The sequence below is a fragment of the Triturus cristatus genome, chromosome 5_2 (genome assembly GCF_964204655.1).
Source record: "Triturus cristatus chromosome 5_2, aTriCri1.1, whole genome shotgun sequence".
In the NCBI taxonomy this organism is placed as follows: domain Eukaryota; kingdom Metazoa; phylum Chordata; class Amphibia; order Caudata; family Salamandridae; genus Triturus; species Triturus cristatus.
This window is the reverse complement of record NC_140588.1, coordinates 759,131,466-759,380,511: the sequence shown is the minus strand read 5'-3', so window position 1 is coordinate 759,380,511 and position 249,046 is coordinate 759,131,466. Positions and strand designations below refer to the sequence as shown.

The following is a 249,046-nucleotide window of genomic DNA, read 5'->3' as shown; positions in this document are numbered from 1 at the left end:
TTTAAGCAAGTGAACTTGGAGTGGAGTTTTTTTGGACCCAAGTGATCTTCTTGGCCTCCGGGCCTTGATGGGGCCCAAAGCTGAATGACGAAGAGATCGCCCAGAGATGAGGATAGGGGAGTAGCCAGAAAGTGGCTTGAAGTCGCTAAAGATGACTTCCGATTGTGGGGGCTCGCGGACTTTTGTTAACTTTTTCGCAGACTTCGCTTGCTGCTCTGGCTCCTCTTACTTACGGGGGCACGCAGGGCTCGTGGGGCTCTTACTGGACCCTTCTTGGCCCCTTCTCAGCCCCCCGGGTTCCTGTTGCGCCGTTTTCCGCCCCAACTCTGCAGCTCCTGCTACCACAGCTGTTTCTCAGCTCCGATTCTCCCGACTCTCCCGCACTCGGGAGAGTCGCAAAACCTAAGTACAGATCAAGTGCCAACACGCGCCGAACCTCCCGCTCACACAGCTCACACAGCTCGGGGAACACCACCAGCACCTAAGCGCCCTTCGATGTGGTTCAGCGTAATGTGATCTTCCAGGCAGATCAGAGCTTCGGACGCACAGGGGGTTCAGAGGGCACGGCAGGGCTCCTCGGCAACGTACCAATGAGCACTGCACGATTTCCACGCCCTCAAACTCTAATACTGGCTAGTGCGGCTTCGTCCCAGGGCAGATCTCCTCTGCCACACCTGCAATGGGAGCAGCCGGATCGGCGTAGCTGGCACTGTCTGTTCCACACCAGAAGTAATCCCCGCGCTCACCAACGGGAACTCCTGCGCAACAGTACAGCGCTGGGCAAATCGGAATGATTTGTGGTTTTGGCCACAGTCCACAGCCTTGTACAGTGATTATACCATGCGAAACCACCTTAGAGACTGTTGCCCCAGTTCATTCGCCTTCATTGTCGCGTAACCCTCCTGCACCTGTGGCGCTACTGTTGAGAGGGAATAAAATGAGCACGCACTTGCCGCAAGGGCAGCCGCCTCACCTGATACAGGGAGCGTCGGACACGCAAAATCTCTGCCGAACCCGGTCGCGGGTCTCTGCCGTCCTCTGCAGCGCAGGCAGTCGGCGGCCGCCTGGGATCTCTGCCCGCAGCCGCTCTGGTCACTAGGGGGGGAGGCTCCGAACACTTAGCGGCGTCCAACTGCCTCGTCTCTGCCTCGTCTCTGCCCTCCGACCTCTATCTCTGCTGCTTCAGACGAGGGGGCCGCTAGCAGCAACTCGGCGCCCAGTGGTGCACAGAGGTGTAAGCTTTTGCAAGATCGGCAGGAGGCAGGGTTACTGCGAGGCAGCAACTCGGTGTCCTCCACCTCCTCCTCCTCGCACACTCCGGCCGGCGGTCAGCACAGAAACACGGGACGGATCTCCGGATTCAGGATATAACTCACGGCCCCCCCCCACGAGGGGCGCAGCGTTCAAGCGACCCCCGTTTGTACAGGTTTCCAACCGCCCATAGGACAGATGGGGTGCCGTCGCACCCCAGGGTCCACCGCACAGACTTCCTGGGGATATTCGGCCTCAGCACCCTTTGTGCTCCTGAAGAGGGTATCCCTGAGTACCTTTCCGGCTCTGGATCACCATGTAACTCCGCCACAGCCCTGGGTGTGGCGACCGTCGCAGCCAGGGGCCCCCACCAAGGCCAGCATTCCTACTTAATCCTGCTAATTCTAGGGCCTCTCCCCTATCCAGCAATAACAGGTCCATGCTTATACTGGACAGATGTACCCCATCGTCCTAAAACACCCTGTGAATTTGGCGTGTTGCACCCATGTCTAATGAAGCCAAACCCCCTCTGCTCAGTGAATTTACACATAGCGCAGATGAACCTCCTGCACGCAGCCTCCATTGCCCTCCCCCGACCGAGCTCCATGCAACGGGATTACTTCGCCACATTGGCCAGACAATTTCATAGTTCTTTTCGATTGATCCCTGGCGAACATAGTAATGGTGTCACAACAGGTTTGAGGGAATAAGTGTATGGTGACTGTTATTAGACACCGCACCCTTGTGTGAAGTGACAACTTACGCAGCCTACTCTGCTTGCTAAACCTTCAACTGGTCACAGATGCCCGGTCCCTGCTATCCACCTGTGACCCTTGATACTCACACCAGTAATGGTGTCAGACTACCAGATTCTGTGTCACATGTTTCGCTGTAGTCCCTTTGGTGGATCCGCTGGGACCCTTCTGTCTCCCTGCAAATGCTGTGTCACGCACTACGGCCCTTTACTGCCCTTGCCCGTCCTTCAAAGACACCTGACAGCCTGATGCTCCCCGCAGCTTTGGTGAAGGGTTTTGGGCCCAGCACACCCAGTCTGTGTTTCTAAAATTTATCTTCCTAGAGGCGCCAGTTAGTGTGAGTGGCTATCCCTGTCCTGGCAAGGCATGTCAATGGCCATTCCCCCCTTTTGGTGACTATCCTGCCATGGGATATGTGACATAAACACGGGTGTCCTCGTGTACCTGCTGTGTAAGAGGGTGAACAACATGAGCGAATACTTACCCCTTCCTGAGCAGTGGGAACAGCAAACAATCCTTCTTAATCATGGTAGCCAAATATGCTCTGACCCCATGTTCCCCTCAGCTTATTGCACCACAATGGGCGTGGGCCAGAATGTAGGCGGTATATGTGTGGCTTATTCAGGCCCAACTAATCTGCAGGGCTACCCAGCTTGCTCAGGCAATGTGCTGAATATTGCCTGGTATTAGCCGCTATGTCATTGCCTCCCTATATTTACTACAAAAGGGGCACTACACCTACAACAAGCCCATCTGTTGGCTTAGTCAATGCTTCTTAGTTGCTAAGATAAATAAGCCAAAATTATAGCTTTCTTGCATAGCCAAACGAGATCTAGCCGCCCCCATCCATGGCTGCCAAGGTTTCAACTGCTATGTGTGACATTTCCATCATTTCAGTGCACTAAGTGTGACATTTCAAAGACTATGAATGATACTTTCTTGCTAGCAATCAAACCATGAAGATGAGGGAGACATACCGATATCAGTAACAAGAAACTCTAAGAAGACCAGGGTTTAAGGCTGCTTTTGTGAGATATTCCCTAGCTTGAAGTGTGCATGTGTGAGACAGTAACATATATATGATACTTTGGGAGTCAAAGTGCCTGGTATGGTATGAGACTGACGTAGCTCATATGGAGCAGAGTATCATAAATATGAACAGTCAGTCTGAACAGCTTGGCGCAGTAAGTACAGGAGATGGGCGCATGCAAACTACAACCCTTGCCCGATGTACACACCTTGCGCTGAGGGGGGAACCAGCTCGTGCCGGCTTCGCCTCATACTGAGCACGCCACTCACTGACCAATGGTGCCATCATCAAGCTGCACCCCAAAGGCCCCCCAAGCAGCAGCTGCTCCTACAGAGAGCACTGCCAAATCTGTTTGAACCAGGTGTCCTGCCTAGCCCTCCATACTTCCGCAACAGCCAGCTAGGTCACATGCGCGCGTGCCGGGGGCCCAAACTGGAAAGCAACGCCTTTTTGAAGCCGGACTGGCGATGTACAATCCTTACGCTGGCGGTGACGCAGACCGCCTTCTAGCCGGCTCCCGCTAAGAGCCCCCACTTTGCCTAGAAGATCCTGGAGCACAGACCTTCCTTACACCACTAAGGTCTTGGAGCGCTGGCCGTTACTGCACAACAAGAACTATATATCTCTGGGAAGAGCACCTGACCTATGCATTCGTAGAGATCCATTTGCAGTAAAACTTTCCCTACTATTACATTTTTGTATTGTCCATTGTTCCTCGCTGAAGTGGTATGAACTGAAGTACTATTGTGTACTCCTCTATTCCGTAACGCTGTATTTGTATTAATATGTAAAGGAGCATCCATTATATTTTTGCCCCAGGACTGGAACAGGAATCATCACCCTAGCTGTTAGTGCATTAGAGAGCACTCTGTCCCGGTTTCAACCACCTATTTCAGCGCAGTTTATGAATTATGAAGCTATGCCTAGGACTGAAACCTAGGGCTCAAATCGGGTGTGTCGCTTTTTACCGCTATTGGCTCAGAGATGGGCTGTGAAATTCAATTTCTTAGGTTACTAGCTGCTGCGGGAATTCAAACGCCTGGCCGTGCAACCAAAACTCTGATATGTGCCAGCCGGCAGGGGACATTTTAATTGTTCTCTGCAACCTTGCTGAACGACGGGAATGGCACCCAGGTGCCCCCATGCCAAGTGATTACCCTAAGCTGCACATCATGCAGCCCCTGTAGTCCGAGCGTACTCTCGGTAACTCGAGCCTGCCAAAAGGCTAACCTACCCCAGGCATGTATTGTTGTGCTTGCCCTCGGGATCACAGACATCTGCGGTATGCACCATGCCAGCCATTGTAATCCTGCCTTCAGGTACATATACATAAGGCAGTACCGGGTAGAGGCGTCACATGCCCAGCCATGCTCCAGGCTATGCTTTGCAGACGCATGTTGTACACCGGTATTTATGTGTCCCGATTTTTCCTACTGCGCTGTGCTACCAGTACGAATTAGAGCCCTTCACAAGGAACACAGAAATACATTTAGACATATGCAGCATTTACTTGCATCGCTCAGAAATGTAAGATTTCAATTTAAATGTTTTCTTGCTCCGTGGTGTTCTTAAACCGTCTGAAAGTTCTATTGAAACTGATACGTAGGGTGATCTGCCTATGTGCATGGCTTTGAAAGTGAGTCAACTAGTTTCGATTTTTTTATTTGTTTTATTTTTTTTGATGGTACTTCGAACTGAAGCCACTGTACCTCCCTGAGAAAAGGGGGGTGGCTAACAGAATAGGGGACTAGGTCAGAAGAGGCTATAGGTCACACTTCTGAGGCTGCACTAAAATGTACTTTGCTTAGGATCAGTTCCAGGCGGGCTAAGTCCATCAGGTCTGCAGAAGGATATAATAAGGCTGTCAGTAAGTGAGGTGTTGTGACCTTCCAAGAGCGCTATCTCTCGAAAAAGAGAGGGTTGCCTTTTACATTAAAATATCCCAGAACCTAGGAAGGCCTTACACTCCCCATGCAATTATAAATATTTATTTAGCACGGGGAGATTAAGTGATTTGCACAGTCAGCAACCCCTCTCCCACCTAGGACAGTGGGCAGAGCAACACCGCATGTATTGGAGCGTTTCACACGAGCACCAGTTACATCACAAGGGGACACACTCATTTTATTGTTAGGCAGGAGGAGATTAAACCTGTTCTCCACATAATAATCTGCCAGCGAAAGCATTCAGTGAGCCGTGGGACAGGCATACGAATCTGTGCAAGCCCGACTCCGCCTTTGGCCCTCTCAAGCCGTGAAAGTGAATGTGCCCACTTTAAAATATTTTCTCTTGATGTTGAAAAACGTCTCTCGGATCGAACCCCTGACCCTTAGCCAGAATGTTACATCTCTTAAACACGTTTGCTATTGCTTACTTTTTAAAGAAAATCTCTCGTGGTGCGTTACAATGTGTGCTACATTACCCCTCACAGGTAGTGTTTTCAGTGAGCCGTGGGACAGACGTGCGAATCTGGGCAAGCACGACTCAGCCCTTTTGTCCCTCTCAGGCCGAGACAGTGAATATGCCTAATTTAAAATATTTTCCTTTGATATTGAAAAGCTCTCTAGGTTTGAACCCTTGATTCCTTGCCTGAATGTTACGTCTCTTAAACATGAATTTTTTGCTCACTTGTTATAGAAAATCTCTCCTGGTGCGTTACAATAAGTGCTATATTACACCTCACGGGCAGTGTTTTTTTTTTAACGTTATAAGGCTGATCAGTTGAGTCAGTGCCCGCGCTGCAAGCGTGTGGTCAGTAGTTCGCACACAGCTCTCTTCAAGGACCGCGTCAGCCTGGTGGGCGGCTCCTCCCTTCGTGAGGGAAATGAGCGCAACCCAAACAACAACTTCGAGGCGGCTGCCACCGAGGAGACCCGGGTGGGCGACGGCCCGGGCCCGAGACCAACACGGTGATCCGGCCGAGGGCCCACTGCACCTAGAGACCCACACCCACGGTAGGTGCCGGAGCCTACCTCTTGTAACCACTGTGAGCTATTCCCTAACGATGGGAAGCTCACGCCCAGTTGACACAGGACTATAGTGACCACACCGTCATCCGCTTCAGTCAACACGCATACACAGACGTCACCCAATGATTACACTGACACTTTATTTGTGGGTGAAGAACTGCTGCAGGTTTATTTCATACAACATAGTATGATAATAAAATTGGGTTATCTTACGGGCGATCCAGGGCAGGCAGCCCCTTGCTGCTCCGCCCGCCTGGTGAGCCAGCACACACGGTGGGTCGATGCCCGGCAGTGTGGCACATAATTATTTACAGATCATCCACTGGGTCACGTGATCTGTCTCCTACTCCCGCCCCTTCCGACAGGGGCGGAGCGTGTTGTGGCACACCCCCGGTTGGTCAGGCCCCCCAACCGCCCGAAGGACTAACGGGGCGCCGTCGCGGTCTTCCCAGAACCCCCTTCGGCTCCTGGACCTTGGCTCGGGCACCCTTACTGTGCCGGACAGGGGTACCCTTACTGTACCGCCTGTCGCAGAGGTACCCTTACTGTACCCGTCTGCATCCAGATCGCCCTGTAACTCCGCCACAGCTCTGGGGAGGCTTCCGTCGCTGCCAGAGCCCCCCTTCCTCCCTTCGCTGTTATAGGTGCCCTGCCCCTGCGAGCCAGCTTTAAGTGGGCTAAATTATGGGTCCTTTTCTGTAATCCATAAATGACGGCATTAATTTGCAACATCACCCGGAAGCCCAGGGCAGACTAACAAAGGATGTCTTTTGGCCCCACTGCCATTCAGCTTAGACGTGAATGGTGCTCCCAACTTTCTGAGCGATGCCACCACAGATCTTCCTAACGAAATTATGGGAAGATCTGGCACCTACATATGGAGCCAGAATCGAACCATAGCTGAAATTCTTCATTCCATCGATTCCCTTCATGACCTCCCACGAAGAAAGTTTAATTTCCCCTTCGTCTACAAAGGTGATGTATAGATAGCGTCATGGTTCCCGGATTGCTGCTGCTGCGAAGATTGCATGATTTCTCGGCAGAGCCAAACAGAGAACGTAACTGCTATATGGACGCCTTTTATCATGACTCCCGATAAAGCCACTATGACTGACTGAGCTGCCGAAGAATACATCTCTCAGCTCGAGGACCCAAATTTGTGAACGTTTCCCAACTCCCTGGCTCCAAGGAAAGGCTGAGCGAGAAGAGCAACACCTAAACCTGTTTCTCAGGCTGGAAAAATATGGCATCGGTAACAAGGCATTGGTGAACTAGGCGCTTATGGACCTGCAATCCTGTTAAGAATTTCCAATTGGCCAAATATGGGGCCTTCCTGGCTTAGAATTGTGTTCCCAACAGCTACAGCACAATAAGCAGGGAGAAGGTAATGTGTGAGTTCACCGCTTTCCCTACGTATATAATTATATATGGGGGCAACAGCCTCTGTCTGTGTGCTCTCACCCGGCACACGGGGAACATATGCTCACTGTCCCTGGCTGCTTCATGTCACTGTCTCTGAATGGTCACTGCTACAAACCTTAGCTGGTGACAGCGCTGTTGGCAAGTGATTCGACAATCGATAAAACTGCTAACTCTGCCATGTTTACATTTTCGGCCATTGACTCCCTATGTTTGCTTCCCTTCACATTGTATTATCCTATTGTTTACTACAAACTGACCCATATCTTAGCAACATCTCCTCGCTTTAGCCTTTCTACTTGCAAATTAAGTTACATTAAATTGGACGATAGAGTCTTATAATCGTCCCGCTGTTCATCCTAATCTTTTCTTGCTCTCCACTGGGACAGCGTATCCAATTTCCTCGCTTGTTGAATAGAAGCTAGCTTTTAGACTTTATTGCTGCTGAAAGGAGCTAATAGGTTTGCCTACCGTCCTGGTTATACCTTTATTGCTGCTGAAAGGAGCTAATAGGTTTGCCTACCGTCCTTGTTATACCGGTGTTGCTGCGCTATAAGTAATTCGCGGCACCAACATAGTGGCTTGAAAAGAAACTTCCTATTTTATCAAATAATATGTTGTGTTAATAATAATAAGTTATGATTTCGTTCACATCTTCATAGCTGGCAGTGTCTCTATCTTGCCAATACCTGGGTCACGTCTGCCTTAAATGATGACAATACATCTGGCTTTTCCGCTAGCCTTGCCCATTAACCTGTCAAATGGCAGTGGAAGGCAGCACATCTCTGGTCATGCTCATTTCAGAAGGTGTTAAGCCCTTTCCAGTACTAGTCAGTTTAAGTGCAAAATTCAATAGGTATGGTCGCTCTGCTCTGTCAATTATTATCATGTAGATGAGGGCCTGCCCTTCTGGGGTGTCAGGTTGAAGTATGCACAGGTAATTGCCACTCATTCTGGGGTGTCTGGTTGAAGTATGCACAGGTAATTGACACTCTCCCACGTGCAGTGCTGTGAAACGTTTGAAGTAGTTCATCAAATTCAGCCAGCCACCCCCCTAGGTGGAGACTTGCACTCCCAAACTTCTGCTAGTGTAAAACCCGGTCACAACTCCAGTTCAGAGGAATTTAGTAATTCACGACACTGGCGACCCCAGGGGCCTAATACTGGACTGGGCTGTGTATATGCGGCCCAATATCACCATGACAATTTAGCTTCGAGTGGATGGGTGTTAACCAAGCCTGGCTGAAGTGCAAAACCTTTGACAATCACTCCTGACAAGATGTGCCAACGCAGGTGGAGTAAAGAGTTATCAAGCCAGCCTTACTTCCTTTCCCAGTTCGACACAGGTCGAAGAAGAATGCCCCTTCCAGAAAGGTCATGGCCCTATCCATGAAGCCTATCCATACAGCATTGTACCGGAAATCTACAGCATTGCTTTGTAAAGCTTTTTCTGGTCCCACAATTGTTTGTGGTTGATATGCTCTCCCTCAGTTTGAACAAAATCTTAGCTAATCGTACGCCTGCCAATTCCCAGGGCTGTCTGGCTTAATGCTTTACGCCTGGAAGTGCCCCACCAAACGTAGCCTTGCACTGAAACTTAACTTGGTTGTCTCAACTTTCCTTTTAGAGCTAGGAACACCCCCCGTGCTCACTAAATGGACCCGCTCCTTAGTTTCCAGCACACATTGCACTTAAATGTCATCTGGCCCTGGTGCCTACCAAACAACAGTGACAGCCTCTGTCACCTACCTGGGTGTCTAGGTTACAGTTAGTTATGTGAAGTTTCCCCCATGTCAGTGCCACTATGAGTGACAGTTGAAGGCGGCCCACATAAGCATGTTGGCGGGGCAGAGTTGCGGGCATAAGCATACCTCTTATAGACTGTCGGCAGCGACCCGTGTTTAACTGTTACTAATATGGCAATGACCGTTCTACGTTAGGACTATCCCGACTCTGGTCCGACCTACCCAAGGACTGATGCACTTGGGGGCGCGAGGCCGTAGGCAATAGGGGTGGGTGTCGAGACAACAACAACAATGACAAACGACCCAAGCCCCCTTTCAGCAAAAGGTTGGAAACGAGCTACACGTGGACACGTGTGGTCAGGATCGTACTGCGCGACCCTCGCTGTAATTAGCACTCTCATATTGCGCGAACTCGACCCGAATGGTATGGCAGCGCTGTGCATGATCAACATATTTACACACATATTCGGGCACGGGAGTGAGATCATGAGCCGCCAGGTCCTCAACCCTCGGGAACCCAGGCATACCAGGTCCAGCAGCTCACATACATAATCGGGCACGGCAATATTCATTGATTTACCCAGCGTCGCAACCCAGCGTGAACTCGATCCGAAGGTAATGGCGCGCCGTTCATGAGCACTGTATATACATGCATCATCGGGCACGTGGATATTAAATTATCTGCCCAGAGTCCCAGCGTGACCCGCCCGAAGGTGTTGGAGTGCAGTACATGAGCCATAGGTATTAACATACCTATTCGGGCACGGTTGATTGGTGATTAGCTCAAACCGTAACGAGCGCGAAATTAATCGAGCGCCGGACACAAGCACCGACCGAATAACCCATTCGGGTGCATGGGGAGTCGTAATGCCCGTAATCCTCTACTGCGCGCGAATGTGGGTACAAGCAATTCTTGTGAATAATACGTGCACTTGTATCATGTGCCTGCCTTATAGCAAGCCAGCACATACATGTTGCATATTGTATAGCGCGAACTCGACGCCAAAGGTATTGCACCGCTTCACATGAGCACTGTATTTACGTTACACATACCGGCACGGGAAGCGTGAGAGATTCGTACCATAGAACACGAACCCCATTCCAGGTCACGCGAGCACCGCACCATATTAACCCTTGAGGTGCGTGGGGGGATTAGTAATACCCGTAATCGCCTGATGTGAACAGTGCATGTACTGGTATCATGTATCTGCCTTATCGGAAGCCAAAAGCAGACGCCCGACCAGGGACATGAAACCCTGGACCCTCAGATTAAAAGTCTGATGCTCTACCGACTGAGCTATCCGGGCCCTTAGGAATTACATGATGCATATTTATATAGTGCGAACTCGACCGGAAGGCATTTGGAGCACCTTACATGAGCACCGTATTTACATTACATCTTCACGCAGGGGGTGCTTCAGAAATTCGTACCATATTACCCGCTCCCCAAACCGGATCACGCGAGCACCGCACCAGATTTTCCATTGAGGTGCGGGGGGTTTATTAATGCCCATAATCGCGTATGTGAACAATGCGCGCACTTGTGTCATTTATCTGCCATATAGGAAGTCAGCAATACATGTTGCAGAATTATATAGCGCGACTCGACCTGAAGGTGTTGGAGCGCTTTACCTGAGCACCCTATTTACATTACACATTCCAGCACGGGGAGCTTACAAGATTCGTACCATACTAAACGATCCCCGTGCCAGGTCCATTGCGCCTGCCGCACGCAGCCCACTGCATGCCCCCCCCTCCCTCAATGGCAGCATCGCCGACGGGAGGGGGGCGATACCCTTTACCAGGGAGCGCCACAGGTGTTGCACCGCCCGCGATCAGCGGGGACCCAGGCAGCTCCCAGCCTTGCAGTGCTGGTGCATTGGGGCTGTGAACCCACGCTAGTCTCCTACCGGCTCCCACGGCACAGGGTATGCGGCTTCAAGCCGGCCGCACCCCCCTCGGAAGGGAGGTGACTTAGTGTCATGGGAACCTAATACGCCTAGCGCAACAATGCCTACATCAGAGAAGAGTTTGAAATTTGTCAGCGTATGACACTTTGGCAGCATACAAGTTTCGAGCCAAGCCTCCACCAGAAACCCCCAACTTGCAAGGAAGTGGCGACAATTTCATGGGCCCATACGATGAATGCAGCGCGCATTCGTGGGCCCCGTTGTTTCCTTCACGCATCGCGCCAATGACTGGGGGAATTGGAGGGCTATTATGCATTCAACGAAGAATCTGTGTGTCGCATAGCATGCCGCCTGTTTTATTTATATAGCGCGAACTCGACCCGAAGTTATTGGAGCGCTTTACCCCGTATTTACATTACGCATTCAGGAACGGTGACGTTAAAACAGATACTTGCTTTATATTCTAATGCTCTGCCGGCTGAGCTACATCAAGCAGAAACTAAGCACCGTATTTACATACACATCCGGGCACGGGGGTTAGAAGATTTGCCCCGAGTCACAGCGCGAATCCCAGCCTAAAAGTCTTAGCCCCGGGTCATTGCTGCGTGGTGCGACCCGAAGGTAATCGGACCGCTGTGCGTGCCCCTGTTTTTAATACAACTCAAGCCGCAGGGAGATCCAATGCTTTACCCCAGGATCCCAGCGCGATCTCGTCCGAAAAGTGCCTGGGCACGGTTAGAGGGAGATTATTGCCTCGCCCAGCGGACCGTTTCCGGGCGCGGGGAAACTAAGTGCTTTGCACAGAAACCCAGTGCGAGCTCACCCGAACGTATTAGGCCGCTGTGCATGAGCCCCGTTTTTACCTATATGCTCAGGCACTGAGAGGAAATCGGGTATCATAGCGCTTTACGCAGCCCAGTTGCGGACGCCATTTCTTTTTGTTCGGCACAGGGAGATTAAGTGGTTTGCCCAGGATCACTGGGTTGTTCAGCGTTATTGCCGAGACTTGAAACCAGGTCCCCACATTCAATGATGACCGCCCGAGCCCTTAGGCCAACCCTCTCACTACATGAATCACCCAGTCACTGCGCGGGCTAGACCCAAAGGTCCTCGGAGCGCTGAGCCTGAGTACCATATTCAAGATACCTTTCAGGGCAAGGAAAGATTAATTGGTTTGCCCAGGATACTATAGCGCGCAACCGACCCAAGGCGCTTCACATGAGCACCGTATTAACATTACACCCGGCACGGGGAGCTCAGTAGCTTATTACCAATGCTTACCTTAAACATCGCGGTATTGGAGCGCTTTAGATGCGCACCGTATTACATTACACCCGGCGCGGGGAGCTCAGTCCCCTATTACCTACTCGAATGTCCCAGATCTTGAGCTCCGTGCTCACCCTCCACATCGAGGTATTGGAGCGCTTTACATACGCACCGCGTGTCCATTACAAAAGGACAAATTAATGCCGACTGAATCACAAAGCCGACAATGCTCCCCGACGTTAGCTTCACAATTAACTCAATTCCAGGGCACTTGGGGCAAATGTCAAGACAGCGGCCTTGTACCGTGGTCGCAGTGCGTCCTCGCGCTGTGGGAGATATGCCGCAACGGAAAGGTGCGTCTATGAAAGAGGCCGAGCCGATAAACTCAAAGGCAACGCAACTGCACTTCTTTCGCTACGTGAACATAAGCAGGCAGCAGTCTGACTCGACCCGTGCCTTTGAAGTGAATATTTTTTTTTTTTTTTTTTTGGGAATAATAACCCTGCCGCTTAGACCGCTATGCCATTCTCCTTTCCCCACTGGTAGTGGTTAGGTTGTTTGTGTCCAAGGTGTAGACACACTCACCGTAACACGTGTTTGAAGAGTTTACGCCGGGAAAACAAAAAAGGGGGGGGGGGCTCAGTACCATAGTACGACAATACCGCCAACTGAGCCCGGACACTAGCGACCGCACCCCCGGCACAGTTAATGAGAATGCGCAATTTGGAGCGCTGGACCCGACACAGTTAATGAGAATGCGCAATTTGGAGCAGATTTGGGAAAATTTGTTCTCGAGTTTGCTCCGGGACCGGGGATCGATCCAGGACCTTTAAGGTCTTTAGGCCAACGCTCTTCCTACTGAGCTATTTCTGCCCCATCGGCCCGGGCGCAAGCCACCGCACTCCCGGCCCAGTTTAAGAGAAAAGCCCACTTGCATGCGCGGGGCAGGTCGATGCTTACACCCGAAACCTAAAATCGGAAGCCGGTGCATATTTAACTAATGCCTACCCGACCCGAAGTAATTCGTGCCACACCGCGTGAGTTCAACAATTCAAATCTGTTCTTCCCGCCTAAGCTGATGCTCGCAACCCGGTCTCACAGGCCGAACGCGAGTGCTCCGCTAAATAGCCACACTCCCAGACGGTGGGAAAAAACCGCGCGCTCTTTGGGCCCAAAAACCCCACCTCCCCAACAACCCCCATCTTGCTTCCCCTCCGCCCGTGGCGAGCCTCGCCACAGGGCCCCGTCAACCTGGTCATGCCCAGGGACAGGGCCGGGGCGGAGTGGGTGCTGCAAGACTTACCAGCACAAGAAGCGTGGAGGCGACGAGGATCGAGAGCCGTAGGGCCGGAGGCGCACGAGGACGACACGGACGACGGACCGATGCGAGATAACGCGTGTCCAGGCTGGAGCGGCACGCAGGGAACAGAGGAGGAACTGGGCGAGAGGGCCTCCTAAGTAGAGGGGGCAAGCCTCGGCCCCCGCCCCCAACGGCCCGCCTCCAGCTCCACACTATTGGGGGGTCATAACCTTAGTGGGCGTAGCCTCAGGGGGGAAGGCTCCGACGGGCGGCCACTAGAGTGCTGCCCTGCTGATGTCCCACTGCTTGGGACGCGGGCAGCGGCATTCCCAGTCCCCAACGGGACAATGCGCAGTACTTGCAGATAGTAAATGGGCCTGTGCCTATGCGGCAGCCCAACTCGATTCCACCATGCCGGGATAAAAACCCATGCCAGCACTCAGACCCCCCCCATTGCAGCAATGCCTCTCTGGTCCAGCGGGTGCCGATGTTTGTGGCGAGATAAGCTAGAAAGCTCCTTGGCATGCAGGAAAGAGCCGCGCGGCGTGAGGCCGTGTAGCATGGGCCCCCCTAGCCAGCCCCAGTTCTAATCTCTACCCCCAGCCCCGACCGCGGGCAAAGGCCCTGCCGGCCCCCAGCTAATAAACAGAAAAGGGGGGGAGTAATCCCTCCGGGACGGCCACAGGGAGCGGGGAGATGATTGCGCCGGATTCGATTCTTGGGACTGAAGCACTCAGTGGTGTCGTATCCACAGTGCTACGCCAGGCACGATAAGACGCTTGTGATGAGCCTAAGGAAGCTGCCCCAACTTTCCCCACACCAAGGCGGCTCTAGAGCATGGCTGGGCCGCCCTGCCCTGTGTACAACCCTACATGGGGAGATCGGGCGGGAGGTGGGGGGTCAGACAGCATCACTCACCGAGTGCAAAATCGTCAGGGGACACATCCAAACGGCGTCAGGGCAAGGGGACAAAGAGGCCGCCAGGTGGGCGGGGGAGGAATTTATACCTCCCCCCGACCCCAACTCCGGCCGGAAGTGACGAGCGGGACCCCAAAGGGGTCTCTGGACACCAGGCTGCCCAGTGTGCCATCCTGTGGCACTAAAGGGGCCGCCCTCTTATGAGGGTCCCCTGCGGTGACTTTGTCGGTCAGCCCACAGTTGATCAAACCTCATAACCCACTGGTTCAATTCATGTTAGGTTTCTGCAAAAAGCACATAAACATTGTTGACATCTGTCTAAAAATAGTTCATTTGCCTTCAGTTCCACAGCTGGCTCAAAGTGTTTTAAAAAAAATTGTATTATTATATCAATATTAAATAGCAGCTATTTATTTTGCCTACACTGCTTTTTAAAGTTTATGTTATAAATCACCTCCTTATATTTGAACACCTGTATCAGTGAGTGTTTTTTAACTTTTTTATTGCAAGCATTTGACAGCCACGTTTAGGTGATAGCATAGTTTGTTTATTTCTGTTTCATATGATTTCACATAAAAAAAATAAAAAAAAATAACAGTGACACCATCTTATATCAGCATTTCCTCTCATTTATCATGCCCTTCCCCAGAGATTTTCTCCAGGGCTGTAGTGGAAACTAAGAGCTGCCGTGTTAACTATTATTTTACCAGCGTGCATGGATCAAGCAAGTGCAACCAGTGAGCACACCAACCACAAGGGCAGTTTGGGGGATTGTCACCACAAAGGAATTTTTTAAAAACAATGGTGAAAACGGTGCATTTTTATAAAATATGTTTAATTGTATACCGCCTTCCCATCTAATTTTTCCACTCACTGGCTTCTCTCAAAATCCTTTTTCTCAATCCCTCTTTTGTGCTCTCCCTAGCCATCTCAACTCCGACCTGTCTTTTCTAGTGCCCCCTTTCTTACTTTCACTCTATCACTCTTTGCCATCATTCTTACTTCCTATTTCCTTCTTTCCCCTGCTCCTTTACGTCTGAACTTCTCTTTTTTGTTAATTACACCATCTTTTTGAGAGCAATCTTTTGAATGACATTGAGGTTGTGATCGTCTCATCATTTGGTATTTATAGTGCTGTGAGTCTGAAAGACTGTTGTAATGTGCTTATGCTTGTATGTGTGATGTCACTCCTGACATTGGTGAGCTCTTAAGGTTCTAGAGTGAACCCATCTTGGTCTGGTGGAATAGAATGCTGTGTGTGGATTCTGCTGATGAACCTGCTGGCAGTTGGATGGATGAGCTGTTAAACCTGCATCTACAATTAAACCGTTTCTTATCTTCAAATGGATTCAGGATCTTCATTTAAATATCCACGTTGTACTTTTTAACACTGGCGACGAGGATGGGATAACGGATAACAGCTCAACTCCACACTACAGTGTCTTTAAAGATTGGAAAAACGAACTTATTCACTCGTCAAGTAAGACTGAAATTCTTATTTCTAAGCGCGTGTTTACTAAGTCTAGTCAATTTCATCTGGCGATCATCGCAGTGCTACAGAGAAATTCATCACCGGTATAACGTTTTAACTTTGACTATTTTAAACGTTAAGGGTGTTATTTTTAACTGAAATCCTCGTAAGGGCTCAAACATCTTACAATGATACTATTCTTATCTGGCACAGGCTGAAGTTTTTTTTCTTAAATTACTGCCGATTTAGTATCTTAAGGAAAAACTTGCCAGTTACGACATTTTATTTGAATTAGACTTGCCTGTCAGTTGCTCGCGCTTTCACTGCCTATCTCGAGCACAACGTTCTTTAATGTGTTCGTCAACCTGCTGTTCCTCCATTGTTTTCGGTTAGAACAGGATTGGTCATATGATCTACGTCAGATCTCTACCTGGAACGCAACGTTTTCTGCTGTCCTGGTAACCCTGAGACGCACGCTCCTCAGTCAGCGTTTGACGAACCACGGTGGAAGCGCATGACGTTCTGACGCACTTCAGCCAATTGTTTGTTGTTCTTTGTTTGGCGGTGCTTCGGCCACAGGTACTGACGAACGCCGTCGATTGGCAATTGTGAGTGTCCTTTGCGTTTTGATCTGGCAGCGCTGACACGCACAGCAGTTCAACTGTAAGTACCCTATTCTGCGTGTTTTCTGCCACAAGCAACGAAGGGTTTGAAGCACTGTAACGTATCTTGTGAGAGTGGCTTTAACTTATTTCAAACAGCGCTGATACGCACAGCTGTTTTATTGGATGTACTATATGCTGCGTGTCTGTTTTCAAACCACGCTGACACGCACAGCTTGTGATTTCAAACAGCGCTGACACGCACAGCTGTTTTATTGGACGTACAATACGCTGCGTGTCTGTTTTCAAATTACGCTGACACGCACAGCTTGCGACAAGACCAATATATAATCAATCCTGATTCTCCTTCGGAATGTGTAGGGTGCTGCGAGTATACTTTACAAGTTAACATTAACTAAGCAGTCCTGACATGCGGCAAATACATGTGTGTTATTAAGTTACGCTGACACGCACAGCTTGTAAGTTTTGAGAGTTCCTCTTAACGGTGGGCAAGTCCTGTTTAAAAGTCTTCATACATTGTTGGTCATGCAGTACTAACTTTTACAAATAGACAATTTTAATTATTTCTTTTTCTGAGTCATGCAGAATGTTACGGCTGCACCATTCTTTCTACAATCGCCTGGAGATCCACCTATTAAATGGTCCAAGTGGAAGAAAGTTTTTGAGCGATATGCTCGTGTGTGCGGAACTTCGCTCAGTGTTGAGAGGAAAACGGCTCTACTAATGCACTGTCTTGGATCTGAGGGTCAAGATGTGTTTGATCATCTTCCTGATGTTCCTGCCAGTGCTGCTACAGGTCTGAATGAATTTGAACAATGTATGTACAAGCTTGATGCACACTATTTACCAAAAGTTAGTACTATTTTAGAACGCTACCACTTTGGTAGACGTATGCAGAAGGAGGATGAAAGCATAGAAAATTATGTAACAGATCTCAGACGTCTAGCGTCCACTTGTAAATTTGATGTCCTAATTGAGGAAAGGATAAGAGATCAATTTATGCTCGGTTGTATCTCTGAGAAAGTAAGGGATGAACTTTGGCTTAAAGATGAACCGTCTCTTGATGAGGTCTTGGTAATAGCTAAAAGAATTGAACATTCTCTAGCATGTGTGAAAGAGATAAAAAAGGATCTCAACAAAGTTGGTTCGGACGTTACAGTGGTTAATGCTAATGTGTCTCAGAAGCCTTCTGATTCTTTAATGAAATCTCAGTCTAAAGATAAGTTGAATACCAAATCTCGAGCTCAGTTTAAAAAAATTGGTAAATGTTACAGATGTAACAGCACAACACACTGGGCAAATGATAAATCGTGTCCTGCCCTGAATACCACATGTTCATTTTGCAAAAAGAAAGGTCACAATGTGAATGCATGCAGAATCAAAGCTTCTAGAAATGTTGTAAATGAGGTTTCTCAAGAAGATGATGCAGAGTTGCATGATTTGAATGCGGACAGATTGTGGTCCAGGTCGGAAGTGATGGGCCTCTGGAGTCTATTTTAGTTGAGGGTCAGCGAACTAAGGTTTTATTTGACTCGGGAGCCAAGATTACCATTGTTTCCAACAAATTCTTTTCTGACAAGTTGAGCAACAAAGTGAAACTGTCTAAACCTGACATTCGTCCTACCTCCTATGGTGGTGATCCCATAGAATTGAGAGGGTACTTTGTGGGATTAATTGAGTTTGAGGATCGTTTCACCTCTGGGAAGATCTATGTTTCCAAAAAGGGTGATAGTATTATTAGTTGGTGGCATCAAAAAGATCTGGGTGTCATGTTAGATCCAAATAATACTCCTCCGGTCATACTCAAAGAGAGGAATGTCATTGGGTCCATTGATAATAACTCTTTGGATTCTCAGCTCATGGAAGAGTTTCCCCAAGTGTTTGGTGAAAGGTTGGGTTGTCTTAAGGGCTACTGCCATAAAATAAAGTTGGTCCCGGGATCTGTTCCTGTGTCGTGTAAGGTGAGGAATGTTCCTTTTACAGTTAAAGATGACATGTTTAAAGAGATTGACAAACTCAAAACTCAGGGCATCATTGAAGAGGTTGAGGGAACATCTTGGTTAGCTCCGGTCGTGGCTGCCAGAAAACCCGATGGCTCTCTGAGATTATGTGTGGACTTGAGACAGCTTAATAAGTGTGTACTGGTTGATAAGTATCCTCTTCCAAATATATCTGAATTGTTGAGTATGGTGGCAGGGGCGAAAATATTTAGTACTATTGACCTGAAGTCTGCGTATCATCAAATACTGCTTGATGAGTCTTCTAAAGATTTGACTGCGTTTGTTACGCCTTTTGGGACGTTCAGGTTTATAAGACTTCCGTTTGGGTTAGTTTCTGCCGCTTCCGTGTTTCAACGTGTCATGGAGAAGGTTTTGGTCAATATACCTGGTATATGTGTATACCAGGACGATATTCTGGTGTATGGATCTGATGTGTCTGAGCATGGGAAGAGAATTAGACAAGTGTTAGGTAGACTTGCTGCCCATAATCTGACCATTAAGCGGGAGAAATGTAAATTTGGTTGTGGAAAGATTGACTATTTGGGACATACCATAAGTGCTGATGGTGTGGTTCCAAAAGCTGATCTGATAAACACTATCAAAGATTTGTCGGCTCCAACCTCTAAGGAGGAGCTAATGCGCTTTCTTGGTATGGCCGAATATTACAATAAATTCATAAAGAATTTTGCTGAAGTTACATACAATATAAGGAATCTACTTAAAAAGAGTGTGCGATTTTGTTGGGATGAATCTTGTGAGAAAGAGTTTTGTGAGTTAAAACTAATGTTACAAAATGCACCGAATCTTAGAAATTTTGATCCCACCAAAACATCAATTATTTCTACTGATGCAAGTTTAAAAGGACTTGGTGCGGTCTTGTATCAAGGGGGTTCAGCTCCTGAGAACACCATTATGTTTATTTCAAGAAGTCTGAAAGGGGCTGAAACCAGATATTCTGTTATTGAGCGAGAAGCCTTGGCAGTCTATTGGGCTGTTAAAAAATTCAAGAAGTTTTTGTGGGGTACATCATTTGTAGTGAAAACTGACCATAAACCGCTATGCGAAGTGTTATCTAACAAGGGTATTGATTCAATATCACCACGTATTTCAAAATGGGTCGTTGGCTTGCAAGGATTTGATTTTGTTGTTAAGTATGTTCCTGGTAGTGAGAACCTTGTGGCGGATACACTTTCAAGATTGGTACCATCAGTTGAACAGGGATTATCAGATTCTCAGACGGATATTGACTTTGGTAATTTTCAGGATTTTGTTTGTGGAGTAGATTATGAGGTGATTTCTCATGAACGATGGTTGGATGCTTGTAAAGCTGATGCTTCCATCCAAGAGGTATTGAGTCTCATTTGTAATGGTTGGCATCACAAGGAACAGGGTGGTTCGTTAGTCAAAGATTATTGGTCAGTGAAGGATCAACTTTCTCATTGTGATGGTTTGTTGTTGAGGGGTCATAGACTAGTTCCGCCCATTTCTCTAAGAAAAGAATTACTAAATTTGGCTCACGAGGCACATCTGGGTATCTCCAAGACAAAAGAGAGGATACGTTCAAGTTATTGGTGGCCAGGTGTAGATACTCAAGTTGAACATTTAGTTAGAGAGTGTGTTCAATGTTCTCTGAGTGAGAAAGGTCTTAAAACTAGAACTCAACCCATGGAGAAAAGATCTCGTCCTAGTGGTCCGTGGAAAGATATAGCTTTGGACATTTTAGGACCTGTGCATGGGGATGGGTTGGACACATTTGTTATTGTGGTCATGGATTTGTTTTCTAGGTGGCCGGAGATATTTTGTGTTAAAAATGTGAACACAGTAACTGTTATTGATTGCTTAAAGAAGCTCATTGCTAAGGAGGGTATTCCTGAAACCATTCTGACAGATAATGGGGTTCAATTGGTTTCTGGGGACATGGAAAATTTTCTAAGTGGTTGTGGAATTGTACATAAGAAGTGTGCTTTGTATCATCCCGAATCAAATGGCACTGTGGAAAGATTTAACAGGGTGCTAAAAGATACTATCTCTTTGGCAAAGCAGAATGGGCTTGATTGGAAGGAGGAAATTTCAAAGAGGGTTTGCATTTATCGTTTTGCTCCCCATACGACAACAGGGAAATCTCCTTTCTTTTTGTTTCGGGGACGGAATCATGATACTTTCTTAGAGCCTCCTTGGGTAAACAAATTTCTTTCGGTGAATGGGGGAATTGAGGATGACACTTCTTGGAAGAACAAGGAAGATATGAAGTGTCTTAAAAGTAAAGGAAACTATGATGTACGACATGCCGTCAAAGTAACAAAAGTTTCAGTTGGTGACATGGTCAGAATTAAAAAACCTGGGTTTTGTGTCACTGGTTCTAAATATTCCAAACCCATCAAAGTGATAAAAGTGTTTCATAATGCAATAAGAACTGCTGATCACAGGGTTTGGAATTTGAGTCGTGTTGCTTTATGTAACAGAAATGATGATGTTTTACTGTCTCAAGATTTATCAGGAAAGGAAACTGTTCCCCCAGTCATGATGAGACCTAGTAGAGTTTCACGCATTCCCTCTTATCTGAAAGATTACATTGTTTGAAGTTCTGTTGTTTTTTGTGTATATGCTATGTGTAAAGGAGGGAGATATGTTGTAATGTGCTTATGCTTGTATGTGTGATGTCACTCCTGACATTGGTGAGCTCTTAAGGTTCTAGAGTGAACCCATCTTGGTCTGGTGGAATAGAATGCTGTGTGTGGATTCTGCTGATGAACCTGCTGGCAGTTGGATGGATGAGCTGTTAAACCTGCATCTACAATTAAACCGTTTCTTATCTTCAAATGGATTCAGGATCTTCATTTAAATATCCACGTTGTACTTTTTAACAAAGACACACGCTACAAAGTTGGCATCTGCTGCCGTTGTAGATTTCAAAGGAGGATGCAACAAACATAGAGCCCAATTTACTGTTAGCTCTTTTTCTAAGGCTACAAGCGTCAAACCGGAGGCTGCAGAAGGAAGACCAGCGACAGCAGGGGGTAAGTAGAGATGTAAGGAATTGAAAGAGCCAGATTCCACGTTCTAGATCGGCTCTGGAACCTCAGGCCAATGGGAGTTTTTATCAGCATGAAAGCACAGGGGGGAAGAAATAGGCAATCAGTCATTTCAGTTTCAATTTACTATGACTCTTAAGAATCACAGACTCCCAGTTCAGTTAAGTGGATTTATTACAAAGCCAAAAATAACTGAACATACAGGCACCTCAAAGTGAGGGTGTAGAAATACATTGAACTAATACAAAGCCAAACCTACAGATGGAGTTAAGGCGGTGCAACAAGCACAAGATGATTCGTTTGAGAATCCAGATACAAAAGATTATTGAGCAGACATCTAAATTCCCCTTCATCAGAGGTTTGTGGTTATAAAGCATCGAGCTGTCCCTACATTAGCCACAATGTGACATTCTACATAGCATTTTCTCAAGGCAAGATCAGTTAAGGTGTCAGTTTGTGAAGTCTTCCCAAGAAGCCTCTTCACATCAGTTGGGTCTAGTAGCATAAAGCTACAGAGCTAGTTCTAAGATGCTCTCTTTAGGCAAGGCAGCAGTTCCCTGGACACTTTCCCTAGTTACAATACATCTATACCACAGGTAGTATCCCATGATCCTTTGCAAAATCACGCCATCCAGTCAGGCCACCTCCTCGTAGGTAACCTTCCATTAGGCAACGATGTTCCCAAACTTTGGCAAGATTACCTTGATTCCCAGGCTTGCTCCGATAAAACCTTGATTCCCAGGCTTGCTCCGATAAGAAAGTACAACAGTTCTCCATTATCAGCATCAGCGCTCAATGTGTCCCCTTCTCCCTAAGCCTAACTTAGGGTGCAGGGGTGCCTTTAGATGTTGGAATCTCCTTACTGGATTCGGTCGTGGTCAGGGGGAGCCTCTGGCTTCAGTCAGCAGGCATCGTTGTGGAGTCCAGGAGTTGTTAGCCAACGCTGGACTTGAGGTCAGGATCGCTTGGGAATCTGTTGTGGATCGATGGGCCACCTGGACATGGGCCAGAGGCGTTGGGTGCAGAGTGGGCAAGACTAACGGATCCGGAGGGCACCAAAGTGATTTGTGTTGGTTTCTTGGGTACAGAACTGCTGTGCCCAGGGTTTCTGGTCTCTGTCAAAGTTCAGGCAGTGTTCCCCAGGTTTCTGGAAGTCACAGGCTGCGGGACTGGTGTCGTCTTCTCGCAGGGTTTTAAAGCTGGAGACAGGCTAGTAGGGCTGGGACCAAGTCAGTAGCCATCTTCAGGCTTCTCTGCACGGCATCTTCCAAGTCCTTCTTAGTTTGCAGGTAACTAGTTTCAAGGTCTAAGGAGCCTTCTAAATACTAGATTTAGGGGGCGTTTTAATGAAGGAACAGGTAGGGCCAATGGGCACCTCACCTGGGGTGACTACACCCTCTATTATGCCATGCTCCTGTCGGAGGGGGCATAGTCCTAGCCCTGATTGGAGGAGTCCCCTCATCTTCAAGACAGAGGGGACTGAAAAGTGTGCTTAACATCGCCTCATCCACCTGAGGGGTGGAGATGGCAAAGGTGGGCACACCGCCTAATCTTTCTAAATTTTCCTGCCCAAAGTGAGTGTGTTAAATGGGGGCTGCCATCTGCTGCTAGCAGAGGGCCCGGGGGCTGCATTACAAAGACAGCAGGACTTTGAAGCTTCCCTTTTGAGAACTGTGCCCATCCTGGGGGAAGAGGTGTGATACCTTTGCCCAAGATGTGCATTGTTTCTGGTCCCAGAGAGCAGAGGCTTTCCACCCAGGGGTCCAGAAACATGTCTGTGTGTGGCAGCTGCTCAGTCAGTGACCACACCAGGGTCGGTAGGTTTTCGGGGGTCACCTCCGAGGTGCCCTCTGAGTGCATGATTTAATAAATCTCACACTAACCTCAGAGTGGATTTATTACAATGCGTTGGTTGGCACCAAACGCTCCTGGTTTCAATGAAGCCATCATGGTGCTGGGGAACTCGAGTTGTTGAGTTTCCAGCCTATGTATTTCTTATGGCTTCCCTGGCACTTGTAATATTTAAGAATTGACTTGCATTGTAGGGGCCTATCTACTCATGCAGATAGGCCTTCACCTGTGGTATAGTGCACCCTGCGTTAGGGCTGTAAGGCCTACTAGAGGGGTGACAAATCTATATCTTCAGGCAGTGCTGGGTGGCACTGCATTCAGGCAGGGGGCCATGTCGATTTTGAAGTTTTTCACCTCACAGGGGCATGCAAGCTTCAGGGGCAGTGGCATGGTCCTAGTGAGGGTGGGTGTCCCAGGGGACCCTCTTCATCTTCCAGGCTTTAGGTACCCAGGACACCACTTACTATGAACTTACAGGAGGCAGAAGTACCAATTCTGGATATGTTTTTAGGGAAGATGCACTAGTACAGGCGACCTCGTTGGCATGGATCCTGTGCACTACAATTGAAACCACATCAAATTCCAGGCAAAAAGTGGAGGCTAACCATGTCAAAAGAGATACTTCTCACCCAGATTAACACACCTGTTTCCTATGCCCCTATTCAAGGGAATGTAGCTCCTGTGTGCGCAGCAGCGTGGCTGACTCCAAAGCTGTAGAACTGCAGGTGCTGTACCCTTCCCCTTGCAGGGAGAACTCAGTACAACACACCCTAAGGGTCCTGGCTCTCTTACGTCTGAATATAGTGCTGTTGTGATACTGTGCACGCTTTTCTAGCAGCCTGGTATGTGGTACCAGTCATGGATAAGGTTTTGCAAAGTGTACATTTCACAGATAGATTCCAAAGGCAGGTGATAAAATCAAATATCAGGTGGGGTAGTAGCAAGTGCAGTAGCGGTCTTTGTCATAATGGGACTTGTGCCCTGTTAGTTTCAGCAGGTGGTTTCCGGTGATTAGCATTGGTACTTATTTGTCAACACTGGAGCACAAGAACAGTTGTTTGTTAATTCAATCTACCTTATAATGACTATTACCTGACCCCCAAGCCATTCATTATAGCTTTGGGAGCCTGGACTTGTTTGAATGGCCACACTTGTAAGAGTGTAATGGCTAGTAGTTGTGTTGATACTGTCATGTGTGGTGCACGCTGCAGTGGCCTCCCGACGAGGGCCCTAGCACTTATTTTCTTTGAAAATCAAGCACTGTATCTTTGTTAGGTTTCCTAAGAACTATAATCAGGGCTTCAGTAAAGAATCCAGATGTTGATCCTGAGGTACTAAAATGAGTAAAAAGTGTAAACAAATAAGGCATGAGGTGCAAATAAAATGTATTGGAAAATTTAGCTCAAATGCCACCTGGATCAAGATATTTACACAATTTAAGAGACTTAATAGCCAATTCAACTTCTTCCACATAAATCAGCAAATTTAATTAATCTTCAAAGGATTGGAATATTTTTGGTAATCCACAACTGTTTCAAAAAAACTATCAATATGTGAAGATTCACCAGATGGAGTATTATTGCATAAGGTTGAGTAATAACTGAAAAAGTCATTTACTATGTCTGAGTGAGATAATGCAATGTTACAATTTAAACCATGGATTGCATTAATTTGAGTTTTATCTTTTTGAATACGCAGATAATTTGCCAAAAGTCTACCAGCTCTATTAGCACAAAAAATGTAGCCTTATTAATGATAATTTGTATGCCTGCACTTTTGCATTATATTGAATTTAATTCATATAAAAGTTGTTGCAATTGTATTTTATATTTGAGATTGTTGGATGTCATAAAAAGCCATTTAACTTTTGCAATCTGCTTGTCCAAGTTAATTGATTTGTTTTCATGTGCCATAAGAGATATGGTTACCCCCTAAAATATATGCCTTAAATGTATTTCAAGTAGTTACAATAGAATTAGAGCCTTCTGGATTAAGATAAAAATAATAATGAAGTTCCGATAAAAGTTTGGTTTATTATTTTCATTAAGGACAATATGTCTATTCATACCCCATCTGCATTGCGCATGTTGAGTTGTGCTAAATTGTAGAATACCGAAAATGAGTGCATGATCAGAAATGTCTATATTATGGATAAGCGGAGTGGAAATTAAATTAATAAATTGACAGGAAATGAATAAATAATCTATTCATGAATATGAATTATGAGGATTAGAGAACAATTTTGAATATTTCTCTGTTGGGTGGTGTAAACGGCAAATATCTACCAACTTAGGTTTAAAAAAATATTTTAAAGTGAAAAAAAATATCTTTGGGTGGACGCTAATTAGTTTGCAATGTTCTATCCAATAAAGGATCACATATGAGGTTAAAGTCACCTTCAATGATAAGTGGAACATTACCTTATTTGAGCACCTCAGACGTAAAGAGAGACCAACAATTAGGGTCATCTTTTGTCATGCCATATCCATTAATCAAGAGAAGAACTGTATTATCAATTTGAATTTTGAATATAATATAACAACTATCTGCATCAGAAAATATGTTCATTATTTGGAGACGTAATCTTTTTGCAAAAAGTATAACACCATTTTTTTTGTTAACTGCAGGAGAAGACATAACATTACTAACCCACTTTTTCTTAATGTGAGTTAAAAGTCTATAATAAATATGTGCTACCTGGAGTAAACAAATGTCCGCTTTATTTCTTGCTAAGTAATTCAAAACTTTAATACGCTGAACAGGATGTCTTTAAGGTTTAACATTCAAAGAAAACAATTTTAATGTTATTAACATTATCCATATTCAAAAATGAAAAGGAGAATAAAGAGTAGCTCTAAAAATAAGTGTCAGGATTCAAAGGAAAGACAAGTACAAACATAAATAAGACAATGTAGACACATAAATAATACTACTGAATCATACACATGCACAAGGAAGAATAACCTGCCCAGACAATACCTTCATAGTGAAGCTTAGAATGAAAAGCAAGTTAAAAGGAAAATAAATTACGGCAGAGGAATCAAGCATCAGGCTCATTCATTTCCATGGAAAGTGGAGAATGTTGATCTAAGAATAACATAGATCTTCCGGGCGATTAAATGACTTGGAGATAACGTCTTCCCAGATTCTAATACTAAACGGGTCAAAAAGTCCATATTTAAGACCTTAACTTAGAAGCACTCCTAGAGCACATGGCTGCCGCTGGCGTCCCAGCACTAAGTATACACCCAGTTGACTAAGACATTAGTGGAGAAACATATACTACACTACGCCTACAACTAGCAATTATTTTTCTTGGCTTTGTCAATGCTTGTTAGCTGCATAAGATGCACAAGCCACCATTATGGCTTTGTTGCATTGCATATTGAAAAAGCTTCAATTGTACATGGTGAGACTGTTGCGTTTATGATTAACATTATAACCAATGACTTAATTCAAATCAAAAGCAAGTTCTACAGCAATTGAGGGCATTACCACTAAACCGCACGCCAAATAAAAAGAAATTAACAGTACCGCCCTGAGAAGCCGATAAATGTATGTAAAACCCCATCTGTACCAGCTGAACCAATAGAAGCGGATTAAAACAGTGACAGTGCAGTGACCACCAGGTGTCCTGCCTAGCCTAGCCCTCCATACTTCCACAACAGCCAGCTAGGTCACATGCGCGCGTGCCGGGGGCCCAAACTGGAAAGCAAGGCCTTTTTGAAGCCGGACTGGCGATGTACAATCCTTACGCTGGCAGTGACGCAGACCGCCTTCTAGCCGGCTCCCGCTAAGAGCCCCCTCTTTGCCTAGAAGATCCTGGAGCACAGACCTTCCTTACACCACTAAGGTCTTGGAGCGCTGGCCGTTACTGCACAACAAGAACTATATATCTCTGGAAAGAGCACCTGACCTATGCATTCGTAGAGATCCATTTGCAGTAAAACTTTCCCTACTATTACATTTTTGTATTGTCCATTGTTCCTCGCTGAAGTGGTATGAACTGAAGTACTATTGTGTACTCCTCTATTCCGTAACGCTGTATTTGTATTAATATGTAAAGGAGCATCCATTATATTTTTGCCCCAGGACTGGAACTGGAATCATCACCCTAGCTGTTAGTGCATTAGAGAGCACTCTGTCCCGGTTTCAACCACCTATTTCAGCGCAGTTTATGAATTATGAAGCTATGCCTAGGACTGAAACCTAGTGCTCAAATCGGGTGTGTCGCTTTTTACCGCTATTGGCTCAGAGATGGGCTGTGAAATTCAATTTCTTAGGTTACTAGCTGCTGCGGGAATTCAAACGCCTGGCCGTGCAACCAAAACTCTGATATGTGCCAGCCGGCAGGGGACAACAAGGGGTAAATTCACATGTTATCCATTTAGGTAGGCAGGATAACTGATGAGTACTTGGTCTGCCCCAGCACAAACAATGATTTTAAAATGTAACATAATGGATTGGTGGTCTCTTTGATAATCAGAACTGATTTGAAACCCAGCTGCAACTTTTTTTTTTTGCGATATCAGAATAATGAAAGTCTGGGGGAAAATACATATGCCCTCATCTGTACCTTTGACAGTTAATAGCTCCCTGTAAACTGTACTAATCAAAAGGAAGTCTCTGATGAAAAGCGGTAACCCCACAAACTTGTTGACATAACACTCCCTTTGTGATCTGCATGTTACATGTTCTTTTCCACAGGCATATTAACCCTCAGTGCTGCGTACCGCTAATAACCCCTTTTTTTTTTTTTTTTTTTTGGTGACATTTTAATTGTTCTCTGCAACCTTGCTGAACGACGGGAATGGCGGCCGGGCTTTTAATCACAAGATAACTAGCACCCAGGTGCCCCCATGCCAAGTGATTACCCTAAGCTGCACATCATGCAGCCCCTGTAGTCCGAGCGTACTCTCGGTAACTCGAGCCTGCCAAAAGGCTAACCTACCCCAGGCATGTATTGTTGTTCTTGCCCTCGGGATCACAGACATCTGCGGTATGCACCATGCCAGCCATTGTAATCCTGCCTTCAGGTACATATACATAAGGCAGTACCGGGTAGAGGCGTCACATGCCCAGCCATGCTCCAGGCTATGCTTTGCAGACGCATGTTGTACACCGGTATTTATGTGTCCCGATTTTTCCTACTGCGCTGTGCTACCAGTACGAATTAGAGCCCTTCACAAGGAACACAGAAATACATTTAGACATATGCAGCATTTACTTGCATTGCTCAGAAATGTAAGATTTCAGTTTAAATGTTTTCTTGCTCCGTGGTGTTCTTAAACCGTCTGAAAGTTCTATTGATACTGATACGTAGGGTGATCTGCCTATGTGCATGGCTTTGAAAGTGAGTCAACTAGTTTCGATTTTTTTATTTGTTTTATTTTTTTTGTTGGTACTTCGAACTGAAGCCACTGTACCTCCCTGAGAAAAGGGGGGTGGCTAACAGAATAGGGGACTAGGTCAGAAGAGGCTATAGGTCACACTTCTGAGGCTGCACTAAAATGTACTTTGCTTAGGATCAGTTCCAGGCGGGCTAAGTCCATCAGGTCTGCAGAAGGATATAATAAGGCTGTCAGTAAGTGAGGTGTTGTGACCTTCCAAAAGCGCTATCTCTCGAAAAAGAGAGGGTTGCCTTTTACATTAAAATATCCCAGAACCTAGGAAGGCCTTACACTCCCCATGCAATTATAAGTATTTATTTAGCACGGGGAGATTAAGTGATTTGCACAGTCAGCAACCCCTCTCCCACCTAGGACAGTGGGCAGAGCAACACCGCATGTATTGGAGCGTTTCACACGAGCACCAGTTACATCACAAGGGGACACACTCATTTTATTGTTAGGCAGGAGGAGATTAAACCTGTTCTCCACATAATAATCTGCCAGCGAAAGCATTCAGTGAGCCGTGGGACAGGCATACGAATCTGTGCAAGCCCGACTCCGCCTTTGGCCCTCTCAAGCCGTGAAAGTGAATGTGCCCACTTTAAAATATTTTCTCTTGATGTTGAAAAACGTCTCTCGGATCGAACCCCTGACCCTTAGCCAGAATGTTACATCTCTTAAACACGTGTTCCATTGCTCACTTGCTAAAGAAAATCTCTCATGGTGCGTTACAATGTGTGCTACATTACACCTCACAGGTAGTGTTTTCAGTGAGCCGTGGGCCAGACGTGCGAATCTGGGCAAGCACGACTCAGCCCTTTTATCCCTCTCAGGCCGAGACAGTGAATATGCCTAACTTAAAATATTTTCCTTTGATATTGAAAACGTTTCTAGGTTTAACCCTTGATTCTTAGCCTGAATGTTACATCTCTTAAACACGAATGTTATTGCTAACTTGTTATAGAAAATCTCTCCTGGTGCGTTACAATAAGTGCTATATTACACCTCACGGGCAGTGTTTTTTTTTTAACGTTATAAGGCTGATCAGTTGAGTCAGTGCCCGGCGCGCTGCAAGCGTGTGGTCAGTAGTTCGCTCAGAGCTCTCTTCAAGGACCTCGTCAGCCTGGTGGGCGGCTCCTCCCTTCGTGAGGGAAATGAGCGCAACCCAAACAACAACTTCGAGGCGGCTGCCACCGAGGAGACCCGGGTGGGCGACGGCCCGGGCCCGGGCCCCGAGACCAACACGGTGATCCGGCCAAGGGCCCACTGCGCCTAGAGACCCACACCCACGGTAGGTGCCGGAGCCTACCTCTTGAAACCACTGTGAGCTACTCCCTAACGATGGGAAGCTCACGCCCCGTTGACACAGGACTATTCCCAGCCCCCAACTGGACAATGCGCAGTACTTGCAGATAGTAAATGCTGCAGCCCAACTCGATTCCACTATGCCGGGATGAAAATCCATGCCAGCGCTCAGACCCCCCCCCATTGCAGCAACGCTTCTCTGGTCCAGCGGGTGCCGATGTTTGTGGCGAGATGAGCTAGAAAGCTCCTTGGCATGCGGGAAAGAGCCGCGCGGCGTGAGGCCGTGTAGCATGGGCCCCCTAGCCAGCCCCAGTCCTAATCTCTACCCCCAGCCCCGACCGCGGGCTAATGACCTGCCGGCCCTCAGCTATTAAACAGAAAAGGGGGGGGGAGTAATCCCTCCGGGACGGCCACAGGGAGCGGGGAGATGATTGCGCCAGATTCGATTCCTGGTCCTGAAGCACTCAGTGGTGTCGTATCCACAGTGCTACGCCAGGCACGATAAGATGCTTGTGATGAGCCTAAGGAAGCTGCCCCAACTTTCCCCACACCAAGGTGGCTCTAGAGCATGGCTGGGCCGCCCTGCCCTGTGTACAACCCTACATGGGGAGATCGGGTGGGAGGTGGGGGGGTCAGACGGCATCACTCACCGAGTGCAAAATCGTCAGGGGACACATCCAATCGGCGTCAGGGCAAGGGGACAAAGGGGCCGCCAGGTGGACGGGGGAGGAATTTATACCTCCCCCCCGACCCCAACTCCGGCCTGAAGTGACGAGCGGGACCTCAAAGGGGTCTCTGGACACCAGGCTGCCCAGTGTGCCATCCTGTGGCACTAAAGGGGCCGCCCTCTTATGAGGGTCCCTGGCGGTGACTTTGTCGGCCAGCCCACAGTTGATCAAACCTCATAACCCACTGGTTCGATTCATGTTAGGTTTCTGCAAAAAGCACCTAAACATTGTTGACATCTGTCTAAAAATAGTTCATTTGCCTTCAGTTCCACAGCTGGCTCAAAGTGTTTTTAAAAAAATTGTATTATTATATCAATATTAAATATCAGCTATTTATTTTGCCTACACTGCTTTTTAAAGTTTATGTTATAAATCACCTCCTGATATTTGAACACCTGTATCAGTGAGTGTTTTTTAACTTTTTTATTGCAAGCATTTGACAGCCACGTTTAGGTGAAAGCATAGTTTGTTTATTTCTGTTTCATATGATTTCACATAAAAAAAATAAAAAAAATAACAGTGACACCATCTTATATCAGCATTTCCTCTCATTTATCATGCCCTTCCCCAGAGATTTTCTCCAGGGCTGTAGTGGAAACTAAGAGCTGCCGTGTTAACTATTATTTTACCATCGTGCATGGATCAAGCAAGTGCAACCAGTGAGCACACCTACCACAAAGGCAGTTTGGGGGATTGTCACCACAAATGAATTTTTTAAAAACAATGGTGAAAACGGTGCATTTTTATAAAATATGTTTAATTGTATACCGCCTTCCCATCTCATTTTTCCACTCACTGGCTCCTCTCAAAATCCTTTTTCTCAATCCCTCTTTTGTGCTCTCCCTAGCCATCTCAACTCCGACCTGTCTTTTCTATTGCCCCCTTTCTTACTTTCACTCTATCACTCTTTGCCTTCAATCTTACTTCCTATTTCCTTCTTTCCCCTGCTCCTTTACGTCTGAACTTCTCCTTTTTGTTAATTACACCATCTTTTTGAGAGCAATATTTTGAATGACATTGAGGTTGTGATAGTCTCATCATTTGGTATTTATAGTGCTGTGAGTCTGAAAGACACACGCTACAAAGTTGGCATCTGCTGCCATTGTAGATTTCAAAGGAGGATGCAACAAACATAGAGCCCAATTTACTGTTAGCTCTTTTTCTAAGGCTACAGGCGTCAAACTGGAGGCTGCAGAAGGAAGTCCAGCGACAGCAGGGGGTAATTAGAGATGTAAGGAATTGAAAGAGCCAGATTCCACGTTCTAGATCGGCTCTGGAACCTCAGGCCAATGGGAGTTTTTATCAGCATGAAAGCACAGGGGGGAAAGAAATAGGCAATCAGTCATTTCAGTTTCAATTTACTATGACTCTTAAGAATCACAGACTCCCAGTTCAGTTAAGTGGATTTATTACAAAGCCAAAAATAACTGAACATACAGGCACCTCAAAGTGAGGGTGTAGAAATACATTGAACTAATACAAAGCCAAGCCTACAGATGGAGTTAAGGCGGTGCAACAAGCACAAGATGATTCGTTTGAGAATCCAGATACAAAAGATTATTGAGCAGACATCTAAATTCCCCTTCATCAGAGGTTTGTGGTTATAAAGCATCGAGCTGTCCCTCGGGGTCCTTCTTGATGATCAATTATCTTGGGGCCCTGCTGTCCTTAAAAAGAAGGGCGAGGGAACTCGCGTTAACGCAGCCATACTTGGTTTTGCGAGAAAAATGGGCAATAGCCCGGTGGCTGCCTTGCTTAAACTATATCAAGCCAAGAGCGTTGCCGTTGCTTGCTACGGTAGCGAGCTCTGGGGCTATAGCCAGATGCGAGACCTAGAAGCTACAGAAAACAACTTTCTAAAGAAGGTCTTGAGGCTGCCCAGGGAACCGGTAACTTCTCGGTTCATGAGGAGTTAGGTGTACCCTTTCTTAGTGATAGAATAGCAGCAAACCCCTTATTATGTTGGATGAACTCTTGGCTAAACAAGGACATACCTCTTACTCCCGATATATTAAGAGAAGCATTAACTTGGGATGGAAAGCTTAAGGTCCCGTGGCTGAAGTACATAAAAGATTGCCTCACTGAATTGGGACGGCCGGACCTGTTCTCAATCCCAACTACTATAACTAAAGCAGATGTTACATTCATGAAAAAAACATTTATGTCAACTAGGTACCTTGCACGGGAGGAGGGTGAGCTTTTGAAAAACAGTGTCAGGAAACACGTTCTACTTAAAACATGTTTACAAATGGAACCGTATTTATCATGGCCTATGTCTGGCTACGATCGTTTTCTGTTGACAAGGTTCCGTTTTGACCTGTTTCACCTCTTACTGGCGGTACCAAGAGGGGCCCATCGAGGTCAAGTGTTGCCTGCTTGCGGCTGCGACGGAAAGTCTCCGCAAGATTTGGCGCACTTTTTATTTATCTGTCCTTACTACTCAGTACCTCGGAGGCTATATTTAAAGCCTTGCCTAAAAAAACTAAAATTCACACAGATTAAACCAGCACTTTATTTCCTTCAACTACTGAATTGTGACTGCACTCTATATGTATGCAGTTTTTTAAAATTAGCCATCATTTTCAGGAAAAGTATGGAAGGATAACTATGCTGTTATTATTGTTGTACCTCTTAATCTTTTTAACTTTGTATAATTATTTATATTCTTAACCTGCTTATCCTGCCTGTTGCTCTGGTTCATAATGCTTACATAATCTGCCTGTCTTACAAATGAACTGGATAGCTCGTTTTTAAATTGTTTATGAAATTTGTTTATGAATGTATGTTTTATGAATTGTACTTTTATGATTGTAAAGATTACAATCGAATAAAGTTATTACTACTACTACTACACTGGCTCCTCTCAAAATCCTTTTTCTCAATCCCTCTTTTGTGCTCTCCCTAGCCATCTCAACTCCGACCTGTCTTTTCTATTGCCCCCTTTCTTACTTTCACTCTATCACTCTTTGCCTTCATTCTTACTTCCTATTTCCTTCTTTCCCCTGCTCCTTGATGTCTGAACTTCTCCTTTTTGTTAATTACACCATCTTTTTGAGAGCAATCTTTTGAATGACATTGAGGTTGTGATCGTCTCATCATTTGGTATTTATAGTGCTGTGAGTCTGAAAGACACACGCTACAAAGTTGGCATCTGCTGCCATTGTAGATTTCAAAGGAGGATGCAACAAACATAGAGCCCAATTTACTGTTAGCTCTTTTTCTAAGGCTACAGGCGTCAAACCGGAGGCTGCAGAAGGAAGTCCAGCGACAGCAGGGGGTAATTAGAGATGTAAGGAATTGAAAGAGCCAGATTCCACGTTCTAGATCGGCTCTGGAACCTCAGGCCAATGGGAGTTTTTATCAGCATGAAAGCACAGGGGGGAAAGAAATAGGCAATCAGTCATTTCAGTTTCAATTTACTATGACTCTTAAGAATCACAGACTCCCAGTTCAGTTAAGTGGATTTATTACAAAGCCAAAAATAACTGAACATACAGGCACCTCAAAGTGAGGGTGTAGAAATACATTGAACTAATACAAAGCCAAACCTACAGATGGAGTTAAGGCGGTGCAACAAGCACAAGATGATTCGTTTGAGAATCCAGATGCAAAAGATTATTGAGCAGACATCTAAATTCCCCTTCATCAGAAGTTTGTAGTTATAAAGCATCGAGCTGTCCCTACATTAGCACTAATGTGACATTCTACAAAGCATTTTCTCAAGGCACGATCAGTTAAGGTGTCAGCTTGTGAAGTCTTCCCAAGAAGCCTCTTCACATCAGTTGGGTCTAGTAGCATAAAGCTACAGGGCTAGTTCTAAGATGCTCTCTTTAGGCAAGGCAGCAGTTCCCTGGACACTTTCCCTAGTTACAATACATCAATACCACAGGTAGTACCCCATGATCCTTTGCAAAATCACGCCATCCAGTCAGGCCACCTCCTCGTAGGTAACCTTCCATTAGGCAACGATGTTCCCAAACTTTGGCAAGATTACCTTGATTCCCAGGCTTGCTCCGATAAAACCTTGATTCCCAGGCTTGCTCCGATAAGAAAGTACAACAGTTCTCCATTATCAGCATCAGCGCTCAATGTGTCCCCTTCTCCCTAAGCCTAACTTAGGGTGCAGGGGTGCCTTTAGATGTTGGAATCTCCTTACTGGATTCGGTCGTGGTCAGGGGGAGCCTCTGGCTTCAGTCTGCAGGCATCGTTGTGGAGTCCAGGAGCTGTTAGCCAACGCTGGACTTGAGGTCAGGATCGCTTGGGAATCTGTTGTGGATCGATGGGCCACCTGGACATGGGCCAGAGGCGTTGGGTGCAGAGTGGGCAAGACTCACGGATCCGGAGGGCACCAAAGTGATTTGTGTTGGTTTCTTGGGTACAGAACTGCTGTGCTCAGGGTTTCTGGTCTCTGTCAAAGTTCAGGCAGTGTTCCCCAGATTTCTGGAAGTCACAGGCTGCGGGACTGGTGTCGTCTTCTCGCAGGGTTTTAAAGCTGGAGACAGGCTAGTAGGGCTGGGACCAAGTCAGTAGCCATCTTCAGGCTTCTCTGCACGGCATCTTCCAAGTCCTTCTTAGTTTGCAGGTAACTAGTTTCAAGGTCTAAGGAGCCTTCTAAATACTAGATTTAGGGGGCGTTTTAACGAAGTAACAGGTAGGGCCAATGGGCACCTCACCTGGGGTGACTACACCCTCTATTATGCCATGCTCCTGTGGGAGGGGGCATAGTCCTAGCCCTGATTGGAGGAGTCCCCTCATCTTCAAGACAGAGGGGACTGAAAAGTGTGCTTAACATCGCCTCATCCACCTGAGGGGTGGAGATGGCAAAGGTGGGCACACCTCCTAGTCTTTCTAAATTTTCCTTCCCAAAGTGAGTGTGTTAAACGGGGGCTGCCATCTGCTGCTAGCAGAGGGCCCGGGGGCTGCATTACAAAGACAGCAGGACTTTGAAGCTTCCCTTTTGAGAACTGTGCCCATCCTGGGGGAAGAGGTGTGATACCTTTGCCCAAGATGTGCATTGTTTCTGGTCCCAGAGAGCAGAGGCTTTCCACCCAGGGGTCCAGAAACATGTCTGTGTGTGGCAGCTGCTTAAAGCCAGTCAGTGACCACACCAGGGTCGGTAGGTTTTCAGGGGTCACCTCCGAGGTGCCCTCTGAGTGCATGATTTAATAAATTTCACACTAACCTCAGAGTGGATTTATTACAATGCATTGGTTGGTACCAAACGCTCCTGGTTTCAATGAAGCTATCATGGTGCTGGGGAACTCGAGTTGTTGAGTTTCCAGCCTATGTATTTCTTATGGCTTCCCTGGCACTTGTAATATTTAAGAATTGACTTGCATTGTAGGGGCCTATCTACTCATGCAGATAGGCCTTCACCTGTGGTATAGTGCACCCTGCATTAGGGCTGTAAGGCCTACTAGAGGGGTGACAAATCTATACCTTCAGACAGTGCTGGCTGGCACTGCATTCAGGCAGGGGGCCATGTCGATTTTGAAGTTTTTCACCTCACAGGTGCATGCAAGCTTCAGGGGCAGTGGCATGGTCCTAGTGAGGGTGGGTGTCCCAGGGGACCCTCTTCATCTTCCAGGCTTTAGGTACCCAGGACACCACTTACTATGAACTTACAGGAGGCAGAAGTACCAATTCTGGATATGTTTTTAGGGAAGATGCACTAGTACAGGCGACCTCGTTGGCATGGATCCTGTGCACTACAATTGAAACCACATCAAATTCCAGGCAAAAAGTGGAGGCTAACCATGTCAAAAGAGATACTTATCACCCAGATTAACACACCTGTTTCCTATGCCCCTATTCAAGGGGAATGTAGCTCCTGTGTGCGCAGCAGCGTGGCTGACTCCAAAGCTGTAGAACTGCAGGTGCTGTACCCTTCCCCTTGCAGGGAGAACTCAGTACAACACACCCTAAGGGTCCTGGCTCTCTTACTTCTGAATATAGTGCTGTTGTGATACTGTGCATGCTTTTCTAGCAGCCTGGTATGTGGTACCAGTCATGGATAAGGTTTTGCAAAGTGTACATTTCACAGATAGATTCCAAAGGCAGGTGATAAAATCAAATATCAGGTGGGGTAGCAATCTGAAGTCTCAGGTTTCCTAAGCATATATATATATAAGTAGCTAGTGCAGTAGCGGTTTTTTCTTTGTCATAATGGGACTTGTGCCCTGTTTAATTTCAGCAGGTGGTTTCCGGTGATTAGCATTGGTACTTATTTGTCAACACTGGCGCTTATGTCAGTCCACTACACAGTGGCTCTGTTTGCATAATTTAGAGACGAGCAAAAGAACAGTTGTTTGTTAATTCAATCTACCTTATAATGACTATTACCTGACCCCCAAGCCATTCATTATAGCTTTGGGAGCCTGGACTTGTTTGAATGGCCACACTTGTAAGAGTGTAATGGCTAGTAGTTGCGTTGATGCTGTCATGTGTGGTGCACGCTGCAGTGGCCTCCCGACGAGGGCCCTAGCACTTATTTTCTTTGAAAATCAAGCACTGTATCTTTGTTAGGTTTCCGAAGAACTATAATCAGGGCTTCAGTAAAGGATCCAGATGTTGATCCTGAGGTACTAAAATGAGTAAAAAGCGTAAACAAATAAGGTATGAGGTGCAAATAAAATTTATTGGAAAATTTAGCTCAAATGCCACCTGGATCAAGATATTTACACAATTTAAGAGACTTAATAGCCAAATCAACTTCTTCCACATAAATCAGCAAATTTAATTCATCTTCAAAGGATTGGAATATTTTTGGTAATCCACAACTGTTTCAAAAAAACTATCAATATGCGAAGATTCACCAGATGGAGTATTATTGCATAAGGTTGAGTAATAACTGAAAAAGTCATTTACTATGTCTTAGTGAGATAATGCAATGTTACAATTTAAACCATGGATTGCATTAATTTGAGTTTTATCTTTTTGAATACGCAGATAATTTGCCAAAAGTCTACCAGCTCTATTAGCACAAAAAATGTAGCCTTACTAATGATAATTTGTATGCCTGCACTTTTCATTATATTGAATTTAATTCATATAAAAGTTGTTGCAATTGTATTTTATATTTGAGATCGTTGGATGTCATAAAAAGTCATTTAACTTTTGCAATCTGCTTGTCCAAATCTTTAATTTTAGAGTTAATTGATTTGTTTTCATGTGCCATAAGAGATATGGTTACCCCCTAAAATATATGCCTTAAATGTATTTCAAGGAGTTACAATAGAATTAGAGCCTTCTGGATTAAGATAAAAATAATAATGAAGTGCCGACAAAAGTTTGGTTTATTATTTTCATTAAGGACAATATGTCTCTTCATACCCCATCTGCATTGAGCATGTTGAGTTGTGCTAAATTGTAGAATACCGGAAATGAGTGCATCATCAGAAATGTCTATATTATGGATAAGCGGAGTGGAAATTAAATTAATTAATTGACAGGAAATGAATAAATAATCTATTCATGAATATGAATTATGAGGATTAGAGAACAATTTTGAATATTTCTCTGTTGGGTGGTGTAAACGGCAAATATCTACCAACTTAGGTTTAAAAAAATATTTTAAAGTGAAAAAAAAAAACTTTGGGTGGACGCTAATTAGTTTGCAATGTTCTATCCAATAAAGGATCACATATGAGGTTAAAGTCACCTTCAATGATAAGTGGAACATTACCTTATTTGAGCACCTCAGACGTAAAGAGAGACCAAAAATTAGGGTCATCTTTTGTCATGCCATATCCATTAAACAAGAGAAGAACTGTATTATCAATTTGAATTTTGAATATAATATAACAACTATCTGCATCAGAAAATATGTTCATTATTTGGAGACGTAATCTTTTTGCAAAAAGTATAACACCATTTTTTTTGTTAACTGCAGGAGAAGACATAACATTACTAACCCACTTTTTCTTAATGTGAGTTAAAAGTCTATAATCAATATGTGCTACCTGGAGTAAACAAATGTCCGCTTTATTTCTTGCTAAGTAATTCAAAACTTTAATACGCTTAACAGGATGTCTTTAAGATTTAACATTCAAAGAAAACAATTTTAATGTTATTAACATTATCCATATTCAAAAATGAAAAGGTGAATAAAGAGTAGCTCTAAAAATAAGTGTCAGGATTCAAAGGAAAGACAAGTACAAACATAAATAAGACAATGTAGACACATAAATAATATTACTGAATCATACACATGCACAAGGAAGAATAACCTGCCCAGACAATACCTTCATAGTGAAGCTTAGAATGAAAAGCAAGTTGAAAGGAAAATAAATTACGGCAGAGGAATCAAGCATCAGGCTCATTCTTTTCCATGGACAGTGGAGAATGTTGATCTAAGAATAACATAGATCTTCCGGGCGATGAAATGACTTGGAGATAACGTCTTCCCAGATTCTCATACTAAACGGGTCAAAAAGTCCATATTTAAGACCTTAACTTAGAAGCACTCCTAGAGCAGATGGCTGCCGCTGGCGTCCCAGCACTAAGTATACACCCAGTTGACTAAGACATTAGTGAAGAAACATTCAACCATCATTTCAGGAATATGTGAAAATGGAATTCTAATTTTTCAGAACTTATTAGTCGTGGTCTAAGGTCAGTGAATTCTTTGCATATGTTTACAGTTTCCTTACCAAAGTCTTGATGGATGTAAATTTTATTGCCATTCACCATTAAATGCGGGATCTCTCTTGTTGCTTACCGGTTCATCACTAAATGATGGTGACGCAAAACTTTAAAGATCATTTGTTGCGGTTTGTCATGACATGGATTACGATGAGAGGGAATTCTGTGTGCTTTGTGAATTTCAAATTTCTCTGGGAACTTTAAATGCAAAAGACAAGGCGACCATTTTACTAAAGATTGCCTGCTGTCATTGCCTTCTACCTGTTCTGTTAAATTATAGATGCGCAGGTCATACTGTCGATTACGATTTTCAAAATCCAGCTGTGGGAGTGGTTTAGTGTTCAGCCGTGCCCTTTTCTGACGCTAACTCCTCCTTCTTGACAGCAACTTCAGCAGAGCTGTGCTGAAAGACTGGGAAGAAATTCCTCAATAAAACTGGCCTCAAAACTTCATAAAACGCTCTGGAAATGGCACCACCACGAAGCGCTGACTTCACTGAGCTGACATAAGCCTAAATAAGCAGGTATTACCTGACTTCATTCATAGAAATTATTGCCGTAAATGTGGGCTTCACAGAGGATCAGCAGGGGCCCACATCTTGTTTCACGTGCTTGCGCAACTCCATGCATATTATTTAAATAGCGCATTCAAACCTTGTCTCCTTTGCCCTGGCACAAGATGAAAATGAGGAGAGTGTAGTAGACAGGGTTATGCATGTGGTGTATAGACTGATCACAGAAGAGGCGTGTGAAGTGAGTATGTGAGATGAAGCATCTCGGACTCGGGTTATGGAATGATTGTTAAGGGTTGGTCGCAGTGAGGACGAATTGCTAATCTACTATAATGTAGCAGATGTTCTTCAAGGCAGGCAATGATGCACAAAGTGGATTGATTAAGCAACATAAAGAGGTCAGATGGAAATAATCTACACTACACTGTATACAACCTACTTCACTTGATGCCTTCATGTAATTTCTTGCGATAGATTTTGAAATTTTTAATTAAAAAAAATGAATTCACATATATTTGTATATGACTCCCTGCAGTGCTTATGAGTAGGTCTGCTTATTGCTTTTCTTTCTTTCTTTTTTTATCTCCATATTCTGCTTCCTTCTGGTACATATTACAGACTACATCCAGAGTGAATATGTGGGTTTCAGCAAAAGCTGCTTCATTCAGCATTCATTCTTTCATTCATTCAATTGCACAGAAAACTCGTCTCAACTAGATACACGATTTTAATGAGTCTTTCAAACAATATTTAACCAAGTTAAAAGCGTGATTTGGAGTACTTTCAGTCTTCTTCCAGTATGTCATGAGACCTAGTGTAAGGAAGGAAATTGTCCCTATGGTCACTGTTTGAATTGTGAATTACAACAATAACGGGGGTTCAGTGGACCTGTCATGCCTCTGGGCCCCAGTGCCACTGCTGGTGGTGGTGCACCAATGGAAGCTGTGCCCCTGGTTTTGACAACAATGGTGACGCTTATATACTGCAAAGCCTTGGTCACTTCGAAAAGCCAAACTTTTTGCATAAGGGACAAGAATCTAAAAATGTACACAACCTCTTTGTTAAAATGGTCTTTTTGTCATACAACTTATTGTAACCAGGGGTTTTCTACACAAAAGTGAGAAATGATGGCGAAATCACTCAATGTTCTCTTCTAGACCACCTGTACAGAAAGTGTCCTCACTGGTTTATTACCAAAACCAACTTTTTTTAAAGAGGAAGCTTTGTGAGAGAACTTCATTTCCCATCTGCACTGCAGGTGGCCTCACTGTATCTCACAGCATTCATCTGTGCAGGGCATGACATCATTTCTTTCTCTCTAATTAAATCAACTCTTCAGGGCATCCCATCTCACTGGTGTCCCTAGCAATGGGTGAACACAAACAAGAGCATTGCATGTGCGGGCTTGTTAGGACCAGGGCAGGCCGTTTGGGTATTGAAATCAACTGCAACACGTTTTTGCAAACATATTTGAACACCCATGCCCTAATTAAAACATGAATCTGAAAGTCAAAGATTCAGCACCCTGGTTCTCTAAATATCTTTCCTGACAATAAAGGATCTTGCAGACAGGAAAGAAAATGGAAGAAAAACCAAACTCCTGATGAACTCATGATACTGAGGTCCCTCCATGCAACATGCAGACTGCTTATCACACCAGCCAAAGCAAAGTATTGTACCAAGACCATCAAAGAAGCCATCAGCAGAAACAGAACATCCTTGAACTCTCACATTTAGATGCTGGTAACGCCATGCTCCATGTCCTCTCAGTATCCACGCTGGCGCCGCCATGCCTCACCAACTCTAATCCAGGGCCTGAAGAAATGTATATATTTATTTTTATAAATTTTTTATTGAAGTTGAATGGTGTCATACATATACAAAATGTAAAATATAATATATAAACAATGAAGAAAAACAGCCCAAGACTTCCTCGTAGAGCATTCCCTGCTTTCAACAATGAATATACACTGATAGTTAATTTACAATTCTCCATACTCAGCAAACGCAGAGATTATTTATAGAAATTAATCGAAAAAAGTCCCCCAGGTTTTTTCAAATTTCCTTCCCCCCCCTATCCTCAAAGCGTAACTTCGCTCACTCCTCTTTACTTTCCGCATTTTGGAAAACCATTCGAGCATAGATGGAGATTGATTAGTACGCCAATTTTGAAGTAACAATGATCTGGCAACAGCCATACAAATATAAACTAGTTTAACAAATGATACAGATAGATTAAGGTGCGAATCGTAACCATAAAGCATCAATTTTACATTCGAGGATATCTGAATGTGACAGTTAGAGCTTAAAAAAACAAAAATGTCCCGCCAGAATGCTTTAACCAAGGAACAGTCAGCGATTACATGAGTCCAATTTGCAGGGGCGAAGTTTAAACAACGAAAGCAATTTGGAAGATAGTTACTATACATTTTGGCTATTACCGCCGGGGTACGATACAAAAGCCATTTTCCAAAAAATAACATTCTACGCCAGTTGGCTCCCCTTAATGTAGAAAAATTAAGCTTGTTAATAGTTTGCCATGTAGAAAATGTCAAAACATGACTTTCTTGTTCCCACCATTTTTTTACAGCTTTGGCGCACAAATCCCTTTGTCTTGATTGAGCAAGACGGCATTTCCACTCTCCAGGTTTCCTTATCAACTTATCATTAAAAAAGAGGTCATTATTTAAGGAAGAAATCTAAATAAATGATGAGGGAACATATTGCTGAAGAAATTGATAAATATAAGTATGGGAACCAGTCAACAAAAAATTTCTTGGAATTAGTAATTGCATCTCCGTCGGCGTTATCCACCTTGCATATTGTAAAAAATCACCCACTTTGCTAAATCCGGCATTTGTCCAATGACCCATTAAATCAGAACCAATCACCTGTCCATGAAATGCAAGTAGATTAATCAACGGAGATGAGGAATAAAACAGGGATAGAGAATATCTTTTTAACATAGCCATACGTTTCCTGAAAAACCAGGCAATTACTTTGTACCTAACCAATTTAGGAGATTTAGGAACTTGAAGGGGGGGAGAAATCTGACTTTCCGAAAAAATTAAATCAAAGAAAAAACTAATAAATACGTTAGAGTTTGATATTGGAGATTTAAATCGAGTCAAGTACTGAGCAAAGTAAGCATTATAATAATCTCTAATATTAGGTAATGCGAGACCGCCGTTATCCAAATCCTCATAGAGAGTGTTCAGCGCAATGCGGGGCGTTTTGTGTGCCCACAAAAAGCGCGTAAATATAGATTCGATTTTGGTGAAAAAACGACCCGGAAGACAGCAAGGAATCGTTGAGAACAAAAAATTAAACACCGGTAAAATAGACATTTTAATCAAGGCGACGCGGCCCAAGATTGATAGTGGTAATTTATTCCAACGAGTAAGCATTAAGTCAACTTTCTGAAGGAGGGGTTCAAAATTAAGACTGAAGAGATCTGTAACTGAGGCTGTGAAAAATACCCCCAGATATCGTTTGGGTTTATTATTAATGCAGCCCCATAGGTCCGGATATAATGCAGGTTTATGATTGCCACAGATCAATATTTCTGTCTTTTTTTTATTAATGCGATAACCTCCGAGAGACTCAAATTCCAATACCCTAACTTGAGACTGCAAATCAGATTTAATGAGAAGCATAATATCATCAACGTAGAGTTTTATTTTTGACATTAATGGAATCGGGGGCAAAATTTCTACACACTGCCGAATTGCGATTGCAAGGGGTTCAATAAAGAAAGCAAAAAGAATTGGTGATAGAGGGCAGCCCTGACGTGTACCCCGATTAACTAACACATCTCCCACTGGCACTGAATTGATGATAATATTTGCTTTGGCACCCGTGTAAAGATTGCGAATAAAATTAATAATAATTAATGGGATGTGAAAATATTGCAAAATAATAAAAAGAGTTTCCCAAACCACCAAATCAAAAGCTTTTTCCGCATCAAATAACATAATTAAGGCTGGGATCCTCAATGTTTGAAAATAATCCAGGGCTTCCGAAAGATAGTGGGTATTAGTCATCAATTGTCTGCCAATAAACCCATTTTGATCTTCATGGATCAGACCCGGGGCAATATGGTTAAAACGAATAGCGAGTAATTTAGTAACAATCTTATAGTCCGTATTTAACAAAGTAATGGGGCGATATGAATTAGGATCCTTGGCGTTCTTCCCCTTCTTCAGAAAGTTGACCACCGTGCCCTCGCGAAACGAATCTGGGATGGAAGCTCCAGCAAGCATAGAATTAATGAGTTGAAAAAAAAGGTCAGAGAAGGCAGGAAAAAAAACTTTAAAAAATTCGGCAGGTAATCCATCGGGTCCGGAAGTTTTCCCTAATGGAAGTTCTTTCACTACCGATTGTAACTCTAGTAGGGAGAATTCACTGACCATATTTAACTGCTCAGCTTCGGAGAGAGAAGGGATCACCTCCTTTCTCAGGAAAGCGTTTAGTTTTAGCTGATCTATTTCATGCTTATGGCTATATATTTTTTGGTAATGAGAGTGCATTATCTTGCCCAACCCATCTGAATCAGTCACGTATTGATCAGTAACAGGACAAATTAAACCAGGGATAAAATTGGAGGCAGCTTGTTCTTTAGCCTGCCAGGCTAGAAATCTACCTGTAAAATTACTTTCTTCGTAGACTTTCTGATATTGACTACGAAAGAGCGCCTCTCCTTGCTCAAATAAATATGTACTAAATTCACGTTTAGCTTCATCTAGTTGACCTTGGATATTTCTAGAGGAATTTTGTTGTCTTAGATCACTAAGAACCTGAATACAATGTTCGAAGGAGTTTTTTATAGCCCTGGCGGCGATGGACGTGGCAGCATCTTTCGCAATTATAATACCACGTATAAAAGCCTTTAGGGCGTCCCAGATAATACTGAGAGGGGCGGTACCAGTATTGCGAATTATAAATTCTCTAATCATATCTTTGAGTTCAGAGACCCATGTTTCATTGTTGAGATAAGATTTATTAAAGACCCATCTTTTGGAAGACGTTCTAGTATCCCCTAAATAAATTCCCTAATGAGCATAGCATGGTCAGAGAATACATTATGCACCGTATTGGAATAACCCAGCCTGAAGAAATATGATAACTCTAATCCAGGGCCTGAAGAAATATGATAACAGTGTCGGGTGCGTCACTGACCTGGAGAAGAACCCGAACCACAGGAACAAAGAGAAGCTCCCCACACTCCCAGAGGCAGCCTATCTATGAAGCTTTTTATAACTGCATACAAAAGGCTAACTGAAGGAGATATGGGGAATACACTCAGGACCAATGAACACCTCTTGATTCCCTCAACAAATTCAGGACTTCACATCAGAAGGGAAACCATAAGTCATAACCTGAGAAAAGGAAGAGAAAAATATCCCTTAAAAGCATTCCACTCAGATATGCTATCTCTGACTTAAGTGAGTATTAAACGCATATTCTGTAGACATGAAAATTCCACTTACCAGCTGTATGTTTCCAGGAGTATAGTACAAAGTATCCAACTGCCTACAAGCAGCTTCTGTGCTCCTTCGCACTTTACTTTAGTAGATAACAAAAATATTCAAGGCAATCCAAGTCCAGATAGCCAAGAGCAAAAAATAGTTAACTTCAAATCAAGTTTCCAAATAAACTTATTCTCCACTCAAGAGAGGTCGACGCTTGTCGCGTATTTTGTGTGAATTCAAGTAAATAGGTACAAACAGCTGAAGTGACGTTGGTATGTTCGTTATTTGCAGAGGATGGAGGCAGACTGAAAAATACTTAGACGCGGCTAAACGTCAGCAGGTAGTAGACATAGAGGTTTGAGTGCTTTTTATGCAGTCTCTAAGATAAAAAAAAAAAGGCAGGACAAAAGCGCCCGCAAGCCAAATTCATTCACAGCCGCCAAAGGGGGACATCCGCGTCTTACGAGCGAAGATGCGTATGCTGGGTAAACAAATGAAACGCGTCCACAAATAAAATGCGGAGGAAACTCGGCCGCGAGTCAAAGGAGACGGACGCAGTTACAAACAAAACAAATGGACACGACCGCGAGTTAAAAAAAAAAATAACCGCGGTTGCGAGTCAGCTGTTAACAAAAAAATAAACTGTGCGCACAGAGTTCACAAATAAAAAAAGGGTACCGCTTCGATCTCGGAGCTTGGAACAGGAACTCCACAAGGAATCTTCTGGGCGAAGGCGAAGACACCGGTCAGGATCTGAAAGCCAAGCAAGGGCTCACACAGCTGACTCGCATTTAACAGTTAAGGTAGCGTGTGTAAACTCTTTCCCGTCCTTCCGGAAGCATGGCAAGGGAATCTCTATAAAGAATTGTTCATGTCTACAGAACATGCCCTCCCTCTCCACTTGCTATACAGTATTGGGGCCATTTGATTATGCAAGAAGCGTGGGCTCTGACAGTTCTCCCACCCAAAGGCCTATTCACCGGACGGAGTTTTGAAGGGTGAAGGGCATGAAAGCGACGCACTAGGACTGAAGCATGCACATTTTCTGCAGGTTCCCATGGTCTATCCTCAGGTGCATAGCCTACCCGATCAATTAAATACTGTATTTTGCCTCGATATCTGCGAGAGTCAAGAATACGTTTCACTTCAAATTCTTTCTCTCCGTCTTCAGTGACGGGGGGAGGGGGTACTTCTGGTTCAGCTGAAGGGATATATCTTTTGAGTAAGGATGTGTGGAACACTGGGTGAATATGCATTTCTTCTGGCAGTTGTAATTTTAGAGTAACATGGGTAATAACCTTGGTGATAGTATAAGGACCTATATATCTAGGTTGTAACTTCCGGGGACCTTCTAATCTTAAATTCTTGGTGGATAACCATACTCTATCACCTACATGGTGATCAGGGGCAGGACTACGATGTTTACCTGCTTGTTGTTTCATGGCTTCCTTTGCAATTGCTAATTTGTGTTTGGCCTTTTTCCAAACTTCCAAAAGAATTGAGTGATGTGTATGTACTGCAGGGATTTCTACTAAAGGGGTGGGTAACGGAAAGGGCAGGAATCGAGGATGATGAGCTTGCAAAAGGAAAAAAGGGGAAAAACCAGTGGAAGAATGTGTGGTATTGTTGTATGGAAATTCAGCCAATGGAAGAGCATTAACCCAATCAGAGGTGATCGTAGCGAGCAGACACCTTAAGTATTGTTCGAGGGTTTGATTAGTCCTTTCAGTTTGACCGTCTGTTTGCGGGTGGTATGCAGTGGAGAGTCTATGTATTCCAAGTGTGGTACATATTCCCTGCCAAAAGCGGGACACGAACTGAGCCCCTCTATCCGTTATGATAATAGAGGGAAGACCATGCAACCTGACTATCTGCTCAAGAAACACGTGTACAAGCTCTTTAGAAGAGGGGAACTTCTTTAAGGGAATGAAATGGGCCATCTTGGTGAATATATCAACCACTACTAAGATGGTATGATATCCTCTTATCTGTGGGAGATCTGTAATAAAATCCATGCTTATAGAGTGCCAAGGTATTTCAGGAATTGCCATGGGTTGTAATAGACCTGCAGGGGCTGTATGCAATGCCTTCTGTCTAGCACATACAGAACAGGTTTTCACATAAGTCAGTATGTCCTTTGTCATCCCTTCCCACCAAAACCAACGTTGGCATGTTTGCACGGTTTTTTCCCCACCTGGGTGTGCAGCTAGCGAAGTAGCATGACACCATTTGATGATCTGTTGTTGTAAGTCAGCAGTAGGTATGTACAGTCTGTTGTTATGGTAGTACAGCCCTTCCTGTACAGTATTTTCAGGGTTGTTTATCCAATCCTGTACAGATATAGTAGAGTAAGCATGTAACAACTGATCGAGCAAAGGTGGAAAAGAGCGTTCTCTTTGGTATCCTGCTCCTATGATTTTATGACAAGGTATGATAGGAGGACATACGTTCATGTGGACGTCTTTTTCTTGTCCAATTCTAGACAGAGCGTCCGCTTTACCTTGTTGAGCACCTGGTCTATAGGTGATAACAAAGTCATATTCACTAAAAAACAAGACCCATCTCATTTGTCGGGGAGTTAAGGCTTTGGCGGATTCAAAAAATAGTAGGTTTCTATGATCCGTATAGATGGTAACAGTGTGAGGGGAGCCCAATAAAAATGCCTCCATTCCTGGAAGGCCAACTTTATTGCCAATAACTCACGCTCCCCAGTGGTATAATTTTGTTCAGCCGGATGGAGTTTCTTGGAGAAATAGGCTACCGGATGAAGATGACCAGTCATCTTGTCTCTTTGAGATAATACCCCTCCAACCGCGAATTGGGAGGCATCAGCTTCCACGTAGTAAGGTTGGGTAATGTCAGCATGTTTCATAACGGGAGAGGTGGTGAACTTTTTCTTCAACTGCACAAAGGCCTGCTCCGCTTCTGGGGACCACGTAAAGGTAACGCCCTTAAGAAGTAATCGGGTGATAGGTGAAATGAGTTCATAAAAATGGTCAATGAATCTTCTATAGAAATTGGCAAATCCAATAAAGGACTGCACTTCTTTTACTGAGGTAGGGCTAGCCCAATTACTCAAGGCCTCTACCTTCTTAGGGTCCATGTAAATTCCCTCTGGAGAGATTACAAAGCCCAGAAATTCCACTTTAGTAGTGTGAAATTTACTCTTGTCTAACTTTGCAAACAAATGGTTATCTTTGAGCCTTTGTAGTATTTTCTTCACGTGCCCCACATGCTCTTCTTCGGACTGTGAATAAATTAAGATGTCGTCTATGTAGACTATCACAAACAGATCCAGATATTCCCTTAAGATGTCATTAATGAAGAACTGAAAAGCTGCAGGGGCATTACAGAGTCCGAATGGCATAACACAATATTCGTATAGACCAAATTTAGTGCAAAACGCAGTTTTCCATTCGTCTCCTTCTTTAATTCTTATTAAATGGTAGGCCCCTCTGAGATCTAACTTAGTGAAAATTTTGGCCCCACGTACTTGGTCTAGCAGAACTGAAATAAGGGGAAGCGGATATTTATTCTTAATGGTAACCTTATTCAGAGCGTGGTAATCTAGGCAGGCGCGCAGACCCCCTTCTTTTTTAGGGATGAGGAAAATGACACAGGAGATGTAGAATGTCGACTGAAACCTTTCTCCAGCATTTCAGATATGTATTTTTGTAAGTATTCTGTTTCAGGTTCAGTAAGAGCATACACTCTGCTAACCGGTAACTCGGCTCCTGGAATCAAGTCGATGCGACAATCATAACTCCTATGCGGGGGAAGGACCGTAGCACTGACCTCATCAAAAACTTCTTTATAGTCTTCATAACAGGGGGAACTCCAAGTGTTTCTCCACCAGTATCGAGTGAGCAGCATAGAGGGTTTTCTACGGATGTATGATGCGACATCGCAAACGTTTACATCGCATCCCTTTACATCGGTGTCTTCACATCGCATGCACACGTACAACGCAGTCTTTCACCATGCAAACCATTATTAGCGTACGCATTCAAAGACATGCCAAACACATTTACAACACACACAAACACCCTGCATGGTTTAGCATCGCGATTTTTCCTCAAATACCCCCAACATAAAACACACTTGCCTAAAGCCTAAAAAAGTACCCTACACTTCCCTAAACCCTAAGGCCTAACCCCTAATACACTACGCAAAACACACTGCCCTAAACCCTAAACACTACACTGTCAGCACAATCCCCAGCCACTGCCCTAAACCCTAAACACTAATCTCCAGACACTGCCCTAAACCCTAAACACTACACTGTCATCACAATCCCCAGCCACTGCCCTAAACCCTAAACACTGCTCTAAACCTTAATGTCCAGACAATGCCCTAAACCCTAATCTCCACACACTGCCCTAAACCCTAAACTTTAAGCCCCCTTACCTTTTTCTCCTTGCGTCGACCCGGTGCTCCTCCGCCTCTTCCCCGGTGCTTGTCCGTGCCGCCCGCCTCGCGTCCATTACACCACATACGATCTAAAAGCGTATGCGTGGTGAATGCGCATGCGTTGTAATGGTGCGCGGCGTAATGATCTGCGTCCTAACGTCGCTTGCGTTGTAACACTTACGACGCAAATGCATGCGACCTAACACATGCGTTGCAATGGATGTCTCCCATTTTCTACTTGGCTGGCTTCATTGTAACAGTGTAGTATACAATAAGGAGACTTTAGAGTGACCTTACGAGAAATCCAGTCTATATGAGGGTTGTGGGTTTACAACCACGGAACCCCTAAGATGGCTCCAAAAGTTGGTGTATCAATTAAATCAAATCGAAGAGATTCAGAATGGCCGTTGCTACACACCAAGGTTAAGTCTGGAGTATGATACGTTATTAGACCAGATGATAGTTCACTCCCATCTACTGCTCTTATTGGTTCTGGCTTAGATTTGGGTAAAAAAGGAATGCTTAAGGCGTGTGCTAGACAGATATCTGAAAAATTGCCTGTGGCCCCAGAATCAAGGAGAATAGCTAAGGCTTTTCGATGTTGATCTGAGATGATTAACGTAACAGACAGGGTAAAGTGTTTTGCAACAGGTGCCGATACATAAGCTAAAGGCTGGGAGACCTCAGGGGACCAACAACTTGAAGAACCGGTCTCATGTTTCTTCAAGTTGTTTAGTTTTCCAAAGGTGGCATATGATTCTGACTTCCAGCGATTATTTTAGAAGGTAGACGGGGTTTAGACTGACAGTCTCTAGCATAATGTCCTCCCTTGCCACAGTATAAACATAAATTATTCTTCCTTCGTCTGTCTTTTTCGTTCAGCGTCAATGGAGCTCTTACACTACCTATTTGCATCAGTTCACTGGTATCTTTGTTTTCTCGGATATCTTTTTTATCACCTCGGGTTAACAAGAAACGAGACAAGGTATTAAGGGATCTCTCACCCTTTCTTTCATTTAATCGGTGGTCAAGTTTAACTACAAGGTCGATAAACGCATGGCAGTCTTCTGGGGGGTCCACTATCTGAGAAAGCAGATCTTTTAAATCGTCATTTAGTCCACGATAAAATAAGGATGTCTGTTTTTCTTCAGGCCAGTGGGTTTCAACTACAAGTCTATTAAATTCCGTGAGATACATGAGGAGATCTTTCGACCCCTGTCTTAAATTTAATAATTCATTGTCGCTAGCTTGGACAAAAGTATGTTTAGCAAATAAGCTTCACATCTTTTCTTTGAACAGCTGGAAGTCATACAAGAGAGGATCGTTATTCTCAACCAAGGGAATGGCCCATTTGGCTGCATTTCCGCTCAAGTAAGAAATTACAAAGGCTACCTTGGCAGCATCATCGGAAAATGCAGTTGCTTTACACATGAAATGTAAAAGGCATTGGTTCATAAATTCCCCAAATTTGGAACTATCCCCAGTGAATCTCTCTGGCATGGCTAGAGGTGAACTAGGTGCTTGAACTGTTACATGCACAGGTTGAGGGTTTTCAGTGTGCGGGGGGACCATACCCATAGAGAAAGAGGGGGCAGTGAATCGAGCAGGTTGTATGTATGTCTTCTTGTTCTCATGCACCAATCTGTTTGGATTACTATCTGAAGAAGCCTGTAATTTCGCTTGAGCTAGCTCTGTATGGAGCCGCTGATTCTCTACCCTTAGTCTCCCTACTTCACTCTGCAAGTCCACTGTGGCTGCCGCAAGGTCCTCCAAAGAAGGCCTTTGGGATGCAAGGTTTAAAAGGGAACTTGCCCCTTCCAGGTTCATCTTCGTTCGGGTGGAATGGAATTCGTAGGCTTGGCTTTCTGTCGGGTGCGTCACTGACCTGGAGAAGAACCCGAACCACAGGAACGAAGAGAAGCTCCCCACACTCCCAGAGGCAGCCTATCTATGAAGCTTTTATAACTGCATACAAAAGGCTAACTGAAGGAGATGTGGGTAATACACTCAGGACCAACGAACACCTCTTGATTCCCTCAACGAATTCAGGACTTCCCGTCAGAAGGGAAACCATAAGTCATAACCTGAGAAAAGGAAGAGAAAAATATCCCTTAAAAGTATTCCACTCAGATATGCTATCTCTGACTTAAGTGAGTATTAAACGCATATTCTGTAGACATGAAAATTCCACTTACCAGCTGTATGTTTCCAGGAGTATAGTACAAAGTATCCAACTGAGTACAAGCAGCTTCTGTGCTCCTTCTCACTTTACTTTAGTAGATAACAAAAATATTCAAGGCAATCCAAGTCCAGATAGCCAATAGCAAAAAATAGTTAACTTCAAATCAAGTTTCCAAATAAACTTATTCTCCACTCAAGAGAGGTTGACACTTGTCGCGTATTTTGTGTGAATTCAAGTAAATAGGGACAAACAGCTGAAGCGACGTTGGTATGTTCGTTATTTGCAGAGGATGGAGGCAGACTGAAAAATAGTTCGACGCGGCTAAACGTCAGCAGGTAGTAGACGTAGAGGTTCGAGTGCTTTTTATGCAGTCTCTAAGATAAAAAAATAGAAGGCAGGACAAAAGCGTCTGCAAGCCAATTTCATTCACAGCCGCCAAAGGGGGACAGTCGCGTCTTATGAGCAAAGGTGCGTATGCTGGGTAAACAAATGAAACGCGTCCGCGAATAAAATGCGGAGGAAACTCGTCCGCGAGTCAAAGGAGACGGACGCGGTCGAGGTTACAAACAAAACAAATGGACACGACCGCAAGTTAAAAAATAAATAACCGCGGTCGTGAGTCAGCTATTAACAAAAAAATAAACTGTGCGCACAGAGTTCACAAATAAAATAAGGGTACCGCTTTGATCGCGGAGCATGGAACAGGAACTCCACAAGGAATCTACTGGGCGAAGGCGAAGACACCGGTCAGGATCTGAAAGCCAAGCAAGGGCTCACACAGCTGACTCGCATTTAACAGTTAAGGGAGCGTGTGTAAACTCTCTCCCGTCCTTCCGAAAGCATGGCAAGGGAATCTCTATAAAGAATTGTTCATGTCTTCAGAACATGCCCTCCCTCTGCACTTGCTATACAGTATTGGGGCCATTTGATTATGCAAGAAGCGTGGGCTCTGACAAACATCACCCCCCCATTCTGATCAAACTCCATTGGCTCCCCTTGCTGACCTGCCCCATATTCAAAACTAGCTGTATCCTTTACAAAACCATCACGACCAGCAGCCCCGTTTATCTTGGAGACAAGCTCATCATCTCTGGTGGTTCTTGGCACACTCACAGCCAAGACACCATCAGAATGCAGACTAAGAAATGCATAAGAGAAGGCAGCAGGCCTTTTCCATCTATGTACCCAGGGTCTGAACCAACACCCCTCTTTAAGCTTCGCTATATCACAATGCATTACCTATCCAAAAAACAACCACCTCTCCTGTCACTCGTTGTTATGTTTGTCATGGACCCTGTACAGCGCTCCGCCGCCTTTTGGCTGGATTTGAGCTATAGAAACACCACATAGACAAATACTGCAGGCAGAGGCTGGAAAGTAAAGCTGAGCCCCAGCGCATTTAATGCTTAAAATGGAAATAAAACGCATGCATGTAATGTTGCACATGTTTCAGTTGCACAGCACTCACACAATTTCCTTTTCTCACTAATATTTTGCCAAACTGTGAACCTTACTTTTTAACTGTTTTGTGTACACAAAGAAGTGATGAGGTCTTCCTTGGACCATTTTAGGTTTTGTGTGTTTTTACCATGCCAGGATGAGCCTTATAATGGATTCACAGGGGTGTAGAAGAAGCAGTCAAATGAACTAAAAACAAGGACTTCTTTTGGTGAATTAAAGGCAGGGTTGAACGTTTGAATCATGAAACAGACGCCCTCTTCACTCAGCTGCCCCGACAGGTGTTGCTCTAAAGATATACAAGCATGACACATGCGGCCGTTCCATCAGTCATGTTCAGTGCTGGTCACAGTGCCACCTAGACGGCCCAGTCGCCTTTCTAGTCGCCCAGTTGTCTCTGTGGGCAGCTGTCCACTAGGGCAGGTGTGGCTGCAGCAGATGCAAGCCATGAAAGTACCCGAGGGGGGCTGGAGCGAAAGTGATGCGAGCAGATTCCAGCAAGCGTCAAGGAATGACAGCGTCAGAAGTGTACACCCCGAGATGCACCACAGAAGGTAATGCCACACGTGAAATTCCAATACTTAAAGCTATTGCACTCCAATGATGATCACTCTAACTTACACAAGGCGTGAGCAATATTTGAAGTGCCACACAACTTTATTTACTGGTCACAGTGGTGTGTTGATGGCCTCATACCAGACATCATAAATGGCGTCGCTAGTTCCAGAAGTGATGTCGTCAATTTGGCATTTTTGTTAGTGCCGCTGCAGTCAGAGTGATACTTCCTTTTTAGGGTACCCGACACCTCACCTTCAGATTATTGTACAAAAGACTTAGGATATTGGGGTGATTTACTGATGTTCTTTGTCCTCTAATTCATTTCATGGAATCGAGGGGTCACAGCAGCATGATTTTTGCAAGAGGGTAGGGGGTGTGATTAGCAAATGAAAGAAAAAAGCGTGTGAAAAGCGTCTCAGTATCATACATTGATTACATTCAAATTTGATTGTCCATTGTATAAAGAAGAACACCTTTGAAAATGGATTCCTACTCGAAGGCATAAACCAAAAGCAGTTCTGGGGTTAAAAGTTGTCTGTGTCTCTATCGTGACACTTGAGATAGAGTCTCGTTGTTTTTAGCTTTTAGTTGGTTCGGGGTGGGGCCCTAAAGTGTCGTAGCACGGACAGTTCTTCAGCACTTCACGCACCTTTGCTGCTGTTTGCTGTTCTTTTTGCGCATCACCAGTCTCACTTGTTTGCTTTCACACTTTTGCAGCCACGTGCGGAGCACCCTCCAGCCAGGGCGAGGGATATTGTCTCGTTTTCATCAGAGAAGTGAGGAGTATTGTGCACCCTCCTCTGCCCGGGTATGTTTACTAGTGAGGGTTACAAGGAATAGAAGGTGCCACAGTGGGGTCCGTCGATGTACTTGCGTTGACCACATCCGCTGCAGATTAACTCTCCCATCGCTGGTTTTCTCTTTGACTTCAATCCTATTCCATGTGAAAATTGGCCTCTCCTCCCCTAGAATGTTAGTGACAAAGAGCAGCGGGCCCCTCAAACACTTGGGCCCCGGTGACATTGCACCTGCACCAGGGGCGCAACTGGACCCGCACTTCGGGGCGGGGAGGGAGGGGGGCTAACACTTCCAGCCATGGCTGGAAGTAGTCTTTCTTGGTGCCCCTCCCCCATTTCCTCCTTCTCCACAAATTCCCTCACTACCACTCACCAACAATGCACCTCATCTCTCTATAGCACCTTTCTGACAAACATTTCATTTTTTTATAGCGCTCCTCATAATTTACTCACACTTAGTTCTGTGATCTGCATGGTACACGTTCTTTGTAGCAGGCACATTAACCTTCTGCACTGTGTGAGTGGCAGGAGTGCCTATGTGAGTGCACGGTGAGCGATGCAGCAGTGTGAGAGTAGGGTAAGAGCAGTGACTGCAGGGTGAGTGAGTTGACCATATGAATTTGGGTGCAGATGTAAGTGCAGAGTTGGACGAATGAATGCATGGTTAGTGATGGACTTGTTTGAGTGAGATTGCAGATGGAGCAGTGAGGGGGACAGGTGGGTGAAGTGTCACATGAGTACAGGGTGAGGAGTGTGCTCGTGTGACTGCAGGGTGAGGTACAGGGTGAACTGCGCAAGTGCATTGTGAGTGCAGAGTGATCACTGTGAATTCAGGGTGAGTAGGTGAATGATATGAGTGCATGGTGATCAGTGTGAGTTCATTGTGATCGTTGTGAGTGCAGGGTGAGCATGAAAGTGAAGGGCAAGAATGAAGAGTGAGTTGTCTGAATGCAGGATGCATTCCCAGACACTTGAAGTAACACGGCATGTTATTGACGGCAGCGTAGGGTTTCAGATATAAGTTAAACTATTTGCTATTATGGCATTAATCAGGAATCGAGGATGGAGGAAATAAATAATGTGCTGATCCTGCAACAAACTTCCAGTCTTGTGATTAGGGTTGCCAGCTCATTATTTTGATGTCCCAGATGGTACAAAATAAACAGTTACCTAAAGCAACATCTTTAGCACTTATCTGTGCATACTTCGAACAGGAAATATAAATAGAAAGCACTTTTAATTATATTCTAGGGCTGTCTGAATGATCCATGGCTGATAATTAAAGGGAACAAAGACCGAAAAGTCCCATTACAAATGAATACATACTTTTTATTTATAACCCTATTTAGTGTCAAGACAAGGTCTTTGCAGGCTCCTTAAACAACACAAGGCCAGCCTTTTCTTTTGTCAACCCTACTTTATATTCCTTTTCATAAAATACATTCTCACACTACGGCAGTAAATGTTAAATACAAATGTAAGGAATAGGCAGAGTGGAGGCCCAGGGATACTGGAACCAGAAAAAAACCAAGCCTTGGTAACCAGTTTAAAAGGTATGTAAATATTCAAATGGTCTTTAAAGACCTGTGAAGCTCAGACGTGCCAGAGATAAGACTCCAGGCACTCCCAAGCCGAGCCCACAGCAGTTCAAGCTGCAGCAACCCAGGCTAAGACAGATGACGGAGGAGGGCGGGGGGCTAAAGCCCTTTTAGCTCTATGGGCATTGCGCACCTGACCTGCACTACTACTGATAACTAACTGGTGGTAAAGTAGTTGTGCTCTCCTTTTCAAGCATGGTACATTTGGTCTACACCTGATTGACACACATTTAATTTGGTTATTAGCCCCTAGTATTTGGTACCACTTGTACGTAAGGCCTGTAAACTAAATGCCATTAGTGGGCTGCAGCATTGATTGTGCCACCCACTAAAGCAGTACTGTTACCATGTCTCAGGACTGCCTCTGCAGCCTGGTTGTGCAGTTTTAAACGGCCATTTCAACCTGGCAAAATAAAACTTTTGACCGGCCTAAACCTTCCTTTGTAGTACTTATAAGTCACACCTAAGGTAGATCTTAAAAGCCCATAGGACAGAGTGCATTGTATTTAAAAACTAGGATATGTATGCCTAATGTCTTACATGTACTGGCAGTAAAAAATCTGTCTGGAATGTTTTGCGCTCTAACAAGACTGACTCTCCAATAGGTTAACACCGGTTTATACTATTGCCTTTACTAAGTGCTAAATTCAATTTCGGAATAGCTAGAAAATAAATTGCAGGACTGATTTTAATAGTATTTTTTTTTAATAATTCTTTTTATTAAACATGTTCAACAGAACTCACCATTAAAAATCATGAGCTAGCGACATTACAAATTCCACATTTCCAATCAAGTACACAATATATCAAGTCACATTTACAATATAAGACAGTTCAAGGGGTTTCAAGAGTGTCAGAGTCAGTCCTGGGAGAAGGTGGAATACAGATATCGCCTCTGTACTGATTCCATGGCCCCCACACCCTACTCCATTTACCAGGGCACCCTCTTGCCAAATAATTTTAATAGTAATTTAACATCCAACTTAATTGTCAAGTTTAATTTTATATTACTCATTTGGAAATTACACTTTTAGAAAGTTACCATTTTCCTGCCTATAACCAGGGCCACAGGAATTATGCGGCAGGGGAGGACCATAGCATGCAGAAGGGTTGAGTACATTTTGTGATAAGAAAAGGCTAAGTATGCAGCCTAAGTGGCACATTTTGTGACAGTATTACTTGGTTAGTTTGTCATTTTCACACTTGTTGCCACTGTCAGGGCAGTGGTTGTGCCTCATTTTGACACCCAAAAAAGCAATAAGTAACCAGTGAATCTTTCCAAACACCTTTCCACTATGCGGCAACAAGTGTTGCTAAGCTTTTAGTAACTTTTGAACCATTTGAGCAAGAAGCAAAATAGTTTTTTTGTTAAAATCTGCAGATTATGCATCAGATGATGGATTATGTGGCAAATGTGGCAAATGTATTATTATGCGAAAATTCCTGCTGCCACACAACCACATAATTCCAGTTGTCCTGCCTATAGCCAAAAGGCTTTCCTGCCTATGTTCGGCTGTCACCTCACCTCTGATAACTCCCCTGTGATGAGATGTGTATTGCTCCCACAGAGAGGCCAAATCTGTGCATGTGGGGAGGGGGACTACTCCTTTGACAGGATGGCCTGGGGTCTGTTCCTAGCCCCTACCTGAGCTTCAAAGATGTCTAGACAGTCACTGGCAGATGAAGTTCACAATCAGGCCAGCCCCCTTTTGTCTCTCTAAGGCTGGCATGAAACCTAGTGAGAAGGAAGGAACTGACCGGAACTGGTTTAAGGGGTTCGACAAAGGCTTGCCCTCCACACACTGGCTGGCACTGAACATAAAAAACGATTCCACAGACTGCTACTCAGAACACTCCTGGACCTGTGAAAAAGTAGGACTGCCTGCTGTCTGAAGAACCTGAAGGAAGACCAGACCTACTTGCCTCGAACCCAGGACCCCAGGAGTGACTCCAAGGCCTCCTAAGTTACAAGGACACAACTAGATTTTAGAGGCCTCTCTCCCTGCAACTGTCCATTTGACCCAGTTCCAACTGGATCTGCCCGGGACCCTACTTGCCTGTGTTGGAGTGAGACTTAACCCCCCAAGCGGTGCCCCCCAGATCCTGGGCCATTGGCTGGTGTTAGAGTGTACAACTTCTGCCCCCAACGTGCAATAAGTGGGACTTAGAAATGTTTTGGCCACCTTCTGCCTTGAGAACCGACGGAGACTAGGTTCACCCTGGAAGCACAGCCATTAACATCGAGTTGCTGGTACGCCTCAACATGACGGTTTGCCTCACTGGAGAGGATCTGACTTCCATGTGTGTGAGAGAGGAGCTATGGAGGGATGAGGGGCACTTTTGCCGGGTGGTAGTGAGGGAATCAGAGGAGGAGGTCATGGGGGGAGAGCGCCAAAAACATTTACGCACTGGGCGCCACCAGCGCTAAAGGCAGCCTTGCCTTGTTCTTGTATCTGACCCATGTTAACTTTGAACTTTGGCCCGGCCTAGCATGACCAGATAACCGGGGTTGGTTTGGGTGCTTTTTGGTGCTATTTTTAATTCAAAGTTTTTACATTCATTTATCCGTTTCTGCATGTTGGATTTGTGTTGCTTTGGTGTCATATCATTCGAAAAATATATATACTTGATTTATTTTATTTGAGATTTTTTTTATATTGTGTTTTTGCTTTTTTACTATTTGAATACTGCATAAATACTTTACACATTACCCCTAAGATAAACCTGACTGTGTTTTTTGCCAAGCTGCAAAAAAAGGATAAGCACATGTTTATTTAATGATGCTTGTGACAAGGGTTGTGATTATTATTTGAGTTCTCACTCCTCTCAACCAGTAATCCAGTTTCTTACAGGCACTAAATTTGAATGAGTCTATGCCTGTTCCAAATCTGGGGTCGTATTACAGAAATTGCCCCGGGGTGCAATAGGCGTGTGCTCCCGCTCTGTTCGCCTAAGGGTCACTTTGGTATTACAGAAGGGGCCACAGACGCATGTGCGGCCCATTCTGTAATACTGATAGGTTGGCACATATGTAGTGTCAGAACTTTCATAAAGGGACGTCCCTTCATTTGCATGGGGGCATGCCCCACGCAAATGAAGAAATCACTTTGCCCCTGCGCCGTATTACTGAAGTGGGTGCAGAAGCAAACATGCCCTTAGAGAGCGCACTGTAAGTGCACCACAAAAAGGTGGCACACTGTCAGTGCACCCTCTAAAGGCAATCCTCTTGTGGAGTTGAGGGGGTCCCATGGACCCCCCCGATATCTCCCTGCAGACGGGTGCAGTCAGTCTCCTCACCTGCCTGCAAGAGGATCTTTACTCCCTCTTGAAATTGTAGGCAGCTTGCCGTCTGCACAGAGAAACACTGAGAGGCTTTTAAACAGCTGCTCTTTACTTCATTTGAATGTGCTGCCCCAGGGCACTTTGAGCTCGCTGCTACCACTGAGAGCAGCACATTCTTCATAATAGGGTGCTATTTCCCTGTTTGTGCCTGGTGCACCTGTTTGAAGGTGCACTGTGGCACATACAGGGAAAGTGCACCCTTTTAGTAATACGGGCCCTGGAAAGCAGATTACTGCTGCACTTGATAGGAGTAGGTCAGTGTGAGAGGCTAGCTTAGTTAGTATATGGTGCTCACTTGTGTAAGTGTAGCACCCTGCACTAATCCAGACAACCCTATGGTGATTTTAGTGGGCTTAGACAACCTTAAAAAGCTCTCTAAGTGGTAGCTGTGGAGAGCAGCCTTCAGGCTTTAAAGGAGTGTAAAGCAGCTTGTTTTACCAGAGCTTAATCTTATTGGTATAGAGTAAGTGAAAAAGAAACACACAGTATATTTATAAAAATAGGTATTTATTATGAGACACTCACTAACACATAATAATATTTCCTACCCGGAGATATAACACATTGCACATATACTAAAATAGTGGAATGCAAACCACCACTCAAGACAAGAGTGGACCCAGAAGACGTAGAAGAGCCAGGGACCCAAGGAACCATCCAAGGTGAGTATCTAGGAACCCCACGAAGGTCGTGTGCAGAGTGGGAACACAACCGCGTGCTTAATGGAAGTCTATGGATAAGTCGCTGTTGCAGTTTTAAAGAAAAAGGACCCTTCCCAGTGAACCTTGAAAAAGCTTTGTGGAAGACGGAAGATTGGAAAGTCACCCCACCCATGGATTCCCCAGGAACCAGGATATCTACACCAGTTAAGCGGGATGCATAAGTGTCAAGTGACGTCAGAAACCACCGTAGACCACAGTGGAGGACTTCAGGAAAATTGCTGCTGGAAAAGAAGATGAAGGAGTCCAGTGGACCCAAAGGTGGATTCAAGGTGAGAAGAACCAGCAAGCAGAGGGGACAGAGTCTATGCCACTCAGGAGTGACCAGGAGGCACGGAAGACGAATGCCCACCCATGTCGGAGATGCAAGAGTTTGACAGTGCCCTTCAAGTTACAGCTGCACGGACCAGGCAACGCTGTGGAAGACCAGGAGCCGTTTACGAGCTGTCACACGTCGGATGTCAAGAGCCAGGGGGTCATTGTGCGGCAGGGGCACCAACAAGTCTTGGCAGCAACTAGCAACATGGTCGACGAAAAAGGTGCAGTGTCGGGACCAGTAAGGTCCAAGTGACTCACCGTAAATCTCAAAGGAGGGAGTGGAGAGAGGAAGTGCCCAGAGGGACACAGGGAGTGGATTCCCTCCTTTGATTCCATCTCCCCTAGCTTTAACTACTAAGCTATTACTAATTACTAAGCTATTAATTACGCAATCCACCCGCAACAGTTCAAAGGTGTTAAGCGATGTATGGTCTTGCGAGCGATGTGGATCCTACAGTGGTAGGAGGCACTTTGTGTTTTTAAAATACCCCTCACACACCAAAAGGGCCCTTGGTGTCATGCTTCATCACAGGGGTCTTCACACTCCTCTACGGAGCGTGGCGTGCTACTAACCAACGAATATGCGGGATCACTTGATGTAACCACTATGTGTAGTGTGTGAGGGTGTGTGAGTGGTAGGGTCTACAGTGATTAGTGAGTGAATATTAAAAAATACCTGGCAAATGATGACTAGAAAAAGTTTAATAAACCCCTTTGCTGTACAGTATCCACGGAGCCACGGAGGGGACGGTCGGTTGAGGTAGTATCCTCAAATTCAGTGCTCATTAGCACAGAGTCCCCTGCGTTTCCTCCCAAGCTCATGAGGCATTGAACTTCTCGATAGCAAAAGGAGATAGAGATATTCACTTTGTCGCCTAACCAATTGAGCCTAATAGGCACACTACATATAAAGTACACTTAGTATTCCCTATGTTTTTCGATGGTTGTCGTGTACCCGCTGGTTTCTTCTCCTCAGGATGACGCTGATGCTAATAGGGGTCCACCTCCCATCTGCCCCTAGTCCGGAGGATGTATAACACACTCGGACGGAGGAGGCAGGTGAGCGAGGGAAGGAAGGATAGGGACGGCTGGGAGGGAGATCTGAAATGAGATAAGCGTACAATAAGTAAATGCCTACGCTAGCCGTCTCCCCTGATCTTCTTTTGTGGGGGACTCGCTTACCTGACGTCTCCTCCCACCTTGTTGTTGGGGTATGCGAAGGGAAGTAGCTCCCTCTCTGTGGCAAAGGAATGAGGTGGGAATCAGGCAGTGCGGTATGCACGGCCTCAGGTTCCGACCCCCAGCTGGGTGTTCGCGCCTCTATTCTGAGGCGGTCCGGTGAGGGTGTCTTTGACGGCGCTGCTACTGCAAGGCTCCTTTAAGTTTTGCGAGCCGAGGAGCGCGACACCCTGTATTCGCTGTGGCCCGGAAATCCGTGGGCAGAGCGGGAACGCTACCACTCGATGCTTCCCGATGAAGCCCGAAGCAGAGGAGCGTAACCCGCCTAGGCGCAGCCCGGTGATCCGTGGGCTGGGGTGGAGACAAGGCGCTACTACTCGCAACTCTCGGAGGAGCCGGGAGCCGGGAGCCGGGAGCCGGGGAGCGCGGTCTCTGGAGGAGCCCAACGGCTAGCCGCCGGGGAGGAGTAGGGTCTTGCCGTGCCCCCTCTTCACTCACGGAGGAGTCTGGATGGGAGGAGCACACCTGCAAAACAGGAACAGCCTTTGGTGTCCGCGGTTCCCCGGGCGGGTGAGGTTTCCGGGAGAGCCGAGGCGGAGAGTTTCAGGTCGTCAAGGGTCGTAGAGGTGTCTTCGCCGAGTGTACGTCTACGCGTACTGAAGGTCACTGGATACATCCGGGAATATTCGGCGCCAGCTTGTCAGCGGGTCAAGCTTTTATGCGTTTCGGCCATGTGACCAGATTACATAAACTCGGGAAGGTCTGGAGGGTTTCTGGGATATGTAGTCCGTGGACGCTCGGGTCGTTTCGTAACGTTTCGTCCCAGGGTGAGGAGCGCGAGGCACTCAGCGCCTTTACTGAGTGCGATCATGACAGTATATCACCTCTCACCCCTCAGCGGGTGCGAGTCTCCGGACCGGGTTTGTCCGGACATCGGCGACGGAAAGCAGCCACCAGACGGTCAGCGTGGAGCGACGACGCCGGTTCCCATGAGTTCTCCTCTGGTCCATACCCTTTCCATGCCAGGAGATACCAGATCCTTCCACGCACCTTTTTGGAGTCCAACACCCGTTGTACCACGTATTCGCGTTCATGGCGGACCCATACGGGAGCCTCCGGACTGGGCCGAGCGAGGGTTTAAGCAAGGAAACGTGGAACACAGGGTGGATACGTAACCGAGCTGGAAGTTTCAATTGCACAGCCACAGGATTTACGTGTTTCACGACTGGATAGGGGCCTATGTACTTAGGGTTGAATAGGCTGGGATGTTTAAACTTGATGTGCTTTGTGGACAGCCATACCTTATCCCCCTTATGGTACACCGGATCGGGCCTGCGCCGCTTGTCGGCCTGGTGTTTGTATCGGGCCTTTGCGGACCTAAGGTTCGCGCGCGCCTTCGTGAGCCTTGAACGTATGGAGGTTAGCCTGTCTTGGACGTCAGGTACGGAGAGATCAGTGTGAGGGAGCAGAAATGGTGTGAACCGTGGATGGAACCCTGATGAGAGAAAAAACGGGGTGTGTTGTGTGGAAGCGTGTATGGAATCGTTATAGGCCACTTCCGCGACCCACAACCAGTCTACCCAAGCGTTGGAGGCCTGGTCCACGTAGCACCGGAGATACTGCTTCAGTGTTTGATTGAGTCTCTCGGTCTGTCCATCGGTCTGCGGGTGGAAGCTGGTGGATAAGGAGGATTGAATCCCTAGTTCGGCACACCATACCTTCCAGAACCTTGCCGTGGATTGAGAACCCCGGTCCGAGACGATGCCAAGAGGAAGGCCGTGGAGACGGACGACGTTGACCAACAGAAGTCTTGCGAGGGCACTGGCCGTAGGTAGTTGTTTACATGCCAGGAAGTGTCCCATTTTCGTAAGGTAGTCGACCACCACTACGATGGCTGTACAGTTCTGGTCTTTAGGCAATCCAACGATGAAGTCCACCGAGATTCTCTCCCAGGGAGTACGGGGGGTTGGCAGTGGACGCAAGAGGCCTTGCGGTTTGCGATGGTCGGCTTTCATTTGGGAGCAGATGGTACAGTGAGCGACCCATAGCAGAACGTCCGGTCTGACCGAGGGCCACCAGAAGTGTCGAAGGATTTTTTCGAGGGTTTTTGTACCTCCCAGATGCCCGGCACAGGGCAGTTCATGACACCAATGGAAGACGAGCTTCCGTAGCTTGAGCGTGGGGACCAGCACTTGCGAGCCTCGCATGGGGATGCCGTTCCGAAGGTGTCTTTTCAGCAACGAGATCCATGAAAACGAGGCGACCCCTCGCTTTACCTCGATGAGGAAGGTTTCTGATTCCGTTCTTCCGATCACTTGTCCAGGGGACAGGATAGCTTGCTTTGGCTCCACCGCGGGGGTGCGGTTCGTGTCTTGTCGGGACAAGGCATCGGCCTTCTTGTTGAGCTTGCCAGGTAGGTAGGTGACGACGAAGTGGTATTCGGCGAAGAAAAGCATCCATCTTTTCTGCCGTGGAGAGAGGTGGCGAGCCGCCCGCAGGAACTGGAGGTTTCTGTGGTCTGTGAAGACAGTGACTTGATGTTGGGCCCCCATTAGCCAGTGTCGCCACTCCCGGAAGGCCTCCCGAATGGCGAGGAGTTCCTTTTCGGAAACAGAGTAGTTTTGTTCGGCGGTGTTCAGCTTTCGAGACATGTATGCAACCGGGTGAAGGTGCCCGGTATCCGGATGTCGTTGGGAGAGAATCGCTCCCACAGCTATGTCTGACGCATCCGTCTCCACTATGAAGGGGAGGTCGGGTTTGGCGTGTCGTAGGATAGGTGCGGACGTGAAGGCTTCCTTAAGTTGATCAAAGGAGTTTTGTGCATCGGAAGACCAGTGGAATTGTACGTTCTTCCGCGTCAGTTTGGTGAGAGGGGAAACCAGATGAGAGAAGTGATGAATGAACCGGCGGTAAAAGTTCGAAAAGCCCAGGAAGCTCTGGATGTCTTTGACCGACCTTGGTTGGGGCCATTGCCTCACGGCTTGCACCTTTCGGGTGGACATCACCTGTCCGGTGGGGGTTAGGTGGACTCCGAGGAATTCCACGGTGGTAACATGGAATTCGCACTTCGTGAGCTTACAAAACAGGTGGTGGTCTCTCAAGGCTTGCAACACGAGCCCCACATGGACGACGTGCTCTTCCTGAGAGGTGGAAAAGATCAGGATGTCGTCAATGTATACCACGACAAACCTATCCAGGAAGTCCCGCAGCACCTCATTGAGGAAGAACTGGAAGGCAGCCGGGGCGTTGCAAAGCCCAAAGGGCATCACTAAGTACTCGAAGAGTCCAAATCGTGTTTTGAAGGCGGTCTTCCACTCGTCGCCTTCTCTCATTCTCACCAAATGATAAGCCCCTCTGAGGTCCAACTTGGTGTAAATGTGCGCCTCGCGCACCTGCTCCAACAGAATTGGGATCAGTGGTAAGGGGTATCTGTTCTTGATCGTTAAGGCGTTGAGAGCGCGGTAGTCAATACAACAGCGCAGCTCGCCATTGGCCTTCGGGATAAAGAAAAGAGGCGAGGCGGCCGGCGACTGCGAGGGACGTATGAACCCCAGCTTCAAGTAGGTGTCCAGATATTCTCTGAGGTGGCTTGTCTCTGGCCCGGTGAGAGCGTAGATTCTGCCACACGGGACTATGGCACCCGGTACTAAATCGATGCGGCAGTCGAATTCTCGGTGCGGGGGAAGTCCTTCGGCCTTTTGCATGTTGAACACTTCTTGATAGGACGAATACCAAGACGGGAGCTGGACCTCCTTCTCGGCGGCTGTAGACACATCTTGAGCGGTTGGCAGACCGGTGACTGGGTTGTCGGCCGCGCGAATGCAATGAAGGCGACAGAACGTGGACCGGAACGAGACGGTGTTGGTGGACCATTCGATCGTGGGTTCATGTTTTCTCAACCAGGGTAATCCAAGTATGAGCTTGCATCGCGGGGCTTGAATGATGTTAAACTGCAGCCACTCACCGTGGTCTGTTCCGATGGTTATCCAGAGAAACGGGGTAACGTATCGTATGGGCCCAGACTCCAGTTCCTTCCCGTCGACCGCAAAAACAAGTTCGGGCGGTTCCTTGGGCGTTAAATGAATCCCTAGTCGGTCTGCTTCGAGTTTATCCAGAAAGCATCCGGTGGCTCCGGAGTCTATCATGGCTCTGATGGTTCGTGTTCGTTGGTTAATTACCGCCTTCAGCGAGATAAAGAAATGGTCTGGTTCTTGCGCTTGGGCGGATTCCATCGAAGGGATGAAGTGTGGGCTTGAAGGCTTCCCTCCCTGGACCTTCAAGCTTTGTACTTTTTCTTGGCCCCTTCTTCTTCAGTAGTGAGAGCGGCTTGACTGGGACGTGATTTGTTCGTCTTGGGTCTGACTGGGCATTCCCTCAGGAAGTGGCCTTTTTTGCCACAGTATAAACAGAGGCCCTGTTTGCGGCGATGGTCGCGTTCGCTCAAGGTCAGCGAGGCCCTAACCGTCCCGATCTCCATAGGATCCGATCGGGGACCTGCTGGGTCGGGAGCTCGGTGATTGTCGAAGGCGGACGGCATTTTGTCCCTCCGTTTCGGGTCTCCTTTTCTTTCCCGGAGACGATGCTGCAACCGGGAAGCCAATTCGACCATGGCAGAGCAGGTCTGAGGTTGCGGGTCGATTTGGGCGATGACGTCTTTTAACTCGTCCGTGAGTCCTTGGTAGAAGATGGCCGACTGCTTGGTTTCAGGCCAGTCGGTTTCTGCCACCAACCGATGAAAACTGTTGAGGTAACCTATGAAGTCATTAGGTTTTTGCCGGAGGGCTAGGAGGTCGCGGTCAGCTGAAAAGGTGTCTGCTCGGCGATCGAAGGTCCCTTCAAACGCACAGCGGAAGGCGTCCCAATCGTATAGTAAGGCTTCGTCCCTACGCACTATCGGAAATGCCCATTGTGCCGCGTCTCCTGCCAGGTAGGATATCAGAAAGGCAACCCGGGCCTGGTTGGTTATGAAGAGTTTTGGTTTGCAGTGGAAGTGTAGCATGACTTGCGTCATGAAGACTTGGACCTTGTGTATGTCCCCATGAAATCGTTCGGGTGGAGCCAATGGAACATGGGCTGGTACTTCTACCACTACCTGCGGGGTTTGCGGGGAAAACGGGGTCCCTGCATCGAAAGGGTTCTTCTGCATACGATCCATGCGTGCGTGTAAGGCGGCCGTCTCAGACCGGGAAGCGGCTAACTCCGCCTGCATGTTGGCTAGAGCAACCAACACGTCGTCTAAGGAGGCCATGGCTAGATCAGCGTGATCAGGAGGATAATGAGTCGTGGGCCGAATATTCTGTCGTGTACCCGCTGGTTTCTTCTCCTCAGGATGACGCTGATGCTAATAGGGGTCCACCTCCCATCTGCCCCTAGTCCGGAGGATGTATAACACACTCGGACGGAGGAGGCAGGTGAGCGAGGGAAGGAAGGATAGGGACGGCTGGGAGGGAGATCTGAAATGAGATAAGCGTACAATAAGTAAATGCCTACGCTAGCCGTCTCCCCTGATCTTCTTTTGTGGGGGACTCGCTTACCTGACGTCTCCTCCCGCCTTGTTGTTGGGGTATGCGAAGGGAAGTAGCTCCCTCTCTGTGGCAAAGGAATGAGGTGGGAATCAGGCAGTGCGGTATGCACGGCCTCAGGTTCCGACCCCCAGCTGGGTGTTCGCGCCTCTATTCTGAGGCGGTCCGGTGAGGGTGTCTTTGACGGCGCTGCTACTGCAAGGCTCCTTTAAGTTTTGCGAGCCGAGGAGCGCGACACCCTGTATTCGCTGTGGCCCGGAAATCCGTGGGCAGAGCGGGAACGCTACCACTCGATGCTTCCCGATGAAGCCCGAAGCAGAGGAGCGTAACCCGCCTAGGCGCAGCCCGGTGATCCGTGGGCTGGGGTGGAGACAAGGCGCTACTACTCGCAACTCTCAAAGGAGCCGGGAGCCGGGGAGCGCGGTCTCTGGAGGAGCCCAACGGCTAGCCGCCGGGGAGGAGTAGAGTCTTGCCGTGCCCCCTCTTCACTCACGGAGGAGTCTGGATGGGAGGAGCACACCTGCAAAACAGGAACAGCCTTTGGTGTCCGCGGTTCCCCGGGCGGGTGAGGTTTCCGGGAGAGCCGAGGCGGAGAGTTTCAGGTCGTCAAGGGTCGTAGAGGTGTCTTCGCCGAGTGTACGTCTACGCGTACCGAAGGTCACTGGATACATCCGGGAATATTCGGCGCCAGCTTGTCAGCGAGTCGAGCTTTTATGCGTTTCGGCCATGTGACCAGATTACATAAACTCGGGAAGGTCTGGAGGGTTTCTGGGATATGTAGTCCGTGGACGCTCGGGTCGTTTCGTAACGTTTCGTCCCAGGGTGAGGAGCGCGAGGCACTCAGCGCCTTTACTGAGTGCGATCATGACAATGGTATTGACTGTCTTCTGTGAGCAGGGTAGGGATCTGTGTACCCGTCCCAAAGAAGAAGCTTTTGGCTTCGAAACAAGTTGACACAGACACTCAGGAGGTGTCGTACATTAATACGTTAAACCTCCTTTCCACTGCTTTTAACAATACCAGCAAAGGGGTTATTAAACTTTTTCTAGCCCTCACTCCCCACCAGCAGGTAAGTCGGAGCAGGCATGAGAAAGCAGGGGAGCCCTCTGAAGCCAAAGAAGACCCTCAAGAGGGCCCATGGGCCGAAGGCACAGGAGCCGCAAGAGGACCTCCAGCCGCCTCCCAATGAAGAAGGCCCTCGGTGCAGAGGAAGTGGTGAGTGTGATGATCTTGGCTGCAGGAGGTGCTTGAGGTTGGAGCTTCTTGGAGTCCAAAGATCTCTGGAGGAGAAGGTCAACAAGCCATGGCAACAGAAAGTCGGCGTGTTCCAGCGGTTCTGACGAGAGATACTGAGCTCAAAATCTGTATGAAGAGAGTGCAGGCCTTGAGGGAGTTGCAGAACCACAACCTGTGTTGCTGAGCCATTCGGAGTCCGTGGGAGCCCAGGATCAGCAGACCAGTCAGCTGTGTTGCAGTGCCTGCAGATGCAGGGGAGGGACTCCTTCACTCCACGTGAGATTCCTTCAGGTGTCTTGGATGTCCATAGGCCTGGTGAAGAACCTGTATGGAGCATGGACACAGAATTTGCAGAAGACCAGCAGGACGACAAGAACAGGAGCAGCAGGAATCTTCTCCGGTGCAGTCTCATTTCCCAAAGCGAAGTGCCACGAAGTTCAGAGTGTCCAGATGGTCGAAGTTTAAGTGGTGTATGATCTGAATCTTGTCCCACGGCAAATCTAGGGACCCACCCACAGGTACACCCCTAAGTACCCGTAAGAAAGGGTTGGGGCGATTCAGGGGTCCTTCCCAGAGGAGGGGCTGGACAGTGGGAGGATACTCCCATGTCCTTTGTCCAGTTTCGCACCAGAGCGGGAGCCAACGGCTCTCTGAACTAGTTTGAGCTAGAGTATGCAAGGAGGGCACCAAATGTGTCCTTCATGCAGACTCAGTGGTGCTGTCAAGCACCCCCACCCTGTTCCAATACACTAAACCCTGTGTGTGAGGTGGTCGCACCTCCCTGTGACAGGATATCTATTGTCCTGTCTTCCCCTGCTCGAGCTTGGCTCAGCAGCAGGAGGGCGGAAACATGTCTCTGGTCGGTAGCAGCCCTAGCTTTCGGTCTGATTCTGGAAGACTGCTACTGGGAGCACTGAGGGCCTCCCGGAGGAGCTTTACAGTACATGGAATCATACATCCCACAGTATGATTCCAACATGTTTGATACCAAACATGACAGGGTTTGTTACAGCCAGTTTAGAGATGGCCATAGCGTAATGACGCATGGCAACTCTATATATCGTAATGGCTTATGCACTTACAACCCAGAAGAATGGACTCTGAAGGTTGTAGGTGTGCCCCGCTCATGCAGGGGTACCCTCCCACTTAGGATCCAGCACCCAGCCTTCGGGATTGAAAGGCCTGCCTTAAGGGTGACTTATAGGTTTTAAGTGTAGTGACCTCAGACATAGGGAAACATTTATGTGTTATAAGTGGTGCTAGCACCAGCTAACACAGGCTGCAATGGCAGGTCTCGAGTCACCTTTAGTCTCTCATGGGTGGCATAATACATGCTTCAGCCCATGGGAGACTCTGAGTGTACCTATGCCCTGGGTACCTTAGCGCCATCCATCCATCAATCAATCAATCAATCAATCAATCAATCAATCAATCAATCAATCACTCAATCAATCATGGTTTTATAAAGCGCGCTACTCACCTGTGAGGTTCTCAAGGTGCAGGGGGGATGCAGCTCCGTATTAGTTGAAAAGCCAGGTCTTGAGGCTCTTTCTGAAGGTGTGAAGAGTAGGGGAGCATCTGATGTTGACTGGGAACTCGTTCCAGGTCTTTGCTGTGACGTAGGAGAAGGCTCTTCCGCCTGCACTGGTTCTGCAGATGCGTGGGGTCTCTGCCAGGGTGAGGTCAGTGGAGCGGAGGTTCCTTTTGGGTATGTGGAAGGAGACTCTCTCGTTGAGGTATTTGGGTCCGATGTTGTGGAGTGATTTGTAGGCGTGGGTAAGTAGTTTGAAGGTTACTCTTTTCTCGACAGGGAGCCAGTGGAGGTCTCGTAGGTGCTCGGTCATGTGCTTGTGTCGTGGGGTTCCGAGGTCAGGTCTGGCTTGTGTAACAGGGTTCTGTTGATTCCGGTGTAGAGGGCGTTGCCGTAGTCCAGTCTGCTGGTTATGACTGCGTGGTTGACGGTCTTTCTGCATTCAGGGGGGGGGATCCACTTGAAGGTCTTGTGGAGGATGTGGAGGGAGATGAAGCCGGTGGAGGTGACGGCGTTGATCTGGTGGGTCATGGTGAGGGAGGAGTCTAGGATGATGCCGACGTTTCGGGCGTGGTCTGATGGAGTTGGTGGGTTTCCGAGGGCGGAAGGCCACCAGGTGTTGTCCCAGGTGGTGGGGGAGGGTCTGAGTTGAGCTTCAGGCACCTGTTGTTCATCCAGGCTGCGACGTCCTTCATTCCTTCCTGGAAGCAGAGTCTGGTGTCTTCGCGATTCTTCGTGAGGGAGAGGATGAGCTGGGTGTCGTCGACGTAGGACACTATGCTGAGTCCATGCTGTCTTACGATGGTGGCGAGGGGGGCCATGTAGATGTTGAAGAGCGTGGGGCTGAGCGATGATCCTTGTGGTACTCCACAGTTCATCTCTGTGGGTTCGGAGAGGAAGGGTGGGAGTCTGATCCTTTGGGTTCTGCAGGAGAGAAAGGAGCAGATCCAGTCAGGGGTGGTTCCTCGTATACCGGCGTCGTGGAGTCTGGCTGCAAGAGTGCGCTGTGAGACGGCGTCGAAGACCGCAGATAGGTCTAGTAGGATGAGGGCCACAGTGTGGCCCTGGTCGAGGAGCATTCGGATGTCATCAGTGGCGACGAGGAGGGCGGTCTTGGTGCTGTGTTTGCTGCAAAATCCAGACTGGGAGAAGTCGAGGATGGCGTTCTCTTCAATGAAGGTGGTCAGCTGGGCGTTGACTAATCTCTCAGTGACTTTGGCTGTGAAGGGAAGGAGAGAGATGTGCCGGTAGTTTTTCAGGTCCGTCAGGTCGGCCGAGAGTTTCTTGAGGAAGGGCTTGACCTCTGCCCACTTCCAGTCGTCGGGGAAGATGGCGGATTTGAGTGAGGCATTAATGGTCTGGCCTAGTTCAGATGCTATGGCGGCGGCGGCTTTGTGGTAGATGTGCAGTGGGCAGGGGTCCGTGGGGGCTCTCGCGTGGGTGTTCTTCATGGTCGTGGCAGTATCTTCAGTGGTAGCAGGTTTCCAGGTGGTGATGGTGGGCTGGTTGTTGGTGGTGGAGAGGGGGATGGTGACTGGAGTCTGTTCGCTGAAGTTGTCGTAGAGGGCCTTGATTTTCAGGTGGAAGTAGGAGCTGAGCTTATTGCAGAGGTTCTGGGATGGTGTGACATCCTTGGCTTCGCTGGGGCGTTTGGTGAAATGCTGTATGACGTTGAAGAGTTATTTTGTGTTACTGGCGTTGGTATGGATTTTGTTCTTGATAAAGGTCCACTTAGTGGCTCTTATGCGCTGGTGGTATTCAGTCATGGAATTCCTGTAGGTGTTCTGGTCTTCTGTGTTTTTCCTTTTTCTCCAGATTTTTTTGATGCGTCTGCAGGCACGCCTGGCTTCTTGGAGGTCAGTGGTGAACCAGGGGTCCTTCAGGGGGCGTTTTTTGACAGGGTTGCGTCGTGGTGGAGGGGGGATCGTGGAGGAGGGTGGTGTTGAGGTGTTCCTCTGTGATCTTACTCCAGTATCTTCGTGGCTGGCTCGGGGGGGGTTTGGGTGCGGTGGTAGTGTTGAAGGTGAAGTGTACGCAGTGGTGGTCTGTCCAGAGGGGCTGCATGGTGTGGCTGAAGTGGAGGTTTGTCCCTCCTGCGAAGATGGGGTCGAGGGTGCGTCCAGCTCTGTGGGTGGGGGTGGTGACAAGCTGCTTCAGTCTGAGGTTGGTGAGGTTATCAAGGAGGGTGATGAAGTCTGGGTCGCTGCTGTTGTCGAGGTGGAAGTTCAGGTCTCTGATGAGAATGTAGTCCGTGGAGGCATTGGCGAGGGGTACGACAAGGTCGGCAATGGTGGTGGTGGAAGAGGCGCGAGGCCCGAGGGGTCTGTAGACAAGGGTTCCGCACAGCATGGTTCTGGGGCTGGTCTGTATCTGGAAGTGGAGGTGCTCTGTGCTGGAGAGGGGGTTGCTTGCGCTGGAGGTGGAGAGTCGGAGGGAGCTCTTGTGTGTGATGGCGAGTCCTCCTCCTGGGCAGTGGGGGTGGTCCTTTCTTTGGATCTTGTATCCGTCGGGGATGGCGGTGGTGATGTCAGGTCCCAGATCTCCGTGGCGTGTCTGTGTAGGGAGCGCACGTTGAGGAGGATGCACGTCAGGCCTTCGGTCATGCGGGCGACCGGCATGGGTTCAGCGGTCGTGGGGGGACTGTTGATGGTGAACGATTGTCGGCAGTGTTGACAGGAGAGCTGGCTGTCGGTGGTGTTCGGCGTCGATCTCTTGCAGTTGTTGTTTCTTCCGGGGTTGAGTGCGAAGAGGGCGGTGGAGTTGTAACGGTGGGGGGTTGTAGATCCAGGGTTCCTAGCGCTGGCCGCGGTCGGGTCACGGACGGGCGCAGACGGGCTTGCCTTTAGCGTGCATTCGGAGCTCCAGCGGCTGCCCACAGCGCGTGGCAGCGGCTGCCATCGGGGAGGGGAGAGGGAATCGCAGCTGGGAGGCGTGAAGCGGGAACTGGCGGAGGGAGAGGTCGCGGGGGCATCAGCGGTGGGAAGGGCACAGAGACAGAAAACGGCTAAGAACAATAGTTACAATGAAAGATAGAGAGGTGGCAGAAAACGGGAACAAAAGAGACAGAGAAAACGGAAAGTGCACAATGACAGACACAGGCACAAGAGAGATAGAAAAACAGGAGAGTGCACGAAGACAGACACGGGCACAAGAGAGACAGAAAAACAGGAAAGTGCACAAAGACAGACACGGGCACAAGAGAGACAGAAAAACAGGAAAGTGCACAGAGACAGACACGGGCACAAGAGAGACAGAAAAACAGGAAAGTGCCCAGAGACAGACACGGACACAAGAGATACAGAAAAACAGGAAAGTGCCCAGAGACAGACACGGGAACAAGAGATACAGAAAAATAGGAAAGTGGCACAAAGGCAGACACAGACAACAGCGGCAAGCAGAAGAGCAAGGCTCTTCCACTGGACCACCAGGGATGAGGCGCAGGCAGGAGCCTGCGGGTGGAGGAGGGCCTCAAACACCTGCCTGAGTGAGCAGGTCACAGTGCCTGGAGCAGTGGCATTTACCAGCAGAGCTGCGGGGAGAGCAGGTCCCTGACCAGGAGGTCAGGGACTGACTAGAGACTTACCAGGGTACACCAGTAGCCAATCTGGAGTGTACCTAAGTACTCACCATGTCCAATTTAGGGAGGAAGCACAGAGACTGGGGTCCTAGTTAGCAGGATCCCAGTCAGACTTGTCAGAAAACATTATGACACCAGCCAAAAAGTGGGCGTGACCATGAAAGCAGATCCTACTTTCCTACAGTCAGAAACTGTGTTTCTTGCCTAGGGACGCCCACCCCAAGAATAGGATTTATCTATACATACAATACCAATATACAGTAATATGACACATCTGTAAATTGATTGATGAATTCAAATTCATCTATTTCAGCAGTTAAGCCATTAAATTCAACTCATAACTCAGTGAAGTTTTTTCCATGTGTAAGTTCAACTAACAGGCTCAAATGCCTTTGTAAACTGGTCCCACTGTGTGCTATAACTATAACTATAACTATAAACTATAACTATGTGCACATACGTTTTAGGTGAAGGATAATACTGAGATGTTGCTGCTGCTGTGACGTAGGGAGAGCGTAGCACACAATGTCAATAACTTTTAAAATGAAATGACACATTGCTATTTTGTCACAGAATTTGAATGCATTAAGAAAATTAAAAGCTAATATTTTGTAACAAAAGATTTTATTTACTAGAAATAAAAAGTTACTTGTTGTAATTAAGCAATGAATGCAGGTTCCAAAGTATTGCTTTATTCAGCATCTCCACTACTCCACAATATCTCAGCAGTCTTGCCTCAGCTGAGCCTTGTCAACATTCCACGGCAAGCTTACAGGCAACTGTCAGAATGATCCAAAGTTCTAAAGGGACAGGGAAGAGGACAACTACATTACAACACATCTTCCCTCAAAAGGTTTTAACAAAACATAAAACCCCATATAACTCCAGGACATAACCATGACATCCTCATTCATTTTGTACCAAACCTCCCAATAACCTTTGATGTCGTCCTCAACCTTACTCTTACTACATGGTCTACCCAAGCAGGCATACAATTTTATTTAGACCAATGCCTCATCCTCCGAGCTTGCTACAATGCACTCATCATTGGTAATAGAAGGAGAACTGACTACCAGATCACAGAGTGAGTGCTGACACAGGAGCACTCTAGTTGGTCAGCAACTGTGAGGTGCAACGCACCTCCTCTCCTCTCGTTACAACAAAGCAGTCGAGGCTGCTAAAGCGCTAAACCGCTAAACCGCCCTGGTGCCTGAGCACTGCAGCCGCCATGCACAGAAGCGAAGGAGCAGGCACGCTCTCATCCCCAGGTGCCCAGTGTGTGCGCTTTTAATGCATGCTGAACTTTGCTGAACCTTGCTGCCTGTTGTTGTGCCCACTTGCCGCCCGCATTGCCGCAACTGCCTCTTAGAGAACCCTTGGTGGGACGAGGGTCCCAGGGGCTACGCCGCCATTCCAGCGTCACCCGCACTGCTCTACACACTCTGGGGAGGACAGCAACCCCCAGAGTGCACTGCTCCATCCCACAACTACGCCACTGGAGTCAAGCTATCCTGGCTGATGACAGCTGATAGCCAGAAACCGGTCCTAGGATGCTTGATTCCGGTCCAGGGAAGACATGGCTTGGCAGTTCGGGCTGGACTGTTCCCATGAGGCACAGGGTCAAGACTGATTTGCATATGGCCATGTCTAAACTGGGGTGGTGTAGTGGGCAAAAGAACGATGGATTTAACCCAGATCTCTTGACTGGGGGAGAATGTATGCATTGTCAGCATTCCGTCCATCATTTGTTTGTTGTAACGCTTTTCGCCCTAAGTGGGATGGGTATTCCCAGACGTGGGACCCGTGCTCACTACGCCACTGGAGTCAAGCTATCCTGGCTGATGACGGCTGATAGCCAGAAACCGGTCCTAGGATGCTTGATTCCGGTCCAGGGAAGACATGGCTTGGCAGTTCGGGCTGGACTGTTCCCATGAGGCACAGGGTCAAGACTGATTTGCATATGGCCATGTCTAAACTGGGGTGGTGTAGTGGGCAAAAGAACGATGGATTTAACCCAGATCTCTTGACTGGGGGAGAATGTATGCATTGTCAGCATTCCGTCCATCATTTGTTTGTTGTAACGCGAGTGAGGGGGAGGCGTGGCCAACGCGGTTATGCGCAGCCTCTCCCCGTGGCGCGGGGAACTTTGCTGCCTGTTCGTTGTGCCCACTTGCCGCCCACATTGCCGCAACTGCCTCTTAGAGAACCCCTGGTGGGACCAGGGTCCCAGGGGCTACACCGCCATTCCAGCATCACCCGCACTGCTCTACACACTCTGGAGAGGACTGCAACCCCCAGAGTGCGCTGCTCCATCCCGCAGCTGCCGCGAGTGAGGGGGAGGCGTGGCCAACGCGCTTATAACGCAGCCTCTCCCACCGCGGCGTGGGACGCGCGCGGAACGCAGCCCGGACCAAGGGCGGGCCCGTCTGTGCCCGTCAGGGGCCGAAAGAGGCCGGGCTGGGTCAGCCCTCTGACGTTATAGCTGTTGGTTTGTGTGGGGTGGAGAAGGGACCAGGGTAAGCTCAATTAGGGGTATACAGTCATTATGAAAAAAAGCAAAACAACAGCAGGGGCGGGGGTTGTGGGGACACTCAATGAGTTCCTTATTAGGGCAGAAACAGTGTTCATGCACGAAATTGAGCTCACCGAACGCAGGTTATCATTAGAACCAGTAGCTCCCAGCAGTACTCTTGGAACCTCCCCACTTCACCCCCTTAGTGAGCCAGACACCATCGAAGCCTCAGTCGAGCCTAGTGGTTCGCTTTCCCCTTCTCACAGCAGTCATATGATCCCTTCTACCCCCAACACGGGAAATTTGGAAAATTCCCCTAATACCACCCTGGTCATCCCTAATGGTCAGAAGTCTAGCCATGCTACCGTTGTTGAACCACCGTCGAAAAAGAGGAAAGCTCGAGGACCACCAAAAACCAACCACATGCCCCAAAGATCTGGTAAACGCAAAGGAGAGTCTGCTGCTAGCACTAGTTGCGCGTTGGTTAGTAATGCTGCAACTAGCCAGCCTCGCCCAGCGGTAGCTTGTGATTCCTCCCATTTGAATACTGAGGTAGACCTCTGGACCATGATTGAATCCAATTTATCGGCACTGATCAATGCCATACTAAAGAAGTTGTCCCTGATCGAGGAAAGACTAGACAAAATAGAGTTGGGTATTTCCAAATTCCCTCCTAACAGCTCCAATGGGACAACGGTGGGAGGGGCCACAACACATCTGAGTGAAAGGCCAGTGGAAGCTGTTAGGGGCCCGGTTAGCAATTCAAATTGCTTCATATCTTCGTCTGGGCCTGTTACACAGGTTGCACATCCGGACAATTTGTCTCAAACCACAAATACCACATTCCCCTCAACAAAGCAGGTAGACAGACCAAGTAGTCATCAGGTCCATCTGCCCCATTTCTCCGACCTTTTGAGTACCCAGCCTTTTCTTCATCTTCCACCGGAAGCCACTCCTTATACAGTTGTTCTGACTAACGTTCCAGTGCTTGCCCCTGGTGTGCGGGAGCACTGGTCTACGTTCAGAAACAAGGCACTTCATTTGCTGAGTGTTAGGACAGGCATCAGGGAACCCCTATTCCACGAGTTTAAGATGGTCCGCCGAGTTCCATGGGTGGGAAAATCTCACAAGTTTCTCCCTGGCGATTGCGTGGTCCTTAGTTTTAGTTCTCCAAGATTGGTACAGCATATATTGGAGAGGGCGGGCAGTTGTTCCTTCAAGGATGAGGTCATTAAATGTGTCCCTCTGGGTTTCTTCTATAAAGTAGAAGGTGTCATTGGACATAGTGAGAGGAGGGGGGAACTTAACTCGTGTGGCCATTCTTTCCGCCAGTTCCCCGCTTTCCTGATTCCCACTAGTAATCGCTTTGATGCCTTGACCTCCATGGAAGAGTTAGACTGCCCCTGGTGGCCTGACTTTAACAGGAGCCTCAGGAGCCAGGGGATCACCCAGGCTGGCTATGAGCACTCTCTACCAAGCTCATACAGGGCCTTCTTGCATTAGGGATGTCTCTGACGCTGGCCCCGCTGATTGTAGCCTTGCAGATACAGGGACTGCTTGTGGTTCCGGGACAATAAAAACTATTGCGTTGGCACCAAGGGACTCTGTCACTATTCCCCTAGCCAAATATCCCTGTACTTACGGTGTGTATAAATAACTTAATATCTCTCCTAACAAGCAAGTGGTTACGACTAACACTATGGGTCCGTTTGACCCAACTAACATCAACTTAATACAGCAAGTACAGCCCTCGTTGTCTTTTTCCTCCTGGAATGTAGTGGGATTGTCAACAAAATCTACCTCTACCGACTGGGCAGTGTTTATTGACAAATATGATATCTGGTCTTTTCAAGAAACCTGGTCATTGACTCCCATCTTTTTCCCAGGTGATCTTAATTTTTATAAACCAGCGCTAGGGGGCCAGAAAGGCAGGCCGTCTGGCGTACTCACATGTTGGGTTAAGCAGTCAGATGGATGGGTGGTTCAGGAAGTCTACATTGACAGTCCCGACATATTGGTTTTGCGGATTAGGAAATCTGCTGTGCTTGACACTCTGGTATTTAACTACAATGCCAGAGGGATGCCTGGGGGTAGAGCTTCAACAGTAGTTGCAGACCTTGATAAGTTCTTAGGTAGCCAGGGGGCGGCTGCAACTTGATAATAGCAGGCGACTTTAATTGCACCTTTGAGCCCCTCGACCATGATGATGGAAATCTCAGTTTGGAAGAGGATGCTCAATGGAATATCCCTTAATTAAACCTATGCCCCATCAAAAAGTGGACTGAGGTTGCATTACAGCTCAAAGGGTTATGTTTGGAAAGGAGCCTCAGAGCAGTTAACGGGAGGTCGCATTCGGATAGCAAGGGTACTCACACTTTCAGCAACGGAATTAGAAGTAGTCGTATCGACTATACACTTCTTAATGTTGAAATCTGGTCCCTCATGCTAGATATGGAGATTCAGGAGTGGAATGAAAGCGACCATAATCCGCTAATCTTAACCCTTAAGGTTCCTGGCCTATCTGGTAATGGTTCCAGGGTTGTTGAGGAGAGGCTAGTGGAGGCTACACTCTCCAACGATTTGAGGAGAGTTAGATGGGCCAGGATGGTGGACAATGAGGGCGATGTGGCCGAGATGAAATCCCTGATTGGACACTCACTCTCCATTTTACATGGATGCGACTCCCAGGAGGAAGTTAATCGTATAATCCCAGAGGTCCATAACAAGCTGTTTGGGAAGCTTTAAAAAGTTTTTTATCAAACCCAATAAAAAACAAGAGCCCTATCCACCAAGTCAGCCGCCTGGTATAATAAAACCTGTAGGGAGGCATATAAGATATTGGCTAAGGCTATTAAATCACAGGTAATGGGGGACATAAGAAAAGCCAGACTCAGGTACAAGGCATCTCAGCAACAGGCGAAGAAGGACTGGGATGAGTCTCAATGGCATGATCTGCTTGTAGCGAGCAACGAGCACAATATGACCCTCTTCTGGCACCTTGTTAAATGGGGCAGCAGAGCGACTTCCCAAGTACCCGTAAACCATGTCGCTCCAGAGGTGTGAGTGTCTCATTTTGAGGCTCAGTTTTTAGCCACTAGCTGTAATGTCCCTGCCTTCTACCAACTCGTACCCGACACCAGTGCATCCATCACCCATTTAGAGGTGGCAAATGTGATAAAGTCAATCCCACGAGGCCAGGCACCAGGACCAGACTGTATCCCGGCTGACCTGTTTGTATCGGATCAAGAGCATTGGGTCCCCTATGTAAAATTCCTTGCAAATGCAGTAGCTAGTGGCGCACCAATTCCTGAAATGTGGTCTGTTGCTGAAATCCTACCTATATACAAGAAGGGCGACCGTTCACTACCAGGCAACTATAGGCCAATAAGCCTAATCGACTCTATCCAAAAAATAGCACCAGGCTTGCCTTAGTAAGAATACAGGCTTGGATAGATGAGATGGATATTTTGACCCCATTACAGGCAGGGTTCCGTCCCCATATAAGCACCATTGACCAAGTGTTTAGGTTTGTTCTTGTGTACTGGAAGGTAGTCGCTATTGGAGGTGGTACGATCTACGCAGCCTTTGTAGATCTTAAGACCGCGTTTGATCTAGTCCCACGCACAAAACTGTGGAGTGCCCTTCAGTCTTTGGGTATGCCCAATGAACTACTGAGTATCCTGGTTAAACTGCATGAATCAAACTTTGCGCAGGTCCGATGGGAGAAGCAGGGGAATGTTACCAAAAGATTTGCGGTAACTAAGGGTGTCCGTCAAGGGTGCGTTCTGGCCACAACCCTGTTTTCACTTTTTATTAACAGGGTGGTCCACTATTTCATATCCCAGCCTACTGATGCTCCTATGCTGGCAGGAATGAAAATACCGCTGCTCATGTTCGTGGATAATACCCTGTTGCTCTCCAGGACTCAAAAAGGCCTGCAGGTTGCCCTGGAGTGTTTCGGGGTTTTCTGTCGCGAGCATAAGCTTGAGGTAAACGTGGACAAAATTAAGTTCGTGAATAATGTCCCCTTGGAACAGACTGACACCTTCACCTATTTGGGGTTAACACTGGGAAAGAAAATGAGTTGGAAATCCCAGATAGACCTGTTGACACTCGAACATTCCCAACTTTCAGGAGCATTGTTAAAAGAGCATAGGCTTTCTAAGACTAAGCCCATAGCACCCGCACTTAAAATATACAACCTTAAAGTAGGTTCAGCAGTGTTGTATGGGGCGGAACTTTGGGGCTTTAACGATTTATCCTCCCTGGCTGCTGCCCAAAATACATTTTTAAGAGATTTGATCGGCCTTCCGCAGTCTACCCCACTGTGGAATTTACATTTGGATTTGGGATGTGATAAAATCATGGACCAGGCTCGGTTTAGACCAGTAGCTTTCTGGAGAAGACTCTGGACCACTCCGGAGCTCACCCCATATGCCCAAGCTTTTTCTGAAGTCAGGGCGTTGGGTTCCACAACTAAAATACCGTGGATAAGGAACTTAAAGCATACCTTGATCAGTATGGGGATGAGTAAACTGTGGGAGGATCCAGAAGTCGCTGTTTTTCCCGCTAAAAATGATTTGAAGGCTGCCTATAGGAGTATGGTTAGATTGCAGCAATTTACACAACACCATTGCAGCTCCTTGACTCGGGTCTTTATCGACCTCAAACACGAGCCAAAATTAGAATCATACTGGGACATTATAACAAGACCAACTGATAGAAAGTGTATCACCAGTTTAGGGTGGGTTCTCTTCCTATCAAAGTGTATACCAAAAGCTGGCACCCCCCCTATGGATGATAAATATCCTTTTTGTAAAGCCGAGACTGAGTCACTAGCTCAAATTTTCTTTATATGCCCTGCCTATAGGTCACCCAGGCTCAAATGGCTGAAACCCGTTTGTAAGAATATGGGCATTAGAGTAGCTTTGGAGGCTCTCAGGATTTTGAAAACTAACACTGATGACCCTATTGTCATAGCAGTGGTCACATTTTTGAGCTGGTTGTGGGTTATTCGAGCAAGAAAGTTAAGGGCTTGCTAACACAACCTTTCCCGCAATACATAGTCTCTGTCCCATCTGTAGCAGCAACTTTATCAAATTGTCATAGTCGACAGTAATCCATATGTATTATGTCCAAATTTGTTCACTGTCTTTTATGCCGGCTGTAAGAACTTTCTGTGATTTTACCCATTTACATGACTTACAATCTGTTTCTACAGTTAATCTGAGATAACATTATACTGTATGTAACTTTTATTTTTGTTTTTTAGGTAATTTTAACGGTTTTACTGTTTTTGTATACAGCGGTCATTGTAGTACTGTGCTAGGCTATATGTTTTATTGAAGCACGTTGTCTTTTATGATTCTTTGTTAATCGAAATAAAGACATACTTAAACTAACTGACTACCAGAACAGGATACTCCGATGTATCAAACTCTTTCACTATGTCTAATGGTACTCTTGATAAGAAATCAGCCGCCTTACTCTGATTGCCTGGTACACATTCGAATTTGTAGCACAAGCTTTCCAATCCCAGGACTCATTTGGCAATCCAAGGAGTACTGTTGCACGACCCTTTGGTCGAGAATATATAGATAAGGGGTTTGTGGTCGGTGCGGCTGTCGCATTGATTACCCCACAAATAAAACATGAACGGCTTGACATCCCAGAAACATGCCAGAGCCTCCCTTTCCACAACTGAGTAGTTAGATTCTGATTCACGATAGTGCCACAATTCTTTCTTTACCGTCTATGATTTGAGACAATGTAGCACCTAAGCTTTTATTACTGGCATCCATCATAAGTATCGTTTTCCTATTGTGTTTAAAATTACATAGATGGGGAACTGATAATATGGCTTCTTTAACTTTTTTTAAACACAACTAATGGTGATTTGACCACTTGTAGTATGGTTCGTCAATAAGTCTCTTAAGCTGTGAGTAAGACCCGAAACGTTTTTCACATACTTTGTCATAAACTCAGCTAGACCTAAAAAGGATCTTAATTTGTCTTTACTGCTTGGAGCACTCACTTTCTTAAAAGCCTCTATAAAGCACATTTTAGGCTTGAATACATCTTTGGAAATTGTATGTCCTAAGTATTCAAAAGCACTCACACCAATCTGGCACTTTTTGTTTTTTAGCGTGAACCCAACCTCCCTGAGTTTGTAAAGAACAACCCTTAACATATTTATCATGCTCTTCCACTGTGGCCCCATACACCAGAACATCACCCTGAAAACATATTGTTTTAGGAATTCCTTCTAAAAGGTGCTGCATGATATTTTGGAAGACTGCCACAGCAGACGCCAACCAAAATGGCATCCTGCAAAACATGAAAGAACCCATGGGTGTGGTAAATGCCGTCAACCATATGGATTCAGGATGTAACTCCACTTGATGGTAAGCATTGGAAAGATTCACACATTTTCGCTCATTCCACAATGTCACTCCACAATAAACAAATGGCATGTCACTCCACGATAAACAAATGGCAGAACATAAATTAAACCAATTCAAGGTCTGAATAATGCTAATGGGGAACAATAATGCTTATTGAGAGGAGTGCTGACAAGGTATCCATTTGCATCTGTAAAAAAAATACATATATGAATAATTTATAGCAAGTGCCTTATTACATTTTATGATTTTAATTGTTATAATAATAGATGTGATATATTTTGGTACTGAGTGATTGAACTTGATGTTAGTTGGGATAGGAATGTTCTGAGAAAGGCGTACAGTTGTGTTGCTCTGCCCTGAGTGGCCGATTCCATATATATGGTATCCTGGTGTTTAATTTGAACGTGGCCTCACACTCATCTAGTATGTGCTCAAAGGCCTAGGTCTCTCCCTTGATTTAAGGGCCTGGACCTGTCCTGTGGCCCAAAGGAACCCACCAAGCATGCCTACATTGTACAGACAGTGAACTACTGTCTCTGCCATGGGTTTAGTACAAAAGGCAGTGGTGGAAGTGTGCCTTGTTGTTTGAATCCATAGTTGTGACCAGAGCTTTTTGTATCAATGGAGAGGAGGCTTCCTTGCCCAGTTGTTCAAAATTCCACTTCTATACACTTCCCAGGTCCTATCACTAACCTCTCTAATGTATGGTGTGCATATTTGTACGGGTAGACTGAGTGGTGCTTGCATGGTGTGTGTGAGTGAACTAGAGTCATCAAGACCTGTGGGATTCGTTTTGGATGCCCAAGACCTGGCCTTTTGCTCAAGTTGGAGGGGAGATTATTTCCCACACAGTGGAAGTGTATTATACTACTAAATATCAACAACAAAAATATCGACCTACACGAATATCGATTTGAAAATAGAGACAACCATGTATTGCCCAACCTATCATTATAAATAAAACAGCAAAAATAGTGAATCCAAAATATCGACTTACAAAACTAACTATAGTTATATAAAATGAAAAATATAGATTACAATACTATGGACACAACATTAAAAATCAAAATATCAAGGTTCCCAGGCTATATGATCAACTGGTCCAAATTGGTGCTCTACGTTCTTAGTGGGCAGCAGCCTTGACTTCCCCGTGGTTGTCAGCTGACTGAGGCCATGGAAGGTTTTAAGTATCTGAGAATCTGGGTATCCAAAGACCTATCTTGATTCTATGATACTAACCTTCGGCCACCACTAGCACATCTTAAATCTGATGTCCAGCACTGGAAATCGCTCCCCTTAACCCTCCTGGGACATGCGGCCCTATTTAAGATGATGTCCCTCCCCCGACTTTTATATGCACTACAGAATACACCTCTTCCAGTCGCGGCGTCGTACTTCAGGGAACTTGAGTGTACAGTGCGGGATTTGCTATGGGAGGGTAAACCTCCCCACATTGCCACACATAAACTCACACTGGGGTGGTTTGACGGGGGCATTGGGCTCCCAGACATGAAAAGATATTATTGGGCCTTGCAGCTCGCTGCCATTAACCAATGCAGTTATAGACGGCAAGATGACCCGGCTTTTCGGATCGACCGCTGGCTCCTCCCTGGGGGTGGTTGTGAGGGTGCGCTGTACAGAAAATCTCTGAAATCCGTCCTGTCCAGCCTGACCAAACATGCCGTGCAAGTGTGGACGGACGCTACCAGAAGCCTGGGTTGGGAGGGCAAGCTCACTCTAGCTACGCCGCTCTGGCATTGTGACCAGCTGGGTTAGCTGTCGCGTTCCTTGGGTTTCGACAAATGGGATATCATTGGTATATCCAGAATTGGGTACCTTTGGAAATCGGGCGATGTCATACCCTTTTCCCGATTACAACAAGATTACGAAATGCCAATTCTGAACAGTTCCGGTATCTCCAAATTAGGCACGCCTTGCTCGCAGTTCTCCTAAAAGGTACGGTTCCTCCTCTGGAGGACAAGATCCTAAATGATGACTTGCCCGAAAAGGCTATATCTCTGATATATAAGAACAACATGACTGATCCCCTGATCCGCCTGAGGGGTAAATGGGACCACGATGTAGCTGGTTTGGATGATGAGGAGTGGCGGGCTGCAGTGGCTTCTCCCCGCGAGGTTGCAATCTCCTCCAGACTTCGATTGGTCCAACTAAAAATCCTCCATAGAACGAACTTGTCAGGACCCTCACTGGTCCATATGGGCTACGCCCAAGATAGTGGATGTGCACGACAATGTGGGAAAGAGGGCACCTTTAGCCATACACTCTGGGAATGTGCGCCAATTCAGAAATACTGGGAGCGGGTGGTACACATGATGGAAGAGGTACTGGGACAGCATATACAATGCAACATCAAATTGATTTTGTTGAATGTATGGGACCCCACTGACCTCAACGCCAAAGAGAGAATTTGGGTTACTTTGGGTTTCATGGTGGCGAAGCGGAATATCGCACGACTGTGGAGGGCTCCGAACCCACCTCGGATTGCTGACTGGGCCGGAGATTTGGACTTGTGTATGGTGACAGAGGTACCCATTTATGTCTCCAGGGGATGCCCAAAGAAATAATCGCACATATGGGGGCCTTGGAACGCATTCCAGGGGGATATATGTGAACCTCCGAGGAGCCGAGATGATTCTGTTGCTGAAGTTTGATAGTATGGAACTCCTGCTGACATTCATATTGTACTGTGATAGTGATCTTTTGATGACTTATCGCGATGTGTATTACTGCTTATCTGTACAATGCTGTGTTCTAATTGTCTACATGCCATTCTTCAATAAAAAGAGTTAAAAAATAAAATATCGAAAATGTAGAGCAAAAAAATATACAATATTTGTCAAAAAGTACTTGTATCACTTTAAATTTTAAAAAGTTGCAAAGATTTGCTTTGGGTTCAGAGATACAATTCCCCCTCCAAACACAACAAAATTGGAGAAAGCGCTGGACTTTGGAGTGGTCAGATTCACTATTCCCACTCCAAACTAAGAAATGCTGGGTAAAGCATTTGACTTTGGAGTGGGTCACATATACTGTTCCTACTCCTAACTTAGCAACATTGGGGAAAGTATTGGACACCGGGAAGGGGGCATGATACTTACTACTGCCACTCGAAACAGAACAACATTGAGGAAAGTATTGGATTCTGGAGGGGTCAAATATATATATGCTATTCCTATTCCAAACTAAGCTACATTGGGGAAAATTATTGGATGTTGGTGGGGTCAGACTAAAACATAACAACATTGGGAAAAGTGTTGGACTCTGGAGGGATCTTATTTACTATTTGCACTCCACTCTAAGCAGCAACGGGGAAAGCGTTGGACTCTGGAGGCTTGATTTTTACTATTCCTAATTCAAACTAAGCAACACTGGGAAAAGCATTGGGCTCTTGGAAGGAATACACTATTCCCAGTTCAAACTAGGCAACACTGCTATCCATGTCGTAGTGGAGTGTGATCTTGTCACCCCACACAGTGGATACCCTCTCACCACAGTTTGTTAAGAGTGGAGCCCGCAGTTCTTTCACTTAGGTCCTGATGAATGCCGTGGACCCTACTGAGCCATCTGGCAGAAACATGTCGACCCTACTGACATCGGTGGGGGGACAATAACATCCCCTAATCACCATATAGATGCCAGCAATATTAAATTTAATTTGACATCTATAATGGCTTTTTAACTCACTTTTCTCTGTAAGGGCCCCCACTTAGTATAGAAGTGCATCCCTGTCGTCAGGTGCATGCCCGCCCTCTATCAAACCAAGTTTTTAGAGGGCGAGGACTGGTGTATAATGAAGCATGACACCAGGTGGTGTGTGAGACCAGTCCTTCACTTTTTGTGAAATGCCTGCACTCACAAACTAAGAAACATCTGCACTTAGATCACCCCACTGGGAGCAGCTCTGTTGTGTTTAAACCTGTAAATTAAATGCCACTAGTGACATGGTGAGCAAAAGAACGATGGATTTAACCCAGATCTCTTGACTGGGGCTGAATGTATCATTTATTCAGCATTCCGTCCATCATTTGTTTGCGTAGCACTTTTCACCCTAAGTGGGATGGATATGCCCAGACACGGGTCCCTTGCTCACTGTGCCACTTGATTCAAGCTAGCCTGGCTGATGAAGGGTAATACCCAGAAACCGGTCCCAGGATGCTTGTTTCCAGGCCAGGAAGGACCTGGCTTGGCAGTTTGGTATGGACTGTTCCCATGAGGCACAGGGGTGAAGACTGATTTGCATATGGCTGGGTATAAACTGGGGTGGCATGGTGAGCAAAAGAACAATGGATTTAACCCAGATCTCTTGACTGGGGGTGAATTATGGTTGATTCAGCATTCCGTCCATCATTAGTTGGCGTAGCACTTTTCATCCTAAGTAGAATGGGTATGCCCGGACGTTGGTCCCTTGCTCACTGTCCCACTGGATTCAAGCTAGCCTAACTGATGAAGGGTAATACCCAGAAACTGGTCCCAGGATGCTTGTTTCCGGTCCAGGGAGGACCTGGCTTGGCAGTTCGGTCTGGTCTATTCCCATGAGGCAAAGGGTGAAGACTGATTTGCATATGGCTGGGTCTAAACTAGGGTGGCATGGTGAGCAAAAGAACAATGAATTTAACCCAGATCTCTTGACTGGGGGTGAATGTATGATTTATTCAGCATTCCGTCCATCATTTGTTTGCGTAGCACGTCTCATCCTAAGTGGTATGAGTATGACCAGACGTGGGCTCCTTGCTCACTGTGCCACTGGATTCTTTCTAACCTGGCTGATGAAGGGTAATACCCATAAACCAGTCCCAGGATGCTTGTTTCCAGTCCAGGGAGGACCTGGCTTGACATTTTGGTCTGGACTGTTCCCATGATGCACAGGGTGAAGACTGATTTGCGTATGGCTGGTTCTAAACTGGGGTGGCATGGTGAGATTTAACCCAGATCTCTTGACTGGGGGTGAATGTATGATTTATTCAGCATTCCCTCCATCATTTGTTTGCATAGCACTAGTGGTCCTGCAGCACTGATTATACCGCCCACTTATATAGCCCTTTAGACGTTTCTCAGGCAGTGCTTAATTTGTAAAACAATAAGTGCCAGGACTCTCATCATGAGGCCACTGCAGCTTGCACCACACATTGCCTCTACCATTCTGCCAGTCATAGTAACACAGCGACTAACCACCACACTCCAACAGGTGTGACAATTCAGAATATTTCAGGTCGCCAAAGCTATAAGAATGGCTTGGGCGTCAGGTTATAGTAAATTTTAATGTACGTTGAATTGAATTGTTGTTGTGGTCATCTCTAAATTAGCCAGACAGCTCCACCTTGTGGCAGACTGTGTTTACAATTAAGTGCCAGTGCCGAGTACTAGAAACCACATGCTCAAATTAAGCACTAGTCTCAGGCCTGCCATTGCAGCCTGTGTGTCTGCAATTTTCAACTGCCATTTGGGCCTGGCAAATGTAACCCTTTCCCAGCCCAAACCCTTCCTTTTTGATAGAAATAAATCATCTCTGGGCCCCGGACAGCCCAGAGGGTAGGGTGCAATGTATTTAGAACGTTGTACAATCACTTTTAGATTTTACAAGTCCTGGTTGTGGAAAACCCAGCAATTCATTTTTCATTACTGCAAGGCCTAGCTCTCTAATAGGATAACATTGGGTTTCCCTTATTACATTTTATCGGTGTAATTTCCATATGAGAATAGATAACCAGTTCATGTTTGGTGTCTTTGGAATTGAAATTTAAAACATAACTTATGGGTAAAGTCTGATTTTAAATGACAGTTTTGAAAATGCCACCTTAAGAAAGCTGGCATTTTCTGGCCTTAGCCCTTTAGTGCCTGTAGCCTGTCTCTGGTCATGTGACTGGGCTGACAGTTGAACTTTGTGTACTCCTAGACAGCCACACACGTAGAGCTTAGCTGTGCCTGAATGGGCCATCATTGGCAGGATGGGCGGGAGGAGCTGGGCAAAGCCCCACTTACACCTAATTGTCCTGCCTCCACACAAAGGGCTACATACACCCTGTAGTTAGTCTGAGGTCAGGACAGGGAAGGCAGGATGTCTGGGACTTCAAAGAGAAATCTCTAGAAGCTTCCCCCATCTTCAAAGGCACAACTGGGTATAAATACTGGACCTCCGACACCAACTCCGACACCAACACTTCTGGAGCTGTGGATACTCTGCTAGGAAGAAGGGCTGCTGTGCTGCTACAAGGACTGCCACTCTGCTATACTGCTGCTCTAGAGAAACTGCTGCCCTGCTGTGCTGACCTTATGCCCTCCTGCCTGGGGAAGGAAAACTGGACCTGCAACTTAATCTTGAACCTAGGACCCCAGAGTGACTCCAAGGGCTAGTCTGCTGGCCTCCTGATCTGAGCCTCAAGGGGAAAAAAACTCCACAGCATCCTGCACCAGCCCCTGGTCCCCAAGTAGTGCCTCTCAGGCCATGGACTCTTGTTGTGACTCACGGGCCCTGAAATCAAGCTTTTGTGCTCTTTGCGACCATTCACACCAAGATGTCATCACTCACACCGCAATTCAGAGCAAAGCTCTATCAGCCTGATTCTTTGAACTGCGCCATTGACCACTCACAGGAACCGCCACCGCGAAGCTCCAGCAACGCCCACCTGCAATGCTGGCTGGCTCCTCATGCTTCACCAACAGCATATCGTACCGCTCTCCCTGCTTGTGGCCCTCTACAATGCGACCGGGACTCTTGACACGGACTTGAGAAGGCTAACCTTCAGCAGGACTAACCTAGAACTGTATCTGACCTGCGCTCCATCGCGGTCGGCCTGAACATTTGAATTTGACCTGGTCCAGCGTGACCAGATAGCCATGATTGGTGCTTTATGCCTTTAGACACTATTTTACACTTTTATTCTTTAAAAACTCATAACCCTGGTTCTACTGATTGGATTTTTGACATTTTGGTATTGTGGTATTCGTTACAGTTTGCTCTATTTTTCTAACTTGGTGTGGGATCTTTTTGTTTGGTGTTCATACTGTGTTGCTGTTTGAAGTGTTGCACAAATAGTTTACACATTGCCTCTTAGTTAAGCCTGACTGCTTTGTGCCAAGCTATCAGGACGTTGAGCACAGGTTAATATGGGGATTGCTTGTGCCTTACAGGTGTGGTTAAAGCTTAGTTGCTGCTTGAACAGGGCTCACATCCAGTCAACCAGTAGCCCAATTTCACACAAATAGTAAATCTCAACTGCTTAATATCCAACATGTTCCTCAATGTAGCTTACATTGGAGTGGGGAAAATAAATATAAATCCCTCAGTGTCCAACACATTCCCCAATGTAGCTCAGGTCAGAGTGGGAACAGTAAATCGAAACCTTTTAATGTCTAACACTCTCCCCAATATAGCTTAAAATGCAATAGGAATACTATGTCTAAACCTTTCAATGTTGATTTTTTTCCTCATATAGCTTATATTGGAGTGGGAATACACAATTTGTGATTTGAAAAGTCCTAATCCTGAACTAGATTTGTTAATTATAATTTGTGTTAATAGTAGTGGAAGTATAAAGCATTTTAGAGTATTTGTATATGTATTTTGTTTTGAGGTTGTGTCTACAGTGGTTTAGTATTTTGTTTTTATTTTTACCAACATGCCTTTGTTGTATATATGAAATAAATACAATGTACATAGTATATCATGGTATAAAATTTGTATTCTAATTGCAGTAAAAAAAATACTTTTGTTGTTTTTACTTTTTATTTATTTTTCAAAGTACACTATATTTTTCTTACACATTTTTGTTTGGTTATACAATTACTTTTTTTCACATACATTATAAAGAAATATATAGATATCCATTGTAAATACATTTATACCAGTTACATTTTAAACCATATTTCTGAGAACATTTACCTATCATTAATACATTGGTATTATGTTTACACGAACATTATTCCTATGTAGAACTTTCTTTAACATTTCCTTATATTGTTACATAATTATTAAACACAGTTATTTTGTTGATGTACTTTAGGAGACACAGAAATACTCCAGTTCTAGGACAGTAAATTTCATCGTGTGTATTTTCGCATATGTAGTATTTAGTTCTAGTGTGCATTAAAGTACTTTTCTTCTTCAAAGTCCAGCTGGGTTGCACAAACATTTACTATACTAATGTTTGTTAAATGCTAAGTTCAAGCACTACCTCTCTCTCTCCATGATAAGCCTGTGGCTGATCGCCGTCACTAACACGGGAAGTCAAGTACTGAAGAGGTTGTATTTGCCCACTTTGCAGAGCCATAGTAGGATAGGGCCCGGGTCTTCAGAGGCAAATGACCTAACCCCCCACGTTGAGGTCTAGTAGCCCTTGCTTACCCTGCGACCCCCAAAATGGGGTCTGACAATATTAATTGTTCTATACTTCAATGAAGGGTTCACAATAATGATGAAAGAATGACAACCCTTGTTGCATTTGGTTAACCAGAATGTTTAGCGTCCATGGCATTTAACATATTTACAATGCCTCACTGAATCCTAGTCCACTTTACTCATTTTACCTTTCTTACTAACCCTGGCGGCACTGAAGAAAATAATGCTATTATCCCCTTCAAGTTATTTCCCGGCATTTGGCACTGGGTATAAAAGTTGATTTGGGAGGGGCGGCTGGTCTTAAGGGGCAAAGTGGGCGTTGCTCCCCTAACAATAAACAAAAAAGTTCTTAATGAAAGGCTTCATAGTGCTTTGTTTCAGGCTGTAAGGAGCCTCAAATATTTTTTTTTGTACCAGCTGGCTAAGTGAACACAGCTGCACATGTGCCAGCTGCCGGGCGAGAGAATACTCGCCCTGGAGGCACAAAGCAGTGTTGTGTGGTCAGGGTGGTGGGCGCGGCATTTTTCAATGCCATTGCATTTGCTTGATTCTGGGCGTTAATGCCTGCGACCTTGGGCGGGATCCACGTAACGCCAGAGACAAAGGAGGCAGGACTGATTAGGTGTCAGCAAACATGCGAGCCCCTCCCCAACCCCATACCTTGGTATGCTTTTGTGTCAGAGGGCGTGCTGAAGGAGGAGGGGCCCGCAGTGTATTTGGCAGTTGATACACTGGAGGGAAGAAGACATAAGGGTGAAGCAAGGTACAGTTAACTTTTTGCTCGGTTCTCCTATGCCTTTGCAGCTTGGGAACCTTTTCCTGTGTGATTTGAAGTTCGGAGTCCGACCCTGAGGACTACAGACGCTTTTCAGCTGCTGTCCTTGTTATAGTGATGGTGTGGGATCAGGGAGTGGCAACCCACCCCCACAACAACCCCCTAGTCCTAATTAAATAATTATAGGGGGCCACGCATGTGCAGGAACATACAGCGCCGGCACCATTTGTGTGGCAAAGGGCAAGGCCACATATCTCGCTCCGCAGCATTTCACAAAGGGGCTCTAACAGCAGTCAACTCAACAGAGCCCTCTGTGCGACTGTGAAATCTCTTTCCGGGTCCGTCGAGCAGTTGAGCCCCCCTCAACCCCCTTCAACTTGATTTTCAGAAAATGTCTGCGCTCATCTCCTTGAGGTCTTGCAGTCCGCCTTCACTCGCAGTCGATCTTTCTCTTGCAGACAAAGTTTAACATATTCTGGGTATAAGAAGAGAAACCAGTTTAATTTGCCCCTTGTTAACCAATGTGCTGTGTATGTGAAGGCCCTGCTTTTGCTCTGTACAACTGGTATGGGAACATAATAATGTCTACTTTGGCTGCACTTATTTACAATTTTGATTTTTTAACGCTTCCTTGATTTACAACAGCCATTAGAGTATTTTAAGTACTCTTTTAGAAATATTCTACACGAATAGCGTGCATGCAGGGGGATTTGTGAACCAATAATGGTCTCACTATCTGTCTGCACCTCATAAAAGGGGTTGTTTTCAATTAGTGCTCCTCAAACGGCAAAGTTCTTGTGACCTCATAAAAAATAAGAAGATGTATGGCAAGACAATTTGAAGCATGTATCATTTCGATATAGTAGGCTGAGTAGATGGTTTGATGGGGTGCATGTGTAGATGAGTTGAGGCTACCTAGATTGGTTCCGTGAAAAGATGGATGAATGGACGGACGGATACATGGATGGATGAGTGAGAGATCTGCTGGGGATGGCTAGAAGCTCTTGTGATTCACCAGTGGTGAAAGGACACATAGATGGATGGGAGGGCAGAAGAGTTACAGGAGAGTGTGTCCAGGGATGAGTGGATATATACATGAATGAATGAATGAATGAATGATCCATATGATGGACAAATGAATGGATGATTTTCTAGTGAATGGATACATGGATGGATGGGTGGGTGGGTGGGTGAGTGAATGGGAGAGTCTCTAGAAGAATGGATGTATGTATGCATGAACCGATGAATGCGATGTATGATGGAAACATGGATGAATTCATGGGGATATGCTTGGGTAAATGGTGCATAGGCTGAACGCCCTTATGTCGGCCGGACTTGCTCGCTACGTGAAATTCATCCCCAGGGTTTACGCCACACCACTTTGAAATTTGACCAGCCGCACCTGGATTTGGGCCATACCCACTGTCAGTCATACTCATTAGGTGAGCACTTCCTCCCATGAATAGCAATGCCATGCTGGAACACGCATTGTTTTGGTCATCCTACAAGGACATCATGAGATCTTGGACTGTTATTGTAAACATGGCAGGAGCTACAACATGGCATTTAGGTTTGCTGGGAATATGAAGGAAGAGTTTCTTGAGACATTTAAACATGTGTTGAATTCAGTAAAAACTGTAAAGCGCTCTTTGCTCAATGGAGCTGCTTGGTGTTCACTGCGATCTACCTGAAAAGTTTTGAAGTAGTGGGCGGGTTCTGGAGGGGGCTATTTGCAGCGAATGCTTTGTGCTGTGCATCTTTTGAACAGCGAAGGATTAACAAATCCTTCATGGGCAAAGCAACTGTGCAGTGATCTCATGATATTAATTATATATTATGGGCAGTCAATTGACCTTTGCGCCCCCTTGTCCACAAGAGAAAATGCTGGGAAGGATGGCTACATGGGAACGCAGACTTTCATGCCTGCATTCAAATTCATAATGTGACAGATTGCCAGGCGCGTAATGACGAGCTGGGCTCGTCATAACGGCCGCGGTCCGCCCACGCGCGATTGATTCCCCGCCTGTGCGAGCACCACGGCGCCGCGGCCTCCACCCCGCGCCGTGGGGGAATTACCCCCGCAGCGAAGGGGTTAAGAGAGTTATTTTCTCTATGGATTTCCCTTCTCTTTTTTTGAAATTCAGGAGCAGCAACATTGTCGTGGTGTCACAAGGGCTTTAAGTGGAAGCTTTTTCAATATTAAATACAAGCCATAGTTGCTGTTTATTTAACTTAAGCAATTACAACCATTGACAAAGCCAATAGTCCTAACTTGTTGTTGGTATGATGTTACTTCTTGTATCATATATCTAGATGCAATGATAGAAACAGCAAAATACAAGTCAGGTGGCACACTATGCTAAGCACAGATTTTTAGCTTAGGTGTTTGTAAGCCACACCCTTAATTACATCGGCCACGCCCCTTTGAGATACCCCCTAGTTTTTTCATCCCACTTAAAGCCCTGCTTGTAGGGTTTGTAATGTTTTTATTTCAATTTGAAATGTCAGTTGCGAATCGAAGTGCACCTTTATCTTTTCGAAAGTCAGTTTGCTTTTGGTTCTAACTCTTGTATATCCTGTTTATCCATCTAGCTCTTTGCTCTTACCTTTTGTGTTTTTTACTCTCTGTGTCCTTTTTCATACCTGCTTCCTCAGTACATTTGTTGTGGTTGGTTGAGAGATTTTTCTTTTGATCATGGAAATTCTTTTTACTGTTTCCACTTGAATTGTTGGAGGCCTTTTAGAATATAATTTATAAAATTATACAGCTTGCAGCGCTGGTTGGTTCCTCAAAGTTGGATCTTCAATTTTTCCGAGAACCTTTCATTGTCTTCTTGTCTTTTTCACATTTAACATTTACATAAACGATCCACATTTCCATCGTGCCAGGCTTATTTCACAGTCTTATGCTAGAGTTTATCCACATCCTCAAAAAAGTGTCAATTAGCAACCCTCGGACTCAACAGTATTCTTCCTACTTTCTAATAGCTGAGCTGAAAAACAGTTACATTCTCACATCTTTTAGACATCTGCGTTTTATATCTTTTCCACGTATGCATTTTTTTTCCATTTTATTCTTTTGAGCTTTAATGAAGTCTCAGAGAGTTTTCTTGGATGAAATAAGCACCCTGTCTACTTGTGTCCAGATGCTACTGGCCAACGTCGGTCCAGTAATAATCTGTTGTGTGACAAAAATCTTTAATTTAGCTAGTCAGTGGTGTTTATGGGTGGGGTTGTGGACGAACACGTTTTCTTCAGCAGACGACAGATGCATCATTAGGATGGTTCAAAGCAATAGCTGCGCTCTCTAATCTTCTCAGTCCCTACTAATTACAGTACAGCCAATAATAATGATGTGAAATTGAGTTCGACCAACAGGGATGCACTTGTGTGTACCTGTATGACGTCATGTAAAATACTCATTTCGCTGACTTCGCTTTATTCACCTTTTCCTTGATTCAAGCCTAGCACAAAACCCAGGTTTGCATCAAATATTTCACTCAAATTTAAAAATACAAAACGCCACATGTATTATATTCTTTAGTTGAGTCCGTAGTGAGAATGAGAATTTTAGTGATATAAAGTGAATACGCATCAGGGGGCATATCAACAAGGGCTTTATCTCTGCTTTTTTGGCTTTAAAAGCCAAAAAAGCAGAGATAAAACTAGCGCCCTATCAACAACAGGGTGCTAACACGCAAATTTGCATGTTAGCACCCTTTTACTCTACGCTTCCCCTTGCATCTCTAATGAGATGCAAAGGGGGCGTTCCAGAGTAAAATAATAGGAGAAATGTCGCTAAGCGACATTTCTCCTATTATCAAGAATGTCGCTAACCCTGTTAGAGACAAAAAAAGCAGCGCTAACCGCGGTTAACGCTGCTTTTTTACGTCTGATATTTTTCTGACTTAGCCATGATATCCTGTGGAAGGAGGATATCATGGCTAAGTTTGCCTGTCCCTATCAACAAGGTAACGTGAGATTATCGCTGGGTTTCCAGCGATAATCTCACGTTAGCCTGTTAGCGTGTAGATTTTTATCGCTATTGAGATAAGCGTTGCTAATAGCACGCTATCTCAGCGATAAAAATTCACGCTAGCCGGCGATAATTATCCTCACGCTAAGAGCGCTGAGCGATAATTATCGCCGGTTGTTGTTGATATGCCCCCAGGTGCGTTCTTGTTGAACTAATAGCTGCTGGTGATGAAAAAGAGAGATATGTAGATAGAGTGAGGGTGAGAGGGAAGAGTAGAGGTAGATAAAGACAGATAATAATGGATGGACATAGACAGACATAAATAGATATATATCAATAGGGCTTTCAGATTCTGTTTAATCATCTCTCCCTGTCTCTCTGAATTTCTCTGTATCTTTCTCTTCCTCTCTATCTCCCTGTCCATCTCGTGTTCTCTATTTCTTCTTGACCCTTTTTCCCCGTCTCTCCATTTTATCTCTCCCTGTCTTTCTCTGTCTCTCTATCAGCGTTCCTGCTCTCTCTCTCTATCCACCTTTCTCTGTTCTATCCATCATTTTTACTCTCTTTCTCTCTCCCTCTGTCTCTGTCTCTCTCTCTCTTTGTCTTTCTCTGTCTCGCTTTCATTGTTCCTCATTTTCTCTATCTCTCTTTCTCTGTCTATCCCTGGCTTTCTCTGCCTGCCTTTGTTTCTCTTTCTCTCAGCCCTCTTTTTAGCTGCACCTGTCTCTTTTTTATCTTTATATATCTCTCCCTGACTTTGACTTCTCTGTCCTTCTTGTCACCCCCCTCTTTCTCTCTCGCCATCTTTCCCTCTCTCTCCTCCCTCTCTCCCCCATTTATCCATCTTTATTGTCTTTCATTCTGTTTATCTTTCTTTCCTTGCCTCTCTCTTCCTCTTTCTGTCTACATCTCTCTCCCTGGTTTCTCTTTTTCTCTACGTCATTATCTGTCCCTGTCTTTCTCTCTCTCTTTTTACATGTTTCACTCTCTCCAGTACCTAATTATCTCTGAATTTGTCTGCCTCTAGCGGTCTTTTTCTGTCTCCATCTTTGTCGCTCCCTGTCTCTTTCCATCCCTCCCTGTTGCTTCGCGTCTTTCTCTGTCACTCCCTGTCTCTCTCGCTCTCTATCAGTCTGTTTTGATCTCTCACTGTCTCTCTGTCTATTTCTGGCTCTGTTTTTCTTTGTTCATTGATTTCTCTGTCTCACCTGTCTTTCTTTTGGCACCCTCTTTTCCTATTGCAACATCTCTCTCTGTCTCTCCGTGTCTATATCTCTTTCTTTACTTACATTTCTCTGTCTCACCCTCTCCCTGGCCTTTTCTGCCTCTGTCTTTATACATCTGTCCCTGTATTCCTCACTTTCTTTTAATGTCTCTCTAGCCGCTGTCTCTCTTTTTCTCTTCCTCTCACTGACTACCTCTTCTTTGTGATGAGCCCCTCTTCTTTGTCTCTCCCCATCTTTCTCTTTCTTCCTGTTGCATTTTCTCTCCCTTCCAATCTCTCTCACTGTCTTCTCGGTCTTCCTCCCTGTCTCTCCGCCCTGGGCCATTCTTAATATCTAGGGAGAACTGCGTTCCGGGACTCAGAGCAATATTTTGTGTTGTGTGAGAAACGGAACGTTTTAGCAATGAAATGGCTTGGACGGTAAAACTGCAAAGCTTTGTGTGTTATGTGCTTTATTTTCGTGTTGCAAGCAAGTTGAGAAGCTTCAGTGTGAAATGTTGTGAATAGCCATGGCCATTCTTACTAAAGCCTGCAGTGTCACGTGATTAGTCGGGTCAGCGGGGCCTTATCGGCACCATAGACACTTAGATTTAGACGTTGTAGTTGGTTGCTCTACACCTTAGCTACCTTTTTCAAGGCCCCTCTTCCAAAAGCGTTTCAACGCCTCGTAATTGGTAATACGCTCTATTTTCCACCCCTTATATGTATCAATCATTTGATAGACCTTTGCATACGTGAAAATGTGAACGTGAAAAGCATTACCCATGAATCAATAACTTCACTTTCTCATGTTTTTTCTCATTTTACTCATCAGCAATATTTATTGATCAATATTCGTAAAGATCAGTAGGGTGTGTTTCGGATTCCTTAATGTACTTTGCATACTGCGGTTCAAGGAGAATGTCTTCAGGTCTAGTGGTACCTGGAATGGAGACTGGATGCGTTCTGCTTCCTTGCAGAAATTCCTTGACCTTCAAGGTGGAGTGGGAAAGTCTTGTCAGGGGTAGTCCCTTGAACCTAGAATCAGCAATGCTATGCAGATGCAGGTGGCAATCTTACATCTCAGAGTGAATTCAATGGAATGGCGAAGCTAGTATGCCACACCTACTTAGGAACACAATAGGACGTCCTGTCCAAATGCTGATCAGGAAATGGGCGTTTTAGACTATAGGTTTGATTGAGGCGATAACTACTCTACCTACAGGGATGCCATGACAGACTACCACAACCTAATCAGAACAACCAAAAGGAACTTCATCCACAACAAAATCCTCACCAACTCCAAGGAACTCTTCAGTGTCATTCAGGAATTCACCAACCCACGCAGCGAAGCCACAGACATTACCCCGTCCCAAGACCTCTACACAAGCTTGGAACCTACTTCCTCCTCAAGATCAGAACACTCTACGACAACTTAGTCGACCACCCACAAGACGCCACAGCTGTCCCCGCCCCCCAGAGACACCAGCCAGCCCCCCATCTCCAACTGGACACCTATCACGACTGAGTACACCACAAATACCAAGAAAGGCATCCACTCTGGGGCCCCCACCAACCCCTGCCCCCTGCACATATACCACAGAGCCACGGACACCATCGCACCAGAACTACAACACACAATCAACACCATCTTCTCTACAGGCACCTTCCCAGATGACTGGAAGTGTGCAGAAGTCAGGCCCCTGCTGAAGAAGCCCACGGCCGATCTCACCGACCTCAAGAACTACCGACCCATCTCGCTCCTCCCCTTCACAGCCAATGTGGCAGAGAAAGCAGTCAACGGGGAACTGACATGATTCATTAAAGAGAACGCCATCCTCGACCTGTCCCAATACGGATTCAGAAACTACTACAGCACCGAGACCGCCCTACTCGCTGCCACAGATGACATCCGCCCCCTCCTGGACCAAGGCCACTCCGCAGCCCTCATCCTCCTCAACCTGTCTGCAGCCTTCGACACCGTCTCTCACCGAACACTAGTCGCTAGGCTGCATGACACCGGCATACAAGGAACTGCCCTGGAATGGATCCGATCGTTCCTCACCGGATAAAGCCAAAGGATCAGACTACCGCCCATCCTCTCTGCCCCCACGGAAATCACCTGCGGAGTCCTGCAGGGGTCCTCTCTGAGCCCGACCCTCTTCAACATCTACATGGCCCCCATCGCAGCCATCGTTCGACAACACGGCCTCAACATCGTATTCTACGCTGACGAAACACATCTCATCCTCTCCCTCACCAGAGACCCCACCACCGCAAAACTCAACTTCCAGAGAGGAATGCAAGACATCGCAGTCTGGATGACCAACAGCTGCCTAAAACTCAACGCCGAGAAGACAGAGGTCCTCGTCCTTGGAGCCACCCCTTCAGCATGGGACAACACCTGGTGGCCCATTGCCCTCGGAAGCCCGTCTACCCCCTCAGACTACGCCAAAACCTTGGCTTCGTACTCGATTCATCACTGGCCATGAACCGACAGGTCAACGCCGTCACCTGCAGCTGATTTAACACCCTCCGCATCCTTCGCAAGACCTGCAAATGGATCCCCCTGAGTCAAGGAAGACAGTCACCCACGCACTCATCACCAACAGACTGGACTATGGAAACGCTCTCTACACCGGCATCAACAAGTCCCTACTCCACAAACTCCAGACAATACAGAAAATCGGCTCCCAGTGGAAAAAAGAGTCACCTTCAAAATCCTCACTCACGCCTACAAATGCCTACACAACAACGAACCCAAATACCTCAACAACAGAATAAACTTCCATGTACCCAAAAGATCCGATCTGCCAACCTTGCACTGGCCGAAACCCTCCGCATCCACAGAGCCAGAGCAAGAGGCAGATCGTTCCCCCACATTGCAGCCAAGACCTGGAACGAGCTACCAGCAGACATCAGATGCTCCCCCTCCCTGAACACTATCAGGAAGACCCTCGAGACCTGGCTCTTCGGATGAACAGATCTGCGTACCCCCTGCCCCCCCTCAGCGCCTTGAGACCCTCATGGGTGAGTAGCGCGCTTACAATTCCCTGATTGATTGATTGGTTTGAGGGTATTCAAGCTGTCCTTCAGGGTGGTACAGAACATTATATCCGTCACCCTGAGGGACGACAGAGGACTGTACATTTAGAGATACCGCCAGCCCAGTGGTGATTTCCCTACCTTCAGAGGAACCGACAGTAAGGTGGCTCCTCTGATGGTACCAAAGGTTCGGTCGACAGCCACCTTCTTTATGTTTCTAAAAACAAACCTCAAAATGGGAGTTTATTTTTGAAGATCAAATAAATAATGACCCCCACAGCCAGGAAGTTTTTTCCCTGAGTTTGTGGGTCGTTGTTTTATTTTTTCTGTTCATCACTATCCGAATTTCCTGGAAGTAACATACAGAAACAAGGGCATTAGATTATCAACACAGAACATGGGTGGTCGGGGTGATGATCTTATTCCGACAGCCGAGGGAAAGCTGATGGTCCACCTAACCCTAGGTAGGGCGAGAGGACCAAGAGTTTGGTGGGCAGGGTACTCCGTCATATTTGTGTTGGAGTATCCTGTTTGCCAAACCCCAATTCAGGCCCTATATCCCAGTTTTAAGTAGTTCCCTTCTACTTTTAGGTCTCAGGGAGAGCTTACTAGAAAGTGGTGCTCAAAATATGCAGGATTCTTTCACTGAAGCTTTTTACCATAGTGAGTCGATGGAAAGTAAATTCAAAGAAGTTCACTTCAGCATTATTGGAGCTTACTATGACCGGAAGAACCTTAAAAGGTACCCTGTGGTTTGGTCAGGCAGTGCCTTATGGGCTATCCATAGTGTCTTCAGTGATATTATCATATGCCTCCATGTTAAACTCCAGTGCATTCAGAGAATTAAAGCCATTGTAGTCCACATTTCTCCTACTGGATTATAGTACCCGAGAACAATGATTTGTAAAAGGAAGGCCCAGCACTGGCACATCTCTGTTATCATGACATGGCATCATGAATTCCAGCCTTGGTTTGCTGTCTTTCATTATTCACTGGGAGTGTCCCATCTTCAGAGCAAATTTAAATACTCGAGGCAACTCAGGTCAGTTATCAGCTGAGCAGAATGGTTGTGCTTTGCTAGCTGTCGACGATTTATATTCGTGCTTCCCTTTGCTGATTTATTAAGCCTTAAATTATTTCACATCTAATTAATGTTTGTTTCTATCTATCCTTTCGCAGTTTGGACTTTACCATCTTTTTCACCGTCCGACACGTCTCTGCTCATAGATGTTCTGTCGTATTTCTAAAGTGGTTTTTCGAATGCCCACACATAAATCCTCCTTTGATGTAGTTCTTCTTTCTGATGTTTTCTGTGGCAGTTGTGTTTGTTTTTGCTGCTCCTTGACTCTGTTGTGCCTGGCAGAGAATCAATAGCGATCCTCCCAAGTCAACGTTTAAGGAAAACAAATGAATAAATGTATCCTGGGAAGGGCATACAATGCAAATACAAAATATTTTGGCTACTGGGCGACTAAACTTTGATGCATTTTTGTAATAAATCTTCATGCTTTCTACAATCCAAACCTTATGTGGACTTTATTGGCTGGCTCCTGTAAAGGCTCACGTTTTAATGTATATTCAGAGGCCACTGCTGAGTAATATCAGCGACAGAAACAGGCGTTGATTGGTAGACTGCTTCGAATATTTCCCACATCCTTCATGTATTCACTCATGCATCTATTTGCGTGTGCACCTGTGAGTTACTCGCGCAAATAGCTTTTTTTTACAGGCTGCAAAAGGACTTTTGCAATTCACACCTGGGCAAGGCTTGAAAATAAATGTATAGAGGAGTGTCCAGGCACAAGAGACATCTGGAGAGAGCTCTTCCCTGCCTGCTAGGTTTTGTTGCTGCTGTGCTTTATTGGATGCGCATGCGCTGTCATCCTCATTGAAGGTACCTACCACTAGGCCAGCAGAGTACACTGGCAACGAGGGTAGTCCTCCGAACACTGCCAGCTTGTACAGCCAATGTATTGGAGCAGGGCCATGGGGGGGAAGAACCAGCCATGGAGGTCATGCCTGAAAGACGGACATCACTGTCTCCCTTCATTCAACAAAGAGGCTGCTCCTGCATAGGTAGCGCCCAGTGAGAAAATGTAGATGAGCAGGTAAAATATTGAATTAATAGCCACCATAGAAACTGATGATGGGGAGTGAAGCACTAACTACTACATCAATGTGTGGGAGAGGAGATATACAAACTTTTCTTCATAATTAAAGCTACAGTTTGTGAGAAGTTAGCCTGGTATATGCTGTGCACTAATTAAAGTGGGCAACTTGTACTAGTCCAAACGACCCTTATTGATGATTAGGTTAAAGACAACCTTTATTGAAAGCTATCCTAGTGGTAGCTATGGAGAGCAGCCTTCAGGCTAAGTCTCGAAGGAATGTAAAGCAGCTTGTTTTACTAGATCAGAACCTCCTGAATGACCAAATGAAAGGAGAACCACACAAGAGATGTATAAAATATATGTATTTATTACTAAACACTCTCTATTAACCTCTTTATGAGATTAGAGCACAAAGCACACAATATTAAATCACTAGAACAATGGTAAATAGCACAATACACAGTGGGCTCCAGGGGGAGACCGAACCATTTACTAAGAAAGTGGTATAACAACCATGACTTAACTAGACACAGTGCCTAGAGCATGTAGAATTAATGGGCCCCAAGGAACCACCCAAAGTAGTGACACAGGGGACTCACGGAGGACGGGTGCAGTGTGTGAACACAGGCACGAGTGCCGTACAATCCTATGGGAAAGTCACGGTTGGAATTTTAAAGATTAAGGACACTTCGGAGAGGACTTTAAGCAAACCCTTTTAAAAATAGAAGGTTCTAAGGCCAGCCCCCTTGAGAGTACCAAGATACCCGTGTTACCTATCCCAGAGGAGCCGGGTGCATAGGGGGTCATGTGATGTCGGAAACATTCGTCGTTTTCAATGGCGTGATGCGGAAAAGTGCTGCTGCCGGGAAGATGAAAAGTGTCCGGTGGGATCCAAGCCTGGATCCGATGTGAGAAGAACATGAAATCAGAGGGGGCAGAGTCTGGGTCACTTCAGGGTGACCAGGGGCACGATAGACGAATGCCCACCGATGTCGGGTGCTTTAGGTGAGATGACGTGATGCTTGACTCTGCAGCCATGGAGACCAGACGACGTCGACAATGACCAAAGTTCGGAGGTGAGCTGTCCCATGAAGGATGTCGAGTGCTGGAGGGTCAGTGTCCGGATTGAACACCAACAAGCCTTGGCAACTGCAACCCATGCGGGCAGAGTAAATAAGCTTCGGTGAGGACCAGCAAGGGCCTGGGGACTCTCCAAGCAATGGAGAGTCAGGGCATGTCTGGAGCAACCAGGAAAGCCCACTGAAAGTCAAAGTTACCTTCACAGGGACCCACAGGCCAACAGACCAGGGATCGCGAAGGGACCTCGAGCTGAATCACAAAATACCAGCCCACTGAACACTCGTGGAGTGTAGGCTGGAAATCTTCAGTGGAATTAATGCTTGGGGTCAGGACTACAAGTAGGTCAAAGCACAGCCAAAGGGATTGCCGAAAAGCATATGCTGCTGCAAAAGTTCACTGTGCACAGGGTTTCGGGTTGCACGGTCCCCACGAGGGATACGGGTCTCAGAAATGCTAAGAGAACTGATCAAACTCGGGGACACTCGGGAACCCACCTCCTGTGTTGCAGAAATCTTCAGAGTCTTCAGGAGCTCGGGAGATGCAAACCGGTCAGATACGTTAAAGGTGCCTGCCTTGCAGGAGAGTAACTCCTTTACTCCAAGGGAGATTCTTCAGTCATCCAGCGTAGTGTAGATCATCAAAGTACTTGGTTTCTGTAGCAGAGTTTAGTCCAGGCAAAATCTAAAGTCCTGTAGTCAGGGGTTCCTACTTTATACCCAAGGAAGGGGTGGGACAAACTCTGGGGACCCACCTATGGGAGGGTAAGGACAGAGGGGTGGCTACATACATGTCCTTTGTCCAGTTTCACACCAGGCCAGGAGCAAATGGCTCCTGCAACTGGTTTGAGCTGGACTATGCACAGAGACACCAAATGTGCCCCCAGTGCAGACTTCAAACACTCTCAGAGTGCACCCACTCAGCCCTAATACACTAAATCCTGTCTGGGAGGTGGTCACACCTCCCTGTGACAGGAAACCTATTGTCAAGCCTTCCCCTGCTCGAGTGTGGCTCAGCAGCAGGAGGGCAGACTCGTGTCTGTGGCTGTCAGCATCCATTTTGTGATTCCCAGTTCGAGAAAGCTGGTACCGGGTAGCCCGTGACGCACAGTAGTGGTTATAGAAGGGAGGAATCATAACTCACACACCAGTTACTGGTGTGGAGGTATGATTCCAAGGTGTTTGACACCAAACACGACATGTTTTTAAGCAGCTGTTTTAAAGTTAGCATTTACTGCGAGTTTATAACGCACTTAAACATATATGGTTGGCTGCATCACAAACAACCCCGGAAAATAGGTTCCAGCACCCTGACTTCAGGATTGATAAGGCCTGCCATAGGGGTGACTGATAAGTTTATATGTGCAGTGATTTAGAATAGATATAGTTAACCTATATCTAAGTAAGGGGTGCATGCACCACCTTACACAGGCTGCAGTAGCAGACCTGTGGTGTCAGTTTGAATGGTCTCTCAGGGGTGGCATAATACATGCTGCAGCCCCTGGGAGGCCTCTGGCGTACCTATGCCCTGGGTACATAGTACACCATATACTAGGGTCTGATAAGGGTACCTCAGAATCCAATCCGGAGAGTACCTAAAGTACATGCAATCAATTTAGAGGAGAAAGCAGCTAGACTGGGGTACTGGATAGCAGGATCCCAGTCAGACTAAGTCGAAAACAGTGATACATCAGCAAAAAGTTGGGGTAACTATAAGAAGCAGATCCTACTTTCCTACACAGTTAATGAAGATAGTTATGACAAAGCTGTGTCTGAATCAGTGCCAGAATAATACTGACACATAAACCCTGACTACAGACATTTTGTTCTGTGGGATACACAACAGTGTGAGGAGGAATCGGTGTGCAACCTCTATGCCCAACTGAGAATTGGAGGCTATCCTTATGCTCAGTCTATCTACCAGGCACATGCACATTCCACCAGAATGGAGATGACCACACAGGACCAAGGTTTTTCACCCATGTACGGAAGGTGCAGACAGCAACAACTGAAAAGGATAAGTGGACCCACAATCCATGCCTCAACCAGATGAACAGGAACAGGACATATTTCTGATTTCATCCATGGACAGAACTGCAGGACGCAAGAGATCACAGTCAAAATGCGGAATGAAAACCCAAGATGTCAACATAATTATCATTTTTGATGTTATGGATTTGGCAAATGCCACTGACTATCTGACAAGTTTTCTCAGCTGTAGACTCCTCCTATGCTGAGGAAAACCAACACTTGCATGTATGCATATCGAGGTTTCAAACAAGTTTCATTGTCCGATGCGTTGAAGAGTAGCAAACAACATGAAAATGAAACCGCCAACTCCAAGTTATACGTGATTGAGCACTTTTTTAACCAGTAGCATGGTCATGGTCGTTTGTCTCATATAATTTGCACTGTGCATACACATGTGGAAAATTCATGACAGTCATTCACCTCTTCTGAGGTCTGGGATGCCTGAAGACCACCTAGTGCATCTACACATACATGGGACAGTGCACCCACTGGCACTCAGACATTATGCGTTCTGCTCCATATTCACACTCAAGACAAAGCTGAGCCGAAGAAGAAAGATGATCAAAACCCAACATGTGAACATCTCCAATGGTGGTCACCAACAAGCCCAAACAGCGTGGCGAAATAAGAACTTTTCGATTTTATTTATTTGCTTAAAGGTTGCGGAGTTACAGCTTACAACAACCTCATAATATTACAATTGTGCATCTGAACTTTTTGCTATATATATCGATACCCGCATACTCCTGATTGCTTCAATCCTGGGCTGAAGTATCTTATAGATGGGAACCCAGCCCTTGTCACTCATTCACCCATTTGCGACCTACTTATCATTCTCACTCCAAAGGGCTTGAACAGCTTAAGCTACCTTTGCAGGACCTGGCAACCCCCAAGAGCATCTGTAACCATGAAACATCCAGCCTTACTCTGCGCTTTATTTGCTGTGACCATCATTAAGTGAAGTCCACCAGATTCTCCATCCCAGAAGTCGGAGCCACAGTCGGTTCCTTCAGTAAGTGTGCCTGCAACGGCCCCCATATACCTTTGAGGTAAGAGTAGGGTGGCTGGAGCTCTGCTCTGCTTGGATTCTTATTTGCTAATCACAGTAAACAAGATCTGAAAGCCATGGGGGTGCTAGGTGGCGCCGGACCAAGATGGCCGCGTCTGCGTGAGGCTCTGGCTGCCTGACCCGAAGATCCTACAATTATCTGCCTTCAGACCCCTCGCTCGCGGGCGAAATAATGCTGAAAGCGAGCCTCATGAGGAGGTGAACACTCGCTGTTAGTTTTGTGCAGCTACCCGGTAATGTGCTGAAGATATTTGCGGAGACGACTGCCTGCGGCGACAGTGCATGTCTCATCTGGAAGCGGGTGGCGGACACTGCTGCTACGCAAGTGCCGGTGCGGCCATGCGGCGATGGGCCTCGGATCGGTAGGGGCGTGAGACGACCCCCGTGGCCCTCTGCGGGAACCTTGCAGACGGCGCCTGCCGGATGCGACCCTCGGCGGAGCGCCCCAGGGTCCCCCCCCGCACGAGGACGCAGCTGAACCCCCCTCTGGGTCATACGGAGGCCCGGGATAGGAACCGGGGGACTGAGCCCCTGTGAGCGCGGCAGCTGGGGGCTAGTACTGCGTGACTTGGCCTGCCTCCTGGACCACTGGAGGCGATCGGGAAGCGGGATGACACCCCGGCGGCTGGCAGGGCGCGACGGTTGCTGGAGGGTACGGTGCTGCTGCCCACTCCCCCGGGCAGGACGACACTCCGGAGCGGCTGAGAGGGGACAGATGTGCGACTCGGGTTGCGACCCTGGATGTGGCTGGCTGTCGAGACTTGAAGAGGCGACCGCCCGGCCTGCCGCAGACTGCTGGACCGTGCTTGGGCTCGCCTGCTGTGGGTGAGTGTTCAGCCTGATGCTTGGCTGGGGGGCCGGCGGGAGCCACGGTGTGGCTGGATCGTGCCTTGACGACTGAGAGAGATACCCGTGCAGGGCACAGACCGAGAGAACGCCTGCATTTATCATGGGCACTGCGTAGAGAGAGCCCCAGACCAGCGCACTACAAGCAAGGGCCTATACTGTGCGGGGCGCCGGCGGCGAAGTGGGCCGGGACAAAGATCCGCTGTGCTGGGAGAGTGTCCGGGTACAGACGACAATACCAGGACAGAAGACGTAGAGTGCAGAGTGGGCCGGGACTGGAACGCTGCGGCGCCTGGTGGGGCAGGCTGACTTGAGACGGGATCCTGTGGGGCCTGGCCGAGCATACGCTCAGGAGGGGTGCATCATGGGGAAAGCGGAAGCACGCCAATCCAAGCTGCCGTTCGAGCAGAAGAAAACTACCACGCGCTCCTCCGCCGAGGAACAGGGGGACCTGGCCGCGGCACAGCAGGCCCCTCCCGAAGCCTCCCCTAACGAGGAACTGAAGGCCATGCTCACAGTGATGCAGCAAAGTTTGAATGCCCTTTCAGGGAAAATGGACACCATGAATACTCGCCTCGATTTCTTGGTTTTGAAAGTGGACAAACATGAGGAGCAGCTTAAAGAAGCTGAGAGGAGAATCTCTGGCACGGAAGACAATACTACTAACATGGCCAAGCAAATGTCGCAAATGGACAAGCTGCTCAAGATTATCGCGGCCAAGAACGAGGATCTTGAAGCGCGCAGCCGACGGAACAACATCCGTTTAATAGGGATCCCGGAGTCCACTGCCACGGGACGCATGGAGGACTTCGTGGAGCGGCTACTTACCTTCGTGCTGGGTGCAGACTCCTTCTCAATGCATCTGACAGTCGAGCGGGCTCATAGGTCGCTGGGCCCGAGGCCACCGGTTGGGGCACCGCCGAGACCAATAGTGGCACGGCTGCTTAACTATCGAGACCGGGATGTGGCCTTACGTAAGGCACGAGACATACCGGAGCTGCAATTTGAAGGGAATACATTCTCTATTTACCCGGACTTCACGATGGCTGTCCAGGAGGCGAGAAAGAAATATGTACAGGTGAAGCAGAAACTGCGTAAGGCAAATGTTGAGTATGCTCTCCTATACCCTGCCAAGCTGAGGATACGCCATCGGGACCGCACGATTGTTTGCACCACCCCGCAGCAGGCGGAGGACTTTCTCAGGTCCCTAAAGCGCTCCTCCCTGGCGCACAGTGACGCTGGTGGACAATCGAGATCGCAATCACCGGAGTGAGAGCCATTGAAACTGATACATCATAAGCACTGCTGTTGGGACTGGAGCTCCTTGTGCACGGCTGGAGGGCCCATGACTCGCGACAGTAGAGACTAACCTGAGAACTATCTGCGACAGGGATGGTATGTTGGGACTTGGCCGAGGGCGGTCTCGCACATTGAAGCACGCGGACGATGCTGGCAACGGCGAGACCTGGAGGCTGCACGCCTGCTGACAGATGAGTACCTGAGACACGAACAGATGTATTTTGGTGCATGCTGTAGTGGGAATATCCCGCACAGGGTGGCTCGAACTGACTCATTATACATAGGTTCGCTTGAACTGTTTTGATTGTGTGGGCTGGAAGGGGCCCATCTAATGGGGGTCAGGCACCCTCTCCCCTGACCCTCCCGCACCCCAGATCCATTGGGGAGGGCTCGGGAAGTCCCGGTAACCTGAGGGACGAGAGGGTTTAAGAGGCACACCAGCACCCCACCACGGGCGGTCCCCACTAACTACAGATAGCTAGTTTTGGGAAACACTTTCTTCCTTTTTTTTTTTTGTTTGTCCTTTGCTGGCTCGATGTTAAGGTTTAGAGCTGGGCACATGTTCTTGTTTGAGGGTAGGGAGGGAGGGTTCTGGGATCCCAGCACAATTGGGGTGCTGATGTGGGTGGATAGCCTGGGAGGGACAGGGCGGGGGAAGCCTCAAGAGAGAGTGGGGGAAGGGTTCAGTATGACAGATGCACGTGGCACTGACACAGCTTCACATCACCGCTTGGAGACAATGGGCACTACACTGCACTATAGGAAACAAAAAAACACTAGCGCAAGTTGCGCTTGCGCTAAATGGCATATCCATATTAGGATGCACGCATGGAGGGGAGGGGACGAGACATGGTGAGGCTCCTGTCGTGGAACGTTAGAGGTCTGCGGGATCCCAGGAGGCAGAGACAGATTCTCTCTTACCTGGACCGTCATGACATTGGCATAGCAGCGTTACAGGAGACACACACTGACCCACGGAGTCCCCCGGTGTTCGGAAGTAGATGGGCGTCCCACAGGGTATTCTCGGCTTACTCCACGTATGCCCTGGGCACAGCAATACTGGTCAAGAAGGGTACCCCTTTTCGTTATGGTGGGGCGCGTGATGATAAAGAGGGCAGATTTTGCATGATGTGGGGCTTGCTAGGAGCCCATTCGGTGGACATTATTAGCTACTATGGCCCCAACTTTGATAGCCCTGATACCTTGACTGCACTGTGGGGCCAGATACTGGACGTCGGTGCCACTCACATCTTATGGGGAGGGGATTTCAACACGGTCTGCGACCCTACAAAGGACCGATCCTCACAAGTGCCGCACCATTACACACGTAGTCAAGGCACGTTGAGGGACTTGCTGGGGGACGGAAGCTTAGTTGACCTGTGGAGATACAGACACTCAGAGAGATGTGAGGGCACCTTCCACTCATCGATACACGAGTCCTGGTCGAGACTGGATTATTGGCTGGGCTCCTGTGGGATCTGTCCGTGGGTGCGGGGAGCGGACCATCTGGCCTGTACGCTGTCTGACCACGCCCCAGTATGCATTGCTCTCGCCGTCCCCAGCCTGAGCGCCGGTCGAAGGTGCTGGAGGCTTGTCCCGGAGGCACTGCTGGACGAAGTATTTAAAACGGAAGTGGGAGAGGCTATAGCAGATTTCTTTGAAAAGAATACGGGGTCGGTTGAACGGGTGGGGACTCTCTGGGAGGCATTCAAAGTTACTATGCGAGGGATTTGTATGACTAAAAGTTTTGGGGTCCTTCGGGACATCCGCCGACGGCTTCTTAGGCTAGAGGGAGAACTTAAGACCCTAGAGGAGACTGTCTGGCAGACCGACTCTGGGGAAGGGAAGGTTAAGTTGAGGGAGACACTGACTGACTACATGGAGACGGCAGAGCGTGAGACTAAATTCAGAGGGAAATATGCTCGGGCGCGGCGCTATGGGGAGGGCGGTAGGCCTGGGAGCGCACTGGCTCAGGACATCAGAATGCCCCGATATGCCAACTACATCCTTGAGGTTGAGGACGAGAAAGGCAACTGCCACAAGGACAGATATTGCAGACCTTTACGGACTTCTACGCTGAGTTGTACAGATCGAAAGGGACCAATACAGCTGACTTCTCGTGTTTTTTTAGGGACATTACGCTAGGATATTTGGAGGACAGTTTCTGTGCGCGCCATTCACGAGTGATGAATTCAGGGAGGCGGTTCTCCAGCTGCGGTCTGGGAAGGCGCCGGGGCCGGACGGATTGCCGAGCGACTTTTATAAAATATACCTGGACCAGCTGGCCCCTATTCTACAGGAGGTTTATGCTGAGGCCCAAGAGACTCAGGAACTGCCGCCCACCATGAGAGAGGCCCTTATCATGTCCATCCTGAAACCAGGTAAACCGGCCAACAAGTGTGACTCATACCGGCCCCTGACCCTTATCAACGTGGATAGTAAAATCCTCGCTAAGCTATTGGCCAACCGGCTCAACCTCCTAATGGATAAGCTAATTCTACCAGACCAGGCGGGCTTTATTCCCGGATGGTCCACTTCCCATAACCTCCGCACCCTCTTCTCGATCGTGCAACAGGTGTCCCCGCAGCTGCCGCTTGCGGCAGTCTTCTTGGATGCCACTAAGGCGTTCGACTCGGTTGAGTGGGAGTATCTGCATGCAGTGCTCCGATGTATGGGATTCCCGGTTGGATTCTCAGCCTGGATCAAACTGATCTATCGGGCGCCGTTGGCCCGCGTACAAATTAATGGCCACGAATCTGCGGCTATACCACTATCGCGGGGCACCAGGCAGGGGTGCCCGTTGTCGCCGCTGTTATTTGCCTTAGCGATGGAGCCGCTTGCGGCCAAAGTTTGCCAGTATCACCAGGAGAGGGCCCTAAGATGCCTGCTTCGCCCTATTCTGATTTCGCTATATGCGGATGACGTTACCCTCTATGTCAAAGATCCGATGCACAACCTCAATCCGATCCTTAGAGAATTCGTGCGATTTGGGGGACTCTCTGGAATACAGATCAATTGGTCAAAATCTCAAATTCTTCCTTTGACCCCGGCGGTGGCCCCCTTTGAGGTCGAATATCCGCTGGAGTGGTGCGACCCCACCGTTCGATACTTGGGCATAAATGTCACCCTAGACAGGGAGGAACTGATCCGAGACAATTTAGGCCGGGCTATTGACGCGCTCCGCGACATGATAACGAGGTGGATAGCCATGCCACTTTCCATTGCCGACAGGATATCCCTGGTCAAAATGATAGTGCTGCCTAAGTTCCTTTACTATTTTCTGAATATCCCATACCACCCTGGACGACCCTTCTTCGATACTTTGAGGGCGGAACTTCTGCGACTTGTGTGGGGCGGTAAGCAACCGCGGATCAAATGGACAACACTGGCTAGTCCGTATGCGATGGGAGGGCCCGAGCTGTCTAACTTCGAACTATATTATATGTGCGCACAGGCGCACTATGCGTACTACTGGTTTAATGGCCCGAAATACACTGCTCATCTGGCCACGGAGCATTGGCTGGCAGACCCGGTCCCGATAGAGGGAGTGGTGCTGCAGCAAGCGTCAATTCGAGAGCGCACCCCCACAACTGTGGACTGCACGGTGCGGGCATGGGGATGGATTGTACACAAAATGAAGGCCCCAATGATCTACTCCCCCTGCTTGCCACTGGTGTATCATCCTCACCTGACCCTCTTGCAGGAGGGTATTTTTAAAAAGTTCAAAAGGCAACGAGGAATCCACACTTGGGGTGACCTATAAAAAAATGGGAAATTTGCTACGCTACAACAGCTATGTGGCGACTCTCCGCCGACGGGGATGGAAACATTCCTTTATGCCCGTCTCCGGGAAGGTATACGGGCCTGCACCCCGGAGTATCCACGGGAACCGCAAGTGCTTCCGCAGATGCACATGCTTCTGACGGCAAAGACTCCGTCTCATTTGGTCTCCATCCTCTATAGATTGCTATACGCAGAAACTGACGCGCCGCAGTGCGCTGCTCGAGCTAAATGGTCACACGAACTGGGACAGGAGCTCTCAGATCGAGAGTGGCTCTATTGCTGTACGCAGACAGAGAAGGTGGCTGCTAGCTACAGTTTGCGTATCACGCACTACAAATATCTGCAACGCTACTATTACACACCTGCCCGCCTGCATCGATACGGTCTAAGGGAAAACGCCAGATGTGGCAGATGTCGGGCTGATGAGGCAGACTTGCTGCACTTAGCCTGGAGCTGTCCGGCCCTCCAGGAATATTGGGAACAGATATTGGAAGCGGTCGGGAAAATGTTGGACATTGTGATTCCGCCCTCTCCACTGATTGGCATTCTGGGGTACACGGAGGGACTCCCGATGGCGCACAGGAAATTTGCCTCCTTCTGTTTTCTCCTTGCTAAATGGAAGGTTGCCTGCAGATGGGGTAGAGGGAGGGCACCTAAGATTAAGGAATGGCTCGAGACGCTGATTTGTTGGCAGGAACAGCTTGCCTTATACTCTGACCTCCTTCCGTCGAACTCCCGACACCGAGACATATGGGGCCCACTGAAAGCGTACCTACTGCTTCCCCCACAGGCACTGGATGTGGCGACTGTGGCCTCCTCACCCGTCTGGTGAGCTGGAGGACTTGCGGGACGGGGGCTACGGATGGAGTTGCAGACAGTGGCCCTCAACGCATTGCGGCTCTGGACATCGGGGGGAATTAGTTGGGAACTGAGTGATCTGGGGGCTGATACATGGCTTACTGGGGATGGTGAAGGACCTGTCATTGTGCTATGTGAGAATTGATTACCCCTAAGAGACCCCCACTATAATGTCTGCGCACTACAGAGTGTATCCTGTTGTGTTGACGGCCCTCTGAGCGGGATGTTGCGATACCCTTGTAGACCACTTTCACCGTGAGGCTAGTTGAATGGTGTTCTTTTTAGCTGTTACTTGCTCTTATTAGGGACCGAAATCCCTAGCTCTACCCCCTGGTGGGGGGGGGGAAGGGAAAAAGGGAAAACAATAGACCAAAACCTGTTTCTGGACGCGGCCTGCCCTTTTGGGTTGTTGGCGATTCGCTGTGTACACTTCTGCCCTTTCCTCACCACCACGCGCTGACGGCCAAGTATGGTTGTAGGCATCCTGCTGTGTACGATCATTATGTGCTAAATAAAGGTTTAAAAAAAAAAAAAAAAGTTCTGAAAGCCATATCGTCTTAAAGGCACCCTACCTCTGCCTCAGCCCCAGTACTTGCTACTTTGCCATCAATAGGGTGAGTGCCACCATCTTCCTGTTTGCCTTACGGACCTCATACATCCAACCCAACAAAGCCATCATGGGATCTACTCTTACTTCCTTTTCAACCATTCCCAACAGGGTGACACTGACCTCCTTCCAAAACCCACTTACACATTGACAATTCCATACTATATGCACAAAGTAAACATCTGCCCCACATCTGGAACAGTTCGATTTTGTTCTCAGCACCATCCCGCAAGGAGCCTGAGGAGTATGGTACAACATATGCAAATACCCAAAATAAATCATATAAACTTTGCTTGACAACAACCTTGCATGTTTTGTGAACAGCAGCATCACATCATCCTGTCTGGGAGGTGGTCACACCTCCCTGTGACAGGAAACCTATTGTCAAGCCGTCCCCTGCTCGAGTGTGGCTCAGCAGCAGGAGGGCAGACTCGTGTCTGTGGCTGGCAGCATCCATTATGTGATTCCCAGGTCGAGAAAGCTGGTACCGGGTAGCCCGTGACACACAGTAGTGGTTATAGAAGGGAGGAATCATACCTCCCACACCAGTTACTGGTGTGGAGGTATGATTCCAAGGTGTTTGACACCAAACACGACATGTTTTTCAGCAGCTGTTTTAAAGTTAGCATTTACTGCGAGGTTATAACGCACTTAAATATATATGGTTGGCTGCATCACAAACAACCCCGGAAAATAGGTTCCAGCACCCTGACTTCAGGATTGATAAGGCCTGCCAAAGGGGTGACTGATAAGTTCATATGTGCAGTGATTTAGAATAGATATAGTGAACCTATATCTAAGTAAGGGGTGCATGCACCACCTTACACAGGCTGCAGTAGCAGACCTGTGGTGTCAGTTTGAATGGTCTCTCGGGGGTGGCATAATACATGCTGCAGCCCCTGGGAGGCCTCTGGCGTACCTATGCCCTGGGTACATAGTACACCATATACTAGGGACTGATAAGGGTACCTCAGAATCCAATCTGGAGAGTACCTAAAGTACATGCAATCAATTTAGAGGAGAAAGCAGCTAGACTGGGGTACTGGATAGCAGGATCCCAGTCAGACTAAGTCGAAAACAGTGATACATCAGCAAAAAGTGGGGGTAACTATAAGAAGCAGATCCTACTCTCCTACACAGTTAATGAAGATAGTTATGACAAAGCTGTGTCTGAATTAGTGCCAGAATAATACTGAAACATAAACCCTGACTACAGACATTTTGTTCTGTGGGATACACAACAGTGTGAGGAGGAATCGGTGTGCAACCTCTATGCCCAACTGAGAATTGGAGGCTATCCTTATGCTCAGTCTATCAAACAGGCACATGCACATACCACCAGAATGGAGATGACCACACAGGACCAAGGTGTTTCACCCATGTACGGAAGGTGCAGACAGCAACCACTGAAAAGGATAAGTGGACCCACAATCCATGCCTCAATCAGATGAACAGGAAGAGGACATATTTCTGATTTCATCCATGGACAGAACTGCAGGACCCAAGAGATCACAGTCAAAATGCGGAATGAAAACCCAAGATGTCAACATAATTATCATTTTTGATGTTATGGATTTGGCAAATGCCACTGATTATCTGACAAGTTTTCTCAGCTGTAGACTCCTCCCATGCTGAGGAAAACCAACACTTGCATGTATGCATATCGAGGTTTCAAAAAGGTTTCATTCTCCGATGCGTTGAAGAGTAGCAAACAACATGAAAATAAAACCGCCAACTCCAAGTTATACGTGATTGAGCACTTTTTTAACCAGTAGCATGGTCATGGTCGTTTGTCTCATATAATTTGCACTGTGCATACACATGTGGAAAATTCATGACAGTCATTCACCTCTTCTGAGGTCTGGGATGCCTGAAGACCACCCAGTGCATCTACACATACATGGGACAGTGCACCCACTGGCACTCAGACATTATGCGTTCTGCTCCATATTCACACTCAAGACAAAGCTGAGCCGAAGAAGAAAGATGATCAAAACCCAACATGTGAACATCTCCAATGGTGGTCACCAACAAACCCAAACAGCGTGGCGAAATAAGAACTTTTCGATTTTATTTATTTTCTTAAAGGTTGCGGAGTTACAGCTTACAACAACCTCTTAATATTACAATTGTGCATCTGAACTTTTTGCTATATATATATCGATACCCGCATACTCCTGATTGCTTCAATCCTGGGCTGAAGTATCTTATAGATGGGAACCCAGCCCTTGTCACTCATTCACCCATTTGCGGCCTACTTATCATTCTCACTCCAAGGGGCTTGAACAGCTTAAGCTACCTTTGCAGGACCTGGCAACCCCCAAGAGCATCTGCAACCATGAAACATCCAGCCTTACTCTGCGCTTTATTTGCTGTGACCGTCATTAAGTGAAGTCCACCTGATTCTCCATCCCAGAAGTCAGAGCCACAGTCGGTTCCTTCAGTAAGTGTGCCTGCAACGGCCCCCAAATACCTTTGAGGTAAGAGTAGGGTGGCTGGAGCTCTGTTCTGCTTGGATTCTTATTTGCTAATCACAGTAAACAAGGTCTGAAAGCCATATCGTCTTAAAGGCACCCTACCTCTGCCTCAGCCCCAGTACTTGCTACTTTGCCATCAATAGGGTGAGTGCCACCATCTTCCTGTTTGCCTTACGGACCTCATATATCCAACCCAACAAAGCCATCATGGGATCTACTCTTACTTCCTTTTCAACCATTCCCAACAGGGTGACACTGACCTCCTTCCAAAACCCACTTACACATTGACAATTCCATACTATATGCACAAAGTAAACATCTGCCCCACATCTGGAACAGTTCGATTTTGTTCTCAGCACCATCCCGCAAGGAGCCTGAGGAGTATGGTACAACATATGCAAATACCCAAAATAAATCACATAAACTTTGCTTGACAACAACCTTGCATGTTTTGAGAACAGCAGCATCACTGTCTCTATTGCCTTTTCCCATCTACTTTTGGAGCTGGCAACATATATTGGGGCATCCTGTTGGACAGCTGCATATGGCATTGCCGCTAACGTTTTAGGTGTCTCCGCAGCCAGCATCCACGCTAGCGGCTTAAAAATGGGTGGTTCCTGTGGGAAGAAGTTTGTTTATGCTTTATACACAGCCCTCAACCTATAATATAAGAACGTGTCTACTGATGTGCTAAGCTCCCCTTTTGAACATGCTGAAATCATTGAAAGTAGGTGCCCTCTCGGTACAAATCTCACTATTTATAAACACGTCGTTTGCTAAGTTGAGAAATAGCATTTGGTTCACAAGCCGGTGGTATGGCCGGATTCTCCGCAAGTGGAATGGACGGCGAGTAACGTGGCTCAGTAGGAACTCGCATAGATACACAAATCCTCAACAAAGCTCTGAATACAAAGGAACTACTAACCCCACTATAGACATACTGGCCGAACTTCATTAATCTAAGTATCATCAAATGACGTAACCCATGTAGTTGAGATGATATAAGCGCCTACGTTTTGAAATGTCCTCTGCAGCAGAGGTGTTCGAGAATGTAAAATTACAGGCCCTGACTGGCCTAATCTGTGTAATAAATGTAAGTGTTGTATAGTCTATACAACAGTAATCAGAGAACCGAAGGGTCATAGTTCTAAATGAAATAATCACAATGCTTCTTCAGATCAAGATATTTCTATAAAAGGAGTATATTTATTTAAACCTTCAAAAGTTAATCAGGAAGAAAACTATTTTTTCAGAAAAAGTTAACATCTCAATTGTACCATACGCTTAAATTAGAAAGCAGAATACCATGTGGAAAAAGAGTGAGTGGTTGGTGTTTAAACCAATTTCCATAACATTTCCATCTATGCACAACAGCTTCATTGTAGAGGTTGCGTAATCGTATGCATTTGCACCAAACAAGTATACAAGCGTAAAACCTTTTTGTCTTTTTGTGGATCACTGTCACTGTCACCTTTTTGCGATGTAAATGTAGGTTTATGGTCGTAAACGGCTTTTTAAATCTAAACCACAGAACTCTCATCAACAGAACTCTCATCAGCTGGAAACGTTTACATGTGTAATACATATTAAAATGCACATTTTACAAGTATTAAAAATAAAAAGCAAGCCCTTCCCGAATAGCCAATTTAAATAAGCTGACATTCTGATCCTTACCACCGTGGAAAGACTCTTCCAGCTGCCTTTGAGAAGAACAAATGTGCTTAGAATCCCAGGGCCACCATGATTGTGAAAAACCAGGCACCTATGAGCTAGTGAGTGTTCACCTCATTGTACGGTCGGGTCCGCCTGTTCCTTTAGAACAACCACAATCCCGGAGCTAGCACTAACCCTGTGAATGTGTGCATTCTGCCATACTGGCTGACCTTTCACGTCCATAGGTGTACCTTAGAAATACAAAATGTCACCAATACGGGTTCTGTGAAGTGTGAACCAATATTTAGCATTTGCAATCTTGATTGCTGTTTTTCGTCCTCTCATGAGGAGGCTAGATGCACAAAAAACATTTGTGAACCGTACCCAAAGTAAACAATGTGCATGAATAGCTAGTGTGGAGCTGGACTGGGAACGCCATCCGGCCCTGGCAATTGCTTTGGGCTGGCCACGGGGGTGGGGGATTAACACTGCAGCTGCTTTTGTTACAGGGGGCCTGTTGGACTTGGCCCTTTTCCCTGAATTTTTTTAGCTTTTTATGGGAAACCACATGTTATGTGAATGCATGTTAAATGCAAATGTTAAATGCTGTACACTGGGGTACGCACCTTTATCTCCCCCCTGGTAGAGAAATGTATAGGCCATGTGTGGTGTGAGATGCCATAAGACGTGCTGTGCAATGGCGTGTGCAGACTGAGTTTCCCTATTTAAACATGCTACTTTTAAAATGGATGCCATGGCTGTGTGGTTGTGCCGCCTGACTGAGCTGGGTTACCAGTCTAGTTGTTATTTCCCAGCAACCCCAGCTTTTGGAGGGAAGCCTGGCACCCAGGGTGCTGGACACCTCCCCCTGTGCCAGTTAGAACCAGTTTCCCCAGATGCTTCTGGAACCTTCTGGCACTGTCTGGTAGGCGGAGCTGGGCTGCCATGTGCTCACTTAGGGCCTCATGTAGGTAGCATACCAGTTACCACTTCTAAAATACCGAACGATACCGAATCGGTATTTTAGAAGTGGTAACTCGTATGTAGGTAATGAGTCGGTATTTTTTACCGATTCGTTACAATTCGGTAATTACCGAATCGGTATTTACCGATTCGGTAATGAGGCATACCTTCCCATTGATGGGAAGGTATGCCTCATTACCGAATCGGTAAATACCGATTCGGTAATGTGGTGAACACATGCAAGGGTGGCAGGGTGTCACATTGACACCCTGTTGCACCCCTGATTCGGCCATGTGTACACATGTGGCACACATACATGCCCTAAGGGCATGTATGTATGCCACATTGCACACTGCTACGCGCGTAAAAATGCATAAACACATACATTGACTATTTACCACCAACTTTAAGTTGGTGGTAAATACCGACTCGTAAACACACCCACACACTCCCCCTACATCTCGATTTTGGTTTCGGAATTTACCGAATCGGTAAAATTACCGATTCAGAAAAGTTACCGATTCGGTAACATTACCGATTCGGTATTATTACCGAATCGGTAATTTTACCGATTCGGTAAATTCCGAAACCAATAATTGTCCCCCTACATACCAATAGCCAAAATACCGGTCGGTAACGGTATAATTACCGAACATCGGCCGTTACCGACCGGTATTTGGCTACCTACATGAGGCCCTTAGTACCTCGCACTGTTCACTAGGCGGGAAAAAAATCCCTGGATATACATTGTCACAGTGCAATTTTTGAATGGATAATTCTTAATTACAAGCAAAAAATGTGTTGGTAACTTTCAATCAATTTTAACAACAAATGGAAAACAAAAAGATTTAATCATCACGTTAATACTGTTGATTTCACAATATGTTAAGCAGTAAATGCATCATATTCAAATAACAAAAGTGTCCAATAAGGAGAAAAAAAGTCAATCAAGTTGTTTTTGTCTTCATTGGTGTTGAAGCCCAATGCATTTCGGGATTTGTAGAATCCCTTCGTCAGGGGCAGTCTAGAACATAAGCAGAAAACAAAGACATATGTCTAGACAGTGTACTTTAAAGATGCAAACAGAATTCAAACTGATGTCACAACGGTGGAAACACAAGGGTGTGAAACCTTAGATTGGTTGCCAATGTTAAACATTCGTGTGTACAAGTTATAGGCAAGTGGAATGATTCAGCGAGTATAGTTTTGAAAGAAACCTGTGTGGTAAGAACCCTGGTAAAGGGAAAGTCAACATAGTACTGTGGAAGAAGTTGAAATAACTAGAAAAAACCGTGAAAGAATCCCGTGTGCAAGGTATCGCCAGTGCTGTGTATGAAATGGAACGAAAAAGCGCTCACCTCAATATGGCGACAATGAGGAACAATGAAAAAAATGACCAGCCAGTAGTTTACTGGAAGAAAACTCTTCGAGTTCTGCAGAGTAGGAAGAAAATGAAATAACGTTGTGGTTTGTTGAAAGTAGGAATATACTGTGCTGTCCCAAAAGAGCGAGGGAGAATAAACTGGTACCTGAAGTCTCAACGAGACTGGAGAAGCTGAGTGTCCGTGTGGAGCTCGTGGGAAGAGCCGTTACGCGGCAGCAAGAGTTGACGAGGAAATGCCTCTGAAGGTAAACGTAGGATCTGCAAGCATAGAAAAAATTCGCTTGCTGGACAATGAAATGCCAGGCGGTGGTCCGTGAAGAGAGCAGGGTAATGAGCTCTGGAGTACCTGAAAGCCGCCAGTTAACGGGATAGACGAAGCGTTGTGTCGATAGCAGGAAAAACCGGAACTCGTCTCAAGGAAACGCAGTGTAGCGTGGATGGATGACGGAAGGATTAAGTGGACGTGAACCTATGGAAATGGAAATGGGACTGGGGGTGAATCAGAACAGTAAGATAAACGGTGATGCGAAGCGTCCTGTAAAAAATACAACCGTATAAACAGTGGGAGAAGAATGCAGCGAACATCTGCAAATCAAGCGGAATATGAATGCGAATGGTCCTGGGAAGGTGGCACTGTTGACAGAAGATGACGGGATAGGAGTACTGAGTGTGGAAAATAATAAAGTTTATTGAAAAGAAAAAAGAGTGTTCAATAAAGATGAACCAGGAGAACCATGAGATACCTCAATGTGGAAAGGTCTAATGGTTACATGTAGTGTATGTATGATTGAGTCTAGTGTAAACATAATAAAAGTGGTGTAAACAAATTCTCTTGTGTACTGTATACAAAACGAACACAGTTACAAAAGGCAATCATAAGGTGATGTTCAAGATGAAAAAATACATATGTATTACTGTACAAAAAGAACAATAATACTGAAGGCAGTCCATAGTTGAACAGTGATACTGAAGGCAGTGCATAGTTGAACAGTGATACTGAAGGCAGTGCATAGTTGAACAGTAAACACTTAATAAATTACAGAATGAGAGAGTGAGTTCAGTATTAGATTGCACAAGAAAAAAACATGATAGTGGTGTCTGCATTATTTGTCTCAGAGGAAAACCAAACCTTAAAGGTAGCAACTCATATCAATACGATCATTTAGTCCACATGGAATCAAGGTATTTAAAAATTTGATCCAGTGAATTTCTCTTTGGAGAAGCTTTTGGGTAGTGTCTACTCCTGGTTTGGGTTTCACAACTTCAATTATCTGAAATCTAAGTTGTGATATGGTATGCTTAGTTTCATGCCAGTGAGTTGATAGTGGTGAAGTGGTACTGTGGTTCCTGATTTTACTTTTGTGTTCGGTGATTCTTACTTTAATCTTTCTTTCCGTTTTTCCAACATAGGCTTTTCTGCAGGGGCATTTGATGCAGTAAATGACATTAGTGGTATTACAGTCGCTTGAATGTTTGAGTTTCGTTGATTTGCCAGAGGTAGGATGTGTTAACATATTGCCACAGATGACATTGTTGCAATGAATGCAATTGTTGCATTTGATGGTGCCTTTGAATTCATCAGTAGGAAATGTGAGAGACGGTGTGGACAGTAGTGACTTCAGGTTTTTACCCCTTGTGTATGCAAACAGGGGTTTTGCGGCAAAAATGCTGTTAAAATCATCCTCCGTAGATAACATCTCCCATCTGGTGTTGATGATGTCTCGTATTGATTTGGATGCAGTGGAGAATTTGGATACAAAGACGGCACGAACTTGTGTCGGTTTGATCGGTGATTGTAAAAGGTTGGTTCTGTCTAGTTGTTGGGCACGTGACAAACAGTCTTTGAGTATATTGTCAGGATAGCCTTGTTCTTTGAACCGTTGAATGAATTCCTGTTCTTTGGTTTTGCTATTGTCCGGGTTTGAGCAGATGCGTCTGACTCTGAGTAGTTGTGAATAAGGAAGATTCCTTAGTAGACTCCTGGGATGAAAGCTAGTGAAAGCTAATGTACTGTTGCGGTCTGTTGGTTTTTGAAAAACGGAGGTCTCGAAGGTCCGGTTGTTGGGTGACTTGGAAATGAGGACGTCCAAAAAATGTATTTGTTTTTGTTGGATGTTGTGTGTAAATTGAATCCTTGGGTTGACAGTATTGAGTGCGGTGATCATGGTTTCAAGAGCTGTGTCAGTGTCTGTCCATAATATAAAGATGTCATCAATGTAGCGGCAATACATCAATGTATGATTCCACCAGCGGGTGTTTGACATGAGGTTCTCAGATTCAAAAAGTGACATGAATGTATTGGCATAAGCAGGTGCTCCTGAAAAACCCATTGAAGTGCCAGTTAGTTGTGCGTAATAGTTTCCTTCCCATTCGAAGTAGCTGTGGTTATGTTATGTTATGTTAAGTGTAATTTGTAAAGCGCACTGACACCGAAGCTTCCTGGTGCTGATAAACAGAGCAAATGAGGGGAGAACGTAAATGATTAATTCTAAATAGGAGTGGGAAAGAGATGGGTTTTTAGCATTTTCCTGAAGTTCAGAAGGGAAGAACAGGATTTGATTGAGAGAGGGAGGAGGTTCCAAAGCACCGGAGCTAGGTAGGAGAACCGACGAGCGCCGAATCTCTTGGTTTTACTCCTTGGGGTAGTCAGTAGATCGCGATGAGCAGATCGGAGATTACGTGTGGGACAGTGAGGGCAGATGAGGGATTTTAAAAAGGCAGGGCTAGGACAGTGAAGTGCTTTGAAAGTGAGACATGCCACCTTAAAGGCGGCCCTTCGATCGATTGGGAGCCAATGAAGGCTCGTGAGCAGAGGCTTGGCTGATTGCCATCTGGGAGTTCCATGGATCAGGCGGGCAGCCTGATTCTGGACAACCTGTAGGCGTTGAATCAAGAATTGTGGCAAACCGTGGTAAATGGCGTTGGAAAAATCCAGGCGGGAAAGTACCAACGAGATGATTGTTTGAGTGAGTGCTGCTGGGGGCAGAAAGTGACGGACTTTGCGGATCCTTCGGAGTTGATACATGCAGGAGGAGACCACTGCTCCAACTTGAGCCCTGAGAGAGAGCTTGGTGTCAATAACGACACCTAGACTCTTTACTGTTTTTACTGGGGTAGGGGGGGAGCCGAACTCTGGAGGCCAGAACTGAGGGCCCCAGTAGATGTGGCTGAGTCCGGGAAGAAGGAGCTCAGTTTTGCCGGGGTTCAGCTTTAATTGGTTCTGGTTCATCCAGAGTTGGATGTGTGTCATAACTCCGTGAAAGGTTTTGATAGCGTGTGGTGAATTGAGAGAGAAAATAATTTGTAAGTCGTCAGCATAGTTATAGGTGACGATATCCCATTTCAGAAGTGAGGTGATAAGGGGCCGAAGATAGAGGTTAAAGAGGAGCGGGGAGAGAGAGGAACCTTGGGGGACACCACAAGAAGTGTAGGTCTTATTTGCAGTATAAGGACCTAGGCGGACCGCCTGTGTTCTTCCCGTGAGGAAGGATTTGACCCACTCAAGAGCAACGCCCTGGATGCCCGCCTGCCCGACACGGTGGAGAAGAATGTTATGATCCACCGTGTCGAACGCGGCAGATAAATCCAGTAGGACGAGGGCTTGGGGAATACCCGCGTCTGCGTTACTCCTGAGTGTGTCAAGAACTGCCAAGATGACAGCTTCAGTAGAATGGGTAGGTCTGAAGCCAGCCTGAGTCGGTTCAAGATAACAAGAAGATTCAATAAAACTTGATAGGCAGCGGGTGACATGGGCCTCCATGAGTTTAGAAAAATAGGGGAGGAGGGAAATGGGGCGGTAGTTCGATGGCTCCGCCACATCAGCACCAGGTTTTTTTAAGAGGGGTACCAGGATGGCGTCCTTGAAGGAGGTGGGGCAGATGCCGGTGCTGAGAGAGCTGTTGAGTAGATGTAAGATGCTATCGGGTAATTTAAGACATATGCTCCGCAAGATGAACGGCGGGCAGCAGTCATTCGGGGAGCCAGATTTTACGCGAGTGGCTAATTCCGCCAAGGAGATGGGATCTAAAATAGGAAAAGATGTGAAAGTCGAGGGATTGTTAAAGGAATTATCCGGAGTTGGCAATTGGGGGAGTGAAGGGATAGATTTTTTGATTGTGAAAATTTTTTCTAAGAAGAAAGTGTTCAGGGTATCACAAGCTTCCTGGGTGGGGGTCTGGGCTGGGAGGGTTCTCTCGTCGATAGTTAATTCGTTCAGGACTCTGAACACCTCCTTAGATTTATCAACTGCCGAGGAAATCCTATTGGAAAAGTGATCAATTTTAGCTGAACGGATGGCTATTTTGAAGTCTTTGCGAGCGGCCAAATAGGATTGTTTGGCTGAATCAGAGTAGTCATGTCTCCAGGTGCATTCTAACTGGCGTGTTTTTAGTTTCCGGGCTTTGAGGTCATCGGAGAACCACCTATGAGAGTTCCGGTGTTTGGTGCGGGGAAATTTGGCTAGAGGGGCAAACCGATCGCTAGCCGACTCAAGCCAAGAGGTCATATCTCGTTCTAGCCCGTCGATGTCGGTGGGGTCGAGGATGGCAGGGCTGGAATCGGCCAGGGCCGTGAGGAAGCCCTGGGGATCGTGAGAGCTCCATTTACGTGAGAGGCCGCCAGCCATCAGGGGGATAGGGGTCTGACCGGCAACCGTGATGGTGGTGTCCACCAGGTGATGGTCAGACCAAGCGCACGGAAATATGTCTGGTGGGGATAACTTCAGGTTGCAAGACCAGATCTGGTCCAAAACATGTCCCCCAATATGAGTGGGTTGAGAGACATGTTGGACGAGATTCAGATTTTTAAGGGTCTCGAAGAACTCAGTGGCATGAGGGCCGGCGTTGATATCGCCAAACCAGTAATTTAGGTCCCCAAAAATAGCGAGATGGGAGTGCAGTGTAAGAAGGGAAGACAGTTGTTCACTTATAGTGGTAGGGAAAAGCGGCATGGGATGTGGGGGACGATATAGCAGAAGAAGAGTGAGGGGGCCAGTGTCCGTTTGCACATTGATGAGTAAGTTCTCCACCTCAGGAAGGGGGAGAGAGTGGGAGGAAATGGATTTAAGGCGTTTAGAGATGATGGCCGCTACCCCGCCTCCAGGCCGGTCACCAGGGCGGTCTGCGTGGAGGATGTAATAATCGGGGGGAAGTGCCACTAGAATATCTGGCAGGGATTCTGAGGTAAGCCACGTCTCTGTAAGGAGAAGCAAATCGGGACTAGAAGTGGAAAGCAAAATAAAAATATCCTCAGAATGTTTTACTAACGAGCGGGTATTCAAATATGATACCCGGATGGACGAGGTGTTCCTAGTCAGCGTAACTGGGGGTAAACGGCCGTCGATGGGGGGTAGGTCGGGGCGCATGAGGCCAGCAGAGGAGATGCGATACAGGACTGTGGGAGATGGTGCAATGACGGCATTCTCAAGATCTCTGCGCGGACGTGGGAAACACATGGTTTAAATAGAAGAAAACCAACAGAAAGGGGCGTGGCCTGTCGTAAAGGGGGCGTGGCCTGCCCAGGCTTCCCCAGAATGACGTGGCGTAGTGTAGCGGCCCGCGACAGCGTTTCAATCGGCTGTGCGGGGGTGGTGCTAGCAAGGATATTGTCAGAGGGTAAGTAAAAACACACAGAAATAACTTTTTTAAAAAGTGCTCGTTGCTCCCGGCTTTCCGCCTCAGGAGTTCTGTCTATCTGCCGGCGCTTTGAATGTGGCGCGTTTTAAGGCGGAGGGGGCGTGGCCTGTCGTAAAGGGGGCGTGGCCTGACCAGGCTTCCCCAGAATGACGTGGCGTAGTGTAGCGGCCCGCGACAGCGTTTCAATCGGCTGTGCGGGGGTGGTGCTAGCAAGGATATTGTCAGAGGGTAAGTAAAAACACACAGAAATAACTTTTTTAAAAAGTGCTCGTTGCTCCCGGCTTTCTGCCTCAGGAGTTCTGTGTATCTGCCGGCGCTTTGAATGTGGCGCGTTTTAAGGCGGAGGGGGCGTGGCCTGTCGTAAAGGGGGCGTGGCCTGACCAGGCTTCCCCAGAATGACGTGGCGTAGTGTAGCGGCCCGCGACAGCGTTTCAATCGGCTGTGCGGGGGTGGTGCTAGCAAGGATATTGTCAGAGGGTAAGTAAAAACACACAGAAATAACTTTTTTAAAAAGTGCTCGTTGCTCCCGGCTTTCCGCCTCAGGAGTTCTGTCTATCTGTGGTGGAGGCAGAAGTGAAGAATTTTGAGGATGAACAATCTCTCTGTATCAATTTCAGGTGTTTGGAGGAGTGCCCACTCAATGGCTTCTAACCCCGCTTCATGTGGAATGGATGTATATAAAGACGTCACGTCTATAGTGCAAAGAAGGACATCTGAGAAGTCCCTGTCTTTAATCATGTTCAGTTGTTGTAGAAAGTGAGTGGTATCTTTAATGTAGGAGGGCCATTTCTGGACGAATATTTGTAAATAGTAATCAACAAATTTACCTAGAGGTTCGAACAATGACCCGCAGCCTGAAACTATGGGCCAAAAAGGTGGATCAAGATGGTTTTTGTGGATCTTGGGGATCATATATAGTTTGGGTCTACTCGCGTTCTTAAACGTCAGAAAATGTTTTGTTTGCTCAGATATCCAATCCTGATCGATTGCTTCTTAATCCCACATCCGTGGTGACAATGGATGTAGTACCTCAGCACCCTTATTGAAACTTTTTACCTTATTGAAACTTTTTACCTTTATCAGCCTAAAATTACTTTCAGTACTGTTTACAAATTGGTGTGCTCCTTACAACCCATTTTCCTGCCATGTGCTCAGTCAGAGCGGGGACCTGAGAGAGAGGGGACCTACTGCCAGGAGGTACCGCCACATGGGCCTGTGTGCTGGGCCCTAAGCTTACCTGCACCCCTCTGCTGTCCACAGGGCCAGGGAGAGCCATAGCTAGGGCACTACTGGACCAGGGGAACCTCTATTGGAGTATAGGCGGTTGGAGCTAGGAGGAGACTACACTACTGTGGCTGACTGAGCTGAGGCTCAGCTGTCTCCAAGCTAGCTGAGTAATCCTGCCTGCCTGTCTGACCTTGCCCATGGGAGGGGAACCAGGGAGACCAACTCCTGAGTGCCTGCTGCTCTGCTAACTAGCGCCTGAGGAAGACGAGCGCTACACTGGACTGTATCCCTGCCTGCATCCTAGCGCCTCGTGGGACCCTGACCGCATGCCCTGCGCAAGGTGAGCGCTATATTTGGTGGCCGCTACGCTGGAGTGACTGTACCCTGCCTGCTATCTAGCACTTGGTGTGGGTGGCGCTATGTGCTGAGTGCCCAGGAGAAGAGGAGCACTGTCTTAAGCCCCTGGAGCTGATGCGGCTGCCTAGCGCCTGGGAAGCGCTATGCTTAATGACCCAGTAGCGCCGTGTGGAGAGAAGAACTGGTTCCTTTGAAAGCGGCGCGTGAGGGTCGCCTCTGAACGCTTAAAAAACCCTGCGGGAGCCCACCCCGTGGTTCTGGCACCTTTGAAATTATGTAAAACGGAGCGGGTGCCCACCCCGCATATTGCCGCCAAGAGAAGAATCGCCGCCTCGGCGTTGTTTTGACCAGTGGGGTGCCTACCCCACACTTCGCAGAGTTTGGCGGGTGCCCACCCCGCGCTGTGCACCCTCATCGCGGGAGCCTACCCTGCACTTCGAATTGAGTAAGATCACCGCCGCGGCCGGGAGCCGCTGGGAGTCCTGACCGGCCTCCCCGGTGACGATAGTAGAACGTCATCGGGGGCGGGGCCGAAACCAGGAAGCCAATCGAGAAGACGTCGGGAGCCACGCAGGCTCTGCGCCATATTCCCGGGTGCCAGAAGGGGGCCCGAGTGAAGCTGAAGGAGGAACTGGCGTCATCAGGGCTCCCCGTGAGCGGAGGAGAGCCCTGCACGTGAGGAGAGTCCGCCGGAGCCCTCCAGTGAAGACTAGAAGAAGCCCCGGGCTGCTGGTGAGTGGGGCTGCATGTTGAGACCGGCGGGGGTCGCTGAAGGTACGGGATCGGTACCTGAGGCCCCCGAAGCCGAGCGAGTGCCTGCACCAGCCCCTGCCCTCACAGCTGCACCGCAGAAGCGGGCGGCTGCAACGAAGGGGCACTTTTGTTTTTAGAGTCCCAGAAGAGGGGCTCCAACATACCAGTGGTTGGTTGGGGGCAGTGTTGACTGTCGTGGCCCCGGAGTGGGGGCCTGCACCTACGTCCCTTGATGCCAGTGTCCTCTTACTCATCACAGTTGCACTGCGAGAGCGTGGGCAGCTGCACCGAGGGGGGCAACACTGTTTTTGAGTCCCAGAGAGGGACTCATACCCAGCCAGTAGCTTGTGAGCCTCATTTTTGCATGTCCACAACGTTGGGGACAGTTATAAGGTGACTCCTGCTTATGTGGCTGTGGCCACTGCCAGTGTTGCTTATGCCTGTTCTGATTTAGGCCAATGTGACTTATACAAATGTTCATCTGCATAATGGGCCTGTGGTTAGTGATAAGGTCTTTCCCCTAATGCTCTTATACCTAATGGTGTGTTCACGTTGTCATGCTAATGGGGGGTTTGTGATTGATGTTCAATGTAACGGATGCTGAATGCGTATGGATGCCTAGGGTGGATGCTGAATGTTTTTATCCCCTAGTGCGTGCATTGCTGGTGTCCCGTATACAGTGCTGTACCTGAGCTGAAGTGGCTTATGCCCCGTCTAAGATGGTCTACACCTGATGAGAGTACCCCCTATGTTTCCATGCTCATAAGTTTTAGGCCTATGGAGATGCCTCATGCTAATTTTGCCGAATGTCAGGCCATGATGTTTGCATTGCAGGTTTTATGCTAATTCCACGTTATGCCCACTCTGACGGAGGCTAATGGAATGAGAAGTACTGTTAGGCCAATGTATGCCTCGCGCCTGGATTCATGCTAATGACAAGGGTTCTTTTCCCCTTAGGCCTACATCATTGGTGTTCTGCCTAACTTGTTTTCCATGCGAAGTAGGTCTAATGTCCACATGTTTATGCCCACAGGTGGATGCCTAATGTTATCCCCTTACAGCTTTCCTGCCTCAGGGGTTTGTCATGTCGTTTACGCTTATGGTGATGCCAGGATGTTTCTATTACAGGTGTTCCGGCCTAATGTTACGCCCTGATGTTTTTATTGCAGGATTGAGGCTGTTGGACTTATCTTTATTGTCTTGTATGTCGCAATGGTTCTGGCAGGGGCCCGATTGGCCCTGCCATGTATATACTACCCCCTGTAAATATTGACCTGGCGCCGGTTGGCGCAATATAGAGATTACTGTGTTCTACAATACAAAAGTTATTCTTACACAATCTTGTGTAGCGTCTCTTTTTGTAGTGTGCCTCGTGTGTCGCCTGTGTGTGCTGCGTGGATGCTTTACACATTTCCTCCGGAGTTTGGCCCACCCGCTCTGCACCACGCTACCCATTTCCAACAGGGCCAATATTGCAGCTGCTGCAAAACCGGCCCGATGACAAAAACGACCTCCCAGGGGTTCAAAAATGGCCCCCACCCTGGCAGCCCACCGGAGAAATGCCCGGTGCCGGCTACGGCCAGTCCAGCTTCAAATGATATAACAGATGGCTTCCTCAGGTGGACAATTCCCCCTGTGTCAGTTTCAAAAGTGAAGTATTTATCCTTCGGTCTATAAATCAAAATATTTTGGTGCATTTTTGTAGGTAGTAACACTCTGACGTTTACACCAGAAAGAAACATTTAAGGGCCTTTTTATGAGCTGGTTTGCATCGCTCGTACAAGAGCGACGCAAACCTTACATGTGATTTATGAAGCCATGCAAGGCCACTTTGCATGGCCCTGAGTGGCCTCATACATTTGGAGTAAGGCGTTCCAAGGGTGTTGCAAGGGTGTTCCCACACAACTTCCATGTTTTTTGATGCATTTCCAGATTTACCAGAACTGGTAGACCTGGGAATGCGCCAAAAAAATACGCCTTCTTTGGGGTTTGGGGTAACAAGGAGAAATATCTTAATTTTGCCTCGTTACTGTCTCTCCTATGTGTGCTGCATTCTGCATGCTGTCATATAAAGAGGAACATGCCTCTCAGGTTTGTTTTGTGCAGGAAAGTGCCCCTTTCTGCACAAAAACAATCCTGTATGCAACACAGGCACCCTTGCACCTTGATGCAAGGGTGCCAATATTGGTGCTAGGCTGCCAAAAGGGCGCCAGCACAGGGGAAAGGCAGGAATTTGCAATATTGCCTTAAATACAGCGCATTGCTGCCCTTTGCCCTCATGCTGTGCAGCACAGCAAGGTGACTTGTTGTGCTGCACTGCAAGGCACTCTCGGAAATAGGTCCAGTGTTCTTTTTGTAGTGATGATTCCAGCTCATTATTACAGCGCATATCTCCAGAGTAACTTAGTTTTCCAATATTTACTCTGATTTGTGTTCTTTCTCTGGCTATCATTCTGTGGCAGATAACCCCATCCACTCTACCACACAGCAGAGTCTTATTTAATATTAAACTAATATAAATGTAAATGTGAGGCATTTAAAATATAATATTCAGTCTCCCACCAAAAATGTTGCTTATACTTTCTTGTTAATACGCTACTGTTCACTGAGGGCAAAGAAAGAAATATGACGATAAACCCCTTCTATTTAGCAATCCTAATGCTCTCGGATATGGGCTCTAAGTTACAAGAAATCTATCCCTTTCTACAGCACATGCCTGAAACTCTATTGTCTCTCTTCGCCAAAAGCAGTGGCTATTTTCACCCACACATCTTTTATCAACCTTTTACCAAACTAAGGGGCATATTATCAAGCGGCAGCGATAATTATTGCTGCCCGCTCTTAGCGCGAGATTTATTATCGCTGGCTATCGGTGGCAATTATCGCCATGCTAGCACTGTATTAACAACGCATAGCGCAATGGCGATAAATTTCAAGCGATAGCGGTGTTTTCCGTGGAACATCGCTGGTTTTCCAGCGATGTTCCATGAAAAACGACGATTACCTTGCTGATACGACCCTGTGGTGGTATCAGCATAATCCACCCCCAATGGTAAGTATAGCTAAGTCAGGATTTTAGCAGACGTTAGTTTTTGGCGAAAGGTTTTCGCCAAAAAGTAATGTCTGCTAAAATCCTGAGGGCCAACTTGTAAATATCGCGAAGGCCCGTTAGCGATATTTGACAATGCAGTTTTACGTCGCACGCCTACCTTGCATCTCATTAGCGATGCAAGGCTAGGCGGAAAGAAGCCGGGCCATAAGGCAAGGAAACACGCGCTAGCGTGTCCTTGCTAATAGAGCGATAAAATTATCGCCACTTTTCGCCCGAAAATGGACGCTAAAGGAGCGATAATGTAATCGCCGGCCCTTGATAATATGCCCCCCAGAAGGTTCAAATGCCATACTAATCTGACTTGGCTTTGAACCTGTGTCTGTCATGTTACATACGGACCTCTGCAGCACCCGCATTAACCGTCTTGACTGTCTTTGAGGCAGCCTTTTGGACGAAACCGAAATCTCCTTGTGAACGACTACCTTTCTATCACCAAGAAGCACCCTACACAGGAACAAATGAAACAAATGTGCAAGCGCAGGATACAGTATTTAAACGTTTTAGAATATGAAGTGAACGCCTTTTTATTTAAAAAATGCATTCTATAAGGGAAGTGGACTGCACATGGAAGATTTGGAAATTGATTAAGACTAAGAGGCTGTTGTGTTGTTTGGTCTTTCCAGGAAATGTTGCTGGTTTAAAAGGTGATGCATCAGTGTAACTGAAACCATGGCATAATCGATACTGCTTAACAGGTTCCTGTCCAGCCCCACGCACCCCAGCCAGAGGCTCAGGATATAATATGCAGACACCTTGTAGTTGGGCTGTGTCTGCTCATTCATGCTCAGAATAATCTGCACTTTGCGTATATTTGCTAGTAAAATGTCAGATGGTAAAACAACAGTAAAGTCTCGGCTTACCTTGCTGAGTCACAGAAGCCACAAGCCAGCACACAAAGGAGACACGGAGAAGAGTATGTTAGGAGTTGGTGAGGGATGCAAGTGGACGTCAGATCAGAGTGACACTTAGTAAAAGTCCCATGAATTGAATTGTGTATTGCATGCAGGGATGGATTGAGGAAACATTTATTGCACATCTGTGGAGTAATTCCAGCATCCAGTAGTACCCAAGGACATCATTCAGTTATGTCTAGACTATTTAGGTGTATAAGTCTCCGGAGACTGCTTAATAAACGCGTGTTACATAAATATATAAACTAGTGAAAATATAGGCAGCTATACCTTAACTCACAATCACCGTTTCCATATTACATTGCAAAGTTAGAGATTGGCTGTCAGAGGCGTGTGAATGTAAACATATATGGGAGGTGAAGAGCATAGCCCAGTGCCAAAGCCTCCACTGGTCTCGTCAGGTCTGTTGTGAACAATCGATAGTAATGAAGGGAAGCAGGACGCCCACTTCACCCAGAGTTCACCTGTTTGATGATTTAGAGGAAACGCATTAAGGCGCTACAGCAAGAAAGCATGCAGCCCGCCCAGCTGGCCGGCTCCTCCCACAGTCCACGCTCGGGGCCCTGGGGCCCCTGATGCCACACACACTGGGGCTTCCAAAGCCGCCCGACGCGTAAAGCACGAGCACACTCATATTCACACTCCCCTAAGCAAAAACACATTTAAGACACATACCAGTTGTCCTCAAACATGACACATCATCAGTTTTTACACGTGTTTTTCTGGGCGCTTTACAGCTGGGCCAAGAGCCGCGCTAACAGAGAGATGGCAAGGATTCTCCCGGGTAAAATATTTTCAGGTTTGTGGATGACTCTATTTAGGCAAGGTCAGAGGTTAATCATATGGATTACGTGGTTTAACGGTAGAGGGAGTGGACGACTTTGAAGCTGGGGAACCGGGTTGGTCTCTGGCAGGAGGCTCAAACATCCTGTGATCCTGGGCAAATCACTTGATTTACCCGTTCCTAAAATAGGAATGTGTCCGTCTGTAATGCAACTGGTGCTCATGTAAAGCACTTCGGGTGGAGTTCGCGCTATATCAAATGGGGAAAAAAAACAATTGAAAAATACTTCACCTCGCACCAATATCGTAAACCCTCTTCCTTAAACTGTCCCGACAATAACCAGCAGCCTCCTCCTGCCTGTGAAAGTCAGGCGTGGCAAGTGAACACGTGGGTAATGATGGGAGACTGGCCTAGCCTCAGTGTGCCTGATTCTACCACAGGGATTGGTTTGTATAATTCTGTCCCATGGTATTTTTTTGTGATAAGGGGAAGAAGAATGCCGGCGATAAAATGATATGCTGCTGTTCAAGATGCGGGAACGTTAGAAATGTTTAATTAATGGTGGGTTTTTCCTATTGGCAGTAGTTGCCACTGGATGCATTTATTACTGCTGGTACCGTCATACCATAGAATGAAATACGCCAGTACTGTAATTCCAGTGCTTTAAATGGGCCGGTACTGTCCGGTACTGAGTACTGGCACTTTTTTATTTATAAAGGGAGTTCCGGCACCTCTCAAGAATAATAAAATACTTTTAATTGGAGAGTACCGGCACTTCTCAGAAACAAGCAGGTACTCTGGCACAGAGTACCTGCACTTCTATTTTTCCATTTCAAGCACTGCCAGTACCCTTTACCCCAATATTACACTTGCCTATTACATGTGATAATGTGGTATCACCAGGATAGTGGTAATTTATCAGCCACTGTATTGAATTCAGAATTAGTCTCTTAATCCAGAAAAACTGGTGATCACACCACTAGTGGTAACTGGTAAAAACCTCAATGGAAAGTTGCCCAATTCTGAGGAAAGGCCTACCACCAGAATAAGTAACACACAGATCCGCAATAAGTGCCACTCTGCTGAGGTACAGCTGAACTAATGCCGAGTTAACACATTTTATCAATTGTATAAAAATAAAAAATGAGTGGGAATCAAAACATCACCGCAGAACCAAATCCACAAATCCCACTGACTGAACAATTTGGAAAGAAACGACCATCATCTCGGAACTTGTCTTAGAGCTGCTCATAACACAAGACCTTCAAACACTATTCTTTCGGCTGGGGGAGATCAAATAGGCAACAGGCTCTTCAAATACAACACAGATGCAAAAACGCTACTAACTGTACAAAACATGAAATGTCAGGACACAAAATTCAGGTATTGCACAGATACAACAATTGATGCTTGACTGGGCTAGTTTACCCGACATACTTTAGGCTCACATAAAATAACCAAATCACACTCTGCTAAATGCAAGACAACCTTTAATGCATGAGTGATGAAACACACACCCTCCCTTTAAACTACATTTAAAAAGAAAAGCCATACATGAGGTTAAACTGACATTTTATCCATTTAGAAAAAAACGGAATACTGGTATTTATACATAACAGCTAGCTGCAGTGGAATACTGCCTACAGCAGAATTATGTCAAAAAGATAAAGAATTGCTTTCATGACAACATCTTAGACAGGGGGGGGGCAGATTTATTTCTGAATTAACCCAACACAGTTCAGCAAGGCACGTTGCTGTGCTGCATTGCATGAATGGCAGAGAGCTGAAAAGTGCCATATCTATTATGAGATGACGTTCTACAGCTCTCTACCTGCGTTGGAGTAGTTGAGGCTTTCTAGTGTCAACACAGGCACTTTTGTTCTATTGCAAATTTATTCGCTTACAAAATGCTTTTACTAATAATGTGCCCAAGTTTACATTTAAATAAAACAAAAGCTAAATGCAAAAATTGTAGTAGGTAATCACAAATAAATATTATAGGCCTGCAAATGAATTAAAGGTGCTGTTTTAAGTTAGCCTAACTTTCGATGCCATGGTCACTGAAAAAATGATGAATTAACAAGGAAAGGCGTGTTTTTCGCATTGAATAGTTGTTTGCGCATAATGTTTTCCTTTTTATTTCAAATGCTGTATTTTTCCAGAAGCTTTTTGTTAGCTAGTGTATAGGTACTTGTTTTGTATCAAACAACTGATAGTGAGTTCTCACAGAGTGAAGAGGAGGTGACCAGAAGAATAATTCATCAGAAGAGCTGTTTGGATTGCAAAACATCAACAATGTAACTTTTCATGGTTTAATGTGCACCTCTGAGTAAATGGGGAGTTTGCTTATTGCTAGGAGTTTGTTGATGTTCCATCTGAGGAAGAAGAAGACAGAAGAAAATAATGTTGCAAAATAGAATTTGTGTGTTTATATTAGCATGTGTTCCTAGAGGAACTAACCAGCTTCTGGATTCTTTCCTCGCCTCTCTGACTGGAGACTCACCTTTGAGTTTCTGAAGCCTTTTCTTCATGAGAGGCTGCCTTACTTAGATTTTACTGAACTGTCTGCTGATATCTTTGAGCTGAGAATACTTTCCAAGAGTATACTGCAAAGCCTTCATGCTTGCACAAGGGATTCTCTCGGTCATCCGAACTCTTCAGTGGGTTTCTGAGCTGACACCTTTTTCTCTCATTATCTCCGCTTATTTAGAATAGGGCGTTTCCTTTAAGGAATAGCTTTGTTATATTTTTACTGTATTGACTGTTATTCTAACTAACATTTTGTTCTATTTTATAATAAAATATCTCTTGATGGATTATATCATTTTTAATGCTGAAAGCTAAATATAAATATCTCATGAATATACAGATAAAAGACTAGAAATAATTGAAAATACAATCCTTTAACTCACACTATTTCTCTTTATTGATGGAACTGAAAGTCTTTATTGATTTACTGTTATGTAGATGATTGTTCCTTACTTCTCCTTGTTGAAGAACCAAGGTCCATGCAACTACTTGCAGGGGTTATTTAATGATCATACCCGAAGTTTGAGATATAGAAAACACCGCTCCCTCAAGTGGTAGCAAGAGGATGGCATATCTGAAAGGAGAGAGGAGCTGAAATAATTTTCCCTATTTTAGAATTGCCAATGTCCCTTAAGTCCAAAGCTTGAACTTGAAGACTGAAGGAGCTTGCGGTTTCGAAGACAGTTGCAGTGGTGGAGGTGTTAGTAATCATAGGGTTGTGCGTCGCAATTATCTGATTAAGAGTCTGTCATGTTTTTTGTGTTATAGTAAAATCAATAGAATAGTTGTGTTTATGATGAGATGTTTGTTGAGCAGTTGACATTGTTATTGAACTCAAGGTAGCCCAAGATCCCAGGATAAATAAGTATGTTGATATTTGAAATGAGGTTGTTACTTGTCTCCTAAGTTTTTGCGGTGCAGATTTGTTATGTACCATCGACTGCACAATTGATATAGGGATGATAACAATTTGTTGTGAGAGTACTAAAATTGATTTGTGATAGCGGAACCTGTGGTGCAAAGGGGAAGTTATATCAATCCGGGTGATCTCTCGCTGGCCAGGATTTAATTTGTGTGTATGAGTGTGTGTCGAGTCGGAGGGTGTTAAAACCTTATTTCTGATTGTTTCTTGTATGAATGGTTTACTTTGAATTCTTTAGTGCACAGACAAAAGGTATGTGATTATTGTGCTTGCTTAGAGTTGTACAATTTTGTGTGCGGGAAGATTGTAAAAGAGGGTGTCCCACTTAAAGGAGTGAAAACTTATGTTGGAGTGTGTCACGCTGGTATAGGTCAGCTGGTGTGAAGTGCCGTGCTGAGATTGTTTGATGAATCATCAAGTATTAAACTGTGATTGCTTTGCAAAAGAGAATTGTGCCAGGATTGGAGGGAGGTACTGATGTATACACAATTGTAAACCAAACAAAACATTGAAGTTTTTTAATCCAAATTCATTTACTGTGGAATACTTGCAAACATGAAATGTTTCAAAGGACTTAGAGATTTGATTTGGGGTGATGTGTGAGTCCCAGTTCGGGAGTGTGAAGAAGCACCACCAAAGGTATGCCAGCTTATTCTATGATGACAAATGCATGGTACTAAACATGTTTGTGGCTTCGCCAATGGTGCAGGATCACTGAAAATTAAGGACCATTTAAACTTCCACAACACAGTAACTTTGATTTAAAAATTATTGAAAATTTAAGCGAATAGGTTATACTAAATGAAGCCACCTCCTTGACCTATACAGTATGAAGCACAAAATGCTTGAGAGTAAGCAGCTCATGCCAAGGAGCAAGAAACATACCAGAACAGAGCAAGGAGAGCAATGCAAAATTACGCAGAAGCAAAGGTGGAGGAAGTGCATAATGGAGAAAGCTAGGATGTTCCCGACTATTACTACTAAAATGTCTAATAAGGATTGGAAACAGGGAAATGATGATGAGGAAGCTGCAAGAAATGCAGACACTCATAGTGGTTCAAGGAATGACATTTTAGGTGAATAAATAAAAGTTGAGCTTATAGAGCACACTGTCACTAGCAGTTGAGCATCCTGGCGCTGAGCTTAGAACCCCTATTATCCCATCTGGGAAGGCGGTAAAAAAAGACAGGGAGTGTTCTACGAAGTGTCTAAATTAAGGAGTGACAGAGCAAGTCAGGGACCATGAAGAGCCAGATCTTCAAGTTCTTTTTGAATGTGGCTTCGGAGTCCAAAACACGCAGGAAGCTTGGGAGTTAGTTCCAGGTTTTTGTGCCTAGTACCATGAAAGACTTTCCACCTCGGGTCTTGAGTGCAAAGGGTGTTATCTTTAGGAGATTGGCATGGGATAATCTCAGTGGCCTCTGGGTTTTGTTATGGGTAAAATAGGCGGTGAGGTATTTGCGTCTAATGGACTCAAATGCTCAGAAGAAAACAAGAGGATCTTGAAAAGGACCCCCAATTGAATTGCTAGCCAGTGTTGTCTTTTTAGGGTTGTGAGGCAGAGCTCCGTCTGGGGAGTTTTGGCATTACTCTGGCCGAAGCATATTGTACCATCTGGAGCTTATGAAGTAGCTGCTTTGATGATCCTGCATATAGACTGCTATAATAGTCGAGTCTTTGGGTGATAAGCGCAAAGGCAAATGATTCCCTTGCTGCTTGTGGGAAAAAGTACAAATACAATGCAGGATTTGATTAGATTGAAGCCCATTCCTGCTACTGACAAGGTTTGTGGGTGGGAGGAGAGGGCGGGGTCAAATTTCACCCCTATGTTTTTTGCCACTTCTACTGTGGCCGGGCACAGGGGCACAAAATATGGCCACAATTGGTTTGGGGAAAACAGGTGCCTTCTTGTCCTCGCGACCATCACCATATGTGGCCTCTATCATGAATATGGAGAGTGTTACAACCACTAGTGCTATAGTGGCTACGCCCCTTGTTGATCTGAGTACAATTCAGATTGAAAGATCACTTCTAGTACTGCCGATTGCACCTGCAATTGATGAAGCAGACCAACCTGTAATTTCTCTGGGTGTTACTTCATCAATTATGACTGTTCCTGCCCCAATGACACATATTGTACCAGCTCAGACATTGGCAGTGCCTGTTGCCACTGTGTCAATAGATATTGTACGAAATGTTGTTGGTCAAAGTGGGAGGAGTAGCTGCAGCAGGGTTGTTCAAGGTAGGAGGAGTAGCTGCGACAGGGTTCATCCCAACATCGCAAATTGTTGCCTGGACACCACCAAGAAATGTACAACCATTGAGAGATGGGAAAAGGATTGTCCTTATGACACCAATTGCAAAGGGAGAAACAGGATCATTTGAAGTTGGGATGTTGTCCCCATGGTTTGAAGAAACTTCAGAAAATAAAAGGGTGGGAGAAACAGAGAGACCATCTACTAGCCAGGAAAGAGTAAGACCCTCAGATGTCCGAGAACTAAATTAGAGGAGATTATTAGAGGATGCCCAGACATTTCAGATATGAATGATCACTAGGGGAATTAATTGCTATATATGAGTAAGGATAGCACAAGATGTGTGGCTGCTACCCATGTAAAATTAACTGAATTATCAGAAAAATATGAGGTCGACCTTTCTAAGAGTGTTCTCTTACAAAAAAGTTTCAAGGCACAACTAGATGATGAAGCTATTCCGACAATTAGGTTTTCGGAGATGAGATTACAGAAATGGTAAAGGGCATCTGCAAATGGAGTGATTTTGACAGGTAAGAGAGTAAGTGAGCAAAATAAATAAGAAAAGAAGAACAAAACAGATACCACGCAAACTAATTGTAAGCCACCACCAGCACCCCCAGGTGAAGGTGAGGCTTTAACCTTTCCTATGAGGGAAATACGAGATGGAGGGTATATTCATGTACCATAGAGTAGATGTGATTTTGCAACATTTATGAACTGCACAGTGGTATACACAAGTTGACATATTTGTGAAAATTTCAAAGGTTTTGTGGACAGACTTGAATACTTTCTTTCATATTATAGTAAAGGGGGATTTGTGGGCCGAATCAAAATAGCTGTACAATGGCCACGTACTGAGCCTCCAAGGGATGCGAGTACTTGTGCGTTATCGGACTAATTAAGGGTACTGGACCAGTCCAAATAACAAAACACCAAATGCTGTTTTCCATAGTACACCATTTTATAATCTAATACCAGAGACCCTAGCTGGAATAACACCGGTGATTGAAAGCATGTTAAAACAAGGAATCTTGAAAAAAATGGTTGGAAGTCCTTGTAATTCGCCTATGATGGGTCTTCAGAAGCCCAGTGTCAAATTCAGGATTTTACAGGATCTTAGAAAAATTAACGATTAGTTGTCCCATATTGTCCTATTGATGAATACAGGCCCCAGCTAGGCCCGCAGGACACAAGGGTTCGCTCTCCTGTAATGGAATCTATAAGGAAGTTGGCACGGAAACTGCAAAGTACAAAGACAGCATTTATTAACCCTTAAGGGTGGTCCTACAATCCACACAACACTCTTCAGTATTGCATAGAGTAGCACAAAGAACTTACGTACATGGTCCCCTTTTATACACAATAGAGGGGCTCATAAGTGGGTGGATACAACATGAGGCCGAAGAACATTACCATTTATGGTCATTTTCGATACTGAATCAATATGTGGGCGGAGCTAACACACTCCTTGAGCCCGCGAAAACATGGTCAAGCAGGGTTAAGTGATAACAGATGTGGTCAAGTCTGGGCATGCGCCAGATGGACAAAGGAGCTATTTATAGACTGTTACTAGGCAGATTACAAGAGCAACTAACACAGAGGTTGGACTCTTCTCGTGGGGAACACGTGGAAGCATGACAATACAAAATGGAGTCCGAACTTCGGTCAACATAACAGAGAAAACATGATCTAAAGTAAGGGAATTAGTGTCTTTAGTAAATGCTTAATCACATCGTTGTTTCAATTTACAACAGACGACCCTTTCAGCATTTACTGAAGACATCCGGTTTGTTAGGATAATCATCATATATGTCAATTGTCATCATTTCTTCGACTTCTTTAGCTAAACGTTTCTGATGAGCCACATTGGCAATAGCTTTCTTATCGGGGATACAAAATGATACACATACAGAACAGAACAAGGGACCACACTGAACACAGATACAGCACGAGAACAGAACTGCTACAATAATACAGAGACCAGTTAAAACCTTCCATCCCCAGGCAGTAATTAACGCCCAAAACCATCCAGAAAAGGACCAAGTGCCGTTTTCTGTATGGATTTCAGCTGCAATTTTATGCAGTTTATTGATGGCATTATAAACTGATGGCGTATGATCAGGGATAAACACACAACAGCTACTTCCAATAATTTTACATGCTCCTCCTCTGTCAGCTAGCATAACGTCTAATACCATACGATTCTGCAATGCAACAATTCTAGTAATTTGCAATTCCTCCGTAAGATTCCCAAGAGCAGCAGCAGTCTGATTTGTCACAGCCTCTACCACTCTTGTTAATCTTCGGATCTTCCTACTGTTCAGGGCAGCTCCAACAAAGAAAAACAGTCCTAAGTTAAAATCAATATACTGTTGCAGACTGGTATCAGTCTGATCTACATCATCAATTGATAAAGTACGTTTATACCTATTTACAGTCACATTATTCAATAATTTCAGATCCTTATGATAAGATGCGGGTGCTAGGAATACAGGAGGTAATAGGAATGATACATAGCATACCCCAGACCACCCAGCCGGCAGACGGTAATAACCTTTATTTCCACACACAAAGTACGTATTATGGGAGGCTAAAAAGGTACTGTTGTTCAACCCATCAATATTCAGAACAGTAATACAATCACTAACACCAACAGGAATAAAACCCACACTCTGGACACACAGATCCGCTTGAGCTTGTGCTACTTGAATCACAAATTTGTCCTTTCCCACAGTGTCTCTTGTATTCGTGAAGATGTAGGGAATGGATTCATTGTCTGGTCGGTACTCTTCCCACTCCCAAATTGTCCCATTCGCTTGCGGATACCCATTCTTATCTTGGTGACATTCTTTATTGAGTCTGAAGAGCAATCGTCCCACTGTCGGTTTCTGAGTGGCAAAAAGCAAAGTATACCATGCTCTACAAGAGCCATTATGAGAGAAAGGAAGTGGTATAAATGGCGTTCCTCCTTTCTTCTGATGGGCTGGCATCATCCCACATATCCAACAATTCGTAGCGTTCGTAGCAACGTGAGTATGATGCAGCATCTGGATGAAAGTGTTGTTCAAGTAAGACTGTCGATGCTTCAACTCTTGATACGGTAATGTGTAAAAATAGTGCTCCTCAGGCACCGGAGTTGTCAACACAAGTATTTTCCGAGCGGGAGTTACATCCTCCACAAACCATGTGGTTATCCCAACAATGGCTACTGTCAACATGAACCCTAATGCACAAAGGATTTTCTTTTTCTCCATGTCAAAAATAAAACCCAATATCTTCCTGAAACTAAAAGTCTGTCAGAACTCTTCCCCTTGGGCAGCGGTCGATTTCTTCACCAGCGGGCCAAGACGGGTGTCGCTACACTAATGCAGGGCTGATCCCCCCCCTTGCCTCATCGGCTCTCCGTTTCACTAACCCAAGGGCCGTTCTGACAGTATGTCCCGGTACTGGAGAACTCACTTCCTTGGCCGGAGATGATATCGCCTTCCTCCAGGAGTTGCGTGGTCCGGAAAGAGCTCCTCAGTGGCGTTTGGCTCCGCAGCACGGCCTGTCTCTGCAGCCAAGATTTCTCGTTGATCGGTCAGCACAGCAGGTTCCACCAGCCCGGGCGGCACCTTCCTACAGTGCAGGGAATGGATCCAATTCTTTCTGTTGGAGACTCGCACAGCCGTCCTCGTTGCGAGGAGGACCTGCTCAGGACCCACCCATCTCGGTTCCAAGCTGTTTGTTCTGTCAAATATTTTCACCATCACGTGGTCACCAGGTCGGAGACCATGTCCTTCACCGGTGGACCGATCAGGGAGCGCCTCCCGGACCTGTTGATGAATAGAAACCAAGTTGTCCGTTAACTGTGCCAGATAATCGTTCATCATTACACAAGGTACATCATACACAGTTTTAGGTTTTGGTGGACCCCAAATATTCATTGGGCGTCCGAAGACAATCTCATACGGTATAAGGCCAGTTCGAGAGTGTGGTACCGATCTAATTGACAATAACGCCAGCGGTAGAGCATCTGGCCAAGTCAAAGACGTTGAAGCTTGAATTTTAGCGATCTTGAGCTTCAGTGTACCATTATACTTCTCGACTAGTCCCGCAGACTGAGGGTGGAATACCGCGTGAAACTTCTGGGCGATGCCCAGACCCTTCAAGACATACTTTATAACATCCGCTACAAAGTGAGGCCCATTATCACTCCACAGAAGTCTACAGACGCCATATCGAGGGAAGAACTCTTTCAGCAGCAGCTTCGCAGTAGTCATTGCAGTATTGTCTTTCGTAGGGTAGGCCTCAACCCATTTGCTAAAGGCACACACCACTACTAGGACATACTTCAAATTGTTACAACGCTCGAGCTGGATGTAATCTATCTGCAAAACCTCAAAGGGTGCAGTAGGCGTTACGAACCCTCCTGCTGGGGTCCGAGTCCCCTTTCCTGGGTTGTACCGCAGGCAAATCATACAGGTCTGTACCACCCTCTTTGCCGTGCTAGCAATCTCTGGATGCTCCCAAACTTGGGTAAGCAATTTTACAATTGCGGAAGCTCCAACATGTGCTAGCCCATGTGCCATCTGAACCATAGGTTGTACAAAAGCTGTGGGTAATTTCCATCGATCCATCCGCTTATTTCTCCAGCAACCCTCATCATCCAATTCTCCCTCACTGGACCATTGCTCCCGTTCTTTGTCAGAAGCGGTCCTCTGTATTTCTCGCACTTCTTCCTTCGCATCACGCCATCTTTCTACTTGTGACTTCACTACATACATGGCAGTAGTACCGGGCTGCATCGCAGTCTCCCGTGCTACTCGATCTGCTAACGCATTCCCTTCTCCAACTTTGTCAACTACTTTCCTATGGGCGTTACACTTAACAATGGCAATTTTCTTTGGGTATGTCAGTGCAGTTAAAAGATTGTGAACTAACTCTCCATGCATTATCTGTACTCCATGTGACGTTAAAAACCCTCTCTCCTTCCAGAGTAGGCCGGAGTCATGCGCTACTCCGAAGGCATAGCGGCTATCTGTATAAACATTCACACATAATCCTGTACTGAGCTCACATGCTCGTGTTAATGCTATCAATTCCGCTGCTTGAGCTGATTTCTGTGGTATGCGTGCTGTCTCCACTATCGTTTGTAATGTGGTAATTGCATACGCTGCTGAAGTCGTACCATCTGGTAGCTTCAGGCATGATCCGTCCACCCACAGTTCTCCATCTACATCTGGAAAGGGCGTATCCTGGAGATCAATACGACCCTTTGTTTGTTCCTCAGTCACGAGAATACAATCATGTGCTCTCCGCGCCTCAGGCTGGGTTTCGGGGTATGGCAACAATGTTGCCGGGTTTAACGTTACGCACCTTTTCAACGTAATATGAGGAGCCAAAAGCGTCAACTCATATCCCGTTAAGCGGGCACTGGTCAAATGCTGCGTCTTTGTTTGATTAAGCAGGGCATCGACAGCATGGGGGACTAATACCAACAACTTATGAGATAACACAATTCCCTCACTTTGGCGTATTGACACAGCTGTCGCCGCAACCGAGCGAAAACACCCTGGTAATGCTCGGGCGACAGGATCAAGTACAGCCGAGAAGTATGCACAAGGGCGCTGCTTGTCGCCGTGCATCTGCACTAAAACTGACAATGCACATCCATCTTTCTCATGCACATACAACGAAAAGGGTTTTGCATAATCAGGGGTCCCTAACACTGGTGCTGAACAAAGGGCCTGTCGTAGTTGCTGAAAAGCAGTATCACACTCATCTGACCAAGGGATTGGGATAGGCGTGTCCTTTGTCAAGAGGGCTAACAATGGCTTAGCTATATGTGAAAACCCCAATATCCACTGTCTACAAAAAGAAACAAGACCCAAAAATGCACGCACGTCTTTCTGCGTGGACGGTCTCGGTGTGTCCAAAATTACTTGGATACGATCCGGTGTGAGTGCACGCCCCTCCTTAGACAAAAGGTGACCCAAATAAGTCACCTTTGGTCTACAGAATTGCAATTTCTTCCTAGATACCTTATGATTGTGGGATGCTAAAAAGGAAAGTAAGGATAACGTACTTTTTTCACACAACTCCAGGGTGTCAGCCGCCAGCAAGATGTCGTCGACATATTGAATGAGGGCGACCCCCTCGAGCAGAACAAAGGAATCCAATTGTCTTTTCAAAGCCTGACTGTAAATGCTAGGGCTTTCTGTGTAGCCCTGGGGGATCCTACAAAAACGATAAGATCTATTATTTAATGTAAACCCAAAAAGATATCGGCTATCGGGGTGGATGGGAATGGAAAAGAAGGCATTCTTCAAATCGATCACTGAGAACATAGTCGCCGTAGGCGGGACCAAAGTAAGCAACGTCGTGATATCGGAAACCACTGGGTACTGAGGTATCACGATCTTGTTTACTTCTCTCAAATCAATTATAAACCGATAAACCCTGGCATCCGTATCCTTTTTCAGTATGGGAAGAATCGGACTGTTACAAATGTTGTAGGGGACTTCCTCCACTACCCCTACTGCCATCAAATCCTGCACTATCTGCATGAGAGCCTCCTCGCCCTCCTGGGAAATACGGTACTGTGGGAGGCGTGGTAACACCGCCCCCTCCTGGACACTAATGTGGACCGGTGGAATCACCATTTGTCCCACATCAGTATCCGACGCTGCCCACAAAGCACGAGGGAGAGTAGCTAACAGCGCATCCTCTGACATCGCACACATCCGTTCAGACCGGGGGTAATTGTCATTCAATATTACCCGCACACCAGCAGGGGAGCAGCGGATCGTAGCCCTAAAATGCTTTAACATATCAAGGCCCATAATGTTGTCCGGTGTGTACGGGGCAAGCAGAAACGGACAGGGTGCAGAAAAAGAATCAACCTTAAACATGAGGGGCTGCGAAAGAGGGCTTCGGGAGAGTGTACCGTCAAACCCTACCGAAGTGACCATTAAGCCGGATGGGGGAGCCCCCGGAACCAATTGCTTAGACAGCGCACTACGTGTCGCTCCTGTATCCACTAGGAACTGATCAGTAGAGCCCAAAACCTCAGCCGATACATAAGGACCCTTCTGATCGACCGGCACCTCAACTGATTCTAACCCCCATCCAACGCATTCCTATGCATGCTGAGAGTCATGGTACCCCGATCGGTCAATCCCTGACACTTGATACTGATGCTGGCGATCGAAAACATTTGATCTATCTCGGTGCTGCCCAGCAGAGTCAAAACGAGCCTGTTCGTTAGAATTCCCTCTAAAGTTCGAGAAACCCTCTCTACCTCGCGGGCCACCCTGAGTATGCCCCTGACGCGATGCATGCAACACCGGGCAGTCCCTAGCCCAATGACCCGATTGCTTACAATACGCACATTGGTTCCTATTCAAATCAGATCGGCCCGAGGGAGGACCGTAAGATCCTCCCCTACCTCTATTACTACCCCGTCGGGGCGGGCCATATACTTGTGCCAACATCACCTTTGTTTTTAAATCTTTCGATTTCTTTTCCTCCTGGCCCTTTGCTTCTTGCTCCTGACGCTCATAATACTGGGCGATAGCCAGGAGGGCCGTCGGTGTTGCGGAAGACCAAGAACTTTCGCTCGCTTTTAAACGGGCCGCAACTGCCGGCAGCAGATTAGCCACATATTTGTCCGCAAAGAGGTGGCGACCCGTATCATCAGTAAGCGACTGGCCACTAAAATCATGAAACGTCTCCTCAAAACGCGTAAAGAAGTCCGCAACTGACTCGTCAACTTTCTGTTTACATGAAGCTAACATATTCCAATCAATCTTTTTAGGGGGGATAATTGTCTTCAACTTAGTCAGAATAGCAGTAGGGAGGTCTAAGATACTCTGGGGTGGTTTCTGCGCGGGCTTCCGTTCCCTATCCTCATCCTCAAGGTCAGACCACCGAGCCTTAAAGGCAACTATATCATCTACCTTTCGGACAGATCGCCACATATCCGGTGGTAGAATAAGGCCAAAGAACAGGTCTATATCTGCTAAGGTCATAACGCAAGAATTCAAGGCCCCCTCGACTTCTTCGTAGAAAGCCGCTGGATTCTTGCGGGGATCAGGCAACGCATTCTTTAATGCCATGACGTCAGCCCTGTGCCAGGGAGTATCAACCCAATTATACACAAAATATCCCTTAGCATCGGCAGAGGTAATATCCGAGCTAGTCCCCGCTCCTTTAGGAGGAACATACAAAGGCGCCGCTTCGCGCATTGGTTTAGCATGCACTGGATCGCTCTTATCTGATTGCGAGGTGGATGAATGGCCGCCTCCAGTACGCGAATCCGACCGCTTTTCCTCCTCAAGATGTTGGCGCGCTCTCTCTTTAAGGTCTGCTGCCTCATCCCGCAACGCAAACAGTCGTCGAACCGCCTCAGACGCCTTAGAGGGAGAGAAAACACCATTACGCAATGCTTTAGAATCTGATACCACATCAGCAGGTTCAAAGACACTGGAATATTTCCGAAAGGCAGTAATCACTTCATCAGAAAAGTGTCCCAAGAAATACAACCTTTCCCTATCCTGCCACGACTCCCAAGAAGCCAACAGTTCATCAAGGGATAACTTGCCCTTACATGCACGATAGGAAAACTGTCGAAGCTCACCCATTCGCTCGGCCGATAACATGGACCGCGTGTCTACCTTACTCGAACCCGATCCAGAATCTTGTGGCCTCGGGGCAGACGCGCCGACATAAGGAGGCGGAGAACGATCTAATAAATAAAAATCATCGTCATGATTATTAAGGACAGGATAGAGTGGCTGACGAACAGCATATTGACCCGAGACTTGTAACCTATGTTCTTTCTCTTGCTTCTCCGTCTGTTCTCTTTCCTCCCGACGCTTTGCTTCCTGCGCTCTCACATGATCATTCTTTCGTTGCTCTTTATCAAACAGCGCTTTCTCGCGTTTCTCCCGCTCACGCACTTCCTTCACCCATAGTCGCACACATTCAAACATATCTTGCCGCGCACGCCGTTTACACATACACTGTTCCACATACTCAATCTTACGTATATCAAACGACCCATACAAAGGCCATCGCAACTCAGGATCTTTTTTAGTATATTTCCTCCATACTGTGCTGTACATTATGGAAGAAAGACCATGCTTCACATACATATCCCTATTAGGAGTCCCCTCTGGGGGAGCCGGAGCAGATTCCTCGAGGTTCAACCGGTTTCCAAAGCAGCAACACCACTTACGGAGTGCGCTAAAAGCAGGCATGCTCAGAAATAATGCAAAATATGCAATATTATAAAGAAAATGGCACTTAATCGTTGCGCCGTTCAAGGTTACACAGCTCCGGAGAAATCTCTCCACATTACCTGCCTATATGTGGTGCAACGCATATATTTTCACAAAGACAAATACAAAATATGACTAGTCATCACAAATCAAACTCAAATAGCCAGACCAGGCTTCAAAAACTCGGAGCAAGTACCGTACACCGGTTCTTACCAATCAAGAGTCCAGATTCCAACTGCCAAGCTCCAAAATCGCCCAAACGGCTTTCACGGCAGGACCGACAGAAGAGGTCTCAGTCGAGGACCGGCGCCACCCAGACGGTCAGCTCGGAAGGGAAGGAAGAAAAACCTCGGGATGCCAGGGCTAAGACGCCGCTGGCAGTGATCACGTCCCTGGCCAAATTCCTCACCTTCGTCGCGACCAGTCCTTCGAGCATCCGAGTCGCCGATGAGCCCCACGTGACGGGCGCCAATTGATGAATACAGGCCCCAGCTAGGCCCGCAGGACACAAGGGTTCGCTCTCCTGTAATGGAATCTATAAGGAAGTTGGCACGGAAACTGCAAAGTACAAAGACAGCATTTATTAACCCTTAAGGGTGGTCCTACAATCCACACAACACTCTTCAGTATTGCATAGAGTAGCACAAAGAACTTACGTACATGGTCCCCTTTTATACACAATAGAGGGGCTCATAAGTGGGTGGATACAACATGAGGCCGAAGAACATTACCATTTATGGTCATTTTCGATACTGAATCAATATGTGGGCGGAGCTAACACACTCCTTGAGCCCGCGAAAACATGGTCAAGCAGGGTTAAGTGATAACAGATGTGGTCAAGTCTGGGCATGCGCCAGATGGACAAAGGAGCTATTTATAGACTGTTACTAGGCAGATTACAAGAGCAACTAACACAGAGGTTGGACTCTTCTCGTGGGGAACACGTGGAAGCATGACAATACAAAATGGAGTCCGAACTTCGGTCAACATAACAGAGAAAACATGATCTAAAGTAAGGGAATTAGTGTCTTTAGTAAATGCTTAATCACATCGTTGTTTCAATTTACAACACTATGGTACCGAATCAAGCAACAATACTGTTTCAGATCCCCTGCATTGCAGAATGGTTTACTGTTGTGGATATCTGTCAGGCTTTCTTCTCTCTTCCATTGCCCGAGGACAGTCAATTTCTTTTCCCATTTGTGTTGAGAGATAGAGTTTTGGCATGGTGCCACGTTCCACAAGGGTATACAGAAAGTCCTTCAATCTTTAATCAGATCTTGAAAAACAATCTTTAAACTCTACAGATGTCGTGAAATTCAGTACTTGTGCAATACATTTAAGACCTACTTGTAGCATCAAGTATGCAAGAAGCCTCTAAACAGAACACAATTGCTCATTTAAATTATCTGTCCGAGAACGGACACGCAGTATCTCCAAGGAAATTGTAATATTGTCAAAAAGAAGTCCTATATTTGGGACATCTCATTGAGAGGGAAATGAGAAAGGTGCCACTGGAGAGAATAGAGACAATTCTGAAGATGAATTCACCCAGGACACATAGAGAGGTCAAAATGTTCTTGGAAATGGTTGGCTACTGTAGGCAGTGGATGCCAAACTTTTCCCCAGTGGCCAAGCCTTTAGTGAGGCTGACGCACAAAGATGTGCTGATCCGCTTCCATGAGACAACGATTGTTTGAAAGCTTTCCTAAAGCTGAGAGAAAATCTCTGCTGTGCCCAATCCTACAAATGCCTGATTACGTAAGATGTTCACATTATTTTGCAGTGAGAGAGAGGACTGCGCTCTCTAAATGATTACTGAGATGCATGGAGGCTCTCGAAGACCTGTGATATATTTTTTAACTACACTTGACCATGTTGCCGCAGGACTGCCTAGCTGTCTTAAACCGGTTGCGCAGTTTGTGTCAGTATTGAGAGGTGTGATACCATAGTGATGCAACAAACACCCTCTTACACTGATGGTCCCTCACCTGGTGGAGATATTGCTCACCCATACAAAGACACAGTATCTGACAAACAACAGACGTACACAATATGAACACCAGATACTTGCTGCCAAGAACGCTGTTTTGAAAAGTTATCAGACACTCAATCCAGCTACATTATTACCATTGCCTGTGAATCAAATTGATGGGGTTTAAATTGAATATGACTGCCTAGATGTTATGAATTTTTCACCTGGCCAAATCTTGACATTATAGATTAACCTCTTGATGAGCTTCACTATGTAATCTTTGTGGACAACTCATGCCTAAGAAACAATGAAGAAACTTTGAGAGCGGCTTATGCAGTATGCACAATTTTAGAAGTGGTGGAAGCATCCTGGCTTTGAGGTGTTACCTATACACAAGTGGTGGAATAAATTGCCCATGCAAGAGCTGACTGTCTCTCAGCTCTATTAAGAGTGACTATATTTACAGATAGTCAATATGGCGTTGGTCTGGTCCATGAATTTTGGCATGTATGGTCACAAAGGAGTTTTTTTTTAAATGATCAGGTTCCCCTATTTGAAACGGGGAATATAGGATGAGATTATTGGAAGCTTTGAAGTTACCCAAAGAGATTGCGGTTGTTAAATGTGCAGCTCACAAAAGTGGCAAAGACTACGTCACCTTTGGAAATCGATATGCTGATGAAGATGTACATTATGGTGCACTTGTGGCATGCACATTTAATGGAGAATATACAAATGAATCTAATGAGGACACTACCTTTTCTATATTGTTGTCAGTAGCTGATACTTGGGAAGAAATCAAAACACTACAAGAAGAAGCTTCAGAAGCAGAATAGCACGGGTGGATTAGAGCAGGAAGTATTAAAAATGCAAATTACATTTGTGTTTCAGCAGACTGAAGACCAGTGTTGCCAGAGTTTATTATTCTCCAAGACACAACATTTTCATGGTCCTGCACACATTGGAAGTGATGCAATGGTTAGACTGTTTAACCCCTTGGGTGCGGGTTTATTTCTCGCACTGTGTGGGAGAAATAAATGGTGGGTGGGATTACGACAGCTCCCGGCCGTCGTGCGCACACGCCCACCGTGATGCATGACGGCCGGGAGCCGTCATGCGCATACAAGGGGTTAAGAAGAATTGGTTAAATTCTAGATTCAGATTTTTAGCTATGCCCTAGGTGCGCTACATGTCAGCAAATGAATGTAGGAAAAAGGACCCCTTGTAACACTTTGCCACAATGGCTGATCAGGAGGACCCTTTAACAGCATGGAGTTGGATTTCATCGAAATGCCCATGTGCAACAGTCTGAGATGTGTTCTGGTTATAGTATGCATTTTCTCCCAATGGGAGGAAGTCTACCCAACACGGAGGAATGACAGTCTCACTGTCGCTAAGCTTCTGTTACATGAACACAGTCCATGGTTCGGTTTCCAGTTTCTCTGGAGTCAGACCGAAGGACCCATTTCAGTAATGTGGTATTCAGAATGCTGTGTGTGGCTCTTCAGGTGCAACAGTGATAACAGTGTAGCTATCGTCCTAAGGCTTCGGACATAATAGAGCAGTCAAATGGAACATTGAAGCCTCAATTGGCTAAAGACTGTGCACCCACTTCATTTAAATGCCCAGATGCTTTCCCACTGGTTTTGACGAGTCTTCGAAGCACCACTGAAAGTAGGACAGGATTATCACCCCATGAAATCCCCATGGGTCGTGCTTTAAGACTGCCTCCTGTACCTGCAAATGCGCTGATAAACATCACAGATGGCATGATATTCAATTGCTGCAAAGGGCTAGCTCATGTGGTGCATTCTGTTTCTCACCAGGTTGGAGTGGTCAGTGCCACTCCACATCAGGATCAGTGCCACAACCTTCATCCAGGTGACTGGGTTTGGTGATGAAACATGTTGCAGAAATCCTGCTGGGGGCCAAGGTGGAAAGGTCCTTAGCGGGTCATCTTGATTACCAACACTGCTGTCAAATGTGCTGGGATACCAAATTGGGTTCATGCTTCGCACACTCAGAGAGTAAGATGCCCATAAGAAGAAGTAGTGTTTTTTGAGCCAAATCCAAGATCTCCTGTTCCTGTACATCCAAAAGCATCAGAGGGGCGTGGAGTACAGCAAAACCACTCAAATGTAATAGTTCCTGAAATCTCACAAAGTGGCGTGGAAACACCGCAGAGGAAGAATTGAGAGCTGAGAATAAAGGATCTGTCGAAGCATCACAAGAGCAATTAAATTATCCAGATGAAGGAACAAGTGCGAGAAGTGAAAGACCCCTTTGGAGATCGGGATGGTCAAATGGAAGGAGGAAATTGAGATCAAGTGTGTCAGTTGAACGTATACCACAAACCATCATCAAAGAAACAGAATCTAGTGGTATAAGCGAAACTGAGGAAGATCAAGAGACACCAAAGAGATCCAAGAGAGTGAGAGTACCTTGCCTTAGGTATTCTGCATATGAATGGACTTACTATGCAGACAATGTGTCGAACTCATCAAGTCAAAATCCTAATTAGCGGAAATCAGAGACATTTGAACCTCCATGATATGCCACACTGAGAATCAGCATTAATTAGGTATGATTTCTGAAATAAACATTACAATTAAGAACTAGACAAGCACTATTTAGTGAATTCAAAACCAAATCAATTGAAAGGACAAATGGTGAGCTGTGTCAAAAAACTGCAAAATAAGGGACTAGGGTAAATGAAATTGACAATAAATAATTAACAAAAGGGAATAAAAATAATTATGAAGAAATCTCTAGGGCAGAGGTTGCAGTAGAAGAGTAGGGAATAACTCATTTAGAAGATGGAGTAGGCCTAGGGATGTCTCACAAAGATTGTTATATATAAACTGAATGTCAACACTGTAAGTTCATCATCAAAAATGTTTTGCACATTTGCACAAGTAGAAGTCAACACAGAATATTGAACTTGCCTTCTGTTATATTCTATTAACGTTTGACTGTAGACAAACAGGTGTCTAAAAGCACTCACGTCCTTGTACCCCTCCAACCACTTCTCAGACCCCCTTCCTGCAAAGATCTCATACCGGCACTACTGCCACTTTGGACAAAGATTATCAATGCCTCCTTAGTCCAACAAATTATTCCTGAAATTCTCAAATCAGGACAAGTTTCCCCCATCCTAAAAAAAACTACGGCGGACCCCACGGACCTAAATAACTACCGAACAATTTCCAACATCCCACCTCTGGCTACACTCCTAGAAAAATGTGTTGTCAGCCAGTTAGACAACCACATCACTAATTTCCACCTGCTCAATGAATTCCAATCTGGCTTCCGGGCAGGGCATAGTACTGAATCAGCTATGACCCACATCGTAGATGACGCACTACGAATCCTAGACCAGAACGAAACCTGCCTACTTATCATGCTTGACTTATCTTCGGCCTTTGACACCATCAAACATGATAACCTTCTAGATCTCTAGCAATAAAGAATGGGCTTATAAGGGTCAGTACTAGATTGGTTTACCTCATTCCTCCTGAATAGCTCCCAAAGGTTCAAGGTCAACCAATCCCTGTACACTACCGTCCCAGTCACATTTGGAGTCCCGCAGGGCTCCTCCCTCTCACCTACACTGTTTACCCTACTCATGGAGCCGCTCACGTATTTCTCGACTCATCAAATATCCACTTTCACATGTACGCAGACGACACGCAACTATACTTAAAGATAAGTTCTCCAGATGACAGCAAATCTCTCAATCTAACTTTACAATAAACTCAGTCATGGTTGACTAAAAACCACCTCAAACTAAACGCCCTCAAAACTGAATTCTTATGAGTCACCCCACCTAACCAACCAGCCACCATACACGAAGGGCTTAAACAACTTTCAGCGTTCAACTGCCAACCTCTTATAATAGATTCAGCAAAATCACTGGAGTAACTCTGAATAGTAACCTAAACATGCAAAAACACATCAGTGCTGCAGCAAAAAGAGCAAACTCTCAGATGAACACTATGGGAAAATTAAAACCCTTCCTCCCAGTAAATGACTTCAAGCTGGCAGTCCAAGCACTAGTAATTCCAAGACTAGAATATGGTAGTGCAACTCTCTGTGGACTCCCTAGATCTACAACTGCCCCCCTAAGAGCATCACTAAACTCAGCGGCCAGGCTCATCACAGGTTCCAAAAGAAATAGCCACATCTCCCCTGACTTCAAAGCGCTCAATTGGCAACCCTTCTAAGCAAGAATTCAATTAAAAATCACCTGCATGACGGATAAAGCCATACGTCACAACACCCCGAGGTATCTGGCCCAGAAACTGGAGCTTTCAAGTGGAAACAGATCATCCAGGATCGCCAACAACCTTCTTCTAAAGCCTCAAAGATTTGCCAAGAAGAAAACATATAACCGTGCCTTCTCTGGTATTGCTCCAAGGATTTGGAATGCACTACCCCCAGAAACCAGACTTATTCCCTCAACTGCCTCCTTAAAAAAAGAAGTCAAATCTCTTCTCATGACGAAATCCACTTGAACATTGAATCGGACTCTTAGAACAGCCAGCTGGAACATAAGACATTATGTCGAAATACTACGTTTCTTTTGTACATTGTCTCTTTTGTTTAATTACCTCACTTGTAAAGCGCTCTGATACCCGCAAGGGTCGTGTCCTCGCTATATAAAACCTTCAAAATAAAAATAAATAAATAAATAAATACTAAAGCTAAATGTAGAGAAGTGATTATTGTCACACTAATACTAGTTTATATTATCTATTATAATCCTTTTTGTTTGGATGAGTTTTACACCAGATATAGCTACACCTAGGTCTACAGTGCCTGCACACACAATAGATAAAATGAAATTTTAAACTTAATTTGTAGATTATTCAAAAGAAGAGCTTTCAACAAACATTTATTCAAGATTAGTTCAGGAATACACTCAAGCTTTAGGGCCTGATTACGACTTCAGCATGAAGTGCCCCACAGTCGCTTTGCGGCAATCCGACCACCCACTTCCCTGGTGGTCCAAAATTTCAATTACGATGTGAGCGGGAACACCGCCTTCCCGACCGCCACCACCGCCGTCAATTTTGGTAATATGTTGACTGATGCACCCCATAGAGGCAGTCCCACCAAGCTTCCCACTGACCAAATTACAACTTGTCCTTCCGCCGACCTTTTTCTGGTGGGGACACCGCTAAGAGAGAGTTGGTGGAAAAGCAGGAAATGAGGGGAAAAACTGCCTCCAAGGGGAATGTGCCCTTATAAAATGTAACTGGTGCTCATGTTTTGCGCTCCAATGCCTTCTGGTTGGGTGTGTGCACTGTTTCTCTTGCACAACGTAATGCAAGGAAGCAGTGCGCCCGACTGGCTGGTGGCACTGTAGTGTGGCCGACAATGGCTTCTGGTTCATTACCAGAGCCGAAGTGTGCCGCCGCCATGACTAAACGGGAAGGCTGCTGCGACGGGCTGCTGGTAAAACCGCCTAACTCATAATTGGCCCCTTAGATACTAAGGACTGCTATGTTTGTGCATACTTACCTTCCGGTTAAAAAAAAAAAAGCTAATTTTAGGCAAGTGCGACCCGCTTTTTTTCTTTTTTTTCAAATGCTTATGGGCAGCACTGCTAGTAGACTCCGGTCCAGCTGTGATTAGCTAGGTTCTGTTATGCTTACCCTTCTCGGCACTATGCACTTTGAAATGTTTGGCTTTTATATTTGATGCTCTTTGAACTCCTAGAGTGGTGATATATTGTGCCCTGGATCAAATCTTTATCAACGTGGTATTGTATGTAACCCATTTGTGGCTTTGCATTTGTGTGTTTGATGGAGCGGGTAAAATGTTTTCTTTTTATATACCCAATCCATTTATATAAGTTTATATTAAAATGATTAATAATTAATTCTAATAACTAATAGATTGATGTGAAGGTACTAAATCAACCTTATTAACCAAGAGAATACACGTGGGAATGCATTTGCATGGCTAAAATAATAAGTGAACTAAGTTTGTATGCATATTAAAAACGATAAATGTTGCTTGAGCAGTGTTAATGTGATTTGCGCTTAAATAAACCAGCATTAACGGCTTTGAATGTTGCATATGGCTAGATAAATGCATACACATAAGGGTATTAGCAAGGGTTTAACACTGTTTTAATCATTTCTATGTATTAATTATGATTTTGTGTTTCTTTGCTTAAAGTTGACTATTCTGGCCTACCAAAAGATGGCCGCCGACTGAAACTTAACTAAAGTATATGACTTCATCATTTGAACAATGGAGAAAGGCGCCTGCACTGACTTCGTTCTTGTCCCTTGTGTGACCTGTCAGACCATGCCCATGAAGACTACCCTGGGCGAGGTGCCAATGTCCCTGAACGTGAAGCAATTGTTGCCAATGGGAAAAGTGAACTACCGAACTCAACCTATTACCAATGGACTGATACATTTTGACCTGGGATTAGTCTTTCCCATACGTCTACTTTGAGATTTCATCCACATGAGAAAATTTGAAAATGTTTCCTAATGTATTGAGATGTATTTGAATTCAGCCAATCGCTGGCCTGAGAAATGAGAAAATGTAACTTTAATATGTAAATTTTAGTATAAATATTAGTAGACTAGAGAGGGAAGGGGCTACTTTTTTTGCGGCTACTCTTTAGGCTACTCTATGCTACTCTATGCTGCTGCTGCTGCTCTTTACTAGAGACCACTTTGTGCCGAGCTATTGACGGAGAATCGATGATCAGAGATCCTTATGCTGACGGAAGAGGACGGAGACTTTTAGAACTCTGATGAATTTTCTGAGGACCAGTTCTGACTTAGAAAACGACAATTAGCCAGAATAGGTAAATATGACAAAAGATAATATTGCATTATTAGGATTTAACCTGCATTTAAATTAGATAAAGAAAATCATTATTTGAATTACTGTGTCGGGTGATTATTTCTTAAATGTTTATTGATTAATTTGAGAGTTAAAAGCGTCATTAAACTAAATAACAACTAAATGATCCGATTGACCTCCGGATGGAGGAACTGTTAGGGTAATTCAGAAGAAGTGGTTTTTCCTCTATCCAAGCGAACAGCTGTAGTGTGGGTTTGGAGATCCCTCTGTAGGCACGGATAGTTTGAGAGAATGAATGTTGGTGTTATGGGCCCCACCAGAGTATGATGTGTGTATGTGCGTGTGACTGAGAAATCATTCCGTCCGTGGAAGCAGGGGGAGATTTGGTAATCCGAACTGCACCAGTATTTCTGGTAGCAAGATGATGGTTTTTATTGTTTAGGTTTAATGATTTGTGTGTATATATATAGCTACCAGTTTTTCTGCTAGCTAGAGATGGTTTTTATTGTTTTGGTTTGATGATTTTGGCATGTAAATAGCTTATCGATTATTGATTGGTATTGATATATGTACTAACACTATATGTTGAAGTCGTCTTGACTTTTATGTCGTCTGTACGGCTTCTGGGAGGTAGGAAGTCGGGAATTGGTAACAGTTCCGTAGCAGAGCAGAGTTAAGTGCTGCTCTCGGGAAAGACGGGATTGTGGTTGCCCGTAGGTACACGGGAGAAAACGTGTGACAATTTAAGTTGCACGGCGCATTGTCTGGGTTCGATTCGGTAGCATCGCCGAGTGTTACCATTAGTGAAATTCTCTGTGTGAGGGAAGTGTGAATGATAGCAAAGGGTTACCTGCGAAATTTTGGTCTTAGGTACCAGGAAGCCAATTGGCATACCGATAACGCTTATCACTGAAAAGGTAGCAGGTGTTCTCTGAGCTTGTTAGAAGGACAAAGTAGAGGTAAGCGCTGCTTTGTTAACGTATGTTATAATTCTGTAGTAGGACAGACTGTTCGCTGTTCTCGGGAAAGACAGGATTCTGTGTGAATGAACTACATTTTCTTGTGTGAAAGTGCGTGAATGAAATAGCATTCGGGTTAATTGCGGAACTCTGGATTTATTTCTCAGGAGCATTGCGTTTACAACCATGTGTCTTAATTCTGGAGAAAACAGTTAATTGATGCTTGGTAGAAGGGTGAAGTAGAGGGATGTGCTACTTTGCCACCGGACGTAATGATTCTGTAGTAGGGCAGAGGTAAGCGCTGCTCTCAGGGAAACAGGATTCTCGTGGGAAAGGTCTTTGCTATTCTGTGGTTAGCGGAGCAGACAATGGAGATGTTTGTATGTTGTAACTAACAAGTATTGTAAAATTGAAACAAAGTCTACCGAGTAGTTTTGTAAAGGAGGGGGTAGACTGAAGACAGGAGTCAGGAGCAGGAGCTGCCGCAGCGACTTCTGATGTCAGGAAGACCGCGCTGGGATTGGACGGCTAGTTAGAGGGGTAGACGCTCCAGGATTGGTGTGTTAGTGTGAGTCGCGCAGGGATTGGAGATTGTGACAGTGATGTAGACGCTCCAGGATTGGTGCGTTAGTGTGAGTCGCGCAAGAATTGGAGGTTGTGACGGTGACGCGCCAGGATTGGTGCATTAGTAAGAGTCGCGTTGCTATTGGACTAAAGATCGTACAGTTGCAGAAAAGACTAAAGGGTTCACGAAAGAAAGGAAGATGTATTATCATTCACCCGAGAAAAAGAAGAAATCTTTGTTTAGCAAAATAAGAAATTGGTTTGTGAAAGACAAAGAGATTGTGACGAGGGAAGGACAGTTACTTCCTCCCGCGAAAACCCCCGCATCCTTCATGGTTGCAAAATATGGGTACCATACTTGCATCTGGTTAGACAATTGGGCGAAGTATACAAAGGAAGACGGAGTTTTAGCGTTTCCAGAAAATGGTTCCTTTAATCTGGCAATATTAAGGAACTTACGGGAGAGGATGATGAGCTTAGATCCGTGACCTAGGCCTACGCAGTTTGAGGCGTTGACAGAGTGGGAAGACGAGATGCATGAGCGAGAAAAACAGAGAAATGGCAGTAGATACCGATATATGTTCGGACGGCCAAATGATCGCGAAACTCATTGTAACCGAATGAGAAGGTGGCGAGACGCTAGTATGACTGAAGGATTGTTTCCAGTGAGAACGGCAGGGGAAAGTGAGGGAAGGAAATGCATAGAAAAGAAAAATAATGTAGAAACCAGAAGGTACGGAACAAATGACACAGAGGACGATGTCTTAGATGAGATGTTTTACAAAAGTCCGCCTCCCTACAGGCAGGAATTAGAAACACCAAGGGCCTCATGTAGGTAGCATACCAGTTACCACTTCTTAAATACCGAACGTTACCGAATCGGTATTTAAGAAGTGGTAACTCGTATGTAGGTAATGAGTCGGTAATTTTTACCGATTCGTTACAATTCGGTAATTACCGAATCGGTATATACCGATTCGGTAATGAGGCATACCTTCCCATTGAGGGGAAGGTATGCCTCATTACCGAATCGGTAAATACCGATTCGGTAATGGTGGAGAACATGCAAGGGTGGCAGGGTGTCACATTGACACCCTGTTGCACCCCTGATTCGGCCATGTGTGCACATGTGGCACACATACATGCCCTAAGGGCATGTATGTCTGCCACATTGCACACTGCTAAGCGCTTCAAAATGCTTACACACAGCCATTAATTATTTACCACCAACTATTAGTTGGTGGTAAATACCGACTCAAAACATCACCCACACACTCCCCCTACATCTCATTTTTGTAATCGGAATTTACCGAATCAGTAAAATTACCGATTCGTTAATTTTACCGATTCGGTAAATTACCGAATTCAAAAATGAGCCCCCTACATACCAAAAGCCAAAATACCGGTCGGTAACGGTATAATTACCAAAAATCGGCCGTTACCGACCGGTATTTGGCGACCTACATGAGGCCCCAAATGTGGATACACCAGTGAGGGAAACTCTGAGAATCATTAAGACAGAGGTTGTGACTCCTGAAGTAAAGAGAAGGAATTCTCTTAGGGAACGGGAGATGGGAAATAAGGTAGAGAGTGAAAATTCCAGGGAACTAGCAAAAACCACATTAGAACTGACAGAGAAAATAAGAGAGTTGACGAAAAATCTGGAAGCAGTTACAGTCCCCGTGACCATAGGTCCTGTTATGCCTATTTTTGAAAAGCAGAAAGAAATTGAGCACGGGCTAACAGTCCCGTATGTGAACAATAGACAGACAGAACAGCCCCTGATGAGTGCAAAAGAGAATTCCTGGAGACACACCATGAGTGAAGGTGAATTACATGTGTCAAATAACCCATTTTATTGTCCTGATACTGTAGAGAGAAGCAGAATGGTAGAAAAATCAGTGGGTATAACTACAGACGAATTGAGCGAATGGCTGAAGGGCTTGCAGGGTAAAGAGAAAGAATCCCATACCATTGATGTGGCAAAATTACGGATGGTGTTAGAAGAATTAATAGTAGGGACCATCCCCACAGAAAAGCTGAAGAATTACCAAGATGAGGAATTGTTGTTTTTATGCAAAAGCGTCACTTGGCGAGCAACGAATTTACATGACAGACTAGCAGAAATAGCAAGTGAAATGGGAATTGACATGGACAAGGTAAAAGCTTTACAGAAACCTTACCGAGTGGATTTCACGGAAAAGGACATTGAGAATCTGAACACTGCAGGACGAATAGGGCGATTAGGGACAGAATCACAGTGTTGAGGAAATGGGGAGATGTGGACAAATGGAAAAGCAGGTGGTATAGGAAGCGCGATGATACCTCAGACAGAACTTTTCCAGCATTTCCTGTGAGAGAAAAGGTAGTGGCAGAATTTCCCATGAGAGAGATTCCAGGAGGGGCATATGTGCATGTCCCATGGACCAGACAGGACATTTTGTCATTTACCAATGACTTCCCTCGATTACGAGAAAAGCCGGTCGAGTGGTACAGACAGGTAGACAGATTTGTGAAATTGTCAAAAGTGCTGTGGATTGATCTGAATAGTCTGTTTGATATAATAGTGCCAGCAGACTTGTGGGCAGAATGCAAGATAGTCATAGATTGGCCAACTAAAGAATACCCGAGAGATCCCAAAACAGGAGCCCCAGACCCAGAGGTAATGAAGAAATATGAACAGGTCATGGTGTTCTTGAAAAACAAAGTGCCTCCCAAAGAAACAGACTGGGTTAAAATAGATCGAACACATCAAGAAGCGAAGAGTCAGTTCACGCATACTATGAGAGGCTAATATTAGCTTTCAAACAGTTCAGTGGGGATAACAATCTGGGAGAGAAGGACCTGAGTCATTTTGTGTACAGATTTGTGTATGGTCTGCGTCCCGAAATTGGGGACATGATTAAGCAGCATACTGTGGACTGGCAGAGCAAGAAAATAGATGAGATACTAAGGCATGCTAAATACTTTAGTGATGAGATTGAGGCAAAGCAGCGAAAACTAAAAGAAAAGGCAATGTGGGCTCAAGTGAAAATCGCAGAGAGACAGGAAGCTCAGCTGGTTGAACAAGGCAATAACCCAGGTATTAAACCGAGATTTGGCCCAGGAAAGGGAAAAGGAAATATAGAAGAAGCTAAAAAGAAATTTCCATGCCACAATTGCGGAAGGTTAGGGCACTGGAAATCCGAGTGTCAATATCCACCAAGTACTAATAATGAAAATCCATAATTGAATCCACAGGTGCAGTGTGAGGGGAGTGGCCCACCGCCGCAACAGCAGAAGGCTGTTAATCCACAGAATCAGGTGCCAAAACCGCCCTTACCGCAGAGCCGGAACACCCAAAGATATAGTAAAGAGATGGGATTCTACAATGAAGAACAGGTAAACAAACCGCAACGCGCGAGCGCTGTGTCACAATATTGGCTGCAAAATGACGAGAGTGAGTCAGAGGAGATTTATTGACGGTGCTGAAAAGAGGAAGCAGGGTGCGTACTTGGCGCATCTCTAGAAATAGATCAGACAGGACCATTTGTAGATGGGAAAATTAATGATGAAAACATTACTTTTCTAGTAGACACTGGAGCTACGTGATCTACTGTCAGATCGGCAGACGTGAAAAATCTTCCTCTTTCGGATGAAACAATCCAAGTAGTTGGTGTATCAAACACCCAGATTAGAACGTACCTTACTGAACCGGTAAAGGTCAGAATAGGGAAATTTTCACACATGCACCGATTTGTGGTGTGTGACACCAGCCCTGTGAATTTGCTAGGTAGGGATTTGTTGTGCAAAATGAATTGCACCATATTCTGTACACCAGACGGAATAGCCTTTGAAACACCAGATGAGGATGTTCTGTATAAAATGACCATAGCTAACAGAGAGAATGAGGTTGCTGGAACCTATGCCATATTCAATCCAGACGAATTGCCCCCAGAATTGAAACAGACAGTGAAGGCAGCAGTCTGGGATTTCACTGGAGAAGATATAGGCCTGATGAGAAATGTAGACCCAGTGAAAATAACTGTCAAGGAAGGAGCAGTTTTCCCAAACATTCCACAATACAGACTGACACCCGAAATAATTGCAGGAGTAACACATTTAATTGAGAAAATGATCCAGCAAGGAGTGTTAAGATAAATATTGAGCAGTCCTTGTAACTCACCTATAATGGGACTGAAAAATCCTAGTAGGAAGTTCAGGATTGTGCAAGATTTGAGAAAGATTAACAAGATTGTTGTGTCATGTTGTCCCATTGTTCCAAATCCATCAGTGATTTTTTATCAGATTCCTCATGATGCAGAATGGTACACCGTAATTGATTTGTGTCATGCTTTCTTTTCCATTCCGCTGCACCATGACAGCCAGCCGATTTTTGCATTTCGGTTTGGAGAGCGTATTTTGGCATGGTGCCGAATCCCACAGGGGTACACAGAGAGCCCCTCCATTTTCAATCAGTTGTTAAAGAAATCTCTGGAAAGTCTTACCATGCCTGAGAATTCAGTTTTGGTCCAATATATTGACGACCTATTAGTGGCGTCAAAGACACGTAAGGTCTGTGAAACAGACACCATAGCTTTGCTGAATCATTTGGCAGATGGAGGACTAAAGGTATCTCCGACAAAATTACAATACTGTAGAAAAGAAGTACAATATTTGGGTTATACTATTGAAAAGGGGCTGAGAAAAGTAACCATAGACAGGATCAGAATCATTGGAGGAATGAGAGCTCCAATGACCCAAAGAGAGGTGAGAATGTTCCTAGGAATGGTTGGTTACTGTCATCAGTGGATAAGTAACTTTTCCCTGATTGCCAAACCATTGGTAAAATTGACAAAAAGTGAGGTTTAGGACCCCCTTGAACTGAATTAAGAGGAATTGGCAGCATTCAAACAGTTAAAGAACAGTCTTTGTGAAGCCGCAGCTCTGGGAATGCCAGACTATGAGAAAGAATTTGAATTATACTGCAGTGAGGAAATGGATGTGCACTCTCGGTGTTAATACAGAAACATGGAAGGCAAAGGAGACCAGTGGCATATTTCTCCTCAATGTTAGATGCAGTGGCGATAGGTCTGCCAGGATGTCTGAAAGCAGTAGCTGCTACATGCCGAAGCCTAGAGCAGAGTGAGGGAATCGTGATGGGATATCCAGTAAGAGTGTTTGTATCTCACAGTGTGGCAATCCTTTTAACAAGGAGTCGAACACAGTTCACGTCACATAGTCGGCTGACTAAGTATGAGAAGGTCATTCTAGGTGCAACCAATGTGAGTCTGGAGAGATGTGTAAATGTGAATCCAGCTACACTTTTGCCTGATGCAGAGAGAGTGGAGGTAAGAGAGGATGTTGATCATGATTGTCTGGATGTGCTTGACTACTGCACGAAACCTCGACCTGACATAAGAGATCTGCCATTGCCAGAAAGTGATTATGTGTTTTTTGTGGATGGATCTTGTCTGAGAATAGATGAAGGAGTGTTGAGCGCAGCATATGCAGTATGCACAGTTTCAGCAGTTATAGAAGCATCACTTTTGAAAGGAGTTTAATCCGCCCAAGCAGCAGAAATAGTGGCATTGACAAAGGCATGCAAAATTGGGAGGAATGTAAGAGTGACTGTGATGACTGATAGCCAGTATGGCTTCGGAGTTGTCCACCACTTTGGCCAATTATGGCTACAAAGAGGTTTCCTGACCTCAAGTGGAACTCCCATAAGGAATGCAGAAGTGGTTGGAAAATTGCTTGAGGCAATACAAATACCCAAAGAACTGGCTGTGGTAAAATGTGCTGCACATGGTCAAGGAAGTGATTACATCACTACCGGGAATCGTTTTGCAAATGACATGGCTCAGTATTGTGCCCAAAACCAGTATTCTATTAATCGGTCAAAGGAAAGGGAAATGTCTTCTTGCTCCTTAATGTTTACTAACGTTGTGGGAACATGGGATGAGGTGAGACAGTTGCAGGATGAAGCAGGAGATGAAGAAATGAAGCAGTGGGTAAAAGCAGGTTGTGCGCCCAGGGAGAAGGATCATGTGTGGGTCTATCGGGATGGAAGACCAGTAATGCCTGATAGCATGATGTCAACCATGGCACGGATGTATCATGGCCAAGGACATCTGGGAAGGGATGCCATGATAAGAGCTTTTAAACAGACCTGGTACAATGCAAAATTCAGGTTGATAGCAGAGAGTCTCTGTCAAAGATGCCTGATATGTCAGCAGTACAGTCCTGGAAGGAAAACTGTGGTGAGTCTAGGCACCATAGGACGGGAGGGAGGACCTTTCACCAGAATGCAAATAGATTTAATTGAAATGCCCCCTTATAACAAGCTGAGGTACGTTTTGGTGGTAGTTTGTCTGTTCTCTAGGTGGGTGGAAGCATACCCAACCAGAAGAAATGATGGAATCACAGTGGCCAAGCTCTTGCTGAGGAAATTCATCCCAAGGTTCGGGTTCCCAGTGACCATTGAATCAGACAGAGGAGGGCACTTTTATAATGAAATTATGAAACTGATCTGTGAAGCATTGAATGTGCAACAAAAACTGCATTGTGCCTACCGACCAGAGGCTTCTGGTGTGGTCGAGCAAATGAATGGTACCATCAAAAACAGAATAGGGAATATGTGTTTAGCCACAGGAATGAAATGGCTTGATGTCTTGCCTCTAGTTTTGATGACCATTAGGTCTACTCCAGACAGAACTACAGGTTTGAGTCCCCACTTAATTATCATGGGACGAGCTATGAGACACGTGTTTGTACCAGTCAACAAGCTGATGACTATAACTGATGACATGATTTTGGATTACTGTAAAGGCCTGGCTGACGCAGTCCATTCTGTGTTTCACCAGGTTGGAGCGGATGCCACCACACTTGAAAAGAAACCAGCCCATGATTTGAGCCCAGGGGACTGGGTAAGAATAAAAGTCCACAGAAGAAGAAATTGCTTGGTTCCAAGGTGGAGAAGGCCAAGGCAAGTCATATTGACCACAACAACTGCTGTGAAGTGTGCTGGACTGAAAAATTGGATACATGCAAGTTACACTTTGAGAGTTCCAAATTCAGCAGATAGCATTGGAAAAGAATATTTCGATGAATCAGAATCAAGTGATGATTCAAGCAATGAGAATGCAAAATCAAAAGAAAATCCTGAAAGGGGGGAAAAGGAGCCAAGACTAGTTCCAACTCCCAGAGAAGAAATTCTGAGGAAGAGATTACAAATTTCAGATGGTTCAGATTCTGGAGACGGGCAAAACGTCAATGGTGAGCACAGAAAAAAGAAGAGAAAAGAAAAGAATGTCCCGTCAGAAGTTATATTTACACCAAATGAGAGAGTAGAAGAAGTTCCACCTGAGGAAATTCTGCAAGGAGAAGAAGGGACAGTCATAGAGAGAGAGGGACAGATTGCGGAAGACCCCCGAGGAGTTGTAGGGAACTGCAACACTCAGCTAGGTGAAGGGACAAGTAGTCAGCAGGGAAATTGCGTGCCGGAGACCCGAGGAGGGACAGAAGTAGGGCCAACACAAGAGGTGGAAAAAGAGACTATTGAAAAAGAAAAACCAAATGAGACAGAATCTGAAGACAGTGAAACTGAAATACCAGAGGGTCGAGTTCTAAGAAAGAGAACTTGGATTGAGGAAAGAAACAGTAAAGATGGCAAAACAAGAAGGAATGCTAAAGGAGACCTTTGGCAAAACAAAATTAAGAGACTGAGCTATCGATTGACATGAGTCAAACCCTCAGAAGCTGAACAAGTGAATGAAGTAACCAGTCAGCACAAAGAAAAAGAGGGAGAGACGGAAGTGTCTAAAGCAAACAAACGATCGAGAAAACCAAACCAGAAGTATAAGTCACCTGAATGGACGTATGTGGCACTGCCTGAACAAGGAGAAGAGGTAGATAGTCAAGGAAATCGAGAGGAGACTTTACTGAGAGTGGTAAAGGAAGAAGAAACAGAGGAAATCCTGAGAGTTATCCTATCCGATATCGGAGAAGAAGCGGAAGATCAGGAAATTCTGTATGTGGATGACGAGAAGGAAGTGAAAAACGACGAGAGGCCAAGCTGAGTAATTTCAAACACGTCCTTGTAGAAATATAAAGGATTGAATAAGAAATTGAAGTATTTGGATCACCTGAAAAGGTCTTAGCTCTTGTAGGAAAGCTACAAGAGGCGGAGTAGACGAGGCTAAGTAAAAAGACACGGTCAATTTAACAAGATGGCTAACATAGATGATAACAAGAGTAGATGTACCTTTATGAGAAGATGGTGCAAGGCATGTTGTTGTTGTACAGGACTATTAATGCTTCTTTGGAGCGTACTCGCTCTTTTGATATCTTTCAAAGTAACTTTAGATACGTTAGAGGGACATACAGAGAATATGACTAACATAGTGAAAAGTTCACAAAAGGTAGTTCCATTTAGGACAAGCACTGAGCATATGCACAAGGATAGGTCAATAACTGATTTTTCTAGCAATGTTTTTTCAAAATTATTGTATGAATATGTAAAAACAATGGACGTAGGGATTGCTATGTATGCATGCAGTTACCTGCCTCTGTTTCAGAAGGGGTGACTTATCATCACCTCCCAGCGACTTATGGAATAACATGTAGCGTTTTAACTAGTATATTTTATCAAGTAGGGAAATTAGAATATAATCTGTCTAATATAGATAATATTCTTGGACAATTGCCCATGAATAATGAATTGAATCCAGCAAAAGCTGCTAATGTATTAGGTGAGATTTTTTATAGAAACTAAAGAACTAACTTTAGAATATATCTTTAAGAACAATTTAACTTGCAGTTTGAAGACAGAAGAGAAAACATTTTTGGATATGGTTGAAGAGAGGAGATTGAAAATATACAAGAATGCAGAAGGACATAAGGAAGGGGAAAACATTTGGGAAATAGATGGGGAAAAGGAGACAAAGGGTGATGCTAGTCCAACAATAGCTATAGATTCACCACAGAAAGGCAAATTATGCATTATGAGGGAAAGATCCCAATATGATTATTATTATGTAGGGACAAGTGAGTGTCATGATACATATTTTATTGCATCTGGAAGGGGATTTAGAGGCGGAGAAGATCCAGTTTTCCCTGGACTGTACTATATTTGTGGGAACAAGGCTTATTACAGGTTGCCCGACCATTGGTATGGCACATGTTATGTTGGCCTGGTCTTTCCAAAGATCTTTCACATGGATAGAGTAGAAAATAGTGGACCAAATAACCTACTAATGCGTAGCAGAAGAGAAATCTGGTTAGAAATTGTAGGTGATATTTTTGGAGCCTTGATACCAGCAGTGGGAATTTCTTTGAATGCAAATAATATTCGGAAATTGTCAACCATAGTGGATCGCTTGTCAACAAGCACCGCTGGAGGATTTCTTTTGGTAAACACTGAACTGGTTGCCATTGGTGCTATGATTATGCAAAATCGACTTGCCCTTGATATCTTATTGGCAAAAGAGGGTGGAGTCTGTGGAATGCTGAAAGTTCAACATTGTTGCACTTACATTCCTGATGAAAGCAAAGATCTAAAAGTATATATTAAAAATATTACAGAATTGCATGATGAAATAAAACCACTGGAGGTTGAAAGTATCTGGACTAGAATTAGTAATAAGATGGCTGCTATTAAAGCTTTCTTAGGTAAATTAGGTAGTACTATATTAGGGAAAATATTATTTCCATTAACGTATGTGATTTTCATATTATTAATACTTAGATTAGGATGTATGTGTTGTAGACATAGAAGAAATAAAAAGAAGGTTAAACAAGAAATTTACGAAAAGAAGGAAAAGAAACAGGAAAGAGATTTTAATGAAATAAAATTGGACGAATGGAAGGAGAGTATGTATGACAAAACCAAAAGAGAAGATGAAAAGGAAACAGAATTTTAATTGAGCAAGAAAACATTTCGAATTTCCGTAAAAGGGGAAATAAATTGATTTTTGTGGGTTTGTTTGTGGTGATAAAATCACCAAAGGGGGGATTGATGGAGCGGGTAAAATGTTTTCTTTTTATATACCCAATCCATTTATATAAGTTTATATTAAAATGATTAATAATTAATTCTAATAACTAATAGATTGATGTGAAGGTACTAAATCAACCTTAGTAACCAAGAGAATACACGTGGGAATGCATTTGCATGGCTAAAATAATAAGTGAACTAAGTTTGTATGCATATTAAAAACGATAAATGTTGCTTGAGCAGTGTTAATGTGATTTGCGCTTAAATAAACCAGCATTAACGGCTTTGAATGTTGCATATGGCTAGATAAATGCATACACATAAGGGTATGAGCAAGGGTTTAACACTGTTTTAATCATTTCTATGTATTAATTATGATTTTATGTTTCTTTGCTTAAAGTTGACTATTCTGGCCTACCAAAAGATGGCCGCCGACTGAAACCTAACTAAAGTACATGACTTCATCATTTGAACAATGGAGAAAGGCGCCTGCACTGACTTCGTTTGTGTCCATTGTGTGACCTGTCAGACCATGCCCATGAAGACTACCCTGGGCGAGGTGCCAATGTCCCTGAACGTGAAGCAATTGTTGCCAATGGGAAAAGTGAACTACCGAACTCAACCTATTACCAATGAACTGATACATTTTGACCTGGGATTAGTCTTTCCCATACGTCTACTTTGAGATTTCATCCACATGAGAAAATTTGAAAATGTTTCCTAATGTATTGAGATGTATTTGAATTCAGCCAATCGCTGGCCTGAGAAATGAGAAAATGTAACTTTAATATGTAAATTTTAGTATAAATATTAGTAGACTAGAGAGGGAAGGGGCTACTTTTTTTTGCGGCTACTCTTTAGGCTACTCTACGCTACTCTATGCTGCTGCTGCTGCTCTTTGCTAGAGACCACTTCTGCCGAGCTATTGACGGAGAATCGATGATCAGAGATCCTTATGCTGACGGAAGAGGACGGAGACTTTTAGAACTCTGATGAATTTTCTGAGGACCAGTTCTGACTTAGAAAACGACAATTAGCCAGAATAGGTAAATATGACAAAAGATAATATTGCATTATTAGGATTTAACCTGCATTTAAATTAGATAAAGAAAATCATTATTTGAATTACTGTGTCGGTGATTATTTCTTAAATGTTTATTGATTAATTTGAGAGTTAAAAGCGTCATTAAACTAAATAACAACTAAATGATCCGATGGACCGATTAGGAGCTGTTAGGGTAATTCAGTAGAAGTGGTTTTTCCTCTATCCAAGCGAACAGCTGTAGTTTGGGTTTGGATATCCCTCTGTAGGCACGGATAGTTTGAGAGAATGAATGTTGGTGTTATGGGCCCCACCAGCGTATGATGTGTGTATGTGCGTGTGACTGAGAAATCATTCCGTCCGTGGAAGCAGGGGGAGATTTGGTAATCCGAACTGCACCATGTTCGCCTATTTATGTCCTTGTATTTTGGTATGTTACTGAAAGGACCGCTTTTTATTGTATTTCTTTCGTGCTTTTATGGTTTTAAAATCTGAAACCGAAGAAAGATGAAATACTGATACTGACAGCATTACAGATAATCCTGAATAACGGCTGACTGAAAAGGCAAAGTGAAACCTAAACAGTCCTAAAAATTACTGGTATCTCCAACATTCCATTTTGATTGAAAAAGTAATCCATAACAGTTCAACTACAGGCTCAGCCAGATGCTCACCACAGACATTGAGAATGGAATCCAGGTTTAGATTACAAGAGGCATTGAAGTAACATATGCAATATGCCTTCATTAAATTAATGGGTAAGGGGAAGCCAGTGCTTCTTGTGCTGCAGGGTTCACGGGTGGTTTTTGACACAGTCAAACACAACATACTACTGCAACGACAGCTGGGGGTGGCTGGCTGTCTGAGCTATCCAAGTGTTTCATCCTTCCTTTCAGGTCACTATTCCCAGTTGAAAATAGAAAACATGATGACATGAGCTCATCAATTTGTGTTGGGTGTTGCAGGACCCTTGTTTGTCCTCTTTACCTTTTACTATTTACCTGGAGACCATACATGAACTTTTATGTCATGGTCGTTTTTTCATTTCATAAGTATATGGACGATATTTCGAAGCAATTTCCACTCCCAGCAGGGCAAACAAGACTTTGATGACATAACTGTTTCAACATCTTGGCACGCTTGCCTCTTATATCGCACTAAGTGCTCAGTTGCCTGTGGGTTTTGGGAGCTACATACATGTATGAATGATGGTCATGATAATGAATTGTGTGATAATTCCTTAATCTTGGAAGGAAATTGGAAGCTAGAATTGATGCAATCCTCAAGTCTCTAAAGCTATCTGTCAGCAATTCATCTTACTCTATAGTTGGGGAATTTTGATAAGTGGAGAGGTGTGGGTTTTCCATTGAGAGGTTAAACTCTAGGTCAGAAATGAGGTTCTCCCTGCTCACTCATTGCAAATTTGGCCGTGCAAAGTGAAATGGAAAGGAGAAGAAAAGGGTGGACTCTCTGACCAAAGAGAGTCTCAGAGGAAAGCTAATCCTCTCCAAATGTCTACCCAGGCTTGCGATGAAGCCAAAAAGGGATGAGAAGGCACAAAGGGGCTCTTTCTACATGGCTTGGTCTACATGAGCCTAGCAGGGACACACATGCTTTCATTTGCTGTGTATTCTATGCTGCCTACATCTATTCACATATTCACAATACAAAGAAAAGCCTAAAACCTAGGGACAGAGAAGGAATTTGCATAATAAAAGGATGTGGGGTAAGCTGCAAAACATACGTACTATACCTTAAGGGTAGGACTGTAACCAACTCAGATAGCATTTATATTCACTGGGAATGCCATTAAACAAGAAGCACTGACACAGCCAATAGGTTTGGCTTATTATTAGGGTGCCTGTTTGGTACTAGTTGCAGAACATTTTGTGTGTTGTCCCCAGCTGTCCCAGAAAGTAAAATCTCATAATAAAGAAACATTCTAGACTACAACTATATGGAAGTTGGGAATAGGCCCTCTGTAATGTTAGCAGAGGTTGGCTGTACCCTTAAAGAAGAGTATCATGAAAAGGTGCCAGAAGATGGTGTTTGCATTGTACATGGTGAACATAAAAAGCATACACAAAAAATGTGTTACATCTGTAGGAAAGCCATAAAATCTAAATTCTATAACATGTCATCATTACATAAAAATCAAACAAATGAACGTGCAAGGGCAATACCCATTGTAAAGATTTGCATCGGCGCTACTTCGGGAGGTGGCATTGCTAGAAGTCTTTGTTAACTGTTACAATCCGAGGGGAAACATCAATAAACATTTGGAACTGACGTCAGTTTCAACAATCCACATATTTGTTAACCTGATTACAGGTGATAAGTCTTGCAAGCTGTCGGCATGAACTCTTTTTTTATTGCTTATTTCCTGGTGCAGCCATCCACAAACATTTATTTGTAAAAATGGACTCTAAATTATCATGTAAAACCTTGGAAATTGTCACACGATCTCTTACACATTTGCAGTTGCTCTCTGAATGATGCTAGGTGAAAAATAACCTTGCTTGCCACACTGTTGACACATAGCAAGTGATAAATACATATGTGTAGCTTTAAAGTTAGCCTGATCACGAAGTTCTCTGCCTAGTTAAAGTTTTGCTGCAACAGTAAAGAATCAGTTAGGTTAGCCTGTTATAGCACATCCCTGATTTACTAATATTATCGCAGAACTAGATGAAGCTTCGTTGTGCAGGACCATATATCTTCTGCAACATCAAATTTGCAAAGATTCACTTCACAATGATGCATCTTGATTTACTGGTAGAACGCATAAGGATGAAATGTTGCAATAGCGATGCTATGTCCAATATGCGCCACACAAGTTAAAAATGGTGTAGTACTAATCTCGCAAAACACCCTTTTAGTTAGTGTTAGAGAGCAGAGGAGGTTGTCTTAGTTATGTGCTTATTTAAATCCAATTTCATAAAATGAAGTCTTTCTGCCTCCTCTTGATCCTACCTGCCACCCCCCAAACCTCCAAGGGCCACAGAGTTAGGATTTCTAACTCCCAGGCACAGGGAATAATGACCTGATTAAGAGTTTGGTTGACAGCGTTAGTACCATCGCCATGGCGGAGTACTTTACTCATACCAGAGAAAGGGCACTCCGTTCACCAGCTTTAGAGATGTACAGAAGTCCAGCGGACATCTCTAGCCATCACGTATCAGAAAAATCGGTGGATATGCTATCTTGATCTCCACGTCAACATAAGTACATTAGCAGTAAATGATACAACATTTCAATTGCAGTCAATTTCGTAATGGGTGCTCACGTGGTGCCAAATACTCACCCACCTTGAGTATTACACTCTTAGACCTACAATAGTAGGCTAAATACAATCTACTATCACAAGCACCAAAGCACACCAGAAAAAAGTTCCTGTCGAGTTCCTTAGTCAATACAAATTTGTTAGAACCAAATAATTCCCAATCATTTAGTCTAATTCCATAAGTGCTATTTTATGCAAATAGTCCACAGATAATAATCCATATCCAGAGAGAGAGTGTTCCGTTATCACTTTTTTATTTCATAAACAAATGGCAGACGATGCACGTTTCACCCGGCAGGGCTTCCTCAAGGCTATTCCTCTCTTTATTTGTATATTTAATTTTCTTAAAACAAGTTAATTTCTCGACCATATATTCAATTTCTGATTTCTTTTTTCTCTAATTCAGAAGAATCATGGTCATAGTGATATATGTAGTAACCGCACATCCGCGTTATTTGTTCCAGTAATATAAAACGAGATCAGTCCGTCTGAAAAGGGACCATGTTAAGTCGTTTCAAGTAAACTGTGTCCCGAAAGTGTCTGTCTGTAATGTGCTCTCTAGCCATCACAGCAGTTCCTGTAAATGCATTGAAAGTGGGCCGTGCGACCCCGCCAGCATGATGGCTCTGCACAGCACACTTTCATTTTCTTTTTTTATTTATGTGTTTCAAAATTAGAAATGCAACAACCCCCTTGCCATGGAAGTCTTCTCACATGGAAGAGTTTTCTCTCATGGCGTGGGGGGTCATTGACAGGATAAAAATAGAAGATCCTGAAATGGGGACTGTCTTAGTGTTCGCAACACTCTCACTTCTATTGCCAATAACTACCATGAAGTGGCCTGACCTCACCTGCATACCCATCTACATTCACTTTTCAAAGAACTTCAAGTGCACGTGAGATAGGGAGTGCTGCATCACCAGTTAATTCATAATGTTGGGAAGTAGATCAGGCTAGAGAGAGTATTGGGTTTTGTGATAATGCCCCAATCTGCACATCCTCTCATTTGCTCATCCCATTATCATACTTCTCATTATTTTTGTGAAATATTGAAAGTATATTTCCAAATACCAGCAACATCCAAAACCGTTTTTCTATGTAGGTCTTCATATTGCCCCATTTCTAAGCAGTGCCAATAACAGGTGTAGTGGTTACTGTTGTGCAATTACCAACTCAGAAGCATGGAAAGCTCTCAGTTAGCCTTGATGGGATTCAAACACATGTCCTGCAGACCATAGGGGACTTTAGCAGTGATCTTTAACTCAGTGACCTATATTTGATTTGCAATTATAAAAGTAGGCATTTCACTATATGGTCAGGACTTCCTGTATAATGTGGGGGGTTTACCATGTTCTACCATCCATCAATGAGTGCTCACCCCTCACAGAAAATGACTTATTACAAGAAGAGCTTCCTTGACAAAACTATTAAATATGCTACGACTGGTAGCCACTATTTGAGAAAGTTAGTTCCAAAACAAGAGTTTCTCGTCTCACATTCTCCACTGGGGAGACTAACCGAGTGAGAGGTCTGTCACCCAAATGCAACCAGGAAGAAGTGGGTTAATTGGGAAAAAGGGAAATGGTGTAGTGGGACTTGGTACAACCCAACAGAAACAAGGACTAGAAAACACAATCCTGACATGCACACACTAATATAACAGTGTTTTTTACTAAAAACAATCCCAAATCAAGAAATGGTTAAAAAGCAAACAACTATATACATGGGCACTGTAGGGAACCGTCTCAATCCAATATAAGAGTGAACGTTTTGCCCTAATAGTTAGGGCTGCAATGTGTACATTTGGTGTATGTAGGTAAGGTAGTGTTTTTGGAAATTGCTGTTGTTACAGATTATGGCTATTGGAATGAGGGCTCAGTAGTGAGTAGATTAGGTAGGCGGTAGGGCTGCCCTGTTGTTGCAGATGGTTAAAAGGAAGCCTACCCCCAGCTATACAATTGACAGGAGCTTTGACAGGTCAAGGATTGTGGAATGAGTAGGTTGGCATCCGCTTGGTGTTTCTGGGAGAGCAGATACTGGATTCTTAAAAATGGCGATGAGCCCGCAGGTTGTCTTCTTATGAGGTGACAGTAGTCACCGAATGATGAGAACTAGGCAATGCCTTGTGCATTGTTCAATTTCCCTTTCTTTGTGTGTAAAGATGATGTCTTCCATGATCTGTGTTGCTCACAGGCCAGTTCCTAAATTAGGAAGGCTTCCTTCACAGGTTGCCATCCTCTTGGGCAGAAGAGTCCTCCCCTTCATGAAAGTGATCTAAGATCAAGTGAACACACATACAGCCCCTTCAGTGGGTCTAGTAGTAGTAGATAGTGCAGCCATTCTACATCACCAAAAACCTCCCTGAACCTGCTCCGGGCAAAGAAGGCATAGAGGCCTAGCTAGTAAGGCTCCCGGCCCATTCCGGTGCTTCCAGGTCCACGCTGGTGTTTGACTAGCAAGGTTCTGGGTTTTTGTGATCCACTGCTCATCTTCTGCAAGGGGCTAATTTGAGTGCTGAAGAAGAAAGAAGGGACAGGCAGGTCCTAGGAATACTGTCAGTGGAAAATGGCAACTGCCTGAGTCCCTTTGGCTTCATTACAGGTGCAGCCCTTTGGAACCAGGTGCTAACTTGCTCTGTCTTCTCAGGAAGACTCTTGACAAGCCCCCTCTGCTTCAACTCCTAAGTCTTGCCTTTGGCCTTACCCAGTTATGGGCCACAGTTTTCAGGGGGACAGAATGTCAGGGATTCCTGCTGTAATCAGAAGGTGTAATCCATTCATGTAAACTGTACGGGAAGAGTCACAAGAGCAGTTGGAACTGGGAAGGGCAACAACCTATGGTTGCTCAGGAAATTTTATCTCAGCATCTTTTCTCTCATGTGAACACACGTAGAATGCGGTCTAAATGACAATAAAAATGCCAGAAGTAACAGAATGGACAGAAATAGATGCGCACACTGGTAAGCTAATGTCTGCTAATGTTTATTTTGAAAGGGGTGCCATGTTTTTTTACGAATATTATCAAACACAGTGGCTTCTGATGATAGAAATCGATAAAAAATATCTTAACTTGTGTATATGGAACTCATTGCTTCCCCTAGTGCAAGCACAATCATCAGGGCCGGCTTTAAGGCAGTGCAACAGGGCGGTTGAGCGGGGCACTCACCTGGGGAAGGGGTGCTGACCTCAGGGAGGGAGCACTGTGTTTAGCAATAAGTTGTGATCTAAAAACACCTGCAGCAGAGTTTCTTGTGCCTATAGGTTTCAGGCAGCATTAAAAATGGCAAGATAACTCTTGTGATTAATGTTCCTGCTAGAGAGAGAGATCAGAGTTTTGTCTAGTGCCAATTTTGACTCCCCATAAAGTGCCACAGAGGGTTGATATGCCTACTGTAACGAACACATACCATGCAGATCACAGATCTGTATTTTATGTGGATAGCTGAGTGGATCACCTATTTTGTCACAGAGATTCTTTTGTCACTGCAGTTCATAAGATACAACCCTAACATAGAACAGTGACTGTTACGAACTGCCATCAAAGAGCTGCTTGCAAACTGCATAAAATAGGTTAGGACGTTCTGTTTTTTCCCCAGTCTTTTATCATCTATCCCTAATGTTGCTAAAAAGAGTTTATTTGGTTAAATATGCCTTCTTTTTAGTAAAGCCAGCCTTTACCAGTGCTTTAAAACAAATGAAATGTATGTGAGAGAGGGCCCAGGGAAACTCCAAGGAGTTGGTAATGGGGGAGTGGGGGGGGGGTAGAGGGGAGGAATGTTCGCACCATATATTTCTAGAGTACTGTACTGTATACACAGAAGTTTCTTGCTTAACCACATAGGCTCTCATTTCATGTGCCCAAGGAAATGGACTGGTATTTCTCCACCCCAGAGTTGCCTACACTGTGGTACCAGTAACTCGGAAGTGGGAAACTCCAGCACAGTGCGCGTTAGACACTGAGTGTCCTCTAAGAAATAGGGAATTACCAGGAAAGTGGTTTCTCTTTAACTCATCATTTCCCCCCAGACTTTCTCCGAAAGATTTTGGCTGCTTTCTCCAGACGAAATCTCAGTATGAAAGTGAAAGGAGCTGCGGTGTTCTAGAGATCCTCATAATTCGTTGCTGCTGTTTGAGGCCCTCCTATTCGTATAACAATCCATGTAACGAACAAAGTATGTCCCATAAAAAACAATACTTTGAAGACAGCCACAGGCCAGTTTCTGGATAGCGAAATATTTTAAAATATTGACATTTATTTTTATTGTGCTTTAGAACTATGAGATTTGGAATAAGACAAACCCGCCTCATTGATGTGGAGCTCACGGAAGCCTGATTAAAAAGAGCACGGAAATAACTCAAAATGAAAGGAGCAAGATATTACACGTCAAGTAAACCGTAAATAAAAGGTTTTCGATGCAGGGATTGTAAACCCACTTGTTGCATAAACAATCCCCTGACAGTCCTGTTACTAGGTTTGTCTTGATAGCGCCGCAGTCTGCAAGCTGTATTGTTACCAATATTCAAACATAAGGCTGTGGTTTGTCTCCAGAAGAGTATAAACCTTCTCACCTCCAGCTATTGGCAGTTTGATGTGTCTTCCACCCCTGATAGGGCACGCGCTGCAATGCATCAGGGACTATTTTACATGGTTACCTCTTGCGAGGAGCAAGTGGCTGTATTTTTAGCACTGTTGCAGCTCCCTCTCAATTCTTTTGCACTTCTCACTGCTCATATTTTCGGAGAGAACGTTGAGAACAGAACGCTGGCAGTGCATGCTGGTCCTTGCACAGTGCAAAAACAGCCACGCCCCACTCTCCTATTCCATTTCACATTCACAGTTGTCTTGTGTGGGCAACCACACACCAGCAGGCACGCACATGCTCTATTTGCAAAGATGCTTTCCAAGCTACCTGGGGCGTGTCAGACCTACAAGCTTTTCTCCTTTGTTTGTCTTTAAACTCGACTCTATGGGTGTTCCACTAGCATCTGCAATAGCGAGCACGCAACTGCTATTTCTGGAGTTGCAAAATAGCGCCTGCTTTGTGTACGTTCTGACACACACAATTGTCAGTGTCCTTCGCCTATGTTGACATTTTGAAGCATACTGCTTTTACACTGTGTCCACTATAATCTTTTAGTGCATTCAGATTTAACCCGTCTAACTCAGGCATGACAGAGCAGACCTTACATATCGCTGCTGTCGTCTTACAAGGCTCATCGAAACACCCAGAGGGTAAGTGCCCAACCAACATCTCGGACCCAATTTGGCACACCCATGGCTTCACAATCTAAAAACACACAAGAAATGGGGTGTTAGGAGCCTTGGGGGCAGGGAGCGTGAATACCCAAGAGCCCCCCGAATGCAAGCTAGGAGGCTGCAACAGCTGTGTATGTCGCAGCTAGAGATGTGAACCTGGAGTGACTACAGCTGAGAGCATTCAGGCGGAGGAAAGCATATGACTGATATGTTTAGGTAGCTGCACATATAAAACATTTTTGACATTTGCTTGCAATTACGAAATATAAAAAAAAGTAATCATTGCAACTGCTTGCCAAAGCCAGATCTGTTGCTTTGCCAGTGCTTGTTGTTAATATAGAGATTTAATTAAATTAGTCTAGTGGACCAATGCAGGTGCTCCAACAAACTGTGCCACCGGCTGACTGTTACTAATAAGAAAATTAAATGTGTATCAACAATGTTTAATTTGTAAATGAATAAATGCCAGTGCCCAAAGTTTTGCTCAGAAGCCTGGGACCAGCGTTATCGAAGGTTGGGGTGCCAAATAGCAAGGCTGCTTAGTGTAAATTCCACCTCAGGGCTCTTTAATACACCAACACACTTTCCCTGCCTCCTTACCTCACTCTTGCATATTCTTTGTTATCCTCAATTTCTTCTTTTGTTGTTGTTTTGTGAAAAAAATTGAAATTCTTACAGAAAGCCGCAGTTGCACTAGTTGTTACTAGGTGTCCTTATCGAGTCCGATGCAAAAGCATTGAAAACCTTAAAAGAAGCTGCAGTTCCACTAATCGTTACTAGGTGTTCCTCACAAGTCAAATGCAAAAGCATTGACATTTTAACATGAACCTGCAGTTCCGCTAGCTATTGCTAGATGTCTTCTCTAGTCAAATGCAAAAGCACTGAAATTCTTACATGAAACTGCTGTTCCACAAGCCATTCCTCATCACCTAGCTCAAGGCTATCTCTTTCCCATTTTTCTTGTAGTGGCCGAAGAGAGTCTGTCATATTATTGATTAGTTTCTTATAGGTTAAGGAAATGGCTTTTTCGGACACATGGCAGTCTGTCCTCCAATGGGGAGGATTCTGGAGGGGAGGAGCCTATCAGGAGTGCGATCGTAATTCATGGCGAATCTGTGGGTGTCTGAAACGCTCCGACTCCGCTAAGTCGTGGCGCTGCTGCAGAGAGGCGAACGTAGTCACCTCGCCCTTAACCCAAACATCCTTAATCTGTGAGATCCCGATGAGATCCCATTTATCGAACCCTTTCGATCTCCACAAATGACCCAATGTTTTGGAATCCCTTAAAGGGGTTGCCAACGTGAGTGTGTGCTCCTATCCCAGTGCCCTGGTAGCAGTGTACCACACTTTGACCGAGTGCTTGGTTGGCCCGGTAAGAGGGTAGCGCCGAGGCTTCGAATAGAGCGCTCTATTGTAGTTCCCACCTGGTAGAAGCCATCTATCCATTGCATATCCCGGATCGTCCGGGCGACCATAGGTGCCATGGTTAATAGCTGCAAGGTGAGCCACCCAGTAGTATTTCTGGATGTCTGGGAGGCTAATGCCCCCGTCATACCAATTCAGCGTGAGTTTGGCCAAGGCTATACGAGGTTTCCCATCCCACAACAAGTCCCTCTGGAGTCCTTCAATTTCTTTAAAGTATGATCCGGGAACTGGATCTAGGTAATTCTGTAATGCGTACAAAAAGCGGGGCAAGGACATCATTTTAAAGAGTGCCGCTTTGCCCAGTAGTGAGAGTGGAAGCGTTTTCCAGCTGGCAATATCACGTTTCAACCTTTGCAGTGGTGGGAGAAGATTGCGGGCAAAGCGGAGAGTCTGATCTAGGGAAATATAGATACCCAGATAAGTACAGCCCACTGTGTTAATTTGAATGGGGCAGCCTTTTGGTGGGTAGGTGGATCCCCTCTAAGGACGTAAAGAAGAGACTTGGTCCAATTAATGGAGAATCCGGATTATCTCCCAAATATTGCCAAGATATCTAGAACACTAATGAGTGATGCTTTCGGGGAGGCTAAGTGTAGCAGAATATCATCCGCATAAAGTGAGATGCAGTCTTCCCATTCGGATGACCAACGCAGGCCTCGTATCACTGGGTCCTTACGAATCGACGTCGCCAGCAGCGCCAGTGCAAGGGCGAACATGATAGGGGAGAGAGGGCATCCCTGGCATGTCCCCCTATTCAGTTGGAATACTTCTGATTTCTTATTATTAACCAACACTTGCACCATAGCTTCCGAATATAGGAGTCTCACCCATTGTATGAAGCCTGGACCAAACCCCATCTTTGCAAGGACTGCAAAGAGATATGGCCACTCTAGGGTGTCAAATTCCATGGTTGCATCTAATGACACGATTATTGCCACTTCTTGAATCGTGGCCACTCTCGCCAATACCCCATGTCCCCTGCGCAGGTTCAGCGCAGTGTTTCGGTGTGGCATGAATCCAGACTGGTCGGGGTGGACCAATCCGCCAATCACTTTAACGAGGCGATTGGCAAGGAGCTTGGCAAGGACTTTGGGCTCTGCATTAAGGAGGGAGATCGGCCTATACGAGGCGCAATCAGTCTTCGGCTTACCCTCTTTATGAATCGTGATCAGTGTAGCTACTCTCTGGTCTATTGGTAGAATCCCCAGGTCCCTACTTTTTTCGAACATGGCCCGCAGATGTGGGGCAAGTTTGTCTGGGCGAAGGTTGTACAGTTCAATGGGAATGCCATTGGGGCCAAGCGCCTTCCCTGACTTCAATGACCTGATGGCTAGCACTATTTCATCATTTGTCAACTCACTATCTAGAAAGTGTTGGTCTTCTTCTGACAATGTTGGGAGCTCTATATCATGTAGTAGCGATTGGGAGTCCTATTCATGAAATGGTGCTCTAGTGTGATAGACGGCACTGAAATACGTAGCGAATTGGTTAACAATGTCTTGCGGGTACATCAGGGATCTGCCGTCCGCATCTATTAATTCCGTCACTAGTCGGCTAGCCCATTCCTTCTTGTCGAGCCACGCGATAAGTTTCCTTGCTTTGTCTCCCAGGTCATATATTCTACCCAGTTTTTCCCTCCCCATACACTTGGCCCTATCTGTGGCTAACGCTTTGTAGTAATCTTGTTTGAGCCGGATCGTGTGGAGTTTCTCGTGTGGAGTTTCTCGTGTGTCAGCTCAATTTCTAATTCTTCCTCCAGCCGCAGGATGTCGTCTTTGGCTTCCACAATCTCTTTTTGACTGTCTTTTTTCATCCCAGTGATTAGCGATAGAGCCAGACCACGTATGACTGACTTAAATGCCTCCTACAGAGTCCAGGAGGAGTCCACCGATCCCTAATTTTCTTTGAAAGAATCATCCATGACTGTATGTACTGCTTTACGGATTTTGGGATCCCGGAGGTACCATGGATTGATGGAGGCAACTCTCCCCACCCGCGTCTGGCCGAGGACTAACTGTACCCATATCGGGGAGTGATCAGAGATTCCTCTCACCAGATATTTAATGTCCTGGATATAAGCCACCTGGGACGCAGGAACCATGATATAGTCTACGCGGGAGAGACTGTGGTGGGCCCCGGAGTGGAAGGTGTATTGAATTCTGTCTGGGTTGTATGCCCTCCACCCATCTACCAGTCTCAGCGCCTCCATAAAGTCGGGCAGCCATTGATAAGATGGCCCAATCTCGCGTGGGGGGTAGCGGTCCAAAGTGCCGGACACCACTGCATTGAAATTGCCCCAACCATTAGGAGACCTTCAGGGATTGAAAGCTAGATCGAGCCTAGGTCTTTAAATGTTTCATTCTGGAGGCCAGGTGGCACATATGCTGATATAATTGTCAGCGTGTTTCCCTCCCATAGGCCTGTGATTCCTATATATCTACCCCGGTCGTATGCCCATGTGGACTCCACTGAGAGAGGAAAGGAGTTTCGCATCATAATGCCAACTCCTCACGAGCTGGTCGCGAAACCTGCGTGTGCCACCAACTTGTAGCCGCACCTACTCAATACCTTACAAGAGATACCAACCAAGTGCGTTTCCTGGATTAAGACAATGTCAGGGGCTTGCCGTTTAACATATTGAAGGATGACGCTACGCTTGACTTTGTCTCTGAGGCTGTTGACATTCCAACTCAATATTTTAACCCTTTTGTCCCACTCTGTACCCATTGAACTCTGTGTAGTGCCTCAGTTCCTCCGCATCGATGCCAATGTACCATGTCGATTCAACAACCACAACAAATAATAACTGTGAACCCTGGACCCAATAACCCCCCTCCCTGTTTCCCTGGTCGTTAAACGCAAAATCCGCCCCAATAAACCCCCTCCCTGCCCCCTGCCCGTGGATTTACAACTACCCACTTGCCAAAAAGGCAGAGTGCCTGTCGCCCCACCAATCATGAAAAAGGAAACGTGGAAGCAGCCTCACCCTTTCGCCCTGTGTAAGGATGGAATCACATTACAATTATTAACAGAAATATCTATACTTGCCCCCGCCGTCGGTTGCCACATTTCAGCTGTTAATGAGATATCATTCTACCCCTCACTTCAGTAGTGGTGACTTATACATGTGCTGAAGTCCAGAGGAGACGATTTACAGAGTTCACGTGGACCTAATTTCAGTCCAGCCAAACCCTTTTGGATTGGTCAAGCTTGTTCAGCTCCAAGGAAGTTCATTGATTCAGTCACTCGCCGTGGGGTCCCCCTCTCCCCGAGCCAGGCCGCCGCGCTTTACAGTGTTGTTCGTTCTAGAAGAGCGAGGTCTGCCGTTGCGATTCTTTTGTGATGCCAACCCTCCAGCCAGTCCCAAGTCTCTTCTGGGGAGGAGAAGAACCAGGTCTTGCCCTCCGACTCAACTCGAAGTTTCACTGGGAAGAGCATAGCGTATTTAATTTCTTTCTCCCTCAGCGCTCGCTTCACCGCCATGAAACTGCGACGTTGAGCTTAAACCATTGTGGTGAAATCCGGAAAGAAGGAGACCACACTCTCCTCCAGTTTAAGCGACGGACAAGAACGTGATGACTGGAGGATGTCATCTCGGTCACGGAAATTGAAGACTCGCGCTATAATCGGTCGTGCGGGGGCCCCAGGTCTAGTTCTACCTCCGGGAACTCAGTGCGCGTGTTCAATAGAGAAGTATTTTGAGAGTCCAGCAGGTTGTAGCTGTTTCAGAATCAGGTTTTCAACTAATCGATCAGACGCTGGGCCCTCTGCCCGCTCCGGAATGCCCAGGATACGTACATTGTTCCTACAGGCCCTACCTTCATATTCATCGAGGAGCGCCTCCATTTTGCCCTGCTTGTCTTGCAATTGGCTCACTTGTGTCTTAAGCTGGGCAGTGTCTTTGCTTAACCCAGCCGTGGTCACCTCCACATCTTTCACCCTGGAGTCCATTTTCTGGAGGTCTGCTCTGATGAGTGACACTTCAATATTTACTGTGTCGATACTGGTCTCCAGGGAGGTCCGCACCCCCTCTATGGCCTAGAAGCCAACTTCCTGAAGCGGCGGTTCCCGCTGTTGGGATGGGGCATTGCTGGCAGTCTGCTCCTTCCTGAGAGGCGGCATCTCAGCTGTTTTTTGCATTAGACCATGCAAATTTGGCTAGTTTATTTTGCGCCGGTGTCTTGGATTCTTCCCACTTGCCATCGTGGCACCGGGAGTGTAGTCAAGAAATCTTCGTGGGGCACCCCAGTCCTCGCCGCCAGATGTCCCCTGCCGGCCTGTCAGGTCTCCGGGGTCCCCTACTGTGCTGCGGCAGGTTAGTAGAGGGTGAGAGGGATCAAGGCACTAAATTCAAACTGGTCGGTCATACAACTGCAGTACCACTGTCACCGACATCCAGTGCCTCCCAGGGATCCAACCCCAGTACCGAGCCGACGTGTGGTCATGCAGCGCTCTCAGTACTTTTAGGCAATAAACTCTGCACCTGCCGAGGGCTCAACTGGTGACCGCTATTCAGTCAATCGTGGGCTGGCTGTTGTTGGGTCGTATTCTCGCAGATGCCGTGGGGATCTAGTTTCATTCCGTCAGGATAAGCGCAGGATCGGCGGCAAGGAATCTGGAGCCGCGCTAGCTTGCGGCCATTCCCTTCGGCTGCTTGGCCACGCCCCCCCAAGCATTGCTATTCTTTAATAAACGCACAATTCCACTAGTCATTACTAGGTTTCTATCACAAGTCAAATATAAAAGCATTGAAATTCTTACATGAAGCTGCAGTTCTGCAAGTCATTAAGAGGTGTCCCTCTCAAATCAAATGCAAAAATTGAAACTCTTTCACAAAGCAGCAGTTCTAATTTCACTTGTCAAAATTTGGTGTCCCTATTGAGTCAAATGCGAAAACTTTGAAATTCTTACATGTAGTTGCAGTTCCACCAGTTTTTACTAGTGTCCCTCACTTGTCAGAAATAAAACCATTGAAATTCTTTCCGAAAGCTGCAGTTCCATGAGCCAATTTTGGGTGTCTCTCACAAGTCAAATGGGCAAGCTTTGATATGCTTTCATAAAAATGCAGTTTCACTAGTAATTACTAGGTGTCTCTCACAAGTCAAAAACAGAAGCATTGAAATTGGTACATGAAGCTTCAATTCCAATAGTCATTACTAGGCGTCTCGCACAAGTCCATTGCAAAAGCATTGACATTCTTCCAGGAGGCTGCAGTTCCACAAGTCGGTACCAGTATCCCTCTTGAGACAAATGCAAAAGCATTGAAATTGCTGCAGTTTGACTTGTCCTTCCTAGGTGTCCCTCACAAGTCAAATGCAAAAGCATTGAGATTATTTCAGGAAGCAGCAGTGCCACAAGTTGTTACTAGATGCCCCCCACAATTGAGACACAAAAGCTGCTGCTGAACAAATGTTTACTAGGTATACCTATCGAGTCAGATGCAAAAGTATTGGAAATCTTACTTAAAGCTCCAGTTTCACTAATTGTTACTAGGTATGCCTCACAAGTCAAATGCAAAAGCATTGATAATCTTTTAGGAAGCCACAGTTCCACTGACTGTTAGTAAGTGTATTTCAAAAGTCAAATACAAGAGGGGGGCGTGGTTTCGGCACCTTAGAAGATGGCCGCCGCTACGATGAGCTCCGCAGCGATGTGAGACGCCGCAGCTGTTCCAGGACACTTTCTTCTGCTGTCGGAACGCGGAAACTGCTTCCGACTTCATTGGAAGTACTGCTCCGGTCGTTAAGCTCCAATTCCTGGCATATGGTGAGCGAGAAGACACTTTTTCGACTTCATGACGGTTACGATTTACCCGCGGCCGCCATTTTGTTTTTCATGAAGTAATCTCCTCACATTTGCCGCACTGCTCCGCAAACAATGCAGACTCCCAACGAAAAATCTCAATAATGAAGATTCTGGGACAACTTATTGGAACACTTATGGGAATGCATTTTCTGCCTTTTCACTGCCATGACTAGCTTTTTGTTCTCTCAGGCATGTTGCTGGAAGGGGTCGGAGCTCCTCAGGAAAATAGTATGAACTGGTCAGTCATATGAATCCTCCGCTCTCAGCTGTTGTCTGCTTCTTTTGAATATTACTCCTTTCTGAACAACAACTTGTCATTACTTTTGACGTTTTTTATGTCTAAGACCATATACGGGCATAGGGTGTTCTGCTTTCGGTGACTTCCTACCACTACACCTCTCTCACAAAATTTTTTGCTGTGGGGGGCTTTTTCTCAACTCAGTCATGGCAACTTCCCGGACTACCCGCAAGGATACTCCGCAAACCAGCGATACTGCTCTGGAGGACTTTAACCCTTTTAACATCCTGCAAGAGGGAACAGACGATAATTCTGGTGACCCTGTTACTTCGAAGAACTCTTCTTCCTCTATGACTCGGTTAGGTACCAAACAGGGTTCAAAAATACCGTCATCGGCTTCCTTCACGCCTAGGAAAAGAGGGAAAGCGAATCCGCCCTCTCCCACCAATTCTTCTTCACCTCTCTCATTGGAGCTTATCCTTGAGGAGATTCGTGCCCTCAAACCATACATGGAGGAAACTAACACCCGTCTATTGAGTTTGGAGGATAACTGGTCCCACACTGTGCAAAGGGTCGACGTTCTGGAGAAGCGTGTTGATACTGTTCAAGACCTCGCTGCTCAAGTTCCTCATATTCACAAAGAAGTCGACCACCTCAAACAACAGGTCGAGCAGTTAGAAAATCGCAATAGGCGCAACAATTTGCGCATTTATGGCCTGGCTGAGGGACTTGAAGGTTCTGATCCGATATCTTATTTTAAGACTTTCCTCCCTACACTTCTTGGTTTTTCAGCATCTCCTCCATTAAATATTCAACGGGCACACCGTTTGGGTCAGAGTCCTCATGCTTCATCTTCCTCAGCAAAACCTAGAGGAGTTATTTTGTACTTCTTAGAATATACTGATCTTCTTAAGGTTTTGCACGCTGCCAAACAGAAGGGAAAGATCACTTGGAACGGATCTAATCTCTTTTTTGCCCAAGATTATGCCAAGGTTACGGCTGATCGACGCAAGAAATGTTTGGATATGAGGCCAGTACTTCGCAGCATGAATGCCCGTTATGGCTTGTTCCATCCCTGTCTGTTCAAAGTAACTTACAATAACAAAACAACCAACTATGAGGACCCTGAGGTGCTTCAAAAATTTCTGAACTCATGTAGTGGAGTCTCTATGGACATCTCTAAGCCATGATCTGATTTGAATGCTTTAGTTCCAATTGCTCATAGTTTGTTTCTTATTTGCCCTCAAGTCTGATTTTTCTTTATGTTTCCCATATGTGGATACGTTGGAGTTATGTTGCTTCCCATGTGAATTAGTGTTAATTATTGTTCTTATATTCCCCTTTAACAGGTTGCGGTTTCTGTGTTCCCGTACCTTCTTCGTTTTTCGTTCATCCTGGATGATGTCTTGCGTGTGCCCCTCGTCCTGCGATCCCTCATCCGGCGTCTGGCCTCCTTCGTGTGGCTCCACCTACCCCAACATGATTGTTCGTTTGTGGTATGTTTTTTCTATTTTTTGTATGTCATCTCTATTGTTACTGTTCTTATTCTTGTTCTGTCTCTTTCCTTCCCACTATCTTCGCTCTCTCCCTCTTTTTCTCTTTTCTCCTCTACTTCATTTATATTCTCGGCTTATTTTTTATGCTTCTTATGTAATTCATTTCTTTCTTTGCTGTCTTATGATCGTCTATATGTCTTATTGCTATCTCGCTACAATAATACCTTTTTTCTGTATTTTACTGCATTCTTCACATGTTTTTTTGCTTGCATGCATGGCAACCTCTTTAACAAATTGTTTTTGCTAAGTTTATAAAGATTTAAATGTCGTTAAACATTATATCTTGGAATGTTAAGGGTTTGGGTTCCCCTATCAAACGTCAACGAGTTTTGTCACATGTTGCAAATTTAAAAGGAGACATTGCTCTTCTGCAGGAAATCCATATACAAGATACTGAGATAACTAAGTTACGGCGAAATTGGGTGGGCCACGTTTTTGCATCTCCGGGCTCAGGAAAACGCAACGGGGTTGCCATTCTTTGCCATAAACGCTTGGATGTCCATCTCATAAAGCAAGATAATGATTCGGATGGTAGATGGGTTATGACCTCTTTGCTGATTAATAAGGTTCCTCTCACTATTTTTAACGTTTATGCTCTTACCACACACGATAAATTGTTCTGGCCCCATATTCTTTCGCTTTTAATGCAATGCACTGATGAATATTTAGTTTTTGGTGGGGATTGCAATATGGTTGTAGACCCCTTTATTGACAGGCATTCTAAATCCAGATTTGTCCCCTCCGCTGCACATTCCCAATTCACTTCCACTATTTCTCAAAGAGCTCTTGTAGACTCTTGGAGACTCTGCCACCCCACGCTCCAAGAATATACTTACTACTCACCTGCCCATTCCTCACAATCCCGAATAGACTACCTTTTTATTTCCAAGGCTCTACTTCAACACACTTCCCGGGCGGACATAGGATCTATATTGATTTCTGATCATGCTCCCGTCTCCTTGAGTTTGGATCTACTCCCTCCCACTAAAGGGTCCAGACGCTGGAGGTTTAATAATTCCCTTTTACTGGATCCTAAATTCACACCAGCCTTTCTCGAATTTGCCTCCTTATTTTTTGAGGAGAATGAATCTCCTCAACTGTCTCCTCAACTTATATGGGATTCCTTCAAAGCTGCCTCTAGGGACTTCATCATATCCTTTGTTGCACAAAAACGTCGTGCAGCCTTTCTTTCATCTCAATCACTCAACTTACAAATTAAAAAGTTAGAACATCTTTATTACATGTCAAATAGCCAATCCATTCTAAAAGAACTCATTAACGCTAAGCTTTCTTTTAACAAACTGTCTACTGACTCTGCAAATTTGTATTTGCTTAAATCGAGCGCTAAATATTACACTGCACAGAACAAATCCGGTAATCTCCTGGCTAAATACCTCAAGGTTAAAAAAGAACGTACCAAAATTGAATCTATCACATCGTCATCTAATACTGTGCTCCATAGGGACGAAGACATTCTCTTGGAATTTTCCAATTTCTACAAAACATTATACACCCCAGAGTCTTCACCCCTTCTATCTGATATCGATCAGCATTTAGCTTCCATTTCTCCTCCTACTTCTTCTTTGAGCGTGGATTTTTCCTCCCTAGAGTCTGATATCCAAGATAAAGATATTCTTAAGGCTATTCAGTCACTCAAAAAGGGGAAAGCTCCGGGTCCGGACGGCTTTACAATAGAATTCTACACACATTTCTCTAATTTACTTATTCCCAAATTACTTAAATTATTCTTATTCTTTATTGCTTCCCGGAGTTCTGACGGTTCATTTCAAGAGGCTCTAATTTGTCTTCTCCCTAAAGAAGGTAAAGACCATTCCCTATGTAAAAATTACAGACCTATATCTTTAATTAATTTGGACTATAAAATTTTCGCGAAAATTCTTGCACTTCGTCTGGATAATATTCTACCCCACTTAATAGGCAAGGAACAATGTGGTTTCATTAAAGGTCGCCACCTTTCGGATAATACTCGTCTCTTTTTCAATGTTCTCAGTAAGTCTCATTCCCATCCTTCCTCACTAGCAGCCGTGGCTTTGGACGCTGAGAAAGCTTTTGATAGAGTTAATTGGCAGTTTATCTTTTCAACCCTTACCTGGTTTGGTTTCGGCCCTAAATTTCTATCTTATGTTTCATTGCTTTATTCTTTCCCAAAATCATTTATTCTGGCGAATGGATTAGTTTCTTCGTCTTTCCCATTACTCAGAGGAGTCAGACAGGGTTGTCCTCTTTCTCCGCTTTTATTTATCCTGACCCTAGAACCCTTCTTATCTAAAATCCGGATGAACAAGAACATCACTGGTTTTCCTTATGGTGATCAGCAATTAAAAATCTCGGCTTATGCCGATGATATTCTTTTATTTATTTCTAACCCCCAGTCTTCTTTACCGGCCTTCCTCTCAGAAGTCTCTACTTTCTCCTCGGTCTCAGGGTACAAGCTGAATGTAGACAAATGCGAAATTCTTCCATTAAATAAGTATTGTTTCCATGCTGACTTTGTATCTTCCTCCTTTCACTGGAGTCCTGCGAAGATTAAATATTTAGGCCTATGGTTCACTCCATCTATTAAAGATACTGTAGCGCTCAATCTTAAAAATCTTCTGTCAACTTTATCCGACTCTACAGCGCGATGGCACCCCTTGTTTTTATCCTGGTGGGGTAGATTGGATTCTATAAAAATGATGTTGGTTCCTATAATTTTATTTTTCTTGTCCAATCTTCCTGTTAACATTCCCAAATCCTGGTACAAAAAAATATATACTATTCTCTCGCAATTTTTGTGGCAAAAGAAAAAGTCTAGGATGTCTTTTTCCAAGCTCAAACAACCTAAGCACTTGGGTGGTGTCAATTTTCCCGACTTTGCATCTTATCATACCTCCTTCTTCCTGAAGAATTCCTCTGCAGTACTATCACAGAACGCAACAGATTTGCTGTCCTTGCCTTTGTGGGTAGAAATTGAATCTCATTTCATTACCCCCTTCTCTTTTGATGAATTTCTGTCTTTATCTAACACTCCCCAAAAGTTTTCCCTTCCCATTCTTATGCATATGCGTAAAATATTTCATCCTATTATGTTAGATGGTTTAGATGTCCGAAATAGGTTCTTACGTTCTCCGATTTGGTATAACAACCGTATTAAGATTAAAAACCGGACTATTTTCTGGAAGGATTGGTTCAATCTTGGCCTTAAGTGGACACATCAGCTTTTTCTAGGTGATACCTGTATACCCTTCTCTACATTACAATCGTGCTATTCCCTCCCTCCTTCGTATCACCCTAAATATATATTACTGACCCTAGCTGCTCAAAGTTCTTACGATAAACTTATGACTTCTTCTGTGCAGACCTCCCCCTCTCCAGTTCCAATCTCATTCTTAACAGGGAACACTTCAGCTTCTCAAATTTATAGCAAATTAAGATCCACTGGTCAGTCTCGTAATAAATCGGCAGTTGAGTCTAGTTGGGAGTCTGATTTATCTACATCCTTTTCCACTTCAACTTGGGATAAAATTTGGATTAAACTTCGGAAATCTTCTAGGGCAGCAAATATCACACAAACACTGTTCTTTTTATATAACAGACTCTTACTCACTCCTGCTAAACTACATCAAATTAATCATCTATCTCCCTCTACCTGTTGGTCATGCCCGGCCCCGGTTGCAGACCTTATGCACATGCTATTTACTTGCCCAGTTATTCATCAATTTTGGTCTAGGGTTTGGCAACAAATTAATAAAATATTTCATACGCAAATCCCATTTTCTTTTGTCCATATTTTTCTCGGTAGTGTTGCGGAGGTTTGGTCCTCTTCCACCTCCCTTAATATCCTCATTATTGATTTACTTATTGCTGTTGCCTTTCAACAAATTACCAAATCATGGAAAAATGCCTCAAATGTTTCTTTTCAGGCCTGGTGGTATGGAGTTTGTTATAACCATCGTTTAGATAGAGCCTATGTTCACCCGATTACATTAGCCATTAAACGTGACTTACTGTGGCTGCCTGTGACTAACTTCCTAAATGTGTCTGCTCAATCGTTGCCATCGCATACCCCAGTTATAGAAGAAGTTTCCAAGCCTCCATAGATTATAATCAGTTTAATATGTTTGTATTTTGTGCTTTATTCTCAATATATAATTAAGTTTGTAGTAGTGAGATCAACATGATATTTGTGTTGTATATTAGACCAATGTTTTCAGTGATATAAGCATATGATATTTCTATCTGTTTACTTTTCCTCCTCTCTCTCTTTCTTTCTCCTTCCTACCTCCTTTTTCTTCTCTCCTTTTCTTACTTTTTCTTTCCTTATTGTACGCAATATTTTTTCTACTTTGTACCATTGATCTATACTGTACTGTATTATTGCTCTATCTTATGTTTATTTCCAATAAACTTTTCTTTAAACTAAAAAAAAAAGTCAAATACAAAAGCATTGAAATTATTTCAGAAAGCTGCAGTTCCACAAGTCTTTTTACTAGTTGTCCCTATCGAGGCAAATGCAAAAGCATTGATATTCTTGCTTGAAGCAACAGTTCCACTTGTTAATAGAAGTCCCGTTCAAGACAGATGCAACTGCTTCAAAAGATGTGCACCAAGCTGAGGGGGAGTGACTTTAACATATAAAATTGCATACACACTTTTGCTATTTTACTCATTTGTCTTTGTTTTCCATTGGTTTAACTGTTTGTCAAAGTTGATTCATACTCATGAGTCAAAATTACAGATCTCTAAACATTTCTTGATTTCTATCACAGTAACTGCTTAGACCCTACTAAATATAGGTGCTTTTATTCACTGGTAAGTAAAAGTTAAGTTAGATAACTCAGTTTAGCTGTTTATCTTTAGGTCAGTGTTATTGTAGGTATAAACTAGCAATTCTTTCTTTGTACTCCCATGACTTGAAGTTAAGGGGAGGAGAAGGGTTTTCTTTCTGCATCTGCAATGTGAGTTAAGAGGAGTAGTTTGATTTTCCATAAATATAGGAATCAGTGTTTCTTTTTATTCTGTCTCGAGCTGAATGACCACCAGCACTCCAATAGGGGATACAATTATTTTTAAAAGCTGCAGTTCCACAAGTAGTTTTTGGTGGTTTCTCTCAAATCACATAAAAGTGGTTGCAATGTCAATCACAAACCCGAGGGGTGGGACTTCAACTCAGAAATCTGCATATATATATATACTATAGCTACTCTAATGACTTGTGCTCATTTTCTGTAGGATAAATAAATAAACCCAAACTGGTTTATACTGAGAAATAAACATTGTAATTTACAATAAGTTTCTTGAGAGTTACGGAAATAGTTTATAAAACCCTATTATACAGAGTGGTTATTAGTCAATGGGGAGTGCAAGTGTCCAACAAGTTGTATTGTTGGGTAGCTATTTTTTTAGGTGTACGTGTACATGTGCAAGGGAACATGCAGTCACTTAGAGTGAAAGCGTCCAATGGCTGAGTAGGCTGGTCTATTGATTTACACCTTCTGCTGGGTTTGGAGGGAGTATAATTTGAATGACATGTCAGTCGATTTATAGGGAAAGAGTGTTGGTTGGAAGTCTCTATATATGTAAGTATTTATGTAAGATTTGTTTAGAAAACAAGAGGCTGGTAAAACAGCTAAAGCTGTCTTTAGTCCAGATCTAAAAACAACAGAAAGTACTAGTGGCAGCAATCCCCTTTCATATGCTACTCAGGGTGTATGACATATGATAGGATGGTGGGAGAATTATTTTTTCAAAGGTTTTTATTTTTAAAAGAGAGCTTTTTTATATGGGGTGTCTTTCGGAGGAGGTGAGGCCTCCGTCCTCTTGTAAGAAATGGGGTAAGAAAGGAGATAAAGAGGTGATGAATATAGTAAAACATTAGGTACGTTATCCAGTTGTCCACCACATAGCATGACTTTGTACTAGCATTGGAGATTAGAGATCGCGCTTAGCACGTGCTCATCCAGGTTGTTATATGTTACTTAGAGGGAGCTTATTTGTATACTTACCAGGCAAACTACTGTAAACTAAGCTCAAGACCACAAACTTACACAACTAATAATTTGTTGGTCCTATTTTGTTGTGGATGATTATGGTGATATTGACTGTTAAATCCAGAAATGGCCAAATCAAACATTTCACAAAACACATTCCTTTACTAGAGTTGCACTTTACAAAACATTTAGTGCTTACGAGTGCTTTTTATAAATATTCAAAGTAGTTGATTAATTTACTTCAGAGAAATAAACTGCTTTGTCAATGCTCAAGCAATGCAGGAAAGTCACGCCCTTGGCAGATGTTTTCCAAAAAGAGGTTTCCAAACAGAGGCATCCTGTCGGCCTGTGCTCTAGCAAGAATGATTAGTAACTTAAGAAAACACTGACTGCCCACACAGAAAACAAATATAGTGCTGACCTTAAAGTTAAATTGCCACTAGAATATTCAGTGCATTGAATGGGGCCTTCAGAACTGGGCACATACCTTAATACATTTTGCTATGCTAACCAGTCAGAACATCGCATGCATGTACCAGTTAAAGTGCTCCTACCTGCATTCACTGGCACACTTGGTAAAACGTGGTAGTGAGAAAACAAGCTTGTATCCTGTTTTGACCTTGCCCTCTCTGCAGGGTAACCTCCAAACGTTTTAATTCTTAAACAGATCTGTTGTATGGGTCATAGGTATAATGGCGCCTCAGAGAAAATACACATAAAATCTCATAGTTCACTTATATGACGGTGCTGTTAGGTGTAGAGAAACCACTCACTCTAAAAGGGTAAGCAAAAGCTTGGCATAACTAATTTTTAAATCCTCAGCACACGTTAATAGTATACATTTTGAAGTCTATGGTCTGTGAGGAAACATAAATACAGTGAGAGCAAAACATGAATCATATACAAAGTCTTCTTCTTGTCTTCTTTATTTTTAAGAAGTGTTCACGCGAAACATCATAGTCACAGCCAACATGTGTTTCGTCGTATCGGGAATGTAGTCCCACGACTTCCTCAAGGCTATCTTCTTAATAGAAAATATTTTGAAATGTGGTTATAATTCCGGCCCACATGGGGGTCTGAAGTCTGGGCGAGGAACGGGGAATATCACAATCCTGTTGCAGCGGGGCGCGTGTGTGACCAAATTCTACGATATCAATCCGTATCCGGTGCCCTCGTCCTCGTATATCCAGAAACGGTGTGGGTTCGCCGAGTACAGCCGCCCGTAGCTCGAGTGCATTCACTGGCACACTTGGTAAAACTTGGTAGTGAGAAAACAAGCTTGTATCCTGTTTTGACCTTGCCCTCTCTGCAGGGTAACCTCCAAACGTTTTACCTTCACACCTCCTTCTTTGCTGAATTTGTTTGGTTGGCTTTAGGACTATGTGCATTTTACCACTGCTAGCCAATGCTAAAGTGCCTGTGCTCTCACCCTAAAACATGGTAAAAGTAGCCTACACCTGATTTGCACATTTAATTTACTTATAAGTCCCTAGTATATGATACTACATGGTACCCAGGGCCTGTAAATGAAATGCTACTAATGGGCCAGCCATTAATACAAATGGGGTGACCCAGAAAAACATCAAAGGACCTGGGTATTGGTAGGTACAGAAAACAATAGGTCCTAGACAAAACTAATGAATATTACACTAAATGTAGACAATTAATCTGTAGAGAATGATTGAATCCTGTAATATAAAACACAGAGAGAAAACATATGGCCAAAATGCATTCCTTGTTAATGAGAACAGTACCCTCAGATGTAATTATGCCGAAAGATAATAATTTATTCATTATACATCATCCATGATTAAATTTCAAAACATATATCTTTTGAAAGAAAGGGGTTACTGCCAAGGGGTGAAAAGAGAATGTGAAAAGTTGGTGCTCTAGTGGAGGAAGAGAATCAAAGAGAATTGAGAAACAGTAATCATTTTGCACAATCAAATAGCTGTCAAGGTCAAAATCCTTGGATTTAGCAGGCCTGCCCCTAATAACATTCAAGTCTAAATCGTTATTATTCTATGGTTGAAGCCTATTAGTGCTTCATCTGTCATCGAGGTGGAGGGGGGTGGGGTACATAGAGTACAGGCCCAACGTGGGGGGGATTGGTTGACGTTCGACCCAGGCGTGAAAGGGTGAGTAATCTCCTCAGCTACGGGTCTTCATCAGGACAGGGATAAAAGGGAACCTAAGTTTAATTTGTATTAGCCCCCAGTGTAATTCTAGGAAGCCGATGAGTCCCCAGAGGTAGATCGGTCAATGGTGTGCCAAGAAAATAATTCAATGTAATTTCAAAGCTGGCTGTAATACAAGCGTGCTAGCGAGGGGGTAATTCCCTCAAAAACTTAGATTCAATCGAAGCGCATCCTCATCGGTCCAAATCCGTCAGAACAATCTGATTGTCCTGATGAAGACCCGTAGCTGAGGAGGTTACTCACCCTTTTGCGCCTGGGTTGAAACGTCGACGAATCCCCCCCACGTTGGGCCTGTACTCTATGTACCACACCCCCCCACCTTGATGACTGGTGAAGCACTAATAGGCTTCAACCATAGACTAATAACGATTTAGACTTGAATGTTATTAGGGGCAGGCCTGCTAAATCCAAGGATTTTGACCTTGACAGCTATTTGATTGTGCAAAATGATTACTGTTTCTCAATTCTCTTTGATTCTCTTCCTCCACTAGAGCACCAACTTTTCACTTTCTCTTTTCACCCCTTGGCAGTAACCCCTTCCTTTAAAAAAATATATGTTTTGAAATGTAATCATGGATGATGTATAACGAATAAATTATTATCTTTCGGCATAACCACATCTGAGGGTACTGTTCTCATTAACAAGGAATGTATTTTGGACATGTGTTTTCTCTCTGTGTTTTTTATTACAGGATTCAATCATTCTCTACAGATAAATTGTCTACATTTAGTGTAATATTCAATAGTTTTGTCTAGGACTAATGGGCCAGCAGCACTCATTGTGCCAGTCACTGAAGTAGCACTTTAAAACATGTTTCAGGCCTACCTCTGGACTCTGTACTGTAGTTTTAAACTACTTTTGGACTAGGCAAAATAAACATGTTGCCAGGCTTAAACCTTCCTTTTTAACATGTATAAGTTACCCCTAAGTTAAGTCCTAAAGGCCCACAGGGTTGGGTGCATTGTAATTTAAACGTTGGACATGTGGGTTCAAGATTTACATGCCCTGGTAGTGAAAAACTCCTAGAGTCGTTTTTCACTACTGTAAGGCCTATCTCTCCCATACACTAACATGGGGTTACCTTATCACATTTTATAAGTGATAACTTTTGATTGGGAGCAGATTGAAATATGGTGTTTACACTCAAATGAATTGTAATTTAAAATTCTCTTAAATGGTAAATTCACAATTCTGAAAAAGCCACTTGTGAAAAGTTGGCACTTTCCTGTTCTAACTATCTGTGCCTTCTACCACAGTCCTCGGTCACATGACTGTGAATAGCTCTGCTGTTGGGGTTTGGGTATTCCTCCCATCCAGTAACACAAAGGGGAATAGGTGTAGCCAAGATGGCTTATCCTACCTGGCTGGTTGGGGGCAGCGCTGTTACCTGCCCCACTTACAGTTCAAGGGCTTGCTTCCAGCACACACAAACCAACCTGACAGCAGCTTTTTGTCACAGCAGCATTCTTGGAGCCTTGGCAGGAGATATGAAAAACTTTCCAGAACTTGGTATGGGTGTAGCCTAGGATGTCGCCCCACCTAAAAGGCTGGCATCAGATACAAATATTCTACCCTCAGAACCCCCCTTCAGTGCACTCCTGGACCTATGGACACTACAGAGAATGGATGGCTTTGTTCTCAGATGACTACCCTGCTACTTGAGGCCTCCCTTGTTCCCCATAGGACTTCTATGCTGCTTGAGAAGGAAGACTGGATGAGTTCCCTTCAACCCTGGTTATCCTGAGTAACTCCAAGGTTTAGATGGCTGCCCTCCTGTTCTGAGCTACAGGGACACAACAAGCTCCAGAGGCCTCCCTGAAACTGCCCAGCTTTCCTGGTGAAACTGGACTAGCCTGGACCTTCCACTGTGCCTACCTGAGCCCTGTTGGTCACTGCTAGATTGAATGCCTGGTCCCCAAGAGTTGCCACCCCAGGTCCTAGACTCTTGGTTGGCATCAGAATGTACTCCTCTTCAGGAAAAGGAGAGCTCCTGAAGTTTTGGGATCTCTGTGATTGTAAACAGGCCCATTCATGCCTAGACTCTGCCGTCCATGACGACTACCAGTGAACCAGACTCTGGCACAATTGGTGAAACTTGATAGTGAGAAACCAAGCATGCATCTTGTTGGACCTTGCCCTCTCTTCAGAGTCACTTCCAAACATTTTACCTTCACTCCTCCTGCTTTGCTGAATTTGACCACAATTGTGGTTGTTGCCTTAGTGGGGCTTCTACCCCCCTCAATTAATAGCCAATTTTTACACACCTATTTACATTTTTATCGATACCTCTGTTGGGAATGGAATGTCCCTGCATGGTAGACACTTCTGTCCCCTTCTCTGCATGTCCAAACTGTAAGTATCTGGTATCTGTTTTCTCGATTTTGGCCCCAGCCTCCCACCAATATAGCGGGTGCACAACGGCTTAGGCATGCCTGTGGTAAAAAGTACTGTACTGGTCCTGTCCTGGAACTTGAGGGGCTTACCAAACTTGTCCTCAAGTCATCATGGCACAGGATATCAGTTGCACATTCAGAATCTTGAATAAAGCCTGAATACATACAGAGGCTATGTGCTGTATATATATATCTTATGGTGGGCAAGCTATAAATTGAATAATTGTGTCTTACACATAACTTGTTTTTTACAGTGTCCCACATCCATAAAGTTTTGCCCTGAGGAAGACCTTCACCAAAATAATTGTTCCCCTTTAGAAGGTTGAGAAGAGTGTGGCCCATTGTTGGTCAAAACCCTTCATATAAATGTTCAGTATCAAATAACAAGGGAGGGACACAAGTAAAAGTCCACCCACTCCCTGATGACCCGAGACCTATGATTTTTCAGTCATTAATGAATTATCATCTAGAAAAAAAATATATATATATAATATATATATATATATATATATATATTCAGCTCCATTGTTTCACGAAAACCGCTGAACTCCAAGGGCGGGTGCTACCGTTGTGCGAGGGTGAGCTTGCATGTAATATCACAGCTCCAAAGGTACGAAGCACTCGCAGGGTTTCCCGCAAATATTTATTAAAAGCAGTTCTCCAGATGCATTTCGGCGTGATGCCTTCTTCAGTGTTTGAACTGCTAAAATATGGTACCTGGTGTCCCATTGGCTTATATTCTGTGTCCCAAGTTCTAATTGGTTGGTTCTCAGCCAATGGAAGGGCAGCATCGCTTTGATGGATATTCCACGGCTACAGTGTGTCGCCGCACCAGCGCTGGCACCACAATCAATTTAGTCTCTCATCAACCCTATATGGCAGATTAGTTCATTAACTCCCGATGGATGGATTAGAGCCAGCGCAATGCGTGTCTCACACCATTGGTCGTCACGTTCGAGCAGTCCCTGTTGGCCTTTCAGCATAGGCGGTAAGTTGTTCATACACCAGGTACACCCCTCGCCAGCCGCTGGATGTCATCCGAGACGTAGCTACAGGCATCGATCTGATGGATCGGCGTCCTTGGGCTTGAATAGCCCACGACCTCACTTGGTCAGCAGGGTAGTCAGGGCAGCGGCGGTTCAAGCGGTTAAATCAATTCAGCTCCATTGTTTCACCAAAACCGCTGAACTCCAAGGGCGGGTGCTACCATTGTGCGAGGGTGAGCTCGCATGTAATATCACAGCTCCAAAGGTACGAAGCACTCGCAGGGTTTCACGCAAATATTTATTAAAAGCAGTTCTCTAGATGCATTTCGGCGTGATGCCTTCTTCAGTGTTTGAACTGCTAAAATATGGTACCTGGTGTCCCATTGGCTTATATTCTGTGTCCCAAGTTCGAATTGGTTGGTTCTCAGCCAATGGAAGGGCAGCATCGCTTTGATGGATATTCCACGGCTACAGTGTGTCGCCGCACCAGCGCTGGCACCACAATCAATTAAGTCTCTCATCAACCCTATATGGCAGATTAGTTCATTAACTCCCGATGGATGGATTAGAGCCAGCGCAATGCGTGTCTCACGCCATTGGTCGTCACGTTCGAGCAGTCCCTGTTGGCCTTTCAGCATGGGCGGTAAGTTGTTCATGCACCAGGTACACCCCTCGCCAGCCGCTGGATGTCATCCGAGACGTAGCTACAGGCATCGATCCGATGGATCGGCGTCCTTGGGCTTGAATAGCCCACGACCTCACTTGGTCAGCAGGGTAGTCAGGGCAGCGGCGGTTCAAGCTGTTAAATCAATTCAGCTCCATTGTTTCACCAAAACCGCTGAACTCCAACGGTGGGTGCTACTGTTGTGCGAGGGTGAGCTCGCATGTAATATCACAGCTCCAAAGGTACGAAGCACTCGCAGGGTTTCACGCAAATATTTATTAAAGGCAGTTCTCCAAATGCATTTCGGCGTGATGCCTTCTTCAGTGTTTGAACTGCTAAAATATGGGACCTGGTGTCCCATTGGCTTATATTCTGTGTCCCAAGTTCTAATTGGTTGGTTCTCAGCCAATGGAAGGGCAGCATCGCTTTGATGGATATTCCACGGCTACAGCGTGTCGCCGCACCAGCGCTGGCACCACAATCAAATATATATATATATGATGGACACCTTTCTATGACTTTCGATGTGATGATAATATACATGTTGGACACTTTTATATGTTCTTTGATGTGATTTTTTTTTAAATTTGTTTAACTCTTTATTTATCCTTCTGTAAGGTTAGTGTCAACAGTGTGTTTATATGTTTTCTCTAAAACATACAATGGATTAATCTGAATTTGTGCAAAAGGAGGGTGGTAGCACTCTGCCTCACATCTCAGCACTCAGTTTGCCTCAATGTATTATGGTAAATGTAGTGCATGATAACACTTCATTAACAGTCTTCAGTTTTTTTATCCGTGTTGGTGCAGCCAGTGCTGTGTGTCTCTAGACACGTGTTTAGGGACAGTTGTCCTTCATTGGTAGAGAGCAACACACATTTTGGGGTGCTGGAAATACTGCTCAAAGTCTTCTTAGGTCTCTGTACCACTCACTGAATTTGAATTTATGGTCCATCTATGTTTAATTTTCTGTCCTCTTTCCCCATTTCTTTTTCATCCTGTATATAGAGCCTTTAGCACAGGATATCAGTGCAGATGTTGAGATTGTGCCTTTGGAATCTCGGAACCACACAATTAAGGTCTGTCTCCATGCCTGATGATATTATCCTGCGCACAAGGGACCCTTGGAGGATAGTGGAGTGTATCGAGGATATTACCGATGTATTCTGGGCCTTCTCAGGTTATGCCATAAATAAGGAGAAGACAGAGTTAATGGCATGGAATTTCAATAGCATAGAGCAGAGTTAGAAGACAAAGATAAAATACATGGGTATTACAGTCACACATAAGGTAGAAGAGGTCCCAAAACATAACCTTAGCAGGGTGAGGAAGGAGATCGAGGCACTATTAAGGTGGGAGCATCTTCCGTTAACACTCTATAGTAGGGCAAATGTAGTTATGATGACAATACTCCCTAAACTAACCTACCTGTTTGATAATATCCCCCATCTGTTCCCCAGGGACTGTTTAGCCAGGAAGCAGGAGAGACTAGGGAGTTTTATCTGGGCTTCCAAGAGATATAGGCTTAGTTAGAAGAAGCCAAGAAGAACGTTAGAAAAGGGAGGTGTAGCCCTTCCAAATGTTTTCCTCTACTGCCTCTCCTATCAATTTAGAAACTTTAGAATGTTCTTGGTAAGCCCAGATGACTCCAGTAGGGGCAACTGTACACAGCAATGTTGAATCTGATGGGGTAGAACTGGTTCTTGTATAAGTTTGGGGATCCTAGATTTTTTAAGTAGGTGTAGTTGAAGGTTTTACAGGATAATACTGAAACCTGTAACCTAAAACGTCTTCCCTAACTGGTATACAAGCCCTTTCTCATCTGTCCATGGGAACTTCTTCCCCTCCCTGACTGAAGTTGCCAATTGTTAGCTGGAGCTGCTGGAGCTCCCCTACCCCCTCCTGACTGAAGACATGGATAACTGGGCTCTTTTTCCCACATTTGGAGTACTTGTGGATAGAATTACAAGACTCCCTGCTGCAAAAGCCTTAATTAAAAGCCCAACATAATCCACCCTGCACTCCCTGACCCTATCCTGTTCTAAGCAAACACAAGGAGTTGATGGACGGAGCACTGAAACTTTTCAGACACTCACCCCCAGTCACAGAACTGGGTTGAATCCATCATCATTCTTTAGCTCACTTTGCCACCCCAGTTTAGACCTAGCCATATGCAAATCAGTCTTGACCCTGTTCCTCATGAGACAGACCAGCCCAAACTGCCAAGCCAGGTCTTCCTGGACCGTAAACAACCATCCTGGGACCGGTTTCGGGGTAACACCCCCGTCAGCCAGGATAGCTTGAATCCAGTGGCAAATTGAGCAAGGGACCCACGTCTGGGCATACTTAGGACGAACAGAGCAAACACAAGGAGATTACGATGTTCTACCCACCCCTCCTTGTGTGGGCTGCTCCTGAAAAGAACCCTGAATCACAGGTAATACATGAGCTGTATTTGTAGTCAGAGATGGCCTAATGGGTACTATCCATTGCAGCTACGGATCAGGATCCAAATCACCCCACATACCCTCTGTACCCACAGACAAGCCTGGCTGAAACTCCTAGTAAACACGCCTGCTAGCCCGCCAAACGTAATTTGCACTTTCCTAATAACATCAATTTATTTAAAAAGGGATACACTCCATTCTGGAATTTTTTCACAGTACTTGGTATATCAAAAAGTCTGCCATCCACATCTCTATAGTAACCAGCACAGTTGGTGTCTTTACCAGCTCCAGGTCCTCCCCCTTAGAATCTTCTTTTTTTTGTCAAAATCTTTTTATTAAGTTTACAAAAGGGTACAATCTTTGTAGCTCCGCCAAGCTCAAATAGCAAAACAAACGCATGCCAAGATCATCAGTTAGCTAGAGATAAAGCACAGTTTGATCACAAGTTCCCCGCATACCTGAGGGTTTTAACTAGTAGCAGAAACTTGTATCAATACAAAGTCCCACTGTAACACATCACATGATTCATGGTGCTTCTGCATCCTATTTCAGGAGCCAACAATTTAAACATATCTTGAAACACAAACATACCAAAAAGAAAAAAAGAAAAAAACGAACATTTCTGAGGTGTCATGAGAGCACATTCATGAAGTGGATGAGAGGAGTGTGGGGTATGCGTCCCCTTGCACCCAGTGGTAAAAGACCTGGAGGGCTCGTCGGTCCATGGCCCTCAATAGGAGCCCTATCCATTATGTCAGGAAGAGGTGGTGGGATCGCAATCTAGGCCAGCAGGCAAACAGTGGTAATCCCTCCAAGAGGATACTCACCAAAGGACTCCAGATATAGTCAAAACTTTTACGGGAATCTTCAATGATATCAGCCATCCGTTCAAGGGCTAGGGCTCGCCGTAGATGGGCGTGCCGTTGGGTCAGAGAGGGGGCTTCGGGTTTTTTCCAGGCAGCTGCTATGGCCATCTTAGCCGCCCCCAGGCATAGCCACATAATTGAACGGTCTCCTTGTGTTTGGTGCTTTAGGCCGGGGCCACGGAATCCCAAAAGTGTGTGTTCTAGAGAGGCAGGAAGCGTGTAGCCCAGGATTTGTTTAATTTGAGAGAGGATCTCTTTCCAGAAGGGTTGAATAGCGGGGCAGTCCCACCAAATGTGACAGAAGTCTCCCAAGAGCCCACATCCCCGCCAGCATCTATACAACGGTTTTGGAAAAATAGATTGTAGTTATGGGGGTGTAGATACCAGTCATACATAATTTTGTAATGGGGTTCTCTCAAAAACATGGAGTGATTATATTTGGTGAAATCTTTGTAGAAGGACCCCCATTGTTTCTCTGTGGTAGGAACCTGAGCTGAATATGTCATCCCACACACTTCTGTATCACGGAGCTTGATGAGGGCCGAGGGTGAGAAGGAGGGCGTATAGGAAGGAGACGCAGCCCTTAGCTGAAGTAACGCTTTGGACAAACCTTTCTATAGGGAGCAGTTTTCTGGTCGCAGCCTGTCGCACCTGGGGTTGCTGTACCTAGTGTTTCAGTTGAACATAATGGTATTCTTCCGTAGGTTGGAGCTTGATGTGGGTTGCACAGTCAGCGAACGACTGCAATTCCCCCGCCTGGAAGAGGTCCGATATCATCAGGCATCCCCTCTCCCTCCATTTATCAAAGGGCCCTTCCGCAAGCTCAGGGGAGAAAGCGGGGTTGAAGTGAATAGGGGCATAAGGGGATGGGAATGTGGTCACTGGCAGTGTTTTAGTCACATTGTCCCATACCTTCAATGTGGTGGCTGTGGGGGTACTCAAATAGGCGTTATGCGGCCTGACAGCTTTCGGTTTCGAGGACAAATCCCAGATAGTTCTTCTCGCAATCTGCCTGACCATGTGTAGCCCCAGTTTGTCTGAGGCCTTAAGAGACCATTCCCCCAGGACACATAATAGTGCTGCTCTATTATACAAAAGAAAATCAGGGAGAGAGAGACTACCCTCCATTTGTGGCCTTGTCAAGAGAAGTTGGGAGAGGCGAACCCTCTGGTTTTGCAAAATGAATTTGGTGGTCATACTCTGTAGCTCTTTCAATAGGTCCTTGTCGATTGTGATGGGGAGGCCCTGGAAGAGATAAAGAAGGCGAGGCAGGACATTCATTTTAATGGCGTTTATGTGGCCTACCCACGTTAGGTATGCAGAACCCTATATTTTAAGGTCAGCTTTAAGTTGTCGGAACAGTGTTGGAAAATTAGCTTTATAGAGGTCTGCCAATTTGGGGGTGATGTTAATGCCCAGATATGTAATTTCCTTGCGTGCACATCGGATGGGGGAAGCGTCCTCAATGTCCCTCTGCATGTCTGGAGGCATTGTCAAATTTAGTAAAAAGGATTTAGAGAGGTTAACCTTGAACCCCGACACTTGGAAGTGAAGCGGTGGGGTTAGTAATAGGTGGTAGGATATTGTCCGCGAAGAGAGAGATTTTGTGCTTGTCGGAGCCAAAACTAATGCCGATAATCCACGGATAGGATCTTATCCTCGCCGCAAACAGTTTGATACTAAGGGCAAAGAGCATTGGGGACAAGGGGCAACCCTGTCTGGTACCTCGAGCAAGGCTGAAGAAGTCCGAGGCCACCCCATTTACCAATACCCGGGATTTCGGGGATCCATAGTCTGCTTTCACCATTCCCAGAAAGGCCTCACTAAACCCCAAGCAGCGTAGGGTGCGCAATAAGAAGGCCAATCGACACGATCTAAGGCCTTCTCGGCGTCCAGGTAGAGAAGGGCCGCTGGGATGCGTTTGATCTGGACTTTATCCACCAAGTGGAATACTCTACGGAATTTGTCATGGGTCTGGCAACCTTTGATAAAGACCGATTTGTTGGCCAGAACTTTATAGAGTATAGTTTGGCATCTAAGTTAAGCAGGGCAATAGGTCTGTATGAAGCACATGATAGGGGGTCCTTCCCTGCTTTTGGGATTACTGTAATTATAGCCTCCCTCATGGATGAAGATACACTCTGGCTCGCCGCTATAGCGTTGAAGAGGTCTGTGAGTTGGGGAGTTAGTTTGAATGCAAACGTTTGATAAAACTGGGCAGTTAGACCATCTGGGCCTGGGGCGTTCCACAGCTTAAGACCGTCTATTGTGTTCTCTACCTCCTCCTGTGTTATGGGACGGCTAAGCTCGTCATTGATGGCCAGAGAGACCTGTGGGAGCACCAGGGAGTCCAGGTATTGGGTCTGGTCTTGTTCCAGTAGGGGATCGGCTGTGTAGAGGGCCCGATAAAAGTCAAAGAAGGCCCCTGCCTTTCCCGTATCACTAATGTGTAGAGACCCCCTACTGTTGACTATCTGCTTGACATATTCTTTTTCTTGTTTCGCTCTAAGCTGTCGCGCTAACAGAGGACCTATTTTGTCTTTACCCTCATATCCCCGGGCCTGGAGCTTCAAGATAGTTTTCTCTGCCCCGTTGGTGTAGATGGCTTGGAGCTTTCCTTTTAATGCAGTGACTTTCCGCAGGGAGTGGATGGACGGGGAATCTTTGCGTACCCTCTCTGCCTCTCATAGATCCCTCTCTAGTGTCAATCTTTCCTCCAACTGGAGCTTTTTCAGGGAGGCGGTCAGTGCGATGCAGTGTTCCTGTATGGCTGCCTTGAAGGCATCCCAATTGTTTACGTGGGAGGTGTCTGCAGGAACATTGGTGGTAAAGAAGTCCTTGATTGACTTTCGTAGATCATCCCAGTGGAGCCTATCTTGGCATAGGATATTGGGAAAGTACCACCTAGCAAGTTTGGAGCGTGGAGCCGGTCAGATTAGTGGACTTGCTAGCGGGGCGTGGTCAGAAAGGCTTATAGGGTGGAAATGGGCACTCGTGATGGAGTGCAAAAGTGATTGGCTGGCAAAAATATAATCAATCCTGGAGTATGATCTCTGGGAGTGGGAAAAGAAAGAATAGTCACGTGTTGAGGGATTAAGGGTCAAGCAGGCTCATTTGTTGCGGAGATGATTTCAGTGCTTTACTAAAGACCCCCCCGTGGACATTTCTGAGTGCGGGTTGTTTTCATCTTTCAAGCGGTAGTCTTCCCCCTTCTTGAGATGGGTTTTATGTAGGGCAACCAAGTGTACCTGTTGATCCCCTAGAATTTTCCACCGACGCTGCCTCTTGTTAGGGGTGTTGAGGCCCCTAACATTCCATGACATGAAAGTAACTACCATGGCAATGCAGTGGTGTGTCGTCCCCGCAAGGACCCGAGCTCAGCGGCGCCCACACGATCATCAGCACCCCCATCCTTGTCACTCCCTTTCCCCCTCCACCTCAAAAGATACCTTTTAGACACCACGGTGAGAACACTAACAGTAAACTAAACCAGTAACAGTCATTTAGGAAGTCCAGGAAGACATTAAAGGGCTTCTTAATCTAGTGGCTTCTGGGGTAGGGCCATTCCCGCTCCCATAGCCCCATAAGTGTTTGATTTTGGACACTAGATATGGTGAGCCAAGTTTCTCAAGTTTGGGTGAGTCAAAGGGAGAGAGAAAGAGAAAGGTCTGATGATCGTGTATAAAGCAAAAGGCTCTCCCGTTCTCTGGATCCCGGTATCTGGGGCCTTTTGGCGTCTAGATCCTCTTCCATAGTAGTTGCTCATCTTCACGGCGGAACCTTTACTCGGGCCACAGTTGAGGGGTGCTCGCTCTGCCTGGCGTCGGCACGTGGATGAGGTCCCATTGTCAGCGTTTTATTAACTTGCCCCCCTTCTTGAGTGTCCGCCATGGCTCAAGGCGCATGTCGATCCGTTGGTAGCTCTGCAGTTGTATTCTCTGCAACTGCCTCTTGCTGATGAGGTGATTTTCCAAGGCCGAGAAGGGCCGCCACCCCCTCCACCTCTGCGAAAGGATGTTGTTTGTTGCTCATGGAGAAGGTAATCTCAAAGGGTTACATCCAGTGGTATATTATCTGGCACTCTCGTAGGGCTGCTGTGATCAGCCAGAACTACTGTTGACAAAGCCAGTGTGGCCTGGGCCACGTCTTGGTAGCATGAGCATGTCACACCCTGAAAGTTGACCGTGTTGCTGCTTCTGACATTCCTAAGTACCAGTTTCGTGACCCTGAAGGAGCTACATTTAGCCACGATATCCCTTGGGCGTCTATTCTCTCCTTGCTGTAATGGGCCCACCCTATGTATGCGCAAGGTGCTCGATAGGGCTGGTGGGGCCCGCCTCCCACATCAGAGCGCCGGCCTCTCAGCCTTAATCGTATCTAGTAACAGGCCAATTCCACCTGGTAGTGACATGAGGTGCCTGGTGATCCCAGGACGCCATGTTAGGGTCAGGCAAGGGTCCTCAAACTGCTCAGGGGACTCTTAGGAACTGTCCGGTCCCACCGCTGGCAACCAATAGTACAGGGCTAGCCCGCCGTGTCCTCTCGCCCTCTGCTATTCCCCAAGAATCCCCACCTGGCCAAAGAGCCGCGGGGTGGGCCATTTTCCTCCTTGTTAGAAGCATCGGGATCGCTGCAGGCCTCACCGCGGCTCAGGGCCAGTCGCCTCTCTGCATCAACGCTGGAGGAAGCCCCTCCCACCCGGCGGTAGCGTCACGCAGCAGGTTCCCATCGCAGCCACAGACAGCAGGCAGATTCTCGGCTCGGTTTCTAGGGGCTGTCGGGCGCCGCCACCATCTTTGCCTCACTCCTCAGCTCCACCGTCTCGGTCTTGGCTCGGGGTGAGCTCCCTCTCTTTCTTGTAAAGCTCCCAGCTGTGTCCACTGTCATCGCGCGTTGGGCACCGGCATTCCTGTACGTTTTCACTGGGTGCAGATCGCCATAGAGGCCAAACTCATGGAACTCCCAAAGGAGCCGGTCGGAGTCACGTCCTCACGGCCATGATGGTTGGCTACATCTAGAACCTGTAGCGTCGCGCTCTAGTCTTCACGCACGGCGTGATGACGTAGAGCGCGGCTGCCATTTTGGGTGCCGCGAGATCGCGCGGAGCCGGCGAGCGGAGCGGACGTTTCCCCGGCCCTCTCCTTAAGCATTGATGTAATATGTTTAAATAAACCTATACTTACCTCCAATAACCTTGTAATGGGCTGTTCTTCCAACCCTTGACCCCTACACTACAAATGGCGATGAGGGTCTGGGATCAGCAAGGGAGAGGGCCAAGAAGATACTGACCTGGGTGATACACGTGGCCAGGTGCTCCGGATACACAGCCATCGACCACCAACAGGTACACATCAAGGGAGAGCGCGGCAGAGGGGACGCCCGGCGCAAGAAGCAGCTAAACACGCGGAAACGCCCATCACACCAGGCGGTGGTGCCCGGTGCTGCAGTGATAAGAGGGCCTGACCACGAGGCAAGGAGGATCGGCGCCATAGGCAACAGACGGCCCCGAAGCACACAAATGCGCAGAAAGTGCGGGCGCGGCAGATACAGGTCGGTCCACTAACGCGGAGTGAAGAGAGGCCCAGGAAAGACAGGCACCCAAGCGCAGAAACAAGGTCCTTCACATCCCAAAAGTGAGAGAAAGCGAGGGAGGCCCTGGCAGAGCAGGCAGAGCATAGCAGAGGGGGTGGAGCGGCGGTGCAACAGAGCCCCCCACGCCCGCAAAGACAAAGCGCGCCAGGCAGTCCGAGGGGAGAAGAGGAGTCGCCAGGGAGGAGAGCAGAAATGTGCGCCCAACCGTCCTCACTCACGACACCGATCCCCTTCCTACCCAAACCGGGGGATCCCTCGATGAAATGGGAGGATTGGAGGGAATACTTTATGAACTATCTAGAAGCCCTGGAGGACGAGAATGGAGAAGCATTTCCCAGCAAAAGGAGGAAGAGGATATTGCTTCACAACTTAGGTCCGAAAGGCATCAGAGTATTCCAGAACATAGTTCCCACGCCAAGGCAGGCAGCGGAGGACGATGTGTTCCAGCACGTGATAGACGATTTAAATAAACACTACAGACCAGCAGTGTGCACGTCCATAGACAGATACAACTTCCAACAACGGAAACAAGCAGTGGGAGAGTCCATAGATGAATACGTAGCAGCATTGAGGAAATTGGCAGACACATGTAAGTTTGGTTCATTACATGATGAATTCATCAAGGACCAAATAGTCATGCACACCACTAACTCGACGATACAGGACAAGCTATGGGTCAACGGTGAGGCGACCCTGAAGGAAGTCATAGCCATGGTAAAAAAGGCGGAGCTTTCAAAGAGATGTGCGAAGGCGGAGATAAAAGAGACGGTCCCTAGGCCCATGGTGAACAAAGTTACGGAAGCGGAACCACCAGAGAGAGGCAAGGGAGCAACAGGGGACACGAGGACACAGACCAAATGGATGTCCAGACTAGCACCGGCGAGGAAACTGGGCAACGAAAGCAGGAACACGTGCTACAGGTGCGGCAGTCTGTCTCACCCAGCATATGACAAGCGGTGTCCGGCATTCAAGGCCAAATGCATGTTTTGTGGGATAGTTGGGCATTGCGAAAAAGTGTGTCGCCGCAAGCAAAAAAGAATAGCGGTCAAGTATGTCGCACAAGAGACAGAAGAAGAAGGAGTAAATGATGAGGATAACGACAGTGTGCTGTGCATAGACGAACACATACTAGGGATCAACTGCAACCGTTCTAAGAAACCCCACTGCGACCTAGTGATAGGAGGAATACCAATACAGATGGTAGCGGATTCCGGATCCCCCTACACCATATTACAACGAAATGTGTGGGATGAACACTTCAAGAGCCACCTGGGTTGCCATCTGGAGCCCCCAGACATTCGCCCAGTCACATTCACGGGAGACCCCATTCCCATGGTGGGAAACCGCAGTCTGACATTCGAATTCAAGGAACGAAGTGCTAGGTGCAAGTTATATGTGGCAGAGAAAAGACCTTCAGTCCTAGGGATGATAGACCAAGGAGACCTGGGAATACAGTTGAACCCTGGAGGCATCACACAAGTCCTGATGACCTGCGAGGACCAGCAGCCAGATGTAGGAAAGCTGAAGGAAGAATTTCCCACCGTGTTCGGCGGCAAGGTCGGCAAATTAACGAAATTCACACACAAGATAGAGCTCAAAGCAGACGCAAAACCGGTGTGCCATAAGGTGAGGAATATCCCTCTGGCGATCAGAGAACAAGTACAACAGGAATTACACAGGCTAGAAGAAAATGGAATCATAGAATCGATAACAAGTGCGGAGTGGTTGGCTCCGTTGGTGGTCGCCATGAAACCGAACGGCAAAATTCGCCTGTGTGTGGACCTGAGGGAGTTGAACAAAAACATATTAGTGGAAAAGTTCCCCCTCCCAAGAATTGACAAGATGCGGGCAAAAACCAAGGGGGTGAAATGGTTCTCGACCATAGATCTCACCTCAGCATACCACCAGATAGCACTGCACCATACCTGCAGGAAGGTGACATCATTCATAACTCCTTTTGGGTGCTATCAATTCCGCAGGATGCCGTTTGGACTGGCTTCGGCAGCAGCCGTATTTCAGAAACTAATGCACAAGCTATTCCATGAAGTAGAAGGAGTGCAGTACTTCCAAGATGCATCCTGGTAATGGGCATGAACAAAGCAGTAAGAAGAAAACAGAAATGGGCGCACTCCGTGTGTTAAACAAAGTAGTTCAGTTGGTCAAGTCGCAGGTGCAAGACGAGTCAGTCCCCCTGGGTTGGGACCAATGAAATAGGGTAAGCACACTCCTGGAGGGGGAGGGTGTCACTCGTTGCACTCAGAAGAGAGAGTCAATTCTCCTTATCCAAAGGTATAGTTCCAAGAACTGAAACCGGTTGTTCAAAGTCAATTGAACTACTTTGTTTAACACACGGAGTGCGCCCATTTCTGTTTTCTTCTTATTGTGTATTACCCCGTTTCCTGAGTAACACAGATAGCGCACCACTACCCCGATGGATGAATCAGAAAATATACCTGATCGGAGAACGAATACTTTTATGTATACCAATGAAGAAACTCAACGCATCTACGCACTATTCGAGGACACTACAGGACCCAGCACCAGCACCACATCCATCCAATCGAACATCAAACAACTACTATACACATCAAAAAGAGCAATCAACCAGAAACTGCACGCGAGTACTCTCATACGATACCACAAAGTGCAGCGAATTCCAAGAGGACTCAGAATCGCTCTAAAATCTACCCTGTGCAAAAACAACTCACGTTTTTCTGAAAAATGGGAAGCAATCCTCAACAAATGCTCCTTGGATTTAATACTACTTATAGTGGAAGAATTATCTATACTACTTGAAGACCTCAATAAAGAACTTGATGAACTCCGGCAAGAAGTCTCCAATAAAATGTCAGATACAGATTGGAATGCCACTTTAGCAGACCTCAATAAACAATTGGATGACTATACTAAAGAGATCAACGAAAGAAAACTAAGAAAATTCAAACGTGACAACTTGGATTATAAACTAGGAGAGGTATATACTTGGGCCGAGGCCTATGCCTACAAAAGACATCAACGTAAGCAAACTGGACAAAGATCTGAGACAGATGCTACGTCCTCTGATGATTCTTCTTCCAGGGACAGGGTTCCCAGAACTTTCTCAACCGCTCAGCCAACTGAAAGACCAGCCGAAACAGGAGATCTACAATCTGCAGCCAATGAAGAACCTACCACCAGTGTACCCAGACAACCGCATTTTTTAGGGGCAGGCACCAGACCACTAGAAGATCCAGGAGGAAAAACACACACAAAACCGGTAGCGAAGAACACACGCAGTCAGAAAGCCTTGTGATTAACATCTCTAGCTATGAACTTACCAAACTTGAAACAACGACTCTACAAAAAGGAACTTCCTTCGTTCCCACTTATCATTCAAACGCATTGGAGACTGAAATCAGCCTCTTCAAGTTTCTGCGTGTTCTCAGACTCAAACACTATTTTAACAACATATTGAAATTACCGGACATTCCAAGACAAAACACCTTGTTAGGACTTCGGAATAAAAGCACCTACAATGCACCGATCAGTCATAAAGTACTTGATGCTTTCGGGACAATCGTTTTAAAGGAGTTCCAAAAAATTGGTTACCATCACAAAAACAAATTCAAGAATATCACCAAAAAAGAAGAACAAATTCTCAACACACTTGCTAACAGGTCTGAAATTACCATTCGTCAAGCTGATAAAGGAGGGGCACTAGTAATAATGGACACAACCTTTTACGTTGAAAGTGTGAATGAACATGTTAAGGACACACGAACATACATGCCCGTACCCACTGACCCTACAAATAATTTTCTTGACATTCTCAAAACCATCATCAACACTGCCCTTGAAAACGGTACCATTTCTGAAGAAGACAAAAAATATCTCATCAAAATCAACCCATCTATTCCTTACATTTACATGCTGCCTAAGATCCATAAGCATGCCACAAAACCTCCGTTCAGACCCATTGTCTCTACCATTAACTCACTCCATGAACCAATTGGAAAATATTTGGATAAACACCTTCAGGCTTCAGTACAATCTATGACCACCTACATAAAGGACACAACTGATTTCCTTAACATCTTGGAATCCATTCGTGGATCAATAACCACAGATACCATCTTATGCACAATTGATGTGAAATCACTTTACACCTCCATCCCACATGATAAAGGGATTGAAGCTATTGAATCTTGTTTGATCAACACAGATAAACCCAACGATCTTAAAGTGTTCCTCATGGAACTTATGCATTTCACGCTGTATCACAGCTATTTTGAATGGTCTAACACTTTCTACATTCAATGTTCAGGCACTTCCATGGGAAATTGCGCTGCCCCATCGTACGCAAACCTGTACATGTACAGATTTGAACTGGATAACATTTTAACCAACAATGACTGGATTGAACATCTGATCCTCTATAAAAGGTACATAGACGACATTTTTCTTTTGTGGAATGGTCCAATTCAACAACTAGAATCTCTCATTCTAACACTCAACACCATCGACCAACGCATTGAATTTACTCATCTCATCAATACAGAATCTATAACTTTCTTGGACACTCGTGTTACCATCCAACAAGGCAATCTCACTACCCAAGTGTACACAAAACCTACAGACCGCAATAACCTCCTTCACTTCCACAGTTTTCACCAGCCATCACTAAAAAACCACCTGCCATATTCACAACTACTCCGACTTAAAAGGATTTCCAGCACCAATGATTTGTATGAGTCTAGCAAAAACATGTGTATCTCCAAATTCCAACAACGCAAATACCCGAGTGACATTTTGGAAAAAGCAATACTGAAGACAGACAAAATTTCTCGACAAACACTCCTTCAACCCAAACAAACTTTGTCTACACCGCAGAGAATGACATTCGTGTCCAAATACTCCACCGAGAGTTTTACCATCAAGAAAACTATACTGAGATACTGGCCCATGTTAAGCACTGAGGCGGACTTTAACAACATCTTCGAAATACCTCCCAGATTCGCGTATCAACGATCACGCAACCTCAAACAAATCCTTTCCAAAACCCGGGAGTCCACCACAAGTCCCTACAAAGGCACTCAACCTTGTCTTAATTGCGGCAACTGTAATTGTATCATTAAGGGATCTACCATCCAACACCCACTACATGGTTACCCCATTAAGCTCAGAGTTACTGCTACCTGCAACAGCCAAAATGTCATTTACCTACTGAAATGCCCATGTGGCCTCGCATACGTGGGCAAAACCGAAAGAAAAATTCGCGTTCGAATAAATGAACACAAAAGCAATATAAGAACGCAACAGGCAAAATCACCTATCGCGACTCATTTTCATGAACATCACCACAACATCTGTCAACTCCGCTTCCTGATCCTTGAACAGGTTCCTATTTTGAAAGGACGAGACAACAACAGATTTCTGTTACAGAGAGAAATCTATTGGATCCACAAACTGAATTCCACCCAGCCTAAGGGTTTAAATGAACGTTATGATCTAGGCTGCTATTTGTAATTTGATCTCCTATATTGAAGAGCTGATGACTGTATACTACATGTACCTCTGGTTTTCACTGCTCATTCACTTTTGCTTGATTATGACCAGGTTTCCCTCCAATTTACTTTGTTTTACTTTATTACATTCATTACATTTTTCTTTATGTAATTCCTGTGTTTTCAGACCGCTTACTCTTCTTCACTAAATTTGTAAAAAAAAATTTTTTAACGCACTTCGACGACCCTTTTCACCCACATCAGCGATGTTACGTACTACAAATCTATCTTCTATGTCTATCTTTGTAGTTCATGTATACGCGCGATTCACTCTCTTTTAAATGGTTACGTCCCTTGATCACCTGATTACGATCTACTAACCTCACTACTGCCGCAGCACCCGTGAGCGACGTCCTGTCGAGTGATGGGAATTCGACTTTAAGACTCGAACGTAAGTGAACACCTTACGCCCTGAGACCGCTCGACTCGAGCATTTTTTCGAGCCACTTTTCACCTCAGCGACCCACGTTTTAATATCCTTCGACCTTTGTAAACTTGCACTCTATCAGTTTTTCCTCCTCCGGACATAGCATGTTTGTTCGTCACCAATACACTCCTTAAACACGCGTTTCTTAGCTACGAACAGTGTTCGATCCCATTTACTTACGCTAACACACTCGGTGGTTTATAACGGAAACCTGTTTTAATTTGAATACGCTCATCAACACCACCAGTTTCTCTCACCTCACAGTTTCTTTCACCCTTTAATTCTAAAAAAACTTTATCGTTGCACCGCAACTCGCTGCACAAACAATGTTTTAGGATTGTTATGCCTAATTTGGTATGTATCTTTAAACGTGATAAATGAGTGCTGCTCCCTTGTCTCCTCCACAGTGCCGCCCCTGATGAAGGGCTCCAACGGCCCGAAATGCATTGGGCATTTGAGTAATGAATAATTGAACTCTTGATATACAAGTTGAGATTGATAGAATGATGACAATTCTACATTTTTGAATGAACAAAGCAGACCACCATGCCGAGTTGTCGAAAGTCGCACAAGTCCTGGAACGCAATGGACTCACGGCAGAATGGGACAAGTGCCGGTTTGGTATGACGTCGGTCACATACTTAGGGCACGTGATCAGCGACCAAGGCATCACACCCAAACGGTCTAATGTCAAGGCGATATGTGAAGCACCACCCCCAAGGACCAAGGAGGAAGTCAGGTCATTCCTCGGCATGGCCGAGTTCTATAGCAAATTCGTACAGCACTTTGCAACAAAAACACACCACTTGCGACAACTCCTCCGAGACAAGATCAACTTTGAATGGACGAAAGAAACACAAGAAGAGTTCCAGAGGATAAAAATGGACATCAGCACAGCCGTACCTCTGTGTGGATACGATCAGCACGCTAGATCAGTCTTGACGACGGACGCGAGCGAGAGGGGCCTAGGAGCAGTCCTAATGCAGGAGTCGAAAGGAGGAGAACTGTCCACCCTCAGCTTTGCATCGAGATCATTGTCTCCCACGGAACAGAAGTATAGTGTGATAGAAAAAGAAATGTTGGCGGTAGTCTGGGCCGTTGGAAAAGTTCCGCCAATTCCTATGGGGCACGAGATTCAAACTGAGAACAGACCACAAGCCACTAGTTAAAGTTCTCACGTCGTCAGGACATGCTACGGCGACACCCCGCATCGCGAAGATGACGTTGAAATTATTAGACTATAGGTATGATGTGGAACACATTCCAGGACAAAAGAACAAGGTAGCTGACTACCTCAGCCGAGCATCAGCTATGGAGGAAGCTCCAAGCACGTCTGAAGAGGAGGATACCAAAGTGGCATTCATGGAAGATCATGAACGAGTGATAAGCGAACAAGAGTGGAAGGAAGCCTACGAGACCAACGCAGACATAGGAGCAGTTAAGCACTGCTTACTAAAGGGATGGCCGGAAAAGAGGCATATGGAGGTGGCGCTCAGGAAATTTTTTGAAGTAAGAGAGGAATTATCAGTTTGCGACCGGGGGATCTTCCTGAGGAGAGGAGAGAAGGTAGTTCTCCCCAACAAGTTGATCCCGCATTTACTGGCTCTCATTCACGAGGGACACCTGGGCATCATAAAGACAAAACTCAGGGCGAAGCAGATGTACTGGTGGCCGGCGATGGACAACCAGATAGAAAGACATGTGCGTGAGTGTGACCAATGCCAAAGAGCAGACAAGTTCCAGAGCCTTATGTGACCACCCCTAGGTAAGTTTCACAACCCCGATAACCCATGGGAGGACCTTCTGGGTCCGATCTTGGATGATCAGGGAATCCAGAAATACGTGTTAGTACTCGTAGACCGGTACTCCAAGTGGCCGGAGGTGGACGTACAGGAAGACATGGACACGGACAAAATATTAAAATTCCTAACGGCTGTTTTCCTTAGGGAAGGTATTCCACGCTCCATCCTAAGTGACAATGGGCCTCAGTTTGTATCGGACAAGTGGAACGCATATATGGGAAGGAATGGCATAAAGACCAAACACACATCCATATATCATCCGGCAGGAAATGGACTAGCCGAGAGGTTTAACGGAGTCATCATGGGGTCAGTACAGTCAGCAATAGGAACTGGAAAGGACTGGGAGAAGGAATTGAAGAGCATGTTGTGGGCTTACAGGATTACCCCGACCAGCACAGGATACAGCCCTTTCCAGATCCTAAGGGGTAGAGACCCATTCACAAAAGACAATGTAGCATGGAAGGAGCGCACCCTCATGAGCAAGTGGTCCCAGCAGTAGTGCACCGCAACCTAGAAAAAGCGCAAAGAATATACACGGAACACTTTAACAAAAGAAGGAATGTCAAGGAGACGGAGCTAGAGAGCGGAGAGTGGGTTCGAGTTAACCTAGCCCAGTTAAGAAGGAAAGGGGACAGCAAATTCAGCGCACCCTTGCAAGTGGAAGAGGTATATAACCGGTCAGCCCTACTGAGCGATGGGAAAGTTTGGTCACAGGACAGGATGTCTAAATGCAACAAGATTCTGCGATGGAACGGAAGAGAAAGAGGACAGGTGATACCTCCCCAAATCCTAGAAGCTGAAGCCAAAAGAAGCAAGCACAGGAATCCCCGGAGAAAGAGAGAGAGATGCAGAAGCTGAGGTCGGGAACGATCCCGGTGTCTCGGAGCTCTCGGAAAACTACAGTGGATCTCCCAGCAGGGGACTCCCCCTGAGTACTGAAGGTGGGGAGGCGAGAAACTCCCATGAAGGGACTGAGTACACTTATGGCACCCCAGTGAGACGCACCCGCACCGGGAGAGCAGTGGTAAGACCGTCGAAGTATAGAGACTTTGAGATGGGAGATGGGAATGAGTCTGCCCGCAAGTAGACTGTCAGATGTACCTTATGTGAAAAATGTTTATCCATAAAGAAGGGAGATATGTAACGTCGCGCTCTAGTCTTCACGCACGGCGTGATGACGTAGAGCGTGGCGGCCATTTTGGGTGCCGCGAGATCGCGCGGAGCCGGCGAGCGGAGCGGACGTTTCCCCGGCGCTCTCCCTAAATATTGATGTAATATGTTTAAATAAACCTATACTTACCTCCAATAACCTTGTAATGGGCTGTTCTTCCAACCCTTGACCCCTACACTACAGAACGTTCTTTTAATCTTGCTGCCCTGTGTAATGACTTAAACACTTCTATATATTACCTTTTGCAATTCTTCTCCTTTACGGTCCCAGAAAAAGTTGCCTGCAGAGCTTCATCACTCCCATGCCTGGCAACCTTTTAGGCTGTGCAACCTTACTTTCCTTCTCAGCATTATTCACTTAACCACAGTCTATTAACACTGTGTTGCCCACCACCTCTAGCACCAAGCTCCTCAATCTTGTTAGAGCCCCCTGGCCTCTGTGGAGTTACTAAAATCCGTCCCACTACTGCCATTCAGCCTGCTCCTCCAATTTCACCCTCTTCAGTCTCAGCATCCATGTCATCTTAAAGTATCATCCATTTCCATCTCATAAACGCCTCTCAACCCTGAATGACTGATGCTCAGCCTCTCGCAATCACCCACACCTTCCTCTCAACACCATCAGACATATGAGAATGTTTACAGCTCCTCGACAAAGATGCTGCAGGAGTCCCACCCTGTCCATGAATGATGATGTCCTCTGCCTTCTCTTGGTCGGACACTCCAGACCATACCCTGCCTTCCGACAGCGGCCACTGAGCCCCACTAGACTGTCCCGCATCCCCAATACTAGTCTTGCCTTGGAAGTGACTCTGAAGCCACTGGTTACCTGCGACGACTATGGTGTTTACTAATCCAAATCTGTTTGTTGTCTTATGCTACTCCATCCATGCCCACCTGCCACCTCACCCCTTACCAGACCCAACTACAGCACCTACCCCTCGCTGCGAAACCATCCCAATTACCCTTGCTGCTATCACTGTCATCTGCACTCCTCCAGCAATATTTTGCCTTCAGCTGACGCACCACCCTACCCTCTACCACCTTCCCCCTTGCCCCATCCAAAGGTCCCCAGACCCCGTCCAATGCAACGGGGGTCATGACATCCCTTGCCGGCTTAGACTGACTTTCTTGTTCATTAATTGCCCACAAAGTCTAAGCAATGCAGCCTTTCCTTTGGTCTGCTTTATGCCTTGTGTCACTGGGCGCCCCTGACCTAACAATACATTCCCTCTCAATCCCGCCTGCATGTGGGCCCCAGCCTTACCACAAAGGGGCATTGAGTCTTCAATTCCACCAGCATTATCAAAATAGCCTGTTATGCCTTTGAGGCTCACTGCAGTTCCCGAAGAAGCTCTTTTCCCAGAACCCCTTCCTTCATCTCCCGCATCATTTCTCGCAGGGGCAGGTTCTCTAACCTCGAGGTGCGCCCCTTGGTGGTCTGAAGCATGTACTGCGCTCTCTAGTGCGGTGCCTGGACTTCTCCGCCCGCCTAAAACCCCAGAGAGTTTCTTGCCTCCCCAGAAGAGCCCATTGTGCACAACAACATTGCAATTGATGTAGCACTACCTAAAACATCCTGAAACACGTCCTAGTATAATACTATTTAAGCGATTCCCATCATACGAAACTGCATGCTGCTACAATCACTTTCCAGCATCCAGTTACTATTCTGCCAACAGTTGAATCTAATTCGGAAATGCAGTTGCACAGTAACATTGCTGGGTTCATGACACCCGACGAAAGAAACGGGAAACATGCTGAAATGGTTTTGTATTATTTTTAAACTCCGTCTAAGCAGCATTTTAAATTGAGAAATCGAGGCACACAAACTTAACCCATATAGTACAGACAACAGCTTCTGTCAATGTCACCACAACAACTATATAAAGTCCCAAGCAAACTCCATAGGTCAAGCTTCATTGTTTATGCATGCGAACACATAGCTGCACAAATCCATTGTCGACTATATTGAAGCCAGAACTATTGGCTTTGCCAATGCTTGTTTTTGTGAAACCCTAGTGGCGCTGGAGAAGTGGCGTACTTGCAGCAAAAACTACCTGCAAAAAATGTGCCAAACCAGTGATGAAAAGCGAACATCACTGCTAGCGAACATGTCTTGCTGTGGGGAAGGCCCAGTCCTCACCAATGTAAACAGAAGGCCAAGTCTCGGTATTAGCAAGACATTTGCATGATCACAGCCACTCACCCAGGCGCATAATACAATTGAGCAAAGAAAACAAACTCCTGTCCTGCGCCAACACCTAAATTGCAATCTCACTCAGACTGCACAAGAAGCAGCGCCAAAAGGGCGATTATCATAGTACTTAGAGCAACAAACACTCATCACTTACCACCCAGGGCGGCAATAAAAATGTTAAACATTGAAAAAGAGAAAACAAAGGAATAAGGAAGCAATCATTGTCCAGCAATCAGAGCATTGAGGAAGAATGGGTGTCTGTATGATAGTAGAGTAATGCATAGGGATGCATGTCTACGATAGTATACTAATGCACAGGCCTGCATGACCATGATAGCACAGTAATGCTCAGGCCTTCGGGCCTGAGATAGCACAATAATGTATAGGTCTGCATGCCCATGATAGCACATTGGTGCATAGGCCTGCATGTACGTCATTGCACAGTAATGAACAGGCCTGCACGCCCTGAATAGCACAGTGATGCATAGGCCTGCATGCCCATCATAGCACAGTAATGCATAGGCATGCACGCCCATGATATCACAGTGATGTATAGGCATACATGTCCATGATAGCGCAGTAATTAATAGGCCTGCACGCCCATGATAGCAGCATACTGCATAGGCCTGCACACACATGATAGCACGGTGATGCCTAGGCCTGCATGCCCATGATAGCCTAGTAATGCATAGGCCTGCATGCCCTTGATAGCAGAGTGATGCATAGGCCTGCATGCCCACTGATAGCACAGTGATGCAAAGGCCTGCATGCCCATGATAGCACAGTGATGCATAGGCCTGCATGCCCATGATAGCAGAGTGATGCATAGGCCTGCATGCCCATGATAGCAGAATCAAGCTAACACATCTAAGGCTGTGTGAGAGCTGAACGTCAGCTGTCTCATCACCGAAAGGGAATTTATTATTTTTTGCATGAGGGTGCCTCAGAAAGGAAAGTCGTCTTTGTGCGATAACTTTTATTCTAGTATCAGCAAGAGTTCAGTTTCTTCAATCATTGTGATGGTGCTGTTCTACTCACTGGCTGCACCCTTGTTATTGTTCTGAAGTAGCAGCTCTCTCTTGGCCCAGTGACTGCCAAATAAGCTTACTTAGTATGTTTGAGGGTACTTTCCAGTGCTTTTACAGATGCTTTTTCAATAGCGATGCTCTGCAGAACCTGCAGTGTATTGACCTGATTAATGATGAGAGCATGTTTTCTGACGGAATACCAACATTGTGTTTAACTGATCGTCACACGGCTAGTCAACGTCTGCCCTGTGTGAGCAGGTTATTGTGTAGAACAATCAAATCCATTTTCAGTTAATCTTCAGCAATAGGAGACCAGAATATGTGCTCATTTCTGACATTTGTCTTCCTGTTTGCTTTGATGAAATGCCCAAATAGTTTTCTTTGCCGCTCAACGGGAACAGAAACGATGGTTCATTGACCTGGACATGCAAGGCCAGCTACTGATGCATTTAGAGAGCAGGGGTTTTAGAATATTTGCCTTGTAAATAATTAATATTTAGAAACCTTGAGTTAACTGAATATAAAATACAGAAACTATAGTTTATCAACCCTTTCAAGCCAAAGATTTTTGCGTAAGCCACTCACTATCGAGAAACTAAGTCAAGACACTGAGGCTAGCTGCTCATATACACTGCTGGGAGGACCCTTGATCAGGGCTACTCCTATCTCTAAAGCATAGGCTGTCAGTTATGCGCCCATTTACCCTATTTGCTAAGCTGTCCCCTAGTAATTCAGTGCAGAAAGAATTTGCATTCATATTACTGGCATGTAATTTACATTGAACTATTATCACATAGGGTTCGGAGGTGAAGGGAGGGAGGCAGATTGTTTGGGTTCTTCCGGTGAGGAAGGAGGCAATCCACTTGAGTGCATGTACCCGGATTCCGATGTTGTGGAGTCTTTTCATCAGGGTTTGGTTTAATACTGTGTCGAATGCTGCTGAGAGATCACGGAGGATCAGGGTCAGCATTTTTCTTTGGTCCAAGAGGGATCTGATGTTATCTGCGGCCGTAATCAGGGCGGTTTCGGTGCTGTAGTTGGTGCGGAACATGGATAGAGAAGAGTCCAGAAGATTGTTGTTCTCCAGGTGTTCAGTGAGTTGGTACTTGATGGCCTTCTCAAGGACTTTGGTGGGAAAGGGCAGCAGAGAGATGAGGTGGTAGTTCTTGAGTTAATTGACATCAGTGGAGGGTCTCTAGAGTAGGGGTTTGACTTCTCCATGTTTCCATTCTTTGGGGAAGGTGGCTGTAGTGATGGATGCGTTGAAAATGGCAGTGAGCTCACTGCTGATCGTCTTCCTCCTGAGGTTGTAGATGTGGTGCGGTCGGGGATCCATGGGTGCTCCTGAGTGGATGGAGTTCAGGATGGCGGTGGTGTCTTGCATAGTGAGCTGGTCCCAGGTGGTCGTGTTCCTCATTTGTGAGGGAGAGATGGCTGAGGATGTCAGTGGGTATAGTTCGAAGTTTCTGTAGATGGTGGAGATCTTGTCATTGAAGTGGTCCACCAAGATGTCGCAGAGTTCCTGGGAAAGTGGTGATGAAGTTTTTGATGGCTGAAGTGCTGGAGAACTCTCTGACCATGTTGAAGAGTTCCTTGCTGTGGTTAGAACTTGCTTTGATGCGGTTGGCCAGGGCACTTCTTTTCGTCTTTTTCAGGAGTTGGAGGTATTGGTTGAGGGCTGTTTTGGATGTGATTCGGTCTGTGGACTCCATGCAGGTGCTCCATCTCCTTTCAAGTCATTTGCAGGTGTGTTTCATGATCCTTAATTCTGTAGTGTACCAACTGGCTTGCTTGGTGGATCTCTTGCGCTTGGTGGGTTTGCTGGTGGTGACTCTGTTCGAGTTTGGTTGCAGTGTGAGGACGGGAGTCGTTGAGGGCATCAGTCCATTGGCTCTCTGAGACGTTCAAGTAGCATTGTGGAGGGCTGGGTGTCTTGGGGCGGTGCTGGGGGATCCTGAGATGGTGAAGTGGATGATTGCGTGGTCTGTCCAGGTGAGCTCTGTGGCATGGTTGTACTTGACTCTGTTGGTGGCTGTGAAGATGAGATGAGTAAGAGTACTGCGATGTTTGTAGGGTTAGTTACAATTTGGGTTAGACCAATGTTGCTCATGCTTTGAGGAGGTTGGTGGTGTTGGTGTCGTTGGGATCGTCAAGGTGAAAATTGAGGTCAACGAGGAAGATGTCGTTTCTTAAGTCAATGTTGAGCGGAGTGATGAATTTGGTAATGGCATTGCAGAAACTGGGGCGAGGTCCTGGAGGTCTGCAGGCTAGGATGCCTCTGATGGTGGTTTTGTTGTTGATTCTGAGAAGGAAGTTGAGGTGTTCCGTTATAGGGATGACGTTGTTTGCGGTCGTGGTGCAGTGAATGGTTTGCTTGTGGATGATGGTGATTCCCCTTCCGTGCTTGTTGACCCGGTCTCGGTGTGTAATCTTGTAGCCGTCTGGCGTAGCTACTGCGATGCCGGGTGGGGATGCAGGGTTGAGCTAGGTCTCAGTGAGGAAAATGACTTCAGGCTGAGGGAGGTGATGGTGTCCCAAATGTTGGTGGTGTGTCTGCAGAGAGATCGTGCATTGAGCAGCAGGCAAAGGAGAATGCCTGGGTTGGTCATGGTGGGAGTGGTGGTGCTCGTTGTTCATGTTGGTTCTTTAGTATTACAGGAGAAGAGCCAATGGGTGCCTGACTAGATCAGGACTACATTTTTCACCTCATTTGCTAGCTGCTTGAGAATTAAGCCATCTATGGCTGAGGCAAAGCTTTGGTTGTTGACTAAACCAGGCAGAGACAGATAGCAATGCAGGTTGTGTAGACCAATCTCCTGAGTATAGACATTAAACTATTGACTATAGTCTTGATGATAAAAGTGTAGGGATGTACTGCCACAGGAAATTCACTTGATCAGTCAAGCTTTGTGGAAAAGTGCACTGAAGTAGCAATAACACTAAAAAAGTCATACATCCGATAGATGTGCCCTTCGGCCAAGGGAGAAACCATTCTTCTCTCCCTTGATACAGAGAAAGCATCTGATGTGTGGAGTAGTTTGTTTTTTTAGGGAGACAATGAAAATTTGTGGAATCAGGTTTGCTAGAGCTGCTGACTTAGTAGTATGGCTTATAGGTCCATAGTCGACATTTGCTAAGTTGTCATGAGCTTCGCTGCCATGAGGCTGCTTTTGCGCCCGACACTGCAGGCATACATTTCACAAGACCCTGTTTGTGCCCTTTTTCACATGAGAACTGTCTACCTTGCACGCTCTCTGCTGTGCTCTGAGGTTTAGTCTGCACATGCTGTTCGAGGTTAAACAACAACGTGCCTTGTTATTCCGTTGTGATCAATCCCTCGTACCTAGACATAACCTGCTACACACAGCTGCACTACTGGAAATCGTGTGCTTTAATATTGCAAGCGCAACATGTTTTGACACACTTGGAGAGACACCTTTACGAAGAAAAGAGCTGTGCTTGTCCTGAGATGTGAACACGGCAGCTAGGCTTTGAGGTATTGGGGTCTGCTGACAAAGCCCAGAGGTCTTCTTTTTCATAATAAACTATCTCTTGTCACGGGAAGGGTGGTTAGGTCATTTAGCCCTTTTCCACTGTTGTTTCTAAAATGACATACCCGTTTGTGTTCTATGGTATTGCAACAATGCTGACTATATTGTGTTTATGCATTTTGCTGCTAGTATTGGCACGTGTACTGCACCATAGAGCGCATTAGTTGAAATAAACATTTTAAACTATACCACGTCTCAGATTACTCTCAATGTGGACAAGTACGAGTGAGTGAGCGAAAGAGTGTCTGGCTCCCGCGATTCCCAAGATAGAGTGATGTGTTCTGGGTTGTCTAATCATTGGTAGCTTCGGTGTAGACGGAGAACGAATGAGACATCATAGCTAGTCGGTTTGGGAGTTTGGGTACTAATGTGGTAGGTTGGTACACCCCTATTCACTGAAGTCCTGTTTTCCTGTGCATAGTTCTGTATATGTGCAGAATCCCCGCAACAACTTTGGAACCTGGGAGCCCGGGTTTGAATCCCGGCCATGATGCTTGACTCAATATCATTTGATTCTGGGCAAATCACCTAATCTCCCTATGCATAAATGTGTACAATTTATTTGCGTAATCCTCCCTTGATGAACATGATCTTGTAAATCATCTCCTCACTCCCATGTAATGTAAAGTGCTCTCTTGCTTACTAGCTAGGTTTACACTATATAAATGCCATGCCATACATACATACAAATAGGATATGACGCCCCTTTAGCAAGAATTAGGACCAGTGATATTGACTCAAGGGAATTAGTAATAGGGAGAGGAACGTGCCAATGTTGTCCTCTTGCCTTATATATGGAGCAATTGGCTCAAAGAGTCTGGGGAAAATAGGTGATCAAGGGGATTTGGCTGGGTCACGGTGCGTTTAAAGTCACATTGTTTGACACTGGTGCTTTAATCTCCCTGTCAGGACCAATCTCATCTCTCCCAGTGCTGCTGGAGGAGCTAGAACTGTGTGTCAGAGTTGAAAGTAAATATGCATAAGTCAGAGGCCCAAGGTTTCATTTTTCTCCCTATTTTGCTTCAATATTAGCAGAAGGTAATGAGATACTTTAGATGGAGCACGTTTGGCATTAAATATCTGGATATCAACATCACCCCCAAAAGCAAAGCACTTCTAAAAGCAAGCTATCAACCTCTGCTTGATTCCTTAGCAAAATACCTTTTCTGATGGTACAGCTTATATCTCTCTTGGTTAGTTGAATCATACATAAATATGACATGCACTTCAAGAGGTTTGTTTCCTTTTTATGCCTGACATGTAGGCATACCTGGGGAAACCATGGGCAAGATAAAAAGAGCTGCTCCAACTTCTTAGTGGGTAATACTACAGCTTAGGCAAAGCCTGCTCTCCAGAGCAGGTGTACTGCGGATCCGATACTTTAGCTCCAACTCTGCTACAAGACATTGTAACTGAGGTAAATGTGGGTCTGGCCAAGGGCAGATTCAGATAAACAGCCGTGCTTATTGGACCACATGCTAGCCAGGCGGTGACTTTGTGAGCTTGCCTCGATAGGGAAACGATATAGAGCAAGCACAGCTACAAGATCAGCTTTGACTGATTCCACTAGGAGGTATTTTTATTATTTGCACCACCTACACTACACCCTGTCATTCAACCCACATCTTGATAGCTCACATAGGCCCTATTCCAAACAAAAAACTATAAGAGCTCCTCCACCGTCCTTTGGGAAGTGGTATGAGGAAGGACCCTATATTGAAGCATCCAACCGAGGTGTAGGTGAGGATTTTCGTTCGAAAGAACAGAGATTTTTCTCAAATCAGGAGACTTCTGGCTGGTTACTCATCCAAATGTGACAGGTCTCGTAGATGTGAGGATTTTCTGTTATGTTTTGAAGTTTGAATTAAAATGTGGCCACTGGCACTGGCTGTGGCTACATCCCAATCCATTTTTTTTGCCCACCATACCACCTGACTTTGGAACCAGCCATATGTAAATCAGTCTTGACCCTGCTCCAGTGGGAACAGTCAAGTCCGAACTGCCAGGCCAGGTCCTCCTTGAACCAGAACACAAGCAACCCTGGACCGGATTTACCCTTGTTAGGGCGCATCACTCCGGTATAGCTTGGTTCCAGTGGCACACTGAGCACGGGACCTACGTCTGGGCATTCCCGTCACACTTAGGACAACAAAAACAAGTTGATGGATGAATTGTTTGCATTAATCTCATGGCTAGCATTCGCTGGGCTGCATCCCAATGCAACATGTTTCACCCACCATGTCACTTCAGTTTGGACACAGCATATGCAAATCAGTCTTGACCCTGCTCCAATGGGAACAGTAGAGTCCGAAGTGCCAGGCCAGGGTCTCCCTGAACTGAAACACAAGCAACTCAAGATCGTCTTTTCCCTTATTAGGGGTCATCAGTCATGTGTAACTTAGTTCTTGTGGTACAGTGAGCACAGAACCCACGTAAGGGCATACTTGCACACTTAAGACAACAAAAACAAGGTGATGGATGGAATGCTTGAATTAATCTCAGTTACTGTCAATCGCCCGGGCCAAATCCCAATCCATTGTTTTTCCAGACCAGGTCCTCCGTGAACCAGAGCACAAGCTACCCAGAACCAGTTCGGTCCTCATTAGGGCCCATCAGCCAGGTATATCTTGTTTCCAGTGGCTTCGTGAGAATGGTACCCACCTCAGGGCACACACATCACACTTATGGCAACAAAAACAAATGATGGATGGAATGCTTGATTCAATCTCAAATGTAAAAAGAACTATTGATGGACAGAATGCAGACCAATGTCATACATTCACCCCAGTACAGAGATCTGGGCCTCAATCTATCGTTTTTTTGCTCACCATGCCATTCCATTTTAGAGCCAGCCATATACAAATCAGTCTTGACCCTGCGCCCAAGGGAACAGTCCAGCCCGAACTGCCAGGCCAGGTCCTCCCTGGACTGGAAACAAGCATCCTAGGACCGGTTTTGGGGTTTCACCCCTCTTCAGCCAGAATAGCTTGATTCCGGTGGCATGGAGAGCACGGGACTCACGTCTGAGCATACCCGTCCCACTCGGGGTAACAAATGCAAAAAGATCTATTGATGGACAGAATGCAGAACAATGTCATTCATTCACCCCAGTACAGAGATCTGGGCCTAAATCCATCGTTTTTTTGCTCACCATGCCATTCCATTTTGGACCCAGCCATATGCAAATCAGTCTTGACCCTGCGCCCAGTGGGAACAGTCCAGCCCGAACTGCCAGGCCAGGTCCTCCCTGGACTGGAAACAAGCATCCTAGGACTGGTTTTGGGGTTTCACCCCTCTTCAGCCAGAATAGCTTGATTCCAGTGGCATGGAGAGCACAGGACTCACGTCTGAGCATACCCGTCCCACTCGGGGTGACAAATGCAAAAAGAACTATTGATGGACAGAACGCAGAACAATGTCATACATTTAACCCAGTACAGAGATCTGGGCCTAAATCCATTGTTTTTTTGCTCACCATGCCATTCCATTTTGGACCCAGCCATATGCAAACCCCGAAACCGGTCCTAGGATGCTTGATTCCGGTCCAGGGAAGACATGGCTTGGCAGTTCGGGCTGGACTGTTCCCATGAGGCACAGGGTCAAGACTGATTTGCATATGCGATGTCTGAACTGGGGTGGCGTGGTGAGCAAAATAACGATGGATTAAACCCAGATCTGTGACTGGGGGTGAATGTTTTGCCAATGTGCAACATTCCGTCCATCATCTTGTGTGTTTTGCTATTCGCCCTATGTGGGAAGGGTATGCCCAGACGTGGGTCCCATGCTCACTGCGCCACTGGAGTCAAGCTATCCTGGCTGAAGAGGGGTGAAACCCCGAAACCGGTCCTAGGATGCTTGATTCCGGTCCAGGGAAGACATGGCTTGGCACTTCGGGCTGGACTGTTCCCATGAGGCACAGGGTCAAGACTGATTTGCATATGGCGATGTCTGAACTGAGCAAAATAACGATGGATTAAACCTAGATCTGTGGCTGGGGGTGAATGTTTTGCCAATGTGCAACATTCCATCCATCTTCTTGTGTGTTTTGCTGTTCGCCCTATGTGGGAAGGGTATGCCTAGACGTGGGTCCCGTGCTCACTACGCCACTGGAGTCAAGCAATCCTGGCTGAAGAGGGGTGAAACCCCGAAACCGGTCCTAGGATGCTTGATTCCGGTCCAGGGAAGACATGGCTTGGCAGTTCGGGCTGGACTGTTCCCATGAGGCACAGGGTCAAGACTGATTTGCATATGGCGATGTCTGAACTGGGGTGGCGTGGTGAGCAAAATAACAATGGATTAAACCCAGATCTGTGACTGGGGGTGAATGTTTTGCCAATGTGCAACATTCCATCCATCTTCTTGTGTGTTTTGCTGTTCGCCCTATGTGGGAAGGGTATGCCTAGACGTGGGTCCCGTGCTCACTACGCCACTGGAGTCAAGCAATCCAGGCTGAAGAGGGGTGAAACCCCGAAACCGGTCCTAGGATGCTTGATTCCGGTCCAGGGAAGACATGGCTTGGCACTTCGGGCTGGACTATTCCCATGAGGCACAGGGTCAAGACTGATTTGCATATGGCGATGTCTGAACTGGGGTGGCGTGGTGAGCAAAATAACAATGGATTAAACCCAGATCTGTGACTGGGGGTGAATGTTTTGCCAATGTGCATCATTCCATCCATCATTTTGTGTGTTTTGCTGTTCGCCCTATGTGGGAAGCGTATGCCCAGACGTGGGTACCGTGCTCACTACGCCACTGGAGTCAAGCTATTCTGGCTGAAGAGGGGTGAAACCCCGAAACCGGTCATAGGATGCTTGATTCCGGTCCAGGGAAGACATGGCTTGGCAGTTCGGGCTGGACTGTTCCCATTAGGCACAGGGTCAAGACTGATTTTCATATGGCGATGTCTGAACTGGGGTGGCGTGGTGAGCAAAATAATGATGGATTAAACCCAGATCTGTGACTGGGGGTGAATGTTTTGCTAATGTGCAACATTCCATCCATCATCTTGTGTGTTTTGCTGATTCAATCTCAGGCACTGGTAATCGCTTGGGCCACATCCCATTCAATCGCTTTTCACCCACCATGCCACCTCACTTTTCCATATGCAAATCACTCTTGACCCTGCTCCAATGGGAACAGTCCAGCCCGAGCATCCAGGCCAGGCACTCCCGGCACTAGAACAGAAGCAATGGCGGATCGGCTTCACCCTTATTGGGCTCATCAGGTGAGTATAGCTTAGTTCTAGTGGCACAGTGAGCATGGTACCAATGTCTGGGCATACCCTTCACACTTAGGGCAATAAAGACAAGGTGATGGATAGAATGCTTGAATTAATCTCAGCCACTGGCAACACCTGATCTAACGCACTTGTTTGCCCATGTCAGTGGTCGACATGTTTCAGCCCCAAATATGCCCAGCCGGGTTGGAGGGCTTTCTTCAGGACCTGTGGTTATGTGAGGTTGCTAAATTGGCAGCCTTGAAAGGTAGGTCATTGACTTACCACTCTTCTATAGTTGTTATCGGTAATTAGTATCCATAACTTTGGTTCCTTATTGCGGGTTTTCTAGGGGGACCGACGGGCTTAATAACCTGATGGTGCTGGTTTCTGCGACTTGTGCTCGCTCTGAGAACAGTGCATTAAATCAGTAACTTTATCTTCATATGCACCACCTTGATTTTAGTTTTCCATGTCTCCAACTGAATAACATTTTTTTGAGTTTGGAGATATAGGCAATTTTAACTCACCTCACCTTAGTACTATTTATCACTACCGTACTACCAGTTGGTCTACCTCCGGGTGGAGGATAGCTTACCCAAAAAACCCGATGATGATGCTGTCACGTTAAAAATTAGGCGGACAACCAAGATATACCGCCCGACCACCTATGTACGTGAATGAGGGCTTTGAAGACGGCTGACATACCTGACCCTGGTTACACAGGTACAAGTGATCCATTCTCTTTTGATTATTGATTCTCATTTGAAGGCCGAATGGATCTCAGCTTCTCTTTCCCCATTTTGGATCTAATATTATTTAGAGGCTCGTTAGAGAAGCATTTCTTTGGTCAGACTCAAGGGCACACTCAGCATAAGTCCAAATTAAGTGTTTCTTTTTTCATTTTTTGCATAATTTATACAGTGCTCCAAGCCACAGTCGCCACTGTGTAGTCATACATACGTCAGAGTTTCCATAGAAAGTGCATTTTGTGTTGTTCTAATAATTTTGGGGCCTGATTTACGATCATTTGCTTTTGCGACTCACAAATTGCGAAAAGTTGGGAGTCGCAATTTGCGAGTCGCAAAAGCAAATGTACAACAGTGCCAGATGCACTGTTAGCGATTTCCAATGGCGTCGCAAAAAGCAAGGCTCATGAATATTAATGAGCCACTCGCACTTTTCGACCCCTTTGGGAATGGCTGACCCTCCCAGGGATTGTGGCCTGCTGGGCTTAGCAGACCTCCATGTCTGGAACTGCTTTTAAATAAAGCAGTTTTTTTTAAAATGCAGCCCATTTTTCTTAAAAGAAAATAGGATGCATAAAAAAAAATATTAAACATTTTCGTTTAATTTTTCTCATGCATTCCCAAAGGGGAAGGGGTCCCTCGGGACCCCTTCCTGTTTGCGAATGCTTTACCACCTACTGAAAGTAGGTGGTAAATTGCGACTGTTTTGCGACCGTAATTGCGGTTGCAAAACAGTCAAACATAGGGCTCAGACTCTTTATTAGGAAGGGACGCCCTTGAAACACCCCTTCCTAATAGCGAGTCACAAATCCTAATTAGCGAGTCGCAAATAAATTGCGACTCGCTAATTAGGGTTTGTACATGGCCCTTAGGTATTTTAGCATGCACAAACGTATCACAAACACATTTGTGCATACATAAATACTTTTTACATCTGGCCCTTGGTGCCTTTGATGAGGTTTCATGAAACTTTCCAAAAAAAAAAAGCTAATTTGCCTCAGATCGCAGTGGAAATTTTCGGGGTAATATGTCAAGTGGGGACTAAGAAAAAGAGTGGGTCCCAAAACACTTTTTCCCCCTACAATTTCTATAGGGAATTTTAAACAACAATGCAGAAAAAATGGCTAAACACAGTTACACCAAATTTGTCATAAAGCTAGATCTTCACTCAGGAAGTGTACTGGGAGAAATCTGGTTGTTGATTGAAGGGAGGATGACCCCTATTCAAGCAACAGCCACAATCTCTGTAAGGGTAAATTGTCCTAAATTAACCTGTGCTTGACCCTCAGGTACCTTGACACAAAAGCAGTCAGGCTTAACTTAGATCTAATGTGTAAAGATCTTCCCGGCGTAATCTTTCTTTTTTTTTTCCCTATATGCTCACTCTCAATGTCTTTGGTGGCGCTGGGACGCCCCGTCACTAAGGCAGCCATGCGCATTACAAATCCGACTATAAATAAATAAATAAATGAAATAAAGTATTTATGCAGTACGCAAACAGTAATAAAGTGAAAACACAACACAAGAAAAATCCCACACCAACTTAGAAAAATAAAGTACAATTAAAAAAGGTATTTGACACCAAAGCAAGACAAATCCAATCAGTAGAACCAAAGTTATGGATTCTTTATGTTTTTAGTAAAATCTGGCGCCAAAAAGATCAAAGCGCCAACCACGGATCTAGTAACACAAGACTGGGTCAAAGTTTTAAAAATTTGGCCAACCACAAAGGAGCAGGGATCAAATACAGAGAGTGAATTGGGCCCGGTCAGTGCTTACCTTTGGACTTAGAAGAAAGTTAGTCAAAAATGTTCTGAGAAGGTAAAGTTCAGTGGGACAAGCCTGCAGGAGGTGTCCAAGGAGGGAGTGTTGTAGTCTGTGAGTAACTGGATGAAGTTGCGTTGAAGATTTCTAACTATGGACATAGTCACTTTTTTGGAAGTCGAAAATCTCCAGTGAGGCAAGAGGCAGTAGCCGATGTGAGTTCCGCAAGGTCGGATAACCCTTTGGCGAAGGACCGGCGAACAGGATTTGGTGCTGCGGAGAAGAACCTAATGGGAGCTTCTGCGTAGTCAGTCCTGCAGACGCTGCCTCTTGTTAGGGGTGTTGAGGCCCCTAACATTCCATGACATGAAAGTAACTACCATGGCAATGCAGTGGTGTTTCATCCCCGCAAAGACCCGAGCTCAGCGGCGCCCACACGATCATCAGCACCTCCATCCTCGTCACTCCCTTTCCCCCTCCACCCCTCCCAGTGATCCATTCAAAAGATACCTTTTGGACACCACGGTGAGAACACTAACAGCAAACTAAACCAGTAACAGTCATTTAGGAAGTCCAGGAAGACATTAAAGGGCTTCTTAATCTAGTGGCTTCTGGGGTAGGGCCATTCCCGCTCCCATAGCCTCATAAGTGTTTGATTTTGGACAATAGATATGGTGAGCCAAGTTTCTCAAGTTTGGGTGAGTCAAAGGGAGAGAGAAAGAGAAAAGTCTGATGATTGTGTATAAAGCAAAAGGCTCTCCCGTTCTCTGGATCCCGGTATCTGGGGCCTTTTGGCGTCTAGATCCTCTTGCATAGTAGTAGCTCATCTTCACGGCGGAACCTTTACTCGGGCCACAGTTGAGGTGTGCTCGCTCTGCCTGGCGTCAACACGTGGATGAGGTCCCATTGTCAGCGTTTTATTAACTTGCCCCCCTTCTTGAGTGTCCGCCATGGCTCAAGGCGCATGTCGATCCGTTGGTAGCTCTGCAGTTGTATTCTCTGCAAGTGCCTCTTGCTGATGAAGTGATTTTCCAAGGCCGAGAAGGGCCGCCACCCCCTCCACCTCTGCGAAAGGATGTTGTTTGTTGCTCATGGAGAAGGTAATCTCAAAGGGGTACATCCAGTGGTATATTATCTGGCACTCTCGTAGGGCTGCTGTGATCAGCCAGAACTACTGTCGACAAAGCCAGTGTGGCCTGGGCCACGTCTTGGTAGCATGAGCATGTCACACCCTGAAAGTTGACCGTCTTGCTGTTTCTGACATTCCTAAGTACCAGTTTTGTGACCCTGAAGGAGCTACATTTAGCCGCGATATCCCTTGGGCATCTATTCTCTCCTTGCTGTAATGGGCCCACCCTATGTATGCGCAAGGTGCTCGATAGGGCTGGTGGGGCCCGCCTCCCACATCAGAGCGCCGACCTCTCAGCCTTAATCGTATCTAGTAACAGGCCAATTCCACCTGGTAGTGACATGAGGTGCCTGGTGATCCCAGGACGCCATGTTAGGGTCAGGCAAGGGTCCTCAAACTGCTCAGGGGACTCTTAGGAACTGTCCGGTCCCACCGCTGGCAACCAATAGTACAGGGCTAGCCCGCCGTGTCCTCTCGCCCTCTGCTCTTCCCCAAGAATCCCCACCTGGCCAAAGAGCCGCGGGGTGGGCCATTTTCCTCCTTGTTAGAAGCATCGGGAGCACTGCAGGCCTCACCGTGGCTCAGGGCCAGTTGCCTCTCTGCATCGACGCTGGAGGAAGCCCTTCCCTCCCGGCGGTAGCGTCACGCGGCAGGTCCCCATCGCAGCCACAGACAGCAGGCAGATTCTCGGCTCGGTTTCTAGGGGCTGTCGGGCGCCGCCACCATCTTTGCCTCACTCCTCAGCTCCACCGCCTCGGTCTTGGCTCGGGGTGAGCTCCCTCTCTTTCTTGTAAAGCTCCCAGCTGTGTCCACTGTCATCGTGCGTTGGGCACCGGCATTCCTGTACGTTTTCACTGGGTGCAGATCGCCATAGAGACCAAACTCATGGGACTCCCAAAGGAGCCGGTCGGAGTCACGTCCTCACGGCCATGATGGTTGGCCACATCTAGAACCTGTAGCGTCGCGCTCTAGTCTTCACGCACGGCATGATGACGTAGAGCGCGGCGGCCATTTTGGGTGCCGCGAGATCGCGCGGAGCCGGCGAGCGGAGCGGACGTTTCCCCGGCGCTCTCCCTAAGTATTGATTTTTTTTTTTTTTTTGTAAAATATGTTTATTAACATTTAAGATCATGCAAGCACAGTACAGTCAGCAATCAACACTGCCTTAAAAACCCAAAGGAACAACGGTCCTAGTACAACCATGCCCGCTGGTACCGATTGACATACTCACTAAATTAACGCTCCCCCTATAAACCCTGCAATATAGTTTCCAGAAAGTCCACCATCAAATCGTCATGCGAGGTCATATTACAGGCACATGAATAGTAGAGCCCTCACTCAACAGGTCCAGTGCATAATCAATATAACTAATCCTAAATCAATCAGCTGTACTCTGATATATCCCCTCCCCCCTCCCTCCCCCCCCTTCCCACAACTCCTCCGGCATGACACGTTAGGCTGAATATATGGCAAGGCACTCAGTTCCTTGTAATGTACCCCGCATTCTACCCCAGCACAGGACCACGGAGAACCCAAGTGAGGCAGCGCCCAATCCCCCCGGCACCCCTCATCCGATACAGTAGGGGATTGACTCTGTACCTCCCCATTCTCCAAGTCCTCATCCCCACTAGAGTCTGCAGCTTTCAATAGTACTGCTAGTGTCCCCCAGGCATGGGCTGCCTCCAATGCCCTGTCACTATGAGCACGGGTGGCCGACTGCAATCGAATAACCATTTCACAGTCTGCCCACCGGGTAAACTCCGCCCTCCACTTCTGTAATCTCGGCCCACGCTGCGCCTTCCAATTAGCAGTAATTTCCCGCTTGGCCAGTACCAGCCCTAGATCTATAAATTTACTGGTTATTTTAGTCTTTGAAAGGTGAGGGAACCAGTGTAACAAGCAGGGACTCACGCCAAATTCAATCTCCCTGTCTGTGACAGTGCAGAGCAATGACCACAGCTCCCACCAGTAGTCCCTAATCCGAGGGCAGCTCCACAGCATATGGAGGAAGTCAGCTCCCTCCACTCGACATCGGGGGCAGGACGCCGTGAGCGTATGTAAGTATGAAAGTAGCGTTGGATTTTGACTGGAGTTAGATAGGCTCTGTGCAAAATAAAAAATTGGATCTTTTGAAAATGAGCATTTCTGGAGCATTTCCAGGGACGTTCAAGCAATTCCCCCCATACTTTATCAGGGATGTCCCTTTCTATATCCTCCTCCCAGCACTGCTTCAGCCTGGCGAGAGGAGCCAGCCTTTCGCAGGTCAGTCGGCGATACAAACATGTGACCGCTTTAATGTTGCCCGCTGCCAGCACAACATATTGGCAGACCAGGGATGTCCGCCTCCCTAAGTATTGATGTAATATGTTTAAATAAATTGACGTCGGTCACATACTTAGGGCACGTGATCAGCGACCAAGGCATCACACCCAAACGGTCTAATGTCAAGGCGATATGTGAAGCACCACCCCCAAGGACCAAGGAGGAAGTCAGGTCATTCCTCGGCATGGCCGAGTTCTATAGCAAATTCGTACAGCACTTTGCAACAAAAACACACCACTTGCGACAACTCCTCCGAGACAAGATCAACTTTGAATGGACGAAAGAAACACAAGAAGAGTTCCAGAGGATAAAAATGGACATCAGCACAGCCGTACCTCTGTGTGGATACGATCAGCACGCTAGATCAGTCTTGACGACGGACGCGAGCGAGAGGGGCCTAGGAGCAGTCCTAATGCAGGAGTCGAAAGGAGGAGAACTGTCCACCCTCAGCTTTACATCGAGATCATTGTCTCCCACGGAACAGAAGTATAGTGTGATAGAAAAAGAAATGTTGGCGGTAGTCTGGGCCGTTGGAAAAGTTCCGCCAATTCCTATGGGGCACGAGATTCAAACTGAGAACAGACCAAAAGCCACTAGTTAAAGTTCTCACGTCGTCAGGACATGCATACGGCGACACCCCGCATCGGGAAGATGACGTTGAAATTATTAGACTATAGGTATGATGTGGAACACATTCCAGGACAAAAGAACAAGATAGCTGACTACCTCAGCCGAGCATCAGCTATGGAGGAAGCTTCAAGCACGTCTGAAGAGGAGGATACCAAAGTGGCATTCATGGAAGATCACGAACGAGTGATAAGCGAACAAGAGTGGAAGGAAGCCTACGAGACTGACGCAGACATAGGAGCAGTTAAGCACTGCTTGCTAAAGGGATGGCCGGAAAAGAGGCATATGGAGGTGGCGCTCAGGAAATTTTTTGAAATAAGAGAGGAATTATCAGTTTGCGACCGGGGGATCTTCCTGAGGAGAGGAGAGAAGGTAGTTCTCCCCAACAAGTTGATCCCGCATTTACTGGCTCTCATTCACGAGGGACACCTGGGCATCGTAAAGACAAAACTCAGGGCGAAGCAGATGTACTGGTGGCCGGTGATGAACAACCAGATAGAAAGACACGTGCGAGAGTGTGACCAATGCCAAAGAGCAGACAAGTCCCAGAGCCTTATGTGACCACCCCTAGGGAAGTTTGACAACCCCGATAACCCATGGGAGGACCTTCTGGGTCCGATCTTGGATGATCAGGGAATCCAGAAATACGTGTTAGTACTCGTAGACCGGTACTCCAAGTGGCCGGAGGTGGACGTACAGGAAGACATGGACACGGACAAAATATTAAAATTCCTAACGGCTGTTTTCCTTAGGGAAGGTATTCCACGCTCCATCCTAAGTGACAATGGGCCTCAGTTTGTATCGGACAAGTGGAGCGCATATATGGGAAGGAATGGCATAAAGACCAAACACACATCCATATATCATCCGGCAGGAAATGGACTAGCCGAGAGGTTTAACAGAGTCATCATGGGGTCAGTACAGTCAACGATAGGAACTGGAAAGGACTGGGAGAAGGAATTGAAGAGCATGTTGTGGGCTTACAGGATTACCCCGACCAGCACAGGATACAGCCCTGTCCAGATCCTAAGGGGTAGAGACCCATTCACGAAAGACAATGTAGCATGGAAGGAGCGCACCCTCATGAGCAAGTGGTCCCAGCAGTAGTGCACCACAACCTAGAAAAAGCGCAAAGAATATACACGGAACACTTTAACAAAAGAAGGAATGTCAAGGAGACGGAGCTAGAGAGAGGAGAGTGGGTTCAAGTTAACCTAGCCCAGTTAAGAAGGAAAGGGGACAGCAAATTCAGCGCACCCTTGCAAGTGGAAGAGGTATATAACCGGTCAGCCCTACTGAGCGATGGGAAAGTTTGGTCACAGGACAGGATGTCTAAATGCAACAAGATTCTGCGATGGAACGGAAGAGAAAGAGGACAGGTGATACCTCCCCAAATCCTAGAAGCTGAAGCCAACCCAAAAGAAGCAAGCACAGGAAACCCCAGAAAAAGGGAGAGAGATGCAGAAGCAGAGGTCGGGAACGATCCCGGTGTCTCGGAGCTCTCGGAAAACTACAGTGGATCTCCCAGCAGGGGACTCCCCCTGAGTACTGAAGGTGGGGAGGCGAGAAACTCCCATGAAGGGACTGAGTACACTTATGGCACCCCAGTGAGACGCACCCGCACCGGGAGAGCAGTGGTAAGACCGTCGAAGTATAGAGACTTTGAGATGGGAGATGGGAATGAGTCCGCCCGCAAGTAGACTGTCAGATGTACCTTATGTGAAAAATGTTTATCCATAAAGAAGGGAGATATGTAACGTCGCGCTCTAGTCTTCACGCACGGCGTGATGACGTAGAGCGTGGCGGACATTTTGGGTGCCGCGAGATCGCGCGGAGCCGGCGAGCGGAGCGGACGTTTCCCCGGCGCTCTCCCTAAGTATTGATGTAATATGTTTAAATAAACCCATACTTACCTCCAATAACCTTGTAATGGGCTGTTCTTCCAACCCTTGACCCCTACACTACAGAACCTTCTTTTAATCTTGCTGCCCTGTGTAATGACTTAAACACTTCTATATATTACCTTTTTCAATTCTTCTCCTTTGCGGTCCCAGAAAAAGTTGCCTCCAGAGCTTCATCACTCCCATGCCTGGCAACCTTTTAGGCTGTGCAACCTTACTTTCCTTCTCAGCATTATTCACTTAACCACAGTCTATTAACACTGTGTTGCCCACCACCTCTAGCACCAAGCTCCTCAATCTTGTTAGAGCCCCCTGGCCTCTGTGGAGTTACTAAAATCCGTCCCACTACTGCCATTCAGTCTGCTCCTCCAATTTCACCCTCTTCAGTCTCAGCATCCATGTCATCTTAAAGTATCATCCATTTCCATCTCATAAACGCCTCTCAACCCTGAATGACTGATGCTCAGCCTCTCGCAATCACCCACACCTTCCTCTCAACACCATCAGACATATGAGAATGTTTACAGCTCCTCGACAAAGATGCTGCAGGAGTCCCACCCTGTCCATGAATGATGATGTCCTCTGCCTTCTCTTGGTCGGACACTCCAGACCATACCCTGCCTTCCGACAGCGGCCACTGAGCCCCACTAGACTGTCCCGCATCCCCAATACTAGTCTTGCCTTGGAAGTGACTCTGAAGCCACTGGTTACCTGCTACGACTATGGTGTTTACTAATCCAAATCTGTTTGTTGTCTTATGCTACTCCATCCATGCCCACCTGCCGCCTCACCCCTTACCAGACCCAACTACAGCACCTACCCCTCGCTGCGAAACCATCCCAATTACCCTTGCTGCTATCACTGTCATCTGCACTCCTCCAGCAATATTTTGCCTTCAGCTGACGCACCACCCTACCCTCTACCACCTTCCCCCTTGCCCCATCCAAAGGTCCCCAGACCCCGTCCAATGCAACGGGGGTCATGACATCCCTTGCCGGCTTAGACTGACTTTCTTGTTCATTAATTGCCCACAAAGTCTAAGCAATGCAGCCTTTCCTTTGGTCTGCTTTATGCCTTGTGTCACTGGGCGCCCCTGACCTAACAATACATTCCCTCTCAATCCCGCCTGCATGTGGGCCCCAGCCTTACCACAAAGGGGCATTGAGTCTTCAATTCCACCAGCATTATCAAAATAGCCTGTTATGCCTTTGAGGCTCACTGCAGTTCCCGAAGAAGCTCTTTTCCCAGAACCCCTTCCTTCATCTCCCGCATCATTTCTCGCAGGGGCAGGTTCTCTAACCTCGAGGTGCGCCCCTTGGTGGTCTGAAGCATGTACTGCGCTCTCTAGTGCGGTGCCTGGACTTCTCCGCCCGCCTAAAACCCCAGAGAGTTTCTTGCCTCCCCAGAAGAGCCCATTGTGCACAACAACATTGCAATTGATGTAGCACTACCTAAAACATCCTGAAACACGTCCTAGTATAATACTATTTAAGCGATTCCCATCATACGAAACTGCATGCTGCTACAATCACTTTCCAGCATCCAGTTACTATTCTGCCAACAGTTGAATCTAATTCGGAAATGCAGTTGCACAGTAACATTGCTGGGTTCCTGATACCTGACGAAAGAAACGGGAAACATGCTGAAATGGTTTTGTATTATTTTTAAACTCCGTCTAAGCAGCATTTTAAATTGAGAAATCGAGGCACACAAACTTAACCCATATAGTACAGACAACAGCTTCTGTCAATGTCACCACAACAACTATATAAAGTCCCAAGCAAACTCCATAGGTCAAGCTTCATTGTTTATGCATGCGAACACATAGCTGCACAAATCCATTGTCGACTATATTGAAGCCAGAACTATTGGCTTTGCCAATGCTTGTTTTTGTGAAACCCTAGTGGCGCTGGAGAAGTGGTGTACTTGCAGCAAAAAGCACCTGCAAAAAATGTGCCAAACCAGTGATGAAAAGCGAACATCACTGCTAGCGAACATGTCTTGCTGTGGGGAAGGCCCAGTCCTCACCAATGTAAACAGAAGGCCAAGTCTCGGTATTAGCAAGACATTTGCATGATCACAGCCACTCACCCAGGCGCATAATACAATTGAGCAAAGAAAACAAACTCCTGTCCTGCGCCAACACCTAAATTGCAATCTCACTCAGACTGCACAAGAAGCAGCGCCAAAAGGGCGATTATCATAGTACTTAGAGCAACAAACACTCATCACTTACCACCCAGGGCGGCAATAAAAATGTTAATCATTGAAAAAGAGAAAACAAAGGAATAAGGAAGCAATCATTGTCGAGCAATCAGAGCATTGAGGAAGAATGGGTGTCTGTATGATAGTAGAGTAATGCATAGGCATGCATGTCTATGATAGTATACTAATGCACAGGCCTGCATGACCATGATAGAACAGTAATGCTCAGGCCTTCGGGCCTGATATAGCACAATCATGTATAGGTCTGCATGCCCATGATAGCACAGTAATGCACAGGCCTGTGTGCCTGAAATAGCACAATAATGCAGAGGCCTGCATGCCCATGATAGCACAGTAGTGCATAGTCTTGCATGTCAGTTACAGCACAGTAATGCATAGGTGTGCATGCCTATGATAGCACATTGGTGCATAGGCCTGCATGTCCGTCATAGCACAGTAATGCACAGGCCTGCATGCCCAGAATAGCACAGTGATGCATAGGCCTGCATGCCCATCATAGCACAGTAATGCATAGGACTGCACGCCCATGATATCGCAGTGATGTATAGACATACATGTCCATGATAGCGCAGTAATTAATGGGCCTGCACGCCCATGATAGCAGCATAATGCATAGGCCTGCACACCCATGATAGCACGGTGATGCATAGGCCTGCATGCCCACTGATAGCACAGTGATGCAAAGGCCTGCATGCCCATGATAGCACAGTGATGCATAGGCCTGCATGCCCATGATAGCAGAGTGATGCATAGGCCTGCATGCCCATGATAGCAGAATCAAGCTAACACATCTAAGGCTGTGTGAGACCTGAACGTCAGCTGTCTCATCACCGAAAGGGAATTTATTATTTTCTTCATGAGGGTGCCTCAGAAAGGAAAGTCGTCTTTGTGCGATAACTTTTATTCTAGTATCAGCAAGAGTTCAGTTTCTTCAATCATTGTGATGGTGCTGTTCTACTCACTGGCTGCACCCTTGTTATTGTTCTGAAGTAGCAGCTCTCTCTTGGCCCAGTGACTGCCAAATAAGCTTACTTAGTATGTTTGAGGGGGCTTTCCAGTGCTTTTATAGGTGCTTTTTCAATAGCGATACTCTGCAGAACCTGCAGTGTATTGACCTGATTAATGATGAGAGCATGTTTTCTGACGGAATACCAACATTGTGCTTAACTGATGGTCACACGGCTAGTCAACGTCTGCCCTGTGTGAGCAGGTTATTGTGTAGAACAATCAAATCCATTTTCAGTTAATCTTCAGCAATAGGAGACCAGAATATGTGCTCATTTCTGACATTTGTCTTCCTGTTTGCTTTGATGAAATGCCCAAATAGTTCTCTTTGCCGCTCAACGGGAACAGAAACGATGGTTCATTGACCTGGACATGCAAGGCCAGCTACTGATGCATTTAGAGAGCAGGGGTTTTAGAATATTTGCCTTGTAAATAATTAATATTTAGAAACCTTGAGTTAACTGAATATAAAATACAGAAACTATAGTTTATCAACCCTTTCAAGCCAAAGATTTTTGCACAAGCCACTCACTATCGAGAAACTAAGTCAAGACACTGAGGCTAGCTGCTCATATACACTGCTGGGAGGACCCTTGATCAGGGCTACTCCTATCTCTAAAGCATAGGCTGTCAGTTATGCGCCCATTTACCCTATTTGCTAAGCTGTCCCCTAGTAATTCAGTGCAGAAAGAATTTGCATTCATATTACTAGCATGTAATTTACATTGAACTATTATCACATAGGGTTCGGAGGTGAAGGGAGGGAGGCGGATTCTTTGGGTTCTTCCGGTGAGGAAGGAGGCAATCCACTTGAGTGCATGTACCCGGATTCCGATGTTGTGGAGTCTTTTCATCAGGGTGTGGTTTAATACTGTGTCGAATGCTGCTGAGAGATCACGGAGGATCAGGGTCAGCATTTTTATTTGGTCCAAGAGGGATCTGATGTTATCTGCGGCCGTAATCAGGGCGGTTTCGGTGCTGTGGTTGGTGCGGAACATGGATAGAGAAGAGTCCAGAAGATTGTTGTTATCCAGGTGTTCAGTGAGTTGGTACTTGATGGCCTTCTCAAGGACTTTGGTGGGAAAGGGCAGCAGATAGATGGGGTGGTAGTTCTTGAGTTAATTGACATCAGTGGAGGGTCTCTTGAGTGGGGGTTTGACTTCTGCATGTTTCCATTCTTTGGGGAAGGTGGCTGTAGTGGTGGATGCGTTGAAAATGGCAGTGAGCTCACTGCTGATCGTCTTCCTCCTGAGGTTGTAGATGTGGTGCGGTCAGGGATCCATGGGTGCTCCTGAGTGGATGGAGTTCAGGATGGCGGTGGTGTCTTGCATAGTGAGCTGGTCCCAGGTGGTCGTGTTCCTCATTTGTGAGGGAGAGATGGCTGAGGATGTCAGTGGGTGTAGTTCGAAGTTTCTGAAGATGGTGGATATCTTGTCATTGAAGTGGTCCACCAAGATGTCGCAGAGTTCCTGGCAAAGTGGAGAACTTGTTTTTGATGGCTGAAGCGCTGGAGAACTCTCTGACCATGTTGAAGAGTTCCTTGCTGTGGTTAGAACTTGCTTTGATACGGTTGACCAGGGCACTTCTTTTCGTCTTTTTCAGGAGTTGGTGGTATTGGTTGAGGGCTGTTTTGGATGTGATTCGGTCTGTGGACTCCATGCAGGTGCTCCATCTCCTTTCAAGTCATTTGCAGGTGTGTTTCATGATCCTTAATTATGTAGTGTACCAACTGGCTTGCTTGGTGGATCTCTTGCGCTTGGTGGGTTTGCTGGTGGTGACTCTGTTCGAGTTTGGTTGCAGTGTGAGGACGGGAGTCATTGAGGGCATCAGTCCATTGGCTCTCTGAGACGTTCAAGCAGCATTGTGGAGGGCTGGGTGTCTTGGGGCAGTGCTGGGGAATCCTGAGATGGTGAAGTGGATGATTGCGTGGTCTGTCCAGGTGAGCTCTGTGGCATGGTTGTACTTGACTCTGTTGGTGGCTGTGAAGATGAGATGAGTAAGAGTACTGCGATGTGTGTAGGGTTAGTTACAATTTGGGTTAGGCCAATGTTGCTCATGCTTTGAGGAGGTTGGTGGTGTTGGTGTCGTAGGGATCGTCGAGGTGAAAATTGAGGTCAACGAGGAAGATGTCATTTCTTAAGTCAATGTTGAGCGGAGTGATGAATTTGGTAATGGCGTTGCAGAAACTGGGGCGAGGTCCTGGAGGTCTGTAGGCTAGGATGCCTCTGATGGTGGTTTTGTTGTTGATTCTGAGAAGGAAGTTGAGGTGTTCCGTTATAGGGATGACGTTGTTTGCGGGCGTGGTGCAGTGAATGGTTTCCTTGTGGATGATGGTGATTCCCCTTCCGTGCTTGTTGATCCGGTCTCTGTGTGTAATCTTGTAGCCGTCTGGCGTAGCTACTTCGATGCCGGGTGGGGATGCAGGGTTGAGCTAGGTCTCAGTGAGGAAAATTACTTCAGGCTGAGGGAGGTGATGGTGTCCCAAATCTTGGTGGTCTGCCTGCAGAGAGATTGTGCATTGCGCAGCAGGCAAAGGAGAATGCCTGGGTTGGTCATGGTGGGAGTGGTGGTGCTCGTTGTTCATGTTGGTTCTTTAGTATTACAGGAGAAGAGCCAATGGGTGCCTGACTAGATCAGGATTAGATGTTTCACCTCATTTGCTAGCTGCTTGAGAATTAAGCCATCTATGGCTGAGGCAAAGCTTTGGGTGTTGACTAAACCAGGCAGAGACAGATAGCAATGCAGGTTGTGTAGACCAATCTCCTGAGTATGGACATTAAACTATTGACTATAGTCGTGATGATAAAAGTGTAGGGATGTACTGCCACAGGAGATTCACTTGATCAGTCAAGCTTTGTGGAAAAGGGCACTGAAGTAGCAATAACACTAAAAAAGTCATTCATCCGATAGATGTGCCCTTCGGCCAAGGGAGAAACCATTCTTCTCTCCCTTGATACAGAGAAAGCATCTGATGTGTGGAGTAGTTTTTTTTTTTAGGGAGACAATGAAAATTTGTGGATTCAGATTTGCTAGAGCTGCTGACTTTGTAGTATGGCTTATAGGTCCATAGCCGACATTTGCTAAGTTGTCATGAGCTTCGCTGCCATGAGGCTGCTTTTGCGCCTGACACTGCAGGCATATATTTCACAAGACCCTGTTTGTGCCCTTTTTCACATGAGAACTGTCTACCTTGCACGCTCTCTGCTGTGCTCTGAGGTTTAGTCTGCACATGCTGTTCGAGGTAAACAACAACGTGCCTTGTTATTCCGTTGTGATCAATCCCTCGGACCTAGACATAACATGCTACACACAGCTGCACTACTGGAAATCGTGTGCTTTAATATTGCAAGCGCAACATGTTTTGACACACTTGAAGAGACACCTTTACGAAGAAAAGAGCTGTGCTTGTCCTGAGATGTGAACACGGCATCTAGGCCTTGAGGTATGGGGGTCTGTTGACAAAGCCCAGAGGTCTTCTTTTTCATAATAAACTATCTCTTGTCACGGGAAGGGTGGTTAGGTCATTTAGCCCTTTTCCACTGTTGTTTCTAAAATGACATCCCCGTTTGTGTTCTATGGTATTGCAACAATGCTGACTATATTGTGTTTATGCATTTTGCTGCTAGTATTGGCACGTGTACTGCACCATAGAGCGCATTAGTTGAAATAAACATTTTAAACTATACCGCATCTCAGATTACTCTCATTGTGGACAAGTACGAGTGAGTGAGCGAAAGAGTGTCTGGCTCCCGCGATTCCCAGGATAGAGTGATGTGTTCTGGGTTGTCTAATCATTGGTAGCTTCGGTGTAGACGGAGAACAAATGAGACATCATAGCTAGTCGGTTTGGGATTTTGGGTACTAATGTGGTAGGTTGGTACACCCCTATTCACTGAAGTCCTGTTTTCCTGTGCATAGTTCTGTATGTGTGCAGAATCCCCTCAACAACTTTGGAACCTGGTGGCCCGGGTTTGAATCCCGGCCATGATGCTTGACTCAATATTATTTGATTCTGGGCAAATCACCTAATCTCCCTATGCATAAATGTGTGCAATTTATTTGCGTAATCCTCCCTTGATGAACATGATCTTGTAAATCATCTCCTCACTCCCATGTAATGTAAAGCGCTCTGTTGCTTACTAGCTATGTTTACACTATATAAATGCCATGCCATACATACATACAAATAGTATATGACGCCCCTTTAGCAAGAATTAGGACCAGTGATATTGACTCAAGGGAATTAGTAATAGGGAGAGGAACGTGCCAATGTTGTCCTCTTGCCTTATATATGGAGCAATTGGCTCAAAGAGTTTAGAGAAAATAGGTGATCAAGGGGATTTGGTTGGGTCACGGTGCGTTTAAAGTCACATTGTTTGACACTGGTGCTTTAATCTGCCCTGTCAGGACCAATCTCATCTCTCCCAGTGCTGCTGGAGGAGCTAGAACTGTGTGTCAGAGTTGAAAGTAAATATGCATAAGTCAGAGGCCCAAGGTTTCATTGTTCTCCCTATTTTGCTTCAATATTAGCAGAAGGTAATGAGATCCTTTAGATGGAGCACGTTTGGCATTAAATATCTGGATATCAACATCACCCCCAAAAGCAAAGCACTTCTAAAAGCAAGCTATCAACCTCTGCTTGATTCCTTAGCAAAATACCTTTTCTGATGGTACATCTCCGTGCTTGTTGATCCGGTCTTGGTGTGTAATCTTGTAGCCGTCTGGCGTAGCTACTGCGATGCCGGGTGGGGATGCAGGGTTGAGCTAGGTTTCAGTGAGGAAAATGACGTCAGCCTGAGGGATGTGATGGTGTCCCAAATCTTGGTGGTGTGCCTGCAGAGAGATCGTGCATTGAGCAGCAGGCAAAGGAGAATGCCTGGTTTGGTCATGGTGGGAGTGGTGGTGCTCGTTGTTCATGTTGGTTCTTTAGTATTACAGGAGAAGAGCCAATGGGTGCCTGACTAGATCAGGACTATATTTTCACCTCATTGGCTAGCTGCTTGAGAATTAAGCCATCTATGACTGAGGCAAAGCTTTGGGTGTTGACTAAACCAGGCAGAGACAGATAGCAATGCAGGTTGTGTAGACCAATCTTACTCCTGAGTATGGACATTAAACTATTAACTATAGTCTTGGTGATAAAAGTGTAGGGGTGTACTGCCACAGGAGATTCACTTGATCAGTCAAGCTTTGTGGAAAAGGGCACTGAAGTAGCAATAACACTAAAAAAGTCATACATCCGATAGATGTGCCCTTCGGCCAAGGGAGAAACCATTCTTCTCTCCCTTGATACAGAGAAAGCATCTGATGTGTGGAGTGTTTTTTTTAGGGAGACAATGAAAATTTGTGGAATCAGGTTTGCTAGAGCTGCTGACTTAGTAGTATGGCTTATAGGTCCATAGTCGACATTTGCTAAGTTGTCATGAGCTTCGCTGCCATGAGGCTGCTTTTGCGCCCGACACTGCAGGCATATATTTTTGCAAGACCCTGTTTGTGCCCCTTTTCACATGAGAACTGTCTACCTTGCACGTTGTCTGCTGTGCTCTGAGGTTTAGTCTGCACATGCTGTTCGAGGTTAAACAACAACGAGCCTTGTTATTCCGTTGTGATCAGTCCCTCGCACCTAGACATAACATGCTACACACAGCTGCACTACTGGAAATCGTGTGCTTTAATATTGCAAGCGCAACATGTTTTGACACACTTGAAGAGACACCTTTACGAAGAAAAGAGCTGTGCTTGTCCTGAGATGTGAACACGGCATCTAGGCCTTGAGGTATGGGGGTCTGTTGACAAAGCCCAGAGGTCTTCTTTTTCTTAATAAAATATCTCTTGTCACGGGAAGGGTGGTTAGGTCGTTTAGCCCTTTTCCACTGTTGTTTCTAAAACGATATCCCTGTTTGTGTTCTATGGTATTGCAACAATGCTGACTATATTGTGTTTATGCATTTTGCTGCTAGTATTGGCACGTGTACTGCACCATAGAGCGCATTAGTTGAAATAAACATTTTAAACTATACCGCGTCTCAGATTATTCTCATTGTGGACAAGTACGAGTGAGTGAGCGAAAGAGTGTCTGGCTCCCGCGATTCCCAAGATAGAGTGATGTGTTCTGGGTTGTCTAATCATTGGTAGCTTCGGTGTAGATGGAGAACGAATGAGACATCATAGCTAGTCGGTTTGGGATTTTGGGTACTAATGTGGTAGGTTAGTACACCCCTATTCACTGAAGTCCTGTTTTCCTGTGCATAGTTCTGTATATGTGCAGAATCCCCACAACAACTTTGGAACCTGGGGGCCCGGGTTTGAATCCCGGCCATGGTGCTTGACTCAATATCATTTGATTCTGGGCAAATCACCTAATCTCCCTATGCATAAATGTGTGCAATTTATTTGCGTAATCCTCCCTTGATGAACATGATCTTGTAAATCATCTCCTCACTCCCATGTAATGTAAAGCGCTCTCTTGCTTACTAGCTAGGTTTACACTATATAAATACCATGCCATACATACATACAAATAGGATATGACGCCCCTTTTGCAAGAATTAGGACCAGTGATATTGACTCAAGGGAATTAGTAATAGGGAGAGGAACGTGCCAATGTTGTCCTCTTGCCTTATATATGGAGCAATTGGCTCAAAGAGTTTGGAGAAAATAGGTGATCAAGGGGATTTGGTTGGGTCACGGTGCGTTTAAAGTCACATTGTTTGACACTGGTGCTTTAATCTCCCTGTCAGGACCAATCTCATCTCTCCCAGTGCTGCTGGAGGAGCTAGAACTGTGTGTCAGAGTTGAAAGTAAATATGCATAAGGGAGAGGCCCAAGGTATCATTTTTCTCCCTATTTTGCTTCAATATTAGCAGAAGGTAATTAGATCCTTTAGATGGAGCACGTTTGGCATTAAATATCTGGATATCAACATCACCCCCAAAAGCAAAGCACTTCTAAAAGCAAGCTATCAACCTCTGCTTGATTCCTTAGCAAAATACCTTTTCTGATGGTACAGCTTATATTTCTCTTGGTTAGTTGAATCATACATAAATATGACATGCACTTCAAGAGGTTTGTTTCCTTTTTATGCCTGACATGTAGGCGTACCTGGGGAAACCATGGGCAAGATAAAAAGAGCTGCTCCAACTTCTTAGTGGGTAATACTACAGCTTAGGCAAATCCTGCTCTCCAGAGCAGGTGTACTGCGGATCCGATACTTTAGCTCCAACTCTGCTACAAGACATTGTAACTGAGGCAAATGTGGGACTGGTCAAGGGCAGATTCAGATAAACAGCTGTGCTTATTGGAGCACATGCTAGCCAGGCGGTGACTTTGTGAGCTTGCCTCGATAGGGAAACGATATAGAGCAAGCACAGCTACAAGATCAGCTTTGACTGATTCCTCTAGGAGGTATTTTTATTATTTGCACCACCTACACTACACCCTGTCATTCAACCCACATCTTGATAGCTCACATAGGCCCTATTCCAAACAAAAAACTATAAGAGCTCCTCCACCGTCCTTTGGGAAGTGGTATGAGGAAGGACCCTATATTGAAGCATCCAACCGAGGTGTAGGTGAGGATTTTCGTTTGAAAGAACAGAGATTTTTCTCAAATCAGGAGACTTCTGGCTGGTTACCCATCCAAATGTGACAGGTCCCGTAGATGTGAGGATTTTCTGTTATGTTTTGAAGTTTGAATTAAAATGTGGCCACTGGCACTGGCTGTGGCTACATCCCAATCCATTTTTTTTGCCCACTATACCACCTGACTTTGGAACCAGTCATATGTAGATCAGTCTTGACCCTGCTCCAGTGGGAACAGTCAAGTCCGAACTGCCAGGCCAGGTCCTCCTTGAACCAGAACACAAGCAACCCTGGACCGGATTTACCCTTGTTAGGGCGCATCACTCCGGTATAGCTTGGTTCCAGTGGCACACTGAGCACGGGACCTACGTCTGGGCATTCCTGTCACACTTAGGACAACAAAAACAAGTTGATGGATGAATTGTTTGCATTAATCCCATGGCTAGCATTCACTGGGCTGCATCCCAATGCAACATTTTTCACCCACAATGTCACTTCAGTTTGGACACAGCATATGCAAACCAGTCTTGACCCTGCTCCAATGGGAACAGAAGAGTCCGAAGTGCCAG

The 249,046-nt window shown here is 45.8% G+C and overlaps 1 long non-coding RNA gene across 1 annotated transcript; it reads left to right on the top strand.

The window, feature by feature from the left end:
* Positions 1-5,855: 5,855 nt before the first annotated feature.
* On the top strand, positions 5,856-157,033 carry LOC146829231 (uncharacterized). Its single transcript, XR_014962206.1, has 3 exons — positions 5,856-5,990; positions 39,991-40,129; positions 156,352-157,033. It is a non-coding gene; the product is annotated as an uncharacterized LOC146829231 (long non-coding RNA).
* The last annotated feature ends 92,013 nt before the right edge of the window (positions 157,034-249,046 follow it).